Consider the following 288358-nt stretch of genomic DNA (forward strand, 5'->3'; position numbering starts at 1 on the left):
TCTTATAAACCTCTATCAGGTCACCTCTCAACCTTTGTCTCTCCAGGGAGAAGAGACCTAGCTCCCTCAACCTATCTTCATAAGGCATGCCTCCCAATCCAGGCAACATCCTTGTAAATCTCCTCTGCACCCTTTCAATAGCTTCCACATCTTTCCTGTAGTGAGGCGACCAGAACTGCGCACAGTACTCCAAGTTTAAATTCAGTTAAAAACATACCTGGAATATAAAGCAAGTCTCATTAACAGTCACCATGAATCATTAATTGTTAGAAAAACCCATTTGGTTCACTAATGTCCTTGAGGGAAGGAAATTTGTTATCCTTACCTGGTCTGACCTACATGTGACTCCAGGCCCGCAGCAATGTGGTCGACTCTTAATGTCCTCTGAATTGGCCTTAGCAAGCCACTCAGTTCGTGGGCAACGAGAGATGAACAACAAATGCTGGTCTTGCCGTATCCCCACGAAAGGTTAAATTTTAAAGATGAATGAGTCTTGACTCCCTCCTTCTTGCCTCATAGGGTTTGCAACATTTTCCTTTTCCAGAACTTGTCATTTCTTTAAATATTTACCCAGATATAAAAATATTGAAAACAGTGGTTGGAAGACTGTTTGGTTGATAGTTAATCATCATCCACTTGGATGTTGCGACCTTTTGCTGGTACAGGAAAGCAGAGAGTCACGAGGACAGTTGTGTTGGCCGACTAATGGCTGCAGCACGAGGGGACAAGTCTAGTGATGAAGCCTCCAGGAATACGTTTCATCACAGTTGGCAACCCAACAGCCAATAAGTGTGGGGCGCGCACAGAAAAATGGTGACACCCAAATTTGGCACTGGAGGATGTTTCAGGAAATGTAAAGAGCAAAACACGTGCTAGTTGCAGCATTTCATGCGCAAACACCAATGCCAGTCTGGCATGGTTGGATAATACTTTAGAATGTCAGGAATGTTAGGCCTTTAATTTGGATCATTGCCCTTTTAAGATGTCCAACCATTGACGAGCTCAAAGGTCACTCAGAGTGTAATTGTTGTATAATCAGCTTGAGATGCGAACATACTTACCAATTTGAGACTGCAGTTCAGAAGGACAAAGTACTTAAAAATAATTTTCTCCTTGTTGTAGCCTCAGCTTAAGGGGTGGGGGAACGGTGGTGGTTGTGGTGGGGACTGGGCACTTTGACATTTTCCAATCAGCTACGACTATTATTGGCGTTGGAGTGTGCAAATTCGGGCGATAGAATTACAGCATGGAAAGAGGTTATTGACCCCACTACTAAGGGGAAAAGTTTCTTCCTATCCACCCTATCTATATCCCTCCCAATTTTATACACCTCAGCCTTCTCTGCTCTAAGGAAAACAACCCCAGCCTCGCCAGCCACTCTTCATAGCTGAAACACTCCAGTCCAGGCAACATCCTGGTGAATCTCCTCTGGACCCTCTCTCCGGCAATCACATCCTTCCTATAGTGTGGTGACCAGAACCACACACAATACTCTAGCTGTGGCCTAACCAGCATTTTATACATCATAACCTCCCTGCTCTCGTATTCTGTGCCTCGCCTAATAAAGCCAAGTATCCAATCTGCCTTCTTAAGCACCAGTCCTACTGTTTTAAGAGATCTATGGATATGCACAATAAGGTCTCTCTGATCCTCTGTACTTCCTGGGGTCCCACCATTCATTGTGTATGCCCTTGCCTTGTTATTCCTCCCAAAATGAATTACCTCACACTTTTCAGGGTTAAATTCCATTTGCCTCTGTTCTGCCCATCTAACCAGCCTGATTATATCGTCCTGTAACCCAAGACTTTGCTCCCTGCTATTTACCATCCTACCAGTTTTTGTGTCATCTACGAATTTACTGATCGTATCTTCTACATTCACATCCAGATCATTAATGAACACTATAAACAACTACGGACCTAGCACTGATCCCTGCAGAACACCACTGACTCAGGCTTCTAGTCACATAAACAACCTTCGACCATCATTGCCTGCCTCCTGCAACTAAACCAAATTGCCCTGGATTCTTACTTTGTTCATCACCTCCCATGTGGGACCTTGTCAAAAGCCTTACTGAAGTCCATGTGGACTACATCAACTGCACTGCCCTCATCTACACACCTAGTAACCTCCTCGAAAAATTCTATCAAATTTGTAAGACATGGGATGGGGTTTTATGACCTTGGTCTCCTCGAAACCGTAAAATCCTGCCCCAGACCTTTCCATGCTCCATTCCTTGCCTGCTCTGATTCCCGTGGTTAAAATTCCAGCTAGATATGATCCCCTTTTGACAAAGCCATGTCGATGACTATCCTTGATTAATCCTTGCCTCCCCAAAAGTGGAGATTAATTGCGTCCCTCAGAGTTTTTTCCCAATAGTTTCTCTAGCACTGAAGTTAGACTCACTGGCCTGCAATTTCCTGGTTTTTCCCTACTTCCCTTCTTGAATAATGGTACCAGATTAGCTGTCCTCCAATCCTCTGGCCAGAAAATATTTAAAAATTGTTGTCAGAAGTTCAGACTTTGGATTCTGAGGACAGCTTGTTGAACCAGCTTAGAAGCGCATGGAATTTTAAACATAAGCATTTGCCATTTTAGTCCATTGCACAAAATCAATATTACTGACCCTTGTTAGAAGACAAAGTTCACCTTTATGTGATAGTGGCAACGTTACTCTGTGTGATCATGTCTCAATGAGAAATGAAAGTGTACCTTCCTTCAGTGTCACTCTGGATTGAATATGATCTTAATCAGAGTGAAGCATATTTAACAGAGACACAGGGATTCCCTAACTCCAGAGTGTCTGAAAGAAATGGCAGAGGTGATAGTGGATGCCTTACTAATTATTTATCAAAATTGGCTGGACTCCGGGGAAGTACCGGAAGATTGGAAAACGGCTAATGTTACGCCGCTGTTTAAAAAAGGTAGCAGATAAAAGGCAGGGAATTATAGGCTGGCTAGTTTAACGTCTGTAGTTGGAAGAATGCTACAATCCGTCAAAGAAGAAATAGCGAGGTTTGATCAAGCAGACGCAGCACGGATTCGTTAAGGGGAAGTTGTGTTTGACGAATTTATTGGATTTCTATGAGGATGTGACTAGTGCGGTAGATAGAGGGGAACCAGTAGATGTGGTATTTTAGATTTCCAAAAGGTGTTTGATAAGGTGCCTCATAAAAGGTTGCTACAGAAGGTTAGGGTGCACGGAGTTGGGGGTAAGGTGTTAGCATGGATAGAGGATTGGCTGTCTAATAGGAAGCAGGGAGTTGATATCAGTGGGTGCTATTCTGGTTGGCAGTTGGTGACTAGTGGAGTGCCGCAGGGATCGGTGCTGGGGCCTCAACTGTTTACCATTTATATAGATGATCTGGAGGAGGGGGCTGAGTGTAGGGTAATGAAATTTGCTGATGACATGAAGATGAGTGGAAAAGCAAATTGCGTGGAGGGTGTGGAAAGTCTGCAGAGAGATCTGGATAGGCTGAGTGAGTGGGCGAGGACCTGGCAGATGGAGTATAATGTTAGCAAGTGCGAGGATATCCACTTTGGTAGAAATAATAGTAGGAGGGATTATTATTTAAAAGGCAAAAAGCTGCAGCATGCTACGGTACAGAGGGACCTGGGGGTCCTCGTGCAAGAGTCGCAAAAACCCAGTCTGCAGGTGCAGCAGGTGATAAAGAAGGCAAATGGAACATTGGCCTTTATAGTGAGGGGGATAGGATATAAAAGTAGGGAGGTCTTGCTGCAACTGTACAGGGTACTGGTGAGGCTACAGCTGGAGTACTGTGTGCAGTTTTGGTCGCCGCACTTGTGCAAGGATATATTGGCCTTGGAGGGAGTGCAGAAGAGGTTCTCTAGGCTGATAGCGGAGATGAGGGGGTTGAACTATGAAGAGAGACTAAATAGACTGGGTCTGTACTCATTGGAGTTTAGAAGGATGAGGGGGGAATCTTATAGAGATGTATAAGATAATGAAGGAGATGGATAGGGTAGAGGTAGAGAGATTCTTCCCGCTTAGAAAGGATAGCAGGACTAGAGGACACAGCCTTAGGATAAGGGGGAGGGCCGTTTCGATCAGAGTTGAGGAGGAACTTCTTCACTCAAAGGGTGGTGAATCTCTGGAATTCTCTGTCTGTTGAAGTGGTGGAGGCTACCTCGCTAAATATATTTAAGTCACGGGTAGATAGGTTTTTGATAGACAGGGGAATTAAGGGTTAAGGGGAGAAAGCAGGAAAGTGGAACTGATCCACTTCAGATCAGCCATGATCTTATTGAATGGCGGGGCAGGCTCGAAGGGCTAGATGGCGTACTCCTGCTCCTATTTCTTATCTTCTTATGTCACTGGATTTAAGGAGCACTGAGGTGTTTTGTTTTTCAGATTTCTGGGAACTTTTGTGAATCTTCTGCCTTCCAATAACATTTCAGAAACAGTGCGATTGGTGTGGAACTGTTCAAACCAGTAAATAGGCAAAAAATGGACTGCATCAATGTGCAGCCTACACATGTCTCACTGTAAAGAACAGGAGTGATTTCCTAAAGCTTTTCTTTAACTGGCTGGCAGTCATTTGCTGTTTGATCCAAGTCATTGAACTCCCAAACAGGTACAAGGATGAAACACTGGAACCTCTCAGGCTTTAGCTGACAATGTAACGTCAATAAAACAATTTGCGACAAACACATTTGCCATGGCGTTTGTGAGAGAGTTTTTTCAACTGTTCTTTGTGGTTTCAACAAGAGACCGCCACCCTCACCCCCACCATCACACCTTCTGATTGCTGCAGCAACCTGTGAAGTGTTTGATTTCTCTGGCTCTTTCCTTTGAGATTAGTTCAAAGTTAACCTCAACTAATGTAAACCTGCATCTCTCTGAGATACAACAGTGCGGCAGATTTAACTTTTATTCCTATTGCACCAATTATTATGGATGGTTAGAATGTCTCCTTCCTATTTTGGTGACCAGATTTGGTTTGCTCAGAGTATTGGTTCATTATGACTCTCTCAAACTTGTAAATTCCATCATTCATTCAATATTTGATTTGAATTGCTGGATTATTGGATGGCAGGGTACTTTTGAAGGGCAAAATGACCTCTCTTGCTCTTATTTCTTCCACAGTAGGAAACTTTTCATTTCACATTAGCCCATTTATAGCAAAACTCTACAAATCCCCCTGATACTAAGGGGCAATTGAATGTGGCCAATCAATCTAACCTGGACATCTTTGGTGTGTGGGAGGAAACTGGGATGTCAAAGGTTGGCAAGCCCAGAATTGAGTGTTGGCAATCTCTTAAATAGCTCTGGGGAATATAGCCTTGTTTACAATCATTACTATTAACTTAACCAACTGTGGAATGTTTCACTGAGTTACATTCAGCGCTATTTGTTCAAATAGGTTACAATTTGCTTGGCCTTTTCTGATCAAAACCAGCCCTAAGGTTTTGATAACTATTAATAGCACCAAAGTAGTCCAACGGCAAATTCAGGGAAATGGTGCGAAGACTATATCACAAATCTGGGGTATTGGGGAGAGCAGTGTGTATGTTACAGAAGGTTTCCTGACACAGTACGTGGATAAGCCTACGAGAGGAGAGGCTGTACTTGACCTGGTTCTGGCTAATGAACCAGGACAGGTGTCGGATCTCTCGGTAGGAGAGCATCTTGGAGATGGAGATCATAATTCTATCTCCTTCACAATAGCATTGGAAAGAGATAGGATCAGGCAGGCTAGGAAGGTGTCTGTCTGGAGTAAGGGGAAATATGAAGACATCAGGCAGATAATTGGACGAATAAACTGGAAGGAGGTGTTCTTGGGGAAAAGTACAGAAGGAAGGTGGCGGGTATTCAAGGAATGTTTGACTGGAGCTCTGCACGATAACGTTCCAATGAGACAAGGAAGTTTTGGTAGGGCGCGAGAACCGTGGTGCACGAAGGTTGTGGCGAACCTCGTCAGGAAGAAAGGAAAGGTGTATAAAAGGTTCAGAGAGCTAGGAGATGTTAAGGATCTAGAGGAGTATAAGGCTTGTAGAAAGGAGCTTAAAAAGGAAATTAGGAGAGCCAGAAGGGGTCATGAGGAGGCCTTGGCAGGTAAGATTAAGGACAATCCCAAGGCCTTCTACAAATATGTGAAAAGTAAAAGGATGAGAAGAGAAGGGATAGGACCTATAAAAGGTGAAGGGGGAAAAGTCTGTGTGGAATCGGAAGAAATGGCAGAGGTGCTTAATGAATACTTTGCCTCGGTATTCACGGTGGAAAGTGATCTGGGAGGTTGTACTACAGGCTTGCGGCAGTCTGAAAAGATTGAGTACGTGGATGTTAAGGAAGCTGTGTTAGAACTTTTAAACTCCATCAAGACAGACAAGTCACCGGGATCGGATGGGATGTACCCCAGGTTACTGTGGGGGGTGAGAGAAGTGATTGCAGAGCCCCTGGCGATTATCTGTGTGTCGTCGATGGAGATGGGAGGGGTTCCGGAGGATTGCGGATGTAGTTCCTATTTTCAAGAAAGGGAACAGGGTTAGCCCGGGAAATCACCAACTGGTGAGTCTGACCTCAGTGGTTGGTAAGTTGATGGACAGGATTCTGAGGGACAAGATTTATGAGCATTTGGAGAAGTTTAGAAATGATCAGAAATAGTCAACATGGTTTTGTCAAGGGCAGATCGTGCCTTACGAGCCTAGTTGAGTTCTTTGAGAATGTGACTGAACACATTGACGAAGGAAGAGCGGTAGACGTGGTTTACATGGACTTCAGCAAGGCGTTTGATAAGGTCCCCCATGCAAGACTTCTTGAGAAGGTGAGAGGGCATGGGATCCAAGGGGCTTTTGGCCTTGTGGATCCAGAACTGGCTTGCCTGCAGAAGTGGTTGTGGATGGGTCTTTTTCTGCATGGAGGTCGGTCACCAGTGGAGTGCCCCAGGGATCTGTTCTAACACCCTTGCTGTTTGTCATTTTCATAAATGACCTGGATGAGGAAGTGGAGGGATGGGTTAGTAAGTTCGCAGACGATACGAAGGTTGGTGGTGTTGTGGATGGTCTGGAGGGATGTCAGAAGTTGCAGCGGGACATAGATAGGATGCAAGAATGGGCGGAGAAGTGGCAGATGGACTTCAACGCAGATAAATGTGTAGTGGTCCATTTTGGCAGGACCATTGGGATGAAGGAATACAATATCAAGGGTAGGAGTCTTAGCTGTGTTGAAGAGCAGAAGGGTCCATAGGACTCTTAAATCAGCCTCGCAGGTGGAGGATGTGGTCAAGAAGGCGTATGGTGTACTGGCCTTCATTAATAGAGGGACTGAGTTTAGGAGTCGGGAGGTAATGCTGCAACTTTATAAGACCCCTCTTGGAGTACTGTGCGCAGTTCTGGTCGCCTCACTATAGGAAGGACGTGGAAGCTATTGAAAGGGTGCAGAGGAAATTTACAAGGATGTTGCCTGGATTGGGAGGCATGCCTTATGAAGATAGGTTGAGGGAGCTGGGACTCTTCTCCCTGGAGAGACGAAGGTTGAGAGGCAACCTGATAGAGGTTTATAAAACGTTGAGAGGAATAGATAGGGTGGATTCTCAGAGGCTATTTCCCCGGGCTGAAATGATCGCTACGAGAGGACACAGATTTAAGGTGCAGGGAAGCAAGTACCGAGGAGATGTTGGGGGTAAGTTTTTTCACTCAGAGGGTGGTGAGTGAATGGAATCGGCTGCCGTTGGTGGTGGTGGAGGCGAACTCGCTGGGGTCTTTTAAAAGACTTCTGGATGAGTATATGGGATCTAATGAGATTGGGGGTTATAGATAGGTCTATGGTTCAGTAGGTATAGAAGTGATCAGCGCAACTTATGGGCCGAAGGGCCTGTTTGTGCTGTAGTGTTCTATGTTCCATGTTATTAAGGAGGGCAACACAAGCTAGAAGGGGGCAAGGCACATTGTTGGTTTCAGTGATGACATTGGGAATTCATTTAGGATTATGGTTGGCTCGGAATTCGGTTTGGGAGGGGATTAGATTTTGGGAAGGTTTGGGGGTAGGGGTTAAGGTTGGAGGGCATTAAGTCTTGGGAAGGCTTGGGGATAGGAGTTAAGAGTAGGGGGGATAGGAGTAAAGAGTAGGGGGCATTAGGATATTGGGGGGTTTGGGGTGGGGGTAAGGGTTGGGGGCATTAGGTTTAGGGAAGGCTTGAGGTAGGGATTAAGGGAGGGGAGGTGTTAGAGCTTTGGGAAGGCTTGGGGGTAGGGATTAAGGGTGGGGGGTGTTAGGGTTTTGGGGGGCTTGGGGGTAGGGGAGCGTTAGGGTTTTGGGGGGCTTGGGGGTAGGTGTTAAGGGTAGGGGGGAGTAGGGGTTAAGGGTGGGGGGGGTAGTAGGGTTTTGGGAAGGCTTGGGAGTAGGTGTTAAGGGTGGGTGAGTGGGGAGTAGGTGTTAAGGGTGGGTGAGTGGGGGGTAGGTGTTAAGGGTGGGTGAGTGGGGGGTAGGTGTTAAGGGTGGGTGAGTGGGGGGTAGGTGTTAAGGGTGGGTGAGTGGGGGGTAGGTTTTTGGGGGTAGAGGTTAAGGGTGGGGGGTGGTGGGGGTTTTCGGGACTGGGGGTGGGGGTTCTGGGTTGGGCCCAGTCCTCTGCCCCGCTCTCTGAGCCTCAGTCCCCGGCTCCCGGTACCTTTCTTGGCCTTGTCTCCCGGGATGTTCTGGGCCCGGAGCCGCTGGTCCAGGATGTAGAGCATCTCCCCGCCCAGGTTAATGAAGAGCAGCGGCAGTGTCCGCAGCGACATGCCGAGCCGGTGGCTGGGTGGGTGGCTGTGTGCCACCCTCTGTGTCACTCTGTGTGTCTGGGTCTCTGTCCCGGGACCCGCACCGACCGTTGCCTTGACGCTCCGGTTGCCATGTCAGTGACGCGACCCCGCTTCCACCAATCAGCATCACCCTCACTGCCAGGTGCGATTAAAGGGATGGGCGGCCTCTCAGATTTTTCATCCGCCGACCAGAAATCTCCCTTTGTAGGTGTTTGTGAAACTGCTGCTCCTGTATTAACTCACACCAAGTCTCAGCCCCCTCACCGCCCCCCGTGCTCACTGACCCGTCCCCCTCACCCCCCTGTGCTCACTGACCCATCCCCATTACCCCTCTGTACTCATCGAACCAGACCCCTCACCCCCAGCACTCACCGACCCATCCCCCCTCACCCCTCTGCACTCATTGAACCAGACCCCTCACCCCTCTGTGCTCACTGACCCGTCCCCCTCACCCCCTGTGCTCACCGACCCATCCCCCTCACCCCCCTGTGCTCACCGACTCATCCCCCTCACCCCCTGTGCTCACCGACCCATCCCCCTCACCCCCCTGTGCTCACCGACTCATCCCCCTCACCCCCTGTGCTCACCGACCCATCCCCCTCACCCCCCTGTGCTCACTGACCCATTCTCCCTCACCCCCCTGTGCTCACTGACCCGTCCCCCTCACCCCCTGTGCTCACTGACCCGTCCCCCTCGCCCCCTGTGCTCACCGACCCATCCCCCCCTCACCCCCTCTCACCCCCTGTGCTCAGCGACCCATCCCCCTCACCCCTCTGCGCTCATCGACCCATCCCCCCCTCACCCCCTGTGCTCACTGACCCATCCCCCTCACCCCCTGTGCTCACTGACCCATCCCCCTCACCCCTGTGCTCACTGACCCGTCCCCCTCACCCCCTGTGCTCACTGACCCGTCCCCCTCACCCCCTGTGCTCACCGACCCATCCCCAGAGCAGGAATCAGAGCCGGCCAAGGGCGGACAGTGTAAATGTTGGTTGACCTTGGGTGGGAATTTCAGGTCTCGCTCAAGCGAGGCTGTAAAATCCCACCCATTGAGTTTTACAGCACAGGAAGAGACGCTTTGGTCCATTATATCCATGCCAGCCATCAAACACCTATCCAGTCTAATCCCAGTTCCAGCACTTGGTCTCTAGCCTTATTTGCCATGACATTTCAAGTACTCATCTAAATTCTTCTTAAATGTTTAGTTCAACTTATTTATTAGTGTCACAAGTGGCCTTACATTAACATTGCAATGAAGTTACTGTGAAAATTTCCTGACGGTTCCTGCCTCTACCATCCCTTCAGGCAGTGAGTTACAGATTCCCACCACCCTCTGGGTGAAAATATTTTTCCTCAAATTCCCTCTAAAACTCCTGCTCCTTAAATCTATGCTTCCTGATTGTTGGTCCCTCTATTAAGGGAAAAAGTTTCCTTCTATCCACCTCGACACCTTTAGAATCTAGAAATCTATCTATTTCCTTCTTAAATATATTCAGTGACTGAGCCTCAACAGCCTGCTGTGGTACAGAATTCCACAAGTTCACTGCTCTCTGAGTGAAAAAGCAGAAGATGCAGAACACAGCAGTGTCCAGGCTGCACAGGAAGAGGGTCAGGTCCAACTCGGGGTAAAGTCTGGTCAAGATACTGTGAACAAAGAACAAAAGTACAGCACAGGAACAGGCCCTTTGGCCCTCCAGGCCGGCGCCGATCATGATGCCCCAATTAAATTAAAAATAAAATCCTCTGCCTTTACTCAGTCCGTTTCCCTTTATTCCAATCAAGAAGATACCTCAGTAACCATTCAATGCTGAGCATAATGCAGTGGCCTCCATGTTCAGCTCTCTAGAAAAGCTGTTCCCCTTGTGTGGCCTCACTTTCCTCATTGCCAATTTTGGCTGCGATTCTCCCATCGCGGGTCAGAGTGGGAGATGTGCATCAACAGCCTTGTTCCAAGATTTGTGCGTGTGCCAGGAATGCATACGCATCTCCCAGAGCTGGCAAACAATCGCTGGTCAGACCACACTGGAAACCAGCGGGATGGCAGGTCAGTAATTTGAATCTTTTTAAATGTATTTTAAGTATGTTTTCAGTCTAATTATCGGGAACTTTCAGGTCCGATTGACTCTCCCATCGCGCCAGGAGTACTTCATTCCGGCAGGGTTTAGACTAGCTTCCCATGTTCGGGGAACTGGCGAGAGATCCCGACGGAATGATGGGGGTCAACGAGGGCTGGGCAGTGAAGGGGGGGTGATGCCCCTGGACATGGTCACTCTGACAGTGCCAGCCTGTGCCCTTGGCTGTGCCCAACGGAGAATCTTGGCATTGCCCATTGAGCACAGGCAGTGCCAAGAGGGCAGGGCCTATCGTGGGTGGAGCCTAATGATGATCGGTGGGGCTGGGGGTCCCGGTGCCATTCTGCATTGCGATCAGTCTGGGATGGAGGGAGGGCAGTGATTGGGGGACGGGCTGGGTGGGATGGTCTGCTGGGAGGGGGGGTCCTGCCTTCGCAGGGGGTTCTGATTCTGGGGAGGGGTCAATGGGTGGGGTCTGCCAGGGTGATGGGATGGTGGGGGGGGATCACCACTGCTGGGGGAGGGGTGGGCTGGACATCTGGGTGCTCCAGGGCGGGGAGGGAGTTGGGGCTGGCCTGGGAATTGTTGTAAGGGCCACAATCAGGCCTGGGGGAGCGGGGCAGCTAGAGTGGCAGCACTGCGAGGCTCCAAGCTGGATCGAGATGGCCAGCAAAGGAGAAGACTGACAGACTGGGGCCGCTGCACATACGCAGAGTTCCAGAACTGTCAAACTCCGGCACAAATAGACCCCCCCCAGTTTTTAAATGAGATTCACGACTGGGACCTTTTCATTGCACAGAGTGGGGAGATTCAGGTGAGAAGCTGAACTGACGAAACAGTTGGGATCTGGAACGGTTTTCCTGCCAATTCAGTGCTTTTGGGAGAATCGCGGCCTTTCTTTCTGTAATGTCCTAACTGTGTTAGGGATTGTGGATTTATGTAGTGTGGATACAGCGAAGGAGGGGAAAAACTCATCAATTATAATCATTTAAGATAATATTTAAAATAATTGAAGAAATTACTGTACCCTGACTGTGATAGGATTAAAACCTCTACGGTGGGAAAGCATTAAATGGTGGACAGGCCTGCGCAGATAATTAAATGATCTGGAAAATAAGGGAGATTGGATAAGCTGGGGCAGCTTTTCTTCGAGCAGCTAAGGCTGATTGAGGGATACAAAATTATGAGGGATATAAATAGAGTGGATAGAGCACGGGAGTATGGTGTTGAGATGGAAGATCAGTCATTGCCCCTTGAAGGGCTGAATGGTTTACTCCTACTCCTATTTTCGATGTTCCTATGTTTCTTCCTTCACTCTCTGCCTCCACTTCCTCTTCCTCTTCCCCTCCCTATTGCTGAATCTCCCCGATGAGCTTTCTTGATGCAGAGACACTTCATTTTCAAGACCGACTCACCTTTGGAGGGCTGTGTTATGGAGCATGGAGGAGATCATTGCAGTGATTGAGACCCTTGCAGGAATGGACATAAGGCACCACTCAACCGATACAGACACTGGATTCTTCAGGAGCCCAGTGTCCTGTTCAGTGCTTGTCCTAGTGAGCTCTTGGCTTCAGTTACATCTTCTCTGTCACAAGCTCACGTATGGGGACCAAGTAGCCATTTCTTCAAGCAATATCCTTTATCACTGAGAATTCACCAGGATGCCGCCTGGGATGGAACATTTAAGAGAGGTTGTGTAGACCTGGGTCATTCTCTGGAGCAGAGAAGACTGAGGAGTGACCTGATCAAGGTCAACAAGATTATGAGAGACACGGACAGAGTGGATAAGGAGCAGCCATTCCCCTTAGTTGAAGGGTCAGTCATGAGGAGCAGGAAGTTTAAGAGGATTGTGAGGAAAACCCTTTTTACCCAGAGGGTAGTGATTGCGCTGCCTGGGAGGGTGGTAGAGGTGAGCTGCCTCACATCCTTTAAAAAGATTCTGGATGAGCACTTGGCACATCATAACATTCAGGGCTATGGGCTAAGTGCTGGTAGATGGGCTTGGGTGGAAGGTCAGGTGTTTCTAATGTGCTGGTGTGGCATCGATGGGCTGAAGAGTCTCTTCTGCACTGTATGATTCTATGAGAATCCATCCACAGAGTTTGAGGTATTGGAGTGAAGATTTTAAGCAGCTTGGACTGGTGGGGGGTGAAGGAGCCATGGCAGCTACCAGGAAAGCATGTGCACACATAGAGGAAGCTTTTGTTGCGGTCACAGTCCGGTAAATGTTGAGGGACTAGTAACCCTGCTTGTTGATACATCTATCTGGATGGTCACAGGGCACCTTGTTGGCCAAATGGATGCAGCTGATGATGCTCTTCACCTGGGAATTCAGAGGAGGAAGTCAGATTGACTGCCCTGGTGTCTGCTGTGAAGTGAATGCACTATCCAGGGCTGAAAAAGAGTGACAATCTGTGAAAGGAGCTGCAAGCAAAGAGCTTAGCTTTGATATCTCCTGGAGCAGCATACTAAGCAGTGTTGCTCAGTGTAATTAGAGAATCACTACAGAACATAAGAACATAAGAAATAGGAGCAGGAGTAGGCCATCTAGCCCCTCGAGCCTGCCCCGCCATTCAATAAGATCATGGCTGATCTGTCGTGGCTCAGTTCCACATTCCCGCCCTCTCCCCATAACCCTTAATCCCCTTGCCTATCAAAAACCTATCAACCCGCGTCTTAAAAATATTTAGCGAGGCAGCCTCCACCACTTCAACGGGCAGAGAATTCCAGAGATTCACCACCCTTTGAGTGAAGAAGTTCCTCCTCAACTCCGTTCTAAACCGCCCCCCCTTTATCTTGAGGCTGTGCCCTCTAGTCCTACTGTCCTTTCTGAGCGGGAAGAGCCTCTCCACCTCTACCCTATCCATCCCATTCATCATCTTATATGTCTCAATGAGATCTCCCCTCATTCTTCTAAACTCTAACGAGTACAAGCCCAGTTTATTCAGCCTCTCCTCATAGTTCAACCCCCTCAACTCCGGTATCAGTCTAGTAAACCTCCTCTGCACTCCCTCCAAGGCCAAAATATCCTTGCGTAAGTGCGGCGACCAAAACTGCACACAGTACTCCAGCTGCGGCCTCACCAGTGCCCTATACAGCTGCAGCAAGACCTCCCTACTTTTATATTCAGTCTCCCTCGCTATGAAGGCCAGCATCCCATTTGCCTTCCTGACCACCTGCTGCACCTGCAGGCTGGGTTTTTGCGACTCATGCACAAGGACCCCAAGGTCCCTCTGCACCGTCGCATGCTGCAGTTTTTCGCCATGTAAGTAATAGTCCTTCCTACCATTATTCCTACCAAAGTGGACAACCTCACATTTGCCAACATTAAATTCCATTTGCCAGTTCCTGGCCCATTCACCCACCCAATCTAGATCCTTCTGCAGACTCTCCACACCCTCCGCACAATTTGCCGTTCCACCAATGTTGGTGTCATCAGCAAATTTCGACACCATACACTCGGTTCCCTCCTCCAGATCATCTATATAAATAGTAAATAGCTGAGGCCCCAGCACCGACCCCTGGGGCACTCCACTAGTCACCAACCGCCAATCCAAATAGCACCCATTGACCCCCACTCTCTGCCTCCTCTTTGACAGCCAATCCTCTATCCACGCTAACACCCTACCCCCAACTCCATGCCCCCGACCTTCTGTAATAACCTCTTGTGAGGCACCTTGTCAAACGCCTTCTGAAAATCAAGAAACACCACATCCACCGGCTCTCTATCCACCGCCCTAGACATATCCTCATAGAACTCCAATAAATTCGTCAGACACGACTTCCCCTGAACGAAACCGTGCTGCGTCTGCTCTATCAAACAATTCTCCTCAAGATGCCTCGCTATTTTCTCCTTGATCACGGATTCTAACATTTTGCCTACAACAGATGTTAAACTAACCGGCCTATAATTCCCTGCCTTTTGCCTGGCACCCTTCTTAAACAACGGCGTAACATTAGCCGTTTTCCAATCTTCCGGCACTTCCCCGGAATCCAGCGACGTTTGGAAAATAATCACCAAGGCATCCACTATCACCTCCGCCATTTCTTTCAGAACCCTTGGATGCATTCCATCCGGTCCTGGCGACTTGTCCACAATCAGTCCCTCCAGCCTGTTGAGCACCGCCTCTCTAGTAACAATAATGTCCTTCAGGCCCTCCACTCCTACCATCTATCCATCGCTAACACCCAGCAAATTATTCACGTCCTCCTCCGTGAAGACCGAAACAAAAAAGTTATTCAAGGCCTCAGCCATTTCCCCATCCCCTACCACTGAGTCCCCCTTCTCATCCTCTAAGGGTCCAACGTTCACCCTAGCCAGCCTCTTCCTTTTTATATATTTATAAAAACTCTTGCTATCCTTTTTTATATTAAGCGCTAACCCAGCTTCATAGTTTATCCTACCCTTCTTTATCAACTTCTTTGTCAATCTTTGTTGACATTTAAACCTCTCCCAATCCTCTTCTCGCCCACTACTCTTAGCTACTCTAAACGCCTCCGCTTTTAATTTAACACTTTCCTTTACCTCCTTCGTTATCCACGGCTGATTATCTCTCCTCCTACGGTCCTTTTTAACCATTGGAATAAATTTCTGCTGAGCACCAAGAAAGATCTCCTTAAAGATCCTCCACTGTTCCTCAGCAGACCTACCTTCCAACGCGCTCCCCCAATCAACATTCGCCAATTCCTCTCTCATCCTACTGTACTCCCCTCTGTTCAAACAAAGGACACATGTCCGGGAACCCTGCAGAAGGAGGCCGTTCTGCCCATCGAGTCTTCACGGACAACAATCCCACCCTATCCCCATAACACCATATATTTACCCCACTATTCCCCCTGACATCAAATTAGCATGGCCAATCCACCTAACCCGCACATCATGTGGGAGGAAACTGGAGCGCCCAGAGGAAACCCACGCAGACATGGGGAGAATGTGTGGACAGTGACCCGAGGCTGGAATTGAACCCAGACGTCTGGTGCTGTGAGGCAGCTGTGCTAACTACAATGCGAACCACTGAGTCATCATGCCGCCCTTGTGGCAATGTCTTTGGCAATGTGGGCACAGTTGTTCGTGACTACCTGCCTGGAGAATCTGCTGCAGCACTGAATCTGCAGCTCGTCATCTCTGGCTAATTCTGTCTTCAGCAGTAGATCCCATGGAGAAGATTTAATAGTGCTGGTTCCACCTCTTCAGCCTGACTTATTTGATACATTCTGTTTTGGGTGGCTTTGCCCTTCGATATAGGCAGTACACACTCTGCCTGTTTTGTCAGCCATGTTTGGGGTGGGATCCCTGGCTGCTTGCACAGTGTTGTTGTGCTTGCTGCTCCCTAAACTGCGGGACTCCCTCACATCCAGTGCCGGGATTTCCTGGTTCCTTGCTTGTTTGTTTTTCCTGGCGCAGGACTGGTTGTCATGAGTATCTTTATCTGGGGACCTGGGCCTGCAGTAGGGGGCTCACCTGAGTCCAAGGACGTTCTTCTCCATGGATCCTTGGACACCTTTCTTTGCATTTTCATGAGATAAGGCCAGCCTTATAGCATTTTATTAAACCTAGGATTGGCTTTGTCAAAAGCCTTCTTTGGATTGCTAGATCATTTATGCCGCTAACTAGACGGTCTCTCAGCATTTCCAGTAACGTTGGGCCATACTCTCAACGCTCCGCCAGTTTCCTTAATTGCGTCAGGAATTCTTTCTCCCTTGCAAATCTAGTAGTTGTTCTGAACCTTCAGCGTTGCAAGATCACAGAAGGTTTAGGATTGTAACGAATTGTCACCATTTCCACTAATTCAGCTTGGAATCTGGTGTTGCTGGATACATCAGACTTTTTATGATGCTGAATGTTGCAACCACACACGCAGTCGTAAGGGTGACCTTATGCCGATTATCTCCTACTTCGTTAGCTTGAAAGAATGTCTCATTCTCTCAGCATATTGTGGCAAATCCTCAGTATTCACATCGCATGGCTCCAATTTCCTAAAAATTGGCATTGCAGAAATGATGCAGGTTACCACGATCTGACCAGCAGGGTTACTGAAATGTTCCTTTTACCTCGTCGCCAGTGTAATAACTCCAGGGGTCAACTGTAAAGGAACAGTGCTTTATTGCACAAAATAAAGCAAAAACCACAAGTCTGTGGTGAACACAAGGAGTCCCAACGGGGACAATGGGCTAATGGACCCACTCAGGGGTCTGCTTTATATAGAGTGTATATACAGGTATATACAAGCTCCACCTGGTGAGTTAGTTACCAGAGAGAGAAAGCAGGAGTACATAGGGAGAGAAGGAACACAGAGAGAGCAGGCAGACAGAGAGAGAGAAAGCAGGAGGACAGAGAGAGAGAGAGCAGGAGCACAGAGAGAGAGAGAGGGTCCTACAGGGAGGTCAATCAGTGATTTCCCCATGCAAGTTATGGACGTAATCATGTTGATAGGCAAACAAGGCTCCAAAATGGTTGCCTGCTCTTGCAAAGCACAGACCATTGGGAAGTGATGCTACTAGATTCACTTTAACTGTATTTATGGGTTAACTTCTTCTTTCTGTCCACAATGTGTGGATTCCTATCAGGGATAGTGTCACATTGACTTGTACCGATACCAAAGTCACATTCATGATTATGGTTTTCACATTTGCAGCTGGCTGCTCATCTGTGAAGAACAAATAAAATGAAAGAAGTAAAACCAACACTTTACAGGGTGTTTCATAACTTCAAGATTCATCAGAGAGCTTTCCAGCTAGTTAAGTAGCTTTTAAATGTAATCACAGTTTAAATGTAAAGCAGTGGTTCTCAAACTGAAGTCCAAATGGTTTGATGGGACATGCTGTCTCTCACTCCCCGTGCTCCTGCTCCCTGTGCTCCTGCTCTCTCTCTCTCTCTCTCTCTGTTCTCCTGCTCTCACTGTCTGTGCTCCTGCTCTCTCCCCATGCTCACAGTCCAGATAGATAGAATGTACAGCGAGAAGCAGACACTCTAATTTTACTGGTATTTCTCTGTAAATACCTACTTTCTCAAGAACGTTATTAAAATTCTCATTACACAATATTCATGTTCAGAATATTGTGTAGTGTTATAATTTGGCTAGAGGTTTCATGATTGCTAATTATCGAATCCCTACAGTGCAGGAGGAGGCCATTTGGCCCATCGAATCTGCACCGACCACAATCCCACCCAGTCCCTATTCCTGTAATCCCACTTATCTACTCTACCAATCCTTCTGACACTAAGGGGCAATTTAGCACGGCCAAACCTTTGGACTGTGGGATGAAACTGGAGCATCTGGAGGAAATGCAGACACAGGGAAAATGTGCAAACAGCCACCTGGGACTGAAATTGAATCCAGGTCCCCGGTGCTGTGAGGCAGCAGTGCTAACCACTATGCCACCATGCCGCCCACTTCTAAAAGAGATACTTGCACCAAAATATTTGAGAACCCCGATCCAGAATATGCCTTGATACACAGCAAGATCCCACAAACAATGAGATAGATAAGCTGTGTTGGTGATGTTAGTTGTGAGGTGAACATCAGACAAGGCACTGGGGAGATAGTCCCCCAAGTTCCTTCAAATTGTCCTTCGGGATCTCTCAAGAGAACCTGTGAGAGCTTAAACATCTGAAGTAACTCGCACCTCCTAACTTCCAACTCGCAAGCAGGCGTGCTGCCCTTGAGCCATTGCTGGACCATAGGGTGGAGTTGAAAGTATTAAATATATGTAGGCCAGTGCTGTAACTACCATGACCCCATATTGTAACTCAATGTCAGACTCCTATGAATGGCACAAAGATTTGAGGCAAAATCAGATTGATTTTATTGTGTATTTATCCCTGAGCATTTACTTTTACCTGTTGCACAAGCATGAAATAGTAAAATGAATAAGGTAAAGCTTGCATTCTGAAAGCTTAGCATTATTTGTGAAATAGAAAGTATTCAGGTTTGATATATCAGGATACGTATCTGTCTTGATGTGGAGAAGCATTTCTTCAATCTGTAATAAATATAAAAATAACATCAAAGAAGAATGTCAGTTTTCCTCATTTTCATCCCTCCTGGGAAGCTGACTCATGCTGGACTGTCTCCCTCGGTGTCTCCCTGTGTTCTCTAAGAATCCAAACGGGATAGTGACTAGACTTTCTGGATCACAAGGTCCAATTTCAGTTTCTCAGGGGAGTGTCCTAGGCCAAGCCATCTTCAGCTGCTTCATCAATGACCTTTCAATCATTAGGTCAGAAGTGGGGATGTTCGCTGATGACTGCACCATGTTCAGCACCAATTGCCACTCCTCAGTTACTGAAGCAGTTCATTTCCAAATGCAGCAAAACCCGGACAGTGTCCAGGCTTACGCTGACAAGTGGCAAGTAACATTTGTGCCACACAAATGCCAGGCAAAGATCATCTCCAATAAGAGAGGATCTAACCATTACCATTGCTGAACCCCACACCCCCCATTATCAATATCTTGGGGTTACTATAGACCAGAAACTGAACTGGACTAACCATATAAATAATGCAGCTGCAAGAGCTAGTCAAAAGCTAGGAATCCTGTGGTGAGTAACTCACCTCCTGACTCCCCAAAGTCTGTCAGAAGCGCAATGCGATACTCTTCGCTTGACTGGATGTGTGCAGCTCCAACAACACTCAAGAAACTCAACACCTTACAGGACTAAGCAGCTTACTTGATTGCTACCCCTTCCACAAATATTTAATCCCTCCACCGCTGAAGAACTGTGGCAGCCGTGTGTAACATCTACAAGATGCACTGCAGAAATTCACTAAGATTCCTTTGACAGCACCTTCCAAACTCACCATCACTGCCATCTCTAAAGACAGAGACAGCAGATACCTGAGAACACCACTACCTGGAAGTTCCCCTCCACATCACTCACCATCCCAACTTGGAAATATATAAAGTAAGGTTTATTTATTACTCACAAATAGTCTTACATTAACACTGCAATGAAGTTACTGTGAAAATCCCCTGTTCTTTCATTGTTTTTTCACTGTTGCTGGATCAAAATCCTGGAACACCCTTCCTAACAGCACTTGTGGCACTTAGCAAGGAGGGAGGACCATATTCAACTCTATAGTCCAGCTTGCAGACACACATCAGTCTGGGTCACCTTTTACGAATGGCAGTTTGCTGGAGGGCCGGGACCACCCTTTGCCAGGAAAGTTTGAAAGTCAATATCCTGAGAATTCATAGAATCCCTACAGTGCAGAAAGGCCATTCATCCCTTCAAGTCTATACCGACTCTTTGATAGAGCATTTGACCTGTCCCCACGAATCCCCCCAACTTATATGTCTTTGGATGCTAATGGGCAATTTAGTATGGCCAATCTACCTAACCTGCACATCTTTGGACAATGGGAGGAAACTGGAGCACCTGGAGAAAACCAATGCAGAAATGGGGAGGACGTGCAGACTCCACACAGCGACCTGAGCCAAAATTGAATCCGGGTCCCTGGCACTGTGAGGCAGCAGCGTTAACCACCGTGCCGCCCCAGGGAGGGGAAAAAATAGGGTTGACTTTCTTTTCAGCAAAAGAAGCACCTTTTATCCATCATCCCAGTGCTAACGATTGCGTTTACGCATCTCACGAGCCATGCGACAAAGTTCACATGTGCCACAGCAGCCCGTCATCAACGCATCTTGACAGATGGTTCCCTGTAATAACAGAGAAGAGAAAAGCCTTAGAAGAGCAGCCAACTGAGCAATCTGAATACTGAGCCATCCATTCAGAATGATAGATTACTGATCAGAAGAAGTCAGGCTTTGGTCACTGAGACTCGGGAGAGCTTTCCTAGCATTCAACGTAACTCAGAGAGCAGAGAGCGAATAGCAGACTGATCCCGGGAGATGGGGGGCGCTGGGGTGGTGGGGAGGGTGGGGTTGAATAATGGTTGGAAAGATGGTCCATTGGGTCAGTGAGAGGAGGCTCAGTGTTGTACCCACCTCCTAACTCTTAATTTGCTGATCTGAGCTGATTTTGTAGAATGTGGGAAAACTCGCTCCCATTCTGTAGCAGCTGATGGAGGTTTGCTACAAGGGGGTTGTGAGGTGACAAGAAGCCATTTGAAGTTGTTAATGTGGTGGTGGCAGGAGGTGAAGACTGTCAGAGTGGAAACATGACAAGTGTGGCTTGTGGGGGGAATGAATTTGGCAGGCTGCAAAATTTAGATGTTCTGGCAGCGGGCTGCGATGCAGAAATGAAGTAGGTGACACATTTTCAATGTGTCAGGCCTCATTCCTTCCTGTGGCAGGTTCAGTCTCAAAGTACATTTGTGTGTTATGAATACTCATTAGTGTAAACTTTTTTTTAAAAAGTCCTTCTTTCAAGGAAACCCTGACACGCCTGGTACAATTTTATTTAAACATGGTGCGCACACCACTTTGCGTATCTGAGGTCAGCAGTTTGCAGGGAAGGGAGTAGGAGAACAGCAGCTCGCATGAGGATTGGGATGGGTAGGCGTGGGAGGAGTGTGGAGTGTGCTCAGCAATATGAAGGCGTGGGACAGATGTTGTATCGGAATAGTGAGTCAAGGTAACAAAATGAGTCTCCAAAAGGACAGTAGTATTGTCGAAATGTGTGCCTATCTCAGGACATTGGCTGGCAGAGACCTTATATGGTTTTGAGTTCACCTAAACCATTTCAATTATCCCCATTGAGAGTATTCATGGACAATGTCCCACAGGAATGAGAGTCAACTGAGAGCGACATGTACAACACAGGAAACAAACATCAATATTCAATGAAGAATGAGCGAGAAAAACCACAACATTGTTTCCTCCACTGTAAACTCCTCTACAATGATCAGGTTGTGCCAATGATGAGGCATGCCACACACTTAGCTCTCTGACTGATGAGACACATAAGAATAAAGTATAACCAATGTCTGTGAAATATTTTCATGAAATTTGAATTTAATAAACAACCTCTGAGCTCACAGTACGCCTTTTGTGAACAGCAATGGAGGTGGGCAGGAAATTTGTGATTATGATGACAAGTCTCCCTGTTTAACCAGGGGCCTGTCCACCATGTCTGTGGTCTGTGGACTCTGCTGTTAGTTCTTGTCTCTGAACCACAATTTTCTGGGTGTAAATTCAGTTGAGCATAAATATTTGAGTTAACTCTGAGGGAGTGCTGTACTGTCAAAAGTTTCAGATGAAATATTAAACCAAGGCCCTATCTACTCCCTCAAGAGGATTTAAAAATCTCACAGCACTATTTTGAAGAAGAATGGGTGGCTTACTCCTGGGACAGAATTTTACTGTTACCTGCCTTGCAGGGGAGAGCAAAAATACCTTGTGTGGTCTTCCCTCCTGCCTGCCCCATATCTGTCTGATATTTAACTGGGTGGGTGAGGCCTAGGGCCCATTTTTGCCCCTATTCAAGCCCTTCAGTGCTAATAATTAGGTCATCAGCAGGTCATCTTCCCTGGGCCTCAGGCATCTCCCTCAATGCCCCCTTTCCACACCATGGAATTCCTCCAAGATTCCTTCCCCTCACCCCCAATCCCCGTAAGGACTCCCTCTACCAAGCATTTCCATCGAGACGCCCGAGCCTCTCTCCCCAACCTTTTAGCCTCACTGACCGTCCAAACCATGAGAGCCCCCCACACCTACATGGTCCTGGACTGCTTGGAATCTGAAGACTGCTTGTTCTCACTGCAGTCCTGGTCACTGTTGACACTGCTGGGATTGCATACTGGCCAGCACCTTGCTAAGGTAGGACTTCTGCCCAAGTGTGGGGTGGAAATCCCATCTTCCAGCAAATTAATTGGAATTATAGGAAACAAGGAATTAAAGATGCCTGTAGGATTGCTGTGATAAACAGGAATGTGTTCCCCACCGAACCCAAACGATGGCAGTTTGCGGAACTCTAAAGAACCCTAGCCTTGCTATCCAATATTGTTCCCTCAATCAACACCACAAAACAGGTTGTTCAGTCATGATCACATTGCTGTTTGTGGACCCTTGTTACATTTACTGCAGTGAGTGGTTGTGATGCGCAGGGATGTCAGATTTATGAAAGGTGCTATGTGAATGCTGGTAATTCTCAAAGCCAGCGGCAGATATTCTCCTGGAATCAAAACTCTGAGAGTGGAATCTCACCTATCAATAGCTGCTGGCCAATCACAGGCCAGCAGCCCTAGTGGGAGGCTGCTGACAGGCACCAGAATCCCAGGATTGCAGAGTGAGCAATGTGGGAGATGGGAAGGGTTCATGGAGTATTAGTCGTGGGGAGAAGGATTGTGGGAAGGGGGAGGCTGTTGGCAGCAAGGGCTGGGGATGGCTCTCAATGGGGCCTTCAGAGTGGTTAGCACTGCTGCCTCAGAGTGCCAGGAATTCAGGTTCAATTCTGGCCTTGGGTGACTGTGTGGTGTTCTCCCAGTATCTGCATGGGTTTCCTCTGAGGGCTCCGGTTTTCCTTCCACACTTCAAAGATGTGTGGGTTAGGATTGCCGATAGTAAATTGCCTCATAGTGTCAGTAGGATTAGCAGGGTAAATATGTGGGGTTGCAGGGATAAGGCTTGGTTGAATTGTTGTCAGTGCAAGCTCAATGGGTTGAATGGCCTCCTCCTGCAATGTAGCGATTTTAAGATTCTATGACTACCTTCTGCGTATCCAGTCTCTCAATCAGGCACTGAGAATGGAGTGGGCCGAGGTTCATGCATGTGCGGTTAGTGGATATTTAAATCATCCGTTCCTTTTGCCACTGCATCTTTTCTTCACATTCCACAAAGAATAAATGTAGTGGGAGATTCCCACATTCCTGAAACAATGGCAGTAAATACCAGAACACTCGGTGCAGAGATTCCTGACTAGCTGAACACTAAGTGGACAGGGGAGACCATTCAAATACAGGTTGTGGGAGTCGAAGCAAAATGCAGTGATCCAGAAATATCTTGCAACAGAAAGACCTGTGAAGGGGAGAAAAGCTGTGGAAAAATAACAGCAGAACATGGGGAAGCGGTAGCCTGGAGGTATTATTGCTAAATTATTAAACCATAAACTCAGCTAACGTTCTGGACACCCGGGTTCGAATCCCAGTATGGCAAATGGTGAAGTTTGAATTCAATAAACAATATCTGGAATTAAGAATCTACTGATGACCATGAAACCATTGTTGATTGTCAGGAAAACCCACTCATGGTTCGCTAATGCTCTTAAGGGAAGGAAATCTGCCGTCCTTACCTGGCCTGGACTACATGTGACTCCAGAGCCATAGTAATGTGGTTAACTCTCAACTGCCCTCCAAGGGCAACTAGGAATGAGCAACAAATGCTGGCCAGCTAACGAAGCCCATGTCCCATGAATAAAAAAATGAATAATATCCATCTACCTGGATGCCATAGGAAAGACGCATGTGAGTTCTCAGTGCAGTCATACCACCAGGCAAACAACCCAAACAGCAACTCTCTCCATAAGAACTGGCTAGGTAGCATGGCATGAAAAGTGGGCAGCAGAGACCACCAAAGCCTGTGAAAAGAAACATAATTTTCATATATTTTTTCATTCCCGAGATTCATCCACTGTAACATAGCAATACAACAGTGGTGTTCTAACTTGATAACCTGTGGTGGGACTTTCCAGCCTCTCCCACGGGTAGCGTCTTCCAGTCTTTCCAGAGTCAATGGCAATTAAATTGACTGCAGGAAAACCCACTGGGGCGGGACTGGAAAGTCTCGGCTCTCGAGTCTGTGACTTTGAATCCCACCTTGCAGCCTGAGGATTGAAATTCATGTTTACGGATTTGAAAATAGTAAAAAGCCTGTATCAATTGTTAGGGCTTGTGGCCAAACGGGCCATCTAAAATGGCGATTTGTAAAGCACTCTGGGACAATTGGGCAAGAACTAAACCAACAGGCTGCAGTTTAAAGACAGAGACAAACAGACTGCAACGCTGACGAGTGAATACACAGGATATGGGTCATCTCCAGGATGAAAGGGACTTTGTAGTCACACTGGCTTGTTTCATCTCCAGAATGAAAGAGACTTTCTGGTCACACTGGATTGTGTACCAGACATAATGGCACCGTGAACCCTTATTTAGGAGGGAGGTATGTGACCAATGTGCCTCCAGCACCTACAGACATCGCTGTTGGGGACACACCCAGAGATCGGCTTGGTAGCACCTGATTGGATTCTTATTGATCAGGGTGATCAAGTCCTGAACAATTAGAACATTATAGCGCAGTACAGGCCCTTCAACTCTCGATGTTGTGCTGACCAGTGGAACCAATCTAATGACCCTCTAACCTAAACTATTCCAATATTATCCATATTTCTATCCAATGACTATTTGAATGGTCTTAAAGTTGGTGAGTCCACTATTGCTGCAGGCAGGGCATTCCACGCCCTTACTATCCTCTGAGTAAAGAACCTACGTCTTACATCTGTCCTATATTTATCACCCCTAAATTTAAAGCTGTGCCCCCTCGTGTTAGCCATCACCATCCGAGGAAAAAGGCTCTCGCTATCTATCCTATCTAATCCTCTGATCACCTTGTATGCCTCAATTAAGTCGCCTCTTAACCTTCTTCTCGCCAACGAAAACAACCTCAAGTCCCTCAGCCTTTCAAACTGATTGGCAATGGCCAAAAAGGGGCGTGAAATCAAACTGGGTATAAAGGGTGCTGCGCAACTAGGAATCACTACCTCTGATGCCACGAAAGAGCTACAACAATGTTGACCACCACCAACGAAGACCAACACGAGGAGAGCCACCACACCTGAGAAGGAAGGAAGGAAGACCAGAGCCAGAGTGCCAGACCAGACCTAGGGACCAGACTACGCAGACGACTACTGAGACTAGCGCACAGATAAAGGCCAATATCTGTTTGGGTACTTGCCAGTCACACAAAGTTAAGTCAAGGTTTTGTATTGGACTTGAATTCTAGTATTTTCTGTAAGATAACTTTTTGTTGGTGGGGTGGGTGAATATTGATTGTGTGGGTTTAAATTAATATTGGTTGTACTAATAAGATGTCTACTTGTAGTTATTTGTCCATCGTATAAGGGTTAAACAGACTTTGCAGCAGGCAACAGGCTTTAAATGTAATTTATATTTTGAATTGTTTTGGGTGTGAAGGAAGGTTTTATCTTCATTCAGAGGTTTTTGTGAACTGGGTGCCGGGAAGTCCTGGGTCCTCTTTGCCCACATGTATTTCTTATGAGGTTTGACAACTCCTGAAGTAGAGAGGTGGGTTACCAATGGATTGTTAGATTAGTGAAGTTAAAAAAAAGGACAGAATTTTCCTGCCCTGACAATGGGATCTTCTAGTTCTGTGGAAATCAATGGATATTGGAATGGCTCGCTATATCCACTGTGAAGGAACCTGTCGTGTTGGGTGGGGTGGTGGACTGGAACTTGCCAGTTATTATTTAGCAAAAAAAGGGCTGTTGCATAGCAACAGGGATCCAGAGACACATGGAGAGTTGGGGAAACACAGAAGGGTGGGCAGTTAGAGTGTGTGTGTGTGTGTGTGAGTGTGTATGTGTCTGTGTATGTGTGCCTGTAAGTGTATGTCTGTGCCTGTAAGTGTATGTCTGTGCCTGTAAGTGTATGTCTGTCTGTATCTGTGTGCGTGAGTGTGTATGTGTCTGTGTGTGTATCCCAAAGACTGCAGACAGAAGGTCTAATCTCTCTAATAAGGAATCCTACAAGTCTGCTAGGGAACTGAGTTCAGGGAACTCACGTGATTTATCTGAAGCTTTTGATTGTGGTTTTTGGGTTTCTCAGGAAGAGACCCAGCTGAAAAAAAGGAGCTAGCGAATGCTGAGAAATTCACTGGAGGATAATTGTTTGAAGCTGAGTTAACCCATGAAAGAGACTTTGGTGCTGAGACAGCGGTAAATCTTCAGCGGGTTTTTTGTCAGTAAGGGCTCCCGAGATAAAAGGACTAATGGGAATTTGAATCATTTTCTGGTATCTGTATTGAGATTTTTCCAACCTTTTTGACTAGAATAATATAATTGATTTTTTTCTTCTTTAAAAACCACTTTATTCTTTGCGTTAATGGTAAACTAGCCGACTCTTGTAAATGTGTTCAGTAACTGACTTCTCTGATTTCTAAAACAAAATAACGTTAAAATTGAGGTTTCACTCTAGGATCTGACTTTCCAGTTTTAACATCAGCTGCGATTATAAAGCATTAAAAGTCATAAAAACCCACACGTTTCACTCATGCCTTTCACAGAAAGGAACTTGCTGCCCTTTTCCAATCTGATTTTTATCTGACTCTAGACCCTGATGTGGTTAACTCTCAACTTCCCATTGAAGCGATCCAGCAAACCATTCAGTTGTGTCCAAACTATTAAGAATGCACCACCGACATCAGCTTATACCTTTTCGGCATCAAGAAATGACTAATAAACCCCATTCTTGACAGTGATGACCAAATTAATTAATAAAATAATTGCAACATAATGAGAACAAATCTCTGCTGTTGATGCTTTGGATGGAATCTTGTTGAGGCTTTAAGGGTCTCTCTTCTGGCTGGAGAGCTGGTGAGAGACTCACACTGCCACTTTTCAGGAGACCCCCTGAACCACAAGCTGACCAGGCAGTAAAGAGGTCTTCCCTGGATTCATGATTGTGAAGGTGGAAGTCTCACCAACTGAGAGCTGCTGACCAATCTGAGGCAGGAGCTCTGGTGCTCAGCGGTATCACAGGGAAGGCAGCGGTATCTACCGAAAGGACAGGCACTGGAGTACCAGGACTACCGAGTAAACCAGGCCACGGCTAATGTGGGAGATGGGAGTAGGGAGCGAGAGGAATGGGGGGGTGAAGTGAATCGGGGGCGGGGGGGGGGGGGGGCAGTGAAGTGAATGTGGGGGGCGGGTGAGGGGAATGAGGGGAGTGATGGGAATGAGTGGTGCGAGGGGAATGAGTGAGTGAGGGGAATGAGCGAGTGAAGGGAATGGAGAGTCAGGGGAATAGAGGTGAGGGGAATAGGGGTGGGGGGAATAAGGGTGAGGGGAATGGGGATGGGGGGAATGGGGGTGGGGGGAATGGGGGTGGGGGGAATGGGGGTGAGGGGAATGGAGCATGAGGAGAATGGGGGGTGAGGGGAATGAGGGTGTGAGGGGAATGAGGGGGTGAGGGGAATGGAGGATGAGGGAATGGGGATGGGGGGTGGGATTTGTGGGGAGAAGGATGAAGGGCAGTTGGCAGCAAGGACGGGAGCTGGCTGTCAATGGGCTAGTCCCTTCTGGATGTGCAATCTCATGATAAGGCATTGGGAATGGACGGGAATAGAGTCAGACCGGAGTTAGCTCATGCTCAGTTTTGCAGAGGCAAGTGGGTATTTAAATCATCAGCTGCCTCCACTGAATTGGATCTTGATAGACCACGAGTGTGAAACCGGGAATGTGCAGATTTGACCAGGTGAGGAACAGGTCTGAATTTAGTGGGTTATTATTTGTTTATCCAGGGTTAGGGTTGAACAGTTCAGATAGCGCTCTAAAGACCTGCTGGTTAAGTACTCTGGCCATGCTAAATTCTCCCTCAATGTACCTGAACAAGTGCCAGATTGTGACAACGAGAGAATTTTCACAATAACTTCATTGTTAATGTAGCCTACTTAATTAAGTTTTTTTTTCCAGTCACCAAGTAACTTTGTTTACACCAAACATCTGCACAGCCAGATCTGCAGTTCCTCCCTGCTGAATGCAGGCTGGGAGTCTGACACACCTGCTTTAAATAAGGAGCATGATTTAACCATCAATTAAGACTCATCAGGTAGCTCTTGTTAGCCAAACGAGCAAAACTAACTCAAATTAACTTAGGGACAAATTAAGAGGGGTAGCCCCCCAAAAAGGAAGCGGGGGGGACGGCCTGAACAGAAACCAAAGTCCAAAGGAAACTTAAAACATTAAATCAAAATGTGATTGAGGGGGTCTATAACGCACGCCAGCCCCTGCGGTGCCCAGCGGGCATGGAAGGCGTCGACTGCACCCATGGACACCGCGTGCTCCCTCTCCAGGGACACCTGGCCACAAACGTAGCCGCGGTAGAGGGGCAGGCAGTCGGGACGGACGGCCCCGTCGATCACCCGCTGCCTGGAGCCTACTTAATTAAGTTCAACTTAATTAATTGCAACTGTCAACTGACCTGGCACAATCAACTGTGCAAACTGTCAGAAGCACCTGTCAAAGGATCCAGTCAGGATTGTCAAGTGGATCTGTCAAAAAGCACTGTCAAAGGGACCTGCCAAGCTGTCAAGGCATTTAAATAACCTTACCTTTAAACTTTTGAAAAAATTGTCTTGGAATGTTAAAAAGAAAATTGTTACAATGAGTACAGAGATATAGCTTGATGTGGAGGGTAGGGGAGTTATAGAATGGGTAGGAGGCATGAGGAGGCATGGATGCGGCTTGGGATACAGGTTAGGGCTGAAGGGTGAAGGCTGGAAGAATGTTTTTGCTAATGCACAGAAGCTGACCTTCTACCCAGCAGCCTCGCACCCAGTCCCAGGTCAGTAGGCCCAATGTTTTATCCAACCTGCACTCCCAGAATGAAAATCCCAATTTCCAGACCTCGTTGTCCTGGGTCAGGTTCACAGGGCCGTGGAATGTCCCAATGTTGCGCTTCCAATTCAAGGGCGAAAATTCAGGCCCTAATTGAGGGTTTGGCAATGCTTTATCCAATTGCCCTCTTTGACCTCTTTCCAGGCGGCCACTATACCTATGTTAGTCTTTGACTAAGATTGTCAACGGGTCAAACAGTTAACACGCAGAAAGCCAGTTATTGTCCCCACACATGTGCAAGCCCAGCAACACCCCCTCCCTGAAGGACATGCGGCCACATGAATTAGGAACAGTAGCTGGCCATTCGGCCCCTCCATTCATTAAGGTTGCGGCTGATCTAATTGTGGGCTCAACCGGCTGGAATCAACTAATTGGACATTGACAGGGAATCCTATGGGCAAGGCTCAATGAGCCCGGGGGGCTGGATTATTTTGAGTTGTGCCCTATATCTGGATATAACCTGGATATAATCTGGATAACCTTCAATTAATTCATGTGCAATGTGGACCAGATTTGAATCCAGATCTCAAGGATCAAAGTGGGGCAAGCTAACACCGCACGACCCCCTGTCCCCCACCTCCCGCCCCCACCCCCCCCACCTCCCGCCCCCCCCACCTCACCCCCCCACCTCCCCACCCCTCCCCACACCCAACCCCCCCTCACCCACCCCCCACCCACCCCCCCTCCCCCCCTTCCCCCCACCCACCCCCCCTCCCACCACTCCCCCCCCAACCCACCCCCTCCCCAACCTCCCCCTCCCCTCCGCCCCTCCCCTCCCCCCACCCCCCTCCCCCCACCTCCCCATCCCCCACCTCCCCCTCCCCCCCACCTCCCCCTCTCTCCCCCCACCTCCCCCTCTCTCCCCCCACCTCCCCCCACCCCCCTCCCCCCATCCTCCCCCTCTCCCCTCCCACCCCTCACTTACCCCACCCCCACCCCGAAACACCAACCAATTCCACCACATCTCTCGGCATGGGAGAATGGAAACCAGATATTTTACAGAGCTGGAGGGACAATCAATGCAAAACAAAAGAGACGAAGAATTATAATTTTAAGAAAAGAAACCGAAATATGCAGCTGTTTACTAACTTCCTCTTTATCACTGGAAGTGAAAGCTGATTGATAGTTAATTTCGACCCAAGTGCTCCCAGATTAGAAACTGCACATCAGGGAATAGGCAGCAAAGGAAATGCCCATCCTATCCGTTACTTCATAGTATGTAACTGTCATTAACTATTCAAAATTAACATTGTTATTTCCCAAATTCAGAACTAGAATCTTAGAATCCTACACTGCAGAAGGAGGCCATTCAGCCCATTGAGTCTGCACTTACCACAATCCCACCCACACCCTGTTGCTATAACCCCATGCATTTACCCTAGCTGGTCCCCCGACACTAGGTGCAATTTACAATGGCCAATCAACTCAACCTGCATTTCTTTAGACTGTGGGAGGAAACCCGGTGCACCTGGAGGAAACCCACGCAGATATGGGGAGAATGTGCAAACTCCACACAAAAGTGACCCAAGGCTGAAATCAAACCGGGCTCCCGATTGCTGTGAGGCAGTGGTGTTAACCACTGTGCCACCATGCTGTCCAGTAACGACAATTTGCATTTATAGAGCACCTTTAGTGTGTTAAGATATTTCGAGACACTTCACAGGAGTATTAAAACAGACAAAATGTAGTACTGAGCCCCAGAAGGAGACATTGAGATAGATACCAAAGGTGTGGCCACAGAAATAGGTTTACGGAGTGTCTTGGAGAAGGGAGAGGTAAAGAGGCTGAGAGGTTCAAGGATAAAATCTCCTTTCCAAGCACTCTCAACTCTGTTAGAACATGGTTAGATACAGGAAATATCTCAACAGGATAATAAACTAGCATCTTCAGCTGTCTACATGCTATTTTCCATTTTGGTGAAGAAAAATAGACTTGAATCCCGACACTTTTGGCTAAGATCAAGTGTAGTATCAACGTGCTGCACTTGGTTGAAATCATTAGGTTACATTTCAGCTTCATTTGAAGCAATTTTTTCAAGCGGCATTTCGGCCTTTTGGCTAAGATGCAAATTAGATCAAGCCTTGGAGGAGGAGCTACACCTACTCCAATCAGCTTGGATCATGTAGATCAAGCCCAAGACGGGAGGTGAGAGCCCTGTCTTGTCAGCTTGGATCGGGAATGTCCCAACTTGTTGGGACTCTGAATTGGCTTTAATTTGACTTGATTGGGTTGGAATAAAGTAAACAAAAAAAAATTGTAATGTTTATCATGTAGCAAGAAAATCCCTTTGTCTTTGGCACAAACTCTACGGCTCAGAAGCGGCATGGGTGGGGATAGTGGGGATTTAGAAATGGAAAAAAGTATCAATAAAGAAGAAAGGAAGATACTTCCAATCGCAAGGCTGTCACAGTGCTTCACTGAGTTAATTATTTCTTGAAATGTTGCTGTTGCTCTGTAGTTAAATGTCATAGCCATTTGCAAGTTTATAAAAAGCAACCAACTAATGAAACAAAAACAGAAAATGCTGGAAAATCTCAGCAGGTCTGACAGCATCTATGGAGAAAGAATAGAGCCAGCGTTTTGAGCTTGGATGACCCACATTAACAATGTTACTTGAAGGATAAAATGTTGATCAGGGCAGGAGAATTTCCCTGCTACATACTCTTCAGTAGTGCTATATTATCTTTTGTACCCACAAAAACAGATCCCCATTTAATGTCTCTTGCAAAATTCCACAGCCCCAGCAATACATCTCTCCAGAGTGGCAGTGGTTGGCACTGCTGCCTCAGTGCCAGGGACCCAGGTTCAGTTCCAGCCTCGGGTGACTGCCTGTGCAGAGTTTGCATGGTCTCCCTTTGCCTGTGCGTGTTTCCCCCTGTTGCTCCAGTTTCCTCCCACAGTCCAAAGATGTGCGGGTTAGGTTGATTAACTAGGCTAAATTGTTCCTTAATGTCAGGGGGATTAGCAGGCAAAGAAGGGGATTCCGAACCAATAAGATTCTTAAGTTCTTAAGAGGACAAAGGATCAGTAAAGAGTTAAATGATCATTAGGCAAGCTAACACAAACAGTTTACACATATCTGAATGCGTTGAACAAATAGTTATGAATCTAAAACATATATACTGATATTTTAAATGTATTGTTCACATTTGTCAAGCAAAGTTACCGAAAGGCACGGTGGTAAATCTCAATAGTTTAAAGCCAAAGGTCTGGGAACCGGTTCGTCAGCATTAATCTTATTGGGATTTCCTACGAGGGTACGTATTCTGCAACTGACTCAGAGTAAGACCTCTGAGCCTTTGAAGGAGCGAGATACAGCCTTGTTTGCTCTATTTCCCCTCAGTAGAGAGGTCAATAACCAATGGGAAGATTAGAGCAAGGGAGTTGAGATGAATTGTTTTCACTCAGAGTGGTAAGGATCTGGAACTCTGCCTGAGAGGGTGTTAAAGGAAGAAACCCTCATCACATTAAAAAAACTTGGATATGTACTTGAAATGCCATAGTCTACATGGTTACAAACTAAGAGTTGGAGAGTGGCATTAGGGTGGATAGTTATTTTTTTAAACCAGGACTTTAAACCAGGGTGTGGAGAGTCTGCAGAAGGATCTAGATAGGCTGGGCGAATGGGCCAGGAACTGGCAAATGGAATTTAATGTTGGCAAGTGCGAGGTGGTCCACTTTGGTAGGAATAATGGTAGGAAGGACTATTACTTACGTGGCGAAAAACTGCAGCAGGCGACGGTTCAGAGGGACCTCAGGGTCCTTGTGCACGAGTTGCAAAACCCAGCCTGCAGGTGCAGCAGGTGGTCAGGAAGGCGAATGGGATGCTGGCCTTCATAGTGAGGGGGATTGAATATAGAAGTAGGGAGATCTTGCTGCAGCTGTATAGGGCATTGGTGAGGCCACAGCTGGAGTACTGTGTGCAGTTTTGGTCGCCGCACTTACGCAAGGATATTTAGGCCTTGGAGGGAGTGCAGAGGAGGTTTACTAGGCTGATACCGGAGTTGAGGGGGTTGAGCTATGAGGAGAGGCTGAATAAACTAGGCTTGTACTCGTTAGAGTTTAGAAGAATGAGGGGAGATCTCATTGAGACATATAAGATGATGAATGGGATGGATAGGATAGAGGTGGAGAGACTCTTCCCGCTCAGAAAGGACAGTAGGACTAGGGGGCACAGCCTCAAGATAAAGGGGGGGGGCGGTTTAGAACGGAGTTGAGGAGGAACTTCTTCGCTCAAAGGGTGGTGAACCTCTGGAATTCTCTGCCCGTTGAAGTGGTGGAGGCTGCCTCGCTAAATATTTTTAAGACGCGGGTTGATGGGTTTTTGATAAGCGAGGGGATTAAGGGTTATGGGGAGAGGGCGGGAATGTGGAACTGAGCCACGACAGATCAGTTATGATCTTATTGAATGGCGGGGCAGGCTCGAAGGGCTAGTTGGCCTACTCCTGCTCCTATTTCTTATGTTCTTATGTTCAACTGGGGGCTGATTCAAGTCCTGGAGCTCAAAGCAGACAGATAGAGAGGTCCAAAATTTGCGGTGTTAAATTTTCATGTATATTATGATGGAAGTTCTGCAAATGTCCTGGTGAAATGGCATTGATATCTCTTCTCCAGAATTTTCAACAATTGCCTGTAAGGTCAGGTTGTATGATTGAGACAAAGCACTGGTAACTCAACCGATTGGTTTACTAAGTGTCATTGGCCAAAGGCAAGTGTAGGAATAATGCTGCAGTGTCTCTTTAGTCTATAACATCTGGAATTAGGCAGCAAATCAATAGATTCTATGCCTAGCCCTTAAAACCAGGAATTCTTTTCCCATCTCACTCTTTCCATAAGACCCTCCTTCACATCCATTTTTTCATTCATCTGTGCCAATCTCTCTTTCACTTTGACTTTGCATTAATTTTAGCTTGAAGTACCTCTGGGTGTTTCATTAGCTGTTGTTTGTTTCTTAAGTTCACACAATCTTTTTCCCCTTTGGGGGATATTGGAGGAGGATTAATTGGTTGATGGTCAGCCTGCCATGAACATTCCCTCCATCAACAAATCCTGGAGTGGGACTTGAACACAGAGCTTCTGGCTCAATGGTAGAAACATTGCTTACTGAGCCACCGGACCTCCTGGGCAGCACGGTGGCACAGTGGTTAGCACTGCTGCCTCACAGCGCCAGGGACCCGGGTTTGACTCCTGGTTTGGGTCACTACCTGTGCGGAGTCTGCATGTTCTCCACGTGTCTGCATGGGTTTCCTCTGGGTGCTCCGATTGCCTCCCACAGTTCGAAAGATGTGCTGGTTAGGTGCATTGGCCGTCCTAAATTCTCCCTTGGTGTACCCGAACAGGTGCCGGAGTGCGGCGACTATTTCGCAGTAACTATTGCAATGTTAATGTATGCCTACTTGTAACACTAATAATTAAACTTAAACTTAAACCTATGAGACTAATGTTGATATGTAACTGCTGTTGTTGTTCCACTGAGTCAGATGTTTCTGAATCTGTGTATAGAGTGAACTGAATTTGCTGCCATCTGTCAATTATTGAGTATCTCTGGGAAGCATCTTGGTCAGTAATGCCACTGTGGTGTCTCAGAAGGACTACAACTGTCTCTAATGGGTTAAAAAAGGGGGCTACAGAGGCTGAGGATATGGCTGCACTATGAGGTGAAGGAATCACTGATACACAAGAGGCCAGAGTTGGAGGAGCACTGAATTCTTGAAGAATTGGAAGAGGTTCCAGAGGACTGCTCTTTGTTCCTGGGAATGTTGTTAACTCAGTCATCAAAGGATATTTTAATCAAGCCATATTTCTGCCCTTTTATTGAAGATCAAATTGGGGAAGAGTTTGAACGTAACATTTATCCCCAGGATTGCCAATTTCTTGTGAAAAAACTCACCAGAACTTTTGCTTTCTTCCCTGATTAGAAGTTGGTGGAGAGTGTGGTTTATAAAGACTTCAACTCAACTTGCTATAATTACACAATAAAGAATGAACTGGTCTTACAGATAGTCATATCATCACAGATGTCACAAAGGCCTGTAGTCCATTGCCCACTAGCCCCTCCGATGGCAGGTCCTGGCTGCTGAATAATTACAGTCGTTGATGACATGTTTCAGAATGCTGGCACAATGTCTTTAGGCAGCAGATGAGAGATTCAGGCAGGCTGCAGAAGAACCCAAGTTATTATGATGAGTAAACAGTTAAATCCCCCCTGAACGCTGTCAATTCAATCTAATTTTGAAAGCAAAACAGAGAGAATTTGCAAAATGGCCTCTTTTTTTTTGCTGGAACCATTCAAGGTAACTTTCTTCAGTCCTGAATGTGCCAGGTTTGATCATCTGTGCTGTGTTAGGTGATCTACATGAGGAGGAGGTGAGTTCTTCTGTTGCAGGAATCGTAGTGGGTTGGGGCAGAGGAGGGGGCAGACCACACAAAGGTCCACTGACCTCAGGTGGGATTCGCTGGTTTTGTGGCGAGCGCAGCTGGAGAATCCCACCAGAGGTTTGCAGCTGTGATCATGAACACCAGCATTGACCTGTTGGTCCAAATGGCCTCTTTCTGTGCCGTACGTATTACATAATTAAGGGTTTGATAGGAATACATTCAGCCTGGTTTCCCATTTCTATTCCACTTGGATCAGGCAAGGACATAATGGCTGTGATTCTCCCATCACAACCTGCAACTTTCCTGGCAGGTTGTGTTGGGAGATGTGCATCGCCAGCCTTGTACCAGGATTTGCGCATGTGCCGGGAACCCATGCGCATCTCCCAGAGCCGGCAAACATTCGCCAGTCAGACCACGCTGGAAACCGGGGGGGGAAGGCAGGTAAGTCATTTGAATCTTTTAAAAATGTATTTTAAATATGTTTAGCAGTTCATTATCGAGAACTTTCAGGTGCTGATTGAATCTCCCACCCCGCAAGGAGTATTTCATTCCAGCAGGATTCAGACCAGCTCCCCACATTCAGGGAATTAGCGGGATATCCCACTGGAATAAAGTAGGGGGCAATCGGTGACCCCCAGGGGGTTGGGTGGCAAGGGGGTGGTGCCCCCTGGGCATGGGCACCCTGGCAGTGCCAGCTTGTCCCTCTGGCACTGCCCAAGGGGCAAAATGCCCATGCCGAGGGGGCACCTTGGCACTGCCCACCGGGCATTTGACAATGCCAAGGGGGTGGAGCTTATTGTGGGCAGGATATAGGGGCGATTGATGGGGGGGTGTGGGGGTCCCACTGCCACCCTGCAGACAGGATTGGTCTGGGACGGAGGGAAAGAGCGATTGGAGCAGACTGTGTTAGGGGAGGTGATCTGCTGGGGGGTTTCTGCCTCGGGGGGGGGGTGGCATCTGGCCCCAGGGTGGGGGAAATCAGCAGGGGGGTCTGCTGGGGTGAAGGGGTTAGCGGGATAGCCGCTGCTGGGTGTGAGTGAACTATACATCGGGGCATTTGGGCTGTAGGGGTATCTGGAGGGGCAGCATTGTTGGGGGTCCCAGGCTGGCCAGTGATTGAGCTGGCCAGTAAATGGGGAGTCTGACAGATGGGAGCCAATGCGCATGTGCAGAGTTCCAGAACTGTCAGATCCAGCATGAATAGGCCCCACCCTGCACCACCCCCTCCCGGGTTTTTAATGATATTCATGACTGACACCTCTGGAGAGCATGGAGTGGGGAGATTCAGGTGAGAAGCTGAACTGACAAAACAGTCGGGATTTAGAACAGTTTTCCTGCCAATTTAGCACTTTTGGGAGAATCGCGGCCAATATTCCAGGCTTGAATATTTTGCCAGTGCTTATTGTTTGGGCTGGTACATGCAAAATAACTGGGGGAGTTATCAGTTGACATCAGGGGCAGAATTTTCCCATCCTACCCGCCATGGGAATTGTAGCGGGCAAGACACAGACCATGCAAAGGTCCATTGACTTTGGGTGGGATTTTACAACCTTGGGGCAAGCATGGTTCAAAAATGCCAGTCCGGGTGTTAGTTGTGGCTCAGTTGGTCGCTTACCGATGTGAGGTGAGCACAAGATCTATGTTGACACTCAATTGCTCCATTTAGCAAGCACTGCACTGTCCGATGAGATGTTAAACTGAGGGTCCTCTCAGCTTTCTGAGGTGTATGTAACAACGATGTGGATATGCCAGCGTTGGACTGGGGTAAACACAGTAAAAAGTCTGGCAACACCAGGTTTAAGTCCAACCGATTTATTTGATAGTAAACTCACTAGCTTTCGAGGTTACCCCCTTCATCAGGTGAATGGAGAGTTCTGGCCTCAGACAGAGCATATAAAGCACAGACAGTTTACAGATTACTGATTAGAATGCGAATCTTTACACCTAACCTGCTGTTCAAGTCTTAAAGTGGCTAACAATGTGAGTGGAAGGAGCACTGATCACAGGTTAAAGAGATGTGTATTGTCTCCAGACAGTACAGTGAGTGAGGTTTTCCGTTCACCTGACGAAGGGGGTAACCTCGAAAGCTTGTGAGTTTACTATCAAATAAATCGGTTGGACTTAAACCTGGTGTTGTCAGACTTTTTACTGTATGTAACAATTCCATGGCACCATTTAAAAGAAGAACGGGGAGGGGGAGCAAATATTTCCCTGGCCAATATTTAGCCCGAACCAATGTAACCAATCAGAGTACCTGGCCATAAAACCAGAAAATGTAGGAGCAGAAATAGGCCATTCAGCCCATCAAGTCTTCTCCCACATTCAATACAATCATGAGCGATCTGATGTGATAATCCTTGACTCCACTTTCCTGCCTTATCCCCATAATCCTTGATTCCCTTATCAATTAAAAATCAGTCCATCTCAATCTTGAACATAATAACCTCTGCAACCCTCTGCGGTAAAGAATTCCACAGATTCTTCCTCATCTCTGTCTGAAATAAATGACCCTTTACTCTGAGATCATGCCATCTGGTCCTAGATTCTGCCACAGGGGGAAAATGCCTTGCTGTGCACAATTTGGCTGTTATATTTGCTGAGGTGCCATATGGGCAGGATATTGGTTCTGATAGTGTTTGGTTCTCAGAGAAAGAGACAGAGGGAAATGGTAACCCCCTCCTGTGGACTGGTGTACAAAGATAAAGTCGTCAGAGTCCCAGATGACCACTGGCTGCTCTCTCCTTTGAAGACTGAACCGGAGGGTCACCAAACCTCAGGTGAGGGGCAAGGTTGAGAAAGTGGGACCTTCGTGAATAACCTCAGCAAGTACGGGAATTGAAGTGGTACCGTTGGCGTTGCTCTGTGTCACTAACTAGCCAGCCAGCCAACCGAGCTAACCGAAACCACTATGATAGCCAATCCTGAATAAAATGGCCGACAATGACACTTGGTCGCTCCATTTGCTTTAATTGTGGCAGAACTTATCTTTCAAAGGCTGCCCTCTTCAGTCATCAGCAAAGGTGTCTTCTGAAGACACCTCATCTGAAATGTGTCCACCATCTTTCTTGAACAGAACTTTTGGTTCTCAAAGAAGGGTCAGGTATTTGCTGCCTTGAAATAACTTATTTCCTTCAACCTTTATGGAACAAACGATTCATTGTGTGGTGACACAAAGAGGAACCAGCTGTTGGCAGTTTTCAGATTGTTTAGATAGTGGACACAGGTGTCGATACAATGGAAAGATAGAATGAGGGTGAAAGCACCTCTGGCATATTTGGCTATGATGTGGATGTGCCGGCATTGGACTGGGGTAAACACAGGAAAAAGAGATGCAAGAAAGCATCGCATTCTAATCAGTAATCTCTAAACTGTCTGTGCTTTATATGCTCTGTCCGAGGCCAGAACTCTCCATTCACCTGACGAAGAGGGAAACCTCGAAAGCTTGTGCGTTTACTATCAAATAAATCGGTTGGACTAAAACCTGGTGTTGTCAGACTTTTTACTGTGTTCACCCCAGTCCAACACCGGCACATACACATCATGACTACTATCGACATCGCAAACTGCCGGATCCAAGTAGAGAGGATCTCCATGAAGATTGCGCATATCGACACAGACATCAAGTTTTTACAGAGATGCAAGAAAGTATCACATTCTAATCAGTAATCTCTAAACTGTCTGTGCTTTATATGCTCTGTCCGAGGCCAGAACTCTCCATTCACCTGACAAAGAGGGAAACCTCGAAAGCTTGTGCGTTTACTATCAAATAAATCGGTTGGACTAAAACCTGGTGTTGTCAGACATTTTACTATATTTGGCTATTACAGCAGGACATTTGTAATTATTCCTATATCTTTTTGGACGTGTATGTGCTTTATATTACTTATTTATGTACTACGCATGTTGTGTACTATTTATGTGCTCATAATGTCATAAGAACATAAGAAATAGGAGCAGGAGTAGGCCATCTAGCCCTTCGAGCCTGCCCCACCATTCAGTAAGATCATGGCTGATCTGAAGTGGATCAATTCCACATTCCCGCTTTCTCCCCATAACCCTTAATTCCCTTGTCTATCAGAAACCTATCTACCCGTGACTTAAATATATTCAGCGAGGTAGCCTCCACCACTTCAACAGGCAGAGAATTCCAGAGATTCACCACCCTTTGAGTGAAGAAGTTCCTCCTCAACTGTAATCTACACTGCCCCCCCCCCCCACTTACCTTGAGGCTGTGTCCTCTAGTCCTGCTATCCTTTCTAAGCGGGAAGAATCTCTCTATCTCTACCCTATCTATCCCCTTCATTATCTTATATGTCTCTATAAGACCCCCCCTCAGCCTTCTAAACTCCAACAAGTACGGACCCAGTCTATTCAATCTCTCTTCATAGGCTAACCCCCTTATCTCCGGTATCAGCCTAGTGAACTTTCTCTGCACTCCCTCCAAGGCCAATATATCCTTCTGCAAGTGCGGCGACTAAAACTGCACACAGTACTCCAGCTGCGGCCTCACCAGTACCCTGTACAGTTGCAGCAAGACCTTCCTGCTTTTATATTCTATCCCCCTCGCTATAAAGGCCAACATTCCATTTGCCTTCTTGATCACCTGCTGCACCTGGAGACTGGGTTTTTGCAACTCGTGCACAAGGACCCCCAGTTCCCTCTGCACCGTAGCATGCTGCAGCTTTTCGCCTTTTAAATAATAATCCCTCCTACTATTATTTCGACCAAAGTGGATATCCTCGCACTTGCTAAAATTATACTCCATCTGCCAGGTCCTTGCCCACTCACTCAACCTATCCAGATTTCTCTGCAGACTTTCCACACCCTCCACGCAATTTGCTTTTCCACTCATCTTTGTGTCATCAGCAAATTTCGTCACCCTACACTCAGCCCCCTCTTCCAGATCATCTATATAAATGGTAAACAGTTGAGGCCCCAGCACCGATCCCTGCGGCACTCCACTAGTCACTAACTGCCAACCAGAATAGCACCCAATGATACCAACTCTCTGCTTCCTATTAGACAGCCAATCCTCTATCCATGCTAACACCTTACCCCCAACTCCATGCACCCTAACCTTCTGTAGCAACCTTTTGTGAGGCACCTTATCAAACGCCTTTTGGAAATCTAAAAACACCACATCCACTGGTTCCCCTCTATCTACCGCACTAGTCACATCCTCATAGAAATCCAATAAATTCGTCAAACACAACTTCCCCTTAACGAATCCATGCTGCATCTGCTTGATCAAACCTCGCTATTTCTTCTTTGATGACGGACTGTCGCATTCTTCAAACTACAGACGTTAAACTAGCCAGCCTATAATTCCCTGCCTTTTATCTGCTACCTTTTTTAAACAGCGGCGTAACATTAGCCGTTTTCCAATCTTCCGGCACTTCCCCGGAGTCCAGCAAATTTTGATAAATAATTAAAACATAAGAACATACGAAATAGTAAGGCATCCACTTATCACCTCTGCCATTTCTATCAGACACTCTGGAGTTAGGGAATCCCTGTGTCTCTGTTAAATATGCTTCACTCTGATTAAGATCATATTCAATCCAGAGTGACACTGAAGGAAGTTACACTTTCATTTCTCATTGAGACATGATCACACAGAGTAACGTTGCCACTATCACATAAAGGTGAACTTTGTCTTCTAACAAGGGTCAGTAACATTGATTTTGTGCAATGGACTAAAATGGCAAATGCAAATTGAGAGCATAACATCTCTCCCCAGTTTTACTTTGAATAGCTTTAGTGAAAATGAGAACGGGGAGTGATGGAAGGCAATCTTCCAACTCAGTTTCACGCATATTACACAGAATCGTGCAGAAGATGGCCATTCAGCCCATCGCGCCTGCACTGGCCTGCTTAGTGCCTGCCTTCTCCCCATCAATCTGCACATACTTCCTTTTCAGGTAACAGTCCAAGTTCATTTTGAAAGCTTCAGTTAACCCTGTCTCCAGCAGTGCATACCACATCCTGACCACTTGCTATGTGAAAAAAAATTCTCTTGTTTTTTTTCCTTTGCTCAATCCTTTCACGCATGAAAACAGTTTCTCCCTCCATCCACAATTTCACAAATTAAATATGCATTCTCATTGCATCAATAAAAGTTAACTTGTTTCTGTACCATACTACAGCTCCCTTTCCATTGTGTGAGTGTTATCACTGTCCTCCCACAGCAAGCCTCCCTCCTGATCACATATTTTTATATCTTATCATATTATCCTACATTACTATAGTGACTATACTTGCAAGGACAGGTGCAGCATTGAATTAGATACAGAGTAAAACTCCCTCTACACTGTCTCCACCAAACACTCCCAGGACAGGTACAGCATGGGGTTAGATACAGAGTAAAGCTCCCTCTACACTGTCCCCATCAAACATTCCCAGGACAGATACAGCACAGGGTTAGATGCAGAGTAAAGCTCCTCTACACTGTCTCTAGCAAACACACCCAGGATAGGTACAGCACGGGGTTAGATACTGAGTAAAGCTCCCTCTACACTGTCCCCATCAAACACTCCCAGGATAGGTACAGCACGGGGTTAGATACAGAGTAAAGCTCCCTCTACACTGTCCCTATCAAACATGCCCAAGATAGGTACAGCATGGGGTTAGATACAGAGTAAAGCTCCCTTTACACTGTCCCCATCAAATGCTCCCAGGACAGGTACACACGGGGTTCGATACAAAGTAAAGCTCCCTGTATACTGTCTCCTTCAAGCACTCCCAGGACAGGGACAGCATGGTGTTAGATACAGAGTAAAGCTCCCTGTACGCTGTCCCCATCAAACACTCCCAGGACAGGTACTGCATGGGGTTAGATACAGAGTAAAGCTCCCTCTACACTGTCCCCATCAAACGCTCCCAGGACAGGTACAGCACGAGGTTTGATATAGAGTAAAGCTCCCTCTACACAGTCCCCATTAAACACTCACAGGGCAGGGACAGCACCGGGTTGAAGATTATTTCCTTCAGTTAAATTGTTGAATTGTTTTCCGTTCCTTGCTGTGGTTTTGTACCAACAAGGAACTAGTTTGAATAATATCCCTCAGTGCATGACTAGAGAAATTCAGAATCAGTTCCCAAATATGCAAAGGTCACATATAATCCATGATACTTGGAATTTGCAGCATCATCTCCCACTCAACCAGGGACCTTAATGTTTTCAGTCTAATGCTCTCCCAATGGGGCTGAAGATTGAAAGCTAACGGTGTGTACTGACCCATCATGTTTTCACCGGTCAAAGACAAACCACCAACTATTCTAATCCTCTTACCCAGCAGTTAGCTCATAGCCTTGAGTGCCTTGGTATCTCTAAATACTTAGAAATCATAGAAACCTACAGCACAGAAAGAGGCCATTCGGCCCATTGAGTTTGCACCGACCACAATTCCACCCAGGCCCTACCCCCATATCCCTACATATTTACCTCCTAATCCCTCTAACCTACACATCTCAGGACACTAAGGGCAATTTTATCATGGCCAATGAACCTAACGCACATCTTTGGACTGTGGGAGGAAACCGGAACACCCAGAGGAAACCCACGCAAACACGAGGAGAATGTGCAAACTCCACACAGACAGTGACCCGAGCCGGGAATCGAACCCAGGTTCCTGGAGCTGTGAAGCAGCAGTGCTAACCACTGTGCTACCGTGCCACCCCTGAAATGTGAATGAGAATCTCTGCCACCACCACCCTTTCAGGCAGTGAGTTCCAGACCCTCTGGGTGAAACAGTTGTTCCTCACATCCCGTCGAAACCTCCTGCCTCTCACCTTAAATCTCTGCTACCTGGTGGTTGATCCCTTCATCAAGGGGAAAAGTCTCTTCCTGTCTATTCTATCTATGCTCCTCATAATTTTATACATCTCAATCATATCCCCACTCTCCTCAGCTCCAAGGAAAACAACTCCAGTCTATCCAATCTCTCTTCGTAACGAAAACACTCCAGCCCAGGCAACATCCTAATAAATCTCCTCTGCACCCTTTCCAGTGCTATCACATCCCTCCTGTAATGTGGATTTCAGAACTGCACACAATACTCTAGTTGTGGTCTAACCATCATTTTATACAGTTTCAGCATAATTCCTAAACTCTTAAACGCCATGTCTCGGCTAATAAAGGCAAATATACTATATGCCTGCTTAACCATTTTATCTTGCCACTGTAAGAGATGGCTGTATATGCATACCAAGTCCCTCTGATCCTTGGTGCTATCGGCTTTCGGGCCATTGCCTCACCAGAATTGGCTACAGCACCCTTGGACTCAAAGCCAAAGAGTCAACCATAATCCCTGGCACAGATCACGAGGTGGTACTCCAGTTGCCTGGGTCTGCAAAACCTCACTTACTGTACTGTCTGGAGACAATACACATCTCTTTAACCTGTGCTCAGTGCTCCTTCCACTCACATTGTTAGCCACTTTAAGACTTGAATAGCAGGTTAGGTGTAAAGATTCGCATTCTAATCAGTAATCTGTAAACTGTCTGTGCTGTTATATGCTCTGTCTGAGGCCAGAACTCTTCATTCACCTGACAAAGAGGGAAACCGCGAAAGCTTGTGAGTTTACTATCAAATAAATCGGTTGGACTTAAACCTGGTGTTGTCAGACTTCTTACTGTACAGATCATGAGTTCCTTGATCCCAGCTGGAGAGTTTCCCAGTGATTATGAGGCTTGGTTTGGATAAAATTCCACCACACTGGAAAGCTGTTAACGTCTTTGGAACTTTATTCCAACATCAGCTACATCCTGAGCACATCCTGAGGATGGAAGCTGGGGAGGTGTAATACATTTAACAGCAACCTTGGATATCAGTGGACTGGGAGCTGCCAGATGGTGAACACTGTGAGGGAAACCACAAAAGGAGTTTGAATGGTAAAAAGATTGTTTTTCTAAACTGAAATGACTCACCTTCCAGAGCAAGAGTTGTCTCCGTTTGTGCGAACACCCCAAGCAAATAATTTGAAACAGGAAGTAAAATGTGAATCACGAGGATCTAATACATTGTTAAGCGCGTAAGAGCCAACAGGTAGAACATAGAACATTACACAATGTTGCGCCGACCAATTAAAAAGCAATGACCCTCTAACCTAAACCAATCCCTTTCCATCCATAAACCTATCCACGGATCTCTTAAACGCCCCCAAACTAGGCGCATTTACAACTGCAGCAGGCAGGGCATTCCAATCCCTCACCACCCTCTGGGTAAAGAACCTACCTCTGACATCCGTCCTATAACTACCCCCCTTAATTTAAAGCTATGCCCCCTCGTGCTAGCTTTCTCCATCCGAGGAAAAAGGCTATCACTGTCCACCCTATCTAAACCCCTAATCATCTTATATGTTTCAATAAGGTCCCCTCTTAGCCGCCTTCTTTCTAACGAAAACAACCTCAAATCCCTCAGTCTCTCCTCATAGGACCTCCCCTCCAAACCAGGCAACATCCTGGTAAACTTCCTCTGCACCCTCTCCAATGCCTCCACATCCTTCCTATAATGTGGGGACCAGAACTGCACACAATACTCCAAGTGCGGCCGCACCAGAGTTTTGTACAGTTGCAACATGACGCTGCGGCTCCTAAACTCAATCCCCCTACCAATAAACGCCATTTGATCAATTGGATTGATGAATAATATTGATCATGGATTGATCAATAATAGTGTAGCAGAATTATTGCAGATTATGCAAACATAAAAAAAATGTTTTGAAACACACGCACGGCAACACTCCTACCTCAAAGAACAAAGAACAAAAATAGCCCGGGAAACAGGCCCTTCGGCCCAACGAGCCCGCGCCGCCATTTTAACACTACCAGTCCCCCACCCTCCACCCATGACCCTTACCTATTGTTTTATGGCCATCCACATTGACGGAAACTAATTTAGGGACAATTTATTACTGCCAATCAGCCTAATAGCACATCTTTGGGGTGTGGGAGGAAACCGGAGCACCCGGAGAAAACACACGCAAGCATGGGGAGAATGCGCAAACCCCCACAGACACTGGCCCAAATCCATGTGTCTGCACAGCAATCAGCGATAGTCACTGAGCTGTCGTCTTGCCCAGCATCTAGTCCAGTTTAAGCACACACTAACGACATGAAGCACTAGGCCAATCTCAAACAACCAAGAGCAGCCCAAGTACAAACCATCGCGTGTATGCCCCGCGTTGGACAACAAGGCGGATCGACTTGAAACCTGTGAATGAAAAGAGAAAAAATATTATTATCATACCATATCCATTTACCTTACCAGGGACGCTCCAATTCTAATGAACCTTATTTAAAACAATCTCCTATATCCACCCATCTCCAACCCACTCATTTGCCTGTTACTCTTAAACAACTCTAGCGTGCCTGTCTCCACCACCTTACTTGGCAGAGCATTCCATACCCCCACCACCCTCTGTGTGAAAAACCTCCCTCTAATATCTGTGTTATACCTCTCCCCCCTCACCTTAAGCCCATGGCCCCTCGTACTGTGTGTCTCTATCATAGGAAATAGCTTACCTCTCTTTACTCTATCTATACCCTTCATAATCTTATATACCTCTATTAGATCCCCCCTCAGTCGCCGTCTTTCAAGGGACCTCACAGCACCAGGGACCCGGGTTCGATTCCCGGCTTGGTAATTCACTGTCTGCGTGGAGTCTGCATGTTCTTCCCATGTCTGCGTGGGTTTCCTCCAGGTGCTCCGGTTTCCTCCCACAGTCCGAAAGATGTGCTGGTTAGGTGCGTTGGCCATGCTAAATTCTCCCTCAGTGTACCCAAACAGGCGCTGGAGTGTGGTGGCTAGCAGATTTTCACAGTAACTTCATTGCAGTGTTAATGTAATTCTGTGATGCTAATAAATAAACTTTAAACATTAAAACAACAAAAAATGGTCAAAAAGCATCTAAATGCAAATATATTGAAATCGCCAATACCATCAATTGGATAGATTTATTTAATATTGTCTCAGGAATATGTTTTAGCTCTGTGATAAAATTTGCAATTCCAGCATAAGAACATAAGAACATAAGAAATAGGAGCAGGAGTAGGCCATCTAGCCCTTCGAGCCTGCCCCACCATTCAATAAGATCATGGCTGATCTGTTGTGGCTCAGTTCCACTTTCCCGCCCTCTCCCCATAACCCTTAATCCCCTCTCTTATCAAGAACCCATCAACCCGCTTCTTAAAAATATTTAGCGAGGCAGCCTCCACCACTTCAACGGGCAGAGAATTCCAGAGATTCACCACCCTTTGAGTGAAGAAGTTCCTCCTCAACTCCGTTCTAAACCACCTCCCCTTTATCTTGAGGCTGTGCCCCCTAGTCCTACTGTCTTTTTTGAGCGGGAAGAGTCTCTCCACCTCTATCCTATCCATCCCATTCATCATCTTATACGTCTCAATGAGATCTCCCCTCATTCTTCTAAACTCTAACGAGTACAAGCCTAGTTTATTCAGCCTCTCCTCATAGCTCAATCCCCTCAACTCCAGCGTCAATCATTCTCTTGGAAATCACATTGACCGCACATGGGGCAGCTCCCCAAGTCACTGATGTAAGGTAATAGCATTGCTTCTGTAAAGGGGCACAACTTTCGCTCAACTTGCTCAGAGCTGGAGGTTCCCAACCCCCTCATATTTTCTAAAGCATTTCCTTTTCTATTTTCTTAACCTTGTCTTCCTGTTTTGGTTGGTTTGCTCAAATAATGTGTTTTTTTCAGGGCTTTCTATTTGCAGAAGGCTTATTAATCTGCCGCATTTCCTGACATGGGCTTATAATGTTTCCCGGAACATCACGTTCGAATCCATCCCACCCAATTGCCTCACCCAGCCAAGGTGCTCGGAAAATTCTGTCGGACGCCCACAGAGAATGTAGTCCTGCGAGCTGCGCCCAACCTGATCCTGGGGCTGGTGTGCCGGCAAAATTCCGGCAAATGTCTCCGTTATTGTTATTCCTGTCTTGCATGTCGTTGTTGTGGACCTGGGCTTACAGATAAGGCTGGAATTGAGACTGTTAGCAAACTCTACTTTCCATTGAGCATTATGCTAATCATTTGCAAAGTAGACTCTGTCCGAGGCTCTACATAGAACAGTTTCTCTTCATGCTCTGTGATGAGTGGATGTCACTGATCATACAGACTATAGATTCACATAATCAGCATTAATCCTTTACATTGCAATTTCCTCCAGCACCCAGATGACGCAAATGATATCCCATGTGACTGTGACAATGATAAATGATTCACCCTTCTCCTTCTCGACCTGTCTATTGTCTATTCCATTGTTGATCGCAGCATTTTCTTCCCAGCTTTCTCCATTGCCTTCAGCAGGATGGATTTGCATTTGCCTGCTTCCAATCTGATCAATTTAATCTCAATTGCTTCACAATTGTGTGGGGTGGCACAGTAGCACAGTGGTTAGCACTGCCGCTTCACAGCTCCAGGGTCCTGGGTTCAATTCCCGGCTCGGGTCACTGTTGTGTGGAGTTTGCACGTTCTCCTCGTGTCTGCGTGGGTTTCCTCCGGGTACTCCGGTTTCCTCCCACAGTCCAAAGATGTGCAGGTTAGGTTGATTGGCCGTGCTAAGAAATTGCCCCTTAGTGTCCAGGGATGTGTAGGTTAGAGGGATGAGTGGGTATAATATATGGGGGTAGGGCTAGGTGGGATTGTGTTTGGTGCAGACATGATGGGCTGAAGGGCCTCTTTCTGCACTGTAGGGTTCTATGTTCTTTCTCCTGCACTACCACCTCTGGTGCATCTATCTTGGAGTCATTTCTATTACCTTCGGTGACATAATCTAGAAACACAGCATTATTTTTTACACATATACTGATAACACCCAGCTCCACCTCACCATCATGTCCCTTGACTCCTGCACTGGCACTTAATTATCCGACTGCTTATCCAACGTCCAGCAATGGATACGGAGAATTTTCTTCTGGCTGAATATTGGGAGGATTGACTTTTTTTCAGTTTCCGCTGGAAATTCCATTGCTACTGACCATACCTCTCTCCCTGTCCACTGCCTGAGATTAAGCCAGTCTGTTTGCGACCTTGGTGTCACAGTTTACCACAAGACGAGCTGCTATTATCCACACAGGCACTCTGGGTACATATCCTGCATCCATTGGTCAGAATAGCTTGGATAGATGTTCGGCATTGGGTAAACCACCAGTCCCCAGAAAAAGGGTGTATTAATAAATGTTGAGGCACAGCGACTGGGTCCTGGTGGGGGGGGTCCAGGTGAGGGGCACTGGTGGGGTGGCAGTGTTTGCCGGCAGCCACCTTCTACAGACAGGCAAGGAGAAGGAGAAGGAAGTGTTATAATTCAGGTCAGGAACTCCAAAGTGTTTTATGGAGCCCACCTGGGTCATCAGTTTTGTGCTTTGAATTTGGCTTGGATGAGCAAGAGATATTTCACTTCAGGTATGATTCAAATGACCCACTAGGGAGCTTTTGTCAAACAAAGTTTATTTCAGAATACAGTTAACGTATATAGAAAGAAAATTAGCAAAAACTTTTATCAAACACAAACGAAAAAAAAATGTAGTTTCAACCTCAACAGCTAAACACTGTCCCAATGAAACAAATCCCATAAACAAACTTTTGCCAAGGATTTAACGCAGCAAAGACTACTATTCACATGATACTGGAATTTAGCCTATTGGTTGAATACTATAATTCTCTTGAGGCACACACAGACAAGCTTGGAGTCAGAACAGCTTCAGTCATTTGGTTGGAAAATGGAAACCTGACTTCTCAGCCTTGTAACTTCTAGCAGTCTTCTGGATACACCCAGACCAGTTTGAAGTCAGAACAGTTTCCCAGAACAACAAGGAGAGAGAGAGAGACTCTAGGCAAGCCAACCACCAACAGTAGATTTCCTATGCCAGCAAGGCCAGAAACCTTGCTTTCAGCTAACCAGCAGAATTTCTAATACCAAGGCGAGAGAGAAAAACATTACTTTTTGCTCTGATGTCCACCCCCATCTAAACTAAAACTGAAAATGAATTTTTGATTTTTTTCTTGGTGAGGCACCACCTGACTTTGACTTGTCAATCAATCTTCCCCCCACAGTGCAGGGTCATAAAAGATCCCAGGGTAAAAATAAACAAACCCCAATTTAAGCCATTGAAGTAGCAATAAAAGAACTTCTAGAAAACAGCCCAGCAACAATGAGAAAAATAAACAACTGAAAAAGTCTGCTTATGCCTGCAGAGAACATGATTTAAAAAGAAACTTTGGAAGATACACTAATATCACCAGTGGGAAGAGCTACCTATTACTTTGTTTCGAAAGCAGAATGCTGTTATCACAAGTTAACAGAATATAGACCAATCATCTGTAAGTCCTCTGGGATCAGTAAACCGCTCCCAACTGTCATGGGTTGTATACTTTTCCCGCCTAATTAGTTAATGCATTGTATCTAAACTGTTGCTACTTAAGAAACTGAGGAAAACTATCTTAAAATTATTAACAAATAGTTGACTGCTTATTTAGATGTATGTGTTCCCCAAACGCCAATAGCTTTGATTGGTGTCAGAGGTGGGATCCACAGTAAGATCCACACTGAAAGTGTACAGGAAGTGAAGCTCAAATTTATGTGACAATCCAGGGGAGGAACGTTGGAAGCTTTTGTTAACTGAGTCTTGGCTATTTTCTGTAAACCAGTCAGGATTGCATCTTCTATCGTTAGAAATGTTTTAGTGACTTTCAACGTCATGTCAGATTCCAACCCTTTTATTATGCCTCACAGCATCTTCACTTCCTTTGTCCAGTACTGCGGTACATCCATGTACTCATTTATAAGGATTCACATATCCAAAAATTTTCATGGATTTCCAATCCTGCAAGTGATCCCACCTTATAATCCCAGCTGAGGCCCCATTTATATTCAGATCCGAGCTGATGTTACTACTGGGCAGGTCAGATCACAGAGTGGAACCTGGCTTGGTAGATCATAATTTTTATTTTTTATTTAGCTACGTAGAAGGTTGGTATCGAACGGAATAAAGAATAAGCATTTATTAAGCTGGAAAAGTTGATCGACAACACACTATCCTTCACCCCATCTACACTTTGCAGATATATACAGTTTTGTACCGATAATCCAAGTTATAAAAGTCGATCTTATTGTCCAATGTTCTCAGTGCCTACACAGTCGATGTAAACCAATAGGCAAAATGTGGTCAGACACACCGCGCTCTGAAACCAAGTGGCCAAGACGCCACTCAAAACAACTTGTGCAGATTTCTGATCAATTTCCCCCAGACGCCTGCGAGCAATTGGTTCTTTCACATGAGGGTTTCCAATCTCCACTCTGCGTGGGTTTCCTCCGCGTGCTCCGCTTTCCTCCCACAGTCTGGAAGACGTGCTGGTTGGGTACATTGATTCGAATAGGCGCTGGAGTGTGGTGGCTAGGGGATTTTCACAGTAACTTCATTGCAGTGTTAATGTAAGGCTACTTGTGACTAATAAATGAACTTTAATAAAAAAAACCATTACCCACCTGATAGACTCACGGGCTGGGATTTTATCAGCCCACCCACTGTGGGAATCGGAGCAGGCGAAGGGCGGACAATGGGAAGGTCCATTGTCCTCGGGCAGGATTTTACAGTTTCAGGATGAGCGAGGCCGTAAGGTCCCACCCATTAAATCCGTCAGAAGGGACTCTACGTTGAGGATTGTGGTGGTTTGAATGCTCTGTGTAAATTACAGTCATTATATATATATGTTCTTTCTTGTTTGTAAATATGTTTTCAGATGGGAAGTTTTGGATTGAAGGGGAGGTGGTGTGATGTATGTGCATTTATTGCATGTTGGGGTTTGGGGTGTGGACTGCCCCTTTAAGAGTATGGGTCAGGTGACCCCTGGGGTATTAGCTCCGTCCAGTTCGGGACCCTGCTGGGCAGTTTCAGAGCTGACTTTGAATGAGTGAACACTCCAATGGACAGCTCCCAGTATTGGAGTATTCAAGACAACCTCTTGATTCATTGCAACCCAACGCGGAAACAAACATGAGGGAAGCCCTTATGAAACAGCGACAAAGAGGGAAACGATACCTTGAGTGTATCGCCGGCAGACTCTGCCTCTGGGACTGGGGCCAGACAGTCAGAATTCAAACCACACACGGATATGACAAACTGGCAGTGATCCACAGCCATGATCCCCAACCAGACAGTTACATGGTCACCTCAGGTCGTGCCCTGTATGTCTGGAACTGTCATATGGAGATGCCGGCATTGGAGTGGGGTAAACACAGTAAGAAGTCTCACAACACCAGGTTAAAGTCCAACAGGCTTATTTGGTAGCAAAAGCCACTAGCTTTCAGAATGTTGCCCCTTCATCAGGTAAGTGTTCTGTTCACAAACAGGGCACTTAAGGCACAAAACCCAATTTACAAAATAATGGTTGGAATGCGAGTCTTTACAGGTAATCAAGTCTCAAAGGTACAGACAATGGGAGTGGAGAGAGCATTAAGCACAGGTTAAAGAGATGTGTATTGTCTCCAGACAGGACAGTTAGTGAGATTTTGCAAGCCCTGACAAGTCATGGGGGTTACAGATAATGTTACATGAACCCAAGATCCCGGTTGATGCCATCCTCATGCGTGCGGAACTTGGCTATCAGTCTCTGCTCAGTGACTCTGCACTGTCATGTGTTGTGAAGGCTGCCTTGGAGAACGCTTACCCAAAGATCAGAGGCTGAATGCCTGTGACCGAACACTCTTGCATGGTGATTGTCGAGCAGTGCTCATTCATCCGTTGTCGTAGCATCTGCATGGTCTCCCCAATGTACCATGCCTTGGGACATCCTTTCCTGCAGCATATAGACAGACAATGTTGGCTGCTTTGCAAGAGTATGTACTGTGCACCTGGTGGATGGTGTCCTCACGTGTGATGATGGCTTCCGTGTCAATGATCCAGCATGTCTTACAGAGGTTGCTGTGGCAGGGTTGTGTGGTGTTGTGGTCACTGTTCTCCTGAAGGCTGGGTAGTTTGCTGCAGACAATGGTCTGTTTGAGGTTGTGCGATTGTTTGAAGGCAAGAAGTGGGGGCATGGGGCTGGCCCTGGCAAGATGTTCATCTTTATTAATGACATGTTGAAGGCTCTGGAGAAGATGTTGTCACTTCTCCACTCTGGGGAAGTACTGGACGACGAAGGGTACCCTGTCCACTGTGTCCCGTGTTTGTCACCTGAGGAGGTTGGTGCGGTTTTTCGCTGTGGTGTATTGGAACTGTCGATCGATGAGTTGAGCGCCATATCCTGTTCTTATGAGGGCATCTTCCAGCTCTGGAGGTGCCTGTCACGATCCTCCTTGTCTGAGCAGATCCTGTGTATACAGAGGGCTTGTCCATAGGGGATGGCTTCTTTAATGTGTTTCGGGTGGAAGCTGGAGAAGTGGAGCATCGTGAGGTTATCTGTGGGCTTGCGGTACAATGAGGTGCTGAGGTGACCGTCCTTAATGGAGATGCGTGTGTCCAAGAATGCAACTGATTCCAGAGAGTAGTCCATGGTGAATCTGATGGTGGGATGGAACTTGTTGATGTCATCATATAGTTGTTTCAATGATTGTTCACCATGAATCCAAAGGAAGAAAATGTCATTGATGTATCTAGTGTATAACATTGGTTGAAGGTCCTGTGCGGTGAAGAAGTCTTGTTCGAGTCTGTGCATGAAGATGTTGGCATATTGAGGTGCGAATTTGGTCCCCGTGGCTGTTCTATGTGTCAGGATGAAGAATTGGTTGTTGAAGGTGAAGACATTGTTGTCCAGGATGAAGCGGATGATTGTAAAATTGCATCTGGAAACTGGCAGTTGTCAGCATTGAGTACTGAGACAGTTGCAGCAATGCCATCATCGTGGGGGATGCTGGTATAGAGTGCCGTGACATCCATTGTGACGAGGAGTGCTCCTGGTTCAACTGCTCCATGTGTGCTGAGTTTCTGTAGGAAGTCCATAATGTCACGACAAAAGCTGGGTGTTCCTGTGCAATGGGTTTCAGGATGCCCTCGACGTAGCTGGAGAGATTCTTACACAGGGTCCCATTGCCCGATACGATGGGACAGCCAGTGTGTTTACCTTGTGTATCTTCGAGAGGCAGTAGAGATCTCCAACGCAGGGATTATGTTGGATGAGAGCACGGAGGGTGCTCTGAAGGTCCAGATCAAGGGTCTTGATCAGTTTGTTGAGTTGATGGGTGTGTTCTTTGGTCGGATCTATGGGTAACTGTCTTGTGTGTTCCTCGTTGTTTAGTTGTCGGTACACTTCTTTGCAGTAATCTGTTCTGTGCGGTATGATGATGGCCCCTCTTTGCCTGCTGGTTTGATGACAATGTTGCGGTTGGTCTTGAGAGCGCGGATGGTGTTGTGTTGTGCTTGAGTAATGTTCGAGGCTGTCTTGTGAGTGCAGCTGATAAATCTGGTATTGATGCACCTCCTGATGGCTTGAGCATACATGTCAAGTCGAGGGCAACAACCTTCCACTGGAGTCCAACTTGACTCTTTTTTCTTCGGTTGCTGCACCGCGGATCTCTCTGTCGGCTGTTCTGGTTCATTGGCTGTCTCATTGTGTTCGCTGCTGGCTTCATGGGGTTTGTGGAAGCACTCCCGCAGCCTCATTCGCCTTCCCCTGCATCTGCTGCGAGATTGATGGGATCTATTCTGTTGGTAGGGCAGAAGTTGAGCCCTCGGCTGAGGACTTTGATTTCAATGAAACATTGGTGACAGATAGAAACGAAGTTCTCAGCCGAGGGCTCACTTAGACTTTGCACCAGGCTTTTGTGACCCAAATTATTGCTCTGTTCAACTTAAATATTCACTGTCTGTATTCAACATTGTCCTTTGCATGTGAGTATGGATTGTCCCAACTAAAATGGGGAAGATATAAAATGTGTATTTGCATTCATATTGCCATGACCAGTAAATAGGAAATGATGTGTGGGAAGCGTGGGGGGTTCTCACGAACATGGCTACAGGCACAGAGTGTAAGACCTGCTGGAAATCTCACAGTGAACCGTTTCAGTTGTAGTCCTTTGTCACATTCCTACACAACTTCACAGCACACACTGCTGCTACTGGTGACGAGGGAGTAATTGTCTGTAAATGGGATGCCAATCAATCAGGCTGTTTTGTCCTGGATGGTGTTGAGCTTGTTGAGTGTTGTTGGAGCTGCACCCACCCAGGCACACGGGGAGCATTCCATTATATTCCTGACTTGTGCCCTGTAGATGGTGGCAGGATATGGAGGTCGGTTACTCACCGCAGGATTCCTAGCCTCTGACCTAACCACAGTAGTTTTTTTATGGCCAGTCCAGTTCAGTTCCTGGTCAATGTTAACCCCCCAGGCTGTTGATTTTGGGGGATTCAGTGATGGTAACACCATTCAATATCAAGGGGCAGCGGTTAGATTCTCTCCTGTTGGAGAGTGGAAAGATTATTTTTAGATGATGACGGGAGACACAAGGATAAGTGGGGCTGATTGGGAGACCATGTTGCTGGATGCAGGGATTCCTCACTTAACAGGATAGCTATTGTGGTAATGTGGCCCCTTTAAGGGGGCTTTCCTCAGAGGGCTACACGATTGGGCTGGACCTTATCAAGAGGAAGTCGAGCCAATCGAGCGCAAGGATGCACGTCTCAGGCTGGGAAGGAACCTCAGTTGGAGTCTGAGGAGGGACAGGATGGTGGGGCGGCATGGTGGCACTGTGGTTAACACTGCTGCCTCACAACACCAGGGACCCAGGTCCAAATCTGGCCTCGGGTCACTATCTGCGTGGAGTTTGCACATTTTCCCCGTGTCTGTGTGGGTTTCATCCGGTTTCCTCCCACAGTCCAAAGATGTGCAGGTTAGGTTGATTGGCTGTGCTAAAATTGCCCCATAATGTCAGGGGGACTAGCAGGGTAAATGTTTGGGGTTACAGGGATAGGGCCTGGGTGGGATTATGGTTAGTGCAGGCTCAATGGACCGAATGGCCTCTTTCTGCATTGCAGGAATTCTATGAACTACTGAGTCATGGAGGAGAAGAGAGTGGATGTGATTTACAATTCTGTTTGTACATTATATATAGTTGTTAATAAGTTAATTGTTGCTTGAATCTGCCAGTCACCTTTGAATTTACTACAGCTGTGTCCTGGAAATCTTTAAGTTAAACAATAAACTAATCCAATGTTTTCCATTGCAACTAATGTAAAAACTGTACTTAGTTTATTTTATACACTTCTTAGAAAAAAGCACTAAACATCAGAAGTCGAAATGCTGTACATCTAAATTCCTATATTCCTAAATGAAAACATTTTAAGAAATGAAATAAATTTATACACAGGAAAGAAATTTAATTGTAAAGTAAACTTGCTCTGCTTTCAGAGTCACCAGGCTCCATCTGCTGGTGGAAGGTGGTGGTGCTGTAACAGCTGAAGGCGCTCCCCCCGGTGGTGGACACCAGAGACTTCAGCGGTGAGAATCAGGAGGGAGCGGGTTTGAGCAGCAACTAAAGGGGTTTCCAGTGATGGAGCGCTGACCCTGAAAACACAGGGGCGGATATCATCGAGGACAACCAGGAGACAGGACCGGTGAACATGGAGGGGATTCAGGTTGCCATCTGCAGGTGCATTCTGAGCAGGTGAGGCGTGCAGGCCATGGAACTGGAACTGTCTGGCTGACACACTATAGGGAACAGCACAACGGGAGTTTCTGGTGCAGATGGAGGAGGAGAAAGTGGGTTCCCGGACACGCGTCCTTTGTTTGAACAGAGGGGAGTACAGTAGGATGAGAGAAGAATTGGCGAATGTGGACTGGGGGAGCGCGTTGGAAGGTAGGTCTGCTGAGGAGCAGTGGAGGATCTTTAAGGAGATCTTTCTTGGTGCTCAGCAGAAATTTATTCCGATGGTCAAAAAGGACCGTAGGAGGAGAGGTAATAAGCCGTGGATACCGAAGGAGGTGAAGGAAAGTGTTAAATTAAAAGTGGAGGCGTTTAGAGTAGCTAAGAGTAGTGGACGAGAAGAGGATTGGGAGAGGTTTAAATGTCAACAAAGATTGACAAAGAATTTGATAAAGAAGGGTAGGAGAAACTATGAAGCTGGGCTAGCGCTTAATATAAAAAAGGATAGCAAGAGTTTTTATAAATATATAAAAAGAGGCTGGCTAGGGTGAACGTTGGACCCTTAGAGGATGAGAAGGGGGACTTAGTGGTAGGGGATGGGGAAATGGCTGAGGTCTTGAATAACTTTTTTGTTTCGGTCTTCACGGAGGAGGACGTGAATAATTTGCCGGGTGTTAGAGATGGTAAGGTGGTAGGACTGGAGGGTCTCAATGACATTATTGTTACTAGAGAGGTGGTGTTCGACAGACTGGAGGGGCTGATTGTGGACAAGTCCCCAGGACCAGATGGAATGCATCCGAGGGTCCTGAAAGAAATGGCGGAGGTGATAGTGGATGCGTTGGTGGTTATTTTCCAGACGTCGCTGGATTCCGGGGAAGTGCCGGAAGATTGGAAAGCGGCTAATGTTACGCTGTTGTTTAAGAAGGGTGGCAGGCAAAAGGCAGGGAATTATAGGCCGGTTAGTTTAACGTCTGTTGTAGGTAAAATGTTAGAATCCGTCATCAAGGAGGAAATAGCGAGGCGTCTTGAGGGGAATTGCTTGATGGAGCAGACGCAGCACGGTTTCGTTAAGGGGAAGTCGTGTCTGACAAATTTACTGGAGTTCTATGAGGATGTGCCTAGGGCGGTGGATAGAGGAGAGCCGGTGGATGTGGTCTTTCTTGATTTTCAGAAGGCGTTTGACAAGGTACCTTACAAGAGGTTATTGCAGAAGGTAAGGGGCCATGGATTTGGGGGTAGGGTGTTAGTGTGGATAGAGGATTGGTTGTCAAATAGGAGGCAGAGAGTGGGGGTTAATGGGTGCTATTCAGATTGGCGGTTGGTGACTAGTGGAGTGCCCCAGAGGTCGGTGCTGGGGCCTCAGCCATGTACCATTTATATAGATGATCTGGAGGAGGGAACCGAGTGTATGGTGTCGAAATTTGCTAATGACACCAAGATTGGTGGAACAGCAAATTGCGTGGAGGGTGTGGAGAGTCTGCAGAAGGATCTAGATAGGCTGGGCGAATGGGCCAGGAACTGACAAATGGAATTTAATGTTGGCAAGTGTGAGGTGGTCCACTTTGGTAGGAATAATGGTAGGAAGGATTATTACTTACGTGGCGAAAAACTGCAGCAGGCGACGGTGCAGAGGGACCTCAGGGTCCTTGTGCATGAGTCGCAAAAACCCAGCTTGCAGGTGCAGCAGGTGGTCAGGAAGGCGAATGGGATGCTGGCCTTCATAGCGAGGGGGATTGAATATAAAAGTAGGGAGGTCTTGCTGCGGCTGTATAGGGCATTGGTGAGGCCGCAGCTGGAGTACTGTGTGCAGTTTTGGGCGCCGTACTTACGCAAGGATATTTTGGCCTTGGAGGGAGTGCAGAGGAGGTTTACTCGGCTGATGCCGGAGTTGAGGGGGTTGAACTATGAGGAGAGGCTGAATAAACTAGGCTTGTACTCGTTAGAGTTTAGAAGAATGAGGGGAGATCTCATTGAGACGTATAAGATGATGAATGGGATGGATAGGATAGAGGTGGAGAGACTCTTTCCGCTCAGAAAGGACAGTAGGACTAGGGGGCACAGCCTCAAGATAAAGGGGGGGGGCGGTTTAGAACGGAGTTGAGGAAGAACTTCTTCACTCAAAGGGTGGTGAATCTCTGGAATTCTCTGCCCGTTGAAGTGGTGGAGGCTACCTCGGTAAATATTTTTAAGACGCGGGTTGATGGGTTTTTGATAAAGGAGGGGATTAAGGGTTATGGGGAGAGGGCGGGAATGTGGAACTGAGCCAGGACAGATCAGCCATGATCTTATTGAATGACGGGGCAGGCTCCAAGTGCCAGATGGCCTACTCCTGCTCCTATTTCTTATGTTAAAGGAAATATGTTCTCTAATTTACCAGCCATGTGATGTTTTCAGGTCTCATGGTTTGGCACGGTAGCACAGTGGTTAGCACTGCTGACCTGGGTTCGATTCCCGGCTCGGGTCACTGTCTGTGTGGAGTTTGCACATTCTCCTCGTGTCTGTGTGGGTTTCCTCCCACAGACCAAGATGTGCGGGTTAGGTTGATTGGCCATGCGAATAAAATTGCCACTTAGTGTCCTGAGATGTGTAGGTTAGAGGGATTAGTGGGTAAAATATGTAGGGATATGGGGGTAGGGCCTGGGTGGGTTTGTGGTCGGTGCAGACTCGAAGGGCTGAATGGCCTCTTTCTGAACTGTAGGAATTCTATAAACTATTGAGTCAGGGAGGAGAAGAGAGTGGATGTGATTTACAATTCTGTTTGTACATATATATATATAGTTGTTAATAAATTAATTGTTGCTTGAATCTGCAAGTCACTTCTGAATTTACTACAACCATGTCGGCACAGTAGCACAGTGGTTAGCACTGCTGCTTCACAGCTCCAGGGACCTGGGTTCATTCCCAGCTCGAGTCGCTGTCTGTGTGGAGTTTACACATTCTCCCCATGTCTGCGTGGGTTTCCTCCCGGTGCTCTCGTTTCCTCCCACAGACCAAAGATGTGCAGGTTATATTGATTGGCCTTGCTAAAACTGCCCCTTAGTGTTCCGAGATGTGTAGGTTAGAGGGATTAGCGTGTAAATATACGGGGATAGGGAATGGGTGGGATTGTGGTCGGTGCAGACTCGATGGGCCAAATGGCCTCTTTCTGCACTGTCGGGTTTCTATGATGTCCTGGAAAACTTTAAGTTAAACAATAAACTAATCCAATGTTTTCCATTGCAACTAATGTAAAAACTGTACTTAACTTATTTTATACACTTCTTCAAAAAAAGCACTAAACATCAGAAGTTGAAATGCTCTACATCTAAATTCCTATATTCCTAAATGAAAACATTTTAAGAAATGAAATAAATTTATACACAGGAAAGAAATTTAATTGTAAAGCAAACTTGCTCTGCTTTCAGAGTCACCAGGCTCCATCTGCTGGTGGAAGGTGGTGGTGCTGTAACAGCTGAAGGCGCTCCCCCCGGTGGTGGACACCTGAGACTTCAGCGGTGAGAATCAGGAGGGAGCGGGTTTGAGCAGCAACGAAAGGGGTTTCCAGTGATGGAGCGCTGACCCTGAAAACACAGGGGCGGATATCACCGAGGACAACCAGGAGACGGGACCGGTGAAAAAGGAGGGAATTCAGGTTGCCATCTGCAGGTGCATTCCGAGCAGGTGAGGCGTGCAGGCCATGGAACTGGAACTCTCTGGCTGACACACTATAGGGAACAGCACAACATTAAAGGAAATATGTTCTCTAATTTACCAGCCATGTGATGTTTTCAGGTCTCATGGTTTGGCACGGTAGCACAGTGGTTAGCACTGCTGACCTGGGTTTGATTCCCGGCTCGGGTCACTGTCTGTGTGGAGTCTGATGCAAAGATGCCGGCGTTGGACTGGGGTAAACACAGTAAGAAGTCTCACAACACCAGGTAAAAGTCCAACAGGTTTATTTGACAGTAAACGCCACAAGCTTTCGGAACGCTGTTTCTTTGTCAGGTGAGTGGAGAGTTCTGATGTGCCCTGTTTCTGATCAGAAATCTCCACTCAACTGATGAAGGAACAGCGTTCCGAAAGCTTGTGGCGTTCACTATCAAATAAACCTGTTGGACTTTAACTGGGTGTTGTGAGACTTCTTACTGTGTGTGGAGTTTGCACATTCTCCTCGTGTCTGCGTGGGTTCCCTCCAGGTGCTCCGCTTTCCTCCCACAGTCCAAAGATGTGCGGGTTAGGTTGATTGGCTATGCTAAATTGCCCCTTAGTGTCCAGGGATGGGTAGGTTAGAGGGATTAGTGGGTATAATATATAGGGATATGGGGGTAGGGCCTGGGTGGGATTGTGGTCGGTGCAGACTCGATGGGCCAAATGGCCTCTTCCTGTCCTATAGGGTTTCTATGAAATCGGTGGAATAGGTACAAATATTGAACATTTTGGGAGCAGAATCATGGGCTGGGATTTTACCACCTCGCCCTGCCCGAGCAGGGTGGTAAAATCCTGACCATGGAGTTTTAGAGCATGGAACAGGCCCTTCGACCCGTCATATCTGCACAGACCATCAAGCACCTATGCTCTAATCCCATTTTCCAGCACTTGGTCTGTAGCCTTGTACATTTGTAAGTTTGTTGCTGGAAGTGGGAGGAAAAATGTGACCATGGAAAGCAGTTTGAGATGTGAAAATCAAAGGCTGCCTTCGCTGCCAGCGCTGTCACACACCTGGCCTCCATTTTTATGGGGGAAAAGTGCCAATGGGAACACAGCTTATTGATTCTCAAGAACAATGTACTGTCAGCAAAAGGCTGTCAGTCATTCAATAAATCATATTTAGTTCCACAACATCATTAATTAATGCTGACACGGAAGAGGTTTGAGAGTGTGCCAGAATATACAAACTTTCCAAAGCAGGATTCTGTCCCTTCACTAAATCGCTAGAATTAGTGAGTTCAGTAAAACATTACAACAGTTTCCTTTTTCTGTCTGAAGTTTTCAGATCACTGCATACTGAGCAATATCTTCACAGAGCTTCTAACTTGCCAGGTGACAAATTTTAAAGTGAATTATAAACACTTGGTAATGATTCTAGATTCTCACTGGCATTCCCCGTAAAACGCTGACACTTTCCCCCCGATACGTCAATAAAATGCTTGTGAGCAACCTGCCCACAGAATGATGAATGGAATCCATGAATGTGGGAAAATAGAAAAAATAACAGCAGGGATAGGCTGCTCAGCCCATCGAGCTTGTACTGTTCCAATAACCAAAAAGAAGCAATCTGAGTAGGTAGAGTGCTGAGTAAAATGGATGTGTGCACGTCACTGGGAGTCTGCACACACACACACACACACACACACACACGCTCACACTCACATGCATGCACGTACACACACACACGCATGCACACACACGCACATACATGCACGCACACACACTGACACACGCACACACACATACACTCACACGCACACACGCACGCACACACACACTCACGCACACACACACACATACACTCACACGCACACACGCACGCACACACACACTCACGCACACACACACACTCACGCACACACACACACACACTCACACATTCACATACACATACACACACACTCACGCACACACACACTCACACATTCACACACACACACTCACACATTCACACACACACACACACACACACATTCACACACACACACACACACACACGCACACAGAGCAGCGGGCACATGCTAATGGGTATCACTGGCCACCTTGTATGGCCATATCGTGTTGGCAACTACACTGATCTGTCAAAGCTGAAATAAGAGTCACTGATCGAGTCTGAAGGTGCTTGCAAAGGCTCAAGGAGCTAATGATAGGGAGGATTGCGATCTAAGGAGAGATTTTTAACCTCAATCTGTGGTAAAGAACTTGATGCTTCAGAGGGTTTTTCAAAATAAAGTAAATCTTTAGAGGATTCTAACATCAATAATCCATCCAGGTGTTGAACACGGAAAAAGAAGTGGAAGAGCTGTTGAGAGAGTCAGTGCGGACGGCAGTGAAGAAGAATTCTCAGTGAAAACTCTGACCAAACACTCCAGGGATGTTCAAGAAGACTGGGTTCATCATCGAGAAGATGAATGGGGCAAAACTGCAAGGGTGTTGGGAGGGGTGCACAGACTGCACAGAGAGGGCAGATTGCACGGGGAGGGGAGTGGGGGAAACTATAGTGGGGGAACAGACTGTGGGGGGGAGACAAACTGCACAGGGGGAGAACAGACTGCAGGGGGGTGGGGAGGAGGGGGTGGTGGTAGATTGCAGTGGAGGGATAGACTGCACAGAGAGGCTGACTGAATAAGGGAATGAGAGTCAGAGGTGACTTTTAACTCCAGGCGGATTTTCACTGGATTGTTAACTTATAAATAGAGTGGGAATTAATGTCCCACAGAATTACATACATTATCTGCACTTACAAATACGCATTTATCTGCATATGAAAACAGTGCTGATGGTGGGAGCTGCATCAAAGGAGTTCCTATAGACCCCAGCACAGTCCAGCAGCACCAGCTTGGAGAAGGCCTTGGTCCTGTTTGTTCCAGACTGACTGCCGCAGAGTCGCTGGGTTTAAAGGGCCCAGTGAAAGTGACTGGCCAGGGAGAGGGTAAGTGCCCAGGGTAAGTGGATGGGTGTTGAGTGGTCGGGAAGGTCAGGGGTGGTGGGGGGGGGGGGTGGGGGGGGACAGTGGGGCAGGGAGTGGAGGGATTGGTGGGAGAGGTCAATGCTCGGGGGTCAGTGTTCTGGGTTGCATGGTCGGAAGGGGGGGTGAGGTGGGGGGGAAATCAGAAGTCAGCGAACCTATGGAGGTGTCGGGGGTCAGGGGTACGGGTGATCGGAGGTGGGGGTGTGGGTCTGAAGTCAGGAGTGTTGCGGGGGGGGGGGGTCAGATATTGTGGGGATCAGCGATGATTTGGAGGGAGCAGTCCCATGTGATGGTGTTGGGGGGGGGGGGGTGGCGGGTGTTGGGAGGCCCATGAGGAGTTGGGGGTGGGGAATACAGTGGAGGGTGGTGAGGCGAGGGGGTGGGGGGAGTCACTGGTGGGTTGGGGGTTTGGAGGGAGTCCCCCGTGAGGGTTGGCCTGGGCGTTTAAAATAATTACACACAAGTTAGAATAAGCTTTAATTCTAATTCTTTTCGGGGTAACTATTAGTGAAACCCCTGGCAAAACCATCCAAAGTTAGTGATATAAATCGTTTTGTCAGATGGCTCCCAGCACAGTGCAATTGTCCAGGGGAAGTTAGCACATTGAGACATACCTGGGGATCTCCGAGAGAGGCTCCCTAGGGCTAACCCCTCAAACTGGGGAGCCAGGAAGTTACGACCCTCAGCGTATATGTGTTTTGTATGCTGAGTGTGTGATACAAATCTCCTCACTCCTACAGCAACACCCCCAGTACGACAGCACCTGGCCATGGAGCTCTCTCCTCTGGCATCTTTGCTGCTCCATGGGTCAGGGTTACAGTGGTTTGGTTTTACTCTGTCCCGCTTCTAACTCAGAGACCAGAGGAAGGGCAGACTGCTGGCAGGCTCGCTGCAGAGGAACAGAGCTCACATACTGTGAGTGACTCATTAAATTCTTGGGCATCCATTGACAGCCAGGAGGAGAAGGATGTAAAATCCATCAACATTGGAACAGGAGTTGTCCACTGAACCCGCTTCAGTTTTTAATTAACTCCTGGGACATCTGAAACACATGTCCATTTATCCCAGATCATTACTGATCCAACATACTGGAGGGTTCTGGAGGAGACACTTCCAGGTTTCCTGCAAACACTGTGTGAAAAAGTGCTGGATTAATAGGAAATGCTGGAAATACTCATCAAGCCAAACAGAATCTGTGCGGGTCATCAGGACTGGGAAACATTTCTGCTGATTTTACCACTGACCCAGGTCAAGTTTGAAGGCTGTGGCAGTTCTGTCATTCGGCCAGCAGAGGGAACACTTTCTCTGTGTTTGCGCTATCACCTCACCACCAAGATGCAAAATGATAGTTTATTTATTGGTGTCACAAGTAGGCTCACATTAACACTGCAATGAAGTTACTGTGAGAATCCCCGCGTAGCCACACTCTGGCGCCTGTTTGGGTACGCTGAGGGAGAATTTAGCATGCCCAGTGCACCCAACCAGCACTTCTTTCAGACTGTGGGAGGAAACCCATGCAGACATGGGGAGAACGTGCAGACTCCAGACAGACAGTGTCCCAAGCTGGGAATCGAACCCGGGTCCCTGGAGCTGTGAGGCAGCAGTGTTAACCACCATGCCGTCCACATGTATAATGGATCATCAATACATTTTTACTCATTCATGGGACATGGGCATCACTGGATAGGTCAGCATTTGGTGCCCATCCCTAATTGCCCTTGAGAAGGTGGCAGAGAGCCGCCTTCTTGAACTGAGCAGCCCATTTCAGAGGGCAGATAAAAGTCAACCACATTGTTGTGGGTCACACGTAGGCCAGGCCGGGTAAGGACAGCAGATTTCCTTCCCTAAAAAGGGCATTAGTGGATCAGATGGGTTTTTCCAACAATCGACAATAGTTCCATATTCACCATTATCAGTCTTTTAATTCCAGCTTTGTTTTTTTGAACTTTAATTTCACCATCTGCTGTGGTGGGATTTGAGCCCGGGTCTCCAAAACATTACCCTGGCTCTCGAGTACTGGACCCATCATGGCGGAGCAGGCTCGAAGGGCCAAGTGACCTCCTCCTGCTCCTATCTTCTATGTTTCTATGTTTACAAGTGGTACAGAGATTGAACCCGTACCACTGACAAAGTTGAACCCAGTTTTCTCTGGTTTCCTCCCTCTTTCCATGGTCAAGTCTGTCCCTGGAGTGCCCCAGGGATCTGTTCTGGGACACTTACTCTTTGTGATTTTTATAAATGACCTGGATGAGGAAGTGGGGGGATGAGTTGGTAAATTTGCTGATGACACAAAGGTTGGAGGTGTTGTGGATAGTGTGGAGGGATGTCAGAAGTTGCAGTGAGACATTGATAGGATGCAAAACTGGGCGGAGAAGTGGCAGATGGAGTTCAACACAGATGTGTTCATTTTGGCAGGTCAAATAGGAGGGCAGAATATAATACTAATGGTAGGACTCTTGGCAGTGTGGAAGATCAGAAGGATCTTGGATCCGAGTTCACAGGACGCTCAAAGCAGCCGCGCAGGTTGAAGCTGTGGTTAAGAAGGCGTATGGTGTACTGGTCTTCATCAATCGAGGAATTGAGTTTAGGAGTCGAGAGATAATGTTGCAGTGACATAGGACCCTGTTCAGACCCCACTTGGAGTACTGTGCTCAGTTCTGGTCGCCTCATTACAGGAAGGATGTGGAAGCCATAGAAAGGATGCAGAGGAGATTTACAAGGATGTTGCCTGGATTGGGTGGCATGCCTTATGAGGATAGGTTGAGGGAGCTCAGTCTTTTGTCCTTGGAGAGACAAAGGATGAGGGGTGACCTGATAGAGGTGTATAAGATGTTGAAAGGTATTGATCGAATGGATAGTCAGAGGCTTTTTCCCAGGGCTGAAATGGTTGCCACACGAGGACACAGGTTTAAGGTGCTGGGGAGTAGGTACAGAGGAGATGTCAGGCGTACGTTTTTCACTCAGAGAGTAGTGGGTGTGTGGAATTGGCTGCCTGCAAACATGGTGGAGGTGGATTCGATAGGGTCTTTTAAGAGACTTCTAGATAGTACATGGAACTTAGTAAGCTGGAGGGTTATAGGTAAGCCTAGTAGGTAGAGACATGTTCGGCACAACTTGTGGGCCGAAGGGCCTGTATTGTGCTGTAGTTTTTCTATGTTTCTATGTCATAATACACTACACCACCGCCTCGTCACATTTATTCTCATAGCTGTAGAGTCACGGGGCGGGATTCTCACTTGTCCAGAAACCATAAAATCCTGACCGGGGTCAATGGTCCTTTCCATGCTCCAACCCTCACCTGCTCCAATTTCCCTGACAGGCAGGATGTTAAAATTCCGACGATAGAGTTTGACAGCGTGGAAAGAGGTTATTGACCCCATTACTAAGGGGAAAAGTTTCTTCCTATCCACCCTATCTATATCCCTCCCAATTTTATACACCTCAGCCTTCTCTGCTCTAAGGAAAACAACCCCAGCCTCGCCAGCCACTCTTCATAGCTGAAACACTCCAGTCCAGGCAACATCCTGGTGAATCTCCTCTGGACCCTCTCTCCGGCAATCACATCCTTCCTATAGTGTGGTGACCAGAACCACACACAATACTCTAGCTGTGGCCTAACCAGCATTTTATACATCATAACCTCCCTGCTCTCGTATTCTGTGCCTCGCCTAATAAAGCCAAGTATCCAATGTGTCTTCTTAAGCACCAGTCCTACTGTTTTAAGAGATCTATGGACATGCACAATAAGGTCTCTCTGACCCTCTGTACTTCCTGGGGTCCCACCATTCATTGTGTATTCCCTTGCCTTGTTATTCCTCCCAAAATGAATTACCTCACACTTTTCAGGGTTAAATTCCATTTGCCTCTGTTCTGCCCATCTAACCAGCCTGTCTATATCGTCCTGTAATCTAAGACTTTGTTCCTCACTATTTGGCACACCACCAATTTTTATGTCATCTACGAATTTACTGATTGTACCTCCTACATTCACATCCAGATCATTAATGTACACTATAACATACACTGATCCCTGCAGAACACCACTGGACTCAGGCTTCCAGTCACATAAACAATCTTCGACCATCACCGCCTGCCTCCTGCAACTAAACCAAATTGCCCTGGATCCTTACTTTGTTCATCACCTCCCATGAGGGACCTTGTCAAAAGCCGGACCTCGGGGTCCTTGTGCATGAGTCGCAAAAACCCAGCTTGCAGGTGCAGCAGGTGGTCAGGAAGGCGAATGGGATGCTGGCCTTCATAGCGAGGGGGATTGAATATAAAAGTAGGGAGGTCTTGCTGCAGCTGTATAGGGCATTGGTGAGGCCGCAGCTGGAGTACTGTGTGCAGTTTTGGGCGCCGCACCTGCGCAAAGATATTTTGGCCTTGGAGGGAGTGCAGAGGAGGTTTACTAGGCTGATACCAGAGTTGAGGGGGTTGAGCTATGAGGAGAGGCTGAATAAGCTAGGCTTGTACTCGTTAGAGTTTAGAAGAATGAGGGGAGATCTCATTGAGACGTATAAGATGATGAATGGGATGGATAGGAGAGAGGTGGAGAGACTCTTCCCGCTCAAAAAAGACAGTAGGACTAGGGGGCACAGCCTCAAGATAAAGGGGGGGCGGTTTAGAACGGAATTAAGGAGGAACTTCTTCACTCAAAGGGTGGTGAATCTCTGGAATTCTCTGCCTGTTGAAGTGGTGGAGGCTGCCTCGCTAAATATTTTTAAGAAGCGGGTTGATGGGTTTTTGATAAGAGAGGGGATTAAGGGTTATGGGGAGAGGGCAGGAATGTGGAACTGAGCCACGACAGATCAGCCATGATCTTATTGAATGGCGGGGCAGGCTCGAAGGGCTGGATGGCCTACTCCTGCTCCTATTTCTTATGTTCTTACTGAAGTCCGTGTAGACTACATCAACTGCACTGCCCTCATCTACACATCTAGTCACCTCCCGGAAAAATTCTATCAAATTTGTATGACATGGGGTGGGATTTTGTGACCTTGGTTTTCCCGAAACCGTAAAATCCTGCCCCAGACCTTTCCATGGTCCATTCCTTGCCTGCTCTGATTCCCGTGGTTAAAATTCCAGCTACATATGATTCCCTTTTGACAAAGCCATGTCGATGACTATCCTTGATGAATCCTTGCCTCCCCAAAAGTGGAGATTAATTGCGTCCCTCAGAATTTTTTCCCAATAGTTTCTCCAGCACTGAAGTTAGACTCACTGGCCTGCAATTTCCTGGTTTTTCCCTACTTCCCTTCTTGAATAATGGTACCAGATTAGCTATCCTCCAATCCTCTGGCACCTCCCCTGTGACCAGAAAATATTTAAAAATTGTTGTCAGAAGTTCGGACTTTGGATTCAGAGGACAGCTTGTTGAACCAGCTTAGAAGCGCATGGAATTTTAAACATAAGTGAGTGGGGTTCTAAAACACTTAAACCCAGATTTTCAGAGATCCTTTACCCTGGATCAAGATTCTGTCCACTGGCTCACGCCCCAATCAGAGAAACAGCCTGGATCCTGGTTAAAAATGTCAGATTCCGATTGTGCTCACTTTCCTGCACACACAGGCACTAATTCTCACAGTTTTTACAGATCAAACCGAATTTAATTTACTCAGACTAGCAAACAATCAATGAAACTATAAGTTGTTCAGCTTAGCTTCTTTAAGTGTGCAGTGAATTTAAACATGTTACTCACAGGCAGATGACGGGATCTCTTCCCCCAGCAGGATTTCCATTGGGTCAGTCAATGGTTATGCGTGACTCGCCATCCGGCATATTGGAAGGATTTATACACTAGTAATCAGCTCACTGTGACCATCGAGTCCGGAAGTGGGATTTGAACCCCGGGAGCTTCCAGCCCAGAGGTAGGGACACCGCTATACCACAAGACCTTCCTGGCGGGATAGAAACATGGAAACGAAGATCAGGAGGAGATCCTTTGAGCCTGCTCCACCATTCATCACGATCATGGCTGATTGTCAAACTCAACAGCCTAATCCTGCTTTCTCCCCATAACCTTTGATCCCATTCACCCTGAGTGCTATATCCAGCTGCCTCTTGAATACACTCAATGATAGATACGCTAAATAAACATGCTTCTTTTTGCTGATAATACTGCACAAATATTGCTCTTAAATACAAAAGATGCTTTTGAATGAAAAGACAAAAGGAACGCTAATTGTGCAGGTTCATGGAGGGTTTGACATTTGTAACTACGCAACAATTTCAGTGGGAACTTGAATCTTAATGTAACCAATGACCGTTACTCTCTCCATTAGAGAGAGTCAGGTATAGCTTGAGTGGCCCTATTCCACAAGTATGGGACAAGACAAGGAGGCCGTGCCTCATGAACTGTCACAATTATACAGGGCCTTGGTGAGGCCACACCTAGAATATTGTGTGCAGTTTAGGTCTCCTTTTCTGAGGAAGGATGTCCTTGCTCACGAGGAAGTGCAGCGATGGTTACCAGGCCGATTCTGGGGTTGGTGGGACGGATGTATGAGCAGGGATTGACTAGGTTAGGATTGTTTTCATTGGAGTTCAGGTGAATGAGCAATGTTCTCATATAGACTTATAAAATTCTAACAGGACTAGACAGGATAGATGCAGGGAGGATGTTTCCGCTGGTGGGGGAGTCCAGAATCAGGGGTCTGAGAATTCGGGGTAGACCATTTAGGACAGAGGTGAGGAGACATTTCTTCACCCAAAGAATGGTGAGCCTGTGGAATTCATTATCACAGGAAGTAGTTGTTCCAAAACATTGAATGTATTCAAGAGGCAGCTGGATATAGCACTTGGAGCGAACTGTATCAAAGATTTTGGGGAGAAAGCAGAATTATTGAATTGGATGATCAGCCATGATCGTAACACATGGCGGAGCAGGCTCGAAGGGCCAAGTGACCTCCTCCTGCTCCTATCTTCTATGTTTCTATGTTTACAAGTGGTACAGAGATTGAACCCATTCTACTGACAAAGTTGAACCCAGTTTTCTTTGGTTTCCTCCCTCTAGAACATAGAACATTAGAACATTACAGCGCAGAACAGGCCCTTCGGCCCACGATGTTGCGCCGACCAGTTTTTTAAAAAAAACACTGACCCACAAATCTAAACCAATCCCTTTTCGTCCATAAACCTATCCATAGATCTCTTAAACGCCCCCAAACTAGGCGCATTTACAACCGCAGCAGGCAGGGCATTCCAATCCCTCACCACCCTCTGGGTAAAGAACCTACCCCTGACACCCGTCCTATAACTACCACCCCTTAATTTAAAGCCATGCCCCCTCGTGCTAGCATTCTCCACCCGAGGAAAAAGGCTATCACTATCCACCCTATCTAAACCTCTAATCATCTTATATGTTTCAATAAGATCCCCTCTTAGCCTCCTTCTTTCCAGCGAAAACAACCCCAAATCCCTCAGTCTCTCCTCATATGACCTCCCCTCCATACCAGGCAACATCCTGGTAAACCTCCTCTGCACCCTCTCCAAAGCCTCAACGTCCTTCCTGTAATGTGGGGACCAGAACTGCACACAGTACTCCAAGTGCGGCCGCACCAGAGTTGTGTACAGTTGCAACATGACGCTGCGACTCCTAAATTCAATCCCCCTACCAATAAACACCAAGACACCGTATGCCTTCTTAACTACCTTATCTACTTGATTCCCAACCTTCAGGGATCTATGTACACATACACCTAGATCCCTCTGCTCCTCCACACTATTCAAAGTCCTCCCGTTAGCCCTATACTGAACACATCTGTTACTCCTACCGAAATGAATTACCTCACACTTCTCCACATTAAACTCCATCCGCCACCTCGCGGCCCAGCTCTGCAACCTATCTAAGTCACCCTGCAAACTATGACACCCTTCCTCACAATCTACCACACCACCGACTTTGGTGTCATCAGCAAACTTACTAATCCACCCAACTATACCCTCATCCAGATCATTAATAAAAATTACAAACAGCAGTGGCCCCAAAACAGATCCCTGAGGCACACCGCTCGTAACCGAACTCCATGACGAATATTCACCATCAACCACCACCCTCTGTCTCCTATCTGCCAGCCAATTCCTGATCCAAGTACCTAGATTACCCCCAATCCCATACATCTGCATTTTCTGCAGAAGCCCACCATGGTGAACCTTATCAAACGCCTTACTAAAATCGATATATACCACGTCAACTGCCTTACCCCTATCCACCTCTTTGGTCACTTTCTCAAAGAACTCAATAAGGTTAGTAAGGCACGACCTACCTGCTACATGCTCTTTCCGTGGTCATGTTCCTACGTGGCTGTCCTTGGAGAGGAAGCACTTGTCTAACTGCTTTTACATTTGAAGCATTCCGTGACCTGTAGGCACCAGTGGGACTGGAGGGCATCGTGGATTCAGTAAACAAAATCATCATTTGAAATGTTGGTGCTGTATCAGATTGAAGGGTAGGTTTGTGGGTTTAGGGTTGAAGATAGATTGGTTGATGGACAAGTGGGAGGGGTGGAAAGTGATTGGTTAGTTGGCTGGTGAAGGATTGGATAGGTTGCTTCATGAGAACGGTATGATGCGTTGGTCAGTTTTGTTGGTGAATCGAGGGGGTGAAGGGTTGAGTGTTGGGATTTGTTTAGGGTACAAGGTGGGTTGAGTTGGTTAAAGGTGTAAAGGTAGGAGAGGTCAACTGGTTGATTGGTGAGGAATGATGGGTTGAGTTGGTTAGTAGGTTCGATTGGGGTGATTGGGTGCACAGGTTGGATGATGACTGGGAAAGGGTTAAATTGATGACTATCTGTGTTTGGGATGAAGGGGTGAGAATTTGGGTGATTTGTATTGAGTGGCACAATGGCTAGCACAGCTACCTCACAGCGCCAGGGACCCGGGTTCAATTGCAGCCGGGGGTCACTCTGTCTGGAGTTTGCACGTTCTCCCTGTGTCTGCGCGGGTTTCCTTTGGGATGCTCCAGTTTCCTCCCACATGTGGGTTAGGTGGACTGGCCACGCTAAATTAACCCCAGGGGGGATTAGCAGGGTAAATACAAAGATGTGCAGGTGAGGAGGAGGAGGGGAATTGGCCAGCTAATTGGATGAGTTTGAGTTTGGAGTGAGAGTTTCTCTGGGGAACTCCCGGGCTGTGTTTCTGAGCTCAGTCAGGAGGCGGTGCAGAGGCAGAGGGAGGGAAGGAGGGAGAGAGAGACAGGAGGAGGAGGAGGACGGAGTGGGGAAGCTGAGCAGAGGGAAGTTTGTTGGGGAAGAGGTTGAGATGAGCTCGGACAGGCTGGGCAGTGAGCGCAGGGGCTCCAGCCGGAGGAGCAGCAGCAGCAGCGGGGCAGCTGCGGACTGTCCCGGGCCGAACCCCCGCTCCGTGTCCGCCGGCAGCTACTGGCAGGACCCGCTGGCCATCGACATGAGCCGCAGCGCAGTGTCCGCCCCCAAGCTCCGCAGCCGGGAGCTGCGGGTTGTCTTTGTGCTGAGTGAGAGTTCGAGTCCCCAGTCCCAGGACAGTCTGTCCCTCAGGTGTCTCCAGGAGGCTTGTGAAGATGCCCATGCCGCCCTACAGATTGTACCCTTTGGCAGGCTGGTGCTGGGCGAGACTGCCACCCTGGATTGTTTCTACAACGCAGGTGAGTGACCCCCAACACTGTCCTACCCCCCCATTCCCCCTACCCCCCCCGCCCATTCCCCAACTCCCATTCCTCTACCCACCTGCCCACTCCCCTACCCCCCATCCATTCCCCAACTCCTGTTCCCCTGCCCCCTGCCTGCTCCCCAACCCTCTGTCCATTCCCCTACCCCGTTCCCCTACCCCCTGACCATTTCCCTACCCCTGTGCCTCTCCCAATACACGACCCCCTGCCCATTCTATTGCCCCTCTCCCAATACCCTACACCCTGCCCATCTCCTAATACCCTACACCCTGCCCATCTGCTAATGTTCTACCATGCCCATCACCACCCCCCCATCATGCCCTGTCCTCCCCCTCTCCAACTCCCTACCCCTTGCCCATATGGCACCTCATCTCACTGCCCCTTCCCCAACTTCCATCCCAATCCCCACCCCTGCCCATCTCACTCCAACCTAAACCATGCCCTGTCCTCTCTCCCTGTCTCATTCCATCCCTGTCCATCTCCTGCCCTAATCACTACCCTTGAACCCTGACCCCTGTGGAATAAAGTGATACTCTTGCCAACGTATTTGTACAATAGTTAGCAGGTTTTTGTGATGTTGCTCACAGTTAATTTGAGGGCGATCATAAGGAGAAATAATTGTATTTAAATATGACATGCATTTTATAACACATTAACTGTAGCGAAGTGCTTCACAGCACTGCTGCCTCATAGTGCCAGGGACCTGAGTTCAATTCCAGCCTCGGATGCCTGTCTGTGTGGAGTTTTCACGTTGTCCCCACGACTGCGTGGGTTCCCTCCAGGCGCTCCGGTTTCCTCTCACACTCCAAAGATGTATAGGTTAGGTGGATTAGTGGGGTAAATACATGGGATTACGGCGTTTGGAGAGTCAGTGCATAATGATGGGCCGAATGGCTTCCTCCGGGATTCTATGATGAATATTTGCAAAGTGGGAAAAGCGTTCATGGTGGGCTCCAAACTCAACCAGTCTTCCCAATAAGTTTAACTGGGTGGCACGGTAGCATAGTGGTTAGCACTGCTGCTTCAAGCTCCAGGGACCTGGGTTCGATTCCCAGCTTGGGCCGCTGTCTGTGTGGAGTTTACACATTCTCCTCGTGTCTGTGTGGGTTTCCTCCAGGTACTCCAGTTTCTTCCCCACAGTCCAAAGATGTGCAGGTTAGGTTGATTGGCCATGCTAAAAATTGCCCCTTAGAGTACTAGGATGCGTAGGTTAGAGGGATTAGTGGGTAAAATATGTAGGGATATGGGGGTAGGGCCTGGGTGGGATTGTGTTCGGTGCAGACTCGATGGGCTGAAGGGCCTCTTTCTGCACTGCAGGGTTCTATGATTCTGTGATCTAATTAGTGAAAATTTCTGGCTCACCCACGATTGGATGTTGGGGAAGCAGCCTGATAATCGAGGAGCAGTGGGAAAGTTGAGTGAGATTTCACATCTTTGAGAAGTCCCAAATTGCTTTATAGTCAGTCAGGTACTTTAATAAACTGTACTCAATGTTAGACAGAATGTAACTCAGTTAATGTGCAGCAATGTCCCACACACAGTAGTGAAACAAATGACCAGGTATAATGTGTTCCACATTAATTATTCTCTCCTTAATCTGGTTTCCAATGGGGGTGCCATAAGCATAGACATGGGTCAAGCGTGGAGGAGGAAAAACACGTTGCTAAGATGGCGGCGCGGGCTCGTTGGGCCGAAGGGCCTGTTTCCCTGGGATGTGTTGTTCTTTGTTTAATTTTGGCTGAGGGATGAATAGGCCAGGCGAGAACACTTGCGTTTTTATTCAAAATTGTGTCGAGATCTTTTAGATCCACTAAAGAGGTCAGACAGTGGCTCAATTTAATATCACCTCTGACAGGGGAGCACCCCCTCTGTACTGCACTGAACTGTGTGCATCCAAATCAGCTTGTCTTTCAGACCCACTGATTGTTTGACCTTACTTATTTCCACACTCCTTCCTGGTCCCCACGTTAATGGCTCTCTCTCCATGTACTCTGTCTCTCGCTTTGAACTCCACCATCATCACTTCCCTTCTCAGAAAGCCAACTCTTGATCTCCACTGTCCAAGCAAACCATTGTCCCATCTCCAACCGCCTTTCCCGAACGTGTTGCCATGTACACATTCTGTGACCTTCTTTGCCACAGCTCCATGTTTGAATCCCTCCAGTCAAGTTTCCACACCTGCCACTGCACTGAGGCAGCTTATTACCAGAGTCACAAGGGACACCTTGTGTGGCTGGGACACGGCACAGTGCTTAGCACTGCTGTCTCACGTGCCAGGGACCTGGGTTTGATTTCCAGCTTGGGTCACTGTCCATGTGGAGTTTGCACATTCTCCCCGTTTCTGCATGGGTTTCCTCCGGGTGCTCTGGTTTCCCCCTGAAAGACGTGCTGGTTAGGCGCATTGACCCGAATAGGTGCCGAAGTGTGGCGACTAGGGGAATTTCATCTTAAGGCTTACATTAACACTGCAATGAAGTTATTTGTGACTAATAAATAAATAAACTTTACCTTTTACTTCACAATGATAAACTTTCCCTCCTGATCCTTCTCCAGCTGTATGCAGCCTTTGACACGGTTTGACCACACCGTCCTCCTCCAACACCATTTCCACATTTGTCCAGCTGTGAGGGACCCCTCTCATTCTCTAATAAATACTAATTCAAACCAATAAAAAGTTATTGAACCTGGGGAGGTTGGTTGAAAATATCAAAACTGAGATTTTTAGATTTTTTTTTGGGCAATAGGTGTTTAGGATTTTGCAGCAGAGGTGGGTTGGGGGTGTTAGAGCAGCCATGATCTAATTGAATGGTGGTCCAGACTCGAGAGGATAAATGGCTTATTCCTTAAGGCTGCAAGTTTATTGAGAATTTCATCAGAGTCCTTCCTAGATTCAGCAATGTAACGTATGGCAGAGACCTCTTTACTAAGGACCTGCTTTCCCATTGTTTGTTCACTTTGAGGACTTCTGGCTGCTGTCTAGAAACAAGGTTTAAAGTTTATTTATTAGTGCCACAAGTAGCACAGTGGTTAGCGCTGCTGCTTCACAGCTCCAGGGTCCTGGGTTCGATTCCCGGCTCTGGTCACTGTCTGTGTGGAGTTTGCACATTCTCCACGTGTCTGCATGGGTTTCCTCGGGTACTCCGGTTTCCTCCCATAGTCCAAAGATGTGCGGGTTAGGCTGATTGACCGTGCTAAATTGTCGCTTAGTGTCCACGTAGGTTAAAGGGATTAGTGGGTGTAATATGTAGGGATGTGGGGGTAGGCCTAGGTGGGATTGTGTTCAGTGCAGACTCGATGGGCCGAAGGGCCTCTTTCTGCACTGTAGGGTTCTACGTTCTATGGTCTAAGTAGGCTTACAATAACACTGCAATGAAGCTACTGTGAAAATCCCCTAGTCGCCACACTCTGGTGCCTGTTCGGGTACACTGAGGGAGAATTTAGCACGGCCAGTGCACCTAACCGGCACATCTTTTGGACTGTGGGAGGAAACCAGAAGAAACCCACGCAGACACGGGCAGAATGTGCAGACTGCTCACAGTCAGTGACCCAAGCCGGGAATCAAACCCAGGTCCCTGGTGCTGTGAGGCAGCAGTGCTATCCACTATACCACCTTGCCACCATAATGACTAATAGTAATGACAAAAAGCTTTAGCTTTTGTTAATTAGCTGAAGTGTTACAACTGGACGCTGCTGAGTAAAAACCCAGAGGGGTTTGATTTCAGAATTCCTTTTTCTCTCAGTCCTCTCTCTCTCTCTAGATCACTAAATTACTCGTTCCACATCCAGTACTGGATGGGCAGAAATCTCCTCCAGTAAAATATTGGGAAGGTAACGATCATTTCTCTTCGACACCCACCATAAGCTCTGTCCCCTCGCTATGGTTTCCACCCCTTTCCCTGGCAGCTATCTGTGGCTTTTACAGAAAGTGAGCATCGCTGGTTAGGCCAGTGTTTATTGTCCATCCTTAATTAGGATCATAGAATCTATACTGTGCAGGAAGAGGCCATTCAGCCCATCGAGCCTACACCAACAACAATTCCACCCAGGCTAATCCTCTGACACTAAGGGTCAATTTAGCATGGCCAATCAACCTAACCTGCGCATCTTTGGACTGTGGGAGGAAACCAGAGCACTTGGAGAAAACCCACCCAGACATGGGGAGATTGTGCAAACTCCACACAGACAGTCACCCACGTCGGGAATCAAACCTGGGTCCCTGGCTTGCACCTATGGAGTTGCCCTTGAGAAGATGATGGTGAGCTGCTGCCTTGAACCATTTTGAAGGAGGAAGGGAGTTCTAGGATATTGACCCAATGACAGTGAGGGAATGGAGATATATTTCCAAGTTAGGATGGTGAATGAGATGGTTTGCACGTTCTCCCCATCTCTGGGTGGGTTTCCTCCCACATGTGCAGGTTAGGTTGATTGGCCATGCTAAATTGACCCTTAGTGTCAGAGGATTAGCCTGGATGGAATTGTTGTTGGTGTAGGCTCGATGGGCTGAATGGCCTCTTCCTGCACTGTATAGATTCTATGATCCTAATTAAGGATGGACAATAAACACTGGCCTAACCAGCGATGCTCACTTTCTGTAAAAGCCACAGATAGCTGCCAGGGAAAGGGGTGGAAACTCTAGCGAGGGAATGGAGCTTATGGTGGGTGTCAAAGAGAAATGATCGCTACCTTCCCAATATTTCACTGGAGGAGATTTCTGCCTATCCAGTACTGGATGTGGAACAAGTAATTGAGCGATCTAGAGAGAGAGAGAGGACTGAGAGCACAAGGAATTCTGAAATTGAACCCCTCTGGGTTTTTACTCAGCCGCTTCCAGTTGTAACACTTCAGCTAATTAACAGAAGCTAAAGCTTTTTATCATTACTATTAGTCATTATGGTGGCAAGGTGGTATAGTGGATAGCACTGCTGCCTCACAGCACCAGGGACCTGGGTTCGATTTGCGGCTTGGGTGACACTCTGTGAGCAGTCTGCACGTTCTGCCTGTGTCTGTGTGGGCTTCTTCCAGGTGGTGGTGTTCCCAGGTATCAACTGTTCTTGTCCTTCTTGGCAGAGGTCATGGGTTTGGAAGTTTCTGCCTTCCAGCACATGGCTGAAGCAGACTCTTCGTAACCTTGGTTATGAACTTTGGTTATAAGGTTCTGAAATCTTTATCAATGTCTATATTACCTCTGGACGCGAGCATTCGCTGCACTTCTGCTCACTGTGATTTAGCAGTCCTCCAAACTCTGCTTGTATTCTAACACACAGGTCCCAACCACCTATCACCTCTACGTAGAACATAGGACATAGAACACTACAGCACAAACAGGCCCTTCGGCCCACCAGTTGCGCCGATCACATCCATACCTACCAGGCCATAAACTATCTATAACTCCCAATCCCATTAGATACCATATACTCACCCAGAAGTCTTTTAAAAGACCCCAGCGAGTTTGCCTCTACCACCACCGACGGCAGCCAATTCCACTCACTCACCACCCTCTGAGTGTAAAACTTACCCCTGACATCTCCTCTGTACTTGCTTCCCAGCACCTTAAACCTGTGTCCTCTCATAGCGACCATTTCAGCCCTGGGAAATAGCCTCCGAGAATCCACCCTATCTATACCCCTCAACATTTTATAAACCTCTATCAGGTCGCCTCTCAACCTTCGTCTCTCCAGGGAGAAGAGACCTAGCTCCCTCAACCTATCTTCATAAGGCATGCCTCCCAATCCAGGCAACATCCTTGCAAATCTCCTCTGCACCCTCTCAATAGCTTCCACATCCTTCCTGTAGTGAGGTGACCAGAACTGTGCACAGTACTCCAAGTGGATACTGACCTCTGTGCTTACTGACCTACATTGGTCCCCTGTGAAACAAGATGTAGAATTCAAAATTAGTTATTTTAATTCTGTTATGAGATGTGGGCATTGCTGGCTGGGCAACTTGAGGGAAACTTGAAGATGGTGGTGTTCCCAGGTTTTGGCTGCACTTGTCATTTTAGATGGTTGTGGTCGTGAGTTTAGAAGGTGCTGTTCAAGGAACCTTGATGAATTACTGCAGTGCATCTTGTAGATGGTACTTGCTGCTGCCACTGTTTATCGGTTGGGGGACTGAATGTTTGTGGGAGGGGGTAGCAATCAAGCGGGGCTGCTTTGTCCTGGATGTTGACAAGATTCTTCAGTGTTATAAGAACTGTACCCATCCAGGCAAGTGGGGAGTATTCCATCACACTCCTCACTTGTGCCTTGTAGATAGTGGAATGCTTTCTTGGGGGGTGTGAAATCAGGAGGTGAGTTACTCACCACTGGATTCCTAGTGTCCAAATATGGCTAGTCCAATTCAATTTCTGATAACCTCCAGGATATCGTTCGGGGGGGATTCAGAGATGGTAATGCCATTGAATGTCTTGTTGGCGATGCCTATTGCCTGGTACTTGTGTGGTGCGAATGTCACTTGTCGTTTTCAGATCCTCCCCTCACTTTCTATTTTGGTAACCTCTTCTACTTCCAAAAAGCTCTGTGTCACCAATACTGGCCCCATTCTGCCTCACTGGTTTCAATCTCACCATCATTGGTGCCTCTGCTCTCAGCTGTGAAGGCCCTGACTTCTGCAGTTCCCTCCCTAAATCTCTCCTTCTTTTCCTTCCCTTGAGACATTCTTTGCAACCTGTCTCTATCACCAATATTACCTTACGTAGCTTGGTGTGTAATGTTGCTTTAACCCCATTCGTGTCATGACTGTTTCCACAGAGTATTTGGAGATGTGTTGCTGAGAGAGCTTTCTTGCAGCATTCCCTGCCCATCCTTAATTGTCCTTGAGAGGGCAGTTAAGAGTCAGCCACGTTACTGTGTCACATGTAGGCCAGACCAGGTAAGGAATGCAGATTTCCTTCCCTAAAGGTCATTAGTGAACCAGATGGGTTTTTACAACAATTGACAGTAGTTTTACGATCACCGTGACTTTTAATTCCTGATTTTTATTGAATTCAAATTTCACCATCTATGATGGTGGGATTTGAACCTGGGCCCCCGGAGCATTACCCTGGGTATCTGGATTAGTAGTCCAGTGACAATAGCACTATGTCACCGTCTCCCCTGTACGAAGTTAGGACAAACTGGAAATGCACTTAATTCTTCGAATCAGAATCATACTGCATAGAAGGTGGCCATTTGACCCACTGCCTGGAATTTTACCAGCACACTCGCCCGAGACTTGTCAGATTGTGCCCAAGACGAACAGGGAATGCCGTCCTGCGAGCCTGTGCCGGTAAAGTCTGGGCCGTTGTATGTGTGCTGGCTCTTTGAAGGAGGGAGGTGGTGGCATAGTGGTAATGTCACTGGACCAGTAATCCAGAGACCCAGGGTAATGCTCTGGGGACACAGGTTAAAACCCCACCTGATGGAATTTATAGAACATAGAACACTACAGCACAAACAGGCCCTTTGGCCCACAAGTTGTGCTGATCATATCCATACCTACCAGGCCTATCTATAACCCTCAATCCCATTAAATCCCATACACTCATCCAGAAGTCTCTTAAAAGACCCCAGCGAGTTCGCCTCTACCACCACCGACGGCAGCCGATTCCACTCACTCACCACCCTCTGAGTGAAAAACTTACAAAGAACATCCCAGCCCGGGAAACAGGCCCTTCGGCCCAACGAGCCCGCGCCGCCACATCGTCCCACACCTACCCCTAACATCTCCTCTGTACTTGCTCCCCAGCACCTTAAACCTGTGTCCTCTCGTAGCGACCATTTCAGCCCTGGGAAATAGCCTCCGAGAATCCACCCTATCTATTCCTCTCAACATTTTATAAACCTCTATCAGGTCGCCTCTCAACCTTCGTCTCTCCAAGGAGAAGAGACTTAGCTCCCTCAACCTATCTTCATAAGGCATGCCTCCCAATCCAGGCAACATCCTTGTAAATCTCCTCTGCACCCTCTCAATAGCTTCCACATCCTTCCTGTAGTGAGGCGACCAGAACTGCGCACAGTACTCCAAGTTTAAATTCAGTTAAAAACATACCTGGAATATAAAGCAAGTCTCATTAACAGTCACCATGAATCATTAATTGTTAGAAAAACCCATTTGGTTCACTAATGTCCTTGAGGGAAGGAAATTTGTTATCCTTACCTGGTCTGACCTACATGTGACTCCAGGCCCGCAGCAATGTGGTCGACTCTTAATGTCCTCTGAATTGGCCTTAGCAAGCCACTCAGTTCGTGGGCAACGAGAGATGAACAACAAATGCTGGTCTTGCCGTATCCCCACGAAAGGTTAAATTTTAAAGATGAATGAGTCTTGACTCCCTCCTTCTTGCCTCATAGGGTTTGCAACATTTTCCTTTTCCAGAATTTGTCATTCCTTTAAATATTTACCCAGATATAAAAATATTGAAAACAGTGGTTGGAAGACTGTTTGGTTGATAGTTAATCATCATCCACTTGGATGTTGCGACCTTTTGCTGGTACGGGAAAGCAGAGAGTCACGAGGATAGTTGTGTTGGCCGACTAATGGCTGCAGCACGAGGGGACAAGTCTAGTGATGAAGCCTCCAGGAATACGTTTCATCACAGTTGGCAACCCAACGGCCAATAAGTGTGGGGCGCGCACGGAAAAACAGTGACACTCAAATTTGGCACTGGAGGATGTTTCAGGAAATGTAAAGAGCAAAACACGTGCTAGTTGCAGCATTTCATGCGCAAACACCAATGCCAGTCTGGCATGGTTGGATAATACTTTAGAATGTCAGGAATGTTAGGCCTTTAATTTGGATCATTGCCCTTTTAAGACGTCCAACCATTGACGAGCTCAAAGGTCACTCAGAGTGTAATTGTTGTATAATCAGCTTGAGATGTGAACATACTTACCAATTTGAGACTGCAGTTCAGAAGGACAAAGTACTTAAAAATAATTTTCTCCTTGTTGTAGCCTCAGCTTAAGGGGTGGGGGAGCGGTGGTGGCTGTGGTGGGGACTGGGCACTTTGACATTTTCCAATCAGCTACAACTATTATCGATGTTGGAGTGTGCGTACGTTAGAACTTGTGTGTTAGTGAATATCTTGTGTTGGTAAACACATCTCCAGAGATCACTGCTTTTGTTTCTTTGGCAGATTGTTGACTTGTTTGTGCTAGTTTGTTGCAAGAAATTTTCTTAAATGCAATGTTAACATTAAACGTGGAAAGGAAATTTATCTTTAGCTAACACTTACCTGCATTGTCACAGACATAGCTTGTGATAACTCAACTGATATTTTAATCAGAGCCGTAAAGGGGTTCAGAAGGGCAGGGAGAGAGACGCGGGGTGCGGAAATGTCCCAACTCCAGAAAAGCATGCAGGAGCTACTCTATCTGCAGTCAAAGGGGGTGACGTCAGGGAGGATCTCCGGCAGGTGAAGAGCCAGCAAGCCCCGCTCTTTGCCTCGGAGGCTTCCAAGGTCACCTTCCGATCCAGGGTCCGCTCCGTGGAGCGGGATGAAAGGTGCTCGCGTTTCTTCTTCCAGAAGGTACACAGAGAAACCTCTGTGATCAGCAGCCTGAAGGAAGAAGACGGCTCTGTAAAGTCATCGCAGTCTGATATTCTGAGGATCTGCAAGTGCTTCTATGCCGGGACTGTGTGACCTGAGGCCAACAGACAGCACGGCCGCCCAGGCCTTCCTCTCATCTATCACACAGGTCTTAGACGACGGCGAGTGGGACAGCCTGGACAGACCATAGTTTCTGGATGAGCTGACAAAGGCCGTCGAGTCCTTTCAGAAGGATAAAACTCCCAGAAGCGACGGCTTACCGGCTGAGTTTTACTCAGCGTTGTGGGAGTTGACGGGCCCGGACCTCCTGGAAGTATAGGAGAGTGTGCTTCTGGAAGGTAGAATGTCAGAATCCATGAGGAAAGGCATCATCACCCTCATCTACAAGCAGAGGGGGGAAAGGGAAGAAATTAGAAATTGGCGACCCAATTCACTATTGAACGTGGATTATAAAATCCTGGCCAAAGTCACCGCCAACCGGGTCAAATCTGCTGTGGGGTCAGTGATGCATCCCGATCAAACCTGTGCTGTACCCGGCAGGAAGATCTCTGACGGCCTCGCGCTACTCAGGGATACGATTGCCTACTGCAGGATAGGCAGGTGGATACGTGTCTCATCAGCCTAGACCAGGAGAAGGTGTTTGACAGAATATCGCACAGCTACATGATGGATGTGCTCTCCAAAATGGGCTTTGGGGAGGGAATCCTCAATTGGATCCAACCTTCCTACACAGACATCAGTAGCACAGTCTCAGTCAATGGGTGGGGATCAGATGGTTTTCAGATCAGGTCTGGAGTGAGACAGGGTTGCCCTCCCTCCTCTGTCCTTTTTTGTGTGTTGCATTGAACCCTTTGCCGAATCCATCAGAAGGGACCCAGGCAGTAAAGGGGTTACCACCCCAGGTGGTGGAGGCACGCAGGTAAAAGCGTCGCTCTACGTGGATGACGTGGCTGTCTTCTGCTCGGACCCCTCGTCTGTTCGCAGGCTTCTCCAAGTCTGTGAGCAGTTTGAGCTGGCCTCGGGAGCCAAAGTCAACTGGGGCAAGAACAAAACTATGTTCTTCGGGAACTGGGCTGACTAATCCTTTGTCCCCTTCGCTGTCAGGACAGATTACCTTAAGTTGCTGGGGATATGGTTTGGACTGATGGGGGCGTGCGCCAAAAAACTGGGAAGAGCCCGTCGCCAAAGTAAGGCAGGAATTGGGCTTGTGGGAGCAACGCTCCCTCTCTATCACCGGCAGAAACCTGGTCATCCGGTATGAGGGACTGTCCGTTTATTGTACGTGGCGCAGATCTGACCTATCCCCAAATCCTGCACAGTCACCCAAGCCATCTTCAAGTTTCTCTAGAGATCTAAGATGGATCATGTCCAGAGGGAAGCGATGCATAAATCTCTGAGGAATGGAGGGAAAAATGTTTCCAACACCACTCTCGTCCTGATGGCCACCTTTGTGTGCGGCTGTATCACACTGTGTGTAGATCCTTGGTACGCTAACAGCAAGTGCCGCTACTTTTTGAGGTTCTACCTGTCCCACACCGCTGTGGAACGCTGTACTTCATGGAGAAATTTTTCCAGAAACACGCCTTTGACCACATGGCGATCAAGCAGTGGTCAGCGCATAATGTTCTTGAGGCCCTGAGAGAAAAGGTGATGGCAGATCCTGTCGGATGGTTCCCTGAGCAGACTGTCAGTGTCATCACCAGAACTTACAAACAAGCACCAAGACCTAGTGTGGCTGGTGGTGAGAAAGGCACTCCCCCCTCAGAGCCGTCATGCACACTCAAGGTCTCAACACCAGTGCATGCTGTCCTTGAAGCAGTGTGGGGGGGAATGAGATGGTTGCACACCTCCTTGTGGAATGTGCCTTTGCAAAGAAGGTCTGGAGTGAGTTGCAGTGGTATTTGTCAAGGTTCATCCCGAGCAACACAGGACTCTGTGCTCTATGGGCTGTTCCCAGGGACGCACACCGAGACAAACATCAACTGCCTCTGGAGGATCATCAACTCGGTGAAGGATTCTCTTTGGTCTGCCCGAAACTTGCTGGTCTTCCAGTGCAAAGATTTGTCCTCGACTCAGTGTTGCAGACTGGCACATTCCAAGGTCCAGGACTCAGGAACGGTCTCAAGCTTGGGGCAGCTGCTGCAAAGGCACAATGGGAAAAGTCCACTATTTAAAACCTTCCAACCAAGGCAGACCGAAGGGCTAATAACTGTTTTAAAAAAAACCCTTGGAGGACTGTGTGCAACTCTGTAAAAACAGGAATGTATATAGTTTATTGAAAAACTGAACTGTAATGCCTTGGAACGGAGCACCATAAAGTATTGTAAATATGACCTTTTTCTGCACCTTGTAATTATTGGGAATATCATTTTTGTAATGATTTATTTCAGAGTATTTATGAATAAAATATATTCTTGAAATTAAGTAAATCAGAGCTATGTTGTGTTATGAGTTACTCAGATGCTGAGGGAAATTCTTTCCCTTCAAGCGCACAAGTTATTGGGTATAAGCTCTGGAGGAGTGAATTTAATTGCTGTTTCGATGCTAGGTTGCAACCTCAAGTACTTTTTAAAAGCATGTTTACTAAGGTGTTGAAGCCAGTCTCAAATAACTGTGTTTTATAAAAGTTTAATTGCAAACTGAGTCAGGTCCAGGCCTGCCTGCTCCTGTACCATTGCTTCTTCAAATCCTTTAAAAATGCGAGATGTAAAAATGTGCGTTAGCAGCACGATGGCATCAGTGATGATATAAATCCACTGGCAGTAAGTGGAATGATCCACAGATTTGTTATCATTGACCAGAGAGCCAGAAGTTATGCATAGAATCTTTAGAACAAATCAGGTGATGTATACTTTCTATGCCTGAGATAAAATATCTTGCGCAGTGTTGGAACTGGTGGCACAGTGATTAGCACTGCCAACTCACAGCACCAAAGGGTTTGATTCCCGGCTTGGGTCACTGTCTGTCTGTGTGCATGTTCTCCCCGTATCTGCGTGGGTTTCTTCCAGTTTCCTCCCACAATCTGAAAGATGCCCCGGTTAGGTGCGAAATTCCTTGCTAAATTCTTCCTCAGTGTACCCGAACAGGCGCCAGAGTGTGACTACTAGGGAACTTTTCGCACTAACTTCATTGCAGTGTTAATGTAAGCCTATCTGTGACACTAATAAATAAACTTTTACTTTAAACTTTACCCTTGATTGTTCGGAGGTTATGGTGGTTGTTACAAGATCCACCGTACTTTCTCTTAGAGTTTAGCTGGCTCCTGACAGGTCTCGGGAGTTCTGCACGTGCCTGGTTTGAGAGCGTGAGTAACTGAGTGTTTCAGGCTGAGGTTAGGTCTGGTGTGGCTGGGTAAAATGAAACTGGTGCAAAAGGCCAGTCGTGTGACCTGGAACAAGAGTCCTGCACTCAAAGAGTGTCAGGTGGGGATACGGAAAAGTCCCAGAGGAATTTCCAGACGGGGAACAAGGTGAAGTCCCAGTTAGAAAGAGGAGCAGAGGCTCCAAGCGGAGAGCCTTGAAAGATTTGAGGGCTTAGGACGAATCCTGGAGAGGGCAGTGGAAAGTGGATGACTCCATTCTGCAGTCCCGTTGGGATTAAGCTGTAGACTGTTTGGTGCAGCTGATGAGCTGGAGCTGTGTTTGTGAGTTGGTGGTGGAATGCAGACTCGGCAATGCAGGGGAACAGAGTCTCATGAGATGGGATTGAAATGCTGTGAGGTAAGAAATTGTTGGATTGGAATTTGGAGACAATTCCAAGGTTAGCTCTCTGAATGGTGAAGGCTGGAATTCTTAGTAAGAGAATCAGAATTGCAATGATGGATGACTCACTGTTCACTGACATCTGCATGGGTTACTAAGAAATCCATAGAATCTGTTTTGGTCGCATTTACCACTTAATGTGTAGAGATGTTGTAGCAGATGTTGGTGAGACCTCATCTGGAGTACGGTGTACAATTCTGATCCCCTTCCTTAAAGGATAAAGCTTTCGAAGCCGACCAGAGAAGGTTCATTTGACTGAGTGCTGGGCTTGGGGTTTTCTCGTGAGGACAGGTTGGACGTGTATCCATTAGAGTTTGGAAGATTTGAGAGGTGATCTTAACCGGAATATACAAAACCCTGAGGGGGACTTGATAGGGTGGAAACTGAAAGGATATTTTCCCTTGTGAGAGATACTAGAACTCGGGGACACAGTTTAAAAATAAGTGGTCTCCCAGCACCAGGAAAAATGAACCTATTTGCAAACTTCTTTCTGAATGAAATATCTCTGAATTGCCTAAGAAAAAAACCTGCTTAAGTAAATACTTCTTCAATTCGGGTCCTTTATTCAGAATCTCTGCGACTCGAATAGGGGACCATTTTGAGCCTGCGACTCTCCGTCTGCGGCGTGCATGCTCCAAATCAAAATCTTGCGCCAGAACCTGCTGCTTTTTAGAAACATAGATGCAGGAGGAGGCCATTTGGCCCTTCGAGCCTGTTCTACCATTCGTCACGAACACAGCTGATCACCCATCTCAATAGGTGAACCTGCTTTTCCCCATAACCTTTGATCCCATTCGCCCCCAAGTGCTATAGAAAGGTATTTTGGTAAGATTTCAGCCGCGGTTGCTGTCCTTCTCGCTACTGTATTCGATTCTTTCTCTCTCTCTCGGATATCTTGAGAACAGTCAGATTTATTATTTGGATTACAGATGGCAATGTTTCAAAGTACAAAGTTTCACTCCTCAAACTTGTAACACACTGTGCTTGCCAAATAAGTTCCCCCGCTGTTTAAAAATAAGAAATAACATCCAGTGCTCCACACTGCGTGTTTAACATCTCGATGATGATTTTATAAATAAAACCAACATTTAAATTATTACCTCAACAAGGCAGCAGGGTGGCACAGTGGTTGGCACTGCTGCCCCACCGCCAGGGACCCAAGTTCAATTCCAGCCTTGGGGCTGTGTGAAGTTTGCATGTTCTCCCTGGGTGGTCCAGTTTCCTCCCACAGCGCAAATATGTGCAGGTTAGGTGGATTGGCCATGATAATTTGCCCCTTTGGTGTCAGGGGATTAGGAGGATAAATATATGTGGGGTTACGGGGATAGGACCTGGGTGGGATTGTTGTCGGTGCAGGCTCGATGGGCCAAATGGCCTCCTTCTGCACTCTAGATTCCACGATTAATGGGTGTCATGCTGACTTCTCTGAACTTTGGCCTCTCGCCGTTAATCCCTAATTCTCGTAACTTTGCTCCCAGTGATCTTTCTTCCTATTGAGTCAGGTTGGAAGCTGTTAATGTTTATAATGCTGTAGCAATCGGTAATAATTGAGTACCCTGGTACATTGAAAGGATTGCTTACTTTAATAAGAAATCTCTTTATTTAACTTGTCATTTGCAACCAGTGAATGATGTGACCTACAACACTTTGCAAAACCTGCAGAACGAAATCAGTGCACAGCCGTAGAGTGTAAATCATTTGCAGGAAATGTACTTGCTGACGTCCCTATTGATTGATTTTTGTGTTGCTGCAGTGATTCACTGATTCCGGTAGCGCTGCCAATTGACTGATTCACTTGTTTAATTGTTTACTTAATTTGTAGTGTTCTTATTGACCTGTTCCTCCTTTTGCTCTAATTCACTTGTTGCTATCCCCACTGCTCTGTTCATTGACTGCTTAAACTGGGCAATAAAATTATTCATTAACTGCAGCCCCTTCTCCATTTGATTCCTGCTTGTTTCACCTTGTGATTCCTGGAAGTTCAAAACAATCACACCTTGGAACTCACGCTGAGTTTAAAAGTTTACTTACCACAAGTAGGCTTACATTAACACTGCAATGAAGTTATTGTGAAAATCCCCCACTCCGGCACCTGTTCGGGTACACTGGGGGAGAATTTAGCAATGCACCCTAACCAGCACGTCTTTCAGACTGTGGGAGGAAACCCACGCAGACACGGGGAGAATGTGCAGACTCCACACAGACAGTGACCCAAGCCGGGAATCGAATCCGGGTCCCTGGTACTGCCCTTTGGGACAGTGTTACATTAAAGGTGCTATAAAAATGCAGGTTGAGGTTTGATTGATTCTTTATTCTGTGAATTATTGGGATTATCCGGTTCCCGTTCCCAACTCAGTCCGGCGATTGTGTAGAAGGAAAGCTGTGACTGTGAATCTGTTTGTGTCAGAATCGAGCACTCTATCCTTGGTCAGAATGACAGGAATGATGCTGACCTTGAGGTGAAATTTAAAAAGTAAATTTTTGCTGTATCAGCCAAGTTAATCGAATGTTTCCCTTTCAGTTTAATCCCTTCAGTGCCGGATGTTATTACAGCAAGAAGGACTTTATGGAACATCTTTCATGACCTCAGGGTGTCCCAATAGCCAATGATATAAAAGCAAAATGCCGTTTTAATGTAGGCAACTTTAAAAGACAAGTTTGAACACTGATCTCCCACGAACAGCAGTGAGATAATGATGATGCAGGGGAGATCTCACCTGCTAAGAGTTTTCCTGAATCCATTACATTCCCAAGGAAAGGTGGAACCTTACTTTTGAAAAAGCATCTGAACGGCAGCCTCCCCAACAGTGCGGCGCTCGCTCGGTGCCCACCCTCTGACGGTGTGGCGCTCGCTCGGTGCCCACCCTCTGACGGTGTGGCGCTCGCTCGGTGCCCACCCTCTGACGGTGCGGCGCTCGCTCGGTGCCCACCCTCTGACGGTGTGGCACTCGCTCGGCGCCCACCCTCTGACGGTGCGGCGCTCGCTCGCTTGGCGCCCACCCTCTGACGGTGCGGCGCTCGCTCAGCGCCCACCCTCTGACGGCGCGGCGCTCGCTCGGCGCCCACCCTCTGACGGTGCGGTGCTCGCTCGGCATCTCCCTGGAATGTCTGCCAATGTTTTGTGCCCTTCTCTCTGCAGCCCACATCCTGCCCTGCAGCTCTGCCCAAGATATGTTTTGACATGTTGTAAAATTCAGTGGGGGCGGAATGCAATCTTGATCTGCAACTTCTGTAGCTGTGTAACCTGCAGTCTGTAGGGAGTCAGCTGTACCCAGTGGATCAGTCCAGCATAGAGCGAGCGTGCAGAGGGTATCTGTTAAATCTACCTCAGCCTGCCCAGCATTTGAGTATGGCTGGGCTCCAAAGTAAATATGTATTCACTTTCACGTCTGACATTGGAACTGTGTGTGCTGTGAGTCAGTATTAGAGATTCTAGGCCGTATATGGAATGAAGTGATTATTCCCCCTACTTTAAAAAAACCACAGTGTGGTTGAAGGACAAAGACTCGAGTGTTTGTCTTGAGGTGTTTCCCAGCTATTTGTTGAACATGACATTTTGAATATTTGGACGATGATCTAGCTTCGTGTTTCTTTGGGAATTCTGAATGTTCTCCCAGCTGAGGGAGTGAGACCATGTCCCATTCCTAAGGCTTGAGCGCAGAGCCATTGCTGACAGTCCAACGCAGTGCTGAGGGAATGCCACACCAGCCAAGGTGCCATCTTTCAGAAGTTGAGTTAAACAGAGATCCTGTGGGTCCTCAAATGGGTATTTAAAAAAAAAACAAATCCGATGGTGCTATTTTTAAAGAACAAGAGCATTCCCCCTGGTACCCAGATCAACAAATATCCTTCCAATCAACTTTGCCAGAATAGGATGCTACCAGGACTGGAGAGGGTGAATAGACTGGGACTTTTTTCTCTGGAATGTAGGAAGCTGAGAGGTGACCTGATGGCGGTCTACAAAATAATGAGGGGCACAGACAAGGTACACAGTCAATATCTTTCCCTAAAGTTAGGGGAGTCTAAAACTAGAGGGCATAGGTTTAAGGTGAGAGGGGAGAGATACAGAAGTGTATAGAGGGGCAATTTTTTCACACGGAGGGTGGTGTGTGAATGGAACAAGCTGCCAGAGGTGGTAGTAGAGGCGGGTAAAATGTTATCTTTTAAAAAGCATTTAGATAGTTACATGGGTATGATGGATATGGGCCAAAAGCGGGCAATTGGGATTAGCTTAGGGGTTTAAAAAAAAGGGCGGCACGGACAAGTTGGGCCAAAGGGCCTCTTTCCATGCTCTAAACCTCTCTGACTCTATAATAGAGGCCAGCTGGACATTATCACAGCATTATTGTGGGATCTTCCTCTGTACAAAATGGCTGCTTTGTTTCTGACGTTACAGCAGTGATCACACTTTTGGGCAGCACTATTCTGACTGTGAATGTCTGGGAACATCTCTGAGTTATTTTGTTCATTCTGCCACTGAAATGGGCACACTACAGTGATGCCAGCCAAGGCAACAGTTTGGTTAATTTGGTGATGGGGGAGGGGATACTTTACTTGCCGCTGTTTTGAGTAGCAGAATGATAATAGGACGGGGGTGAAGCGATAGTGAGTGGCCAGGCTTGGTGTGAGTGTTGCTCTGTAAGGAGACAGAATCTTCAGGGCTCATTAGAAAGAAAGGATAAGGAAGGCAATTTGAAGATGAAATGATGTGACAAGCTGGCTATCTGACTTAAATAACTGCAGAATTGGAGGACAAATACCAGGTGATCATCCTCAAACGGGTTAAGAAATCATAAGGATCATTTGTAGTAATTTAGCCAGATGCTGGCTTCAGTCACCACCTTCTCTGCTCCCTCAGCTTACAGTCAGGTCGTCTTCACCTTGGGATCTAGAACTCCGATCCTAGTACAGTTACAGGCTAGAAACCCACGCTGGCTGATTCCCGTTGGCCGAACTTCCACTCACTCAATAAGGCAGCTTGTGCTCCGCAAAGCCCGTGGGTAGATCTACTCATCATTTTCCCCAAGGCCTTGGTGGCCGTCATAACATATTTATCAGGGTACGCCAAAGACTTTAAGATAATCTGCAGTATTGTGTGCAGTTTTGGTGTCTTTATCTGAGGAAGGGTGCCCTTGCTATAGAGGGAGTACAGCGATTCTGGGATGGCAGGTCTGTCACACGAGGAAAGACTAAATTAGTTAGGATTATATTCTTTGGAGTTTAGAAGAGTGAGAGGGAACGCTATACAAACTTATAAAATTCTAACAGGGTTCGGCAGGGTAGGTTCAGAAAGAATGTTTCCAATGGTGGGGGTGTCCAGAACTAGGAGTCAGGGTTTTAAGGATAAAGGCAAACCTTTTAGATCTGAGGGGAGAAATTTCTTCACCCAGAGGGGAGTGAATATGTGGAATTCACTACCACAGAAATAGTGTGTTATTTTCAGGAAGAAATTAGGTACAGCTCAAGGGACTAAAGGGATCCAGGGATATGGGAGGAAGGAGGGGGGGATCAGGATATTGAATTCGATGATCAGTCATGATCACAATGAATGGCGGAGCAGGCTCGAAGGGCTGAATGGCCTCTTCCTGCTTCTAGTTCCTATGTTTCTACAACTGGCAAAGAACCAATGGGAAGATGTGAATGTTTTTCACACCATCATTTATGATCGGATTGCTCCATGGAAAAGATGGTGCAAGCAGATTCCATCGTACATTTCAAAAGTGAATTTGAGATGTACTTGAAGAATAACAATTTGCCCAGGATATGGGGCAAGGGTAGAGGAGTGGGACTAATTGGTGCTGGCACAGGCACATTGGCCTGAATAGCCTCCTGCATTGCTGTAAGCTTCCTTGATTCGAGAGACCTACCTAATGCTGTGTTGAATGACTCCTTTGTAAAGACGAAGGGGAGGTTTGTGGAGATGGGATAGACGGGGTTGACTGCGGCTGGAATTCTCCCGTTGTTCCCCCTCCATTGTCACTGCCAGTGAGAATTTGGTGCTCGGCTGAGTCTTGGTTCATTGCAGCAGGACAGGAGAATCCCAGCTACAGGCAAGGCTGGAGAATCCGGCCCAAAATAAATTATAATGCAGTTTCTCAGTGCCTTGTGTGTGAATTATGTTGAATTTACAATGTTTAATCGTACCATAACATAAGGTACGGAATTAAATCCAATGCTGCTTGTTGGAGACCAGCTACTTGTTTATAACTCCCACTATCTTGTTGCTATTCTGCTGAGATGCTGCGGTTGTGATGTTGGGGATTACACTTTGGGTTGTAACGTCGGGGGATGCGCTTTGGGTTGTAATTTTGGGGTTTAATCTTTGACCCCCCCCCCCTGTTGATTGAAATATTAATTTCAGGTCCTTTCTCTGAGACTGGATGTAACTATTCAGTCCCTCTCAATCTGACCCCCTCCATTGTGAGACTGGAAGTGGAAACCAGGCCTGTTCCCAGTAGAGAGGGTGTGTGAGCGTTTCTCTGGCTGATGGGAAGCCCAGGAGTAGGTCGTTCTTCAGACCTCAGTGTCCTGGGTACAGGTGATGCGTAGGTGGAGGGAGGGAGTGGTAGGAGGGTTTGGCTTCAAGGTGATAAAAGATAAGAACAAGGAACAAAGTGAGGGGAGATGTATTGTCAGATAGATATCCTTCAACTAAAAGAATGTAGCCCAACCTAGATGTAACGCTGATCAGATTTTCCAAGTGTTCTATTAATGGTGTTGTTGTCTCCAGATGTTGCAGTGGTGGAGATGGCTGACCCTTACTGTCAACCTTCACTCTTCTATCACCTTGGTGTCCGTGAGAGTTTCAGTATGACGAACAATGTAGTCCTTTGCTGCAACAGTAATCTGACATCGCTGCCGTCACTACAGGTAAGGGGGGGGCACAGTGGTTAGCGTGAGAAACACAGCTCACAGTTAAACAATTTAGTCAAGTCAAGTTCTGAAGGAGCAAGATTTTATTTGACGTTCTCGCAAGACCGGGTGTCTAGCGAAATAGGCACACCTCACATAGATTTGCAGCACATTTTATACCTTTTTTACAAGCATTGTGATGGCTTTGCAATGTGATGTTCTCTCCTAATTGGTGGTCCCTGTCCCATCTATGTGTTGACATTCTCCTATTGGCTCGAGGTGACCCAAGTTCCCATCCCCTCTACTCTCCATCTAACCAGGTCTCCTGTTATCACAAGAGTGCATTAGCAAACTCATCCATCTTATCCAACACTGTTATATGTCCAGTTCAGATTGGCGGAAATCAATCCTTTGCCAACTTAATCACTGCTGTCCCAACCATCTCAGTGACCCCTTCCCCCTTTTATGCTTAGTTGTATAAACAACACATCTTGCAGACCATTTGCTTTTTATAACGTGGGCCTCTTACATTCCTGCAGGATGTGGTGTATGCTTCACTGCACATCACATCTCTGATGTTATCTCTACATTACAGGCAGTCTTTTTATTATCCCTAACTATTGCTGTGTTAGCAGCATCGAACCTTATGTCCTGTGTTTGTGACTAAACTCACAGTTGTTTCCATAATGTGGGTTATCAATGTGCCTAACTATATCCAGTCTAATTAACTTTAAGCTATTTCTCTATGCTCTACAGATACATGTGTTAACAGCATCTTTACCTATTGCTCACAGTTAGTACTGTTGCTTCACAGCGCCAGGGACCTGGGTTCGATTCTCAGCTTGGGTGACTGTCTGTCCGTGTGGAGTTTGCACATTCTCCCTGTGTCTGCGTGGATTTTCTCCGGGTGCTCTGGTTTCCTCCCACAGTCCAAAGATGTGTGTGGATTGGCCATGCTAAAAATTGTCCCTTAGAGTCCTGAAATGGGTATGTTAGAGGGATTAGTGGGTGGACATGAGGATGGGGCTTGGATGGGATTGTGGTCAGTGCACATTCTGCTATTCTATGATTCCAAATACCCCAATCAAGTTGTGTTGCCACCTTTTGTTCTGTTTTCTGCCTGGGTTTTAGGTGTGTGTCAGAGCTGGTGTAATCCCGATTCCCTCCTGCAGGTTCAGACTGAGGGTCATGTGGCTGCTGACTGTGTTAAGGTTCTCTTCACTGGGTGTGTCAGCTGCTGTCCAGTTGTGTTTTGAGGATAAATATAGCTGAAAAATGAAGGCCTCGCGTTCCCAGACTGACAGAGTACATAATCTGTCTCCTCGCTTGGACAGGGTTCCAACAGGCTGTCTCTCTGATTCTGCATCGTTCTCTGTAAGAAGGATTTATGCCAATCCCATTTGATATTTTAATAGAAAGGAAAATACTGTGGTTGCTGGAAATCTGACATGAAACAGAAAATGCTGGATAAACTCAGCAGGTCTGGGAGCATTAAAGAACAGAATCATAGCATCCCTTGGTGCAGGAGCAGGCCATTAGACCCAATGAGTCTGCACCAACTCTCACCGATGGAGTACCTTACACAGGTCCTTTCCCCCACTATCCCTGTAACCCCACACATTTCCCATGGCTAATCCATCTAACCATTGCATCTTTGGATTGTGGGAGGAAACCAGAGGAAACCCAGACAGACATGGGGAGAATGTGCAAACTTCCCACAGACAGACATAGAATCATAAACTCCCTACAGTGCAGAAGGAGGCCATTCAGCCCATCTAGTCTACATGGACCACAGTCCCACCCAGGGTCAATTTAGCATGGCCAGTTGATCTAATCCGCACATCTTTGGACTGTAGGAGGAAACTGGAGCACCCGGAAGAAACCCACATAGACATGGGGAGAATGTACAAACTCCACACAGACACTGACCCAAGCCTGGAATTGAATCAGGGTCCCTGGTGCTGTGAGGCAGCAGTACCAAGCATCGTACTACGTCTGTGAAGAGAAAATCAGTGTTAATGTTTTGAGTCCATGTGACTCTTCTATAGGACTCATTTGATCATTTATTCTCTTTGTGATTAAATAACAAATTCTGTACGTATCCAAAAGGAATAACTGGCCCTGCTTTTTCTGTCAAGGGCCAAAATTGACCAATCCAAGGTTGTGGTCAGTTTGTCCTGTGTGCTGACTTGTCAAGGCCCATCTCCATCCTGAAAGGCGCACCCTCAACTCAATGTCCTTGCATCCTATTGGCTCATCTAAGACCCCCGTCACTGTGCTGCACTCCTTGTGAGCACCAGTTGTTGCCCATCTCTGTGCTGACCTGAGCACAGCTCCCTCTGTGCACCCCTCCACCCCACACCTCAGAGACTGACCTGGTCTCAGTCAGGTTCTGTGTAGGTGACCCAGATGCAATGCCCCTCCTTCTTCTCTGCAATCTCTCTGCACTTGTGGCCCATTTGACCATTCCACTGTTGTGCTCCTCAGCAGGGCCTCTTGATCAGGCTTCAGGCCCACTGTGGCCGGCTCATTTCCAACAATGGCTTCCCTTCCTGTCCCATTGACTTGACCCCAATAAGCATTTGCTGGCCTGATTTTTTTTTTTCCCTCCTCATCCACAGGATAATGCCAATCTCCACTTTAGGAAAAGAAAGGACGTGTATTTATATAGTGCCTTGCATAACTTCAAGATATCTCAAAACTCTATCCACATGGTGAAGTCTTTGATTTATTACTGTCACATGTATGAGTATACAGTTGAAAGTATTGTTTCTTGCACACGATACAGCCAAAGCATATTGTTCATAGAGTACAGAGGAGGGAAGGAAAGAATACATAGAGGAGAAGGAAAGATTAGGTGCAGAATATAGTGTTGCATTAAAGTTAGGGTGTGGAGAAAGATCAGCTTAATATAAGGTAGATCCATTCAATCGCCTAACAGCAGCAGGGAAGAAGCTGTTCTTGAGTTGATTGGTATGTGACCTCAGACTTTTGTATTTTTTTTCCTGACGGAAGAAGGTGAAAGAGAGAATGTCCTGGGGCCTTATTTATGCTGGCTGAATTGCCGAGGCAGGGGAAAGTGTAGGCAGAGTCAATGAATGGGAGGCTGGTTTGCATGATGGACTGGCCTACGTTCATAAGTCTTTTTTGAAGTGTAGAAAATGCAAAAACTAATGTGCGCACAGCAAGCTCCTTCAAAGAGCAATCTAATAATGATCAGATTGTCTGTTTTGTAAAGGAATAACTGTTAACCAGGAATCCCAGGAGAACACACCTGCTCTCCTTTGACTAGTGATGTATTAATATCTCCCTCTGGCACAGGGCTTGAACCCCACAAGATTCTGACGCAGGCGAGGGTGCGATCACCGAGACGTAGCTATGTATACTGATGTCGCCAGCACCCTGCGCCCAATGAAACTCTGCCGTAAACAAAACCTGCACTATCTTGTCCTCTCATCGAGTCTGGCATTTTACTCAAACTGAAAAGGTCCCTTGCACCATCAAACACGAAAATGCTCTGTGGCTGCTCTTGGCTCCAATGTCGATCCCCGTGACTCAGCAGCATTGTAAACATACTTGTTAAAATGTTCAGGAAGTGCCGCCGAGCTTGTTTTATGGTGGAGCTGTCTGAGGGGAGCTTGACGAAAGCTTGCTGTTCAGGGAAACCGGTCAGCCTTGACTCAGTGGAAAGACTGAGATATTTCAGCCCAGAGACTTGAGCACAGAGTCTGGGCGGACACTCCAACACGGAGTGCAACATTGAAGATGCTGTCGTTTGGATGAATTATTAAACTGAGGTCCTATCTGCTCTCTTGGAGAGATTAAAAAGTCCCATGGATGAAGAGAAGGATTCTCCCTCCCACTTCCCCCAGTATCACGACCAATGTTTAATCCGCAACTAGCATCAGTAACAGAGTTTCTGATCTTTATCACATTGGAGTTTGTTACTGCGCACAAATCTGCTTCTGTGTTTCCTACGTGACTCCACCTCAAAAATTTCTTGTTAGTTGTCGAAGCTCTCTGGGAATCCTGAGAAGGTGCGATACAAATGTAAGGCTGAATGTTGGAATTCTGACCCAGTCAGGTGGGTGGCAAATAGTCTCCGCTGTTCATGAGGTTTCTAAGATAGTGAATAAAGTTTCCCAGAATGAACACTCCTCCGGTTGGCAATGAGACCTCTTTAACGTCCTTCTGTAATGACAATTCAAGCAGGAGTAAACTGGCATTTCTTACACTGCAACACTCTCAAAAACTACCCGATTGGCTTAAAGCACTTTTGGATACATGGTGTTCATTTCATGATAATAAATAAATGCAAACCTTCTTCTAAAATTAATACATTTGACTTTGCAACCACTTGACTCCCAAGTCATGTGAGCAATAATGGATGTAGAACTAATGTGCAAACACTATAATCATTTTCAGAATTGACGTTGTTGCTGTTTAGCTGGCATTATGCCAGTGATTGCTCGACATGATGTTCTCTGGGGAATTGACTGCGAATCAGGCGATGTACTTCCATTGCTGGTAGACTGACTGATAAGCCTTATCTCGGAAGAACGTACCAAAAATACAGTTTTTTTTTTAATGTAACTTCAACTTTCTGAAGGAGTTCTTCAATGGACTTTCTTCCTCACCTAGTTACCAGGTGACAGCACAGTAGAGCAGCCAAAAATCAATGTTACTAACACAGGAGGTGAAGGTTAAGCGAGTAGAATCCCTGTTTCTGAGTCAGAAGCTCCAGGTTGATGGCCAAGGAAGGTGTGTTATAGAATCATAGAAACCCTACAGTGCAGAAGGAGGCCATTCAGCCCATTGAGTCTGCACCGATCACAATCCCACCCAGGCCCTAACCCCTATATTCCTACATATATACTCATTAATCCCTCTAACCTATACCTCTCAGGACACTAAGGTGCAAGTTAGCATGACCAATCAACCTAACCCACACATCTTTGGACTGTGGGAGGAAACCAGAGCACCCGGAGGAAAGCCACGCAGACACGAGAATGTGCAAACTCCACACAGACAGTGACCCAAGCCGGGAATCGAACCCAGGTCCCTGGAGCTGGGAAGCAGCAGTGCTAACCACTGTACTACCGTGCCGCCCCTAACACAGGCTGAGTATCAGCTGGAAAATCCTTCCAACACTAATGGGAAGAGTGGGAGAGATTACTGGTTATGGAATGAACTTGAGCCAATGACATCACCACCTATAGCCTCACATGCTAACATGCATGTAGAACACGAGAACATGCATTAGAAGCGCGTTTTGCCATGGCAATCCAAACTCCTTGTGAGCTGTAACCCAGACTGTGTTCAGGTTGAGGGTCATTCCAAAGGGTGCACATACATGTCAAGGGTGCCCATTGCCAAGGCTATGCCACCTTGGAGTATAGCTCCTTACAGGACACTCAGGATCACCCTACAACTGTGGCAACAGTTTCTGAACCGCATTACTTACAATGTAAGTATGACCCGAATCTCCGGGTTTGAGCTGATTTGAGATTGGAGAGAAATGGAATAGATCTCCTGGAGAAGGCAGTCTCTCCACTTCAGTCTGTGTCCAGTACGGCCTCCCTACTTACAGTGACAACCTGGAATAGAGAGTATCTGACAGTTAACCCTTTGCTTGCTGATGAACACATGTCTGTCTCCTTAAAGAGACGTCTATGGCTAAATAACACATGATATTTCAAAATACAAAGTTGGAGCAATGCTTTTCTGTGAAGTCAACTTTTAAAATCAACTGCTGATTGATCATTTTCTGTTTTGCTTGCAGGACATCATTTGCCAGAGAAATATGGTAAGTTTCCATGGTAACCTTTAAAAATGAGTAAGTCTGTTAAAGCTGTAGAATCGATAAAGATTATAGAACAAAATGAGATGGGAGGGTTACTGTGCCGCGGACTAGGAGTCACATCTACCCTGGTGTCTGGAGCAAGCTGCAAGAGGTGGCAGTAAAGACGGGTACAGGTTTGTCTTTTAAAAAAGCATTTCGACAGTTACATGGATAAGATGGGTGTGGAGGGATAAGGGCCAAACATGGGCAATTGGGATTAGCTTAGTGGTTTACAAAAAAAGGGTGGCATGGACAAGTTGGGCTGAAGGGCAAGTTTCCATGCTGTAAACCTCTGTATGACTAAAAGAATGATTTTTTTTTGTCTGAGTGTAGTGGTTCAATGTGAAGTAGCCTCAATAGTTCTACAATGGACAGCACAAAAACTTTGATTATTAACCTTTGTATCTAATATGTGCTATTAGCAATGTTTGTTGGGACAGTGTAGACTTTATTCTGTATTTAGCCATTGCTGTACCTACCCTGAGGATGTTTGATGGGAGAGTGCAGAGGGATCTAATTGGTGTGTAGAGGTCACATGGTGGAATATATCAGGCCAATATGTACAGGATGGGTGAATGTGGTGTCCTCATTCACGGTCGATATTACTGCAATGTCCAGGCATGATTCCCCAATTAATACTCATTGCGACTGTGCATTGGGCTTCTGGAGTGGGTTATAAATTGGCTGAGAATCTGCGCCGAATGCAAAATTGGATGTCGGGAGGATTCTCTGGGCAGGCTGAATGCAAGTTGCTTCGCCAGCAGGGAGTAAAGGAGTGGATAAGCAGCATTGACCCACACTCTCACTCCTGCTGAATGTAGTTCCAGATGGACATTGGTGAGTGGACAGGAGAGGGTCAAGATCCATGGTCTTTAATGAGAGGCAAATGTGGCACCTCAACACCCCTGAATATAGAGTTCGAGGGAGGGATTAAAAAGGTGGGGGGTGGAGCATTTAAGGGTAAGGAATCAGTTACATCTGTGAGGAGAGAAGGTGTCATAGAATCCTTACAGTGCACAAAGAGGCCATTCGGCCCATTGAGTTTGCACCGAACACAATCCCACCCAGGCCCTATCCCCAAGTATTTACCCTAGCTAGACCCCCTTTCACGAAGGGGCAATTTAGCATGACCAATCCACCTAACCCACACATCTTTGGACTGTGGGAGGAAACCAGAGCACCCAGAGGAAACCTACGCAGACACAGGGGGAATGTGCACACTCCACACAGGCAGTGGCCCAAGCTGGGAATCGAACCCGGATCTCTGGCGCTGTGAGGCAGTAGTGCTAACCACCAAGCCACCATGCTGCCCTGTATATACTGAATGAAACATCATATGAGGCCATATAGGTTAAGCTCAGGAAATAAAAAGGGGCAGTCACACTGCTAGAACTTTACTGTAGACCCCCACACAGTGGAAAGGAGTTGGACAAACTTGTAGGCAAATTTCTGAGTGCAAAGCAGTAGGGCAGTAATTTGGGGAATTCAACTACCCAAATATCAATTGGGATAGGAGCAGTGCGAAGGGCACTGATGGTACAAAATTCTCGGACTGCTTTCAAAAGACTGGGCTTGTTACATGCTACCTAAAAACAATGAGAGGGAGTCTAATTCTACATTTAGTCTTAGGAAATGAAGCTGGGCAAGTGGATGCAGTAACAGTGGGGAGCATTTTGGAGAGAGTGACCATAATATAGATACATTTAGCATTATTATGGAAAAGAACAAAGAACAGCAGTAATAGTTCTAAACTGGGCGAAGACAAATATTACAAAGCGAGTGGTGAAGTGGTAAAATTGGACTGGATACGGTATTAGAAAGGAAAATGATGTCAAATCAGTGGGGGGGGGGGTGCGCGTTATCAAAAGTGAGATTCTACATGCACCATGTAGACATGCCCCTGTAAAGAAAAAGGATGGCACTGCCAAATCTTGAGCCCCCTGGTTACCCGGAAATACACTGGGTAAGATAAAGCAGAGAAAGACATTTTACAACAGTCACAAAATACTTGATACTGTAGAAAGCATAGCGGAGCATGTAATGTACAGGGTGAAGTGAGAAAGGTAATTAGGAAAGCAAAGAGAGGATACAAAAAAGTTGGCAAGTAAAATCAATGAAAACCCAAAGATGTTTTGCCAATCCATTAAGAGAACAATGAAGGAAAGGGAAGGGCCTATCAGAGATGTACAAGATAACTTAAAATGTGGATGCAGCTATGGGCTGGGTTCTCAATGAGTATTTTGTCTCTGTCTTCACTAAGGAGAGGGACGATGCAGACATTATAATTAAAGAGGAGTGTGAAATATTAGATGCAACAAGCAGAGTAGAGGGAAAGTACTGGAGGGAATGACATCTTTTGAAGGTGGATAAATCACTGGGCCCGGATGAATTGTATCCCAGTCTGTTAAAGGAAGGCAGGGAGGAAATAACGGATGCTCTGAGGATTATTTTCCAATTTCGCCAGGTGCAGGCGAGGTCCCAGAGGATCGGAGTTTATGCCATTATTTAAAAATGGTGGGATGGGTAGGCCAGAAAACCATAGGCTGGTCAGTCTGACTTTGGTGGTGGGCAAATTATTGGAAATAATTCTGAGACGGGATAAACCGTCACTTAGCAAGGCACAGATTGTTCAGGGAAAGTCAGCATGGTTTTAGGGGAAGATCATGTCTTACTAATTTAATAAGTTTTTTTTGAGGAAGTCACAAGGAGGATTGAAGAGGGTGGTGTGGTGGATATAGTCCGTTAGGCATTTGATAAGGTGTCACATGGCAGACTGGTTAGAAAAGCAGAATCCCATGGGACGTAGGGGAGGGTGGCAGGCGGGATCCAAAATTGGTTCCGTGACAGGGTACAAAGTTTAATGGTCAATGGAAGTTTTTGCAAATAGAAATCCACTGGAAACTGTTTTCCACAAGGGCTCAGTGTTAGGACTTTTGCTGTTTGTTGTATATATTAATGATTTGAACTTAAATATGGGTGGCATGATTGAAAAATTTGCAGATGACTCAAAAATTGGCAGCGCAGTTATAGTGAAGAGGATAAGTGTTGACTCCGGAATGATTTCAGTGGTTTGGGTCAGCGTGTGGAGAAGTGCCAAATAGAATTCAACCTGGAAAAGTGTGAGGTTAAACATTTGGGGAGGGCAAACGAAGCAAGGGAATTCTCAGTAAATATGAGGGTATTGAGAGGGGTTGTGGGAGTGCATGTCCACAGGTTCTTGAAGGTGGCAGGAGAGGTGGACAAGGCAGTAAAGAAAGCATATGGAATTCTTTCCTTTATTGGGCGAGGTATTGAGTGCAAAAGCAGGGATGTGATGATGGAACTGTATAAGATGCTGGAGAGGCCACAGCTGGAGTTTTGTATACAATTCTGGTCACCACATTGCAGGAAGGACATAATTGCTCTGGAGAGAGTGCAGAGGAGGTTTACAAGAATGTTGCCAGGGCTAGAAAATTCCAGCTGTCAGGAGAGATTGAAGGAAAACCACTCCAACCTTTCCAAACAGAGGAGGGTAAGGGGTGACCTAAGTGAGATGTACAAAATTATGAGGGGCCAATTACCAGGGACTAGAGATCAAAGGTGATTGGTAGGAGAGTGGTGGGTGGAAGTCGTGGTAATATCACTGGTCTAGTAACCTAGAGACCTGGGATAATGCTCTGGAGCTCTGGGTTCAAATCCCACTATAGCAGATATTGAAATTTAAATTCAATGATAATCCGGAATTAAAAGTCTACCCTAAGACTAAATGTAGAATCCATTGCCTAAGCTGGTTGAGACTGAAACAGTCAGGTACCTGGATCTGAGGTACTGTAACCTGGAGAGGTGGTGGAGTAATGGTAATATCACTGGACTAATAATCTAGAGACCTGGGATAATATTCTGGGTTCTTGGGTTCAAATCCCACTATAGCAGATGTTGAAGTTTAAATTCAATGATAATCCGGAATTAAAAGTCTAATGGAGACCATGCAACCATTGTCAATTGTTGTAAAAATAAAACCTACCTGGTTCACTTTGGTGAAGAAAATCTGCCATCTGCAACTGGCCTACACGTGACTCCAGACCCACAGCAATGCGGATGACTCTTAAATATCCTCTGAACAAGGGCAGTTAGCGACGGGCAAATAATTGCAGGCCTTTCCAGCAATACCCACATCCCATGAAGGAATACAAAGTAAAGGATTAATCCCTTCATTAATCGAGGGATTGAGTTTAGGAGTCGGGAGGTAATGCTGCAACTTTATAAGACCCTTGTCAGACCCCACTTGGAGTACTGTGCGCAGTTCTGGTCGCCTCACTACAGGAAGGATGTGGAAGCTATTGAAAGGGTGCAGAGGAGATTTACAAGGATGTTGCCTGGATTGGGAGGCATGCCTTATGAAGATAGGCTGAGGGAGCTTGGTCTCTTCTCCCTGGAGAGACGAAGGATGAGAGGCGACTTGATAGAGGTTTATAAGATGTTGAGAGGAATAGATAGGGTGGATTCTCAGAGGCTATTTCCCAAGGCTGAAATGGTTGCTATGAGAAGACACAGGTTTAAGGTGCTGGGAAGCAAGTACAGAGGAGATGTCAGGGGTAAGTTTTTCACTCAGAGGGTGGTGAGTGAGTGGAATCGGCTGCCGTCGGTGGTGGTAGAGGCAAACTCACTGGGGTCTTTTAAAAGACTTTTGGATAAGTACATGGGATTTAATGGGATTGGGAGTTATAGATAGTTCTGTGGCCTGGTAGGTATGGATATGATCGGCGCAACTTGTGGGCCGAAGGTCCTGTTTGTGCTGTAGTGTTCTACGTTCTTTAAGCGGGATTACAATGAGTGGCTAGATTTTTTTTCTCTCTTTTGGCTGGCTCAGACACAGTGGGCTGAATGGCCTCTTCCTGTGCTGCATCTTTTCTACTTTTCAATGGTTGTGATGCAGGTGTGGGAAATCCAGGGTTAAACAGTGCCAAGGTGCTGCGGATTGTGACAAAGATGTCCCAGCGCTAAGTCTATTGCAGGGACAAGTTACAAATTAAGATGCTATGCGCATGATACTAGGTAATTCAATATCCTTCATTATTGCATTTTGATGCAGCACTCTGGGCTGGATACAGTGTATTAAATGCGGATCCCTTTCAGGTTGAGTAGAGCTTAAATGGGTTATGTTCCTTGGCACATCCTGTGATCTCTGTTTGGCCTCTTGGCTGAAACTCCAGCACTCCTCAAAGTCTGTGACATCAGCAAGTTGCGGACCAGATTCAACAAGTTCAGGGCTGTTTACTGAACGCTCCAGTTGGAGCACAAAAATGGCCAGCAGCAACAGTTCGAGAACTCCCACATCCAGGCTGGGGTGGGATGGTGCAGGTTAGAGCAGGAGAAACAAAATACAGGAAGGGTGAGAGAAAAGGAAAGTGAAGTTTATTTATTAGTCGCAAGCAAGGCTTACGTTGATACTGCGGTGAAGTTACAACGCAGGAGAGAGGGGGGAAAAAAATGATAGATAGGGGTGAGAGAGAAAAATAAAAGAGGGGAACGAAGGGGGAGAGAGCAAGGTGGTGGGGAGTGAGAGAGGGAGCAGAGAAAGAGTGGGGTTGAGGGAGAAGTGGCAGGCCAGAGAGTTAGAGGGGAATGAGACAGCGGGAGGGCAGGAAGAGAGTTGGTGGAAGGAAGAGGAAGACAGAGTGGAAGTGGGGGAACAAGGGAGACGTTTCTCAATTTGGATGTGCACTTTCTGGCCAGTAAACAGGAAATGAGAGAGCAGTTTTATTTAAAGATGCAACACTTTTTATTCCAGTGGACTGGACATGGGTGAAGGAGCTAGTTTGCAGAGGGAAAGGCGAGTCACCTTCCTGACAAGGGTATAAAGATATATTTGTCAGCGTTGCTTTAGTGTATTTACACAGCCTGTGCCTGTGAATAACGCCACCTCGATTTAAACTGGTGCAATGGGGAGAGCGGGGAGGGGTCAGAGAGGAAGATTTGGTAAGCACAGTGGCTGTTTGGTGAAACAGTTGAAATGGTCCTGGTGCTACAGAGGCTGCAGCAAGGTTAGGGCTGTGTGTGGGAACTGACTTGTATAAGAAGCACTCTGTCTCGTCCTGTAACTGCACCGGTGTGCTCAACTGCAGCAAATCCGGGTTGGAACAGCTTCGACATCGTAATAAGCATTGCTAACAAGGTGCTGCTATCAGAGGCTCCTATAATATCACTGCTCTCTAACAAAATCAAGTGGCTGGTCACACCCTAAAACACTACTAGTTAAATAAAGTATCGGGTCATGTGATTAGCACCCGTTTCTTCTCTCTCCTGCATTGTAACTTCATTGCAGTATTAATGTAAGCCTTACTTGTGACTAATAAATAAGTTTCACTTTCATTTCATATTATTGCCCTTGTATGGGTGCACCCATTTTGGTTTGACTGTTGTACCACTCAGTTTGGTAGTTGTATTAAATTTTAATGTTTTTAGCTATAGACTGGGGATATTATGATTCGGTTTATGTGCCGACTAGCCTGGTGTTAGCTTCGGGACATTTCATAGAATCCCTCCAGTGCAGAAGGAGGCCATTCGGCCTATCGGGACCGGACCGACCACAATCACCACCCAGACCCTATTCCCATAACCAAACATATTTACCCTGCTAATCCCTCTGATACTCGGGCCAATTTCGCATGGCCAATCAACCTGACCCACACATCTTTGGAATGTGGGAGGAAACCAGAAGAAACCCATGCAGGTACGGGGAGAACGTGCAGACTCCGCACGGAGAGTCACCCGAGGCCAGAATTGAACCCGGGTCCCTGGCACTGTGAGGCAGCAGTGCCAATCACTGTGCATCTCTCAAAGGAAATCGGAGTTTATGCCCCACATCTGCACAGATATTGACCTCTACTTAGTCCACAGTATGCTGTACTGTAATGTGGCAATGTGGCCACGCATTGGGCACTGCAACAGTGATGCTTGAGGAAGACCACGATTGCCAGTTCATTCGAACTTTGGTGTCAGGATCTAATCTACACCCTAATGTGCCCCCTTGTTGACAGTCCACCTGGGAAAAGAGAATAAAGGAGAAACAATCTTCCTCCTGGATTCAGAGACACAGGGTGATGGGATGTCTCCAGGACTCACCGTTCAACAAAAGGTGAACTTATTGGACCTGATGCAAGGGTAGACGGCAAATTTCTGCCCCCATCATGTCAAGCAGCTCAGCCAATAAAGCCTGCTTCACTCTGACAGACCCTTCGCCTGCATCATACCATCCCCACTCAGCTGGTGAATCAGTATCCTCCAAGTTGAACAACTATATGGAGGGAGCACTGAGGGTGGCAAAGATGCAGAATGTACTCTGGGTGCGGACTTCGATGTCCATCACCCAGAGTGGCTCGGTAGCATCAGTGAAGGACGGGTCCTGAGGAACATAGCTGCTAGACTGGGACTCTGCAGCAGGCGATGAGAGAACCAACAAGATGGTTAAAATATAATTAGCCTCATCCTCACCAATCTGACTGCCGCGGATGCATCTGTCCATCAGAGAGAGAAAGTATTAGCACAAGCATTGCAGTCCTTAAGGAGACAAAGTCCCATCTTCACATTGAGGATTGTGTTGTGTGGCATTGCTAAATGGGATAGTGGTAGAACAGACCAGAAGCTCATCCATGAGGCGCTATGGGCCATCAGAGCAGAATTGTACTCAACCACAATCTGTACCTTGTTGTCTGGCATATCCCCCACCCTACCATTACCACCAAGCCAGGGAATCGTTCAATGTAGAGTGCTGGAGGGTATGCCAGGAGCAGTACCAGGCTGACCTAAAAATAATGTGTCAACCTGATGAAGCTATAACACAGGATGACTTGCATGCCAAACAGCTAGTGATAGAGTTATGCGATCCCACAACCAACAGATCAGATCTGAGATCTGTAGTCCTTCTGCATCCAGTCATGAATGCTGGTGGACAATTAAACAATTCACTGCAGATCAACAAATATCCCCATCCTCATTGATGGAGGAGCTCAGCACATCCGTGCAAAAGATGAGGCTGAAGCATTTGCAACAATCTTCAGCCAGAAATGCCAGGTGATGATCCATCTCTGGAGGTCCCCAGCATTGCACCAGTCAGTCTTCAGCCAATTTGATTCACTCTGTGATATCAAGAAATGGCTGAAGGCACTGGTTAATGCAAGGGCTATGGGTCCTGATAATGTTCCAGCAATAGAATCATACAATCCCTACAGTGCATAAGGAGGTCATTCGACCCAGTAAGCCTGCACCGACAACAGTCCCACCCAGGCGCAATCCCCATAATCCCACATGTTTACCCTGCTAATTCCCCTGATACTAAGGTTCAATTTAGCATAAACCCGCATGCCTTTGGAGCGTAGGAGGAAACCAGAGCACCTGGAGGAAACCCACGTGGATGTGGGGAGAATTTGCAAACTCCACACGGACAGTCACCTGAGGTTGGAATTGAACTGGGGTCCCTGGCGCTGTGAGGCAGCTGTTGTATTGGACTTGCCATATAAATACTGTGGCTCCTATGAGAAATCCTGCAGCGAATAACTCCCTTCCTGACTCCCCAAAGCCTATCCACCATCTACAAAGACAAGTCAGGATTGTAATGGAATGCTCTCCACTTGCCTGGACATGTGCAGCTCCAACAACACTCAAGAAGCTTGGCAACATTCAGGACAAGGCAGCCTGCTTGATTGCTACCCCTTCCACCGCCATTCACTCCCTCCACCACAGACAAACAGTACCAGCAATGTGTACCATCTACAAGGTGCACTGCAGGAACTGACCAGGGTTCCTTAGGCAGCACCTTCCAAACTCATGACCACTACCATCTCAAAGGAAAAGGGCAGCAGCTACCTGGGAATGCCACCTCCAGGTCACTCAATCCTGACTTAGAAATAGAGAAACATAGAAGATAGGAGCAGGAGGAGGCCATTTCACCCTTCAAACCTTTCACCATTCATTGCGATGATGGCTGATCGTTCAAATTAGTAGCCTAATCCTGCTTCCTCCCCATAATCTTTGATTCCATTTGCCCCAAGTGCTATATCGAGCTGCCCCTTGAATATATTCAATGTTTTGGCAATGAATTCCACTGGCTCACTACTCATTGGGCTCAGCACTGAACTCGAGTCGCACAACCTGACCTCTATCATGCCTGAGATCTCCCAGGCTTTGGATTTGTTGTTAGACATGGCATGGTGGCACAGTGGTTAGCACTGCTGCCTCATAGCTCCAGGGGCCTGGGTTCGATTCCCGGCTTGGGTCACTGTCTGTGCGGAGTTTGCACGTTCTCCCTATGTCTGCGTGGGTTTCCTCCGGGTGCTCCGGTTTCCTCCCACAGTCTGAAACGTGCTGGTTAGGTGCATTGGCCCTGCTAAATTCTGCCTCCGTGTACCCGAATAGGTGCCGGAATGTGGCGAGTCGGGGAATTTCACAGTAAGTTCATTGCAATGTTAATGTGGCACTAATAAATGAACTTTAAACTTTTCACATATCTGCTGACGTCAGGGCTCTGCCAATTCCAGAAGCACCAGATAGCTGAAAGAGGACAGAGTCTGTGACCATCCCCTTTGTGCACATGACAGCTGTCATGTTCATGCTGTACACAGATGGGTAAACCAGATAACCATTTCCTGAGAAGTGTAACTTTCCACCAGATAAGCCTGACCTCCAGTATTTGCTAAAGTTAATGAGATGGCTCCTATCCTGGATGATGATGATGGTATCGTTGCAATTGCATATTGAATCGGAGGGGATGGGGAATGCGTTGAGGGTTTGTCGGAGTGAGTTGCACTCCATGTACAGATCCATTTGTCACCCTACTTGGACATATTCTGTGAGCGCTAGTGAGTTCTAGTGAGCACTGACTGGAGTGACATGATCCACACTTCCTCAGCTGTGAGACTCTGTGTCCCAGCCAAAGTTTCGTTCCAATCTGCTTGCCGGAATGACAGTCCATCGCTATGACACATGGTTGGTGAAATATGTTTCTCTGCCCAGAGATAGACCTTGACTTTGAAGGCCTGCTTGTGGAGAATCTTGTCGTTAAGGTGACTGACACTCCATTCACTGGTGAAGTGTCAATCCAACCGGCCAAACTCTGAGTGCTAGTAAGTGACTGCAGCAGATATATTAATGGATCTCATCCCCTCACCCATGCAGAGTGAGTTGAGCCCATGTACTTTACACTCCCTCAAAATCAATGACCAGTAGCAACAGTGTGTACTTTCTACAAGAGGCACTGCAGTAATTCACCAAAGTTCCTCAGACAGCACCTTCCAAACCCTCGATCACTTCCATCTAGAAGGACAAGTACAGCAGTGATGTGGGAACACCGTCATCTGCAAGTTCCCCTCCAAGCCACTCACCATCCTGATTTGGGAATATATCGTCATTCCTTCACTGTCACTGGATCAATATCCTGGATGTCAAAACCTGATCCAGAGCCACGATCTTTATCACCTAGTCCAATCTTGCAGCCCCCAGTGCAGGCTTTAAGCACCATCTAGTTTAGCACTCTCTCTTGTTTCTTCTCTTTCCCTCTCCCCCTCTCAATCTCCCTTTCTGCTTTGAGGCCCTCACCTGCTAAAACATCCAGTAGATTTTATACTGATATTCAATTTTGGGAGCTTGTTTCCATGTGGGTGTGGTTACGTTGATCCTGACTCCGGAGGGTGAAAATGGTGGGACTTTCTTCTTTGTACATCAATACCCTCCTTGTATTGCAAAGAATAACAGATGAAAATATGCAAACATTTCTTTGTTCAGAATGAACTGTCAAACTGAACAGAGGTTTTTGTTTAGCGCCAATTTGAGGGTAAACACAGCCTACAGACACTGGAATCTGGGGGTCAAACATCTCTTGTCATCTGGTTGGACAGTCTTGGGTTCAGTTAGCAGTCAGCTCTAATCTAATAGACTGGCAGAAGGCACTGAATGGTCTACTGCTGTATCTACGTATGGTTGTGGTATGGAATGAATGGACAGTCTCAATGGTGTTCCTCGTGGACTCAGGAGGAGGGGACAAAAGTGAACCTAAATTGAGACCAAATCAACCCTGTTTCTGAAATGGAGGATAAAATCAACAGAGTTGAAATAGGGAAGTTAAAACCAAGATATGAGCAGTAAGGGTATTTAGCAATCACTATTTCACTGACCCTTGCAATAGGAACTTGATTGATTTCCTGCCTCTCTTTTTTTTTCAGGGTTGTTATGGGAACTACACCTTTATTCCATACATTGTGACGCCCAGTGGTAAGGTGTTCTGCTGTGAAGCCAGTATGGTGAAGTGCGTGACAGAGATGTTTCAGCCACACTTCAACCTGGAGCCTCTCCTCATGCCATTGGTCGAACGTCTCACTAAACTGCTGGAGGAGACCCAGATCAATTCCTGGTGAGAGGACCCTGTCCCTGCAGCCGTCCTGGGCCAAGGGTTGTCTTGTGGATTCGGATATGATCTCATTATCACTCTCGCTTTAATATATACAGACCCACCTCTGTGCAAAATGGATGTGTGCATAATATGGCGGGGCAAGGGATGTATCTGATTTCCTGCTCTTTTGCTCTGAGCTTCACTCAGAGAGTGGCTGGGGTGTGGAATGCACTGCCTGCTGTGATAGTGGAGTCGGACACTTTAGGAACTGTCAAGCGGTTATTGGATAGGCACATGGAGCACACCAGAATGACAGGGAGCGGGAGAGCTTGATCTTGGATTTGGACATAGCTCGGCACAACATTAAGGGCCGAAGGGCCTGTACTGTGCTGTACTGTTCTGTGTTCTTTTTCAGTGAGTAACTAAGACATTAAAATCACCGTTTCAATTCTCATCCTGTTCCAAACACACTGGCCCTCAGCCTTGCTAAAATTAGCCAAAGGTGTGCCGGTTAGATGGATTAGCCACGGTCAATGTGTGGGGTTATGGGGATAGGGCGGGGGAGAGGGCCTGGGTGAGATATTCTGTCAGAGAGCCGGTGCAGAATCGATGGGCCGAATGGCCTTCTCTTGTACTGCAGGGATTGTATGATTCTATCCTGTGAGAACCTCTGGAAATTCATGTCATCAAGGTGATGATGAACAGAGAATTCTATTTTATTTTTGAAACCTGCAATAAATCTTGCACTGTCCTGTAAAAGAATTGTGTTAATGAATAGCTTTTTTGAGCAGGAGAGGATGGTGGGGTAATTGGAGACTATTTTGGTTTCTTTCCTGTCCTACTGTCTGCACACCAATCAGTCTCCTGTAAATTAATCTTGGGAATGATGTACAATTAAAGAGCGGAGGTGTTTCTGCCTCATCAGCAGCTGCTCTGACTGCCTGCATTTCTGCAAATCTTTTTATCTTACTTTATTGGATGCAGTTATTATTTTGAGTCTGCTCAGCTGGGTTGGTTCCACTCACCTCTTCCGTGCCCAACTTCTAGGAACTCATTTGTTTGGTTAACCCTTCCTGTGATAAGAGCAGGATTTGGAACGAGAGTAGAAGTGAAGCCCGTCAGGCCTTGTGTCTGGTCTCTGCCTAACTCGAGGCCCACAGGAAGTGATGCGTATAGAAATTATGCTCAGCAGAAAGGGAACTACCTTTCCCTGATTTTCTTTTTGCACGGCCCCTGGTGAGTCACAGTTCCCATGGGTTCTGAAGTCCATCCAGTGAGCAGCTAGCTAATTGGGAAAACAAGGCCTCAGGAGCGAGGGGGCCGCAGTTATTTGCTGAGTTGACTGAAGATGCTTGGCAATGGGCAAATGGCCACTTGTCACAGCAAGCTGCTCCCCGGGACAGAGTGAGGGAAATGAGCCGGCGACTGATATTGGGAATCGTTTGCCAACTGGCAAAACCAGAGGATCCAGTGCTGGCAATTTGGTTAAAAAGAAATGAGGGAGAGGTTCATAGAACCCATACGGTGTAGAAGGAGACCTTCAAGATCACAGTCCCACCCAGGGTCTATTCTCGTAACCTTCATTTACCCTCCTAGTCCCCCTGACACTAAGGGGCAATTTAGCATGGCCAATTAGCCTAACCTGCACATCTTTGGGAGGAAACCGGAGCACCCGGAGGAAACCCACACAGACACGGGGAGAACGTGCAGACTCCACACAGACAGTGACCCAAGGCTGGAATTGAACCCGGGTCCCTGGCACTGTGAGGCAGCAGTGCTAACCACTGTGCCACCCCAGGAGATTGTGCTCTTTTTACACAGCGAGTTGTTGTGATCATGGACTACTATCTGAAAAAGGTGTTAAGACAAATCCGGCAATAAACTTCAAGAGGAAATTGGATGAATACTTGAAGGGCAATGTTTTGCAGAAAGAGCTGGGAAATGGGACTAACTGGATAATTCTTGCAAAGAGCTGACACAGGCACAATGGACTGAATGGCCTCCTCCTGCGCTGTAAGGTTCTATGATCCAGAGTGTATGTTGGGTGATGTTATGTTTGGCCTCCAATACGATGAAACAAGCTGACAAACATACTGGATTTTGATTCATTCCCAAGACTTGGGTGCCACCAGCAAGACCAGCCTTCATTCCCCAACACCAATTGCACCTAGCTGTAATTTTGTGTGTGGTAGAAGGGCAATTGAAGGGGATGGTGTGTGTGAATTTATACCCCAGGATGGGCCAGTGGCTTTGGGACAGGAATGAGTGTAATTAAGCATTAAAAAATGGAAAAAATGCTAGAGGCATTTCTGAACATGTGTTGGTCAACATTATAGCAATTCTCCTCTAGTTTCCTGTCTTCAAAAGCCATATATCCAGATAAAAATTTCAGGGTGGCACAGTGGTTAGCACTGCTGCCTCACAGTGCCAGGGGCCCAGGTTCAATTCCAGCCTTGGGTCACTGCCTGTGTGGAGTTTGCATATTCTCCCCATGTCTGCGTGGGTTTCCTCCGGGTGCTCCGGTTTCCTCCCACAGTCAAAGATGTGCAGGTTAAGTTGATAGGCCGTGCTAAATTGCCCCTTAGTGTCAGGGGGATTAACTCGGGTAAATGAGGTTAGGGGATAGGACCTGCATGAGATTGTGGTCGGTGCAGACTCAATGGGCCAAAAGGCCTTCTCCTGCACTGTAAGAATTCTAAAGATATTTCAACTCTGTGCCCTCGAGCCTCACAGATCCAAGCAATTCATTGAAACAGGCCGATTGGAGTGAGTGGGATTGACGGATATCCAATTTTGAAAGAGGGTGAGATGTGAGAGGATTAATAGATGCTTTGGTTTTCTGTCTTTGTTCCTTTCACTTCTTTTGTTCCACAGCGAGTACTTTCGGGAAACTATTCAGAATGAAATCCGCAAAGCGAGGGAGACGTACAGTGGGAAGGAGCTGCGGGAAGCACTTGCACGGATACAGCAGCGTCTGGACAGCGTGGAGCTTCTGAGCGCAGACATCGTAATGAACCTACTGCTGTCATACCGGGATGTACAGGTACGTTCGCTAACTGGATATTCCAGGGCAAAGTACTCGTGTCAAATAAACACACCCCGACACACTCACTTTCTGATATAACACACGACGGTATGTGGGGGCGGCACGGTAGCACAGCGGTTAGCACTGCTGCTTCACAGCTCCAGGGTCCTGGGTTCGATTCCTGGCTCGGGTCACTGTCTGTGTGGAGTTTGCACATTCTCCTCGTGTCTGCGTGGGTTTCCTCCGGGTGCTCCAGTTTCCTCCCACAGTCCAAAGGTGTGCGGGTTAGGTTGATTGGCCATGCTAAAATTGCCCCTTAGTGTCTTGAGATGCGTGGGTTAGAGGGATTAGTGAGTAAACATGTAGGGATATAGGGGTAGGGCCTGGGTGGGATTGTGGGTGGTGCAGACTCGATGGGCCGAATGGCCTCTCTACTGTAGGGATTCTAAAATTCTATGATTCTTACTGCAGCTAGCTCTTCAACTCAGAACACTGTACTTGCTTTTCCTTTGAATTCTCCTCTGAACATTACTTTGTTCAACTACTTGGCCACTGTTCTCTTAACTTCAGTCATCCTAAGCCATTCTTTCTGTCCCAATTTCCTGATTTTCTGGACTGTATCTGGTTCTTTGGGAAGTCTGCATTTTTGCAGTCCCCTGGCTCTGGCAGAGCTGAGAGATGTTCACTCCCCAGCTTCCTATCTTCACTTGCCATGTATCCAGCTAAAAACTCAACTCAACTAAACTTCCTACCTTCAAGTGCCCCTGGTTGCTATGCAACAACTTCTTCTTCTCCACAGCTTGTAGTTACTTTTCACACCCTAACACCACCATGTACAACAGAAGCGCAGTTTGAATTGAAACCAATTCTCCCACATTTGGCAGGGGAAGGGACACAGAGCACTAGTAAAATAGCGACACAAGACAGAGGGAGTTCAGTCATGTTGAGTTCCAAGGGAATAAGGCGAGGGCCTCTGTTTTAATGCAAGGGGTATTATAGGTAAGACTGATGAGTTAACAGTGTGGATTGATCTGTGCAATTGTGATATTGTTGCCATTATAGAAACATGATTGAGGGAGGGGCAGGGGTGGTAACTCAATATTCCTGGAGTATAGAATCTTCAGGTGAGGCAGAGAAGGATGTAAAAGAGGTGGTGTTGCGTTATTAGTTAAGGAGGTAGTTACTGAGGTAAGGAGGTCCCCAGTATCACAGATGTCAGTCTTCAGCCAATTCAATTCATTCCATGTATTATCAGGAAAAGACATTGGATATTGCACAGGCTATGGGCCCTGACAATATTCCAGCAGTTATACTGAAGGCTTGTGCTCTAAAATTTGCTGTGCTCCTTGCTGTTCCTGTACAGCTTGTAGAAGATTGTCCAGAGCATATCCTGTACACAAAAAAAAGGACAAAATTAACCCAGCTAATTATTACCCCATCAGTCTACCCATGACCATCAGTGAAGTGATGGAAGGGATCATCAGCAGCGCTATCAAGTGGCCCTTACCAGCAACAACCTTCTCGTGGATGTTCAGTTTGGATTCTGCCAGGGTCATTCTGCCAGGGTCACTCCGCTCCTGAACTCATTACAGCCTTGGTTCAAGCGTGGACAAAAGAGCTGAATTCCAGAGACGAGAGTGACTGCCCTTGACATCAAGGCAGCATTCAACTGAAGATGGAATCCAGGAGTCCTAGCAAAACTGGAATCAATGGGAATCATGGAGGAAAACTCCACTTGTTAAGGTCATAGCAAGATAGGAAGATGGTTGTCATGTTCTGAGGTCAATTTCACAGCTTCTTCCCTCCATCATAAAGTGGAGATGTTAACTGATGAATGTTCAGCACCTTTTGTGATTCCTCAGATACTGAAATGCAGCAAGAACTGGACAATTTCCAGGCTTGGGCTGACAAGTGACAAGTAATATTTGTGCCACACAAATGCCAGGTAATGAACATCTCCAACAAGAGAGGATCTAACTATCGCTCCTTGACATTTAATGGCATCACCACCACCAAGATCCAGGGGGGTTACCATTGACCAGAAATGCAGTTGGACTAACCATATAAATATTGTGGCTACCAGAGCAGGTCAAAGGCCAGAAATCCTGCAGTGAGGAACTCTTCTAACTCACCAAAGCTTGTCTACCATTTACATGGCGCAAGTTCAGGAGCATAAGGGAATACTCTCCACCTGCCTGGATAAGTGCAGCTCCGACAACACTCAAGAAGCTCGTCACCAGCCAGGCCAAAGTAGCCCACCTGATTGCAAGCCCTTCCACAAACATTCAATCCCTCCACCACTGATGAACAATGGAAGCTGTGTGTACCATTTACAAGATGCACTGCAGCAACTCACCAAGGTTCCCAAAGCAGTACGATCGCTACCGTCTAGAAGGACAAGAGCAGCAGACACCTAGGAACACCATCACCTGGAGGTTCCCTTCCAAGTCACTCATCATCCTCACTTGGAAATATATCGCCATTCCTTCACTGTTTACCATTCAGGAACTCCTAGAACTCCCTCCCTAACAGCACTGTGGTTGTACCTACACAGCAAGAAGTCTCACAACACTAGGTTAAAGTCCAACAGGTTTATTTGGCAGCACAAGCCTTCGGAGTCTCGCTCCTTCTTCTGGTGAGTAAGGAGTTGTGTTCATAAACAGGGCATATACAGACACTAACTCAATTTACAAGATAATGGTCAGAATGTGAGTCTTTACAGCTAATCAAGTTTTAATCAAGTATGACTGGAGAGAGGGTTAAGCACAGTTTAAAGAGGTGTGTATTGTCTCCAGCCAGGACAGTTAGTGAGATTTTGCAAGCCCAGGTAAGTCATGGGAGTTACAGATAGTGTGACGTGAACCCAAGATCCTGGTTGAGGCTGTCTTCATGTACGCGGAACTTGGCTCTCAGTTTCTGCTCAGCGACTCTGCGTTGTCGTGTGTCGTGAAGGCTGCCTTAAGGATGCTTACCTGAAGATCAGAGGCTGAATGCCCGTGACTGCTGAAGTGCTTGGCCCTCTCTCCACTCACATTGTCTGTACCTTTAAGACTTGATTACCTGTAAAGACTCACTTTCTAACCATTATCTTGTAAATTGAGTTAGTATCTGTAAATGCCCTGTTTGTGAACACAACTCCTCACTCACTTGAAGAAGGACCGAGACTCTGAAAGCTTGAGCTGCCAAATAAACCTGTTGGACTTTAACCTGGTGTTGTAAGACTTCTTACTGTGCTTATCCCAGTCCAATGCCAGCATCTCCACATCATTGTGCCTACATCTCAGAGGCTGCAGTGGTTCAAGAAGGCAGCACACTACCACCTTTCTGAAGGGCAACTAGGGATGGACAATGAATGCTGGCCTAGTCAGCAAAGCCCACATCTTGTAAATGTCCCCTCATCTATAACACTCCCTGTTGCATATCGCACTGATTTCTCTTTTATTCTTTCATGAGATATGGGCATCGCTGGCTGGGCCAGCTTTTACAGCCATCCCTCATTACCCTTGAATTGAATGGTTTTGTAGGGCATTTGGGAGTTAACCACAGGTCTGGATTCACATTTAGGCCAGATGAGGTAAGGACGGCAGATTTCCTTCCCTGAGGGACATTAATGAATGAGAGAGGTTTTCACAACAGTGGTTATCATTCGACTTAAGTCCAGATTTTTATTGAATTCAAATTTCATCATCAGGTGGGATTTCAACCTGGGTCCCAGAGCATTACCCTGTGTCTCTGCTAGTCCAGTGACAATACCACTGTACTGTGTGAGAAACAAGATAATGAAAGGGATGGATAGGGTAGAGGTAGAGAGATTCTTCCCGCTTAGAAAGGATAGCAGGACTAGAGGGCACAGCCTCAAGATAAGGGGGGGGCAGTTTAGATCGGAGTTGTGGAGGAACTTCTTCACTCAAAGGGTGGTGAATCTCTGGAATTCTCTGCCCGTTGAAGTGGTGGAGGCTACCTTGCTAAATATATTTAAGTCACGGGTAGACAGGGTTTTGATAGACAGGGAATTAAGGGTTATGGGGAGAGAGCGGGAAAGTGGAATTGATCCACTTCAGCCATGATCTTATTGAATGGCAGGGCAGGCTCGAAGGGCTAGATGGCCGACTCCTGCTCCTATTTATGTTCTTACCACTGCCTCCACACTTTAACACTGTAACACTCTCTGTTACACCCCTGCTGAACCATAAGATTCCTCCTAATGCTACCAGGCAGCATTTTACATGTTACTACATGTTTTGTACAAGACTGTGTGTGAGAAACAAGTCGCAATCCCCACTGCCATCTGCTATTGTCTAACAGAGAATGAACTATTTAAATAAATGACATTAAATTCAGATGCTCTGACTGGATGAGTCAGAAGAATCAACAGCTGCTCTTTATGCCTTCCCTCTCACTGCGGCTCCACACCCGACAGGATTCACCATCTCCAGTTTGGAATTATTTCCCTGGTTCTTTGTTGCTACCAGAAGCAGACCTGCACTGTTGGGGGGGGACCCCGGGCTCTGCCTCCATGCCGGGGCTCCCACGATTGTAGCCCCTGCCCCAGTGAAGTGGCTTCTTTGTCCTCTTCACCCCTGGGGGAGGGGGGGTCGGTGAGTCATCCCCCTTTTGGCTGCTGCGCTCGACAGCCAGTGTCCAGCGTCGCCTCCTTGGGGTGCCTCTCTCAAGGTCTCTTAGGTCTGCACCCCAGTGTCAGGTCGGCAACCTCAACTGTTACCTCAGGATGCCTGCCTGAATTCCAATTCGAGTCATATTCCTACTGGAAAAACGTTCGGAAACTCCAGACCAGACGGTCAAAAGATCCTTCCAAACTGCTGTCCTCTCCACTTGTTCAGACAGTGTTTTCGCACTGTGTGTTTTGTTCTACACCCGCTTCTGGCTGCTAGCCACTTGCCCAGGGACAGCTGGTCTTGGTGTTAACTGTGGCTCACGGTTGAACCAGAAGATTGCAGATTTCAAGTTCCACACCCAGAGACATTAGCACAGACTCTAGGCTGACATTTCAGTTGGGCGCTGAGGGAGTTCTGCACAGTCAGAGGTGCCAGCTTTCAGATGAGATGTCAAATCAAGGACCCACGTGATGTTTAAAAAAAGAACCTTATTATTGGAAGCAGGGAGGATATTTCTCCCAGGCAATATTTATCCTTCAAACAGCATCATGGAAACAGATTATCTGGTCACTATCAACTTACTGTCAGCGGGAGCTTGCTGTGCACAAACTGGCTGCATTGTTCCCGACATTGCAGCAATGATTCCACTTCAGAAAGACTTCATTGGCTGCAGACTGGTTTGGCATGTCCTGGGAGTGCAGAGGATGTGACAGAAAGGTGAACCCTTCCACGTTGTGTTGATGGAGTGTTTTGAGAGAAGCTGATATAAAGTAAAAGAGTGCAACCTTCAAATTGGAACGAGGTGATGCCAGGAAATACTTCCTCACAGAAAATCCGGAAACCTCTTCCCCCAAAATGCTGTTATCCCTGGGGGTCAATTGGAAATTGCAAGATAGAAATGGCTGGGTTTTTGTGAAGGTATTGAAGCAGAATCATGGAGTTTATGGAAATCATAGAAACCCTACAGTGCAGAAAGAGGCCATTTGGCCCATTGAGTCTGCACCGACCACAATCCCACCCAGGCTCTATTCCCCACATCCCTACATATTTACCCGCTGATCCCTCTAACCTACGCATCTCAAGACACTAAGGGGCAATTTTAACATGGTCAATCCACCTAACCCGCACATATTTGGACTTTGGGAGGAAACTGGAGCACCCGGAGCAAACCCACACGGACACGAGGAGAATGTGCAAACTCCACCCAGACAGTGACCCAAGCCGGGAATCGAACCCCGGTCCCTGGAGCTGTGAAGCAGCAGTGCTAATCACTGTGCTACCGTGCCGCCCTTGGTCTGTTGATCTATTAGTCCAAGCACACAAGGGGGCCAGGGGGAGCAGGGCAAGAAACCTCAGCTCAGGAAAAAAGCATCATTTTGGAAGGCAACATCATCAGAACGGATGTGATGGAGAAACTGGGAGAATGGGATGGAGTCGTGACGGGGAGCTGGGTGTGAGGAGCTGTGTGAGTTGGTGGGTTTGTAATGAATATTGGTGGTTAATCTATCACTAGGAAGGGAAGTGTCGGACCTGTGAAGTTGAGAGAGGGGTAGAAATTGGAAGCAAAGCTGATCTGTTTTTCCAGGTCTGGATGAGACCATGACCCACAAAAAGACAAGCTTAACTGGGACCCATGCAGCTTCTTAGAGTCACACCTTTAATTTGCAGCAAGTGCGGGTTTCCAGTGGTTGTGGAGGGTGCTCATACCAGAGGATCCACCGCTGGCCAGTGGTGGGCCACCTTCAAATTGGGGAGTGGGGGGAATCCCAACCAGAGCTTTTGGGCCTCTGGCTACATCGCTGAGCCTTCTTTCAGATTGCTTCCATTGAGCTGGATTCATTCACGGTGTGTGAGTGAGGCCGCACCTTAAATTGCCCTGAAGAATGGTTAAGAGTCAACTGCATTGCTGTGGACCTGGAGCTATATATAACCGTGGGCTGGTTTAACAGCCTCTTTACGCACACTCTGCTTGTCAGAACTGTCTGCTTTTCAAAAAAAAACAAAAGCTCATCGTTTGCTTTGTGTCTCGTGAAAAGATCAGCTGGAATTGGCAGGATGCCCCCAGTCCTGTAAATGCCACCACTGATGCTAACCTTTATTACCACCATTAAGAGGTTAGGGTTTCAGCACCACATCCAGCCTGGTGCTCCAGCTGCTGCACTGACAGAGGTGGGGTCTTTCAGATTAGATATTAAACTGAGGCCTTGCCGACTGTCTCGGCTGGGTTGATGTAAGAGATCCCACAACATTGTTTTGAAGAATGATATATGATACCTTCCCGCTGAGCTGGCCAACATTTGTCTCTCGGCCAGATGGACTAAAATCTATCTGATCATTATCACCATGCTTTTGTGGGCATATTAGTGCTTATGTTTCCAATGTTACTTTAAGTTTATTTATTTATGCCCTGCCAAGCAGGGTGGTGGAGGCGGACACGCTGGGATCGTTTAAGACTTATCTGAATAGTCACATGAGCAGACTGGGAATGGAGGGATACAGAAGAATGGTCTAGTTGGGCCAATGAGCGGTGCAGGCTTGGAGGGCCGAAGGGCCAGTTTCCTGTGCTGTACTGTTCTTTGTTCTCATTAGTGTCACAAGTAGGCTTGCATTAACACCGCAATGAAGTTACTGTGAAAATCCCAGAGTCTTCACACTCCGGCACCTGTTTGGGTACACTGAGGGAGAATTTAGCACGGTCAGTGCACCCTAACCAGCGCGTCTTTCGGATTGTGGGAAGAAACCGGAGGAAACTCGTGCAGACACAGGGAGAATGTGCAGATTCCACACAGTCAGTGACCCAAGCTGGGAATTGAACCCGAGTTCCTGGCGCTGTGAGGCAGCAGTGACACTCCCAACAACAGTGATTCCATTTTGACAGTAACTATTTGGCTGTAAATCTCTTCCAGAACCCTGAATTGTGAAAGGTGCTGTCTAAATGTCAAGGTTTATGCCTGTCTATCCTGTTTTGGGTCACTCGCTGCTTCTTGCTGTTTAAACGTAGTATGTAATTCAGGAAGAATTTCAGTGAAGTATTGAGCAATAATACCTCAGGATCCAGGCTGAATGACGCTCTCTCAGTTTCTCAGTGAGCTAATCAGGCTGCTGAACTGGTTTGAAATCTCCCTACACTGAATGTTCCAGGAAGCTGAGCTATCCGGTGAGGAGAGTGCGTGGGAGATCCTGAGAGGCAGGGCAAGAATCTCCTTGTCTAGGAAACTAAAAAGAGCTAGAAACAGTCAGGAAGGCTGATTTAATATGGGGAGAGAGAGAGAGAGTGAGAGACTTATTAGCAATAAAATGGAACTTGCAGAGATCACAGTCAGAGAAATTCACAGCACATAAGGAGGCCATTCAGCCCATTGCTCCTGTGCTGGATCTTTGAAAGACCTATCCAATCAATCCCATTTTTTGGGTGGGATTCTCCAGTTCCCCCACCCAATAGCGAGTTTACCAGTGGCTAGCCGTTGGACATTGGCAGGATTTTCCAGTCCCAGTGATGTCTGCACTGCTTTGTGTTTCTTGTCTGTCCTGCCACCAGGGAACCCACCATGGGGTGGGGCGGGTGTGGTGGTGGTGGTGGTGGTGGGGGAGGGTGTGGTGGTGGTGGTGGGGGGTTGGTAGGAGGTGTGGTGGTTGGAGGGTGGGGGGGCAGGGGGGCAGCGCAATCGACAAGACCAGGAGATCCCACTGCTGGAAAGTGTCAGAAGATCCTGCCCGTCACACCTTTTTCCATCTAGTGTCTGTCCAACTCCCTTTTGAAAGTTATTGTTGAATCTGTTTCCATCACCCACTTAAGGTGTGGGGGTTGCGTGGGAGGGCGGGTGGTGGTATTAATCACTGGACAATAATCCAGAGGTCAATGATCACGGCACTGATTCAAATCCCACCACAGCAGCAGGTGAAATTTAAATTAATTGAATAAATCTGAAATATAAAACTAACCTCAGTAATACTGAGCAAGAAACTATCACTGATTGTCGGAAAAACCCATCTGATTCATTCCTGACCTGTCAGGAAGGAAATCTGCCAACTTTGCTTGGTCTGGCCTACATGTGACTCCAGGCCCACAGTATCCAGTCTCTGGCATGGCCTAGCAAGCCATTCAGTTCAAAAGCAACTCGGGATAGGCAATGAGTGCTGGGCCATGCCAGTGACACACACATCTTTTGAAAGAATAAAGGTAAAGGTGCCTTCCAGATCCATTAACCTGAAGCTGAACTGGACTAGCTATATAAATACAGTGGCTACACGAGCGGCTCAGATTTAGGGAATCCTGCAGCGAGTAACTCACCTCCTGGGGAGGGAAAGGAAGGGAGAGTTGAGGGATGGGGAGCGAGGGAGTAGAGAACTTGAACAGATAAATTCTAATGCAGTAATTCTCCAGGAGACCTCTCACTAACTGAGTGTGAAATAGTGAAGATGGCCTTCATTTATAAGCTGGTACCAGTGACAGGCAGCTGACCACTAACCCATGTTGAGTTGCTCTGATCGAGGAATTCTGACTATACACTACTTTTCTTTCGAAGGATCTCGATGCAACCATCAAGCTAGTGGAGACCCTGCAAAACCTGCCCACGTGCAATGTGGCTGAGCTGCCAAATATCAAGTTTCATTACTGCTTTGCATTAAACAGGTAGGTTGGCACACTTTTCACAAACATCCCTCCCTTCACACTGATAGAAGCATAGAAAAAAGGAGCAGGAGGTCAGCCCTTCGAGCCCACTCCGCCATTCAATATGATCACGGCTGATCATCCAACTCGAGCCTGATCCTGCCCACAACCCCCCCAACCCTTATCTTTTGATCCCTTTTCCCTCAAGTGTTTTATCTAACTGCTTCTTGATGACATTTATTGTTCTGGTTTGAACTGTGGTGATGAATCCCATAAACTGATCACTGTCTGGGTGAAGAAATTTCTCCTCATCCTAAACAGTTTTGAGTCCAGATGACCCTTTGTCAAAGCTAAAAGGCATACTAAGTGGGAGATATTTATACTGCAGGGTGAGGGAATGAAAGATGAGTCATAGCCACAGAAACCAAAAGAAAGGCTGCTAATGGCAGTCCATCAAGAGGAAGCAGGATTTTCATTTTTATGTAATGCCGCTTTTTTGTGGTGATTACAAAGAAAGGTTTTGGAATGATCTCACCTGATCGTGTAAAATGCAGAAACAATTTAAGCTTGATGCTCCTTTTCTCATTTCTGATCAAAAAGATTAGAGTGCAAAATTTCTTTTATTTTAAATTATCCTGCATCTCTTTGATGTAAAACTTGCAATTTCAAAAATGACCCTTCAGTTTATATTGAGCATTAATTTCAAAAGTGATAGGGTTTGGGATTTAAATGCTCCACACGTCAGATTTCCTATTGACCCTTGCAGTCTTGAACTTAGTGATATACAACGTTGCTGGCTTCTTGGGGTTATAATAACTGGTGATTGCGTGGAAACAGCAGAGTTTCACGATGATGCATAGTCAATGGCAACATCCTTTTGATGCCAAGTTAATCTCTCTTTATGAGTCCACACTGGATTTACAGAAACAGCATTGGTTTAAGCTAATTACCAGTGCCAGTCACCACCAAAAACACTGGGTGGGACCTTAGTATACACTTACTAACATTTATCAGTGGTTGACTCAATGAGATCAGCTTCCTTTCATTCTTGAAAACCAATCCTGAGTAGCTCCTTAATTCACAGGAGTGGGTGATATGGTAAATTAATTTCAGTGCCCATATGATGCTTGGTATGTAGGCCCTACGTCCTAAGGAGTGGTAGATCGCATCAAACAGCATGGCCCTTTGGCTGTTCACAACAGGCATAGTACTGACCGCACCCAAACATCCCATGCTTCCCAAATTCTAAACATGGTGTCCAACATTAGATGTGATTCCGCGATTGGACAACACTCGCTGAACAATCCGGAGTGTGATAAGGATTACACTGACAACCAATATAAGATTATCAGTTAGGTTTGTAGTGATGTTCACTTATGCATGCTAGAAGCTACATATATTAATACACAGGGTCCTGTCCTTTGCAGATGTTGCCCCTTTTCAGGTAGCCGCCATTACCTGGTTCATAGTCAACTTGCCTGGTTTGAATTTAAACAAAGCTTGCCATTAACTGCCAGTTAACTGATGCATCATCCATGACAACACCTCTACCAATCAGAGTACACTTGCCAACTAATCAGTGTTCTATTCTTGTGCAGTATAAATTGTTGTTCCTTTTAGAATGAAGTATTCTTGCAAATTGTCCTGATGAGTACAAGACAAAAAGCTTTGAGTGCATGTGCCTTTTCCAGCAATATTCAAGTTACTTCATGAGTGTTGCCAAATACTACTATACATTTCATTATACAATACACACTGGCATTTCAGTACTGAAGGAGTGCTGAATTGTCAGTCTTTGGATGACGTCAATTCCAGGCTAAGTTTACCACTTCAAGTGTAACATAAAAGATCTTGTGGTAATATCTAGTTGAAGGACAAAGATCTCTAGGTGTCCTGGCCAGCATTCCTCTTTCAGCTATCACTTAAACCGGATTATTGTCATCTTCCATTTATTTACATTTGTGTGGCCTTGCTGAGTGCTAATTAGTTGCCACATTTTCCTCCACAAATATACTTCTAAAGTAATCTTTTAGCTGTAATCTTGTAAAGTAATCTTTTAGTTGATGAAGGGTAGGATAAACTATGAAGCTGGGCTAGCGCTAAATATAAAAAAGGATAGTAAGAGTTTTTATAAATATATAAAAAGGAAGAGGCTGACTAGGGTGAACGTTGGACCCTTAGAGGATGAACTTAGTGGTAGGGGATGGGGAAATGGCTGAGGCCTTGAATAACTTTTTTGTTTCGGTCTTCATGGAGAAGGACGTGAATAGTTTGCCAGGTGTTAGCGATGGAAAGATGGTAGGAGTGGAGGGCCTGAATGACATTATTGTTACTAGAGAGGCGGTGCTCAACAGACTAGAGGGACTGATTGTGGACAAGTTCCCAGGACCGGATGGAATGCATCCAAGGGTTCTGTAAGAAATGGCGGAGGTGATAGTGGATGCCTTGATGATTATTTTCCAAACCTCACTGGATTCCGGGGAAGTGCTGGAAGATTGGAAAACGGCTAATGTTACGCCATTGTTTAAGAAGGGTAGCAGGCAAAAGGCAGGGAATTATAGGCCGGTTAGTTTAACGTCTGTTGTAGGTAAAATGCTCGAATCCATAATCAAGGAGAAAATAGCGAGGCATCTTGAGGAGAATTGTTCGATAGAGCAGACGCAGCACGGTTTCATTAAGGGGAAGTCATGTCTGATGAATTTATTGGAGCTCTATGAGGATGTGTCTAGGGCGGTGGATAGAGGAGAGCCAGTAGATGTGGTGTTTCTTGATTTTCAGAAGGCGTTTGATAAGGTGCCACACAAGAGGTTATTACAGAAGGTTAGGGGGCGTGGAGTTGGGGGTAGAGTGTTAGCGTGGAAAGGGGATTGGCTGTCAAATAGGAGGCAGAGAGTGGGGGTCAATGGGTGCTATTCGGATTGGCGGTTGGTGACTAGTGGAGTGCCCCAGGGATCGGTGCTGGGGCCTCAGCTATTTACCATTTATATAGATGATCAGGAGGAGGGAACTGAGTGTAGGGTGTCGAAATTTGCTGATGACACCAAGATTGGTGGAACGGCAAATTGTGCGGAGAGTGTGGAAAGTCTGCAGAGGGATCTAGATAGGCTGAGCGAATGGGCCAGGAACTGGCAAATGGAATTTAATGTTGGCAAGTGTGAAGTTGTCCACTTTGGTAGGAATAATGGTAGGAAGGACTATTACTTACATGGCGAAAAACTGCAGCATGCAACGGTGCAGAGGGACCTTGGAGTCCTTGTGCATGAGTCGCAAAAACCCAGCCTGCAGGTGCAGCAGGTGGTCAGGAAGGCGAATGGGATGCTGGCCTTCATAGCGAGGGGGATTGAATATAAAAGTAGGGAGGTCTTGCTGCAACTGTACAGGGCACTGGTGAGGCCGCAGCTGGAGTACTGTGTGCAGTTTTGGTCGCCGCACTTACGCAAGGATATTTTGGCCTTGGAGGGAGTGCAGAGGAGGTTTACTAGGCTGATTCCGGAGTTGAGGGGGTTGAACTATGAGGAGAGGCTGAATAAACTAGGCTTGTACTCGTTAGAGTTTAGAAGAATGAGGGGAGATCTCATTGAGACGTATATGATGATGAATGGGATGGATAGGATAGAGGTGGAGAGGCTCTTCCCGCTCAGAAAGGACAGTAGGACTAGAGGGCACAGCCTCAAGATAAGGGGGGGGGGGCAGTTTAGAATGGAGTTGAGGAGGAACTTCTTCACTCAAAGGGTGGCGAATCTCTGGAATTCTCTGCCCGTTGAAGTGGTGGAGGCTGCCTCGCTAAATATATTTAAGACGCGGGTAGATAGGTTTTTGATAGGCAAGGGGATTAAGGGTTATGGGGAGAGGGAAAGTGGAACTGAGCCACTTCAGATCAGCCATGATCTTATTGAATGGCGGGGCAGGCTCGAAGGGCTAGATGGCCTACTCCTGCTCCTATTTCTTATGTTCTTATGTTCTAAACAGTCTAGCTAAGACTGTGACCCCTGGTTTTGGACTCCCCCACCATCAGGAACGTCTAGCCTGTCTCGTCCTGTTACAATTTTATAGTTTTCTATGAGATCCCCCCCCCCCGCTTCACTCTTCTAAACTCCAGTGAATACAATCCCAGCTGACTCAGTCTCTCCCCGCACATCAGTCCTGCCATACCAGGAATCAGTCTGCAAACCTAGGCATTAAACCCTCCGATGTTTAATGATAAACTATGACAGCTTAGTCTCAACACTTCTTCACAGTTAGTTCCATGTGATACTCTGCATTGACTATGATTCTTGGGGAGGTGGTGGTGAAGTGGTATTGTCATTGGACTAGTAATCCAGAGACCTGTGGTAATGCTGTAGGAAGCCGAGTTCAAATCCCACCAGGGCAGATGGTGACAACTGGATTCAATGAGACCCCCCTTCTCTGAATCAGAAGTCATGGCTCCGAGCCTCACTCCAGAGACAAGAGACATAATCTTTGCTGATGCTCCATTACAATAATAAGGAATTGTTGCACCATAGTCTTATAAATGAGGCATTAAACTGAGGCCCCTGTCTGTCCCCTTAAGTGTTTGCAAAAGGTCTTGTGCTATTATTCTGAAGGGGAACAGGAAAGTTCTCCCTGGTGTCTGGGCCAATATTTGTCCTTCAAACCACATCAGTGAGCTGGCCATTATCACTGTGGGCTGTTGCCTCATTTCCTCATTTCCAACTACAACTGCACTTTAAAAAGTTACACAATTGGTTATAAAGGGCTTTGGAATACCTTGAGGTTGTAGAGGGTGTTGCTAAAAGAACAGCACTGTGGGTGTACCCCCACCGTAGATCATTGTGGCTGAGAAAGGTAGCTATCCAGCACCTTCTGAAGGGCAGCTAGGGATGGGTGATATATTGCCAGCGATGCCCACATCCCGAGAAAGATTTAAAGAAAAGAATCATTGGCTCACAACTTACGGTGGAGTGAGAGTCGAGTCAGATTACCATTTCACTCATAGTCCCTTACCTGGAAATCCAGCCACTCCCCATCTCTCCTGTCCTTCTGACCCAGGCCAGGTGAGGTAGGAAGTGATTACTTTTGTACAAAGCAGCAGCTTGTCCCAGGACCAGGATGATATGGCTGGATTTCTGCTGGATGCACTGAGATAGAACAAAGTACAGCACAGGAACAGGCCCTTTGGCCCTCCAATTTTGGGAAAAAAGGCTCTGACTATCCACCCTGTCTATGCCTCTCATAATTTTGTCGACCTCCATCAGGTCTCTCCATCTTTCCAGTGAAAACAATCCTAGTTTATTCAACCTCTCCTCATGGTCAATGTCCTTGAGACCAGGCAACATCCTGGTGAACCTTCTTTGCACTCTTTCCAAAGCTTCCGCATCCTTCCGGTAGTGTGGCGACCAGAACTACATGCAATATTCCAAATGTGGCCTAACCAAAGTTTTATATAGCTGCAACATGACTTGCCAACTCTTGTACTCAGTGCCCCAGCTGATGAAGGCGAGCATGCCATATGCCTTCTTAATCACCTTGGGTCATCACTTTTATGGAACTGTGGACCTGCACGCCCAGATCCCCCTGTATGTTAATGTACCTAAGGGTTCTGTCATTTATAGTATAAGTCAAACCTAAATTTGATCCTCCAAAATGCATCATCTCACATTTTATCCGGATTAAGTTCCATTTGCCATTGTGCCCAAGTCTGTACTCTATCTATATCCTGCAGTATCCTCTTGGCAGTCCCTGACACTATCAGCAACTCCACCAATCTTCATGTTATCTGCAAACTTACTAATCAGACCCCCTACATTTTCCTCAAGATCATTCGTATATACTACAAACAACAGAGGTTCCATCACTCATCCCTCTGGAACATCACTAGATACAGATCTCCATTCTGAAAAACAATCTTCCATCACTATTCTCTGTCTTCTATAACCAAGCCAGTTCTGTACCCATCTAGCCAGCCCACCCCGAATCCCATGTGATTTTAGTTTTTGTACCAGTCTGCCATGTGGGATCTTGTCACGTGCCTTAGTAAAGTCCATATAAACTACATCCACAGCTCTTCCCTTATCAGTTGTTTTTGTCACTTCATCACATAAACCAGCCTCCCATCCATTGACTCTGTCTACACTTCCCACTGCCTCGGGGAAACTGAATAAACTAGGCTTGTACTCGTTAGAGTTTAGAAGAATGAGGGGAGATCTCATTGAGACGTATAAGATGATGAATGGGATGGATAGGATAGAGGTGGAGAGGCTCTTCCCGCTCAGAAAGGACAGTAGGACTAGGGGGCACAGCCTCAAGATAAAGGGGGGGGGGCGGTTTAGAACGGAGTTGAGGAGGAACTTCTTCACTCAAAGGGTGGTGAATCTCTGGAATTCTCTGCCCGTTGAGGTGGTGGAGGCTGCCTCGCTAAATATTTTTAAGACGCGGGTAGATAGGTTTTTGATAAGCGAGGAGATTAAGGGTTATGGGGAGAGGGTGGGAATGTGGAACTGAGCCACGACAGATCAGCCATGATCTTATTGAATGGCGGGGCAGGCTCAAAGGGCTAGATGGCCGACTCCTGCTCCTATTTCTTATGTTCTTATGTTCTTCAAAAAGTTCAATCACGTTGGTGTGACATGCCCTTCTTTGTACAAGACCATGCTACCTGTCACTAACAAGCCCATTTTCTTCCAAATGTGCATATATCCTGTCCTTCAGTATCTTCTCCAAAAGCTTCCCCACCACAGTTATTAGGCTCACTGGAGCACCCAGAGGAAACCCATGCAGACACAGAGAATGTGCAACCTCCACACAGGCAGTCATCCGAGGCTGGAATTGAACCCTGGTCCCTGGCACTGTGAGGAAGCAGTGCTTTCAGTAAGAAAAGGAGGAATAAATAGAACCTAAAGAGATATCCTCAATGCTGATGGAGGAAGAGGAGAGGATGGAAAAGTGAAAGAGAGAGAGAGAGACTGGGTGGGGGTGGGAAGGAATGGGAGGAAAGGGAGAGGTGCAGAGGAGGGATTAAGAAAGCAAAAATGGGGAGAGAAGGGGAGGGGGTAGTGAGGAGGTGAGAGGAAAAAAAAGGAACTTGGACAGTATGTATATCTAGATAGATCTGTTTCCTAACCCTCCGGAAGTGTTTTTCTGTTGTGTTCACCCAGCGGTGGGCCAATGTGAATCTTGATAAGTAATCATATTTGAATAATAATTAAGCATTGAGTTCATGGCGACATTTATTTGTTTAGGTAAGTATATAGGGATGCGTTAACTTCCAATTAAGCTGTAAAACTCCTGGGTGTGACTTGCTATGCATATAATTTGATCTTCTCTTGCTGTGTGATTACAGTGTGAAAGATAGAAACTTGCTGATTGTTGGTGTGTTGGGAGTGAAGGACTGGGGAAGCTCTGCGATGGGGAAAGAATGACTCTCAATTCAAACAGGAGCGATGAACTTGTACAAAACATTGACAAGGTCACGATCAGAGCACTGTGAGCAGTTTTGGACATAATCAAACCCAGTAGAAGGCATTCATTCCCCAAGGTGGGAGATATTAAAATTACTTACTTCACGTAAAGGGAGGCTTAAGTGATATGTAACAGAACAGCGTTCCACAGAATGCCGAGGTTCCTTTGTGTGTGTGTGTGTGTGTGTGTGTGTGTGTTTTTGCAGGGCCGTGTGTGCGGGTGTTTACATTACCACTGCAATGAAGTTACAGTGAAAATTCTCTAGTTGCCACACTCCTGGTGTTCGGGCTCACTGAGGGAGAATTTAGCATGGCCAATGCACCTAACCAGCGCATCTTTCAGACTGTGGGAGGAAACCAGAGCACCCAGAGGAAACCCACACAGAGACGGGGAGAACATGCCAACTCCACACAGAAAGTGACCCAAGCTGGGAATTGAACCTGGATCGCTGGCGCTGTGAGGCAGCAGCACGAGCGACTGTGCCACCATGCTGTGTGTGTAAGCGTGCGTGTAGGGGTGTATAAACTGTGCTTTCTAAATCTAGTTTCTTTCACAAGGGGAAACATCTTTTCAGTATTATTCTGCCAAGTCCCCTCAGAGTCCTTTTAAGTTTCAATCAGATCATCTCACTCCATTGGATATTAACCGAGCCTGTCCAACCTCTGCTCATTTGATAACCCCCTTCGTTTCAGCTGTTGTCAAGTGACCTTTCTCTGAACTGCTTCTAACTCTTTTATTTACATGCTTCTTTGCATGAGGAGACCAAAACTGTATACAGTACTCCCAATGTGGTCTCACCCATGCCCTCCCACTTGTAATGCATTCTGTTTGTGAGCAACAAGCTAGTTGGGTTTTCGAAATACTGTTTGGCTTTATTCGAGAAGGTTCTATCGCACGACCGCCCACCTCCTTACAATTAACAAACAGAAGATTACAGAAGGTGGAAAAATGACGCAATTTATGTTGATGCCTCCCCACCCCCACCAATGGTTTATCCCCTGGGTTGCTCACGGCAATGTCCCAGAGATTAACCATCGATTCCTAAAGCCTCCAGGGGAATCTGGAGGGTCAGTAACCTTCAATAACAAGTCCAGCTAGCTTAGCAAAGTGTGGCCCTGGGAGAAGAACATTCGAAAGGGAAATTTCCAGTTATATAGCACCTTTCATCACCTCCGTGACTTTCCAAAAAGCTTTATCATCAATCAAGTGCTTTTGCAATGTGGGAAGAGTGGCAGTCAATTTGTGCACAGCAAGATCCCACAACTAGCCATGCAATAATGACCAGTATTAATCAGTAGTAAGGAACAGGCAGCACTATGTGACTGAACCTGCGTCATACCCCAAATTCTTCCTCGTGTCCAGCCAGCCTCTGAATTGCTGGACACCAAGATTATCCAGCCCATAATTTGACTGATAGGGGAGAAAGATCTTGCCCCAGCCCCCAGCCCCTAACCCACTTGAATAGTTGGCCAAAAGGTGGAGCTGTCTGGCTTTCCCCCTCTCACCCACTGCAGGGAAATATTCAGTAACTGCTGCAAGGGAACAGATCACCTCTGACTGGATCTGTTCTTTGTGTGGAACAGTCACCCTTTGCAGCTGTAGCTGTGAATGTGACAAGGCTGGACCCCATCCCGTATCCAGATCTCCACCTCGAGATCAGCGACTGAATGTTTGGTTGTGACGTGGCTTTACTTCCTCAACTGAGTTGCAATGCCAGTCCAATCTAAGATGTGCAATATACAAGCACTCTACTCGGAAAGCAAATCCCAGGCAGAGGAAATGCTTCAAGGACACCCTCAAAACCTCCTTGAAAAACTGCAATTGACACCTGGGAACCCCTGGCCAATGTCCATCTGAACTGGAGGAGTCGAACACCTCAAGTTTCATTGCCTAGAGCAAGCTGAAGCCAAGCATCAATAGTGGAGGGAGCGCCTACCACTTCACCACCCACTGTCTGCCCCATCTGTGTCAGAGACCATTGGTTGGGCATTGGATTCCTCAGTCACCTCAAAACTCATTGTTAGTGTGGAACTGAGTCAGCCTCGACTCTGAGGGATTGTCTAGGGCGGAGAAGAGAATGAATCACAGAAACCATAGAATGCTATGGTTGAGAAGAAGGCCATTTGGTCCATCGAGTCTGTACTAGTCATAATCCCACCTAGGTCCTATCCCCATAACCCCATTTACACTAGCTGGTTGACAGTACTGGCCTACTTAGCATGGCCAATCCACCTAAACAGCACATCTTAGGACTATGGGAGGAAACCCATGCAGAATCCGTACAGACAGTGGCCCAAGCCGGGAATCGAACCCAGGTCTCTGGTGCTGTGAGGCAGCAGTGTTAACCACTGTGCCGCTCATAATGTTCTGATCCAGGAGAAAATGTCATCGTCAACTTCCCCATCACTTTAAACAACTGCTCCCTCTATCAGCAGCTGTGCTGAGTACCATCAAAACATGCGGCAACTCACCAAGACTTCCTCAGAAGCAACTCCCAATCCAATGACTTCCACCGCCTTGGAGAACCAGGGCTGCAGCCGCATAGGAATGTCACCATCTTCAAATTCCCCTTGAAGGTGTACGTCCTCCCAGCTCAGGACCTGCACCAGGAACCTTCATTGCTGTTGGACCTTCATTGCTGTTGGATCAGAGCCCTGGAAACTCCTATCTAACAGCAGCACCACCACTGCAGCAGTCATTCAGGGAGAAGGCCCACAACTGCCTTTTCCAGGACGATTAGGGATGGCCAGTAATTAGAGATGTCAGTAATTCCCATATTGCTGTGATGAATTTGTAGAAAACATGCCATTTATGCTTCAGTGTGCTGTTGGTAAGTTAACCATGATAAGGCGGTCCCTTGCTGGTTAGGATGTTCACCAACATCAGAAAGTGACCAGTGAAAAGCCCACGAGAACTACAGAACCAGCAGCTTGTTCATGTAAAAGCACGTTATTAACCTGCTTCACAATCAATCGCGTTTTAATGGTTACAGCTCTGTCGCTTCAGTCAGTTAAAATGTAGACAGTCTGAAGGAGGTGTTAATGGTACATTCGTTCCATTACTAAGATTTACAGGTGACAGTGTTGTTTAATTAAGCACCTAGAGCAGTTATTAAGAGAGATGCTGAGGCACAAGGTGATGTTAGGTTTATAATGCTACGTTATGTGAATAAGCCTATTATCAAGAAAAGTATTAGTGTTCATTTCATACGACTGACTTAGGATTTTTTTATTTATGGGATATGGTGTCACTGGCTGGGCCCGCATTTATTGGCCAGCACTAATTGCTCTTGAACTCAGTGGCTTGCTTGGCAACTTCAGAGGGCATTTCAAGAGTCAACCACATTGCTGTCATGTGTAGGCAGACTAGGCAAGGACGGCAGATTTCCTTCCTTAAAGGACATTAGTAAACTAGGTGGATTTTTATGGCAATTGACTATGGTTTCATGGTCATCAGTAAACTTCTCGACATAAATTTTTTATTGAATTCAAATTTCACTATCTGGATTTAAATCTGGGGTCCTGGCACATTACCCTGGATCTGTGGATTGCTATTCCTGTGACAGTATCACTACACCACTGTCTCCCCTAGGATTGATGTGGAGATGCCGGTGTTGGACTAGGCTAAACACAGTAAGAAGTGTGTTATTGTGTTTTCCCCTAAGATTAACAAGGGACACCAGATAACACTCCATGCAAGAATGATGAGGGTTCTTTCTAACCTGGTGCGAGGGATCATCATGTGGAGAGACTAGAGAAACAGGAATTATTCTCCATAGAGTTAGAGAAATTTGATAGCGGTGTTCAAAATTGAGAGTTTTTTCCAACTGAGTAGTCATGAGGTCAATATGGCATAGAAAGAGGCCATTCAGCCCATCAAATTCATGCCAGCTTCCTGCAGCGTGAATCCAGTCAGCCTTATTCCTTCACTCTATCCCCGTAACCCAGAAAATGTATTTCCCTCGAGCGCTCATGCACTTCCATTTTGAAATTATTGATGGTCTCTGCTTGCACCGTCCCGATTGGCAGCAAGTCCCAGATATTACCAATTGCTCTGTGGGACGGGAAAAAAAATCCTCCCTCACATCCTTCCCCACATCTCTTAACCAACACCTTACCCCCAATCCTTGTAATATCAGCAGCTTTTCTTTACCTACCTTTTCTAAACTTTTCACAATCTTGAAAACCTCAATCAAATCTCCCGTCAAACCCCATTGCTCCAAGGAGATGAACCTTTAACTTCTCCATCCTAATCATGTAGGTACAACCCTGAAACCATTAAGGGAGAAATTGTTTGTACTGCCAGGCAGCTGAATGACCAAAGGGTTGAAGGTAATTAGCGACAGAACCAGGAAGAAGATAAGCAAAATGTTTTTACACAGTAAATCGTTACGATCCAGAGGGCATTGTCTGAAAGGGGGAGGAATTGGAAGCAGATTTAATAGGAATTTTTTGGAAGGGAATTGGAAATAAACTTGCAAAGAAGAAATGTGTGGGGCTGAGTGGGGAGAAAGAGTGAGACTACTCAGTTAATTCTTTCAAAGGGCTAGCATAGCAACAATGGGTCAAATGGTCTCCTTCTGTGAAGCAAGTGTGATGATACGCACTGCCGTTGGTGCAGGTCAGCTTTCTCTGACTGTGAATCTTTCTGATAGGCGGAACCAACCCGGCGATCGAGAGAGAGCACTCGCGGTGATCCTGCCTGTTGTGGAGACTGGGGAGCAGATCTCATCCGATCTTTACTGTCTCTGCGGACGTATCTACAAGGATATCTTCATCAGCTCCGACTTCACGGACCATAGCAGCCGAGACAAGGCTTGTCACTGGTAAGAAGTGAGCTCGTTCTGGACACTCTGCTTGTGATTACTGAAAGTTGATTTGTATAGTTGGGTGAAATGCTCTGAGGTGGCTGAAAATCCTCTGAGATCGTTCGATACTTTACTCGGAAGGGATCTCTTGTCTCTTTGCATCTGAATTTCCTTCCAAAGTCAAAGATTTGACCTCTGACCCTGTCCTAACTTATCTGTCAAATGGCATGTGTTATTGGATTATTGACCCAGGGGCCAGGACTGACGATTTAGAGACGCGGCTTGGGCAGTGGAAAGATACTTTTCTAACTGGAGGTCTGTGACAAGCGATGTTCCACAAGGATCAGTGCTGGGGATTCTGTTGTTTGTAACATATATAAATGATTTGGAGGGATATGTGGCGGTCTGATTAGTAAATTTGCAGATGATACAAAAATTGGGGGAATAGCAGATAGTGAGAAGGATTGGAGGAGGATAAAGCAGGATATAAATCGGCTGGAGACCTGGACTGAAAGATGGCAGATGGAATTTAACCCGGGCAAATGTGAGTGATGTGATTTGGAAGGTTTACTCCAGAAGGAAAGTATACAGTAAATGGTAGAGACCTTCGAAATACTTGCACACAGAGGGTTCGAAGCGTACAGATCCACAGTTCCCTGAAGGTGGCAACCCAGATGGACAAGGGGTTCAAGAATGCCTATGGCATACTGGCCTTCATCAGTCAGAGCGTTGAGTATAGAAATTAGAAAAATCATGTTGTAGCTGTATGAGACTTTGGTTAGGCTGCATTTGGAGTATTGTGTACAGTTCTAGTCGCAGCAGGGAAGAAGCTGTTCTTGAGTCAGTTGGTACGTGACCTCAGACTCTTGTATCTTTTTCTCGACAAAGGTGGAAAAGAATATAACCGGGGTGTTTGGGACCTGAAATTATGCTGGCTGTTTTTCTGAGGCAGTGGGAAGTGTAGACAGAGTCAATGGATGGGAGGCTGGTTTGCGTGATGGATTGGGCTTCTATCACGGCACTTTGTAGTTCCTTGCGGTCTTGGGCAGAGCAGGAGCCATACCAGGCTGTGAAACAACCAGAACAAATGCTTTCAATGGTGCATCTGTAAAAGTTGGTGAGAGTTGTAGCAGACGTGCCAAATCTCCTTAGTCTTCTGAGAAAGTAGAGGCGTTTGTGGGCTTTCTTAACTGTGGCGTTAGCGTGGAGAGATCAGGACAGGTTTTTGGGGTTGGACAGAGAGAGGAATTGTCCACTTTTCTTCGTGCTCTGCCACTTAACTTTCAGCTCACATCCAACACTTGTTGCGCCCTGTGATGCCTTGTCCTTATCTTGTGGCTTATTCTCTTCTTGAATCCTGTGCCCTTTTCTTTTTCTTATCAATTATTACTCCTGTTAGTATTTTCTTGTGTGGGGTGGTGAATTCCTCATGTGGCGGAAGAAAAAGAGATTGGGGGGGGGGAAGAGAAAAAGTGGGTGATGGTCTGCTTCTGCCATATTTTAGATGGTTTGGGAGGAAGGTGGTTGTTGAGGTGGTGTGTGTTAGGTTCAGGTTTTACGTGTTTCCAGGGGCTGGGGTGGATGTCAAGATTGTGTGTGTGTGTGTGTGTGTGTGTGTGTGTGTGTGTGTGTGTGTGTGTGTGTGTGTGTGTGTGTGTGTGTGTGTGTGTGTTGGAAAGTTTTTTTGTGTGTTCCCCGGCTAGGAAGGTTTGTGTCGATTGCTGTTTTCAGAGGGGGTGGGGAACGGGGTAGTAAGTGGGCGATTGGGGGAAGGCAGAAGGCCAGAGGAGAGGAGATGTCCTGGGGGTTTCCTGATAAGGATGTTGGTGAGTAGATTGTGGGTCGAAGGGCAGTTTGTTATCCCCTCATGTCTTGGCACTTTTGCCTCCTGTGTGTGTCTGTTAGAGTGGGTGGGGTGGGGGGGGCTCCTGGAGCTGGTGGGATGGGGTGACTTTATTTTTTGTGGGTGTTTTATATTATGGTGGGCAAGATATGTGGTGTAGATTTGGGTAGTAGGTATTGGATTGGTGTGTGGGCACTAGTTGGTGGAGCAACTTTGTGTAGGAACATCCTCGTTTATCCGGATGGTTTATGGGTTTGACATGAGGTTAAGCCTTCTGTTAGCAGTACAAAAATTACTTCATTGACAATTTTAGTGTCCCAAGTAGGCTTACATTAGCAATGTGATGAAGTTACTGTGGAAGGGTACACCAAGGGGGAACTTAATATGGCCAATGCATCTAACCAGCACATCCTTGGAGTATGAGAGGAAACCGGAGCACTCGGAGGGAATCCATGCAGACACAGGGAGAGAGTGCAGACTCCACACAGGTGGAAATCCAAGCTGGAAGTCCAGCCAGGGTCCCTGGCCCTGTGAGGCAACAGTGCTAACCACTGTTCACCACGCAGTCCATAGATGATTTCACATTTTGGCTTACGTGTCTGAATTCTCACAATGCTGGCTTTTCTGTTGTGTATCATGGTTCTCCCTTATTTGTTAGCCTCGTGTCCTCGGGGTTGATCTTGTGTGCCACCTCCTCATTCCATACCTTCTCCTCCTTCTTGTGGTTCCCTTGTATTCTCCTTCTCCTCATCGGCTCCCTCATTGTTTGGGAAAAGCCTGGGATGAGGTTATTTTGGGGGTATTTGATTAACCTTTGGTCTGTTTGGTGTTTTTCTTGTTGTGAGTTGTCTGGTGTTTGTGTTCAGGGGGCCTAGCAGTTTGTGACCCGTTGATATGTGGTTCCCTCTTGACATGTGACCCATGTTTGTTATGGTTTCCCAGTTGTGTTATGTTCCCTTAGTCATTCCTGTGGTGTTTGATTGGGTGTGTTACTGGTTTCTGTTTATTTAGCATTCACATGTTCTGAGTGGCTGCCCTGTTGGGCCCTTATCTGTCCCTGTTTGTGTGTTCCTGTGTCCTAGGTTTAGGCCACTGGGGAATAAGGTTTTTATTTTGTAGATCCACTCCTCCTCTGCTCATTTTCTTTCACCTCTGCTCCAATTTGTGTCCAGTCCCATAATAATTAGGGCTTCAATGCCACGTTGTATGAAATGTCTGTTTATGGCCTTATTTTCCTTTTCTATCCTAATCGCACTGAGATATTCGGAGAGTCTTTCCCTTGGTGTGTTGTCCATTTCTCCTATATATTATTTTGCATATCTTTACATTGGATGGTGTACACTGCATTGTGCTGGTCACATCTGATTTTTGTTTTTAGTGCTACACTGGCGTTAGCGTGGGGGGGGTTTTATTCTCTCTGGTGTTAGCAGGTTTTCGCAGATCTTGCGGTTTTTGCTTCTGCATTTTCCCTCCTTGCGTCGTTTTATCCTCCTTGTGATTACTATGTCCTTCAGATTTTTCTGTCGTTTGTAAGCTGCTGTAATGTTGTAGTTCTCTAAGGTTCTGGCGTTCTTAAGTTTTTGAAGTTGTTTTTGATTGTTCTACTTACTTCTCTGCTCTGTGGGTTGTATGAGATAGTTCGTGGTGTGATGAGTTTCCCTTCCTTTTTCTGTGCTGTTTCTCCTTTTGATATTAGGAAGTTTGAATGGAGGTGTCTCAGGAACCTCTTGGTGTGCCCTCTCCATTTAAGTGCTTGGAAAATGGTTATTGTTGCCTTTTCAAAGTCTGTTTGTTCACTGCATACGGGATAGAAGCGGGATAGTTGTGATTTTACTAAGTCCCTAAATGTGTGTTGTGGTCGTGGCTGTGTGTATGTAGGAGTGAATTTGTGTCTGTGGGCTTGAAGAATACTTTAGTGGCCAGTTTGTAGGTGTTTGCATTATTCTGTGGTGACTTAAACACTGATGTGTGCAGGAAGTCTATTTGTGTATTGTCATTTTGATTTTAATTGATGGGTAGAGGTTATTTAGTGTGTTGATGAAGTCCTTCATTTCTGCTTTGGTGTGTGTCCATACTCCCCAGATATCGTCCATGTATCTATAGTAAAGTAATGGTGTTTTGGGGCATTTCTTAAATGCGCTGTTCTCCCATTCTGCCATGTAGATGTTTGCACGTGTTGATGCAAATGTTTTACCCATGGCTGTCCCCTTGACCTGTAGGTAGTACCTGTCGTTGAATTCAAAATCATTCCCAGGTGACGTAATCGAATTATTACCTCGTTGGGTCTGTCTACCTGGGGAACCTTCAGAAAGCTTTTCTTACTGCTCCAATTCCCCTATCTGTTGCTATGTTTGTGTACAGGCTCTCAATGTACATCATGAATAAGAGGCTGTTTGATTGTACAAATAGTAAACTCTCTGACAATCCAAAGTGGTAGGTATCTTTGATGTAGCTCGGGTGTTTCCTTGATATTGGATTCAGGAAGTAATCAATATATTCAGCTAATATATCACTGCCTTATTCCGATACTATGGATCTGCCTGCAGGTACTGTTCCGGGTGCTGTCCAAGTGTCTGTGTATTTTTGGGAATATTTAAAAGAACCTGGGGCGTGGGTGCTGATCCGCTCGGTATTTCCATTGTCTATTGTTGATGTCTTTGTCTGGTAATAGTTGATCTCGGATGTTCCAAATGATTTGCCTAGTTTCTCAATAGATAGGCCTGTCTAGTTGTTCATAGGCAACTCTACAACAGGGAACAACAATGTGCCTCCAGCAGATATTGCTGTCTGTCCATGAAGACAATGTTGCTACCTTTGCCACTTTGATTATTATGTCCCTGTTCTCCCTGTGTTACGTTATCTTTCTGTTTTAATCAGATTGGGTTTATTTTACAATTATGGGATCCTTGCTGTTTTCACCCTTGCTGCGATAAATTCTAGCGTCTCCATGCTAATTTTGTCCTTGGAGGGTTTCCAAATGGATTTTGGTGTGAATGGGGGGCCTGTCCGAGTCTCCCCCTTCAAAGTAGTCCACTAGTTTTATTTTTCTGTAGAAGTCTTTGAGATCTCCCCGCATTTGGTTGGGTTTCAGGTTTGCTGTGGGTACGTAGGCAAGACCCTTCTCTAAGGTCCTTCCTCGTGTTTCTGTCATCTGGAAGATAGTGCTCAGGTTTATGACTGCATTGCGCTGCTTAGGCGATGTGTTATCCTTGGTTGCATGTTCCTCCGCTTGGGCTCCTGTGCACTTTAGTCTCAACCATTTTGAGATCATGTATTGGGCTGTGGCTTCTGTCCAGTGAACGTTACCCCATTCCACCCTAAAGAGTTTATTGCAGAGTGGCGGTCTGCGTATTTATGGATTTATTTAGGTCTAGTATGGTTGCTCCTTCCTCTTTAGGAAGGTACCTGCTGTAATTCAAGGCTACCAGTAAAATGCTGGCATCGGGGAATTTTACTCAGGCCATTCTTGGGAGTTTTGTTGCTCTTGGGCCCTTTCGGCTCCTGTTGTCAATCCTGTTGATATGATCCGTATTGTGCTGTGCCAATTTTTATTTCTTTTACCTGTAATCGTTGGATGATTTTCCTTATTCTCTATAGTGTTCTGTGTGTGTCCCTGTTCCCCATGTTACTTCTATTCCACCTAAACACTGTGTTTAAGTGTGGTCTGTCCTTACTCTCCCTTCCCATTCCTTGCTCCATCTTTCTAGATTATTTTCACAGTGAGATTTTAGGATCTCCTTTGTGCGTCTTGTTCAATTTTCAGCATTTAATTTTACTCACGTTTGAGTCTCCCATGATTGTTATTGGGTTTTATTGGTGTGAGGGTCCAGTCTCCTTTTGGTATGTGTTTACATGTCTTGTTATTACTGGATTTTGCGTTCTGAGTGCTCTTGTTTTGTTGTGTGTTGGTGTTCCCTCTGTGCTGTTCCTGTGGGGTGGGGCTGTGATTTCCCATATCCCTGTATTACTTGTTCCCCTTTTGTTCTTCTCCTACTGGGGTGAGCTGCTGGTATGGCTATCTTCTGTTATTCCCCCCTGCCCCCCCCCCAACCCCAGGAATCCTTCTGGGCGGGCTTTGGGCTGCACCCTTCCCCCAGGAGTGTGTTATTCTGTTTTTCTACGTGTCTAGGAACCTCTCTGCCTGTTTATAGATTTGGAGTTGTGAGTGTTGTGTTTTGCATTACACTCCTGTCCCTTCTGGTTTTTGTTCTCCGTTGTGTTTGGGGGCTGGTGTTAGTGCTCCTGTTTGTGTCGCACGTGTCCCTGTTTTCTCTCCTGCGGGGTTGGTGTTGCTGTTTTGTTTCTGTCCAGTTGGATTGATTTCCGGTGTGGTGTTGTGTGACCGGGTGGGGGCATCCCAGTTTCCCTGTTTTGGCTCCGGGGTGTTGGATTGCCATCTATCTATTCCTTTCCCCATTTCCTATTCCTCCTCTGTCCCGTCATCCGTTTCCCTCATCTCCACTCTTTCCCTAGTTCTAATTTGTCAGTAATTTTTTAAATCATCATTTTAAATAGATCATCCCTGGTGAGATTTGGAGCTTCCTTTTATCGTCATGTCTCCTCCCTTTCTCCCCATGGTGTTCAGGGTTTCCTTGATGTCTGTTGGTTCCCTTGTGGGTTCCTGTATTTTTGGTTTCTAATTTGGTTATTTTCCAGTCTGTTTTCCTGTTCTATCCGGGGTCTTTTTTTCTGGAGGGTTTGGAAGGTGTGGCTGTCTTTCTGGGGGGCTGGGTGGGGTGGGTTCTGTGTTTTCCCAGTCCCATGTTGTTGTCCTCTGTTGTTTTTGTGTAGTGGGTTGTTGGGGTGTGCTTGGTTTGGTGGGATGGTCAGTGATGCCAAGTTTTCATCCCCGCTATCTGTTTCATCGGCACACCTGTTGTTCATGTTTCCCTGGTTGGTGTGTCCCATTTTGCTGGTGTTACTCTGTGCATCACTCTGTGTTCCCTGTGATTTATAGGTCCTTGCTGTGTTCCTTTCTACTGTTGTTAGTGGCTGTTGCCCTGTTGCTTATTGTGTTACTTCCTGTGCCGCCGATATGTGCCCCTCCATGTTATGCTGCGCCAATTTTTATTTCTTTTACCTGTAATCTGTTGGATGATTTTCCTTATTCTCTATAGTGTTCTATGTGTGTCCCTGTTCCCCATGTTACTTCTATTCCACCTAAACACTGTGTTTAAGTGCGGTCTGTCCTTACTCTCCCTTCCCATTCTTTGCTCCATCTTTCTAGGTTATTTTCACAGGGGGATTTTAGGATCTCCATGGTGCGTCTTGTTCACTTTTCAGCATTTACTTTTGTTTCTCTGTGTCCTTTTTTGTCTGCCGGCTTAATTACTGTCACTAGGTATTTTTGTAATATTTCTGATGCTGGCCCTCTGCTTCTGATTCATGGTGTACTAGGTGGTGTGCTGCCTGGGTCATTCTCTATGCTATTTTTATTGCTATTCCAAACTCACCTTTGCCTCTTTTTGTTTCTTGTCTTCCTTCCCCATAGCCTGTGCTGGTTTGGTTTCTCCTGCGGTTTGTGTGTGTCCACGAGGGGCTCTTGCCCTGTGTTAAGCTGTACAGGTTCCGTAATCTATTATGTTTTCCTGTATCTTGTCCCCTTGTTCCAGTGGAGCTTGTGTTTGTGTTTCCCCAGAACTCCAGGCTGTCTAACAGGTTACCTTGTGTTCCTTTGTTCGTCCCCTGACTTTTCAGTGTTCCCCTGTCTGTTTCCTGGCTTTCCCTGTTTGTGTTTCCCGAATCCCAATATATTGAATAATCCCCGTCCCCCTCACTTTCCTCCTGTGTCTCCCATGTTTGAATGTTCCCTTGCCCGTGTGGTTGGGGTGTTGGCTGCCTTCCCCATCTATGCTTTCCCTGGAATCCCCTGTATTTGTCCTGGAGATGCTATTGTCTGCGTATGGGTTCTTTCCTGTCATCTCTGCATTCCCTGTCCTGGTTCCACCCATTGGTCTCCCAGGTCCGTTTTGGGGAATGTGGGCTCTTGTTCTACCCATCTGTACCCCGGTCCCTCCTCCTATAGCCCCTCCCCAATGCTGCAGGTCTGTTTTTGTGGATGGTTTGCTGTGGTGGGATGGTTCTATACAGGTTGTGTCCCATACATGTTGGTGTTTCATGTTGTGGTGGTAATGGGCAGGGTCCATAGGGAAGGGGTTGGAGGACTTTTTAGAATTGAATGTTGAATGATTTGGAGTTCACGTTGAGGGGGAAAAAAAAAGACAGCTGGTTAGAGATTTATATTTTGTTAGGCAGGATTCCGTTCACTAATTATGATGAGTTTCCCTTTTGCCCAGAATCTCATTTTCTTTTAAATTAATCACCTTTCTTGGGAGTGTTTCTTTTTTCACTGATGATGAGTCGCTTGTGTCCAGGGTTCTTTCTATTTCTCAAGGTGATTCAGGGAGCCTAGAAATTAGCATCTTTTAGGCCGCCCTTTTGCTTGTTGTAACAAGTTGAACGGTGTCAAGTTGAAAATAGAGTTGGAGGGGAATTTGGCCACACAGCCATAGGTGTATAAGGAGTATAGTAGGAGGCTGAGAACACAGCCTTGTGAGGCACCGGTGTCGAGGATGATCGTGGAGGTGGTGTTGGCTATCCTTACTGACTGTGGTCTGTGGGTTAGGAAGTGTAATCCTGCTGACACTAAGGCGTTATTTAGTATGGCCAGTCAACCTAGCCCACGCACAAATGGAGCATCCAGAGGAAGCCCACGCAGACACAGAGAGAACATGCAAACATCACACAGACAGTGACCCGAGGCCAGAATCGAACCCGTGCCCTTGCGCTGTGAGGTAGCAGTGCTTTCAGTAAGAAAAGGAAGAATAAGCAGTACAAAAATATCCTCAATGCTGATTGAAGGAGAGGGAAGGATGGAAAAGTGAGAGAAAGAGAGATAGGGAAGGAATGGGAGGGAGTGCAGCGAGCCAGGAGGTTTGAGATCTGACTCAGTGGTGTCATCAGCAAACTTGAAAATAGAGTTGGAGGAGAATTTGGCCACACAGTCATAGGTGTATAAGGACTATAGTAAGGGTGTGAGGACACAGTCTTGTGGGCACCAGTGTTGAGGATGATTGTGGAGGAGATGTTGTTGCATATCCTTACTGATTGTGGTCTGTGGGTTAGGAAGTCTAAGATACAGTCACAGAGGGAGGAGCGGAGCCCCAGGCCACAGAGTTATATATATTGATACATGTTATTGATGTATATTAACAATTGGAGACAGGAATGAAGGGAATAGATAGTGAGGAGGGCCGGGACTGCTGAAAATGGCTGCCAGATGGCAGATGATGCTGAATGGAAAGATGAGGGACAGAATTTTCTGGCTACGCTCACCCCAGGATAGAAAATCCCACCCGAGGTCAACAGACCTTTGCGTGGTCTGCCCCTGCCCGCTATGATTCCCAGGGTGGGCGGGACAGGAAAATTCCATCTGAGATGTTTGTTCAGCAGAGGTCGTCAGGGTTAAGGAGTCAAGGTGGGTGGATGGTGTTGAGATACAGATCAGCCATGATCTAATTGAAACAGATTTGAGGGACTGAGTGGCTTATTACTGATCGTATGTTCTTGGAAGTGGTGAATTTTGGCAGGAAGAATCAGAAGAGACGATATAAACTCAGTGATACGCACACTCGCAGTCACCAGTGATCGTGGAGCTTGTTGTGTGCAAGCTTTTGCATTAGTGTTGGTGTACAACTCATCAAAACTCCCTAATTGGCAGTTTGGAATATTCCCGATGTTGTGAAAGGCACTGTTTTAAATCTTCTTCGTTTTTACCTTCTCCGACTTATTTTGCTTTTAAAGTTCCCCATCTGCCTTCACCTTTTAGTCATTCAGCATTTTAACGCAGAGTTGACACCCAGTTCCTGCCTAACTGAGCACTGCCTTCCTCACACGGCAGGGAGACAGGTGTGGTGAGTTTTAGTTTTACAGACACCCCTCCTGCAGCCGCAGTGACCTGATTCCAAGAGCAGAAGGGAGTTCAGTTATCAGCAGCACCTCGAGCGTTAGGAGAATCCCTTTCTCAATGAGACAGCTTAGCGCTGCTGCCTGCCCACTCCTCCTCCCCCCCCCCCCTCCGCTCCTAGCCCCTTCCTCTCCCCCTCCTCCGCTCCCAGCCCCTTCCGCCCCCCCCTCCCACTCCCAGCCCCTTCCTCCCCCCTCCTCCGCTCCTAGCCCCTTCCTCTCCCCCTCCTCCGCTCCCAGCCCCTTCTGCCCCCCCTCTGCTCCCAGCCCCTTCCGCCCCCCCTCCTCCCACTCCCAGCCCCTTCCTCCCTCTGCTCCTCCCACTCCCATGCTTCATTCCAAATCTTCTCCACTCAATCAATGTGTGTGATGTTTCAATGAGCTGAGCAGTCCATTGTGTTATTATCTGTAGATAAAAGAGCCATTAATGGAAGGGGAGTTGTTCTTTTGCAAATTTTGACCACAATATTTACAAACTTTATTTTAGGCTGCCTTGTATCGTTAAACAATCCTCGTGCCAGCTTTTCATCTCCTGGGTTGGGAATGAGTGTGACAGCTTAGTGGCTGAATCCCAATCTCCCAACATCTATCCTTGCAGCAGCAATCCCTGGACGGGGATCGGTAATGGGATCACTGGCTGATCTCTTCTAATCCTCCTTTTCCTCTCCCCCTCTCCAACAGTCTAGATTTGTGACCCTCCCTCTGCTTTAGTTAAGATTGAGTGAGTACAGACCTGTGTGAACTGTGTTCGGAGTAACCGTTACCCTGTTCTTAATGGTTCGGACAGATTAAAACCAATTTAAGCATCATTCCAGTGTGGAGCTGAACAAGCTGCGTTCTGCCTGTTCACTCAACATGTCTTCTCGTTCTCACTCAATCAGTCCACCTGAATCATTTAGTGATCAGCCCCTTTAATATCTTGGCAATGCTGATGGAAAGTGTCTCTGTGTTTCTGTGTCTCTGTCTGTGCGAGTGCATGTCTGTCTGTGAATGCGAGTCTGTCTGTGCGAGTGCACGTCTGTCTGTGAATGCGAGTCTGTCTGTGCGAGTGCACGTCTGTCTGTGAATGCGAGTCTGTGACACCTGACGAAGGAACAGCGTTTCCGAAAGCTTGTGGCGTTTACTATCAAATAAACCTGTTGGACTTCTTACTGTGTTTAACCCAGTCCAATGCCGGCACCTCCCCATCAGGACAGTACGGGACAGTCTGAGTGTGTAGCAGCTTTGTCTTGTCGGAATTCCTGTAGTTTCGTGCTCTTGGGTGAGATTAACGAGGAATCAAACAGGAAAAATCAGGAAGAAGAATTAAATAAAAAAAGGGGCACTGAGTTTTGTAGCCCTGCCCCCCCCCCAGCTTCCTGTGGAAAGGGGACAACAAATCAAACAGCAGCAGGAGGTCAGTGTTTACGGAACACTGTCCAAAGGATTAACAGATTCTTTTTCCAAAATTGGATGGAGCCCCTTGGTGAGGGCTCTAGTGAAAGTTAACCCCGCTGTCATCCCTCGCCTGCTGCCACTCACCTGTTACTTGCTTCTCACCCCTCACCTGTCGCCTGTTGTCCCTCGCCTGTCAACCGTTGCCTCATTTGTCGCCTATTGTCTGTCACTTGTCACCCCTCACCCGCGGCCTGTCGTCCCCTGGCTGTGGCCTGCTGCCCCCCCCCCGCGCCCCCGGTTGCGGCCTGCCTTCTCCCAGAAAATCCTAGGCCTAACGTGCTCCAACATTTTATGTTGTCTTTCCCCAATCTTCGGGAACACAGAGACTGATTTGTTTTTCTCCCTCCATCTCTGTTTCAATTTATTAACCCTTTGACTCTCTGGTTTTATGGCACCAAATGTTGGCAAACCAGTTCAGGTGGGTAGAATCCTAACTCTGGGCCAGCTGGTGATCTCAGGTGAGCAGCTTCGTGTGTGATTCAAGTTGAGTGCTCCTGTTATCAGATTGAACCACTGTCTTCATTCCAATCATTAGAACCAATTGTCCAACAGCTGCCCTTAGCCTTGGAGACCACAATGAGAGGGAACTTCAACACCGCCTTGCTCATATTACCTCTGAGTAGTCCTCCTTCTCCTCCTCCTTCTCCTCCTTCTCCTCCTCCTTCTCCTCCTCTCTTCTTCTTCTCCTCCTCCTCCTCCTCCTTCTCCTCCTCCTCCTCCTTCTCCTCCTCCTCCTCTCTTCTTCTCCTCCTTCTCCTCCTCCTCCTTCTCCTTCTCCTCCTCCTTCTTCTCCTCCTCCTCCTCCTCTTCCTCTTCCTCTTCCTCCTCTTCCTCCTCCTGGCTCACTGCACTCCCTCGCCTCCTCTGAAGCTCTTCGGGAATGAAAGAGACTGCATTTATGTGATGCCTTTAATCTCCTCCACACCTTTCCAGCCAGTGATGCATTTCACAAAGTGCAGTTGCTGCTGGAATGCAAAATAAACGTGACAGCCGGTTTATGCACAGCAAGCTCCCACAAACAGCAATATGATAACAAGCAGAAATACTGTTTTATATCGATGTTGGCTGAGGGATAGGTTATGGCCAGGTTACTGTGGAGAACTCTTCTGTGAAATTGTACCATTAGTAGGGGAGATTTTCCCAATAATTCAAAGAACCAACAGGCGGGAAAACGGGAGGTATTCTGGCCCTTTTTTTGGCCAGCTGAGTTTTCTCAATTTACTCTGTGCAATACAGAAGTTGTCAGACAAGTCATGCAACTTGTGGGGAGGGGTCCAGAGCCTGAAGCCAGCAGCAGAGTGTTCAGGGGGCCATCGGGCAGGGCCTGCACCAAGCTCCCAGTATACTGTCTGGCCTGCCCCCTGATGCCCCACCTCCTTGGCACTGCCAGTGTGCCAGACAGTGTCCCAGGCTGGCACTGTCCCCTCCCACCCTCTGTCACCAACCTGCCGGGAGGGTTCAATGGCCTTTGATCCCATCAACAAGGCCTCACATCTGACCCTCGTTGCTGGAGGCCCCTGTGATTCCTGCTGGTACGGATCTTTACCAGTGAGGTCAAACCTCCATGTGAGTCTGCGTCCGAAGCTCACTAAAGGCATTTAAATTAGGTTCTGAATATTTAAGTCAGGCAAGGAATGGAGCAAGGCTGATTACATCAAAAGAAAATGTCTCGGGAAAACCGGGCAGGAGCCAGAGTTTTTGGGTCCCATTTAAGTTTCCCACCTTGCTACTCTGGTCGAGTGGTGTAGAGGGACAGGAAAATCACACCCTAGGAAGCCTGGGTTTACTGCCTCATTGGAAAGACTGTTCTTTCGACAGTGTGGCACTCCCTCAGTACTGCGCAGGCAGTGCCAACCCTCGATTGTGCTCACATTTCTTGTGCAGGACCTCGATCTGCAACCTGTGTTACCCCTGAACCACAGTGCCTTTCCAGAGCTGTGGATTTTCGTTTGTGGACTTGCATTGGCGTTGAGGGTAAACGCAGTAAGAAGTCTCACAACACCAGGTTAAAGTCCAAAAGGTTTATTTGGTAGTAAACGCCACTAGCTTTCGGAACGCTGCTCCTTTGTCAGGTGAGTGGGAAGTTCTGCTCACAGACAGAGCATATAAAGGCGCACACAGTTTACAGAATATTGATTAGAATGCGAGTCTTTCCAGCTAATCAAGTCTTAAAGGTGCAAACAATGTGAGTGGAGATAGCATTAAGCATAGGTTAAACATACTAACCATATAAAGAGCTTACAGAATACTGATTAGAATGCAAATCTTTACAGCTAATCAAGCCTTAAAAGTGCAGACGATGTGAGTGGGATGCATTATGCATAAGTTAAAGAGATGTGTATTGTCTCCAGGCAGGACAGTAAGTGAGATTTTGCAAGCCCTGCCAAGTCTTTGAGGGCAAGCACAGGGTAATAGAGCAGAATCTTGTCTGTCCGCACTTCACTGTATTTAAATGTGTCCACAATTCTGTGACTTATATTCTGTCATGTGCAAATTTCTTAACCCATTTAATGCAGTCACTCTTCAAGTTCACAACCTTCAGCCTATGGGCAATTAGACTAATTACAGCAAATTAAAACATTATCTTGCCTTTGGCACCTTCCCTGCGGTGATCATTGTTGGCTACATGGAACCTTTGGCCATTTTCCCGATAAATAAATATCTTTGCACAGCTTGATAAACATTGATGTTCTGTTCTTTTCTCATGTTTTTAATTAACTCTGTTGATATTCCATCTATTCCAGCCTCCTTTCCAGCTTTTAGCTCACTCAGTGGTGCGCTTTTCTCACTCTCTGGTATTTGTGATCCAATCAAACCGACCTTCACTTTCTTCCTCTCGTTCAATCAGCTCAGCTTTTCACTTTTTGCTCTTCAATATGCTAGAATCGTAGAATCCCAGCAGTGCAGAAGGAGACTATTCAGCCCATTGAGCCTGCCCCGACAGCAATCCCGCACTGACAGCAATCCCATTCCAACCCTATCCCAATAACCCCACACGCTTACCCCACCACGTTAATCCCCCTGACACGAAGGAGCAATTTAAAGCAAAGAAAATTACAGCGCAGGAACAGGCCCCTCAGCCCCTCCCCAAGCCTGCACCGACCATGCTGCCCGTCTGAACTAAAACCCCCTACCCTTCCGGGGACCATATCCCTCTATTCCCATCCTATTCATGGATTTGTCAAGACACTATTGTATCAGCCTCTCTCAGTTCCACCTCTTTCTGCCAAGTCCAGCCTAGATCTTCAGCAGCCGGAGTTCCCATTTTTCACAAGGTTACGATCTGAGGTTGCGTCGACTCCCGGTTGATCTTTCGAGTTCCTGTATCATTGTCTCACCGTTATGAAATCCAGTTGAAGTCTTTCTGTATTCCATGCATTGCATCTTTTCTGATCCTAAGCCACGTGTTTGTAATCACAAGTCCTGTTGTGTAAAAAGAAACTAGCAGTTTTTGGCCACGTGTATTTCTTTTAAGAACATAAGAAATAGGAGCAGGAGTAGGCCATCTAGCCCTTCGAGCCTGCCCCGCCATTCAATAAGATCATGGCTGATCTGAAGTGGATCAGTTCCACTTTCCCGCTTTCTCTCCATAACCCTTAATTCCCTTGTCTATCAGAAACCTATCTACCCGTGACTTAAATATATTCAGCGAGGTAGCCTCCACCACTTCAACGGGCAGAGAATTCCAGAGATTCACCACCCTTTGAGTGAAGAAGTTCCTCCTCAACTCTGATCTAAACTGACCCCCCTTATCTTGAGGCTGTGCCCTCTAGTCCTGCCGTCCTTTCTAAGCGGTAAGAAAGTTCCAGTTCCATATGGTTCTATTCCTTTGTCATCTCTTCCTTCCCCAACAAAACTGTTCCAATCTCCTGTAACAACCTCAGAGCACTTTCCAGTCCCCTGTCTTATCACATACTTGATCAAACTCTCTGTCTGAGTGTTTGTGTGGGTTATTTCGCTGAATGATGGCAGTGTCCTCGCGTTACCCCTTTCAGTTTCTCTTGCCTCAACCTATCTGACTCTCGTTTCACTCACGCATCCTCGTCAAACTTTACTTTATCTTCCCCTGAGTACCTCCTTCTCACTTCATCATTCGTGAAGTACCTGGCCACCAAACTTCACAAAACCCTTTAATTTCTCCTCCAATTCTTGCTTTAGGTTCTCCAGCTTTCCTTCTCTGTTTATCAGTCAAAGGTTCATGTTCCAATCTTTTGAGCTTGTATATGTTCGGATTGCATTTGATGGTGACCTGCAGGGACTCCCTCCCTCCCTTGCCAGGTGTGACCTTTGCCGGGGTACCCATATACACTGATGATCTGCAGATGACCTGAACTGTTTTCTTGGCTATTTTCAGTGGTGGTTTGCCATTGCCTTTCACTGTGCCATGGGTTTAATCACCGACAATTCAACCATTGTGATGGGTAGCACTGGGAATTGGTGATGCCAATGCTACCCACCTGACAGGTTACCTAGACCGCAGAGTTATTCAGGAATCTAGGCTTTCGCGCTGTACCTGATCAGGGAGTGTTTGCTCCTGACACTGTTGCTGAAAGGCTGAAAACAATATCATTCTCAGGGTGGCACGGTGACACAGTGGTTAGCGCTCCTGCCTCATGGCACCAGGGACCCGGGTTCAATTCCCAGATTGGGTGACTGGAGTTTGCACGCTCTCCCCGTATCTGCGTGGGTTTCCTCCGGATGCTTCAGTTTCCTCCCACACTCCAAAAATGTGCAGGTTACGTTGATTGGCCATGCTAAAAATTGCCCCTTAGTGTCAGAGAGACTAGCTAGGGTAAATGCATGGGGTTATGAGCCTGGGTGGGATTGTGGTCAGTGCAGACTCAATGGGCTGAATGGCCTCTTCCTGCATTATAGGGTTCTATGGTTCTACCTTGATAAGAATTGAAGCTAATCTTTGCTTCTCCTGTAGAGGAGTCACATTGGAGTCAAAATGTGACTCTGTTTTTCTCTCTCCACGGAAGCTCCCAGACCTGTTGAGTTTGTCCAGCACTTTCTATTTTTATTTCAGATTTGCAGTTTCTGCTGTATTTTGTTCCCCCTCCTTTGGCTCAGGAGCGGCTGGCAGTTCCTGCTGCAGATCAGAATGAACAAATAATATCCGCTGTTTACTGTCCCAGATGTTAGTTATTGGGAGGAGATAAACGATTTCTAGTCTTTTCACCCCACTACAGACACACCCATTGACTGTGGGGGAGGGAACAAAAGCCCAGCATATGTTGACATGAGTGATGGACTTTGCACCTCTTGCTGTGACTCTGACCAATGCCAACCGGTGTAGGTTCAAGTAGATGGATTCATTCCAACCAACGTGTAGAAGCTGCTGCTCCCTTATACAGAATGGAATCCTCATTCCATCTCAAGTATTAATCTGTTTTACAACATGCAGGTTTTAAATAAGAGCAATGTGCATTTATATAGCACCCTTCACAACACCTGGATTTCCCAAAGCATTTATAGGAGGATATGTTTCAAAGCATAACTTTAGAAATAAGAACAGGGTTAGGCCATTCGGCCCCTCAAGCCTGTTTCACTATTCAATAAGTTTGTGGTTGATCTAGTTGTGAAGTTAATCCCATTCTCCTGTTGCTCATATTCCCCTTGTAGATCAGAAATCTGTCTAACTCGGTCTTGAATCGGTTCAATGACCCAGCCTCCTTTAGAGAGATTCTCTCTTTAGAGAATTCTAAAGACTACAGCCCTCTGTCAGAAGAACTTTCTCTTCATCTCTACTTTAAATGGGAGACTATTTAATGTGAAACTGTGCTCCCCAGTTTAGATTCCCCCATGAGAGAAAACATCTCCCCTGTCATCTCCCTCAGAATCTTACATTTCAATAAGTTCACCCCCCCCCCCCTCCATTCTTCAAAACTTACAGTGAATATCAGCCCAATCTACACAAGCTTTCTTCATAGGTTGACCCCTTCATCCCAGGAATCAACTTTGTGAAGCTTCTCTGAACTGCTTCCAACACGAATATATCCCTCCTTAGGTAAGGAGAGTTAAACTGCACTCTACTCCAGGTGTGGTCTCACCAATGCGCCGTACAGATGAAGCAAGACTTGTCTACTTTTGTACCTTTCTCACTGGCTCAAAATCCTGGAACACTCTCCCTATTAGCACTGCGGGCATTTCAGGAAGGTAGTTCGCCATTACCTTCAAGGTTCTCAATTAGGGATGGGCAATAAATGCTGGTCTATCCAGTGATGCCCACTCCCAATGCAAGCATTAAAAAAAAATCCATCCCCTCCACAATAAATGCCAACATTCCTTTTTGACTTCCTAATAATTCCTACATGACACTTCTTGAAAGTGTTGGTTAACATTCTTAAGCTTAAATTTATTTATTAGTGTCACAAGTAGGCTGACATTAACACTGCAATGAAGTTACTGTGAAAATCCCCTAATTTCCACACTCGGACGCTTGTTTGGGTACGCTGAGGGAGAACTTAGCATGGCCAGTTCACCTAACCAGCACGTCTTTCAGACTGTGGGAAGAAATCGGAGCACCTGGAAGAAACCCACGCAGACATGGGGAGAATGTGCAGGCCCCGGACAGACAGTGACCCGAGCTAGGAATCGAATTTGGTTCCCTGGAGCTGTGAGGCAGCAATGCTCACCCACTGTGCCACCCTCCCTTAAGTGTCCCCCTTTAATATCAATTGTTGGTGCCATGCCTTTCTACTCCTGACTTGACCCCCCCTCCCCCCACATTCCACAGTGTTCTGTCCATTCACGGCTCAGCTGTTGCTGTAGTAGTCCATAGCAGCATGGAACAGACCTTGAACACCATCCTTTTGGCACTGATGTGGCAGTGAACATTTGTCACAGAAGTGGATGTCTATCTCTTCTGGTTGAATCATAAGCCTCCTGGGTGGTCTTACTGAATAGATTTAACTGAGCTATCTCCATTGGCACCGTGCTTACAAGAACAGAGCAGAGGTAACCCAAAACTTGTGTTGGACCTTCTTAACCCCACATCTCAAACGTTTCTCTGTCATAAAGGCTCCAATCAAGAGTGTGAGCACCATCAGTACAAGATCTGTAGTTGTTCAATAATCATGATGTGGGGATGCCTGCGTTGGACTGGGGTAAATACTGTAAGAAGTCTCACAACACCAGGTTAAAGTCCAACAGGTTTATTTGGTAGTAAACACCACAAGCTTTCGGAACGCTATTCCTTCGTCAGGTGAGTGGAAAGAACAGGGTTAGGCTTTCCACCAAGAACTTTCCACTCACCTGATGAAGGATCAGTGTTCCGAAAGCTTGTGAGACTTCTTACATTGTTCGATAAACCAGTCGGAATATCCAGCAATGTACAAGAGGTTAGTCATATCCCAGCAAAATGAGTGGAATTCCGACTGAGTTGCCCCTAATCCAGGGACACTGCAGACAATTCTACCACTTAGCCATTCTGAGGTAAACAAATACACTGCAGTTCCAGCATTGGACCTGGGGCCCTCAGGTTTCTATTTTCAGAGTGCTGTAAAGGCTCATTAAAGCCATCATTAACTCCCCCAAATGCCTCTCATACCCTGCAACTAGGTGTCAAGATGTAACATTTTGTGATTTTTACCAATTTGATCTCTCGGGGAATTTTAGTTCAATTAAGTTGTTCACCGGGCTTTCCCTCACTTGAATACTTTTCCATCATCTTCCCGTCCTCTTTGTGATGTTTACGTAACGTAGAATCCAGAGCACAAATCATTCCCGTGTTGTGAGATTTATTGTTCTGTATAAACATTGGGTTGTAAAGATAGGCTGCAGACTGTGAGGGACATAGAGCTCCGCTAACAGAAGTGAGAGATGATCTCACCTTTAAACAGGGAGTGGAGTATCGCCAACTTTTCATTTGCCTCATTCATCAGTGGCTGCAGTAAGGCTTTGAGCTGTCTGGTGTCTGCCTCATGACCGTAACGTTTACTACTTGGAGAGGAGAACACACTGAATCATTTAGTCGTCACATAATGATGACGTTAAATTACTCATGCCTTTTCCACTCTGCTGGATTTCCATCACTGCTGAGTTGTCCCCATGTAACCACAAAGCGGCAGGTTTGAGTCTGTGCTTTGAATTGTTGGGTTTTTATTTGCTTTGTGTGGTATTGGTAATAGGGATTTTGGGGTGATCTGTTAGTGTCCCATGTCTGGACCTGGAACTTCTGGGTTCAAGTTTCACTTCAGGACTCAGTGGTGTACCTAACATGCCCAAGCAGGTTGAATATTAGGGTGGCACAGTGATTAGCGCTGCTGTCTCACAGCCCCGGGGTGTCAGGTTTGATTCCTGGCTTGGGTCACTGTCTGTGTGGAGTCTGCATGTTCTCCCCATGTCTGCGTGGGTTTCCTCCAGGTGCTCAGGTGTCCTCCCACAGTCTGGTTGGGTGCATTGGCCATGCTAAATTCTCCCTCAGAGTACCTGAACAAGCGCCAGAGTATGGCAACTAGGGGATTTTCCACAGTGACTTCATTGCAGTGTTAATGTAAGCCTACTTGTGACACTAATAAAAAATAAACCTTAAGAACATAAGAAATAGGAGCAGGAGTAGGCCACCTAGCCCTTTGAGCCTGCCCCGCCATTCAATAAGATCATGGCTGATCTGAAGTGGATCAGTTCCACTTTCCCACTTTCTCCCCATAACCCTTAATTCCCCTGTCTATCAGAAACCTATCTACCCGTGACTTAAATATATTCAGCGAGGTAGCCTCCACCACATCAACGGGCAGAGAATTCGAGATTCACCACCCTTTGAGTGAAGAAGTTCCTCCTCAACTCCGTTCTAAACTGCACCCCCCCCCCCCCGCTTATCTTGAGACTGTGCCCTCTAGTCCTGCTGCCCTTTCTGAGTGGGAAGAATCTCTTCACATCTACCCTATCCATCCCTTTCATTATCTTATACGTCTCTAGAAGATCCCCCCTCATCCTTCTAAACTCCAACGAGTACAGACCCAGTCTATTCAGTCTCTCTTCATAGTCCAACCCCCTCATCTCCGGTATCAGCCTAGTGAACCTCGTCTGCACTCCCTCCAAGGCCAAAATATCCTTGCGTGAGAGCGGCGACCAAAACTGCACACAGTACTCTGGCTGCGGCCTCACCAGTACCCTGTACAGTTGCAGCAAGACCTCCCTACTTTTATATTCTATCCCCCTCGCTATAAAGGCCAGCATCCCATTTGCCTTCTTGACCACCTGCTGCACCTGCAGACTGGGTTTTTGCGACTCGTGCACTAGGACCCCCAGGTCCCTCTGCACCGTAGCATGCTGCAGCTTTTCACCCTTTAAATAGTAATCCCTCCTACTATTATTTCTGCCAAAGTGGATAACCTCACACTTGCTAACATTGTACTCCATCTGCCAGGTCCTCGCCCTCGCGCTCAGCCTATCCAGATCCCTCTGCAGACTTTCCACACCCTCCGCAGAATTTGCTTTTCCACTCATCTTCGTGTCAACAGCAAATTAAAAAGTTTAATTTCCTCCGATGCACCTGGTGGAAGGTGATAGGAGTGGGGGAGTTTCCTGTTCAGCTGCACTGCAGGCGACAACTGCAGCATCTTGCCGAGCTTAAGCATGGACCAATCCAATGGAAGTCCGTGGTCACCAATACAATTTGAGGGCAAGGGACCTGAAGGAGAAGGTGGGGGGGGGAGGGGAGAGTGATATCGGTAACAGGGGAACCATAAACAAATAGAGGGAGCACATGGCTAAAATAGTCACTTTGATCAACCAAAGGACACAGATTTAAACCAATGGGAAAAAGGCCAAGGGCCAGTGCATTCAGTCCAGGTTGCATTCCCTGAAAGAGTGGTGGAAGCGGACAAAATAGTGGCTGGAATTCTCTGGCCGTTCACCCTGTTGGGATCTTCTGGTCCCGTCATCAATACACCCCTGCCGTGGGTTCCAGACAATAGTGGGAAACCCTGCTGATGATGGTGGCTCCATAAGACCCCACCACCGGCCAATGATAGTTCACCTCTTCCACTGCAAAACATATGGCGGGGCGTGGAAAATCCCACCCAATATCTTCCCAAAAAATACATTTGGCCAAATATTTTTTAGGGTAAGATTGCTGGTCGCTGGGGAATAGTGGCAGGATGAGATTGATTGGATAACTCTTACAAAAAGTGCTGAAAAAGCACAAATGCAATCCTAATGGAATGCCCATTCTGTCCGTGGGGGACTTCCGGGAATTTCCGGAATCGGAGACGACCACGTGCTTGGAAAGTGTGGTCAGCTGGAGGAGCTGGGCTTCAACTCCCACCCATTGACTCTGCCTACCCTTCCTGCTGCCTCGGCAAAGCAGCCTACATAATTGAGGACCCCACGCACCCCGGCTGTACTCTCTTTCACCTTCTCCTGTCGGGAAAAAGGTACAAAATTCTGAAGTCACGTACCAGCCAACTCAAGAACAATATGATTCTGTGATAAGTAATTTCTTCCTTGCTGCCATCAGACTTTTGAATGGACCTACCTCGTACGAAGTTGATCTTTTTCTACATCTGACTGTAACACTACATTCTGCAGTCTCTCCTTTCCTTCTCTATGAATTTCTCCTCTATGCTTTGTCTGAATAGCATGCAAGAAATAATACTTTTCACCGTATACTAATACATGTGGCAGGAATAATTCAAATCAAAGATACTCTGTTGTGATTAACTGGTAATTCGAGCGTGAATACTGGTCAGACAGCAAAATGCATTCGGTGCATTCCCGCAGTGGCTTGGTGCTCCCTGTCTCTTTCCCGCCTGCAGATTCTTAATCTGCAGTGTGACCCCCTCCCTGCGCTATCCACAAAGCTGTCAACCTCATGGGTGTACCTCAGTGACTCTCGCCGTCAGTCACACTCCAAAGCTTTGTTCGAGAGACAAAGGAGACCTAATTCAGGCTAGAGAAGTAATGATTACCAGGATGTTGGTGCAATGATCGTAAACTAACCATAAGAATAAACAACACTTGAGTGCTGCATTACTATAAAAACACTTGTCTGGGGCACATTATCTGTGAACAGGAATTGGCAATGTTCAATACAAACATATTTGGATAAGAGAAGTTGCCGTTCACGTTATTACTTACATACGTGGCTTAATATTTGAACTCCTTTCATGTCTAGCAGCTGGATATTAATGTGAGTCTTTTTTTAGTGCAGAAAAATAAATAATGTTTCTGTACCGGATCTATGAATCTGCAGCACACAGTGTAAACTGACTGATAACTATATCCATTAATTTCAGACTGTCAGCGTTGGCGTTTAATCTTAATCCTGCACCATAAACAGCCTTTCTCACAATTATAGAACCTCGATCCAAGAGCAAATCTTTAACCCTCAATCGATTAAGCTACAGCTGTGTGCTGATTTGGAGTTCAATTGAATACAAAGGGCGGAAGTGGCCTATCTACCATTCTGTTCTAAGGGGCATGCTCAGGCACCAAACAAGGGGTCAAAACCTTCTCTTAGAAACATCAGTAAAAATCGTCAGCAGGTTACCCGCTAAACCCTTGTTACTCTGGTCTGTAGATACATTGCACAGTGTGTCAGACTAACGCAATGCAGCAAGCCTGCATAATGCAGCACAGTAAACCCGTGTTACACTGAGCAGCACACCTGCACTACAACCACAAGTCCTCGACCTGTCTTACACCCCCATTAACAGGGGAGGCAATGGCCTAATGATAGTATCACTAGACTATTAATCCAGAAACTCAGCTCATGTTTTGGGGACCCGGGTTCGAATCCCGCCACAGCGGATGGTGGAATTTGAATTCAGTAAAAGAAATCTGGAATTAAGAATTTACTGATGACCGTGAAACCATTGTTGATTATCGGAAAAACCCTTCTGGGTCACTAATGTCCTTTATGGAAGGAAATCTGCCATCCTTACCCGACCTGGTCTACATGTGACTCCAGAGCCACAGTTCTGTGGTTGACTCTAACTGACCTCGAGCAACTAGGGAATTAATGCTGATGTGGCGATGCTGGCATTGGACTGGGGTAAACACAGCAAGAAGTCACACAACATGTTGGACTTTAACCTGGTGTTGTGAGACTTCTTACAATAAATGCTGGCCAGCCCTTGAATAAATGAATAAAAACAAAATGATACAACTCGATTTACTATTCTGTCAAACGTCCCTGTGCATTTAGTCACTATATCTTTTGTAAAGTGAGGTGCCCAGAGCAGCTCTCCCTATTCCAGGCGTGATTTAAACAGGGCTTTGTATAACTGAAGTATGACTGCTACATCCTTCCATTGTCATCCTCAAGGTTTAAAGGCCACCGTTCCATTCCCTGTTTTGATTAGTTCCTGCATCAGTTTGTGACATTGTGCCGAAGTCTCTCTGGGCCTCCATTGTTTCTAGCTTTTCGCTATTTAGACAGCCCTCTGTTTTGCCCCATTTCTGATCCAAAGTGGGTGGCCTCACACTTGCCTGCGTTGAAATCCGTTTGCCACAGTTTAGCCATTCACTGAATGTATCAATATCTCTGTCATTTTAATTACATCTTCCAATTACAGTGTTGACAATACTGCCAAACATTGTCCCATCAGCAAGCTTGGATATGTGCCTATGATCTCTTCCAAGTCATTAATAAAGACAGTAATTGGCTGAAGACCCGATACAGGTCCTTGCAAAGACCCCAGTAATCACTTTCTGCCAGATAGTGTTTGTCTAATGGGATTTTTACATTTGAATGAGCAACACCTGATTTGATTTGATTTATTATTGTCACATGTATTAGTCTACAGTGAAAAGTATTGTTTCTTGCATGCTATATAGACAAAGCATGCCGTTCATAAAGAAGGAAAGGAGAGAGTGCAGAATGTAGTGTTGCAGTCTGGCTAGGGTATTGACAAAGGACAAAGAACATTACAGCATAGAAACAGGCTCTTCAGTCCTCTGAGCCTGCACCGACCATGCTGCCCGACTAAACTAGAAACCCTACTCTTCTGGGGACCATATCCCTCTATTCCCATCCTATTCATGTATTTGTCCAGATGCCATTTAAAACTCACTATCGTATCTGCTTCCACTCCCTCCCCCAGCAGCGAGTTCCAGGCACCAACTGCACTCTGTGTTTAAACAAAAACGTACTTAGTACATCACCTTTAAACCTTGCCCCTCGCACCTTGAACCTATGCTCCGTGGTAATTGACTCTTCCACCCTGGGAAAAAGCTTCTGACTACCAAAGATCAATTTACTGCAAGTTAGATCCATTCAAAAGTCTGTTGGCAGCAGGGAAGAAGCTGTTCTTGAGTGGGTTGGTGCAAGACCTCAAACCTCTGGGGTTCTAGCACTGGATCTAATCGCTCACCCAGGGTTATTTCTGTATATTTTATATAATGAGGGTCTCGGAAGGTGCATTGATCATGAAAGGAAGAAATACCTGGAAACTACTTATTACCAAAGTGATGGGGTAACTTTGAATTTGTCTGAATGGGGCAAGGACATCACTAGAGGGTCCCACTAGAGGGTGTGCCAAGCCATTTAAATTCCCATTGTGACAAGATTGGAAAATTCCCTCTCCCCTGCATAAAGGCAAGGGGGTTATGAAATCCAGGGCTGGCTAATTGTGAGGAGGCACAGTGGTTAGCAGTGCTGCCTCACGTCGCCAGGGCCTCGGATTCGATTCCTGGCTTGGGTCACTGTGCAGAGTCTGCACATTCTCCCCATGTCTGTGTGGGTTTCCTCCAGGTGTCCTGGTTTCCTCCCACAGTCTGAAAGACGTGCTGGTTGGGTGCATTGGCCATGCTAAATTCTCCCTCGGCGCTGGACTGTGGTGACAAGGGGATTTTCACGGTAACTTCATTGTGATGTTAAGGTAAGCCTACTTGTGACACTAATAAGCAAACGTGTGAGTCAGCAATCTGGTCATTCATAAGGGCAAGGAATATAAGGAAGGTTGTAAAGCGAGAGGCCCGTCCCTCTTCACCCTGTTTGTCATGTCACACGCACAAATGAACGCCGACAACCTCCCACCTCGCTCATGGCCGGATTCTCCGGTGTTGCTACGGTGAATGAAGTTTTGTCTGAGCGCCAAATTCTCTGATCTCCCTAGCAGCGGGCACAGGGCGAACGAGATTGGAGAATTCCGCCCATAACCTCCCCCATGGTAAATTCAGCACTGTACGTATGAAATTCTGAGCCAGCCAAGCAGGCACCTGTGTTCCCCTGAGGAAGAAACCCAGTGGGAAAGTGGTCGGGGGAGAGGTTCTTTGAGAGGAATAATTGGGACATTTCCATTGATTCTCGAGCGTGCTTCAGCATCTCTGCTTGCGCTGGAGCCAAGTCCAAGAGGGAAGTTGGAAGCGGAAAAGCCATTTTTTTTGCTCATTTATCTAATTTTATGACTCTGTGGTATAAACAGAAGAGATAACAGGCTTGTTTTATATAATCAATCTTCACTGGGTCTCCAGTACACTGTTAATTTTGCCATCACTCAGCTTTCTCAGTAATTCATGAGTCCCAGTCACACCACCGCATCTCTTTTGAGATTAGCCTTTCAGGAAGTGCTATGCGGTCATTTAAACCAGGAAGGAAGCATCATTTTTAAAGATGCAGCCTAGTCCTGGATTATCTTTTAAAACAATCCCATATACCGCAGGTGTCGGCGTACAGTAGTTTACCGTTTGCCTGCCGGGAGGTGTGACTTATTAACTGGCAAAGCTGAGCTGTCACTAACTAAAAGCTGACGGTTATTTGTCCATTTAGAGTTGCAGTGATGGAGTAAAATTGGCTGGGTTAATTGGAAGATGTTAATGCCTTGGGGACGCACCAGAATCCTGGTAAGCAGTGACTTGTTTGGCAGAGAATGCCCTGGCATCGTGATTCCTGCAGGACCTGAGCCACAGCTGCTTACGTCGCAATAAATCCTCATTTAATCAGAACATTGTGGAACATGGAAAATAATCAAATGGGAGTGTGGTTACAGCTATTTCTCAGCTCACTGATCCGTCAGCCCGGGGATGTGCCAGGACTCCGCAGTTTAACACCAGCAGGAGTGAAGCTTAACTCCCTTCACCACCCCCAACCCTACCAAGTGTTTCCCCCGCCTGGCATTAGCAGTACCTGTAACATGGGCCTCACCCACCTTTAGCCAGTTTAAATACTAAGAATGCAAAACACACCAGCCTGCCCAGCTACAGGGCACACCCATCACTGCGCTGACCCACCCACTAAGGAAACAATGGCACAGAGGGCATCCTAACCCTCCACCTACCACAGCACGCAGGCACGAGAGTAAGTCAACCAACCCCCACTCTTCCCCCAACCTCCTCCCCATGCCGTCTCCCTCCACCCCCAAGATACAAAAGAGATACTCCATAATGTGGTCTCCTCAGGCTCCCTCCCCCTGGCAGCGCGGACCCTGCACAGCCCCCCCCCCCCCGGCAGCGCCCACCCTGTGCAGCCCCCCGGTGGCGCGGACCCTGCGCAGCCCCCGGCGGTGCCCATCCTGCACAGACCCCCAGCAGCGCCCACCCTGCACAGACTTCTGGCAGTGCCACGCTGACCTGAATCGGCCAGTAAAAGCAGTAAATGTGTGAAAAAAATCTTTATTTGATTTGTCCACGCCTTACAGTGTAAAAGGCCAGGGCTTTGGACTGAAAAACATCAGTTGTTAGCTCTGGGAGAGCTCCATCGTCCTTTGTTGCTTTGTGTGTTGTGTTTGGACACGCGAGGCAAGTCCACCGTGTCGCCAACACAAACACGTTTTGTGTTTTTGGGCCACAGTGAGAAATGTTGGAGCGTTATGAACATTGCAGCACTAATGAAGATAACAGTGGGTGAGGAGGCAGCATTCGTAGGACTCATCAGAATCATTGGCTTCCTTGGGTGTAGAGTGTAACGGAGCTATGATGGCATCCTCTGTCACCAGCTGTCGTGCTTCTTACGGCATTGTCCATCTCTCTCTCCATGGATTTTCATGGAATTTCCATGCCAGCCTCCTGTGAATGAGAGGAAAGTGTCGCATTGATTGGTTGGCCTCACTCTACTCTTCACAATCCTTGCCTCATAAAGATATTGGAGGTCATGCGGACGATGTTGTTAGCCTCCTATTGCATGGTTCAGTCCTGGCATTCCTGTTGCCAGGTGGCTTTAGGAGGGGCAGCTTCTCTGAGCCATCCATGTTGGTGAAGACTGTAGCATGTTTCTTATTCCTCATTCCACCACTTTTCATCTGTAAACATCAAAGAGCGCTCCGACAAAAAGACGGTAAAACAGCTTGGTGTCACCAATGTTAGAAGTGTGTCTTGGTGCATACCCGTTCAGGATATGGTTGAGGGGTGACCTGATAGAGGTTCACAAGATTATAAGTGATATGGAAGAGTGGATAGTCAGATGCTGTTTCCTAAGGTAGAAAGATCAAGTACTAAGATGCGTGGGGAAAGTTTTTTTTACACAGAGGGTGGTGAATATCTGGAATGCAGTGCCCGGAGAGGTGGTGGAAGCAGACAACAGCATTTAAGGGGCAACTAGACAAATACATGAGTAGGATGGGAATGGAAGGATACGAACTCTAAGTGTATATGGTTTTAGTTTAGGCAGGCATCATGATTGGCGCAGGCTTGGAGGGCTGAAGGGCCTGTTTCCGTGCTGTACTTTTCTTTATTCCTGTGGATGAGGCCATTTGGAGCCAGTTATCTGACACTGCTGCTATAATCACCGCACTCTCACCTCCTACAATGCTGTGCCTTCTCTTGAATTAGTTCAGTAATTGCTGCAGGTAATCCCCATGTGGTGTAAATACATTGCCAGGGTGACTCCCCTCCCCTGCAGTATTGGTCTGGAACCTGCAGGGCGGCAGCGGTATTGTCTCTGGATGAGTGATCTAGAGATCCAGGTAATGTTCTGGGGATCCAGGGTCAAATCTCACCGCAGCAGAGGGTGAAATATGAAGCTGAAATTAAAGCTCTAATGATGACCATGAATACCATTGTTCTTTGATCTGTTGGCATCATCTGTAATAGAGAGAAAGAACTGACATTTACAACACATCTTTGATGATCCCAGTATATCCCAAAGCGTTTCATGGCCAATGAACTCCTTCAGGGTTGTAGTCACGATTAGAAAGCAACAACCAATTTGTATGGAGCAGGTTCACACAAAGAGTCATAGGCCAAAATTTTACAGCCACGCCTGCCACAGGAATTGGAGTGGGCAAGGGGCGGAGCGTGGGGAGGTCTGTTGACCTCGGGTGGGGTTTATGGTTTCGGGATGAGTGAGGCCATAAAATCCCACCCACAATGTCCAGTTGCACTTTTTTTTAAACAAATGTTGGTTGAGGGATTAATCTTAGTTGGGGCAATGGGGAGACATTTGCTAATGTTTCTTGAAAACGTGGTCATGATAACTTTTACATTCCTTGAGAAGGTAGATGGAGCCTCGGATTTAATGTTTCAGTTGAAACGTGGTACTCCTGACAGTGTAGCACCACCTCCGTTCAATGAGTGCCCACTCAGTTGGAAACCACCCAAGCTGTATTAGCCTTCACATCCCAGGAATCAACTTGTGATGTCCCTGAGGGGAGATCCACCACGTTAGTGTGGTAACCCTTTGGCCAGTTTGAGCTGCAGTACTGTACTGTTAACTAGACTGGGGTGAGTGAAGCCGTGCATCATCCACTGGTTCTCTCTGCTGCCCCAGGGGCTACTTGCCATTTCTGTCTGTGATTCACTCTCAACTTTATTGTGACTTTGGTGTTCTGGAGGTTCCACTGTTACATCAATGTTCGTACGGTTAGGGGTAATGCCAAGAGGTTTTGGAATTGGATCATGGATGAGTGGCTGGCCACAGGACTGGACATGAATGTCTTGCATGATGGGCCAAATGGCCTCCTTCTGCTCCATAACAGTTCTGTGACCTTTGTTGTTTCAGCCTTCAGCCTGAACAACTCAGCCTCCCATAGAAACCCACAGTGCAGCATGAGGCCACATGGTTCATCGAGCCGGCACTGACCGTTCGTAAGAGCAGTTTACCAAGGCCCACTCCCGCCACCCTATCCCCATAACCCTGCGCATCAATCAGGGCTAAATCGCCAAACCTGCATATCTTTGGACAGTTAGAGGAAACGGGAGCACCCGGAGGAAACCCATGCAGACACAGGGGGAACATGCGAACTCCACACAGACAGTGACCCAAGGCCGGAATCAAACCCGGGTCCCTGGCGTTGTGAGGCAGCAATGCTAACCACTGCCACCCCAGTCATGGCAATGTTTGATTGACATCTTAATTTTCTGAAGCAGGGTTCTGGAGGGCATCGATCTTCAGTGAGTATCCTCTCAATGACCTGCAGTTCTTCAGCCTGGAAGGCCAGGGATGTAGAATCGGCAGCTGTGAGGAGCTGTGACTTGCGGAAGGAATCACTGGCGTATATACTGCCAGGAGCCAGAGTGAGAGCTGGGGCAGCAGAGAGAGCCTTCACACGGCTTCACTCACCCCCCAGTCTAGCTGAAGGCAGAGTATTGCTGCTCAAACTGGCCAGAGGTCATCTCCTGGTTATCTGCAAACTTCACCAACCGTAGCCTGGTATCTGACCCGTGTGGCAAAGTCCCAGCTTTCAACCTTCCACAGGGATAACCGGCAACTAATTCCTCTGCCTTCACCGGACTATCTCGTACAGGCTGTAGAAGAAACGGCTTTGATAAAGAATAAAGAGACAGAGCAGGGAAGATTTATGCCACAAACGGAACATGAGGAACAGCTCCAATGGGGACTGTGGCCATTCAAGCCAGACCAAGATCCTCACTCTGAACTCCTGCCCCATTCCTGGTGGTGTCCAACCATTCGCACTGCGTCAGCTATAGCCGCAGAACGGTTAATTAAAACCTCAAACTGGAAACGGCTTCCCCAGCCATCGGAGTAAAAGATGCCGCTAATTTTGCTTTGGATATTATCCTAGATTTTGTGCTTGGGTATCTGGAGTGGGACTTGAATCCCCAACTTTGTGATTCAGAGATGAGAATGCAGTAGCAGTGACCTGCACACAGTCCTGGTGGAGACAAAGTCCCGTCTTCACATTGAGGACACTCTTCACTGTGTTGTGTGGTACTATCCACCCTGCTAAATGGGATAGACTTTGAATAGATATCGCAACGCAAGAATGGGCATCCATGAGGTGCTGTGGGCCATCAGCAGCAGTAGAATTGGACTCAACCGCAATCTGCAACCTCATGGCCCAGCAGATCCCCCACTCTACCATTACCACCAAGCCAGGAGGTTGACCCTGGTTCAATGTAAAGTACAGGAGGGCATGCCGGAGATAGCATGAAGTGTCAACCTGGTGAAACTTTGAAACAGGATTACCTGCATGCCAAACAACATAAACAGCTGGTAATAGAGCAAAGCAGTCAGACTGGAATCATATCTGCCGCAGGGGAAGATGGGTGTGTGTGCTTGGAGATCAATCATCTCAGCTCCAGGTCTCCACTGCAGGAGTTCCTCAGGGTAGTGTCCTAGGCCCAACCATCGTCAGCTGCTTCATCAATAATCTTCCCTCTGTTATAAGATCAGAAGTGGGGATGTTCACTGATAATTACACAATGTTCAGCACCACTCGAAACTCAGATACTGAAGCAGCCCATGTCCAAATGCAGAAAAAAACCTGGACAATATCCAGGCTTGGACAAGTGGCAAATTACAGTCAGCCACACAAGTATCAGACAATGAGCAACTCGTAATAAGAGAAAATCCCACCATCTCCCCGTGTCATTGAATTGCAACACCATCACTGAATCTCCCACTGGCAACATCCTGGGGAGTTACCATCAAGCATAAATTGAACTGCAGTAGCCTGAAGAGTATTTCAGACTTGTGTCACGTAGATGATGGACAGGCTTTGGGGAGTCAGAAGATGAGTTACTCGTTGCAGGATTCCTAACCTTGCCCTGCTCTGGCAGCCACAGTATTTATGTGGCTAGAACATAGAAAAACTACAGCACAAACAGGCCCTTCGGCCCACAAGTTGCGCCGATCATATCCCTACGTACTAGGCTTACCTATAACCCTCAATCCCATTAAATCCCATGTACTCATCCAGAAGTCTCTTAAAAGACCCCAACGAGTTTGCCTCCACCACCACCGACGGCAGCTGATTCCACTCACCCACCACCCTTTTTCACTCAGAGGGTGGTGAGTGAGTGGTCAAGGCTAGGAATCCTGCAACAAGTAATTAATCCTCTGACTCCCCAAAGCCTGTCCATCATCTACGTGGCACAAGTCTGGAATACTCTTCATTTGCCCGAATGGATGCAGCTCCTACAATACTCAAGAAGCTCGACACCATCCAGGAAAAAGCAGCCCGTTTGATTCCACAAAGATTCAATCCCTCCACCACTGACGAACAGTGGCAACCGTGTGCTCCATCTACAAGATGCACTGCAGGAACTCACCAAGGTTCCTGAGGCAGCACCTTCCACACCCACTACCATCTAGAAGGACAAGAGCAGCAGATACCTGGGAATGCCACCACCTGGAGGTCCCTGTCCAAGTCACTCACCATCCTGAAATATATTGGCATTCCTACACTGGGTCAAAATCCTGGAACTCCCTCCCTAACAGCACTGTAGGTGTACCTACACCTCAGGGACTGCAGCGGTTTAGGCAGGCAAGTCACCAACACCTTCTCAAGGGCAACTAGAGATGGGCAATAAATGTTCCTGTAGCCAGTGACGCCCGCATCCTATATAAAAAATAAAAAATTTGTGTCCTCTCCTCTGCACCTTCTCAAGGACCTCTCACATCCCCTTGTAACTGTGCACAGAAGTGATGCATCATAGATCTACATCAGTGAAATTTGGCTAGAATTCTGGGCATTGCATGTTCGTTTTTCTTGTTGTTTCTCTGTAACTGTATTCACTGAGGAGTCTGTACTAAATATCAAACCTAATGTGCCGGTATGCTCCAGGTTCTGCCAGTCAGCCAAACTAATTTTGCTATTTGATAGAATTCTGTTTTCCTGAAATGACTAACTCAGAGCATTTAAAATTCATGTTTGGAAAACAAAACGCAAAACAGATTTGTTTTTCTTGAAAAAAGCAAAATAATTTACTTGGAAGAAAAATTATTTCTCAAGTTACGCAAGAATGGAAAAGCTTCTCTACACAAATTCCTGTTGAATGATGCTTTCCTTTGTGAACCACATTGGGAACAGATGTCATGTCGAACAAAAGCTGCTCCTTTGACACAGTTCAGTAAGGGGGCAATGTTGCAACACTGAGAGGGACGGGATCCAGAAGGAAGCAGCAACCAGCACATACACCCAAAAACCTTCTTTCACCAAAACACCCGGTTCACAAGCAGGGCCCAATTTCCATCTCTGGCCCATGCCAAGTGAGTCCGCATGGGAACCCGAACTTGCTCCCTTCCAACCGCCAGCGCAGAAAGCACTTCCCTGCGTGGCGTAGATGCTGAGCTGGCAGAACAGGGTGAGCACAAGTGAACAGACAGAGGTAGTTGAGGACTTAACTACTTTTCGGTCTGCCTTGTTGCCCAACAAGGGGCACACACGCGGTGGGTCGTGCGAGGGCTGCTCTTGGGTGTTGCTTCGAGAGTTGCCTAGTGCTTCATGTCGTTAGTGTACGCTTAAACTGGACCATTTGATGGGCAACACGACAGCTCAGTGACTGTCACTGTTTGCTGTGCAGATTCATGGATTTGGGTCGGTGTCTGTGGGAGTTTGCACATTCTCCCCGTGCTTGTGTGGGTTTTCTCTGGGCGCTCCGGTTTCCTCCCACATCCCAAAAACGTGCTCTTAGGCTGAATGGTGTTAACAAATTGTCCCTAACTTAGGCGTCCCTCAATCTGGTTATAATTCTCTAAATTTGCACACCTTTATTGTGGAGTCCAATAGGCGTAGACAAAGGTCATAGGTAGAAGAGGGCACTCATTGAATGGTAAGATGGCGGCGCGGGCTTGTAGGGCCAAAGGGCCTGTTTCCTGTGCTGTGTTGTTCTTTGTACAGTGTAAGGACTTCAGCAAGGCCCATCACATTGGCGTCTCAGAGTATGAGCTCCCTGATTGAGGTAATGACTACCTATCCAATCAGGGAGCCTCATTTGAGTATAAATATGGGAGGGTCACGTCCATAGGCACTCCAGATCCTGACTGTGTACCTGAAACCCCCTCAGAGTGGTATAGAGTTTGTACATAAAGGGAATCTGTGAGGGAACGCTGGCCTCTGAGGAATTATTCCGACAGAAGACAAGCTCAAATCCTAGCCCTCTATGGCATCAGCAGCAGCCTCCCTCACTCAAAGGCTGCTCGCTCCCTGAGCACCTAAATATTCATATAGCTAAAATCGCTTTACCTCTGTGGCCTTCTCTCCTCCTCCACCCCTTCATCCCCTGTCACCATCTCCTATTTCCCTTTTCCAGTGACACTCTATCTCGAACTGTACCACGGTCTCGATCTCAATCTCTCGCGTACATTTGTTGTAGATACTGAACCAGCTCGGTAACCAATATAGCCCCGCGTCCAGCAAAATTTGCACAGTGGGCGGGATTTTATGGCCTCGCTCATCCCAAAACCATTAAATCCTGTCGCGGTCAATGGACCTTTCCATGTTCTGCCCCTCGCTCGCTCCGATTCCCGTAGCAGGCGGAGCAGTAAAATTCCGGCCAATCATTGTTATTTGGAAAACAGAATTCTTGCAGGACTGACTGAGCTGAATAATTGATGCTACAAGAATATTGGGTAATAGCACATGTAATATTTGATTTGCAAATTAATTAAAATCTCTTGCGTGCTCAGATCTGTAATGTAGCACCTGGCCTCTTCCTCCTTCTGCCTCGCCAGCTTTCTCCCCGCAGAGACGGAGATTGCATTAATGCAGTACGTTTCACAACTTCGGGATGTCCCGAAGCAGTTTACAGCAAGTGAAGTGTTTTTGAACTGCGCTCCGGTTTGTACGATGAAACTGCACGGGTCCCTTCCCTCTATTCAGTTTCGTGGATCCCGTCCCTGACCACAACATCTCAGGATGTGGAGATGCTGGTGTTGGTCTGGGGTAAACACAGTAAGAAGTCTGACAACACCAGGTTTAAGTCCAACCGATTTATTTGATAGTAAACTCACAAGCTCACCTTCGTCAGGTGAATGGAGAGTTCTGGCCTCAGATAGAGCGTATCTGTGCTGTTATATGCTCTGTCTGAGGCCAGAACTCTCCATTCACCTGACGAAGGGACAAACCCCGAAAGCTTGCGAGTTTACTATCAAATAAATTGGTTGGACTTAAACCTGCTGTTGTCAGACTTCTTACTGTCACAACTTCTCAGCCCAGGGCCATTGATAAGGTGTGATTCTGACAGGTGGAGTGTCAGCCGTAAGCTGAGGTTTCTTGCTTTCCTCTGCACTCAACCCTCTCCTCCATCAGACCCCTGTCCACCCAAACATCTCTGTGTCCAGAAGGACAAGGGCAGCTGGCGCATGGGAACATCACCAACTGCACATTCCCCTCCGAGCCACACACCATCCTGACTTGGAACTATATTGTACCTTCCCTGTCACAAGTGCAAAATCCTGGAACTCCTTCCATGACAGCACTGTGGGTGTACCAGCGTTGGTTTAAGAAGGTGGTTCACCACGACATACTCAAGAGCAATTTGATTTGATTTATTATTGTAACATGTATTGGTATGTAGTGAAAAGTACTGTTTCTTGCATGCTTTCCAGACAAAGCATACTGTTCATAGAGAACGAAAGAAGAGAGTGCAGGATGTAATGTTACAGTCATAGCTAGAGTGTAGAGAAAGATCAAATTAATGCGAGGTAAGTACATTTAAAAGTCTGACAGCAGCAGGGAAGAAGCTGTTCTTGAAATGGTACATGGCCTCAGACTTTTGCATCTTTTTCCTGACAGAAGAAGGTGGAAGAGAGAATGTCCGGGGTGTGTTGGGTTCTTGATTATGCTAGCTGTTTTTCCAAGGCAGCGGGAAGGGAAAACTTGGTAGAACGTATTACCTGTAATTTGTGATTCTTTATAAAATTGATTTTATTCATCAATTATCTCCATCAGAAACCTCGACTGACAATGACTGCAATAACACCCACCGCCCACTGTGCGATAACACCCACCGCCCACTGTCCGGTAAAGCCCACCACTGACTGTCCGGTAACGCCCAGTACCGACTGTGCGGTAACGCCGGTAACACCCAGCATCGCCTGTCCAGTAGTAAAGGGCACAATTATTCCATGGTTGCTGATGGTCACCGTGGAATGGTGAAAGTATCAGTGGTGTATAATTTTGATACTTCAGTGTTGTATAATTTTGCTGTCCTGTCTCTCTGCAGGTACGGGATGGCCTTTGAACATGAGCCCACACTGCACTCGGGAATCAATGTCGCCGTGTTCCTCATGGCTGCAGGACATCAATTCGACACATCAGCTGAGCTTCGAAAAATAGGTAACATTTACAACATGAATCATCACCTTCCAGTGGCATCAGTTAATAACATATGCCCTGCAAAGGAGCTTTGCCTCAATATAATCCGTCTTAAGAAGTAGACACTGATCATTTTTTTAAAAATGAGACTAGCAGAAAAGGATGCATATTTCTGGGATGCAGTATGAGTGAAACCTGGCCAAACACAGTATTCCATATTACCTGATGCAGTTAACAATCTGAAATGTTAATTTTTACTTTAATTCTCCCTCCACAAATCCTGCCGGATCCTCATAATTCCAGCATTTTGTGTTTGTATTCTAGATTTCTAGAACAGGAATGTCTTGCCTTTGTATTCCAGTTTTTTTCTGGCGATTTCACCCCCACGGATTATGTGGTTTTATTAATGGGGAAATTCAGATTTCACGTTTTCATCTGAAAGGGCGATGATTTGAAATTTCAGGCTTCCAGTAAACCTTCACTGCGCCACATGACTAAAAATAATTGACAATCATTATCTTATAAATTATTCTGTAGAAACAAATGATGCCTTGTTACTTGTGACACATCACATTCTCCACAGAGTTACAGCTGTCAGCCTGCAATCATGTTGCTTTCTTTTACTTTTTGGCCGGGTAATCTCTAATCTCTCAGTGTGAGGCTTATGCTGTATATTTCTCCCTACAGCTCCGAGTTAGGCAAATCTTCCAGCCTTTTTAACTGCTTATAAGCTCAGTTTTTAAGCTGTACCTCAATACACGCGCGGCACGGTAGCACAGTGGTTAGCACTGCTGCTTCACAGCTCCAGGGTCCTGGGTTCGATTCCCAGCTCGGGCCCCTGTCTGTGTGGAGTTTACACATTCTCCTCGTGTCTGCGTGGGTTTCCTCCGGGTACTCTGGTTTCCTCCTACAGTCAAAAGATGTGCAGGTTAGGTTGATTGGCCATGCTAAGAAATTGCCTCTCAGTATCCAGGGATGCATAGGTTAGAGGGATTAGTGGGTGTAATGTGTAGCGATATGGGGGTAGGGCCTGGATGGGATTGTGTTTGGTGCAGACTCGATGGGCTGAAGGGCCTCTTTCTGCACTGTAGGGTTCTATAATCTATGTGACAATGATAAAACCAAATCAAATTCCTCAAAGAACTCCAGTAAGATGGTTAAACCTGATTTCCCTTTCACACAACCGTGTTTACTCTGCCTGATTACTTTGAATTCTTCCAAGTCCTGCTGTAACTTCTTTAAGAATAGCTTCTAATAAGTTCCCTGCAACAGATGTAAAAGGGAGATTATCGAATCAACCACAGTACATCTCTCCTCGCTATTTCCATCGAAATCAAAGTTACACCCACGCAGTTTGAGCAGCTGGTTTGACAACTAGGGATGGGCAGTAAATGCCAGCCTCGCCAGCAGGGCACACTCCAAGAATGGTTTTCAATTCAGGCCCCACAGTCTGCAAACAGACTTCACACAGGGATTTCACTAACACTGGCTGCTCATCCAGGCGCGCGCAACCATTAGCATTAAACGGCAGTAAAAACTTCCCCTCTCCTCGTGAAATGGGTTTTAATATCCGGAGTCATGTTGGTGTTGACTCAACCACAGAAATCCTACGTAATTGTACAGTAAAGATTCTGTAGCATTTTCAAGTGTTTGCATGTGTTAGACTGCTGTGAAGAAGTTACGGGAAGTTAATAGAGTGTTTACATAGTTCAAAATAAAGTTTACTGGAGATGCTTTGTACCCCTATGGTAAATGTTACATGATCCCAAGATAAATATGATGTGAAAAGGCTACACAACCTTTTGAGCTCATCTGTTCACAAAGAATTATTTGCACAGCTCAAATGTCCCATCCCAGAGTGTTTCTGCTCCATTACCCTGCTTATATATGTACGCAAGCTATTTACCATTTATATAGATGATCTGGAGGAGGGAACTGAGTGTAGGGTGTCGAAATTTGCTGATGACACCAAGATTGGTGGAACGGCAAATTGTGCGGAGGGTGTGGAGAGTCTACAGAAGGATCTAGATAGGCTGGGCAAATGGGCCAGGAAATGGCAAATGGAATTTAATGTTGGCAAGTGTGAGGTGGTCCACTTTGGTAGGAATAATGGTAGGAAGGATTATTACTTACATGGCGAAAAACTGCAGCAGGCGACGGTGCAGAGGGACCTCGGGGTCCTTGTGCATGAGTCGCAAAAACCCAGCTTGCAGGTGCAGCAGGTGGTCAGGAAGGCGAATGGGATGCTGGCCTTCATAGCGAGGGGGATTGAATATAAAAGTAGGGAGGTTTTGTTGCGGCTGTATAGGGCATTGGTGAGGCCGCAGCTGGAGTACTGTGTGCAGTTTTGGGTGCTGTACTTACGCAAGGATATTTTGGCCTTGGAGGGAGTGCAGAGGAGGTTTACTAGGCTGATGCCAGAGTTGAGGGGGTTGAGCTATGAGGAGAGGCTGAATAAATTAGGCTTGTACTCGTTAGAGTTTAGAAGAATGAGGGGAGATCTCATTGAGACATATAAGATGATGAATGGGATGGATAGGATAGAGGTGGAGAGACTCTTCCCGCTCAGAAAGGATAATAGGACTAGGGGGCACAGCCTCAAGATAAAGGGGGGGCAGTTTAGAACGTGGGTTGATGGGTTTTTGATAAGAGAGGGGATTAAGGGTTATGGGGAGAGGGCGGGAAAGTGGAACTGAGCCACGACAGATCAGCCATGATCTTATTGAATGGCGGGGCAGGCTCGAAGGGCTAGATGGCCTACTCCTGCTCCTATTTCTTATGTTCTTATGTAAAACAATCACTTCTCTTGGTTAAAGGAGCGTCTTCCAAAATCAGTTCATTTTTCATTGATTTAAACCCATTGTCATAGTTCATCTTGAAGCATTGTCCCAGACTTGTTTGCTCTGTTTTAGTGTGTCTCCGGATTACAGAAGGAGTATCCCAGAAGAATAAACCAGTAAAAAGTGGAAATGACTGGTCACGTTCCAAATGAGCGTCCTATTTTAAGACCAGACCAGTTTGGAATCAGTCGAAGTCTTTTCCCAAGCCTTACTGGTTTACCCTTCTGGGTATTAGAACTAGGCGTAAACAACGTTTACAGGAATCATACCCGAACGTTTTCAGTTTAGAAATACGAGGTCTCCCATCTAAGACAGAGATGAGGAGGCATGTTTTCTCTTAGAGGATGATGAGTCTTTGAAAATGTTCCCCAGAGATGTGGAGGCAGGGTTATTGAATAGCTTTAAGGCATGGGTAGACAGATTCTTGACTAACAAGGAGGTGAAGGGTTATTGGAGGGTTGGTAGGAATGTGGAATCGAGGTTACAATCAGATCAAGCCATTATTGAATGGTGGAGCAGGCTTGAGAGGCTGAATGGCCTTCTCCTGCTGTTAATTTTTATGTTTGTATGTTAACTGAGAGTTTATAACTCTGAGGAAAGACTGAACTGGCTGAGGCTGTTTTCTCTGGGAAAGAGAAAGCTGATACAAATAGAGTTGTTTAAAGTAATAAAGGGTGTTAATAGAGTAGAAGTAGAGAAACTTGCACCTGTGGACAGTCCACAGCTAAGGCTCACAAACATAGGACCATATTTAGTATTCGAGACTTACTCAAATACAAAAGGTGCAGCTGGATGAAGTCAGGCACGAGACACGATTTACATGAAGCTATTATAGGAGCTGGTGAAATGGCGAAAATCATAGAATCGCTACAGTGCAGAAAGAGGCCATTTGGCCCATCGAGTCTTCACGAACTGCAATACCGCCCACGCCCTATTCCCATAGCCCCACATATTTACCCTGCTGGTCCCCTTGACACTAAGTGACAGTTTACCATGGCCAATCAACTTAACCAGCACATATTTGGATTGTGGGAGGAAACTGGAGCCCCCCCGGAGGACACCCACGCAGACATGGGGAGAATGTGCAGACTCAACACAGACCAACCCAAGCTGGGAATCGAGCCCGGGTCCCTGGCGCTGTGAGGCAGCAGTGCTAACCACTGTGCCACCGTGCCCGTCAGCCAGAAACCTGATAATTGGTCATTCACTGGGTTTCTTCACCCAGAGAGTTGTCAGCCGGTGGAATTCTCTACCACAAAAAGCTGTGGAGACCAAAACATTGCTGGGGGAAATTTTCCCCTCCTGCCTGCCAGGAGAATTGTAGTGGGTGGATGGGTGGGTGGTGGTGGTGGGCATGGGGTGGGGGCGTGTTGGGGGCGGGGTAGAGGGAGTTGGGTGGCTGGTGGGGGGGTGGGGGTGTTCGGGGGGCGTGGTGGTGGGGTTCGGGGGGGGAGGTGGTGGGGTTCGGGGGGGGGATGGTGGTGGGGTTCGGGGGGGGGGGGGATGGTGGTGGGGTTCGGGGGGGGGGGATGATGGTGGGGGTGGGCAGACATGCCAAGGTCCACTGACCTCATGGGATTTTTCTGGTTTTTGAGGTGAGCGTGCCCTGTTTTCAAGAGGGAGTTAGTTCTTGGGGCAAAAGGGATCAAAGGATATTGGGGGATTAGACCGTGGGATGATCATAATGAACGGCACAGTAGGCTTGAAGGACCGAATGGCCTCCTCCGGTTCCTATTTTCTATGTTTCTCTTCCTCACCAGAGGACACGTTTGTAGATGAGTAGCTGTGTGTGTTATTCTGTTCCCACTATATGTTGTCGGGGATATTTAGTAGTTCTGGGTATATTGGAGTGTAATATGTTTTTATAGAGATTTCTGAGTGAACAGAAATGAGTCAGATCAAGGTTTCCAACACACTTACTTGACAGTGGTATTTTACAATCAGAGCACAGATATTTTTGCTAATTCTTTGTGATGAATGAAACATCAGCGATGGTCAAAGTGGACCTCTGTAGACTGGCTCCCAACACGTTAGAGATACGGTCTGGGACTTGGGTCCTAATGGAAGTGTTTTCCTGTGCAGGTATGAAACTGAGCAGCATACTGGGACGGAAGGGAAGCCTGGAGAAGATGCAGTTCTATTGGGATGTTGGCTTCTTTTTTGGTGCCAGCATCTTATTCAACGACCAAACGAAGATCATTCAGGCCTCGGAAAAGCTGTACCGACTGAATGCACCTGTCTGGTAAGCCAGTGTTGAGACGGGAGAGGATTGCAGCGATCTCACCCTGTGTGTCAGAGAGACAGAGCTGTGTATTAGTGTGTGTGCGTGTGTTTCAGGCTGGAAAGGGGAGCAGATAGAATAGCGCTGGTGCCTACCCCACCACTTTCCCACCCACCCAGAGCTCACCACGCGGCACGGTAACACAGTGGTCAGCACTGCTGCTTCACAGCTCCAGGGTCCTGGGTTCGATTCCTGGCTCGGGTCACTGTCTGTGTGGAGTTTGCACATTCTCCTCATGTCTGCGTGGGTTTCCTCCGGGTACTCCGGTTTCCTCCTACAGTCCAAAGGTGTGCAGGTTAGGTTGATTGGCCATGCTAAGAAATTGCCCCTTAGTGTCCAGGGATGCGTAGGTTAGATGGATCAGTGGGTATAATATGTAGGGATATGGGGGTAGAGTCTTGGTGGGATTGTGTTCGGTGCAGACTCGATGGGCCGAAGGGCCTCTTTCTGCACTGTAGGGTTCTATGACCACCCCCCCATAAAGTGGCAGCTGGGCGAGTGCCAAAATAGATAGCCCACCCACCAGTAACCTAGGGCCCATTAGTTTATTGTTGAAACCAACTGCCCTGATAACACACTGTCTGTGCCATAAGATGTTTGGCGTGGGTAGTTGGGTGAGAACGGGCAGCTTAATAATGTCTTCAAAGGACAGGATGGAAGTGCGGATCACTGTCCAGGGGATCCTGTGCCAATCACGGGGTGACACCCTGAAATCGAACCCTCCGTTCCTTCCTACCTGCCCACAGTTCAAAGGCAATTGGGTATGGACAAGGAATAGTGCATGCATGCTGTGCGTGCATATGGTGTGTGTGCATATGTGTGTGCACGCATGTGTGTGTGTGTGTGTGTGTGTGTGTGTGTGGGTTACTTGCCACAACTGGCAAAGCTTTCTGATTGCGTGTTTAACCACGTCAGGGCTTCCCTCTCCTCCTCTCTCCGCCTACCCCCCCGCCCCACACACACACACACACACACACACACACACACAGTGAGGTTGCTGATTGTAACAACTGGCATTACATTAGGGTGACGTGTGATTGGGGCCCGGAGCCAAATGAAGGAATGTCTCCGGTGAATCCTGAACCATTTTACAGAGATAAGGCAGGCCCCAGGATAAGCAAGAGAGCTCACTGCCACTGGCAGGGTGAGGAGCTTGATGAATTGTGCCGTGCCCGTATCAAGGATTTCAGCCCTGTGGCTGGCCAGATGAGGGAGGCGAGGCAGTGTGCCTCTTACAAGGAAGAGGTTGGGTGCCAATCCCTGCCGCAGTACAGCACAGTTCACCATTTCACACCAAGCTGGCTCAAAGCCGCACATGCCTCACATTCCTGCAGGAGGCAGCACCCGAGGTTGGCCTGTCTCCCTGCGGGACTTTGCTCTGTAGTTGGGATTTCTCGATGGGAGTGCTGGCCACTTGATTTCCATTCCCAGCACTGATTCCTCACAGCTTACCCAGCAACTAGACTAACCAAAACCTCGGTTAGGTTTGTGCTATTGACTCCTCCCACTCCTCTGCCTGTCTCTTTCTCCTCAAGGTACCTGGCATCAGCAATGGAAACCTACCTGCTCTACAAACGCTTCAGACCCGAGACCAACCAGCAACCTTTAGCCAAACAGGAGTTGGTGGAGTTCTGGATGAAATTCTTACTGTCAATCTGCAGAGACAAAGAGCCCACCGATAAATTCCTGGTAAGGGAATCATGTAGGCACGCTGCCACCTGGGCGCACATTGCCACGTGGTTACACGCTGCTACCACATGGGTACACGCTACCACCTGGGCAACCACGGCCACCTAGGGGTACACAGTACTGACTGGGTACATGCTACCAGCTGCGTACAAGCTACCACCAGCAGCTGGAAAGATACTATTAGCTGGGAACAGCTGGGCAAACATGCATAGCTGATGATGCAGAGGCACAGGGTGTGCTGTACACACCATGACCTGCTACATTGTCCATTGGACCGTCGGAGATGCTACATAATGGAGAGAATTTGTGCCATAAACCTAAAGCCAGTGGTAACAGCTCCCCCCCAAGTGGGGTTTCCCCATTTGCAGCACGTTGACCATGGTATAAAATCAGGACCATTCCAGGTTTATTCCCTGGGCTGGGGCCCAGTTAGCTCTCTCAGGTCGGACACTGTTCCAAATCTGAATAGCAAAGCACTTGAGGATTTGTTTAGTGCCCTTGTTTAAAAGTTCGCCTTCCGTCAACAGGTGCTGATCCTGGAGCCAACAAAGGTCTTCCAACCGACCCACCTGACTGTGAGCGACCATGACGAGGATAGGGCAGTGAGCATGTGGCATGTCTCACCCGATGAAAAGGTAACTCAACATCACACATCACCGGCAAATATCTCCGCCCAGTGCCCAGTCATTTCTGGTAAGGTGTTAGGAAGATATTGGTGAAATGTGGCAGTTTCGTAAAGGGTGAGTCAGGAGGTGGTACCGCAGCTTAAAGAGTTAAATTGTCCATCCACCTGGCTCCTATTTCTGACACAAAGGTCAAAGGGTATCCGGAGCTCCCACCTCCCCCCCCCCCCACCCCCGGCACTGAGAGCCAATGGGAACTGAGCTTGATAGAATCTTGCTGGCTATGTTTTTTGAGCGTTACAGATCGGTTGGCAGAGTGGGGCCCCGTCACCTCCTGATTTCCTTCCTAGTGAACGTTTCGACCTTCAGTCATCGATATCCTTCATTCCCAGACACTCCCGTTTCCTTGGATATGACAATGGAAAGTCCCGTGTGATTTCCACCTAGAGCCCCACTGGGAATAAAGATCCCAAAACCGGGAAACTGGGATGAGGTCGGGACCCTCGGCCTTTTTTACTTGTTTCCATATCCTTTTTTCTGATTTGGTTTGAGCTGATTATTGTCACACGTGTTGGTATACAGTGAAAAGCAATTGGCCGAGATTCTCCAACCTCCCAGCCACATACTTCCCTCTGGTGGGAGGCGGCACATCGTTTGCTAGCAGATTGGAGAATCCCACCAGCGTGAATGGCTGGAGAATTCTGGCCATTGATTCTTGCGCTACATAAAAAAATTGCCCCTTAGTGTCCTGAGATGCGTAGGTTAGAGGGATTAGCGGGTAAATGTGTAGGGATATGAGGGTAGGGCCTGGGTGGGATTGTGGTCAGTGCAGACTCGATGGGCCGAAGGGCCTCTTTCTGCACTGTAGGGTTCTACGATAGGCAAAGCATACTGTTGTACCTGTTAATTCTCAGATACTTTCGACCAGTTTGCTAACTCCAGGGTTTTACCCCAGTGCCCTTATTTGCAAGATGGACAAGGGAACAAACACCAGTAAAGGTTCAACAAGTTTATTGATCATAACACTATTAACCCTTAAGTTACGCACATAAAGCAAGAGGATACCCCAGATTCAAGTATACTACCCACAGAGATGGTTTGGTTAAACTGCAAGCTCGATTCTCTGAGTCGCTTTGGTCTGTCGTCATGAAGATGAATCTCGATGGCAGCTTCTTCCTTCCTTCCTTCTCTGGTCAATCATCCAGATGGTCAAGGTCACCTCCCTTGTTGAGTCTTCACTGCTGGTGTGTCTGAGAAGTGTACCTTTATCCCCTGTCCTGCTTACCTTTCCAGGAACTTCTCTGGCTTCCGGCCAATGAGGTCCCAGGAGGAGGTTCCAAAACCCAGTGGGTTTCTTGATGTCTGCCTGACAGGACACCAGTGTCCACCCCCGGGCGTCCATCTCCATGCTGTTGCTTACATGTAACCTGTTATCAGATAAGGTAACCGCAGGAACTCTCGGTGACAGAACGTCTGGCCCGATCTGGGCTTCTAACAATAGGCCGGTACATTTCAATGGGGTGCGATGATCTCCTGCTGAGTATCAGTAGGGTGCAACGATGGGTGATTGATGGGTCAGGTGCAGACATGTTTGTGTATTTGTACAATTGAGGTTTGACTGTGTTTGATTTTAAAATGCCCGATTCTTAAATTTATCCAATTTAATCAGCCTTAAAACTAAGCTCTGATTATATTACAACAATATCGTTCATAGCATACAAAGGGAAGAAGAAAGGGAGAGAGCGCAAAATGTAGTGTTACAGGCATAACTAGGGTGTAGAGAAAGATCAGCTTAATGCAAGGCAAGTCCATTCAAAAATCTGATGGCAGCGGGGAAGGAGCTGTTCTTGAGTCGGTCGGTACCTCTGACTTTTGTATCTTTTTCCCGGTGGAAGAGAGAGTGTCTGGGGTGCGTGGGGTCCTTGATTCTGCTGGCTGCTTTTCCGAGGCAGCGGGGAGTGTAGACAGAGTTAACGGATAAGATCCTCGAAGTTGCCAGGCAGGGAATTGTAACGGTAAAGGAAGTTGAGTTGATGATGGCCTTTAACCCGTAGGGTTTGAGCAGCTCTCTAATGGTGTCTGCTTTTCTCCACAGAGTGGAATCCATTCATGGACCTTCAGTGCCGCCTCCATCCGAGGTGTGAGGTAAGCCCGGGGAGAAACCCACCCAAAGAACTGCGACAGGAAGTTTTAACTTCCTGGAAACTCGACTCCGGCTGTTGGGCCTTGCAACCTGCTGTGTCCCGAGTTGCCAATCCCACTTGAATGAATTCCTGGAGTTTACATCACATGACTTCCCGTCTGGTCAAAACAGGCCCCTCCCATTTCCAACGTGGTTTATAACTAACCGACAAAGGTCCTCACAGAATATTATAACAAATCACACCTCTTTTTATTTATTGCCCCTGTGAGTTTTTATTTTGTTCCTCCCTGCAGTTTCCAGGAGATTAATCTTTAATCTCCTCTGTACACTTGGCAATCCTCGTTCCAGGACTGAACAGGGGGAGAACAATCTGTTCCCAACCAAACGAAGATACAAATTGGAAATGATCCAAGTGTTTTAAAGGAACGAAGCAGGTATTTTGACCCTGAAGGAAAGCAAACGCATGGGGGGAAGATAAGATAAGTAGAGGAGCAGCCAGTTATAATTCTAGGTGTAATCTTGTGCCGAACATTTAGCTTAACAGCTGAACTCCCACCACAGGCCTTCAGTGTACCAAGGAAGCAGGAATTATTAAATCGGGAGAAAGGGTTGCAACCCTCCAGAAATGCCCTGGGTTCTCTAAGAATTGAAGATCAGTCTCCAGAACGTTAGAAAAGATTGCTCTTTATTATTTATTTGAAGAATTCTCTTTCCCAGGTAAATAAGTTTTGAATATGGGGCAAAAGAGTGTTTGCTCATTGGTCAAACACTGTCCAATTGGGCGTCGATCTTTCTGCTTGCTGATTGGTTCAGGAAAGCAGTGGGGATGGATTTGTTGGCCAACTAATGGCAAGTCATGTGATGAAACCTCTGGAAATACATTCAATCGCAGTTGGCAGCCCAGTTGGTACAATGGCAGGAAGAAAGACCGAGGGGGAACTTTCCCATCTCTCCAGCCGCGGGAATCGTAGTGGGCGGGTGGGGATGGGGGAGAGGAGGGAATCATACAAGGGCCCATTGACCTCGGGCAGGATTTTCCAGTCTTTGGACAAGCTGGAAAATCCTGCCCTTAGTGCCCAGTGAGAGAGGAAGGGGGTTGTCCCATTGGTCCAGTCGAAGCCGGGGTGGGTTTCACTGGGGTGGGTCCTGGCCCCCTGATGGTGCCAGCAGCAGACATGTCTCACCCTGTGCCCACCCTTGCAGTGTGCCAGCCCTGGCCCAAGCTGAGCTCTCGCAAGTGGCTGCTGTGTTATAGGGCAAGATTTTCCAGTCGCGCTCCCCCCAAGACTGGAAAATTCCACCCAAGGATAACAGACCGTTGCATGTTATGCCCCCACCCACCCACCCACCCACTAAGATTCCCATGGTGGGCTGGACTGAAAGATTCCCCCCAAGATGCCAGAGTTGATGTTGAGCTGTGATGATGTTTCTTCTTTCCCAGTGTCTCCAAGTGTAACGAGCGTTGCTGCTTCCTCTACGTTCTGCACAACTCTGACGACTTCCAACTCTACTTTCCGACGGAGCTACACTGTAAAAGGTAGGATTGACAGAGTTACGCACCGAGCGTTACATACTGCATGTAAACAGGCCATTCAAACGTTCGATGGGTACGGCGAAAGTGTCGGATCCCACCCGTGTGGGATGTGCGTCAGCCTGGGGAAGGGACGAGCAGCCCAGGGGACGACCCTCCCCGTCAGGCTCTCCTGCCTGGCCCCCTACCAGGCGTCCACTGGCCTGGCATTTAGAGATGAGACCGCCTTTGCCCGCCGCCAGGCGATGACCGACAAGGAATGTGGGGTCTCAACTCCATACTCCTGCCCCCCCACACACAAAGTCTCCTTTCACTTCCCTTTATCTAACCATGTCAACGTGTCCTGCTGTTCACATCATTATCTAGGTTCCTGTTAAAGCTACCTCTGCTAATGACTTGACGTGTTAGTAATTTCCACAATCCCAGGTAAAGATGTTCATCCTGATTTGTCTGTTGGATTAGTGAGTGATGATCTCACACTTGTGGCTCTCAGCTAAGATCTTTCCTAGAAGTAGAAGCAGTTTCTTTCTGCCTTACGCTAATGACTTGCCTTTAATCTTCTGGCAAGTCTTTCTCTATTCTGGAGAAAGAATTAAGCCCAGTTTATTCACTCTTTCCAGGAATTTATAATCACTGAGTCCTGTGATTATTCTTACAAATTTGTTTTGTATCTCGGACCGGGTTTCACCAGACCGGGTTTCACCAGACTGGGTTTCAGTGGGATGGGTGTTGGTTGGGTGGGAGTCACCGGGATGGGTGGGTCTCGCTGGACTCCCCCTCTCCCCAGATTCCCCCTCTCCCATAGTCTCTCAAAGCCTGTCCCCACTTGCCAACCCCTGAACACCTACAAAGCTCCAATCCATCACAGCCCGAACGCAGTATCAGCAGTGTCCAAGGTTCTGCTTGCATTCTGGGCACATCAGAAGCTGCCAACTTCTGAGAAGGGACCTCCTGTGCCCGAGAAGGGAAAATCCTACCTCTAGCCAATAAGTGAGCAATTGGCTGTTAAATGAGTACAGGGCAACTGTTCCTCTTAACTCTAACTATACTAACACCACCCAGCCCCCAATGTCCACCCAGCCCCCACTGCCCAATGACCACCCGCCCCCCATTGCCCAATGGCCACCCTGCCCCCCCCCACTGCCCAATGTCCACCCTGCCCCCCATTGCCCAATGGCCACCCTGCCCCCCCCCCCACTTCCCAATGACCACCCGCCCCCCCATTGCCCAATGGCCACCCTGCCCCCCCCCACTGCCCAATGGCCACCCGCCTCCCCACCACTGCCTAAAGGCTGGCCACCTCCCCCACTGCCCAATGGCCACCCAGTGCACCCACCCCACCCCCCACTGCCCAATGGCCACCCTCCCCCTCCCCCCCCACTGCCCAATGGCCACCCACCCCCCACTGCCCAATGGCCACCCATTCCCCCACTGCGATAACGCCATCTATCCTCCTCTGTCCTAACGTCCGCTCTTCCTCAGTTGACTTCATGTTGAAACTCTCATCCATTACCTCCAGGCTCAATAATTCTCTTCTGTCATCTAACACTCTGCTATCGCTACCTATTCCCACACCAGCCCACACTTATGCTCTGGGGTGTTGCTTGTCCATATTTCTGTGACGTACAATTCTCCATTCTGTCTGACTCTACCCTCTTTGTACTGCCTACCCCACACCCCCACCCATTTCCCCACCATTGGCAGACTTCAGCCACTCTGGTGCTGTGCTGTTGAGTTTCCTCCCTTAACCCTAGGGGCGGCACGGTAGCACAGTGGTTAGCACTGCTGCTTCACAGCTCCTGGGACCTGGGTTCGATTCCTGGCTCGGGTCACTGTCTGTGTGGAGTTTGCACATTCTCCTCGTGTCTGCGTGGGTGCTCCGGTTTCCTTCCACAGTCCAAAGATGTGCAGATTAGGTGCATTGCCCCTTTAGTGTCCTGAGATGCGTAGGTTGGAGGGATTAGTGGGTAAAATATGTAGGGATAGGGAGATGGGGCCTAGGTGGGATTGTGGTTGGTGCAGACTCAATGGGCCGAATGGGCTTTTTCTGTCCTGTCGGGTTTCTATGGTTCTAAGAACATTTTTTGCCTTTTTATTTCCCTGGTGTCCCTTAAGACCCACCCTTTTCCCAAACATCACTCTCTCTGCTCCTGCGACTCCCCCCGTCTCACCAATGTGAGGAATATTCACTCCACACAGGTGCCAGGCAATGACTATCCCCAACAAGCCAGGACCTAACCATCACCACTGGACATTCAGTGAAACTACCATCACTGAATCCACCTCCTAACGACATCCTGGGGGTTACCACTGACCAGAAACTGAACTGGACTAGCCGTAAAAGTACTGTGGCTGCAAGCAGACCAGGTCAGATGTTGGGGATTCTGCAGAGAATAACTCACCTCCTGACTCCCCAAAGCCTGCCCACTATCTACAGGACACAAGTCAGGAGTGTGATGGATGATTTTACGTGTCTAGGTGTGTCCAGCTCCAACAATACTCAAGCTCAACACCATCCAGGATAAGGCAGCCCACTTGATTGGCACCACGTTCACTCCCTCCAACCGTGATGTACAGAGATAGACATACACCATCTACAAGGTGTGCTTGAGCAAATTGCCAAGATTCCTTCAACAGCACCTTCCAAACCTGCAACTTAGAATGACAAGAGCAGCAGACACAGGCAAACACCACCACCTGGAATATCCCTCCAAGTCACTTACTACCCTGACTTGGAAATATATCACCATTCCTTCGCTGTCGCTGGGTCAAAATCCTGGAACTCCCTCTCTATCAGCGCTGTGGGTGTACCTATACCTTAGGGACTGCAGCGGTTCAAGACGGTGGCTCAGTGATTAGCGCTGCTGCCTCACAGCTCCGGGGGTCCGAGTTCAATTCCGGCCTCAAGGTGACCGTCTGTGTGGAATTTGCACATTCTCCCCATGTCTGCGTGGGTTTCCTCCGGGCGCTCCAGTTTCCTCCCATACTCCAAAGTGGGTTAGGTTAATTGGCCGTGCTAAACTCTCCCTTAGTGTCAGGGGGATTAGCTAGGGTAAATGCATGGGATCGTGGGTATAGGGCCTGGGTATCTCAATGGGCTGAACAGCTTCCTGCACCGTGGGATTCCATGGTTCTCAAGCACAGTTAGGGACAGAAACTCGGACAATAAATATTGACCTCTCCAGTGGTGCCCACACCTTGAGGATGAATTAATCGAAGACCACTAGCGGGCTGCTTTCTCTTGCTCCCAGGTGTAGTCTCTCTCCCAGTGAACCAGCGAGCTCTGGCTCCCAGCTTCACTGTCTCCACATGCACAGTGAAAAGAATTTACAAATTAGTGTGACTGTTCATTAGATCATTTCCAGGAAAAATCTGAAAAGCTGCCACTCATCAGTTAAGAGAGCTTGAAATAACAATAAAAGCTGGCTGCCGCAAAAGAAAGCATCTGTTGTTATGTCATTGTCCCAGTGAGTAACCAACGCGTTTGGCACTGATTGTCGCTTGCATGGAAATCTGTCGCCCCCCATTGTCCATCTCCAGTATTGCCACTAAAATTCACATATGTTGGCAAGAATATTCAGCATCGTGACAAGACATTCGACCCAACAAGTCTGTACAGGTGGTTATACTCCAGACGAGTTCCATTCCAGCCATCTCATCTCAGACTTTCAATGTACTCTTTTTTTTTTCTTCATGTGCTCATTTGCATTCCACCAAAGCTTTTAATTTACTTTAATCCCGTGGTGGGAATTCCCATTTTCCGAAAATAATGTGTCTCCTCCTTTCCTGTTGGATTTATTATCAATCGTCTGATATAAACTGGCCCCAGTTTTGTACTTTCCCACAAACAGACCAGGATTCCTAGCAACAGGAGAAGGCCATTCAGCCCCTCGGGCCTTCAGACAAGCATAGGAAGGAGGAGGAGGAGGAGGAGGCCCCTCGAGCCAGATCATGGCTGATCTGATTGCGATCTCAACCCCACATTCCCGCCTCCCCTGGATGATTTTTCACCCCCTTGTTAATTAAGAATCTGCTCCACCATTCAGTTGGATCATAAGAACATAAGAAATAGGAGCAGGAGTAGGCCATCTAGCCCTTCGAGCCTGCCCCGCCATTCAATAAGATCATGGCTGATCTGAAGTGGATCAGTTCCACTTTCCCGCTTTCTCCCCATAACCCTTAATTCCCCTGTCTATCAGAAACCTATCTACCCGGACTTAAATATATTTAGCGAGGTAGCCTCCACCACATCAACGGGCAGAGAATTCCAGAGACTCACCACCCTTTGAGTGAAGAAGTTCCTCCTCAACTCTGATCTAAACTGTCCCCCGCCTTATCTTGAGGCTGTGCCCTCTAGTTCTGCTGTCCTTTCTAAGTGGGAAGAATCTCTCTACCTCTACCCTATCCATCTCCTTCATTATCTTATACGTCTCTATAAGATTCCCCCCTCAGCCTTCTGAACTCTAACGAGTACAGACCCAGTCTATTCAATCTCTCTTCATAAGCTATCATGGTTGATCTGTACCTCAGCCTCGTTTACCTGCCTATCTCCTGATATCCTTAACCTAACAGAAATCTATCCATCTGTCTCAGTTTAGAAAGATGCAGTCGTTCTGCAGGACCCGCCACGCGTTAGGGCTGAGACTCCCTGTGCCCGATGTCACGTACAGCGGCCCTGAGATATTTTATGTTTACTGAGCAGACAGGACCTCTCCTTGCGGTGATGGAGCTTTCCAAAGTGCAGGAGGAAAGTGCTGCTCCAGTGTGGTCTCCTCTACACTGCGGAGGTTAAACGCAGACTGGGTGACCGCTTTACAGAACACCTTTGCTCTATCTGCAGGCATGACCCAAACCACCTTATCCTTTGCCATTTTAACGTAGCTTTCATGCCCACATGTCCATCCTAGATCTGCTGCAATGTGAAGCCCAACACACACCAGAGGAACAGGACCCCACCTTCATAGAATCCCTACAGTGCAGAAGGAGGCCATTCAGCCCATCGGGTCTGCACTGACAACAGTCCCACCCAGGTTCTATCCCCGTAACCCCTCACATTTACCCTGCTAATGCCCCTGACACAATCCACCTAACCGGCACATCTTTGGACTGTGGGAGGAAACCGGAGCACCCGGAGGAAACCCACGCAGACATGGGGACAATGTGCAAACTCCACACGGACAGTCACCTAAGGCTGGAATTAAACCCGCGTCCCTGGTGCTGTGGGGCAGCAGTGCTAACCACTGTGCCACCCGAGTTCAGCAAATTCAGACTGGGAACTTCCTCTGCCATCCTGCCCCTTTTTTTAATCCAGAAATGTTTCATCCCAATGCAACCCCCTCCCAGTTTTCACACAACTTTGATCTTTATCCTGCTGCTGACATATTCTTTCCTTTATGCCCCTATCAGCAACTTTTTGAGTCTTTAACAATGCAATTAACACTTCCTTTATATTGAGCACTAAGCATCTTTTCCAACCTCTCCTATCTCACACCCATCCCAGACCTTGGGCTTTGCTCCAATTGCTCTAATCTCCTTAAAGAGTATAAAATCCATCACGTTTCTCTCTCTCTTTAGCCCTGAAAAAGAGTCATACAGACTTGAAATGATAACTTTTTTTTTAATACTGATGCTAGTAGACTAGTTGAGTTTTCCATCACTTTCTGTTTTTATTTTAGAGAAAGATTTTCTATTTTGTTTTCCTGTCACATTGATCTGAGTCACAACAGAGAGCAGGGCAGCACACGCGCCCATGGTGCATTGGGATGTTGGTACATGTGTCAGATGTGGTCAGATGTGTCATACATGTGGTCAGATTAAGACCACACGATCAGCACTTTGTGTTTGGGACATGGGGGATTATCATAAGATCACAGAATCCCTACAGTGCAGAAGGAGGCCATTTAGCCCGTCGTGCCTGTACCAACAACAGGCCCTATCTCCATAATGCAACGTATTTACCCTGCTAATCCCCCTGACACTAAGGGGCAATTTCATGACAACCCAACCTCATCTGCACATTGTTGGACTGTGGGCGGAAACCAGAGCACCCGGAGGAAACTCACACAGATGTGGGGAGAACGTGCAAACTCCACACAGACAATGACCCGAGCCAGGAATTGAACCCGGGCCCCTGGCACTGTGAGGTAGCAGGGCTAACTGCTGAAGTGTTCGCCAACAGGAAGAGTCACTAACTGTCCTGTCTGGAGACAATACACATCTCTTTAACCTGTGCTTAACCCTCTCTCCACTCACATTGTACCTTTAAAACTTGATTACCTGTAAAGACTCGCATTCCAACCATTATTTTGTAAGTTGAGTTTGTGTCTTTATATATCCAATTTGTGAACAGAACTCCCACTCACCTGATGAAGGGGCAACATTCTGAAAGCTAGTGGCTTGTGCTACCAAATAAACCTGTTGGACTTTAACCTGGTGTTGTGAGACTTCTTACTGTGTTTACCCCAGTCCAACGCCGGCATCTCCACATCATGAATACCATTGAATGTCGGGGGGAGATGGTTGGATTCTCTCTTGTTGGAGATGGTTATTGCCTGATGTTTGTGGATGTTACTCGTCACTTGTCAGCCAAGCTTGAATGTTGCTGGTGTTTGCAGCATGGGAGCAAAAATATTTTTTTCTTTTTAAGGGAGAGACGAATGAAAATGAAAATGAAAAAGTTCACAGGAGGTTCTAGAATGTGGTGCCTGTTCTCCACTCTAATCCTCAGCAAACCTCAAACATTTCTCTCATTCTTATACAGACTTTGCGAGTGTAAGAATCGCTGTTATTCTGACATGTACCTGGGGCAAAGTCCTGTGTGGAGATGCCGGCGTTGGACTGGGATAAACACAGTAAGAAGTCTGACAACACCAGGTTAAAGTCCAACAGGTTTATTTGCTAGTAATCCCACAAGCTTTCGGAAACGCAGTTCCTTCGTCAGGTGTGTTCTCAGAACTGGTGTTGTGAGACTTGTTACTGCACAGTCCTATGCCAGTGTGTGTGCTGTGGTGTCATTCTGTGACTGTGCCTGTTCCTCTTTGCCAGGTTCTGTGAGTTGTTGAACTCTTTCACAAAGGAAGCCAAGATGAACACAGATGATGGGCTGAGACTGACGGAGGAGCTGTTGGAAGTGAGTAAAGCACCCAGTGGCCGTGTAAAACCCTTCATTATTTAATAATAACCTGAACAACTCAACTGGTGCACCGCCGGATTTTAATAACCTGCTTTTAAAGTAATCAGTATCCCAACATCTGACTGATCCGCACTGAGGGCAACACATCTACAACAACAAAACACCTTTCATTTTATATAGCACCCTGAATAACCCCAGGCATAATGAGTCACATAAGAGGTTATCAGGAGGGATGACTGAAAACTTTGTTAAGAAAGCGTTTAAAGGCGTTCATTCTTTTAAACTTATTCTTCCGTGAACTGTGCACATTGCTAGCACTGCCAGCATTTGTTGCCCATCTTTAATTACCTTTGAGAGAGTCAGATGTGGCCCACACCTGATGGCAGATTTCCTTCCTGCACCCTTATATTCGCAGGCTCCGATATTCAGATTAACTTTTATTCCAGAGGCAGAATCTTATGCTCCCCCCAGGGTGGAGGGTTTGGGGAGAGCGTAAAATTGAATTGACAGTGTTTCCTCTGTTTCATCGGAAGGAACTCTTCAAATGCAGACAATAAAAATATAACAAAACTTACTCCGACTTATAAATCAAAGAAAGGGGTTTAATAAAGAAGCTTTGTTACTCCAAACTTGGGACCTCGCCAATCCAAGCTTCCACAATTCCCAACAGGTTCTTATTTATAGTGAGTCAGCTGACCATCACATCATTCTGTCATTGGTTCCATGGTTTACTGGCTCAGCTGACCCTTACAGCTTGTTACCATTGGTTACATTACATCCAATGCAAAATTGTCACTGGTTACATTCCAACAGTCTCCAGGAACCTGCCCACCCAAACCCACCTGTAGTTTCACACTTGCCCAAGCAGGGCCTCAGGTGGGAAATCCGTCCATTTACTGAGTTAGGCCCCTCAGTGGCATCTTAATGGCCACAAATGTCTTATTCCCAATTTTTAGTTACGGTGGAAAAGTGGCATTTAAATGTTTCCCCAACATGGGCAAGCAGTGGGGTTTGGAGGTGGGTGGGGGTCACCTCACTCTGAAGGCTCCCTCAGAATTGGAGGATCCTCTCACACTCCACCACCCCCCCCCACCCCTCAAGGACTTTGGAGGTCCAGGATCCCTTACCCCTATGGCCTACCCTCACTGGTGCCGTGATTGCCCCCTCCAGGGCATCCCTTACATTACCACCCCTGGACTGAGTCCCAAGCAGAGCACTGCAGTACCGCTTCTGGCCACTGAGATTCAAGAACTTGGGCAAGACTTCCTTGCAAGGGCAGATTAAAGTCCCACACACTGTCAATCAACGCTCAAATGAGCGTTAAATGGCAGTGGGAGTTCAGAAGTTGGTGCCTGCGTGTTAGGTGTCAATTCTCAGGATGGTGAGTGCTGATTAATCACCATCCTTAAAAACTTACCCGAGGTTCCCTTTCGCGATTAACTGAATTTAAATTCCACCCTCAGCCTTGGCGGGTTTGGAACCCGTGACCCCAGACCTTGAGTAACCTGACTCGCTGGATTGTTAATCCAATGACATTACCACAAAGCCACCACGAGCAGAGAGAGAGGTGGTACGATATCCTGCCAGCATGCTCTGCCGAGGTTCTCTTGTGAGGTATTGCCACATGAGAGTTGAGCTTAGATACCCCCGTGTGCTGCTTAATGTCTGGGTTCGCGGCAGTGCTCAGGAGCTAATGATAATCCCCAAACTACCCAGCACAGTCTGGAATTTTCAGGCAGAGAGGAAAATAAAACAGAAGGGGAACCTCAAGAAGTATTGGAACAATGCTGGCACAGATTACTAACCTAGCTCTGTGTTGGAAGTGGTTTAATTTAGAATCAGAGGTTTACAGCATGGAAACAGGCCCTTTGGTCTAACTTGTCCGTGCCACCTTTTGTTTTTAAACCCCTAAGCAAGTCCCAATTGAAATTTATTTACGTTCGTCTCCAGATCAGAAGGTTGGGGACCCAAGCCCCCCTCCAGAGCTTTAACCAATAATTTAGACGGAGACTTGTGTGGCAGTACTGAGGGAGTGCCGCTGCGCTGTTGGAGGAGCTGTTTTTGGGTGAGACTGAGGCTCCCACCTTCCTCGACTGGATCAAATGTCATGACATTATCTTGCAGAGGAGCTGGACAGCTGTCCCCGGTGTTCTGGCAAATGTTTATCCATCAACCGACATCACCAAGAACAGGTGGTCATTGCTGTTTGTGGAATCTTGCTGTGCACCAGTTAGCTGCCATTGTTGTTAGAAGTATTTAATGGACCGCAGAGCACTCCCGGGCATGCTGAGCTGGTGGAAGGTTATACGGGTTTTTCTTTCTGTGTGTGCAGTACGATTATGAATACACGGAGAGTGGAAACCGGCTGATCCTGGGGAAGGGAACGTATGGGGTTGTGTACGCTGGGCGAGACATGAATAACCAAGTTCGCATCGCCATCAAGGAGATCCCGGAAAGGGACAACAGGTAATTAACAACGTGACTGACTGTACCCCTGGATGGTCAAACGCCTCAGACACCGCACACTCTGCTGAAAGAATTACTTGCCTTTATGTAATGTGTGGGAACGCCATCGCCTGCAAGCTCTCCAAGTCACTCACTATCTCGACGTAGGAAAATATCGCTGTCCCTTCACTGTCACGGCATCAAAATCCTGGAACTCCTTCCCTAACAGCACACTGGGTGTACCTAGACCACAGGGATTGCAGAGGTCCAGGATGCCAGCTCACCACTACCTTCTGAAGGGCCATAAGGAATGGGCATTAAGTGCTGGTCAAGCCAGCGATGCCCGTATCCCATGGAAGAATAAATTTTAAAAGAATATACAGAACCTTTAATGCAGTAATATGCTGAAGGTGCTTGTCAGGAACAGCATCAAAGGCCTTTTGACACTGAGTTGCATGAAAAAATGTTAGAAAGGTGACCAAAGCTTAGTTAAAGAAGGTGAGAGAGAGAGACAGAAAACTGGGGAGGTTTAGGGAGGGAATTCCTGAATTTCGGGACTAGGTGGCTGGAGGCACAGCCTGTGGTGAAAGTATAAGGAGCATAGAAACACGGGAGGGTTGTGGGGCTGGAGGAGGTTACAGAGATAGGGAGGGGTGTAGGGACTGGAGGAGGAGGCTACAGAGATAGGGAGGGGTGTAGGGGCTGGAGGAGGTTACAGGGATAGGGAAGGGTGATTAAATACGATAGTCTGGGCCTTCCGCTATTGGTCATCCAATAATAGATTTTCCATAAGCAGCATAAGATTAACCAGACTCGGAGGGAGGGAGGGACAGAGGGAGGTAGCAATGAGATCGAGTTGGGTGTCATCAGCATTGATGCGGAGTTTGATGTGTTTTTAGATGATGTCGCTTAGAGAAATTTGAGAGGGTCAGGGACAGGTCACTGGGGAACACCAGACATGAACAATACAGGAGCAAGAAGAGAGACCTCTGCAGCTGACAACTAGTGAGATAATGTTCCATAAGACTATAAGACATAAGAGCAGAATACACACATACGTGCACACGTGTACAAACACACGCTTGCGCTCACATGCATATGCACACGTGTGTACACAAAATGTAAACTTGCACACAAACATATGTGCACTTGCATGCACATACGTGCACACACATACATATATGAGCAGGCAACCATGCATGCAGTTACATATGCCCACACACACGTGCACTCACACACATGTACATACATACATACATGCACACAAATGCAAAACAGTTTATTCAGTGGGCTGTTACTTTTTGGCCAATTTAAAATTCAATGATAAAAGTCACGGTGTACGAATCCTGGTATCTGTGCATTTTCCCCAAAGTGACCTTGAAACTTCAGCGAAGTTTAAGCTGATGTAACTGATGTGGTTCGGGTGTTATAATACAATACATTTCAAAATGGTTATTCGAGCCACGCGACCTTTCACCCCATAGTGATTTCTGAAGATAATTGATTAGCTCCTGCCTGGACAGAACTTGGCTATCGTTTAATGACCCACGTGATTCAACTGTGTAATATCCCAGCAATTAATCGCTGAATGATGGGGGTGATGCTACGGGATGTGCTGCCTGGGAGGGTGGTAGAGGTGGGTTGTCTCACGTCCTTTAAAAAGTAGCAAAACATTCAGGACTATGGTCCAAGTGTTGGCAGATGGGATTAGGTGGGAGGTTCGGGTGTTTCTCATATGACATATTTCTAATATGTCAGACTCAATGGGCCGAAGGGCCTCTTTTGTACTGTATGATTCTATGATACATCTCGACAAGATAGGAAGGGTACCTTCCGTATAGCTATAGACCTTCTGTCTCCACCTATAGAAACACAAATGGTAAGCACGCTATAGTGTTATTTGAAATTTTGAAGTAGATTTTAACATTGTGGAAGTATCTCAGACAGCAGAATTATTTAGTTACTTATTAGTGTCACAAGTAGACCTACACTAACACAGCAACAAAGTTATTGTGACAATACCCTTATCGCCACATTCTGGCACCTGTTCAGGTACACTGAGGGAGAATTTAGCATGGCCACTGAGGGAGAATTTAGCATAGCATGAATACGCACGTATGTGTGTATTCTGCTCCTATGTCTTTTAGTCTTACAGAACATTATCTCACTAGTTGTCACCTGCAGCGCGTCTTTCAGACTGTGGGAGGAAACCAGAGCACCCATGCAGACATGGGGAGAATGTGCAGACTCCGCACAGACTGTGACCCAAGCCCAGAATCAAACCCAGGCCTCAGGCGTTGTGAGTCAGCAGTGCTAACCACTGTGCCGCCCCTTACAACACCCTACAAGGAACAGAAAGAACCCTTGGTTATACCTGTCCAACCCATGTACATAATGTTTAAGTAGCATTTAGGATGGAATAAATTAGTTATTGATGATTGTACTGTCGGGGAGAGAAGGGGGGGATGTGATCATTGTTCCTTTAAGGGCAACACAGCAGAGTAAGGATCACATTTGATTTGATTTATTATTATCACATGTAGAAACATAGAGTGAAAAGTATTATTTTTTGCATGCTATACAGACAAAGCATACTGTCCATAGAGAAGGAAACGAGAGAGTGCAGAATGTAGTGTTAAGTCATAGATAGGGTGGATAGAAAGATCAACTTAGTGCAAGGTAGGTCCATTCAAAAGTCTGACCGCAGCAGGGAAGAAGCTGTTCTTGAGTTGATTGGTACGCGACCTCAGACTTTTGTATCTTTTTCCTGACGGAAGAATGTGGAAGAGAGAATGCTTGGGGTGCATGGGGCCCTTAATTATGCTGGCCCCCTTTCCTGAGACGCGGGAAGTGTAGAGACAGAGTCAATGTATGGGAGACTGGTTTGTGTGGCAGATGGGGCTACATTCACGACCTTTTGTAGTTCCTTGCGGTCTTAGGCAGAGCCATACCAAGCTGTGATATGGTGCTTCTGTAAACGTTGGTGAGTGTCGTAGCTGACATGTCAAATTTCTTTCGTCTTCTGAGAAAGTAGAGGCTCTGGTGGGTTTTCTTCACTGGAGCGTTGGCATGGGGGGGACCAGGAAGGTTGTTGGTGATCTGGACACCTAAAAACTTGAAGCTCTCAACCCTTTCTACTTGTTCTCCATTGATGTAGACAGGGGCATGTTCCCCTCTATGCTTCCTGAAGCCGATGACAATCTCTTTTGTTTGTTAACATTGAGGGAGAGATTATTGTCATTGCACCAGTTCATCAGATTCTCTATCTCATTCCTGTATTCTGTCTGTCATTGTTTGAGATCCGACCCACTATGGTGGTGTCATCAGCAAACTTGAAAATCGAACTGGGGGGAATTTGACCACACGGTCATAGGTGTATAAGGAGTATAGTAGGGGGCTGAGGACACAGCCTTGTGGGAACCGGTGTTAAGGATAATCGTGGAGAAAGTGTTGTTGCCTGTCCTTACTGATTGTGGTCTGTAGGTTAGGAAGTCCAGGATCCAGTCACAGAGGGAGGTGCCAAGTTTGGAGATGAGATTTGTGGGAATAATGGTGTTGAAGGTTGAGCTGTGTGCAATAAATAGGAGTCTGACATAAGTATCCTTGTTATCTATGTGTTCCAGCGTTGGGTGCAGGGCCAGGGAAATGGTGTCTGCTGTGGGCCTGTTGTGGTAGGCAAACTGTAGTGGATCCAGGTAATCCAGGAGCCTGTGCAGGGCCTGTGCAACCAATTACAACTGTGGAATCATCCCATGGTGAGAAAAGCCATCTTAGGCAAAGGGAGATTTTGGGAGCAAGCTGCAGCCCTGAGACTGCTGTGCATTCTTATTAATAAATATCTTTATTGTTCACTGTTGAAATCTGTGAAAGTGCATCTTTACACAGGGATTGCCTCTGCATTGTAAGATGGTCCTGGTCCAATGAGCTGTTTCGACAAGACGGCAGAACCCGCTAGTGCTGTAGGTGCAATTAGTAACAGCAGACTGCGGCTGATTTAATTCTGTAATTGCTTTTTGGAAACTAGAATAAAGATACTACGGATAAGCGCTACTTGTACAATAATACCTCCTAAGCAAATGAGTTTCAGTAACAGATTTGGGTAATTGCTTGTTTTCGTGGAAAGTAAATGAAAGAAATAATCCACTTGGCGGTTTTTAAATTCTTTCCTGGAACGTGAGCACCAGTGACAGTCCAGCATTTACTGCCTCTCCTTAGTTGTTGTGGAGAAGGTGGTGCTTTGCTTCAAAAGTTCACACTTTCTCACCCCTTTGAGGGAGGGCTAATGATGATTAGCCTGTTGAACTGACTCACAAAAGCCCCTTTCCAGGGCTGAGAGCTCCGAGAATGGGGCTTGACCCCGGAATGGCTCAGAAACAGGGGGAGGCAGTAGCGCAGTGTTATTGTCAGCTGGCTAGTAATCCAGGGACCCGGGTTCAAATCCCACCAGGGCATATGGTGAAGTTTGAATTCAATCAAATATCTGCACTAAAAAGTCGAATGATGACCCTTGCAGTCATTGTCGATTGTCGCAAAAACCCATCTGGGTCATTAATTCCCTTTAGGGAAAGAAATCTGCCGTCTTGACTTGGTCTGGCCAGCATGTGACTCCAGAGCCACAGCAGAGTGACTTACTCTTAAATGACCCTCTGAAATGGAGGGCAGTTAGAGATGGGCAATAAATGCTGAGCCAGCCAGCGACACTCACGTCCCGCAAATGAATAAAAATCACCTGCTGAGGTTCAATACTTTGTCCGCAAGGCAGTGGTGACCATCCATCTAGAATCACCACAATCCCTGAGGTACACCCACAGTGCTGGTAGGACGGAGCACCAGGCTTTTGATCCAGTGACACTGAAGGAATGGCGATCTTTTTCCGTGTCAAGAGGGGAACCCGCAGGTGTTCCCAGGGACCTGCTGCCCTTGTCGTCTTGGTGGCAGAGGTCACAGATCTGGAAGGTGGCATTGAAGGAGCCTTGGTAAGTTGCTGCAGTGAGTCTTCTCGATAGTGCACACTGCTGCCGCTGTGCGATGGTGGTGAAAGCTGAAATCTTTAGATATTGCGAAATTAAAACTTTTACCTGTAAGAGTGAATTGTGGGGGAATAATAGATAATACAGATTGTGCAGCACTGGGTGGGCATCGCTGTTAATAGACCTCCCATGGCATTGCTCATGATAAGAAGTCTCACAACACCAGGTTAACGTCCAACCAGTTTATTTGATAGTAAACCCACAAGCTTTCATAAGAACATAAGAAATAGGAGCAGGAGTAGGCCATCTAGCCCTTCGAGCCTGCCCCGCCATTCAATAAGATCATGGCTGATCTGAAGTGGATCAGTTCCACTTTCCCGCTTTCTCCCCATAACCCTTAATTCCCTTGTCTACCAAAAACCTCTCTACCCATGACTTAAATATATTTAGCGAGGCAGCCTCCACCACTTCAACGGGCAGAGAATTCCAGAGATTCACCACCTTCACCTTCCACACACCTGACGAAGAAACAGCGTTTCTGAAAGCCTGTGGGATTATTACGAAATAAACCTGTTGGACTCTAACCTGGTGTTGTGAGACTTCTTACTGTGTTTACCCCAGCCCAACGCTGGCATTTCCACATCATTGCTGATGATGCCACTTGAGCTTCAATAAGAACTGGATCGATGTGTTACGTGAATGTTGAATTCTTTGCTTTTGGAGGCCATTTTGTTAAAAACATCAACCCTGATGTGAGTGAACCACCTGGTTCACTAATGTCCTTTAGGGAAGGAAATCCGCCACCCTTACCTGGTCTGGCCTACATGTGACTGATTGACTTGTTACGTCCCTCTGAAATGGCCCCGCAAGCCGCCCAGATGTTGATGGGTAGTTAGGGACAGGGGTTAAATACTGACCTTCCCTCTTGCTCCCAGTTTTCTATGGATTTCACTCCTGTCCCTGCACAGGTACTCACAGCCTCTTCACGAAGAAATTGCTCTCCACAAGCGCTTGAAACACAGGAATATTGTCCAATACTTGGGATCGGTTAGTCAGGATGGGTACATTAAAATCTTCATGGAGGAGGTCCCAGGAGGTGAGTCCCCTTTTTCTCAAAGAATCATTTGTGAAACTATGCGTGAGTAATTTGTGGCGTGAAATGTGATGAGAGCTTGGGAGAAACCATACAGCCCAAAGCTCTCCACTGCCGGGGTGTTCCTGGTTTCGTGTCTGGGTCTGTCGTAGACTGAATGATAACTGTGGTTAGTCAACAACTCCGTTATTGTTGTACCGTGTGACCATCAGAATGGTCAACAGTGAACTTGATCAGTCTTTTAAATTTATCATCTAGAAATTCCAATATTCCTTAAAGTGTGAGTGTCCTTCCTGACCCTGGAGGTTTGCTCCTCTGGGTTTGTGATAAAGCGGTTTTATTGCAATGACACAAATAAATAATCACTCCTGTTCCCCCCCCACCACCGCCACAGCAGTCAAGAAGACACTTTGTGTTTGAACTGAGCACTGAAGATTGCACCAACCTTTCCAGCATTGTATTCATTATTAAAGCCCGAGAATAATTGGTAGCAACCTTGTGTGTGTGCGTGTGTGAGTCAGTTTTCATCTGTATGTGTGCCCATGTGTGAAAGTAATGATCCATGAGAGTAATTTTACATATGTGTTTGTGCTTGGGTGTCTGTGCATGTCTGTGTCTGAATAATTTTCCATATATGTGTCTGAATAATTTTCCATATATGTGTCTGAATAATTTTCCATATACGTGTCTGAATAATTTTCCATATACGTGTCTGAATAATTTTCCAAACATATGTGTGCATATTTTTCATGTATATGTGTGAGTGTGTTTGTGTGTATTAATATGTGTCTGAGTAATATTCCACGTGTGTGTATTTGTGTGTCTGAGTAATTTCGTGTACATATGTGTCATGCATGTTTTACAAAGGGTGGATATGTGTTTGCTTAAAAAAGGAAAGGTTAGTTTATTTCACTGTATTGTTCTGGATGTTACCCCACGAACAGATGAAGTAGCTAACACACAAAGATTAATTACAAATGAAGCTAAAGTGAAGATACAATACCTAGAAATGCAAGTCAAGATTAGTCCATATTTGGTGCAGTCCTGGTATGTTTTGAAGGTGAGGTGTTGTGTTGCCTGAAGTGAAGGTTGCAAAGTTGTCTGTGTGGCTGCGATGACTTCCACTGTCAAATTGCCAGAGGTTTACTTCCACAAGCAGAAACAGAATCGGGGGTGGGGGGACAGGAGAAGGGGAGAGTGGGATTTCTTCTGCTTATTTCCAAGGAACTGCAGTGGGGCTTTTTCTCTAACCAGGTTGATTACAGCAGTTTGATGGCTGTGCTTGCTGGACCCTCCCTCCCGAGGTTGAAGCCCTTATCTGCTTCTCTGAAGACGTTTAGCTCCCTTTCCTTTTTGATGCTTTTCGCAGCAACTAAGATGACTGTTATTACCATGTGACCTGTACAAAACACAAAGCCATTTCTCAGATAAGACATCATCGCTTTAAATGGCCCTTCTCCCACCTGTGGTTCTCAACATGTGTCTTGGCCAAGACAGAACGTACAGTCTGTCAATGAGGCATTAACAAAATGTTGTTATTTCTTTGACAAGATTGTCTTTTATCCTCTGAGAAAGGAGAGCCAGCCTGAAATCTACAGTTCTTTCTGGTATTTTAGAACCATTTTGAAACTGTCTTTAAACTCAGCACAAGTCTTTTTTTAAAGATTAAAACCTTTAGCACAGTTTTACTGAAAATGTGACCATAACGAGTAATAATAATGAGTAATTTTACATGTGTGTCTGTGTAATTGTGTTCATTTGTCCGGAATCTATGTAGATATCTGCATGTGCGTGTGTGTGTGAATGTGTGTGTGTGCATATGGAGGGACATGTATATGTGTGTGTGGGCAGCATATGAGTGTGTGCGTGCGTGTGGGCATGTATACGAGTGAGCGTTGTATGAGTGTGTGTGCTCATGTGTGTGGGCATGTTTATGTGCGTGTGTGTGTTGGGGGCATATCCATGAATGTGTGTGTATGGATACGTATGTGTATATCTGTGTATGCATGTGTGTGTACATGTCTATGCACACATTTGTGATTGTTCCAGAAATATCTCGCTCGATTAGTGTCATTCTCCGAAGCACAGCATTTTGTAGACTCTCAGTGGCCTTTCTGTTGCTGCGTTCTGTTGCCTTTCTCTTCAGTTAATAGGAATGATGAAATGACAGTGTGTGTGTGTGTGTCACTTTGTAACCAGGAAGCCTGTCTGCACTGCTGTGCTCAAAGTGGGGCCCCCTCAAAGACAATGAAGCCACAATCATTTTCTACACACGACAGATCCTGGAAGGCCTGAAATACTTGCATGAGAATCAGATTGTGCACAGGGACATTAAGGTAAAGGAACAATGTACAGGGATATTACGGTAATGAGAAAGTGCACAGGGATATTACGGTAATGGGATAGTACATAGGGATATTACAGTAATGGGATAGTACATAGGGATATTACAGTAATGGGACAGTGCACAAGATATTACAGTACTGGGACAGTGCACAGGGATATGTCGGTAATGGGATAGAGCACAGGGATATTATGGTAGTGAGACAGTGCACAGGGATATTACAGTAATGGGATAGTGCACACGGATATTATGGTAATGGGATAGTACATAGGGATATTATGGTAATGGGATAGCGCACAAGATATTACGGTAATGGGACAGTGCACAGAGATATTACAGTGATGGATAGGGCACAGAGATATTATGATAATAGACATTGATTGTCAGAAAAGCCCATCTGGTTCACTAACATCCTTTAGGGAAGGAAATCTGCCGTCCTTACCCGGTCTGGCCTACGTGTGACTCCAGAGCCACAGCGATGTGGCTGACTCTCACAGTCTTAACTATCCTCTGACTGGCCTTGCAATCCACTCAGTTGTGGCATCAACAAATGTTGGGCTTGCCAGCGCCACTCACATCCCATAAAGGAATATTAAAATAGAACCTGTAAATGTGCGCTGAAATGCACAAAATGGCACAGAGCCCAATCTGCTGGACATCGCAACAGTAATGAGAGGCTGTCAATGTATCATCCTTGGTTAAAGGTTTGGAGGGGAGATAAGGAGAGATGTTTATTTACTGAGAACTGCTGGGTTCTGGAACATTCTGCCTGAAAATTTGGTGGAAGCTGATTCCATCAATAATTTTAAGATAAATTTGGGACAGATGATGGATTTACAGAGTTATGGAGAAACACAAGGATGTGGGATTCGACGAGTCTGTTCTTTTGAAGGGACTGCGCATAAGAACATAAAAACGTAAGGAATAGGAGCAAGAGTAGGCCACCGAGCTCTTCGAGCCTGCCCCGCCATTCAATAAGATCATGGCTGATCTGAAGTGGATCAGTTCCACTTTCCCGCTTTCTCCCCATAACCCTTAATTCCCCTGTCGATCAGAAACCTATCTACCCGTGACTTAAATATATTCAACGAGGTAGCCTCCACCACTTCATGCTCCTGTGGTGGAATGGCCTTCCTATGTATTGTGGTCTTCTGGGATTCTGTATGAAAGGTCACCTCAGTCAGATTGAGGGAAACATTGAGAATATAAAGGAATGTGTAAATAACAAAATATTTCCCTGATCCACTGCTGCTTCTCCAGCACATTTCTGATCCATCTTCACTGTCCTGCTCCTTCATCGCAAACATGACAGGTTTCCCCCCTTCCCCTTCTGTCCACCATTTACCCCACTGGCCTTAACCTTCACACCTTCTTCCACTACGCACAGTGCAATCCCACCACTGGTCGCCACCGCCACTTTCTGTGTGATCTGTCCATTCACCAGCTCCCCCACACCCTTGCTGTGGCTGCTTGCTGTGCAGCTGCAGAAGATGCGTCATGGGCTTTTCACATCCTTGGACCTCAGTGTGCAAGCCTCCAAGCACTCTACTTGTGTGAAATACTAATTTCCAGGCAGGGCCTGTGGTACAGACTGCTCCTGATGTTCACAATGTGGTGGATCCAACAATGGAGAGACCGAACCTTGATCGATGTCAGGCAGAATGGTATTCGATAACTTATCGGGGAGTCAGTTATCAGGGAATGCAGTGCGGGTGGAGAGGTTTATGAAGACTGAATGGGCGTGAAGGTGGAGGTGGGGGGTGGGGGGGGGTGACACTGGCAGCGTGGTGAGGACAAAATGTCAGTTGTGTTCAGTGCTGTGCTCTCTCTTGTGCCATCATTCCCAGCAGTGTAAGATTCTCATTTTATATTTGTTCTTCACCAAAATGTTGTCTGTCTTCAAAGGGAGACAATGTCTTGATAAACACGTACAGCGGGCTGCTAAAAATCTCCGACTTTGGAACATCCAAGAGACTCGCGGGAATCAATCCCTGTACAGAAACATTCACAGGTATGTGTCTGAGAATGGGGGAGAGAGCAGAGAGTGACTGTCAGTCTCCAGGGCACTGGAGTCAGTGTTAGTGGGTTCGGGGTCAGGGTTTGTGGGATTAAGGGCCAGGGTTTGTGGGGTTAAGGATAAGGGTTTGCTGTCAGTGGGATTGAGGGTCAGGGTCAGGGTTTGTGGGATTCAGGGTTGGGGTTTGTGGGGTTCAGGGTCGGGGTTTGTGGAGTCAAGGGTCAGGGTTTGCTGTTCACGGGGTTGAGGTTTGCAGTCAGTGTTGGCGGGTTTGCTGTCCGCGGGGTTGAGGTTCGGATTTGTGGGGTTCAGGGTCAGGGTTTGCTGTCTGCAGGGTTGAGGTTCAGGGTCAGGGTCGGGCTTTGTGGGGTTGAGGTTTGGGTGAGTGTTGCGATTGGCTCTGTGTCAGTGTTTCTGTCCTCCTCAGGAACTCTCCAGTACATGGCCCCTGAGATTATTGATAAAGGACCACGAGGTTATGGGAAACCTGCAGATATTTGGTCACTGGCTTGCACTGTCATTGAGATGGCCACAGGAAAACCACCCTTCTTTGAATTGGGAGAGCCGCAGGCCGCTATGTTTAAGGTAATGATGCTGACCATGTGTATATATTTAGTCTGTAAATGGTTAATTGTAGAGCAGATATGGGAAAGGAGCAAGGTTTGGATATTTGGAGAAACACCAACTAGTGTTTTACTCCAGCTGCATCTACTGCTCTGCGAGCTGGAATTCTCCCTGTCTAGAACATCATCTTTATTTCCCTGAGCTTCTTTATTCTTTACATATTGGCATTACTGACAAGGATGTCTTTTTATATTGCTGACCATTATTGAGATGCACTTTTAATTCCAGATTTATTAATTGAATTTAAATTTCAGCAGCTGCCATGGTGGGATTTGAACCCATGCCCCTCAGATGGATAGCCTTAGCCTCTGGATTATGACTCCAGTGATATTACCACTACGCCACCATCTCCCTGTTACAGTGATGCTTACTCTTCAGGCTTGCAAGGGAAGGGAGCACTCAAATGGGCTTCCAATGGACCCGTACCCCAACTCTTTCAGGGAAGAAAGGAGAAAGCTGGGAGGGAGGGGACTGATGTCTTTAGTGGTAAATTGCACCCAGGACAATTTCTTTTTAAACCCTGTTTAAAATATGTTAATCGTGTTCGCAATTAACCGCAATGTTAGTTTTCAGAAATAAAAACAGAAAATGCTGGAAAGTCTCAGCAAGTCTAACAGTATCTGTGGTGAGAGAAACAAAGTTAATGTTTTGAGTCTGTATAACTCTTCTGATTTCCAGCATCCACAATACTCTTCTGTTAGTTTTCAGACATGGTTTCTCACTGACTGCGTTCATGGGACCAGTTTCTTTAAAGTAAAGTTTATTAGCCACAAGAAAGGCTTACATTAGAACATAAGAACATAAGAAATAGGAGCAGGAGTAGGCCATCTAGCCCCTTGAGCCTGCCCCGCCATTCAATAAGATCATGGCTGATCTGAAGTGGATCAGTTCCACATTCCCGCCCTCTCCCCATAACCCTTAATCCCCTTGCCTATCAAAAACCTATCAACCCGCGTCTTAAAAATATTTAGTGAGGTAGCCTCCACCACTTCAACAGGCAGAGAATTCCAGAGATTCACCACCCTTTGAGTGAAGAAGTTCCTCCTCAACTCCGTTCTAAACTGCCCCCCCTTTATCTTGAGGCTGTGCTCTCTAGTCCTACTGTCCTTTCTGAGCGGGAAGAGCCTCTCCACCTCTATCCTATCCATCCCATTCAACATCTTATATGTCTCAATGAGATCTCCCCTCATTCTTCTAAACTCTAACGAGTACAAGCCTAGTTTATTCAGCCTTTCCTCATAGTTCAACCCCCTCAACTCCGGAATCAGCCTAGTAAACCTCCTCTGCACTCCCTCCAAGGCCAAAATATCCTTGCGTAAGTGCGGCGACCAAAACTGCACACAGTACTCCAGCTGCGGCCTCACCAGTGCCCTGTACAGCTGCAGCAAGACCTCCCTACTTTTATATTCAATCCCCCTCGCTATGAAGGCCAGCATCCCATTCGCCTTCCTGACCACCTGCTGCACCTGCAGTCTGGGTTTTTGCGACTCATGCACAAGGACCCCGAGGTCCCTCTGCACCGTTGCATGCTGCAGTTTTTCGCCACGTAAGTAATAGTCCTTCCTACCATTATTCCTACCAAAGTGGACCACCTCGCACTTGCCAACATTAAATTCCATTTGCCATTTCCTGGCCCATTTGCCCAGCCTATCTAGATCTTTCTGCAGACTCTCCACACCCTCCACACAATTTGCCGTTCCACCAATCTTGGTGTCATCAGCAAATTTCGACACCATACACTCGGTTCCCTCCTCCAGATCATCTATATAAATGGTAAAAAGCTGAGGCCCCAGCACCCAGCATTACATTAACACTGCAACGAAGTTACTGTGAAATTCCCCTAGTCGCCACATTTCGGCACCTGCTGAGGTCAATGCATTCAACCAGCACGTCTTTCAGACTGTGGGAGGAAACCCACACAGACACAGGGAGAACTTGCAGATTCTAGACGGACATTGACCCAAGCCAGGAATTGAACCCAGGTCCCTGGCACTCTGAGGCAGCAGTGCTAACCACTGCGCCACCGTGCTGCCCTTGCTGAACTATGGAACACAAGGGGAGCAGAGTGGATTGCCCTCTCCCCTCTTTTGTGTACTAGTGTGAAGACTCTTTCTGCGTTAGTGGCAGGATGTGATAGGGAACCCAGAGCTACCATTTCTAGTATTCACAGTACACTATCCAATACAGCAGTCTCAAGGTGAAATTCGATGGTGTAATAGCTAAAGTTCTTCCCTTTCACAGTTCCTGGTGCGTGCTTTCCCACATTGTGTTTGATTCCCTGTTTGTTTGCCTGCAGGTCGGAATGTTTAAAATCCACCCGGAAATCCCAGAATCCATGTCGCTGGAGGCAAAGGCCTTCCTTCTGCGTGGCTTTGAACCCAATCCCGACAAGCGGGCCACTGCCGCGGAGCTCCTGAAAGACCCCTTCCTGAGCCGGAAGAAAGCAAAAGCCTCCCTGAAGCCAGGTATGGGAATGAGTGGGACTGGGAACAGGACTGGGCGGCAGAGGAATGAGGCTGAATGGGATGGGTGACGGCAGGTTGCAGTGGGCAAAGGACTGAGTGGGATCAGAAAACAAGAGGCAACACGGTGGCACAGTGGTTAGCACTGCTGCCTCACAGCGCCAGCGATCCAGGTTCAATTCCTGGCTTGGGTCACTGTCTGTGTGGAGTCTGTGTTCGGCCTGTGTTACTGGTAGGATGTACAACGGGGGGATCCAGAGCTACCATTTCTATTATTCACAACCAACAGCAATTCATGTGACAATTGACGGTGTAATAGTTGGAGTTCCTGCGTGCTTTCCCATGTAGTGTTTGATTCCCTGCACGCTCTCCCCGTGTCTGCGTGGGTTTCCTCCAGATGCTCCGGCTTCCTCCCACAGTCCAAAGATGTACGGATTAGATGGATTGGCCATGCTAAATTGTCCCTTAGTATCAGAGGGATTAACAGGGTAAACACATGGTATTATGGCGATAGGGTCTGGGTGGGATTGTGGTCGGTGCAGACTCAATGGGCCAAATGCCGCCCTCCTGCACTGTAGGGATTCTATGATTACACTTAATGGGAGGCAGTGGAATGGATTGGAATGAGGGGGAAAGAAATGTGTGGAGATTGGAATGGGAAAACACAGTAAGAAGTCTCTCAACACCAGGTTAAAGGCCAACAGGTTCATTTGGTAGTAAAAGCCACTAGCTTTCGGGCCTCTGACCCTTCGTCAGGTGAGTGGGGAGTTCTGATCACAAACAGGGGATGTAAAGACACACACACAGTTTACAGAATACTGATTAGAATGTGTGTATTTACAGCTAATCAAGTCTTAAAGGTGCAGACAGTGTGAGTGGAGAGAACGTTAAGCACAGGTTAAAGAGATGCGTATTGTCTCCAGACAGGACAGTAAGTGAGATTTTGCAAGCCCAGGCAAGACATGGGGGTTACAGATAGAGTGACATGAACCCAAGATCCCGGTTGAGGCCGTCCTCATGTGTGTGGAACTTGGCTATCAGTCTCTGCTCAGTGACTCTGCGCTGTCGTGTGTTGTGAAGGCCGCCTTGAAGAACGTTTACCCGAAGGTCAGAGGCTGAATGCCCATGACCGCTGAAGTGCTCAGCAACAAGAAGAGAACAGTCTTGTCTGGTGATTGTTGAGCAGTTGGGGAACACTTCAGCGGTCACGGGCATTCGGCCTCTGATCTTCGGGTAAACATTTTCCAAGGCAGCCTTCACAATACACGACAGCGCAGAGTCACTGAGCAGAGACTGATAGCCAAGTTCCACACACATGAGGACGGCCTCAACCGGGATCTTGGGTTCATGTCACACTATCTGTAACCCCCATGTCTTGTCTGGCCTTGTAAAATCTCACTTACTGTCCTGTCTGGAGACAATACACATCTCTTTAACCTATGCTTATTGCTATCTCCACTCACCTTTAAGACTTGATTAGCAGTAAAAACTCACATTCTAATCAGTATTCTGTAAACTGAGTGTGTGTCTTTACATCTCCCTGTTTGAGATCAGAACTCTCCACTCACCTGACGAAGGGTCAGAGGCCCAAAAGCTAGTGGCGTTTGCTACCAAATAAACCTGTTGGACTTAAACTGGTGTTGTGAGACTTCTTACTGTGTTTACCCCAGTCGAACGCTGGCATCTCCACATCATAACTACGATTGGAATTGTAAACAGAGAAATAGGGATGACTGGGATAGCTGGAAATTGGATTTAATGGGAAAAAGAAGCAAAGTGAATGAAACAATGTGTGCAACAGGAATTGACCAGAATGGAACTGAGGTGAGGCAGTGGGACTGAACTGGAATGGGAAACCAAGAATGAAGCTATTTGGGAATAAGCTGGAGAGGAAATATAGAGAAATGGAAGAAAGGAAGTAGCAGGGATTGAGTGGTGCTGGGTGCAGGGGAGTGGATCTGAATAGAAATATAACAGAGTGGAATCAAATTAAATCAAAGAAATGGGACTGGCCGGGAAAGGGAGGAGGACAAAATGAGGGCAGAATGGAGTTAGAATGGAACAAAATGGGAAGTTAGAGAAAGTGACAAGGATACTGTGCTGTTCATTGCCATTACTCAGAGGTGTGGATGAAGGAGATTTCACTGTAAGTATGGTTCAGCTCTACACACCGTCTGTCCTGTCATTTTTAACTTCCTGTACTGCCCATTCTTAAGCCTCAAGCTAGGAATACTGTGGCGAGTAACTCACTTCCTGGCTCCCCAGATGCTTTCCACGAACTACAAAGCACAAGTCGGGAGTGTGATGGAACACTACCCCCTCTGTCATGGCCAGTGTCTGGAGGTAGAGCAAGGTTCTGTGCCCTGTTGTTGGATGCACCCTCACAGGTCCAGGCCTGTACCCTCCTCAGTTAACAAACCCACCTCGGCCAAAGTAGGAAAGGTCACAGTCCCCAGTCAGTCTTTAAGCTGGGAAATCTGTTCCGCTGCCCATTGAAACCACACACTTACCCCAACACAGTGTACCTGTGACAAGGTAGAAGCCTCTACACGTGTTGGAGATGTAGGATGAAATCTTACAGCCTTGCTCATCCCCAAACCGTAAAATCCCATCATCTCATTGCTGTGACCAAGACCGCAAGGAACTACAAAGGGTCATGAATGAAGTCCAGTCCATCACACAAAGAGATGTGTATTGTCTCCGGACAGGACAGTTAGTGAGATTTTGCAAGCCCAGGCAAGTCATGGGGGTTACAGATAGTGTGACATGACCCCAAGATCCCGGATGAGGCCGTCCTCATGTGTGCGGAACTTGGCTATCAGTCTCTGCTCAGCGACTCTGCGCTGTCGTGTGTCGTGAAGGCCAGGTCTTCCAATGCTCCATCCCTCGCCTACCCTGATTCCTGTGGCAGGTGGGCTAGGAAGATTCTGGCTATTGATGTAAGTGATTAAGTCTTAAAACACACGAGGGAGAGTTTTAATTTACACACACACACAAAGTTACACTACAAGACTCTCCCCTCTGCTGTTCGGTGAGCTGAACACACAATCTAGGCTACACTGAGGGAGTGCTGCATTGCCTTGAAGTTAAGACATTAACCCGAAGCCCCATCTGCTTTCTCAGGTGGATGGATAAGAAGACAAAATGATGACTCACTGGTGTCCTGGCTGATATTTATCATTCAGCCAATAGCTAAAGAACAGTTATCCAGTCATTTCCTTGAGCCTGTATATTGGAGATTGTACACAGATTCCCTGTCACACTCCCCTCATGACACCAGCAACTACGCTTCAGAAGTACTTTGTTTACGGTGAAGCATTTGGGACGAGCTGAGGATGTGAAAGGCGCTATATCAACACAAGTCTTCTCACTGATTCCTTGTGAGTTGCTGATAGCTGCAGTGGTACCGAGTGTTCACTTTAACAGCAAAGGTAAAAGAATGAACAGCTTGCCACACAGTGGGTTAATTAACCAGTTAGTGGAGCTTTCTTGGAGAAGCGTCAGTCGCTTACGGTCCAGGATGGAAGAGAGGGAAAATCTCCCAAATGTTTCTGATGATGCCACCACGTAATAGAACCATAGAATCCCTACAATGCAGAAGGAGGCTATTCAGCCCATTGCACAGATAGCATTCCCTCCAGGAACCCGCCTACCCCGACCCAGATACCATTTTATGGTGGGCTGGACAGGGCCTTGGAAGCTCACCCTTGCCCCAATTAAAACCCTGAAGTGATCACTCAATGGCCTCCTCCCATCCACTTGGAATCTTTAGGCTGGGGAGCAACGGATGGCTGTGTTGGGAAACAAATGGTTCACCACCCTGGATCTAGGGCAGGGAGTGGGGCATGGGGGATACATTCCCCTCCGCTGAGCACTCACCATCCTGAAAATTCAGGCCCCATGTCTTCAAGCCCCATTTCAGACAGATGAGCATAAAATCTAGGCTGACGCTGCAGTGCTGAGGAGTGCTGTTCTGAGAGGAGAAACTAAAGCCCACCTCCTGGTTCAGGTCAGTGTCAAAGATCCTATGGTATTATCTGAAGGAAACACTGTCGAGCTCCAGTGCTCTAACCATCCTCTATTCATTGACTAACACCCAGAAACTGTTCATCTTGGCATCATCTCATTGCTGTGACCAAGACTGCAAGGGTCATGAATGAAGTCCAGTCCATCACTCAAACCAGCCTCCCATCCATTGACTCTGTCTACATTTCCCGCTGTCTTGGAAAAGCAGCCAGCACGATCAAGGACATGCTCTCTTCCGCCTTCTTCCATCGGGAAAAAGATGCAAAAGTCTGAAGCCAACCGACTCGAGAACAGTTTCTTCCCTGCTGCCGTCAGACTTTTGAATGGATCTACCACATTTTAAGTTGATCTTTCTTTTCACCCTATCTGTAACTGCAGCACTACATTCTGCACCCTATCCTCCTCTCCTATGTACTCAATGAACAGTATGTTTTTGTCTGTATAGTCCTCAAGAAACGATACTTCCACTGTATCCCAATACATGTAAAAAGTCTCTCAACACCAGGTTAAAGTCCAACCAATTTATTTGATAGTAAACCCACAAGCTTTCGGAAACAGTGTTCCTTCGTCAGGTGTGTGGAAGGTTCTGATCAGAGAACATGTGTGACAAATAATAATTCAATTCATTGCTGTTTGTGGGAGCTTGCTGTGTACAAATGGATTGTTGAAATAGTCTACAATAAAACAGTGATTACACTTTGATACTAATCATTCTGAAGGTTATCATTGGCTGGGAAGTACATGGGATATGAGATGAAAGGCGTCATGTACTAAATTCTGATCCCCTCTCTCTCAACTCGCCACACTCCTGACATTCTGCCAATCTTCAGGCACGTTGCAACCTCAGTGTGTAATCTTTAATCTCTTGCTGCAGAACAGTCCTTTAATTCCTGCCCGAGATTAGATTCTTTTCTCTCTTTTTTTTTCCTATCCAGTTGAATTTTACCACAGTCTGTCGGTCCCTGTGTCGGATCACCGTAAGGACGGGCGTGAGAGTCGCCATCCCTTGGATTTTAAACACAACGTGCCCTTCCTGAGTCGCAGCCGTTCCATCCCTGCTCTGCTCGTCAAAAGCAGCTCCCCGAAATCCGAGTTTCTGAGGTAAGCTCTCCTCTCCAACCCTCACCCTCACCGCTCTCTCCCGGTTCAGGGTGAGCTGGCTCGGTGTTTTAATCTGTTTCCCTGCCTTCCTTTCTTCTCTCAGCGTAGTTGAGGAACAAGTAGATGATTTCAGCACTCCCTCCTCCCCGGAAGAAAACGCGGGACTCTTCCTATTGCAGAAGGACAGCGAGCGCAGGGCTATACTCTTCAAAATCCTGACGGAGGACTGCGACACCGTGGTCCAGAACATTCTGGAAGCTCAGATACAGGTACGCAACACTTCATTCCTGATTGATTGATTGATTGATTGTACACACGGATTGGCCTGAGGTGATCCGCCGAAAAGTCATTGCCCTGAAATGTTAATTCCGTTTCTCCGCGATGCTGCTGAGTATTCCATAGAATCCCCACCGTGCAGAATGAGGCCCATCGAGTCCACGCCGACCCCAATCCCACCCCGGGCCCTATCCCCATAACCCCTCATATTTACCCTGCTAATCCCCCTGGCACTAGGACCCATTTAACATGGCCAATCCACCTAACCTGAACTGTGGGAGGAAACCCATGCAGACACGGGGAGAATGTGCAAACTCCGTGCAGACGCTAACCCAAGGCCGGAATCGAACCCGGGCCCCTGGCGCTGTGAGGCAGCAGTGCTAACCACTGTGCCACCGTGCTGCTGGCCACCCATCTCCAGCATTTTCTATTTTAATTTCAGGTTTCTAGCAGCTGCCGGGAATGACACATTTCAAGGTGCGGTGCGGGGACAGTGCAGCACGGTAGCACGGTGGTTAGCACTGCTGCTTCACGGCTCCAGTGACCTGGGTTCGAATCCCGGCTCGGGTCACTGTCTGTGTGGGGATTGCACATTCTCCTCGTGTCTGCGTGGGTTTCCTGCGAGTGCTCCGGTTTCCCCCCACAGTCCAAAGATGTGCGGGTTAGGTTGATTGGCTACGCTAAGAAATTGCCCCTTAGTGTCCAGGGGTGTGTAGGTTAGAAAGATTAGTGGGTATAATATGTAGAGATATGGGGGTAGGACCTGGGTGGGATTATGTTCGATACAGACTCGATGGGCCGAAGAGCCTCTTTCTGCACTGTAGGGTTCTATGATTCTAAACTTCAATAAACCTAGATTCATCACTTTGTCCATTATTTGGTGAATGTTTAGCAATCATATTTGAGCGGGAGAGGGCAGGCGATGGCCTAGTGAAGGCCCCAGTTCGAATCCCGCTGCGGCATAGGGCTGTGAGTCTCTGAGTTCTCTTCCTGAAAGGTTGAGTCTTGGCAGAAGAACTCAACCTTCTGCCAAGTAGATTCTTGGTAAGCCGGGTGTGTGGGTGGGTCAGGGTGGTGGGTGCGTCATGTGATGAGTGCATGGGGGGGCGGTGGTGGTGGGTGTTGATAGGCTATCTGGGAACAGTGGGATGTAGAGTTGAGGTGATATCAATCAGATTGGTCTGACCTAAATGGTGGAGCAGGCCCCGAGGGGGCCGAATGGCCATCTCCAGCCCCTTGTTCGTGATTCATAATCCTTCTCTCTCTATCTCCTTTCTTATCCTTGTCTAACTTTACCTGATTCAGAGAGCGCTATGAGTATTGGGGGTCAGGCTGGTTTGAAGCAACTGCTCTGTTCCTGTCTGATGTTTCCCACATGCGTGTACCTCCTTTGCGACCAGGAGAATCCGAGGATTTAAACTCCCGTGTTTGTTTGGCTCTGTGAAGCTGCCAGGCACAACATTCCAACAAATACAAGCTCCTGGTCACCAGAGTGTGAGTGAACTGCAACACCCAAGGGGCAGCGAATCATGCCAGCTGCCACTCCTGATCCTCCAGTCCTGTCCATCCTTTAGGGAAGGTGGTGGCATGACGGTGTTGTTACTGAATTAGTAATCCAGAGACTCTGGGGACCTGGGTTCAAATCCCACTCCAGCAGATAGTGAATCTCGAATTTCATTTTTTTAAAATCTGGAATTACGAAGTCTAATGGTGACCTTAAATTGTTTGCCTGGTTCACAAGTATCCTGAAGCCTAGGATCCTCACCCGGTCTGGTCTGTATACGACTCCAGATCCAGAGCAATATGGTTGACTCTGAAATGCCCCCTGAAGTGGAGGGCAGTTAGGGATGGGCAATAAATGCTGGCCCAGACAGTGAGGCCCACAGATGAAGAACACGGAATCTTCTGAGTGAAGTGTTAAGCCGAGAGTGCGACGTCTGTCTCGGGTAAATGTAGAAGATCCCACGGCACTGTTTGGAGGAAGGGGAGCAGGTGTTAAGCCTGTCGTCCTGGTCTATATTTGCCCCTCAGCCTACCCTATCAAAGGAGATTAATTGGTTACTTATCTAATCGCTGAGTGGGGGCGCGGGGATTGCTGTGTACAAATCGGCTGCCGAGCTTACACCAGGGACTGTGCGACAAGACTACCTCATTGGCTGCCGTGCGACTTGTTACATCCCAGGGTGCTAGAGCAATGCAAATCCAGAGTAGTGGTGAAGTGAGGCTTCACTGCTCCTCTCAGAGCAGGAAGAGTGTGACTGTTCCCTCAGCCCTTCCCAAACAGGAATGAAAACCAGTGCTGTGTAAATAACAGGGTAACAGGAGTTGGACAGCACAGTGGGTTAGCACTGCTGCTTCACAGTGCCAGGGGACCTGGGTTTGATTCTAGGCTTGGGTCACTGTCACTGTGGGGTTTGCACATTCTCCCCATGTCTGCATGGGTTTCCTCCGCGAGCTCCAGCTTCCTCCCACAGTCCGAAAGACGTGCTGATTAGGTGCTGAATTCTCCCTCAGTGTAACCCGAACAGGCGCCAGAGTGTGGTGACTCGGAGATTTTCACAGTAACTTCATTGCAGTGTTAATGTAAGCCTACTTGTGAAACTAATAAATAAATTTAAACTTGGCTGTTGGTTTACTCCTGTCTGGGTGTAAAATGTTGGTCAGCTCCTTCTGTCTGGGTTTAGTGTGTTGCTCGCGCTGTGAGGAAGCTGCTTCCAGCTGTTTCATGTGTTGTTCACACAATTTTATTCCTTCCTCACTTCAAAATAGAAATCTGACTCCAGGTTAACACGTGAACACATCAGGCAACTGGTCACCTGTCTGAAGGAGTACATTCGATCCCCAAACCACAAGCTGATTGTCAAAGCCCTGTCTAACTTGCAGACAGAGATACACTTCGACAAGGGAGTACTCAACGAAATCCAGGTCATCATCTTCAACTTTCAAGATGCGGTAAGTGTAAAGCCAGTGAGGTGATGCACATAACCGGGGGCACTGTGAGTGAGAGACACCGTGAGACCAGAACAACTGGGAATGTTGCAGTTTACGTGCGCGCACACGGACATGCATGCACACACATACACACGGACACGCATGCACCCACACACACACACGGATGCACATGCACGCACGCACGGATGCATTCACACACATGCACACACAAATGGACACACGGACATGTGGAAATACACATACAGACACGGAAACACGGGCACACACACAGGCACACACACTGGCACATCCATGCATCCGCGCATACACACATACACGGACACACACATAGACACACACACACACAGATACTGTCACACAATCGTAACGGACACACACGGGCATGGACATACGGGCACACACACACACACACACACACACACACACTTGGACACATGCACATTCAGCCATGCACACGATCACGCATGTGCAAACACACACACGCGTGCACATGGACACACACTCAGACACGGACACACACACACACACTTGGATGGACACACAGACACACCCACCTGCACAGACACATTTACATATGAACATGGATATGGACACACACATAGACACTCAGACACACACACACACTCGGACACACACAGACATGGACATACATATGGACACACACACAACAGGGGCACGCGCGCACGCACTTTCGAACATGCACACTCGGACACGCACACTTGGACATACATGGACACGGACACAGGCACACATGGACACGCATACACACGGACACAAACAGACACACATGGACGAACACACACACACACATACACACGCACACACACACGCATGATGCTTTACTGATTCATTGCAATATTCTTTCCAGGTGATAAAAGTGCTTCGACATCACCAGATTAAACCACACTGGATGTTTGGCTTGGACAACATCATTCGCAAGGCCATGCAGATAGCATTCAGCATTCTAATCCCAGGTACGTGGTAGGGCTGGGGATTGGTACACAGTGCTGTCTCCTCCATTGCATCAAACTGTCTCCTCTCACTCACAACACTTCAAGGTATAACTGAGTCTCTCACTACCCTGCCCCAGTGTGGGGAGGCTAATCAGCTCTCCCCACCCCCCCGCCACATCCACCCCGACCCACAAACAACCTTGAGCATCCTGACCCCCCCCCCCCCCTCAAAAAAAACACCCAGTGAGCAGGAGAGCGGAGCACTCTCTTGTTTGGATTGTAGTCTCCCAATCAGATCCCCATATTGACTTCCGATGGGTATTTAAAACAACGAATCCCTGTGTTGTTAAGTTTTACCAACTTCACTGCAACATAGTGAACCACAGAAGTACAAAACCTCTTAGAATCAGAGAAATTCACAGCTCAGAAGGAGGCCATTCTGCCCATTGTGTCTGTCTCAGCCCCAAATCCACCTCCCAGCTCTTCTCCTTTCGCCCTTTAGTTTCCAGCACCTCGAGTGTATATCAAATGTTTTCTTTAATACGAGGAAGGTTTCTGCCTCCAATATCTTTTCAGACAAAGAGTTCAAATTTCACCATGTTCCGAGTGGTAAAAAAGATTAAACTCTTGTCAGATCCTTTGGCCAAGGATTCTATGCCGCACAGTTTCTGACCTCACAAGGGAAACAGGTACTCCCTATCCACTCTAGTTCGGGCCACATATTTTATACAGTTCAATTAGACTTCCCCTATCTGAAGAAAATAACCCCAGCATATCCGCCCTTTCCTCATTCCTGGCAACATCTTTATCAATCTGGTCTGTACCCAAGAGAACATCCTTATTGCAATGCAGTGACCCGAACCGTAGACAGTACCTCAGCTGTGAGCTGGTGTGAACAAGCGTAATTTGTCTTCTGCTCTTATAATCCATGCCTTGGCTAATAAAGGAAAGTATCCCTTCTTCACTACTACGTCTCCCTGCTTCAGGGAGCTGTGAGCATGCAATCCAAGGTCACCCGGTTCCTCCATCCTCCTCACAATATGACTATAGTCCATTCCTTTGCACTGTTTATCCTTGTAAATCCTAATAAGTATTTAGGAAGAATGAGTCTGAAACTGGCCTGTACCTTAAAACCGGTTCAAGTCCAAGGCAGTAAAAGTCACAGACTCTCCTAGAGCTCCAGAGGAAATGGGTTTCTCTCCTCCTGCAATAATTCTCTAGCCTTTCCCCTGTGCTTAATTACCAACTTAAAGTGTGTATTCTATTGCAACTCGAGCGCTCCTCCCCAAATACCTTACACTTCTCAGGGGTCAACTCCATTCGTCCCTTCTCTGCCCACTGGACCAGTCCCTTCATAACGTACAGCCATCCACAGCCTTCTATCTCAATGTCAACCTCACAGCCAACTGTCACTGTGTCAAAATCCAGGAACTCCCTCCCTAACAGCACTGTGGGTGCACCTACAGCACATGGACTGCAGCGATGCAAGATGTGGAGATGCCGGCGCTGGACTGGGGTAAACACAGTAAGAAGTCTCACAACTCAACAGGTTAAAGTCCAACAGGTCTATTTAATAGTAAACGCCACAAGCTTTCGGAATGCTGCTCCTTCATCAGGTTCCTTTGTCAGCTACTCACCTGACGAAGGAACAGCGTTCCAAAAGCTTGTGGTGTTTACTATCAAATAAACCTGTTGGACTTTAACCTGGTGTTGTGAGACTTCTTACTGTGATTCAAGAAGACAGCTCACCACCACCTTCTCAAAGGGCAATTAGGGATGGGCAATAAACTCTGGCCCAGCCAGCAACAGTTAAGCTGAGAACGAACATACATTTTAAGAACCTGAGATTTCTTTAAACACTCCCTTCGTTCATTGATTAGGAGCTACAAGAAGCAAAGGATGTAATATCGATACACGACACCCAATAGGAATAGCTTTCCAGTTACAAAAATACCCGTTGAATATCACTGTTTATCAGCTGTTGAACCAATTTTGAATCGAGTTTGCCCCTTTTCCTTTGGATCCCACGGCTTTTACTTGTTCTGTCGGTTTGCAATGTGGGACCTTGTCAAAATCCTTGCGAAAATTCCACGTAGATTACATCAAGCAGGCTGCCCTCATCAACTCCCCTTACTGCCTCCCGGAAAACTTCAACTAAATGAGAGACACAACCTCCTTTTAGCAACTTTCCTTGATTAATCCATGTGTCCTTAAACAACAAATTAGACTGTGCTGCGGACTTTGTTTGATTTACCTTCCGCTTATCTGCGTTAGAGGAGTGGCTGGGGTCACTATCAGAATAAAACCTACCTCTCAATTCTCCAATGACAGCCAAGGCTTAGTTGGTAGTCCTGGGTCTGCAATTACATTTAGATTGTGATTGATATCGTTTATAAGAGTTCCACTCCAATTTCTGGTGCAGAGCTGATGATGCCCAAAATCTGACGGCCAGAGACCATGGTGCTCAGTGGAAAGTGTAAGACCATAAGACATAGGAGCAGAATTAGGCCACTCGGCCCATCGAGTCTGCTCCACCATTCAGTCATGGCTGATATTTTTCTCATCCCCATTCTCCTGCTTTTTTCCCATAACCCCTGATCCCCTTATCAATCAAGAACCTATCTATCTCTGTCTTAAAGACAATGATCTGGCCTCCACAGCCTTCTGCGGCAAAGAGTTCCACAGGTTCACCACTCTCTGGCTGAAAAAAATTCTCCTCATCTCTTTTTTTAAAGGATCGTCACTTTAGTCTGAGGCTGTGCCCTGTGGTTCTAGTTTTTCTGGTTAGTGGAGACACCCTGTCCACTCTGTCCAGGCCTCGCAGTATCCTATAAGTTTCAATAAGATCCCCCCTCATCCTTCTAAACTCCAACGAGTACAAACCCAAAGTCCTCAACCATTCCTCCTACGACAAGCTCTTCATTCCAGGGATCATTCTTATGAACTTACTCTGGACGCTTTGCAAGGCCAGCACATCATTCCTTAGGTATAGCGTCCAAAACTGCTCACAGTACTCCAGATGAGGTCTGGCCAGAGCCTTATACAGCTTTAGAAGTACATCCCTGCTCTTGTATTCTTGTCTTCTCGACATGAATGCTAACATTGCATTTGCCTTCCTAACTGTCGACTGAACCTGCACATAAACCTTAAAAGAACCTTGAACAAGGATTCCCAAGTCCCTTGGTGTTTCTGATTTCCTAAGCATTTTCCCATTTAGAAAAAAGTCTATGCCTCCATTCCTCCTTTCAAAGTGCATAATTTCACACCTTTCCACATTGTATTCCATCTGCCACTCCTTTGCCCACTCTCCTAACCTGTCCAAGTTCTTCTGCAGCCCCCCCTGCTTCCTCAATACCACCTGTCCCTCTACGTATCTTTGTATCACCTGCAAACTTAGTAACAGATCCTTCAGTTCTTTCTTCCAAATCATTCATGTATATTGTGAAGAGTTGTGGTCCCAGCACTGACCCCTGAGGCACACCACTAGTCACCGGCTGCCATCCTGAAAAAGACCCCTTTATACCCATTCTTGGCCTTCTGCCAGTCAGCCAATCCTCTATCTATGCCAGGATCTTACCCTTAACACCAGGGGCACTTAACTTATTTAACAGTCTCCTATGCAGCATCTTGTCAAAGGCCTTCTGGAAATCTAAATAAATCGTGTCCACTGGTTCTCTTTTATCTAACTTCCTTGGTACCTCCTCAAAGAACTCTAACAGATTTGTCAGACATGACCTCCCCTTAATGAAGCCGTGCTGACTCAGTCCTATTTTATCATGCGCTTCCAAATACTCTGCAATCTCGTCTTTAATAATGGACTCTAAAATGATTGAAGTTGGGTTAACTGGCCTATAATTTCCCGTCTGCTGCCTCCCTACCTTTTCAAACAGCGGCGTTACATTAGCTACTTTCCAGTCCTCGGGGACCCTCCCTGCCTCCAGTGATTGCTGAAAGATCACCACCAACGCCATCACAATTTCCCCTACACGGCCTCCATTTGGGTTTCCTGGCCCACTGCTACAGCAGCGTGGCATGCTGGGAGAATTGGCCCCTTGATGTTTGCTGTCTTAAGTAGGCACAAGGGACGGCTATTTGAACAAAGATACTTGTGGGCAATTGGCAGCCATTGGTCTGCCAATGGTGAGTCAGCACCTTGAGAGGGAGTGGGGGAGCAAGTTGAAGGAGGGGCCGGTGAGAAAGTTACTTGTCACAGAGTCTTACTCCGATCTTCTCTTTCAGAACCGAAGATGCAGGGCTCCTTCGATCAGGAGGCAGACGAGCAAGGCACGGACAATATTCTGGGGAAGTGGAGCGGGAGTGATTCCGACATGCGGGAACCAGAGGCTTTGGAGCTGCAGATGGACGGGGCGGGAACCTCGGGTGTCAGCACACTGAGTCGCTCAGTATCTCACGATTCCCAGCATAACTCCTGCCCTCTCATTACACAGCTCAGTCAACTGAGAGCAGAGACAAACCGGTACGAACAGCAGTCAGTGTTAGCCCAGGGAATGGACAGCAGTCAGTGTTAGTCCCAGGGAATGGACAGCAGTCAGTGTTAGCCCGGGGAATGGACAGCAGTCAGTGTTAGTCCCAGGGAATGGACAGCAGTCAGTGTTAGCCCAGGGAATGGACAGCAGTCAGTGTTAGCCCAGGGAATGGACAGCAGTCAGTGTTAGCCCAGGGAATGGACAGCAGTCAGTGTTAGTCCCAGGGAATGGACAGCAGTCAGAGTTAGTCCCGGGGAATGGACAGCAGTCAGTGTTAGTCCGGGGAATGGACAGCAGTCAGTGTTAGTCCGGGGAATGGACAGCAGTCAGTGTTAGTCCCAGGGAATGGACAGCAGTCAGTGTTAGTCCGGGGAATGGACAGCAGTCAGTGTTAGTCCAGGGAATGGACAGCAGTCAGTGTTAGTCCGGGGAATGGACAGCAGTCAGTGTTAGTCCAGGGAATGGACAGCAGTCAGTGTTAGTCCCAGGGAATGGACAGCAGTCAGTGTTAGTCCGGGGAATGGACAGCAGTCAGTGTTAGTCCCAGGGAATGGACAGCAGTCAGTGTTAGTCCCAGGGAATGGACAGCAGTCAGTGTTAGCCCAGGGAATGGACAGCAGTTAGTGTTAGTCCGGGGAATGGACAGCAGTCAGTGTTAGTCCCAGGGAATGGACAGCAGTCAGTGTTAGTCCCAGGGAATGGACAGCAGTTAGTGTTAGTCCGGGGAATGGACAGCAGTCAGTGTTAGCCCAGGGAATGGACAGCAGTCAGTGTTAGTCCAGGGAATGGACAGCAGTCAGTGTTAGTCCCAGGGAATGGACAGCAGTCAGTGTTAGCCCAGGGAATGGACAGCAGTCAGTGTTAGTCCAGGGAATGGACAGCAGTCAGTGTTAGTCCGGGGAATGGACAGCAGTCAGTGTTAGTCCGGGGAATGGACAGCAGTCAGTGTTAGTCCAGGGAATGGACAGCAGTCAGTGTTAGTCCGGGGAATGGACAGCAGTCAGTGTTAGTCCGGGGAATGGACAGCAGTCAGTGTTAGTCCAGGGAATGGACAGCAGTCAGTGTTAGTCCGGGGAATGGACAGCAGTCAGTGTTAGTCCAGGGAATGGACAGCAGTCAGTGTTAGTCCGGGGAATGGACAGCAGTCAGTGTTAGTCCGGGGAATGGACAGCAGTCAGTGTTAGTCCGGGGAATGGACAGCAGTCAGTGTTAGTCCGGGGAATGGACAGCAGTCAGTGTTAGTCCGGGGAATGGACAGCAGTCAGTGTTAGTCCAGGGAATGGACAGCAGTCAGTGTTAGTCCGGGGAATGGACAGCAGTCAGTGTTAGTCCAGGGAATGGACAGCAGTCAGTGTTAGACCGGGGAATGGACAGCAGTCAGTGTTAGTCCGGGGAATGGACAGCAGTCAGTGTTAGTCCCAGGGAATGGACAGCAGTCAGTGTTAGTCCCAGGGAATGGACAGCAGTCAGTGTTAGTCCGGGGAATGGACAGCAGTCAGTGTTAGCCCGGGGAATGGACAGCAGTCAGTGTTAGTCCCAGGGAATGGACAGCAGTCAGTGTTAGTCCGGGGAATGGACAGCAGTCAGTGTTAGTCCCAGGGAATGGACAGCAGTCAGTGTTAGCCCAGGGAATGGACAGCAGTCAGTGTTAGCCCAGGGAATGGACAAACAGAGAATAATACAGTGATGAAGTTTGACCTCTCCTCTAGATGCATTGCTGATGTCAAAGTTTGTGTTGCGGCCTTTTGCTTACCACATGTGTACTAATCAGTAACAATGCGATAAGACGAAATATGAAGTTTTCTAGTGCCTTCTATTGCCCTGCCTCTGGACCAGATGTTCTAATCTTGATGAGCCTGGAAAGTGTGACGTTATGTAGCCAAACAGGTTGGTTATCAGTTTGTAAATCATTCTGATATACCTGTGGCATCAGTAAGGGTGGGAATGGTTCCTGGTCAGGCTTACTTTTAGAATAAATTTCTTTCTCAGAATTAGAAAGATAATGCCCAGACTGGGCGAGGTGAGCCCTTAATCCATCTCCTTGCTCTAAAAATCAATTCAAATTCAAATTGAAGCCAATTCATGGTCCTCACGAGAGACACAAACGTGATCCAAGTTGACAAGATAAGACATCACACCCCACCTTGAGCTGACACACTTGGTCGTAGCTAAAAGGCCGAGAAACAACACCTACAGAGAAAACAACTGCAGCACCAGTGTGGGACCAGTTGGAGTCCATTGTCACCAACATCCTTTCAGATGATGGTACCTGCAGGGAGAGTACACAGGCACTAGTAGCTGGGAGATTTTATAGAAGGTGCCTGCTCTATAGGACTGTTCCTCTGTTCTTTTCACAAAGTATGTAGTGATGGACTGCAGTTTAATATATGTCCCTAAAGACACAGCACAACAGTTTTCTCTAGGGAACATAGGAACGAGAGTAAGTGGGCCATTTGTCTTCCTGAGCTTCTCCCATCGTTTAGTTAGACCTAAAGTGAAAAAGAGACTTGAATTTACGTAACACTTTTCACAGCCCGTGGACATCTCTTGGCTGCTGTACAGCCAAGATGAAGTGTTGTCACTGTTGTAATGTGGGAAACAGGGCAGACAGTTTATTCACAGAGAGAACTGCCACAATCAGCAATGTGACAGTCACTCTGTGATCGTTTTTTTGGCCATGTTGTTTGAGGGATAAATATTGCCTGAGGTCAGCCCGCTGCTTTTCTTCAGATTTGGGATCTTCTACATCTACTCAAGATTGGGCCTCAGTTTAACACCTCATCTAAAAATCAGCACCTGTGACAGTGCAGCACACCCCCAGTACGGCAGTGGGCTGTCAACCTTGATTGTTGCACACAAACCCTGGAGCGGGACTTGAACCCAGATTTAGAAGGGATTTGAGGAAATGCTTCTTCACCCAGAGGCGGTTGGGAATCAGTGCCTAAAAACGTGTTAGTGGCAGGAACCCTCCCAGCATTTAAGAAGCATTTAGGTGAGCACTTGAAGCACTGTAGCGTCCAAGACTACGGACCAAGGGCTGAAAAATGGGATTAGAATAGATAGGTGCTTGATGGCCAGCACAGACATGATGGGCTGAAGGGTCTCATGCTGTGCTGTCAAACTCTATGGCAGGATTTTATGGCCTTGTTCATCCCAAAACTGTAAAATCCCGCCCAAAGTCGACAGACTTTTCCATGGTCTGCTCCTTGGCCACTCTGATTCCTGAGGCAAGTGGTACGGTAAAATTACAGCCGATAACTCTAACCTTGGCAGCCGGAGATACAAGTCCCACAAACGGAGTCACAGCAAGGCTCGGCTGAATCTACACTGCTTTCTCTGCCCATATCCTATAATATCCTCACCCAATAAATACATCTGTCTCAGTCTTGGAATCTCCAATTGACCACCGGAACCCGCAGCCTTTTGGGGTGAGAGTTTCACGTTTACATTTATCCCAGTGTGGAAAGAGATTTCCTGATTCGCTCAGCTCCTTTTTAGATTGTGGTTTCTCATTCTTGATTCCCCCACCAGGGGGAAAAGTTTCTCCATATCGACCCCATCAAACATTTTCAACACTTTGATACCCTTCAATCTACACTGAAAAAGATCGAATTAAACGCTCTGTAATTATTAACCTCGTTCAAGTCATAGAGTTTTACACCACGGAATGAGGCCCTTCTGCCCAAAATGTCTGTGCCAGCCACCCACCACCTATCTATTCTATCCTATCATCCAGCACTTGGTCAGTAGACTTGTATGCTATGGCATAAGAACATAAGAAATAGGAGCAGGAGTAGGCCATCTAGCCCTTCGAGCCTGCCCCGCCATTCAATAAGATCATGGCTGATCTGAAGTGGATCAGTTCCACTTTCCCACTTTCTCCCCATAACCCTTAATTCCCTTGTCTATCAGAAACCTATCTACCCGTGACTTAAATATGTTCAGCGAGGCAGCCTCCACCACTTCAACGGGCAGAGAATTCCAGAGATTCACCACCCTTTGAGTGAAGAAGTTCCTCCTCAACTCTGATCTAAACTGCCCCCCGCCTTTATCTTGAGGCTGTGCCCTCTAGTCCTGCTGTCCTTTCTAAGCGGGAAGAATCTCTCTACCTCTACCCTATCCATCCCTTTCATTCTCTTATACGTCTCTATAAGATTCCCCCCTCATCCTTCTAAACTCCAACGAGTACAGACCCAGTCTATTCAGTCTCTCTTATTGGCCTCATCTACACTTGAAACGGTGTTTCAAGTGCTCATCTAAATGCTTCTTAAATGCTGTGAGGTTTCCCGTCTCCACCAGCCTTTCAGGCACTGAGTTCCAGATTCTCGAAACCCTCTGAGTGAAATTGTTTTCCCTCTAATTCCCCTCCCCTTAAATCTATGCCCCCTGGTTATTGATCTCTCTGCTAAGGAGAAAAGATTCTTCCTATCCAAATCCCTCATAATTTTGTACCCCTCAATCAGGTCCCCCCCTTTAACCTTCTCTGCTTCAAGGAAAACAACCCCAGCCTAGCCAGCCTCTCCTAATCGCTGAAACACTCCAGCCCAGGTAACATCCTGGGTGAATCTCCTGTGCACCCTTTCTAGTGCAATCACATCCTCCCTATAGTGCGATGACCTGAACTGCATTCAGTACTCCAGCTGTGGCCTAACCAGTGTTTTATACAGCTCCATCATAACCCAGTGCTCTTATATTCTGTGCCTTGGTTAATAAAGGCAAGTATCCCATATGCCTTCTTAACCTTATCTTCCTCTCCTGCTGTCTTTAGACATCAGTGGACATGCACAATAAGGTCTCTCTGACCCTCTGTACTTCCTAGGGACCGACCATTCATTGTGTATGCCCTTGCCTTGTTATTCCTCCCAAAATGAATTACCTCACACTTTTCAGGGTTAAATTCCATCTGCCTCTGTTCTGCCCATCTAACCAGCCTGTCTATATCGTCCTGTAATCTAAGGCATTCCTCCTTGCTATTTACCACATGACCAATTTTTGTGTCATCTACAAACTTACTGATCATACCGCCTACATTCACATCCAGATCATTAAGTACACTGTAAACAACAAGGGACCCCGCACTGATCCCTGTAGAACACCACTGGACTCCGGCTGCCAGTCATAAAATCAACCTTTGACCATCACCCTCTGCCTCCTGCCATTAAACCAATTTTGGATCCAGTTTACCAAATTCTGGATCCTATGGGCTCTTACTTTCTTCATCACCTCCCAAGTGGGACCTTGTCAAAAGCCTTACTGAAGCCCATGTGGACTACATCAACTGCATTGGCCTCATCTACGCACCTAGTCACTTCCTCGAAAAATTCCATCAAATTTGTAAGAAATGGGGGTGGGAGTTTCTAGCTGCACTCATCCCAAAACTGAAAAATTCTGCCCAAAGTCAAACGATCTTGGCATGGTCTGCCTGCACCCCCCCACCCCTCCCCAAAACCTGCTCTGACTCCCGTGGTGGGAAAATTCCCCCCATAATCTCCCTTTGACAGAACAATGCTGACTATCCTTGATTAATCCTGACCTCCCCAAGTGGAGACTCATTCTATCCCTCTGAATTTCTACCAAGGATTCCCCTACACCTGAAGTGAGACAGATCCCAGCTGCAGTGGTTAACCTGACACTAAAACTGCCTTCCCAATGCGCCTGTATTGGCCACAATCACCGGTTAGCAGGTTCAAGTCATCCTGCCCCATTGGGGTGTTTCAGTCCCAGCCTCAGATAAGCCCTTCTTAGCTGTCCAGCCTCGTGTTGCACTTGTAACATTATCCTTTTCCTTGATGTGGGGTATTTATTTAATCAGATTCTGAAACTCATGACATTGATTTTGATTTATTATTGTTACATGTATTAATATATAGTTAAAAGTCTTGCGCACTGTACAGACAAGGCGTACCGTTCATAGAGAAGGAAAGGAGAGAGTCTAGAATGCAGTGTTCCAATCATAGCTAGGGAGAAGAGAAAGATCAGCGTGGTGCGATGTGGTTTTAGCTGAGTGGCTGAGGTCAGGCCCTGTACACAGATTGATCCCAGCAAGGCACTGGAGAACGATGTATGGACGAAGAACTAACCAAATAAGCTGCCTCCATTAATTTACTGGGCCTTTAACTTTGCAGCCTTCTCGAAGACCTTACAGAGAAAGAGAGAAAGTTCCAACAGCTTCTAGTACAAGCTCTCCAGCAGAAGAACCACGAAATTGAGTCACTCCGAAAAAGACCAGAACCCACAGGTGAGTGACAGGCCAGCAAGGAATCGATCGGTGCGGATGCGGGATTACTGCCCGAGTTCCCAGACTGAGGAGTGTTTGATCCATTCCTCCAACTGGACAAATATCACACACCCCCTCATCCCCCCCCCACCCAATTTGCTTTGCCAGCGCATTCCATCTACTCACCAGCCTGCTGTTTAGCTGCTTCCGTTTGGCTGCAGAGGATGGCAAAAATCTTATAGTTTTCTGTGTGAAATGGCACAGGGTATGTTTCCGCAGGGAGAAAACTGCAGGTCTCAGGGATGCGACTGTGAAGGACGGGAACAAGGGGTAAGGATACCCTGGATGGGATTGTGGGCGGCACGGTAGCACGGCGGTTAGCACTGCTGCTTCACAGCTCCAGGGACCTGGGTTCGATTCCTGGCTCGGGTCACTGTCTGTGTGGAGTTTGCACATTCTCCTTGTGTCTGCGTGGGTTTCCTCCGGGTGCTCCTGTTTCCTCCCACAGTCCAAAGATGTGCGGGTTAGGTTGATTGGCCATTGTAAAGTTGCCCCTTAGTGTCCTAAGATGCTTAGGTTAGAGGGATTAATGGGTGAAATATAGAGGGATATGGGGTAGGGCCTGGGTGGGATTGTGGTCGGTGTAGACTCGATGGGCCGAAGGGCCTCTTTCTGTACTGTAGGGTTCTATGATCTATGATAAAGCAGGAGGGTAAGATCTATTTTTTGGGATAAAATATTGGAAGGGAACTCGGGGTCATAGTTTGAGGATAAGGGGTAAACCTTCCGGAACAGAGGGGCGGAGGAATTTCTTCACCCAAAGCACAGTGAATGTGTGGAATTTCACCACCACAGAAAGTAGTTGAGGTCAAAATGTTGTCTGATTTCAAGAAGAAATTAGCTATAGCTCTTAGGGCTAAAGGGCTTTGGGGCGAAGGGGGATCAGGATATTGAATTTGATGATCAGTCATGATCAAAGCTAATGGCGGAGCAGGTTCATAGGGCCGAATGGCCTACTCCTGTTTATAGTTTCTATGTTTCTAATGGCTGTCAGCTCACACAGTGAACACTAATCAATTGAATTCCTTTGGGTGAGAGCTGGATATCTCTGGTTGGCATGGAGATCACCGTGTAACTGAGGGTAAGATTCCTGCCCGGTAATCAGAGCCAATGTGATCTTCTGGAATTGTTTTGATTACTTTAAAAGGATTGGAGAGGAACTTCCAAACGATTTTTCTTTGCGTCTCCCAGGAGATGACATGGCTCCAGGTGGATGATGGGTATTTATATCCTGATGCATAAACTATCACAAAAGTGTGAGAGGAGCAATGGACTAGTGAGTTGTCTCCATTTTCATAGAAACCATTCTGGGGGAGGAATCTCTCCTCTTCTTTGAAATAATGTCTTTTTTCTAATTCATTCATGGGACATGGGTGTTGCTGGTTGGCCAGCATTTATTGCCCTCCCCTAGTTGCCCTTGAGAAGGTGGTGGTGAGCTGCCTTCTCGAATCGCTGCAGCCCATGTGCTGTGCATAGACCCACAATGTCATTAGAGAGGGAATTCCGGGATTTTGACCCAGCGACTGTGAAGGAACGGCGATTATATTTCCTAGGTTAATGGCAGGTGGTCCATCCGGTTTCATTTCTTCGTTGAGATTTTGTAGCAATTATTACAACTGAGTGTCTTGCAAGGCCATTTCCCAAGGGCAGTTGAGAGTCAACCACATTGCTGTGGCTCTGGAGTCACATGTAGGCCAGACCGGGTAAGGATGCCAGATTTCCTTCCCTAAAGGGTATTAGTGAAACAGATGGGTTTTTCTGACAATTGACAATGGTTTCATGGTCATCAGTAGATTTTTATTTTCAGACATTTTTCATCGCGTTCAAATTCCACCATCTGCCGTGGTGGGATTCGAACCTGGGTCCCCAGAATATTAGCTGAGTTTCTGGATTATTAGTCGAGCGATAATACCACTAGGCCATCACCTCCCCAATCATTAAAGGTTTAAGATTGGCACAGTGGTAAGCATTGCTGCCTCTCAGTGCCATGGACCCAGATTCAATTCCTGGCTTGGGTGACTGTGCAGAGTTTGTACATTCTCCCAGTGTCTGCTTGTGTTTCCTCCGGGTGCTTCGGTTTCCTCCCACAGTCTGAAAGATGTACTGGTTAGGAGCAAATTCTCCCTCAGGCGCTGGAGTGTGGCGACTGGGGGATTTTCACAGTAACTTCATTGCAATGTTAATGTAAGCCTACTTGTGACAATAAAAATAAACTTAAAAGATGATGTGGTGCCACTCCACATGGACACACTTGGACACACACACAGACCATAGAGTTTCTGAAAGAAGGGAGTTGAAAAAGGATTGATTTTTAAAAAATGGATAACATTTGCAGGGTTTCAATGCTGTCGATCTGGAGCTCCCTCATTTGAACTCAGATTGCTGGTCCCAGTAGATGCCAGGAGGTTCTCACCAATGGAGTTTTGGCTTGGAGAAACATAGAGGCAGATCAATCCTTCTTGTCTCAGCCCCTCAGGTTTCCAAAAGAATTCCTAGCAGGATACTGATATCCACTTTATTGCAGGCAAGACAAAGAGAATGTGAGCTGGACAGCTTTTTACTTTCTCTATTCAGTCCCTACTGACTTTTTTTTAAAAAGTTCATAACTTAAAGCTTATTTTTGTCAGATGATATCCAGTAAATCCGTGGTGTTTGGCTTCAAACCGGTTGTTTTCCCATTGGTTAAAATTATTGCTGTTTGAATAAACCAGCTCTCCCCTATCGAAGGCCATGCTAGTCTATTTATGTGCTTTCCTAGAAAAGGCATTCTTATTCCAGGTGAATTTGTAACCCTTCTAAAACAAATCTGACTCAAATTCCATTGTCCAGAAAATGCAGTGGCCTTCCATACTTTCAAATATTGTCCTGGAGGATGTGATTCAGTACATTGCAGTAGTCTGTTTTTCAGTCCTCTCTTCTCCTGTACTGTCGCTGTTGGGGCATGTTAGGGAGCAGTTCATGAGTTCCTGATGCCACACAAATGTTGTTGCACCCCACAAAGGAAGGGTGAGGATCTACGTTTGTTTGTCTTGTGAAATGCACTGAGTTCTGAACATTCCCAGTGTTCAAGTGGCTCGCAGGGCAGGGGCACAAGGGAAGGGCAAGGCTTTGATGCTTCTCCGGGTTATAGCTGATGTTACACAGGGCCAGAATCTTGTCCTCTGCTCAGCCCCACTTCGCAGCAGAGAGAGGTGATTAAGGGCGGGGCCGTTGTTGCTGCTGTCACCCGGGCAGCAGACAGGGGGCAGCACTGGGAGGAGATCTGGGAATGTTCTTATCCAGGGGAAATGTGAGCTGGAACGAGAGAAAAGGTGGGAGCCAGAAGGAATTTCATCCAGCTATAAATATTCAAATAGGGTCAGTTTGGATTGGGGGAGTCTGAGTTTTTAAACATTCTTGTTTAACAACTTACCCCTCTGGATTATTCATGAATAAATTCATGGGAAGAATATTAATGCCCCTGAGATGGTTTGGATGGTAGGAAGCCAGGATTCTGGGTGTTGAGAACCCAAGTTATAATTATGGCAGCGTTAAGGATATCGAACTTGTTCTCTTTATAAAGAGCTGGCTTTGATTGACATCATTGAAGATTTGTGGGTAATTAATTGATTTGGGTGAAATGTTAGCTTCAGAGAGATTGGCCAAAATTCAAAAGAGCCAAGTTGAGCAGTGAAAAAGGCAAAAGAAAAGAGGGTGATCTTACCTTCTCATCCTGCCAGTTGATGGGAGGGGTGAGACGGTAAGATCGCGACAGATCTGGAAAATCGGGTTCGTGCCTGACCTCCCACTACTAGCGATCTTGCCCACACCAGATATCTGGCTAGATCAGACTGAGGCTGATTGTAATATTTAAATCCTGTGTAAAGTGGAATTTACATATTACACGGGAGCTGGGGACGCAATCGACCGGGCTCAGTCGCCTTTGTGACCTCACCAGTGAAGGTCCTCACTGCCAAGGGTCATGTACGGTCCACATCAATGGTGACCAGTCGTGATGGCCTCGCCAGTTGGTCCAGTGGCCATTGAGACCCTCCCTCCCCCACCATGAGGTTGGGAAGGGGAGTGTCCCCTTTGAGGAATCAGCTATGGAGGACAGCAATAGCAGGCAGGAGGCGATCGGCCACGGAGCCCAGCAGCACCTGGGGGGAAGGTGACTAACATACCTCTCTGCTCCTCCGAGAGATCTATACGTGTGCAATGGCACCCTCTGCTGCAATCTGCCGGCTTTCGGTCAGCTTGGGCCCCACGTCCTCTCCCCTATTGGCAAGAAATGGAACTTGCTTCTTTTTTTCCTCAAACTGAGGTGAGAGTCGATTTTTGACTCGTTCGTCACTTAGAATATTTTTGTTAAGGTCACCTCCAAAATCTTTAGGATTCTTCTTTAGCTCTTTGGATAGCAGGCAAGAAACATCTTTGAACTGAACGGATACATGGGTTGAAGCAACATTAGACTGAGGGATGTGTTGGAGATTGACCAAGAGAAGGTCAGGTTTCTTGACCGTCCCTGTTTGAGTTCAGTTTGGAAATCCAATCTCTTTCTGTGAACTGTGTAAATGGAATTTGGTAAAAGCAGCTTGTTAAACTTCTCCTCCATGTTCTTAACCAGAAATCGCTTCAGTTGCTCTCAGTGTACCACCTACGACTCCTGTGGATTCTGAAACTGAAGAGCTTACACAGTGGCTGTCGACGAAGCAAGTCGATCGACGAACGATTGACAAGGTAAGAAATATTTCTGGTTTGTGCAGAGTGTTCGGAGACGTTGTCAGACGCTTTTAAGGGATGCCAGCGTGGCATCTTTCACTGGAAGGGAAGAAAAACGGAAAATTCTGGAAATCTTAGCAGATCTGACAGCATTTGTGGAGAGGGAGAGAGACCAGAGTCAACATTTCAAGTTGGCCATCCAGTCTCTCAACACCAGGTTAAAGTCCAACAGGTTTATTTCGAATCGTGAGCTTTCGGAGCGCTGCTCCTTCATTAGGCGAGCGACGAAATGGTTTCACAAACACGGCATATATAGGCAGAGACGCAACTGCAAGATAATTAAAGATTGGAACACGAGTCTTTTCAGGTGATCAAGTCTTTACAGGTATGGACAGTGAGAGTGGAGAGAGGGTTAATCACAGGTTAAAGAGGTGTGAATTGTCTCAAGCTGGGACAGTTAGGAAGATTTTGCAAGCCCAGGCAGTATGGTGGGGATTACACGTACACCATTTGGCCTGGGCTTGTAAAATCTTACTAATTGCCCTGGTTTGAGACAATTCACACCTCTTTAACCTGTGATTATCCCCCTCTCCATTCTCGCTGTCTGTACCTGTAAAGACTTGATTACCTGAAAAGACTCGTGTGCCAATCTTTAATTATCTTGCAATTGTCTCTCTGCCTATGTATGCCGTGTTTGTCAACCTATCTCCACTCACCTGAAGAAGGAGCAGCGCTCCGAAAGCTCTTGATTCCAAGTAAACCTGTTGGACTTTAACCTAGTGCTGTGAGACTTCTTATTGTGCCAACATCTCCACATCAAGACTCCAGAAGTGTTCGCTCTGTTCTATCTCCACAGATGCTGTCAGGTCTGCTGAGATTTTCCAGCGTTTTTTTGTTTCTGGGAGGAATTTTCCCATCCTGCCTGCCACGGGAATCATAATGGGAGGGACAGACAACCCCGCAGTCGGTTCAGGCTGTGTGGAGAGTGAATTGCTGGAGTTGGGCCTTCCGCCCCTCACTCAGGAGAAAGCCCTGCCTCAGAGAGCGGAGCAGCGGCCATTGCTAACCCCACAGGTAGCCCCCAGACTCCCAGTCCCAGAAAGCGAGGGCCAATGCCGGGAAATCCCAGTGGAGATGGGAGGGTGGCGTGGTGGGGGCTGGTTAGGGAATCGAGGGGCGGGATGGAAAGGACAAGGGGAGGAAGCTTCTGGTGAGGGTGCGGGAGAGGAGCGGGGGATGTTGCATGTGAGAGAGCACCCCCTTCCCCCTCCTTCCCACCTGAGGCACGAGTCTGCCAGCCCCATCCCTAACCTCCTCCCGCTGGCCTCAGAATTGCAGCTTGATGGAAAAGCAGCCCTTAAGCAGCCGTTATTTGCTAACTCAATTAGGGTGAGCAGGTCACATGGGACTCTACTTTGTAAAGTCTCAGGCAGCTAGGGGTACGCGGCAGGAGTGCCCCCTGCGGAATTTTGGTACCATCACGCAAAGCCATCGAGGCAGTCCTGAAAAGTTCTGCCCGTCGACTCTCTGAGTTTGTCTCCTGTTGAAGCGGGTGCAGCTCTGGCTCAAAGTCCCAGTGCCCAGGCCGACCTACACGCCGCTGTCCCTCTGCTGGAAAGGGAATTGAGTGAACCTCAGAGGCACCGTTATCTCTGGAGAGGGAGAGGATGCAAGCAGAAAGCTGAGGGAATGGGGGGAAGCCAAAAATAAAGGCTGGAGGAGGTAGTGAATAAATGTGATTGACAAAGATAGGGAAAAAGCAGGGAAATTAGGGAAGAAGGCCATTTTAAATCGGAACCTTCACACTCCTAATGTACATTAACACCAACGTGAGCTAATAACTCTGTTTCTCGCTCCAAAGATTCTGCCTGGCCTGCTGGCTATTCCCAGCATTGCTAATTCCATGACACCCACAGTTAGCTGATGACAGGCTGCCCCCAGATTCTCCATTCACCTTTCCTGTTTAAAAAGCACCTAGATAGACTGAGTCATTGCTCAAACCTTCACCTAACTACAACTTCCAGGATGTATACCTGGGTTTCCACACTAACTGATCCATCAGTGATCAGTAACACTGTTTAACAGCTTTGTAAATGTAAAGTTTACTTATTGGCGTCACAAGTAGGCTTATAAGTAGGACACAGATTTAAGGTGCTGGGGAGCAGGTACAGAGGAGATGTTAGGGGAAAGTTTTTCACTCAGAGGGTGGTGAGTTAACGGAATCGGCTGCCGTCGGTGGTGGTGGAGGCGAACTCGCTGGAGTCTTTTAAAAGACTTCTGGATGAGTACATGGGATCTATGGCATTGGGAGTTACAGTTCTATGGCTTGGTAGGTATAGATGTGATAGGCGCAACTTGTGGGCTGAAGGGCCTGTTTGTGCTGTACTGTTCTATGTTCTATGTACATTAACACTGCAATGAAGTTACTTTGAAAATTCCCCGGTCGCCACACTCCGGCACCTGTTCAGGTACACTGAGGGAGAATTTAGCACGGCCAATACACCTAACCAGCACATCTTTCAGACTGTGGAAGGAAATCGGAGCACCTGGAGGGGAACCCATGCAGACATGGGGAGAACATGCAGATTCCGCATGGACGGTGACCCAAGGCTGGAATTGAACCCGGGTCGCTGGCACTGTGCTTGTGTTTTGTGTTGGAGATTGATCCTTGTTGCTTGCTGCACAACTGCCAACACTGGCAGGCAATGGATTGGAAAGTGCACTCACTAAATGCTTGCGTTCCTCCTGTCCTTAAGCCACTCTGATTTGCTGGGATACAGATGACATGTATTTATCATGACAATACGGTATTGTAAAATCAAGTTCTGCTTTGTTCAGTGAAGCCTAAGGCAATGCAACAAACTGTGAATAAGCACTGAAATTCTCAAACGTATGTTGTGTGACTGATGATGTGTATATCACACATTCTCAGCACTCCCAAACCTTTAGGCAGCTTTATTAATGTACTGGAAAAAATCTACAATCCTTGCATCAAAAATGTTTGCACACAAAGTAAATGGTTGCAGTTCCCAGAGGGGTTTGCTGTTTAATTGAATTTTCACTGCTCCACTTAAAGAAGGAAGCTTCACCCATTGACGAGGGCAGCTAATGTCCTGCTATGTCCAGGGGTTGGGTGAGCCAGACTTTTTTTTAGTCATTCACAGGACACTGGCTAGACCAGCATTTATTGCCCATCCCTAATTGCCCTTGAGAAGGTGGTGGTGAACTGCCTTCTTGAACTGTTGCAGTTCCCCAGGCATAGGGAGAAATTTCCATCGTTTTGACCCAGGGATAGTGAAGGAACGGCGATATATTTCTAAGTCAGGATTGTAAATGACTTGGAGAGGAACTTGCAATTGGTGCTTTTCCCAGATCTAAGCTGCCCTTGCCCTTCTAGATGGTTGTAATCATGGATTTGTAAAGACCCTTGGTGAGTTACTGCAGTGCATCTTGTAGATGGTACACATTGCTGCCACTGTGTCTGAGTGATGGAGGGAGTGGACATTGAAGGTGGTGGATGGGGTAGCAATTGAGAGCTGCTTTGTACTGTATGGTGTTGAGCTTTGTGAGTGTTATGGGAGCTGTACTCATCCAGGCAAGTGGGGAGTATTCCATCACACTCCTGACTTGTGCTTTGTAGATGGTGGACTTGCTTTGGGGAGCCATGGAGGTGAGTTACTCGCCACAGTCAGTGCTCATCTGATTTACGTTACTAATTGGATTACTAATTCAATGAGTTCACTTGGAAACCCGCCCACTTGAGAGTAGATAAAAGCAAAATACTGCAGATGCTGGAATCTGAAACAGAAAATGCTGGAAAACCTCAGCAGGTCTGACAGCATCTACGGAGAATCAATACTTGGAATAGATACTGGGTGTGAACGCTAGGTCTGATTGGAAAGTGTCTCAGGTGGGAAGGTTAGTTGGATCTTGCTCTGTTTACCCAATGGCAGAGAGGCAATGAGTCTGTGCATGTAGTTGTTGGCTGATGATAGATGTGGTCAGGCTCTGAACTCCTCCTCCAGTATTCAGACTATCCACAGCAGCGAGTTACTGAGCCACACAGACCCAGTTCACTTCTTGATCGAGTGTACCCGCTCTCAGCCTGGGTCCTCCACTTTGAGAATGATTCTGACTGCGCGCAGTGACCCCTCCATCTGCACAGGTGCCAAGTGAAGACATTGACCGGGATTTTCTCACCCCCTCCCTGACTTGGATTCTGCAGTCCCGCTGCAGTGAATGAAGATCCTGCTGAGTGCCAAATTCTCCATTCTTGCTGGCAGCAATGGTGGGGTGTGAACGGCCAGAGAATTCCGCCCGTTGTAGGTTTCAGCTGTGATGCTTCTGATGGCACATAGACACTGACAGTGCTGGCTCGGTCTAATGGCTACTTGTGGGAGTTACAGAGATTGTTAGGGTTCCTGAAACGGCAACCAGGCAAGAACTCGATAACCTCAGGAGGGTGGAGGAAGGGGTCAGGGAGAACATGGGGCCAGAAGCAGCTGTGAGAGTTACTCAGCAGTGTTGGCTCACATGCTTTTTACTGTGCTCACGTTACAGATTATAGCCAATGGTTACACACTGCACAACCTTCTGAATGACGTGACAAGGGATGATTTGATGTACATCCAGATAAGGTAAATGCTGTAACTGCAACGGTGTTCATTGCCCTGAATTACGGTGTGAGCTTCCTGTTCCGGGTGAGCTGGGCTTAGTGGTAAGGTTCTTGAATCTGAGTCAGAAACCAGAGACTCGAGCAGGTAATCCAGGCTGGCACACCAGTGCTTGTACTGAGGGAGTGCTGCACTGTCAGAGGCAATGTCAAACAGACGCCTCCTCTCACACTTCTGGTTCTGATTCAGTATTACAAGAAAAGCACAAAATTCATTCAGTACTCAGTATTTAATCCTTAACCAATCTCCCTACAATCAGATTGCCTATTCCTTTATCTCAGTGCTGCGTGTGGAATCTTGCTGTGTAACTCTTGGCTGTCGTGTTCTACTTCCAAATCATTAATGTATATTGTGAAAAGTTGTGGTCCCAGCACCGATCCCTGAGTCACACCACTAGTCACCGGCTGGCATCCTGAAAAAGACCCTTTTATCCCCACTCCCTGCCTTCTGACAGTCAGCCAACCCTCTATCCATGCCAGGATTTTATCGTTAACACCAAGGGCTTTTAACTTATTTAACAGTCTCCTATGCAGTACCTTGTCAGAAGTCTTCTGGAAATCTAAATAAATCACATCCAATGGCTCTCTTTTATCTAACTTCCTTGTTACCTCCTCAAAGAACAGATTTGTCAGACACGACCTCCCCTTGACATTCCACAAACTCCTTTTCTTGGGATCCACTACCTACCTGATTTTCCTAGTCCACCTGCATATTGAAGTCCCCCATGATTATTGTAATATTGCCTTTTTTATATGTTTTTTCTATCTCCTGATTTATTTTCTGCCCCACATCCTGACTACTGCTAGGGAGCCTGTACATAACTCCCATCAGTCTTTTTACCTTTGCGATTCCTCAATTCTACCCATGGAGATTCTATGCCTTCTGATCCTGTGTCACTTCTTGCTAACAATTTAACTTCACTCCTTACTAACAATGTAACCCTGCTCCTTTGCCCATCTGCCTCTCCTTCCGATAGGAACGTATCCTCGGATATTTAGATCCCAGCCCTTATCCCCTCGCAGCCACATCTCTGTGATGCCCGCAACATCGTACCAGCCAATTCCAATGTGCGCAACAAGCTAATTTACCATGTTCCGTATACTGTGTGCATTTAGGTACAACACCCTCAGTCCTGCATTGACCACCTCTCTTCTCATACCTGTCACCTTTTTTGCTCTGCCTGAGGTTAGATTTCCACCACCTTTTATACTCTCCGTTCTATTACACGGTCTGGAAACCTTACTAACCTCTCCTGAGCCCTCGGCTCCTTTAACTAGTTGAAAGTCCTCATCATTAACCTGCACTTTAACTTTGATTTTCTGATTCTCCATACAACTGCACCCTCCCCCCTACTATTTAGTTTAAAGCCCCTATCTACAGCCCTCGTTATACGATTCGCCAGGACTCTGGTCCCAGCACGATTCAGATGAAAACTGTCCCATTGGAACAGGTCCCCTCTTCCCCAATACTGGTGCCAACGTCCCATGAATTCAAACCCATTCCTCCCACACCAATCTTTGAGGCACGCATTTGCCTCCTGAATCTTATTGACTCTGTGCCAATTAGCTTGTGGCTCAGCTAGTAATCCAGAGATTATTACCTTTCTCGGTTCTGCTTTTTAATTTAGCTCCTAGCTGTTCATACCCTCTTAGCAGAACTGCTGTTCCTGTTCTACCTATGTTGTTGGTTTTATTCAGAAGGAGCGATCTGTCACCCTCTGCCATCCCACCCAAATGGGTACAACTCCTGCCTGAATCGAGTCTAACCCTGTTCATTATCGGAGATCCGGCAACTCTGATCTATCAATATGCGAGCTAGGGATGACTCATGGTTGCATCACCCACCCCTACCCACTGCCCATACACTACCCATAGCATTTGCCAACAGTATATTATAAACAGCACATTCAGATGCTTCTGTTACATTCCATTTGTACATCATAGAATCCCCACAGTGCAGAAGGAGGCCATTTGGCCCATTAAGACTGCACCAACTCTCTGACAGCATGCCTTAAACAGGCCCTATCCCCATAACCCCACATATTTATCTCACCAGTCTCCTTAACCTACACATCTTTGGTCACTAAGAGGCAATTTACCATGTCCAATCTACCTAACTGCACGGTAGCACAGCGGTTAGCACTGCTGCCTCACAGTGCCCTGATTCACTTCTGGTCTTGGGTCACCATCTGTGTGGAGCTTGCACATTCTCCCCGTGTCTGCGTGGGTTTCCTCCGGGTGCTCCGGCTTCCTCCCACAGTCCAAAGATGTGCCGGGTTAGTTGGATTGCGCAGTAAGAAGTCTCACAACACCAGGTTAAAGTCCAGCAAGTTTATTTGGTAGCAAAAGCCACTAGCTTTCGGCCATCTTAAATTGCACCTTAGTGTCAGGGGAACTAGCTTAATGTGTGGGGTGATGGGAATAGGACCTGGGTGGGATTGTGCTTGGTGCTCACTCGATGGACTTCCTTCTGCACTGTAGGGATTCTATGATCATCTTTGGACTGTGGGAGGAAACACAGTAAGAAGTCTCACAACACCAGGTTTAAGTCCGACCAGTTTATTTGATAGTAATCCCACAAGCTTTCGGAAACAGTGTCCCTTCGTCAGGTGTGTGGAAGGTTCTGATCAGAGAAAGGCATATAAAGATTCCAACCTTTATATGAAGATGTGAAGGGACACTGTTTCCGAAAGCTTGTGCGATTACTATCAAATAAACTGGTTGGACTTTTACCTGGTGTTGTGAGACTTCTTACTGTGTTTACCACAGTCCAACGCCGGCATCTCCACATCATGACTACCATCGACGGAGGAAACCCACACAGACACAGAGAGAATGTGCAAACAGACAGTGACTCAAGCCGGAATTGAACCCGGGTCCCTGGTGCTGTGAGGCAGCAGTGCTAACCACTGTGCCACCGTGCCGCCTATGTAACTCACTATGCCCTCAGTGAACTTTCATACCAACCTCCTGACTCAAGATCAATAATCATATCAACAACAGCTGAACTCAGCTTACCCCTCCCCTCAGAATCGTTCTCTCTGAACACGGACACAACTATTTGGGATTAATGGAGCTTATTTTTTTCATTCCTTCTTCTGCTCCAGAAACCATTGACTCTGTGCTCAGTACCTCCCCCTGGTGTCCTGTGTACACATCTACATCTTCAATAGGTAGTGTGGGCTGTTTGGCCATGGGGAGGAATGGCCAGAGCTTTAAACAGACACAAGCTTCCACCGAGATTAGAAACATTGGCTGATATCCCCCTCCCTGGCCCAGGGGGGGTAACCAATTACATAGCAACTTCTCTCCTTGATGGATCAGCTGCCTTATCTGCATGGCTCAATACTTCATCTCTTGGCCAATTTGTCAGCTGAGAGCTTGGCAATCTACAGAACGGCAAGATCAACCCTCACGTGGTCATTCCGTGAATAGTCACCACTTCATTTCCTGAGTTACAGCATCCAGAACATGAGATACCGCACACACAGCGAGCATGGGGAAAGCCAGAGACATTCCTGTGACTTTCATACTGTGTCGAGGGCACACAATCCATCCCACACAAACTGATCTCCACGTTAACCCTGAGTGGTTGTGTCCGTGCTCAGAGAGAACGATTCTGAGGGCAGGGGTGAGTTTGGCTGCTGTCACACACATGAGGTTCTCCTGATTCCTCTGTGAACCTCTCACTGGTCCCTTTAATCAAGCTGGAATTTTATGGGGATTGTGTAAAGAGGTGCCTAGCTTCTCCGCAGACTGCATGGGAGGGCTGTTATTAAACACTGAGCGGTGCTGGATGATGTGATAATACTTTGTTTTTTGCTTATTTGCTCTGCGTGCTGAGATGATTGTTGAAAAAGACTATTTACGTTATCGTGTTGGTAAATTTACCGAATGTTTGAATTTATAAATCCTAAAGACCTTTGTGTATGTGTGTTCTACAAATTGAGTGTATTTTCTAATGCATGTGAGTGTATACATGTAGAGTGTGTGTTGTGTGTGTGCATCTGCGTCTGTGTGCATCTTTTGTGTATGTATCAGTGTGCATGCACATTTGTGTGTTCTTGTGTGATTGTGTGTCTGTTTGTGTGTGCATGTGTCTGTGTGTGCCCATCTGGCTGTATGCACATCAGTGTGTGTGCGTGTGCCTCTGTGTGCATCAGTGTGCATGCACATGTATATTTGTGCACATCTGTGTGTGCACGCACACCCCTGTGTGTGTGCACATCTGCGTGTGTGTGTCAGTATCTGTGTGTGCATCTGCATGTGTGTGTGAGCATGTCTGTGTGTGTGAGCATATCTCTGTGTGTCAGTATCTGTGTGTGTCGGTATCAGTGAGTGTGTGTCAGTATCTGTGTGTATGTTTATCTGTATGCCTGCATTTGTGTTGACAATGTTCACCATAAGAGTGAGCCAGAATAAACTGTTTTCAGTCCCTGGTTACGATAATTGTTAGATTTCAGGATTTGAAACATACAATAATAAATAGAATCTCAGTTTAATAAAACATTGATTCAAAGCTGTAAGCAGCACGTGGGGTTAATTGTAAAATTTTATCCAGCAGTGTTAGCGCTGTAGCGGTTACGGGTGCTGAGTTTGGATTAAACAACAGGAATTGTACATTAATTGTAATAGCGGTGAGATTGGCCCAAAGTAATTAGCCAGTTTAATACAGTTTATAAAGCGTTTTTATAATTGATGCCTATGATAAGGAAAGGGTGAATAGCATTTGTCCAATGTGGGAAGGATACATGGGGATGGGTTGAGTGGTGGGGCAGTGCAATAAAAATGTGCAATGGGCCAGAACATTCTGGGTACAGAGCAGTGAATTTAATATACGCACCATGAATGGTGTGTAAATAACCCAGCGACATGGCAAGAGGAGATATCCCGTGAGTTGTCACTCGTTGCTGGATGATTTCCGCTGCTCCTCTGCTAACTTCACAAAACAACCCCATCTCTTTGAAGAAATGATTCTGTTGTTCTGTTCATCCTACAGCAGAAAGTTTGGGCTGCAAATTTAGAGTATAAAGAAAACATTTTACACAAGAAGATTTACATTCCTGCAATCAGCATGGCCGTGAATGAGTGTAGTTGTAAGGGCGAATCCTTGTTACTGTTAATCCTTTAAAAGATGCACTATTAGCCCCACTGTTCACCAAGATTCCACGCGCCCAGTTGCCGTGGCATCAATTAAAAAAATGCCGCATAAACTGTGTTAAACTGGCCAATTATTTTGGGCCGATCTTGTCACTATTCAATAATTAATTAATGTACAATTCCGTTGTTTAGTCCAAACTCAGCACCCATAGCTATACAGCGCAAACACTGCTGGATAAAATTTTACAATAAACCTCACACTCTGCTTACATCCTTAACGTGTCAATGTTTTATTAAACTGAGATTCTACTTATTATTGCATGAGCTGTTTCAAATCCTGGAATCTAACAATTTATAAGATCATAGAATCCTGCAATGCAGAAGGAGGCCATTCGGCCCATCAAGTCTGCACCGATCACAATCCTACCCAGGCCCTATCCCTGTAACCCCATGTATTTACTCTAGCTGGTCCCCCTGACACTAACGGGACAATTTAGCATGGCCAGTCCACCTAACCAGCACGTGTTTCGGACTGTGGGAGGAAACCGGAGCACCCGGAGGAAACCCATGCAGACACGGGGAGAACGTGCAGACTCCACACCGACAGTGACCCAAGCCAGGAATCGAACCCGGGTCCCTGGCACTGTGAGTGAGGCAGCAGCGCTAACCACTGTTACAAATCCTGAAATCTAACAATTATTGTAACCAGGGGATTAAGTGAAGATTGTTTATTCTGGCTCACTCTTGTGGTGAACATTGTTGGTCTCTGATCTCTGTAACCATTTGACTCGTGAAGTTCATTCTGGTGAGTGTCAGCTTGCATGGATGGTAAGTGATGATGCAAAATGTTTTTGGACTGAAGAGGGAAGAAAAATGTCTAACAACCCTGCTCCAAAGCTAAAAACCTGGGCCAATATGCAGGCGTGTATATTTATATGCAGCGATATGTGTGTGTGGCAGAGAGAGGGAGCACTGTGCATTTATATAAGACAGGATCTATCCTACCAATCACTAAAGGGTTTCTTTCTGTGTTAGGGGTGGAATGATGTGCAGACTCTGGGCTGCCATCAGTGCCCACAGGAAGCTGGAGGGTGAGAAGTAGGCACCGGCCACCCAGTTTCCGAAGGCTGTACACCATGGAACAGCAAGGTGAGGCTAGAGGCTACAATACAGAACGGAGAGAGACACCGGCAAAAGGCTCACGGTCTGAGAATAGCCGCCTGCTCTGGGATGGCAGCGAAGGGAGAGGGGCAGGCACCTCAGAATGTCTCACATTGCTGGGAAACCGGTGTAACTGTGACTGGCACACCTGTAACTCTCGGAGCTGTTCGCTTCAGACATGATTTGACCGGAATGCCAGACAGCCAGGAGTCATTTGACGTTCATCGCTCACACCTGGTGTTATATTCATGACTAATTTAATGTTCACAAGTGGATCTTGCGCGGTACAGCGGCCACAGTTGTTCACAGAGCAAACAAGCAGCAAGGTGGCAGGTTGAGTACACACAGGGCAGAGCTAACCCCGAGCTGGGACATTCCCCTTACTCTGAAACCCTGAACCCTTTGTCGTCCCACCTTAGCGAGTGTGAACAGGCACTTTAGTTACATGTGGTTCCACGGGCAAATTCTGGGGAATCACTCCCGATCCCATTCCCAAATCCGCGTACCCTGGTTTCCTTGTGCTGGAATTAGATTTCCCAATTCTGGTTGGACCCATTCCTGTTGGTGTCATCACCTGACCTCCAATAGCCCTTGTTCGAAGAAATAAAAAAAAGATCTTTTTGAACATTCCAGTGATTTTTCTCTGGCATTGCTCCGGAATTATCCCGGAGATTCATTATCAAGCCCTGAAAATTCCAGGAGAAACCTGAAGTGTTGGCAATCTGGGCAAGGCAAGGAATTCTGTCCATCACATTTCTCATCTGATATTTTAGAAAAACATATAAAGAACAAAGAACAACACAGCCCGGGAAACAGGCCCTTCGGCCCAACGAGCCCGCGCCACCATTTTAACAATATGAGTCCCCCCCCTCCACCCATGACCCTTTGTCTATGCTCATGGCATTCCACATTGAGAGAAGACTAATTTAGGGACAATTTATTCCTGCCAATCAGCCTAATAGCACATCTTTGGGGTGTGGGAGGAAACCGGAGCATCCAGAGAAAACCCACGCAAGCACGGGGAGAATGCGCAAACTCCCGCAGACACCAGCCCAAATCCATGTATCTGCACAGCAAACAGTGATAGTCACTGAGCTGTCGTGTTGCCCAGCATCTGGTCCAGCATATATATTAAAACAGTGTATGAAATAAATATTCTTTGGTGGAGGTGATATAGATTCCTGACGAGCACTTTACTCCTGACCAGGATAACAGATGGTCTGTCACTTTAACACGTTCCCCCCGGGATAACCAGACCAGAAGTGCAAACTTTGACCTTCCTGGTGTCCACAATCCCAAACTGCACTGGGAAAATACTCTGACCAACTGACCGGGGAGAGTTCTGCTGCCGCAATGCTGCTGCTGTTACTGTTCATTAGGAGCCTATAAGATACTATTAGGTCATTGAGGGGGTCACCCAGCTACAGAGGTGAAGCAGGCTCGAAGGGCTGAATGGCCTCCTATTCCTTTTCCTAAATCGTATGTTCATATCCAGTGTATTTTTTTAGCTCGTCTGTATTGGTCAACCGATCAGTTGCACGCAGCTGGAATTGGAATCCACATCAGCTCAGGTCTGGCGCTGAAATATCGAGTGAGATCTCATGTCATCGCACTTTTGTTACATTGAAGGCTTTTTGCTGCACATCTGTTAATTTCACTCAATGAATGACCTTCAGGGAATGAAGGGATTAGGCCGCCTGGTCCATTTAAGCTGCTGTGTCGTTTAATTAGTAGCTTAACGTTTCTGAATTCAGTCTGCTTAATACATTTATGTGAGTAACAGAAGAGTAGGCCATTCAGCCTCTCAATCCAAGCCTATCAAGCTATTCAGTCATGGCTCCGCGTCATCTTCACTGTATTTGCCTGTGCTTCAGATCCTCCAATCCCTCTCCTCTTCCTCTATCGGGTCCCATACCCTCAGAGAGCTTTGCCTACCATGGACTTCCACTGGATTACTCCGTGATGTTGCTGGGAAGAGTACTGCAATGGCCTGCTGTTCCTTATTGCAGTGTGGTTGAGCAGGAAACTCTCATACTCTTACCATCTACCAGCAGGAATGTCAAAGGATTGACAGGGTAGTAATCACCCTGTTTGGCCGCCTTATCCATACCTTCCACGATCATCCAGTGGGACTTGAACTACAGCTTCTGGTCCAGAGGTAGGGACACTATACACTCCACCACAAGGCCCCCTCTCTTTAGGGAAGTCAATGACATAGTGGCATTGTCACTGCACTAGTAATCCAGAAACACAGGGTTAAACGCTGAGGATCCAGGTTCGAATCCCACCACGGCAGATGGTGAAATTTGAATTCAAGAAAAATCACTGACGTAAAACGCATCTGGTCCCCCTGATGTCCTTTTAGGGAGGAAATCTGCCGTCCTTACCTGGCCTGGCTGACGTGTAACTCTGCAATCTGGTTGACTGTTAAAAATGGCCTGGCAAGCCACTCAGCTCAAGGGCAGTTAAGGATGGGCAATAAATACTGGCCCAGCCAGTGATGTCCACACCCCATAGATAAATAATAAAAACCTCTCACCTAACAAATAGCCTACAGTCTCAAACTTCAGTATTGCCCAGTTCTTTGGAGATTTGAAAGTTCTCCCCCCTGAAGATTGTACTCCCTCATTCTGGATGCCCCCATCTCCTAAATGCAAGGGAACACTCGGCTGTATTTAAATAACCTGTCCCCATAGTTTAACCTTGATGCCCCAGTGTCATTCCAGTGAAACAAATACCAATATACTCTTCCTGAGGCGCTGTTCCTAGAACTGAACGCACTATGCCAGATGGGGCCTGAGCAAGACTCTGTACAAACTGAAGCCTAACTTTATCACATTTATGTTTCAATTGTGAGCTAGCTCAGCATTCCATTTGGATTGCTGATCATAATCACCCACTCACCTTTAGTGATTTGACTTCCAAATAAGTACATGTTTCCCATCTAAACACCTCAATTGGTTCAAATGCCACAACCTTGTGGCATGGTGCCATCTATGTTTTTGTAACACTTTCTGTGAAGCATTTGAATCTTCTCCAGATCTTCTCCAAGTAGTTCTGTTGGAATTCCAACATTATCTCAGTCTCCTCTTTGTGTCACTGTAAACCTCGCGTGGACCAGCACAGATCTTGCTTCAATCCTCTCTCCACATAGCAGCCCAGAGATCCCCAATAGGATAAATAGCCCAAATAAACTGGTTCACTAAAGCTGGTTCAGAAAGACAGCTTCTTCAAACTAATGCCCTGGGTCTTCAGATCGAGTCGAATGGGTCTCACTTCACTGTTCAGAATAATGAGATACAATCTCACTGAAACACTGCACCAAAGGAGGCCATTCAGCCCACTGTGTCTGCTGGCTTGCTGAATGGACAATTCACCAGATGGCACTTCTCATCTTCTCACTTTAGCCCTGCACGTTCTTCCCGACATTTCACTCTTTCTCAGTGGCCGGGTAGCTCAGCTGGTTAGAGCGTGGTGCTAATAACGCCAGGGTCTTGGGTTCGATCCCCGTACAGGCTAAATGTAATTATCTATGCTTGTGCAGCCCTGGCTGATGTTGTGTTCGCTTTGGCAGCACACATACTAAAATTGGAACGGTACGGAGAACATTAGCATGGCCCCTATGCAAGGATGACGCGCAAATTTGTGAAGCGTTCCACATTTCACACTTTCTAAACATCTCACCTTCTGCAATAGAATCACGTTCTTCCTTTTCAGAGAATAACCCAGTTCTCTCTTAAAGCCTCAGTTGAATCTTCTCCACACTCCCTGGCAGCACATTTCAGATCTTAACCACTCGCTGTGTGAAAATGTTTCCCCTCATGTCTCCATTTGCCAATTACTTTTAATCTGTGCCCTGTCGTTGCTGATTTTTCCACCAGTGGAAACAGTTTTTCCCTCTCTGCCCAGACCCTTTGTGATGTTTGATCACCTCCGAAAAATCTCCCACCTTCCCCGAGGAACACAGTCCCGACTTCTCCAAACCAAAACTTGTCAGTGTATTGGAGGGTTTGACAGGTCAGTGCCTCCACTGGGAGTGTTAGTCTGGATTCCACGGGGTGGGGTTTGAACCTCCAGCTTTCAAGTTCAGCTGAGAGCTGTACCGCTGAAAAGTTGAAGCTGGGGGGGACTGGAAAGTATCACTATTTCAGTAATTCCACACAAGGTCCATTTCTGAGAGGTTGGACTGAACATAAATAAAGTTATAAAGTTTTTAAAAGTTTATTAGTGTCTCAAGTAGGCTTATATTAACACTGCAATGACGTTAGTACAGTATGAAGTCTCACAACACCAGGTTAAAGTCCAACAGGTTTATTTGTAGCAAACGCCACTAGCTTTCGGAACCGAAGGAACAACCAGTTCTGAAAGCTTGTGGCGTTTGCTACAAATAAACCTGTTGGATTTTAACCTGGTGTCGGGAGAGTTCTTACTGTCTTTGCCCCAGTCCAACACTGGCATCTCCACATCTTGAAGTTGAGAGGCTGCTTGCCTGGGCAGAGTGCAGTATTAGGGCTCCCGGTCTCAGGGTGATCATTAAGGACTGAGATGAAGTGAAATTTCTTCACTCTAGAGGATTGTGAGTGGGTAGACTTCCCCAGGAGACTGTGGAAGCTCAGACTGAGAGCGATATACTTTGAGCATTTAAGGAATCGAGGAATTTAGCAATAGGGCAGGAAAATCCAGTTGATGTTGGAGCCCAGCAGTGATCTTACTCCAGGGTATGCGTTAGGTGCTGTATGGACCACTCTGCTTCCATTTCTTATTTCTCATTGGGTGGCGTGGTGGCACAGTGATTAGTACTGCTGCCTCACAGTGGCAGGAACAGAGGTTCAATTCCGGTCTCAGGTCGCTGTCTGTGTGGAATTCACATATTTCTCCCCATGTCTTTTTTTTCCTTTTTTGGTCTTGCGGGTCAAACCAAGTAAACAAACTTAAATTACGTTCGGACGCACATTCTCCCCATGTCTGCATGGGTTTCCTCTATGTGCTCCAGTTTCCTCCCACAGTCTGAAAGATATGCTGATTAGATGCATTGACCATGCTAAGTTCTCCCTCAGTGAATCTGAACAGTTGCCGTACTAACTTCATGATGTGGAGATGCTGGTGTTGGACTGGGGTAAAGACAGTTAGAAGTCTCCCGACACCAGGTTAAAGTCCAACAGGTTTATTTGTAACAAACACCACAAGCTTTCAGAACTGGCTGTTCCTTCGGTTCCGAAAGCTAGTGGCCTTTGCTACAAATAAACCTGTTGGACTTTAACCGGGTGTTGTGAGACTTCTTATTGTACTAACTTCATTGCGGTGTTATTAGTTGTGACACTAATAAATAAACTTTTAAAAACTTTACATCTTTATTTATGCTCAGTCCAGCCCTTTCAGAAGCAGACCTTGTGTGGAATTACTGAAATAGTGATACTTTCCAACCCCGCCCAGCTTCAACTTTTCAGTGGTACAGCTCTCAGCTGAATTTGAAAGCCGGAGGTTCAAACCCCACCCCGTGGAATCCAGACTAACACTCCCAGCGGAGTCCTGGTGGGGTGCTGCACTGTCGAAGGTGCCCATCTTTCCCCTCTGACGTTAAAACAAAGCCCTGTCTGCCTTCTGGGGTGAACATGGAAGATTCCATAGCACCATTTTGAAGGTTGCCCAAAGATGTGCAGGTTGGGTGGATTGGCCATGCAGAACTGACCCTAGTGTCAGGGGGGATTAACAGGGTTAATATGTGGGGTTACAGGAACAGGGCCTGGGTGGGATTGTGGTCAGTGCAGACTTGATGGGGCGAATGGCCACCTCCTGCACTGTGGGGATTCTATGATTTTCTTTGATTGCAAAGGAGGTCCTTTAGCGTCCCGACCAGCACTGAAACCTCAAAGCACATCACTGCAGCTGCTTTCTTGATCATTTATTTCATTGCTATTTGTGGGAGCTTGCTGTGTGCAAATTGGGTGCTACATTTCAGACACAACAGTAACTACACTCTAAAAACAGTACTTCATTGGCTGTACAGTGATCGGTGACAGTCAGTGACTGCGAAAGGCGCTACGTAAATTCAGGATTGTTCTTTCCATTAGTGACTGCGCGTCACAAAAAAAGGATTGAATTGTTAAAATGTTTCTGAGCTCTGAGAGCTGGGATGTGGATTTCTGTTCGCGAAACGAAAAGCTAATGTGATAAGTTTGTCTTTATAAGCTGTAAACATATAAAATTTATCTTTTCATTGAATATTTTGTCAAATAAAAACTATTTTTTGCTACTTCTACCCTCTGCTCTTTAATTACTCATCAATGTTAGAACCTTCCTTCAATGGAGGCAGTGATGTGTGGGTGGGATTGGAGCTTAAATTCATTTCATTCATTTTTTTAATTCAACGTGTGGGTATCGCTGGCTGGGCCAGTATTTATTGCCCACCCCTAGCTGCCCTTAAGAAGGTGGCGGTGAGCTGCCTTCTTGAACCGCTGCAGTCCCTGAAGTGTAGATTCACCCACGGTTAGAAAGGAAGTTCCAGGATTTTGACCCAGTGAAAGAACGGTGATATATTTCCAAATCAGGATGGGAAGTGACCTGGAGGGGTATCTCCAGGTGCTGGTGTCCCCATGTATCTGCTGCCCTTGTCCTTCTAGATGTCAATGGCGTGGGTCTGGAAGGTGCTGCCTCAGGAACCTTGGTGTGTCGCTGCAGTGCATCTTGTAGATGGTTCACACGGCTGCCACTAATCATGGATAGTGGAGGGAGTGAACGTGGAAAATCAAACAGGCTGCTTAGTTCTGGATGATGTCGAGCTTCTTGAGTGTTGTTGGAGCCGTAATCATCCAGGCAAGTATTCCATCACATTCCTGACCTGTGATTGTAGATGGTGGACAGGCTTTGGAGAGTTAGGAGGTGAGTTACTCACTGCAGGATTCCTAGCCTCTTATAGCCACTGTATTTGTACGGTCTAGTCCAGTTCAGTTTCTGGTTAATGGTAACCCCCCCCCCCCCCCCCCAGGATGTTGATAGTGGGGGATTCAGCGATGGTATTACCATTGAATGTCAAGGGAACACGGTTAGATTCTGTTTTGTCCACAGATGGCACCAAGGTACTTTAACAAATCCTGATTAAATAACAAAATGAGGAAATTGAAGTTGCTGCCAGCAAAAGGTGTGTGTGAAACTGTCCGAATGTTATTTGAAGCCCAGTCGCTTCACTGATGACCAATAAGGAAGGAAGCCTGATACCCTAATTCAATCTCGCCCGTATGTGACTCCAGTCCCACAACAACATGGTTGACTGTTAAGGTAACTCTGACACAATTTATAAATTATACTGCTTCAGTAACAATAAAGAACATTGGCGACAGACAGCATGGTGCCGATAAAACATCTGGCAGAGAAACATGATTAAAATGCATTTCTTAAAAGGGACAGTATCATTACTATCAGAGAGTCAATACTCAGGGAGTGTTACACTGACAGAGGCACATTACAGAGAGAGCACTGCACTGCCACACAGCACCACGGGAGTACTGCACTGTCAAAAGGTCATTACTGAGAGAGTGCTTTACTGTTAGTGGGTCAGTACTCAGGGGGTGTAACATTGGTACTGAGTGAGCGCTGTGCTGTCAGAGGGTCAGTAGTGAGGGAGTGCTGTACTGTTGGAGGGCCAGTACTGAGGGACTACTGCACTGTTTGAGGGTTTGTACCGAGAAAGTGCAGCACTGTCAGAGGGTCTGTAATTAGGGATTGCTGCATTGTCAGAGGGGCAGTGCTGAGGGAGTGCCGCACTGTCAGAGGGGCAGTGCTGAGGGAGTGCCGCACTGTCAGAGGGGCAGTGCTGAGGGAGTGCCGCACTGTCAGAGGGTCAGTAGTGAGGGACTGCCACACTGTCAGAGGGTCAGTACTGAGGGAGTGCTGCACTGTCAGAGGGTCAGTACTGAGGGGGTGCTGCACTGTCAGAGGGTCAGTGCTGAGGGAGTGCTGCACTGTCAGAGGGGCAGTGCTGAGTGAGTGCTGCACTGTCAGAGGGGCAGTGCTGAGGGAGTGCCGCACTGTCAGAAGGTCAGTACTGAGGGATTGCTGCACTGTCAGAGGGTCAGTACTGAGGGAGTGCTGCACTGTCAGAGGGTCAGTACTGAGGGAGTGCTGCACTGTCAGAGGGTCAGTACTGAGGGAGTGCTGCACTGTCAGAGGGTCAGTGCTGAGGGAGTGCTGCACTGTCAGAGGGTCATCACCTAAAATCAGCCTATCTGGTTATTGTTGCTTGTGGGATCTTGCTGTGTACTAATTGGATGCCATGTTTCCCCATATTACAGCTTATTATATTATATTGTAGGTCAAACATATTTAGTAGTCGTGAAATGCTTTGGGATGTCCACAGGTTGTAAAAATCCCATATAAATACAATCTTTTTAACTATTTATATAATGAGCGGAACTTTCTCAAAAAAATTCTAATTATAAACTCGATGAAAAAATAGGAGGCTTTCTCGGCTGTTTTCCCAGCAAGGTAAATGGTGATAATTTAAGGCATTCTGTGCAATATTGCAGCTGTAATGTGAATCTTGCCAATGGGGAGAGAGGGGGTGGAGTCTCAGCACATCTGTGAGGCCAGCTGCTGAACTGTAGGGGTGCCATTGCGCAGACACCCCGATCTCCCAGGATTCTTTCCTTCATTTCCACCACTCTAACACAAAGTGTGACTCTGCTTGATTGATAGGCTGTTGCCATTCTGAATGATTGGTCGTAAACTTTTCCCAGTTTTAACCATCAATACTGTCCACTTCTAGGAGAATATCTTTGGAGCTTTTCCTCTTCCTTTAATTTTGTCCAAATAAACACACAACCACTGAAAAACAACTTCAAAGTTCTGGCAACTGGGGATAATGACAGAGGTAGGCTGGACAGATAGGCAGATATCTGTTTTGCTAGATGGCCTCATTATGAGTGATTGGCTGACCTCTGAGTATGATCACTGCATTCAGCCCATTGGGAGGCAACTGTCACAGTTGCTAAGGGAACTGTGAACTTTGCTTGATTGATCTTTCTCTTAAATTTGTTTTTCAATGCCTGTGTCTTTATTTGGACAAGATTAAAAGTTTCTTCACCAGGACTTTCATTAAGCTGTGTTTGATTGACAGTTTTATGAGTAAGAAGAGGGGGGGATTTTATTAATGGGAATATTGAATGATTATCTGTATTTGTGGATCCTGATTTCAGAATAAGATTCACAACTCAGCTGAGGAGCTGTGAACCATGTTTCCTGCAGAAGGTGGTTTGATGCCATTAAAATTATGGGAGATTTGAAATTACGCCCCACCCTCCCCCAACATTGCAATGGAGACAGCAAAGAAGGGATTGCTCATGCAGTCTCACTGCCGATACATCTATCCTGCACCCGCTAAAATTACCATTCCGACACAGGTGGAGGGATAAAAATCCTGATCTTATTTTCTAAGTGACATGTGGCTACATTTCTCTTCATCCCAAAAGGCCCATCCCACACTTCCTAATTGGAATTTACATGACCAATCACTAGGCCATTCTGCAATTTGTTCGTGTCTTCCTCAGTAATGAGCAGATCATTGTGCTTTAGGGCTTTAGTTTAAAACCACCTCCAACTGTGCAGCACTCAAGTATCAGCTCCAATTATCATGTGCTGAAGTTTTTGGAGTGAGATTTAAACCCAGCACTGAGTCACAGCTAACACAAATGACTGCATCCTGTCTGAACTGTTGCTGGTAATGTATTCTTTATACAAAGCATCCTCTATACTGTACACTGATCCAAACTGTCACTGAGAATCTACTTCAGCGGAGTTGCAGTAAGGACTAAAATGAGATTAATTTTGCAACCTGGGAAGACACGGTGGCACAATGGTTAGCACTACTGCCTCGCAGCGCCAGGGACCCGGGTTCAATTCTGGCCTCGACTGAGTGTCTGTGTGGAGTTTGTACATTCTCCCTGTGTGTGTGTGGGTTTCCTCCGAGTGCTCCAGTTTCCCCCACACACTCCAAAGGTGAAAGGGTTAGGTGGATTGGCCGTGCTAAATTGCCCCTCAGTGTCCCAAAATGTGTAGGTTAGGTGGAGTGGCCAGGCTATATTGGTCCCTTAGTGTCCCAAGATGTGTATATTAAAGGGATTAGCAACTAAATATGTGGGATTATGGGGATATGGCATAGGTGGGACTCCCTAATAGAGAGTTGCTGCTGACTCAATGGGCTGAATGGCCTCCTTCTGCAGTGTAGGAATTCTATGATTCTAAGGGCAAGGCCAAGCTGTGCCATCGGGAGATTGTCAGAAAATACGTAAGATGGGCCACTGATTTAACCAAAATTCTATAAATCTAACAGGTGGGGATTGAGTTTAGAATGTGTATTTGCTGATGGAGCAATGGGGAAACATGTTTTGGTGACTAAATGTAAATTTGACACTCGGAGATGTCAGGCGACCGCACTCTAGATCACTTTAATCCTTCCCTATTCAGGCAGGTCAAGGCAAGAGCAGGCTGAAGGAAACCAGCTCTCATCTGTACATTTCCCGAAATAAATAGCCGGTAGGATTTCAAAAAGCACTCGGGAGAAAAAGACATTTTGATAGATGTGGGAAAGGATGATGTAAAAATATATTTGCGAATTTCTACTGTGATGTTGTTAATGAGTGTGTGTGTGCGTGTATCAAGCTCCTCCATCTGTCACAAACCTTCAGACAGCAGAGCACCGGGGCTCAGGGTGTCTCGGGAGAGATTTGTCCCTTTTCGAAGGGCAGGCATAGCTGAGTGGAAATCTGGTATGGAGACTCATTCTGTTACCTTCACCGTGCTGGTCTATTTACTTTTCTCGAATGTTACGTTGCTACATTATTCAGAACAGGCTACGAGCTAATTATTCTGAAATGTACATTCACACTGAACTGCCGCACTGCAGTCTGGTGTTGAGTAACGCTGTGTCAGTCCCCCAGACACACGGGGAGCAGCAATAAATATAGCCAATGAAGCTCCGACATAATAGGATAAAGGACACTTGTTGTCAAAGGTTTTTGCCTTGCACTCAGCAGGTCAATTCACAAAAATACCAAGGGAACAACAATTTATACTGCACAAGAAGAGAGTGTTGATTGATTGGAAAGTAGCGTCTGATTGGGAGAGACATTATGTGGAGATGCGGGTGTTGGACTGGGGCAAAAACAGAAAGAAGTTTTACAATACCAGCTTAAAGTCCAACAGGTTTATTTGTAGCAAATGTCACAAGCTTTCGGAACATGCTGTTCCTTCGTCAGATGGGTGCTCCGAAAGCTTGTGGCATTTGCTACAAATAAACCTGTTGGACTTTAAGCTGGCTTTGTAAGACTTCTTTCTGGGAGAGGCATTGCCATGGAGAATGCACCAGTTAACTAAAGCCTGGCAGTTAACTGCCCAGCTTTGTTTAAATTCAAACCAGGCAGGTTGCCTTTGATTGGTCAAGACATTGCCTTCGGGATTGATTCAGAGAAGGCACAATGTACAAAGAACAACCCAGCACGGGAAACAGGCCCAACGAGCCCACGCTGCCATTTCAACAAAGCATTTTCCTACACCCTGTGTGTATGTGAATGGTACCCCTAATGTAGCCAGATTCAGGGGAGACATTGTGTGTAACTCTTCCTATCTACAAAGCGCAGGGCCCTGTGTTTTAGTATTTGGAGGTTCCAGCATGTTTGAATGAGCCACACTGAGAGGTTGCCTGATAATGTTAAATTGGTTGTCAATTGGGTCGGACTGTGGTCAGTACAGACTCAATGGGCCGAATGGCCTCCTTCTACACTGTAGGGATTCTAAGAGTCTATGATTAATCTTAGCACACTCAGGGTTGTTTATCAAACGTTGTCCAATCACAAAATCACATCTAATATTGGACACAATTATTATTTTACAATTACAGTCAGCACTCTGCCTGCTGTGAATAGCTGAGGGGACGTGTTGCTTGATATGATCCACCAGTCTTTACAGCTTACATACTTGGCATCACACTAGTGCTGAAATTCAAATTCCACGTTACTCACTTGTGAGATTGGCAGGACTTCTTTATGGTTTGACAGCAACATCCTGTTAGTGGCAACTACACCTTGTGTCGCTACTGCATAGTAACAGCGCCAAACAGCTAGCTTCACCCATTACTCAAATGTTTGAGATACCTCACCCTTCCAGGATAACCTGAGGTAGACTGGACACTTTCAGGAGCAGAAGTGGTGGCCTTAGGCCCATCCATGATTCTTCATGATATACAACAAGGAATGACCTGATCAGGGTAGCCATTATCCATCAGGATGCCTATGATGTGCCTATTTCAGCACCAAGCTTGTATGGTGAGCAAATGGCTCGGACCCTACTTACAAGTCTGCTGATAAGGTCAATCTTTAAGTGCATGGGAGTGTAGGAATCTAGAGAAGTGCCCAGTCTACCTCAGATTACCCTGAAAGGACAAGGTATCTCAAAACTTAGAGCAAGGGGTGAAACTAGTCATTTCACACTGCCAGCATGCTGCAGCAACATGGACGGATTTTGCTCCTGATAGGATGCTGCTATCAAACCGGAAAGATATTCTGTCTATCCCAGGAATGTGATGTATGAATTTCAGTGTTGGTGTGATGCTGGTTCTATAAGCCATACGTCTCAAAGCCTGCCGGTTTGTGTCAAACAACATGTCTCTTTGGCTATTCACGATAGACAAGGTACTGACCATTCCCAACCAGTCCGTGTTTGCAGTGAAGGAATTCTATGATTCTAAGGGCAAGGCCAAGCCGTGCCATCAGGAGACTGGGAGTGAACAGAGCAACTGAGCATGGGATGATCAGCCAGGCAGACTAGGTGTGACTAGGTGAGGTAACAGAGGATTGAATTAGCCAATTTACAGATGGGAGACCAACCAGAACAACATGGGAATTGTCAGCTTGGAGGTGACGAAATCATGGATAGGAATTTCAGCTGGGATGAGGGAAGGGTGTGGTAGGATGTTGGCGATGTGAGTCCGTGTCACCTTCGTGCTGGGTTCATACATTCAGCCCAGAGTTGACTAGGACAAAGTGAATTTAGTCAGACCCCATTTGAAATATTGTGAGCAGTTTTGGACCCCGTACCTATGGAACGAAGTGCTGGCCCTGGAAGGGGTCCAGAAGAGGTTCACAAGAAAGATCCCAAGAACGAAGGGTTTATCGTACGATGAATGGTTGAGGAGTCTGGGTCTATGCTCAATGGAGTTTAGAAGGTTGAGGGAGGATCTAATTGAAACTTACAGAACACTGAGAGGCCTGGATAGAGTGGACATGGAGCTGATGTTTCTAATAACGGGAGAGACTAGGACTCGAGGGCACAACCTCAGAATGAAGTGACACTCCATTAAAACAGATGAGGAGGAATTTCTTCAGCCAGAGGGAGATGAATCTGTGGAACTCATTTCCACAGAGGGCTGTGGAAGCCAGGTCATTGCGTGTCTTTAAGACAGAGATGGATGGTTTTTTTGATCAATAAGGGGAGCAAGAGTTACGGGGAGAAGGCAGGAGAATGGGGATGAGAATTATATCAGCCATGATTGGATGGCGGAGTAGACTCAATGGGCCGAATGGCCTAGTTCTGCTGCTGTACTTTATGTTGTTATGATTTAAATAGTCTGGTTCAAGCCAGTGAAGGTCTCATGGTGCAGTGGGTAGTGTCCCTATCTCTGGGCCAAATGTTATGGATTCAAACCTCACTTCAGGATTTGATGGCCAATGAAGGTGCGTTCTTAACATAACCAAACAGGTCAATTATCAACCCAAAAATCCTTCCAACATACCTGATGGCGGGCGGGGAGACAGTTTCCTTGTCAGCCATATGGCAAAAGCACACCACTTTTAGCTGAGTGTCATCGTGGACCAACCCAATGCAAGTTCATGGTTGCCAATGTGTGTGGTACCTGGAGGCTGAGATCCAAGCTGAAGAAAAGTAGGAAAAAACAGAAGTGGAAAGAACAGATGGTGCAGTCAAAATGCAGTCTAGTTAAACAGGAATGTTAACGCAGAGTATGACACACACAGCCTGCTAACAAAGTTCCCACTTCTGATATAAAAATCCTCAATGTCATATTATTGCATTTGGAACTCTGGCTGTAAGTGTGATGAAATCAGCCTGTGTGAGGAACAAACTATTTAATTCCCATTAGAGATTTCCTTCAAGTGGAGATTGGATGCTTAATATGCTGGGCTACTGATTGGCGATTTCCCCTATGCAATTGAGAGAACAACACCACAGGAAGCTATTCCTGTTGAAGCTGAGGTGGGAGGAGTTGATTTTGGGGCAGGCCAATCAATTGCATCAGGAAATTCCTACTGAAAGCCTCAGGAAAGCTTTCTGTTGATGCAGCTATGGCCCACCGCTCTCCAAACCTGTACCCACCACGTGCACACTCCCATCCGTAAAGGGATGGGGCCCCAGCAAGTGGCACTGGGCACCCACTTGAAATATTCATCAGCTGCTGAGCCCAGGAAATGGGGTGGAATCCAGTCGACAGGTTAGGAACTTGTGGATGTCCTGTCCTAAGTTTTGATCCGAGCTTGCTTTCACCAGCTGTTATCTTGCATATCCGAGCCTTGACTGTTTTAAAATTCTCACCCTTGTTTTCAAATCCCTCTCACGGCCTTGCCCCTCCCTATTTCAGTGACTATTCTCAGCAGACTAAGGAAATTTGGCATGTCCGCCATGACTCTCTCCAACTTTTACAGGTGCACCATAGGAAGCATTCTTTCTGGTGTATCACAGCTTGGTATGGGTTTCTGCTCTACCCAACACCACATGGGACTACAAAGGGTCATGAATGAAGCCCAGTCCATCACACAAACCAACCTCCCATCCATTGACTCTGCGATACTTTCCATTATCTCTGAAAAGCAGCCAGCATAATTAAGGACCCCATGCACCCGGACATCTCTCTTCCATCTTCTTCCATTGGGAAAAAGATACAAGAGTCTGAAATCACATATCAACCAACTCAAAAACATCTTCATCCCTGCTGCTATCAGCCTTCTGAACAGACTTACCTGCATTAAGTTGATCTTTCTCTACACCCTAGCTATGACTGTAACACCACATTTTGCATTCTCTCGTTTCCTTCTTTATGAACAGTATACTTTGCCTGTACAGTGTGAAAGAAAAATTTTTCACTGTATACTAATACAAGTGACAGTAATAAATCAAATCAAAATTCCACCCCCAAAACTCAATGAGATGATCTCATTGAAACATAGAGTATCCTGAGGGCAATGCTGAGGGGATGTTTCCCCTTGTGGGAGAGTGTAGAACCAGGGGGTGCGGTTTAAAAATTACGGGTCACCTGTTGTAAGACAGAGATGAGACTTTTTTTGCTCAAAACAGCGCAAGTCTGTGAATTCTCTACCTCAGAGAGCGGTGGAGCGATGGTCAATGGATATTTTTGAGGCTGAATTGGGTACATTCTTGATTGACAAGACAGTCAAAGGGGGATAGACAGGAAAACAGAGTTCAGATTACAATCAGATCAGCCATGATCTTATCAGTTGGTTCGAGGGGCTGAATGGCCTCCTCCTTTATTATATCTGCGCTGCTGCAATTCTGCCCTCCTACTCAACTCCTGCTTTTCATCACCCACCATTGGCAGTCATGCCTTCAGTCACAGAAACTAAGATCAGAAATCCTCTCTCAAATCCTCTCTCAAAAGTATCTTTCCTCCTTTGAGACATTCCTTAAAAACCAACCTCTCTGACCAAGTTTTAGGCCATCTGTCCTAATCTCACCCATCAGGGATCACTGCAGGGTAGTCTGGATTGGGACTCTTGGCTGAATAAATTGGAACAAACAAAGAACAAAGAACCAAGAACAAAGAACAAAAACAGCCTGGAAAACAGGCCCTTCGGCCCAACGAGCCCGTGCCGCCATTTTGACATTACCAGTCCCCCCTCCACCCATGACCCTTATCTATGCTTTGGCATTCCACATTGAGGGAAACTAATTTAGGGGCAATTTATTACCTCCAATCAGCCTAATAGCACATCCTTGGGGTGTGGGAGGAAACCGGAGCACCCGGAGAAAACCCACGCAAGCACGGGGAGAATGTGCAAACTCCCACAGACACCGGCCCAAATCCATGTATCTGCACAGCAATCAGTGATAGTCACTGAGCTGTCGTCTTGCCCAGCATCTGGTCCAGTTTAAGCGAACACTAACGACGTGAAGCACTAGGCCAATCTCAAAACATCCAAGAGCAGCTCTCGCACGACCCATCACGTGTCTGCCCCTCGTTGGGCAACAAGGCGGGCCGACTTAAAACCTGTGAACTAAAAGAGAAAAACATTAGTATCATACCACATCCTTTTACATTACCAGGGACGTCCCAATGCTAATGAACCTTATTTAAAACGAGTGATTGAACGAGGAGTAGAGGAGCGGGGGTCTCACAGTAACCTCATTGCAGTGTTAATGTAAGCCTTACTTGTGACTAATAAATAAACTTTAACTACCCTGCTATTAACTGGTAAGATTCACTCAGATATTGAGGGAACTAATAATGCGCACAGGAGTGTGTTTGAAACCGATGTTTCAGTGGGTTTCGGGTGTGAGACTACACTGTTTGTTTACCTGATTGCCATCAGGGCTGTGATGGAATTTGATAAAGCGTAACTGTGTTTCTCTCTGCTATCTAGTACCCTTCCAGGAGACAGCCCTGCCTTTACAGTGTTGGGTGTGGCTGTGATATCCCTTGCTGTGGAATGGCTCCTTGAGAATTGCTTTCCACCCTCACATTTGAATAACGCCCATTTGTATAGATATGAGTTTGTGACTGTCAGCATGGAGCTCCAGAGAAGGGAAGGAGAACTGTCTATACAACCTTCCAGTGCAAACCTTCTAATAGAAGGGGCTGTTATTTCTATGTAACATAGAATACAATGTATACAACATATTGCTCAGTATATATGGGTGGCATGATAGCACAGTGGTTAGCATAGCTCCAGGGTCCTGGGTTCGATTCCCGGCTCGGGTCACTGTCTGTGTGGAGTTTGCACATTCTCCCTGTGTCTGTGTGGGTTTCCTCTGGGTGCCCCGGTTTCCCCCCACAGTCCAAAGATGTGCTGGTTAGGTTAGGTTGATTGGCCATGCTAAGAAATTGCCCCTTAGTGTCCAGGGATGTGTAGGTTAGAGGGATTAGTGGGTATAATATGTAGGGATATGGGGGTAGGGCCTAGGTGGGATTGTGTTTGGTGCAGACTCGAAGGGCCTCTTTCTACACTATAGGGTTCTATGATTCCCAGTATAAGATATACACGGAAATGTGATTATTCTATGCCACAGAGTGTTACAGATACAAATGACTATTACTGCTATTGTTGAATGGAGTACAGTACAAACTCACTGCTCTTACAGATCATTGGTGTTTCACACAGGAGTGCTTAGGCTGTCACACAGTGTATAATCTATATTATTTCATTAATCTGTAGTACAGAATATAGAATGACAGAGTTACAGAAGGGGGCCATCAGCCCATTGTGTGTGTGTCAGCTCTTTGAAGGAGCTATCTACATCAGTTCCCTGGTCTTTCACCAAGGTGCTGACATTTTCTTTTTCCATTATACACCAAATTCTCCTCATGTCCCCTCTGAGGTGTCAAACTGCGATGGGCGGGTTCATGAAGAAGACACATCGCCACCTCCTGGGAGAAACCAGGGATGGGCAAGGAATGCACATTTGGGCCACAGCTCTGCCTTCATCCCGGGAAGTAATCTTATTAACTCGGACACCTACAGCGCTTAGCTTTCGGATGTTTGTGCTGTAGGATTCAATCTGCTCGCCAATAAAGTCAATGCGCTTGAGGGCATCAACTTCAAGTGGCTGGCTTCGGTGAATGTAATCTGAATCAAAAACCAAACAGTGCAAAAGATTGCCTCAAAGTAAGGAGAATGTCATTAAGTGAGGAGGCAGGAAGATGCATCAAGACAGATCACTGAGTGAATCCAGCAGATAGAGAACAAGTTCCTTAGTGGGTCAAGGTGAAGGATTTTGTTGCTTGGAACGGGAACACTTTCCCCCACTCTTTGTGTCTTGTGGGAAGTTAGTTAGGGAAGACAAGTATATAATAACTATTATAGAATTAGAATTATAGAAACCTTACATGCTGAAGGAGGCCATTCAGCCCATTGGGTCTGCACCAACCAAAATCCCACCCAGGTCCTATCCCTGTAGTCCCAATGCATTTACCCTGCTAATCCCTCTTAGCTATTCATCCTGGGATACACTCAGGGGCAATTTAGCATCGACAATGCACCTAATCTGCACATCTTTGGGCAGCATAACCTTACTATTGAGTATGGTTATGTTACTGGACCAGAAATTTGGGCTAATGCTTATGGGATATGGGCCAACCTCTCATGCAGCTGGGATTCTCCAGCCCCGCTGCTGTGAATGGAGATTTGGCTAAGTGCCAAGTTCTCCGTTCTCGCTGGCAGCGGTTGTGGGATGTGTGAGGCCGGAGAATTCTGACCTTGGATTCAAAATCCCACCACGGCAGCTGTGGAATTTAAATTCAGTTGATTGAATTAATCTGGACTTAGAAATCTACCATCTGTAATGGTGACCGAGTTGCAAAAATCCAGCTGGTTTGGAGAAGGAAGTCTGCTGTGCTTACTCAATCTGGCCTGTATGTGACTCCAGATCCAGAACAAATGTACTGAATCCTAACTGGCCTCTGAAATGGTTCAAAGTCAGTTAGATGTATCATAGAATCTGTACTGTGCAGAAGGAGGCCATTTGGCCCATCGAGCCTGCACCAACTTTCCGAAAGAGCATCCTATCCAGCCTTCCTCCTTGCCCTATCCCTGTAACCCAATGCAGACATGGAGAGAATGTACCAAATCCATACAGACAGTCACCCAAGTCTGGAATTGAACCTAGGTCCCTGGCACTATGAAACAGCAGTGTTAACCACTGTGCCGCTGTATCAAATGGCTACACAAAAGGTAAATAAGGATAAAAACAGATGGCGCACCTAGCATTGTACTAAGCATTGGAAATAACAAAAGTGCAACATACCCAATCAAAAGTGCTGTTTGCTCAGATCTGGGGACATGTGCCAAACCTGGGAGATCCGTCCCACGGAGGCAAAATCTGATAGCGCCATAGTCACAGAATCTTAACTTTCACCAACAATTCAGAGTCCCCATTATTATCTCACTCACCAGGAGGAGAGGATACACCCACTCGAGGTGGTAGCATAGTGGAGAGAACAGCTCTGGGAATCCTCAACATTAACTCCAGACCCCAGGAAGTCTCAGTGTGTCAGGTCAAACCTGTGTAAGGAAATCTCTGCTGGTCACCATCTATCACCTCCCCTCAAATGATAAATTCCTTCAAAGAAGTACTGCAGGTAGCAATGGTTCCCTTGGGTGGGAAATTGAACGTCCGTTTGCAAGAAAGGTTAGCATCACTACTGACCGAATTGGCCAAGTTCTGAAGGACATATTTACCAAACAGGGTTTGAACAGAATGCAGATGTATTTATCCATGACAGTATTGGTAGAAGTGATTACTATGCAAGTCTTGTTCAGACAAAGTCCTATCTTTATATCTGCTACATTCAGAACAGATGGAGCACCTCTGAAGCTGGCAGCCATGGGAGCCATCAACGAGAGCAGAATTGTACTCAACCACAATGACCCAGCATACCTTTCATACCATCTTTACCATCAAGCCAGGGGACCAACCTTGGTTCACTGAACAGTGTAGGACAGCATGCCAGGGGCATCAGCAGACATAGCTGTAAATGATGTGTCAACCTGGTGAAGCTACAATACAGGACTACTTGCATGCTAAACCTTGTAAGCAACATGCATTAGGCAGAGCTAAGTGATCCCACAGCCAACAGTCAGATTAAAGCTCTATAGTTGTGTCTCATTCACTCGTTTGTAATAGCGGACAATTAAATAGCCAACAGGAAGAGGAGGCTCCATGAACATCACCAACATAATGTTGGGGAGTCTAGCACATCAGTGCAAGAGTTAAGACTAAAATATTTGCAATGATTTTCAACAGAAGCGCCAATTGGATAATCCATCTCAGCCTCCTCCAGTCGTCCCCAACATCACAGATATCAATCTTCAACCAATGTGATTCACTTCAAGTCATAACAAGTAACGGTTGAAGGTACTGGACACAGCAAAGGCTACGGAACCTGATAACATCCCAGGGGTAATAAACTGTACTGCAGCACTATCTATGACTGTGGCCAAGCTATTCCAGCTACAATACCAGTATCTATCCAACAGTATGGAAAATTGCTCAACATTGCCCCAGAATTAGCTAATTATGTGACACTATATTAAATGCCTTTTGGAAGTCCATGTACACAATATCGGCCTCATGACCCTCATTAACCCTCTCTGTTATCTCTTCAAAAGAAAAATCAAAAGAAGGCAAATTAAGAAACATGGTTTTCCTGTAACAAATCCATGCTGACTTTCCTTAATTAATCTGCAAAGCAATTATTAATTTTGTCCTGGATTATTGTCTCTGAAAGCTTTGCAGCGCCAAGGTTAGACTGACTGTCCAACTGAGTTGTTAAGGTTATCCTTACACCATTTTTTATGAACAATGGTATAATGTTTGCCCCCTTTTTGTTCACTAATCGACCACACCAATCCCCTTCTCACTGTTTATGCGTCTTCAATTTTACATTAGCTGCCGGTCTCTTCTCATGCTCTCTTTGATTTCCCCTTTTCAGTTTTCATATTCAGCCTCAACTCACTTGTATTATCAATCTGATATCTGTCAAGCATCATCTATTTCCGCATCATCCAATTTCCCATTTCTCTATCTCTGGTCGCTTGGGAACCTCTAGCTGATTTTGTCTCACCTTTCCTCCTTCCATGAATGGGCCTTATCTGTGCCCAAACTCCCTCTTAGAAGTTTACAGCATGGAAACAGGCCCTTTGGCCCAATTTGTCCATGCTGCCCTTTTTTTTTAAACCCCTAAGCTAATCCCAATTGCCTGCATTTAGCTCATATCCCTTTATACCCATTTTACCCATGTTATTGTCTAAATGCTTTTTAAAAGGTAAAATTGTACCTGCCTTTACTACTACCTCTGGCAGCTTGTTCCAGACACTCACCACCCTCTGTGTGAAACAATTGCCCCTCTGGACCCTTTTGTATCCCTCTCCTCTCATCTTAAACCTATGCCCTCTAGTTTTAGACTCCCCTACCTTTGGGAAAAGATATTGACTATCTAGCTGATCTGTGCCCCTCATTATTCCCCTCAGCCTTCTACGCTCCAGAGGAAAAAGTTCCAGTCTATCCAGCCTTTCCTTATATCTCAAACCATCAAGTACCGGTAGCTTCCTAGTAAATCTTTTCTGCACTCTTTTTAGTTTAATAATATCCTTTCTGTAATAGGGTGATCAGAATTGCACACAGTATTCCAAGTGTGGCCTTACCAATGTCTTGTACAACTTCAACAAGACGTCCCAACTCCTGTATTCAATGTTCTGACTGATGAAACCAAGCATGCTGAATGCCTTCTTCACCGCTCTGTCCGCCTGTGACTCCACTTTCAAGGAGCTATGAACATGTACCCCTAGATCTCTTTGTTCTGTAACTCTCTCCAATCACTAACTGAGTAAGTCCTGCCCTGGTTCAATCTACCAAAATGATTCATCTCGCATTTATCTAAACTAAACTCCATCTGCCATTCGTCAGCCCACTGGCCCAAATGTTCAAGACCCCATTGCAATCGGAGATCACTTTCTTCACTGTCCAAAACTCCTGTTTAAAGACAGCCCATTGTTCCATTAGTTTTGTCTACCATTCTTTGATTCCAATGTACCTGGATCAGATGTGAGCCTGGAGACACCAGCTTTTCGTGAGGTACACGACCAGCACCCAGCAGTTCGTGAGTCTCCTGGGCGGTTTTTTTAAGTGCAATCAGTTAATTTGCCATACAGGTTCCATATGATTAGTGGCCCTGGGACAGTATTCTCTGGTCCTGCTCGCATCTGTTCCCCCCACCCCCAAACCCCCCACCACAAACCCCCACCCCAACAACTGGGAGTTTTCCAACTGCTCCCCACTAACAGGCATTCTCAGCCCCCTGGTGGGGACAGAGGCCCTCAGGAGGTCGGGGACAAGGGGGGGGGGGGGGGGATGTCCCTTGGGCAGTGCCAGCCTGGTACCCTGGCACTGCTAAAGGGGCAAACAGGCACTGCCCACTGGGCACTTTGGTACTGCCCACTGGGCAACCGGCAATGCCAAGGAGTGAAGGGCAAAAGGGGGGCAGGGCAAACTGGGAAGTCTATGGTGGGGGGGTGATTGGTGAAGGGGGAGACCTGCTGCCACTCTGCAAGGGTGGGAGAGGGAGGGCAATCAGGGTGGATTGTGGCTTGCCCCAAGGGGGTGGGGGGGAATTGGGGCTGGCCAGGGGGTGAGAGGGTTGTCCAGTAGGGCAGCAATCGTGAGGGGGAAGTCGGGAAGGCCGGTGACCTGGGGGGTTTCCAGGGAAATTCCGCGATCAGGCATCCTTGAATCTGGGATCAGGAAGGCAACATCTGTAGACTCAGGAACATTGCTGTCTCTATACTGAAATAGGAGCAGAGATAGGCCTCGAGGCCTATCACTACTACTTTCCCAATCCTCCTCCTGCCCACTCGCTACAGCTGAAAATCCCGATGGACTGCGGACTTGACACTCTCATCATTATTTGACTTAATTTCCAGATACTTGAGTTTGAAGATGTTCACGAACTGTATCCACTCCCGAGCTGATTAGGTTTCTCTCGTCTTTCGTTATACTTGCCAATTATCGTCATTCGTTTTCCTCAGTGAACGATTCCCTCCCCCCCGAGTACAAATTCCCCTCTGCACTCTGACCGTGCTCCTGGCTGACTTTCAATAATCTCTTTTGATTACTGTCAGATCCTCTTACCAGTGACACTACCCTTCCCCCCACCCCCTCCTCCCCGCCCGAGTCTCTCCATCCCCCTTGTTGCTGCTGAATATTTGATGTCCTCTTGAATAGCAAGCCCAGTTTCAGCCGATTGCGAAGCTGATTACAGCTCCCTTTTCTCTACACGGCCTTTCCCTCTGACTTTGCTACACCAGCTCTGCAATGAGGAGCAGTTCGATAACACAGGACTGAGGGGGAGGCAGGGGGAATGTTTAGACTGCTCTCGGCTTGTGTTCAAATGCAACCTGGACTCGCACACTCGTGAGGATCCTGTTGCTTGACCCCTCTGTGGAGGCAAGTTCACAGATAGTGAGAAGAAAAGCTGCTCCAATCAACATGAAATTAGTCATCTTTTTCAGTGAGGCAATAATGCTGAATTGCACAGCATGGAGTTGAGTTAATTTTGAATTCTTTAATCTTTGGACCCTGTTGCCATTGTTTATTACCCATACTTAGTTGCCCTGTGCAGATGGATTGGGGTTTGGATTTCAGGGCCATTAAGGGACATTTTTAACCTGAAACGCCCCAGAACTGGGAAATCATTCAGAACACTCACTGAGGTTTGGCAGTTCATGCCCAGGGTATTGGCACCCATTACCCTGCACCCTGGCACCCACTATCCTGCACCTTGGCACCCTGCACCCATCCTGGCACCCCACACACACCCACCCTGGCACCCTACACACACACCCATGCTGGTCCAATACACCCACCCTGGCACCCTACACACACACACCCTGGTACCATACACCGACCCTGGCACCCTACACACACACACATCCTGCCACCCCACTAAAACAAATGCAGAATTCAGCAGGAAGGCTATCAGGGTAAGATTGCGTTCCTGAGGAAGATACAAAGCCCCAATTAGCGGAGGAGTATTTCAGAGTCAGAGAGATCCACTCAAACCTGTTGTTTCAGCCACTGTTGCCGGGGAAACGTGTGCAAGAAGCTTGCTGCCTCACTGTGTGCCTGAAGGTGTGAAGTGTCTCAGTGTAGGAAAACAGAGACAGAGTGCTGGGTGCGGGACTGGGAGAGAGAGAGTGCTGGGTGCGGGACTGGAAGAGAGGGAGAGAGACAGAGTTGGGTACAGGGCTAGGAGAGAGGGAAAGACAGAGTGCTGGATGCTGGGGTAGGAAAGCAGTGAGGAGAGTATTGGGTGCAGGGCTGGCAGTGAGGTGAGTGCTGAGATAAAGTGCTGAGACAGTGCTGGGTGCTGGATATAGGCTGGCAATGAGTGTCTGCTGAGGTAGAGTGCTAGGTGCAGGTTGGCAGTGAGGTGAGTGTTGGGTGCTGGGTGCAGGGCTGGCAGTGAGGTGAGTGCTGGATGTTGGGTGCTGGGTGCAGGCTGGCAGTGAGGTGAGAGCTGGGTGTTGGTTGTAGGGTGCAGTCTGGCAGTGAGGTGAGAGCTGGGACTGGGTGCTGGGTGCAGGCTGGCAGTGAGGTGAGTGCTGGGACAGAGTTCTGGGTGCTGGGTACAGGCTGGCAGTGAGCTGAGTGCTGGGTGCAGGCTGGCAGTGAGGTGAGTACTGGGTGTTGGGTGCAGGGTGCTGGGTGCAGTCTGGCAGTGAGGTGGGTGCTGGGACAGAGTGCTGGGTGCTGGGTGCAGTCTGGCAGTGAGGTGAGAGCTGGGACTGGGTGCTGGGTGCAGGCTGGCAGTGAGCTGAGTGGGTGCAGGCTGGCAGTGAGGTGAGTACTGGGTGTTGGGTGCAGGGTGCTGGGTGCAGTCTGGCAGTGAGGTGGGTGCTGGGACAGAGTGCTGGGTGCTGGGTGCAGGCTGGCAGTGAGGTGGGTGCTGGGTGCAGGCTGGCAGGGAGGTGAGAGCTGGGACTGGGTGCTGGGTGCAGGCTGGCAGGGAGGTGAAGGCTGGGACAGAGTGCTGGGTGCAGGCTGGCAGGGAGGTGGGTGCTGGGTGCAGGCTGGCAGTGAGGTGGGTGCTGGGTGCAGGCTGGCAGGGAGGTGGGTGCTGGGTGCAGGCTGGCAGTGAGGTGGGTGCTGGGTGCAGGCTGGCAGGGAGGTGAGAGCTGGGTGCTGGGTGCAGGCTGGCAGGGAGGTGGGTGCTGGGTGCAGGCTGGCAGGGAGGTGGGTGCTGGGTGCAGGCTGGCAGGGAGGTGGGTGCTGGGTGCAGGCTGGCAGTGAGGTGAAGGCTGGGACAGAGTGCTGGCAGACGGGCTGAACAGGCTGAATGTTTAAAGAGCAGCGCTGACGTTTGTGTTGCACACAGACTGGGGAAGGATCTGCTCCCTCCCTGTCTCATTGTCCGCGCTGATTCCTCCCAACTCTTTATCTGTTTGTTTGTTTTTCTCTCTCTGTGTTTCTACAATGAATTCTCGGCTCCCTCCTCGCTGAAGCTGGGCTGAGGTTGGATCGGATGCTTTGACTCCGCTGACATGCAGCAGCTGGGGACGGGAGCAGGCAGGCAGGGGAAGAGGCTGAAAAGGGCATCGGTTCGGCATTGCCTATCCACCCCCAGCCTGCGGGGCCTTTTCACCATCAGTGAGGAAGAGGAAAGGTGCAGAGATGCAGCACTCCGGAGGCTGAGTGGTGAGTACTCTTCCCCCAATTGCTTCGGATACAAATATAAATGTCATGTTCTTCCAGTTCCACTGTCTCAAGTTGGCAATATCTCTGTTCCTTTTGGCGTGAGGCCAGGTTTGTTTATTAGGAAGCTTTCTTTTTGATAAGATCTCCCATCTAAGAGTTTGTACGTTGATGGTGCAATTGCTGTGAGTTGAGAGATGCCACAATAACTCCTGCCCTCAGCTGACCAGTGGAGTTCAGCTTGTTGAAGTTTGATATCTGGTGTAATTGGATTAAAAGCGTAAAAATCTGTTTGGTCTATCCAGTGTCAAGATGTGTGGGTTGGTATGGGATTTATTGGTATGGGATCTGCTGGTTAGTTCCCCCTGTCTCTGGCTCAGAACATCACAAAGGAACATAAGAAGCAGGAGTGGGCACATTGGCACAGTGGTTGGCATTGCTGCCTCACAGCACCAGGGACCCAGGTTCCATTCCAGCCTATGATAATTGTCCGTGCAGAGTTTGCATGTTCTTCCCATGTCTGTGTGGGTTTCCTCCGGGTGCTCTGGTTTCCTCCCACAGTCCATAGATGTACAGGTTAGGTGGATTGGTCATGCTCAATGTGTGGGGTTATGAGGGTAGAACAGGCAAGAGGGCCTGGGTAAGATTCTCTATCAGAGAGTCAGTGAAATCTCAAGGGGCTGAATGGCCCCCTTCTGCACTGCAGGGATTCTATGACTTTATGATCCAGCCCTTTCCACCCTGCTCGCCATTTGGTACAATCATGGCTGAACCTTGACCTCAACTCCATCTTCCTGCCCTCATATCCTATGATTCCCTGAGAGACCGAAACTTTATCCAAGCCTTAAATATATTCAACATTGGGGGATTCCCTCTCGGGCTGACAGTTCCAAAGATTCATAACCCTCTGAGTGAAGATATTTCTCCTCCTCTCAGTCCTTATCCTGACACTGTGTCCCCCAAACCCCACTCCGTGTTCTATTCCCCAGCCAGGGGAAACAGTCTCTCAATGTCGAGCCCCTTCAGAATTTTGTATATACCAATGAAGATCACCTCCCCTTCTTCTAAGCTCCTGAGAATATAAATCCAATGTACTCAACCTCTCATCGTAGCACAACTTGCTCACTCTGGAGGCCAATCCAGTGAACCCTCCTTAAATATAAAGACACACACACAGTGTTCCAGGTGCAGTCTCATCAAAGCCAGAGGTTTAACTTCCCCATCAGAGGCTTGAGCATTGAATCCCCCAGCGGGGTACTGAGGGAGTGCTGCGCATTGTCACACGCTATCACTGGGGCAGGTTGTTGGAGCCAGAGAAACAGCCCCTGAGTAAGAGTCAGTGCCTGCAAACCAGGAGAGGAAAAAAATAGTTCTTCTGCTACACATGACCTGAGTGTAAAGCTGTCAGTTTTAATACTCCATCTGGTACCTTTTTTTTCAAAATAAAAGCTTAAATTTATTTATTAGCGTCATAAGTAGGCTTACATTAACACTGCAGTGAAGAAAAATCCCCTAGTTGCTACACTCCAGCACCTGTTTGGGGACACTGAGGGCGAATTTAGCATGGCCAATGCACCTAACCAGCGCATCTTTCAGATTGTGTGAGGAAATCAGAGCACCCAGAGGAAACCTATGCAGATACAGGGAGAAGGTGCAAACTCCGCACAGTGATCCAAGCTGGGAATTAAACCCAGGTCCCAGGCGCTGTGAGGAGCAGTGTTGACCACTGTGCCACTGCGGAAGGCTGGATGGGTGTACTGGTTGGATACTGGGTGAGTGTATACAGTGGGTACTGGGTGGGTGAACACAATAGGTACTGGGTGAGTGTACACAGAGGGTACTGGATGGTGTACACTGTGGGCACTGAGTGGGTTTATACAGTGGGCACTGAGTGGGTTTATACAGTGGGTACTGGGTGGGTGCACACAGTGGGTACTGGGTGGGTGCACACAGTGGGTACTGAGTGGGTTTATACAGTGGGCGCTGGGTGGGTGTGCGCAGTGGGCACTAGGTGGGTGGGCGCTGGGTGGGTGTGCGCAGTGGGCGCTGGGTGGGTGTGCGCAGTGGGCACTTGGTGTGCTCTGTAATGAGTAGTCACAAGATAGAAAAACACATAATAATTTTAGCAAACGGCAGTTTAAAATGTGACACTAGGAACATGTTTTTGAATCTATCTCAAAATTCCTTCTTCATCATAGCAGCTTGAAATGCAAACACTCCAACTGGTAAACGCTGTGACGTTCCTTAACTACAGCTTGTGCACAGTGTGTGTGGGAGAAATAATTGGCGCATAATATATCAAGTGACAGCTCTCTCTAACAGGCACTGGAATTGTGCAAGGTGTTTTATTTTTGCCAGTTCACCCACCTCACTCTTCCTTTCCTTCTCACATGGTCTGTGGTTTCCTACCAAATTAGAAGTATTTTCTGAGTTCACTTTTTGATGAGGCAACTCCCAATTCTGACCATTTCGGAACACACGAAAGCCAGTCGAGAAAAGAGTCTGCCCATCCATCCATTCTAAGAGGATTTGATCAGGTTTCCATTTGTGGCGGAGGCTCATAAATATAAGATAGTTACTAACAAATCCCATTGGGAATTCAGGGAAAACATCTCTCCCAGAGAGTGGGGAGAATATGGAACTCATTATCAAACTGAGACCTGACTCCAGGCTGGCCGCTAACTCATGCCTCACATGCAATGAGATTCTTGAATCACTCTGTCAGGAAGATAGCAGATTGCGAATGGGGGAAGAAATCTATGTCAGCTGATTTCTTGCTGTCTTCTGCATTGATTCTGTTCTTGAATTATCTTCCCCAAGCAATCAAGGGTGATACCATGGGGGTATCTGTACCCTTCATTGGGCATCAACTCAATACCTGGAGACTGCTGTGGTCTGGGACTGGCTGCAGGAGGGACTGAACCCAGCTCTCCTGACACAGGGGATTATACTGAGCCAGTGGACGTCCTGTCCATATGTGAGAACCTCACTGGCTACTGGTCCAATATTTAAAAAACATATTAATTCCCGGCTCGGGACACTGTCTGTGTGGAGTTTGCACATTCTCCTCGTGTCTGCGTGGGTTTCCTCCGGGTACTCTGGTTTCCTCCCACAGTCCAAAGATGTGCGGGTTAGAATCATAGAATCATAAAACCCTACAGTGCAGAAATAGGCCCATCGAGTCGCACCGACCGCAATCCCACCCAGACCCTATCCCCATATCCCTACACATTTACCTGCTAATCCCTCTAACCTACTCGTCCCAGGACACTAAGGGGAAATTTTTTAGCTTGGTCCACCAACCTAACCTGCACAGCTTTGAACTGTGGGAGGAAACCGGAGCACCAGGACGAGACCCACGCAGACACGAGGAGAATGTGTGCAAACTCCACACAGACAGTGACCTGAGCTGGGAATTGAACCCAGGCCCCTGGAGCTGTGAAGCAGCAGTGCTAACCACTGTGCTACCGTGCCGCCCACATGGCCATGCTAAGAACTTGCCCCTTGGTGTCCTGGGATGTGTAGGTTCGAGGGATTAGTGGGTATAATATGTAGGGATATGGGGGTAGGGCCTGGGTGGGATTGTGTTTGGTGCAGACTCAATGGGCCAAAGGGCCTCTTTCTGCACTGTAGGGTTTCTATGATTCAAGTCTCCACTGGCTGGGGCTGGCCCGTGTGGAATCTGAACTATTTTCTTTCTGACTCAGAGACAGCTGCCACCGAACCAAAGATTTGCTGCATGAGCAAAGAGTTCCAAAAAACAACAGGGAACACCTCAGCCGAACTCAATCCCACTCACACCCAGTGTGTGCCCACCTGCACTTTCCCACAGGTCACGAATCGGAACGGGATGTGGCACCAAAAGAGAAAATGCTGGGAAATCTCAGCAGGTCTGGTAGCATCTGTAAGGAGAGGAAAGCTTTGACAAAGGCTCATCTTGACTTGAGCTCTTTTCTCTCCTTACAGACGCTGCCAGACCTGCTGAGATTTTCCAGCATTCTTTTCTTTCAGTTTCAGATTCCAGCATCTGCAGTAATTTGCTTTTATCGAATGGGATCCTGATTGATCCTTGTCCCCTTCCTAGCTCCGTGACACTAAGAGTTTATGCGGTGTTTCAGTGACTGAGATTAACTAACACCACACAGGCTGGGAAGAAACCTTCCTAAGATTGTACAGGTCATCACTGAATCATGCTTTAACTCAGAAGCACTGGGGAGAGAGTCTGTCTTAGTCAGCTACTTAACTCATAAATCCCGCTGTATTATTGCCATAGATTGCCAGGTAATCTTTCTGGCACTTCCAACAATTAACCAGCTAACCAGAGGTGCAGGATGCACTAACATGCGATGGAAGGTGGGACAAGCTCCTTTCACAAGGAAAGCGAAGGTGAGGGGTGAACTGTGAGAGGGCTTTAAGATTCTGAGAGGATTTGACCAGGTTTCCACTTGTGGCAGAGGGTCATAAATATAAGATAGTTACTAACAAATCCCATTGGGAATTCAGGGAAAACATCTATCCCAGAGAGTGGGGAGAATATGGAACTCACTATCAAATGGAGTATAGAATCGTAAAATCCCTGCATTGCAGAAGCAGCTTATCGAGCCTGCACTGACTCCCCTCCGACAGAGCATCTCATCCAGACCCTACTCCTGTAGTCCAACGGACTTACCCTACTAATCCCCCTCACCGACGCATTTAAGGACTTGAAGGGCCAATTTAGCATGGACATCCCATCTAATCTACACATCTCTGGAGCGTGCAGGAACTCGGAGCACCCCGAAGAAACCCACGCAGACATGGGAAGAATACGCAGACATGGGAAGAATGCGCAAACTCCACACAGACAGTCACCCAAGGCCAAAATTGAACCCGGGTCCCTGGCACTGTGAGGCAGCGGTGCTAAGCACTATGCCACCATGCCAACCCAGTCGTTGAGGTAGGTGACCAGTATGAGAGCAGGGGAGGGGGTATTGGAACCAGCGACTCTTCTCTCTACCTGTCTCTCTCTTTCTCTCCGTCTCTCTTTGTCTCCATTTTTGGCTGCATCCCAGAGACACAGGATTTTACTTTGCTGATATAACTTTTTGTTTTCATTGTTAATTATTTGTGTGTGTTCATTTTGTTTAATGAACGAGTAATGTACCCACTATGAATTTACAAATGAATGATAAAATTAGAATTGAAATTGAATTGAAATATAAGGAGAAGCGAGTGATGGAAAAATAGATGGGATGAGATGAACTCGAGTGGATGAAAGCTCAGGTGAAGCATGGACCATGTTAGACTGAATGGCTTGTTACAATGCAACAAATTCTAGGTAAAGCAAAATGATTAACATAGAGAATTGAACAGGGGAAAACTGAATCAGCAAACACTCTTTAACTTTAAGCAGACACATGTGGCATTGACTTTCTGAGTAATGTGATGGGCGGTCATATTTACATGCTGACAGACACTCAGCATACATTACATAGCAGCATTGTATTCATAAAACTATTTATATCCTGCATTGAGAATGGAGGAGAGATGTTCCTTGTAATTGCACTTTGTATTATGAACAGAACCCAGGGATTAATTGTGGAATTATACACTGGGCTGTGACTTGACACTCACACCATCTTCAACATGCTGGAGTGCCACATCTACCCATTCATTTTAAACTCATTTGATATTTTCCAATTGTGTCTGTCACCTGTTTTGCAGTGTTTTCACTATTCTGGCTTGTAGCCCTTACTGGGGTTGGCACGGGGGCAGAGTGGTTAGCACAGCTACTTCACAGCACCAAGGACTTGAGTTCCATCCTGGCCTTGGGTCACTGTCTGTGTGGAGTCTGCATGTTCTCCCCGTATCTGCATGGGACAGTGGATTAGGTGGATCGGCCATGGTAATTGTGTGGGGTTATGGGGATAGAGGTGGGCCTTGGGTAAGATGCTCATTTGGAGAGTCAGTGATGACGGCATGGCCAAATGGCCTCCTTCTGCACAGTAGTGATTCTGTACATTCCGTGAATACGCCAGCATGCTCGACTCAAAATACCGAACTTGTGATTCTGGCCAAATTATTGTCCCCATTCACAATCTGTCACCTGCTCAATCCCACCGCCTGGGATACTGACCATTGACAACCTGGCACCCAGCATGCCTTGCTGGCCAGCTGCCTTGGCCAGACTCTCTCTCCCAGTGTAGTTGGCCCTTCCACCAGCAGCTCCCTCCTCTATTCACCGGTCATTCAGCCAAAGCGAGAGAAGAGATGTAATGAAGAGAAAGAGAAAGTAGAATGGAGGATGAAATAGGAAGCCAGCGAGCGGTGCAAGATCAGAAGAGAGTTAGAATCGAAGATGAGAGAAATAATTACATAAAGGCTAAAGAGATTATAAATAAAGATTCCATTAGCTTATTAATAGCTGTGCCACAGGCATTACACTAAAGTATGCTAAAAGCTTTGAGATTCCTCGTTGTGCTTACTTTTTGTGACACTATTTATTTGTCATGCCATTTCTGTGTGTTTATTTAATGCCATAAGGTATCTGTATTTGTAATATTGATGCCTTATTGATCCATTCACCTGGCCATAGTTCCTCCTGCCTTATTATTCTCCCTACCTTCTGGGCCTGTGGGATGCACCCAGTGCCTCTGCACCCAGACACCCACCTTACTGTCTGGGTCGCTCCCTCTGTGAGCACATGTCACTGGCTCAGGATCCTCTTCCCCTGACCATCGACCTGCGGTCGCAGCTCCAATTGGTCCCTTCCTACGGTGGGATAGCTGGCACCGACTGCCCCTGCTGGTCTGCGGCCCAGGCCCGATCACTCCACCCGAGTAACAATCTGTCGCACCCCATACCACCATCAAACAAGAAGATTCAATTGACTAAGAAAGTGTTGCATTTATATAGCACCTTTCACAACCTTGGATTATTCTTTATAGTCAATGAAATATTCTTGAATCACTCAGGAATGTGACAGCTATCTTACAATCAGCAAGGCCCCCCCCCCCCCCCCACACACACACACACACACACACACACAGATAATCTGTCGTTTTATTTCCTGATGTCTGTTGAAAGATAAATAATCCTCCTGGTGAGGATATTGGGAATAAGTCTGCTGCAGGAAGGGGATGTGGCTTCTTTCCTGCCCAGTTGAGAGGGCACATGGGGCCTCAGTTCACCGCCCCCCCCCCCTTCAGACAAACGAGGGCATCTCTAATAACGCTGCAGCGCTCGTCACTGCAATGTTAGGTTAGCCTAGATTACACGCAGCAGTCTCTGGGACAGGGCTCACCTGATTCAGAACCGAGAGTTTGACCAACTGAGTCACAACTGGTGGATGAGAGGAAAAGAGAGAGAGAGCAGACGGAAGCAGGATCTCTGACAGAGAGATGGAAACACCAACTTGAAGGCAGCGGAGAAGTAAAAGAAATGCTGTTTGGATTCAGTGCAAAGTGTGCGGTTATGTGTAAATAGTAACAAACCAGCAGGCATTTGAAGAGCAGAGACAAATTCCTCTCAGGGTTTGACACTGTGAACCCGTGGGAACATTGACAATCATTGTTGGTTTGCCGATCGTTCTAAAAACACAAACTCAAACACTACGCCCTTATTATATTTAGTTGGTTATTCATGTGACGTATAACATACAGAACACCAAGTACCTTTTTTTTATACAGCACAGTGTGTGAGATTTAGATGGGGGTGAGATTCCTTTGTTTTAATGTGTGCGGTAATCTATAATAATGCTCAGTTCTTGACTGTTGAGCGTTTTGGTCAGTCAGCTCAAGGAGTGCGTCTGTTGGGTGGGCAGGTTTATTTGGCTGCCAGGCCTGACACATACAAGGGCCTGTGCAGGATGCAGAGGACAGGAGTGTGTGGCACACTGATGACGGGTGGTGTGGGTGACAACAGTGGGGTGGGTGTTTAATGGAGGGTAAGGTGGAAGTTAAAGAGAACCCAACTGATTTGGCCGGAGAGATTATTTCTGTGAGGGATGGGATTGATGAGAGGGATGTTGAACATATAACATCCTGTGGCGATTTAAAAGGAAGGATGCTGAATGTTTCCCCTTTGTGGGAGAGACCAGAATTGGGGAACACAGTTTGAGATGGAGGTGAGGTGAATATGTTTCTCTCGTGGGTCTGAGGAACTCTGTTCTCCGGAGAGTGGTGGAGGCAGGATCTTTGAATATTTGTGAGGATGGAGTAGATAGATTCTGGGCTAACAAGGGAATCCAAGGGTATTTGGGATAGGCAAGATAGTGGCATGGAGACCAAACTAGACTGGCCATGATTTTATTGAATGGTAGAACAAATTTGAGGGGCCAAATGGCCTCCTCCTGTTTCTCAATTGTTTGTTCATAAAGCAACAGTGGGACGGGCATGGCCGGGATGACATGGGAAGGATGAATGTCATGCAGTTAGGATGGCATGGTCTGGAGGGGATAGCATGAGTGGGGGGGCATGGGAGAATAGCATGGGGGACATGAGGGGGGGCATGGGAGGAGGGCATAGGCAAGGAGACATAAGAGGGGGCATGGGATGAAAGGCATGGAGGGGGCATGGGAGGAGGGCATGGGGATATGAAGGGGGCATGGGAGGAGGGCATAGGCAAGGAGACATAAGAGGGGGCATGGGAGGAGAGGCAATGAGAGGGCATGGGAGGAGAGACAGGGAGGGGGCTTGGGAGGAGAGGCAATGAGAGGGCATGGGAGGAGAGACAGGGAGGGGGCACGGGAAGGACACATTGGAGGGGTGGATGAGATGATGAAATTGATTGCAACAAAATGACAGGGGCATTTATTTTGTACAACTTAATTATCCAAAATTATTCTTTGTGGTAAGAATGGAAATGTTTTGAAGGTAAAAAGTTTGGAAAGCTCTCAGGTGAAATAAGAGAGAACATCAGTGTTGATTCTGCACGTAAAGAAGATTATGACAGCTTCTACCCATCATAGTTACTACACTGTCTAACTGAGCTTAAACCAAAGAGGCGACAGTTATACTGTTGCTAGGAATCTTGAATGTAAGTTAGGAAACTGATTTTTGATGGTAGATGTTGACGTGACAGTCAGAAATGTCTTTATTCCTCGAGTAAAGTTGAGTCCAGCAGGTCTTGTGGTGCAGTGGGGCAGCATCTCTGCCTCAGAGCCACATACTCTGGGTTGCAGATCCACATGTGCGATCTTCTTGGAGATCTTCTCCACTTGGAGCCGGCAGTTTGCCGTGTCGATGGTAGTCATGATGTGGAGATGCCAGCGTTGGTTGCCAGGTGCCAACGCCAGCATCTCCACATCATTGCAGTTCCACCTCAGGAGCGGGAGGCTAGGGAAGATGCATTTATAACATAGCTTAGTTATCAACTTGTAAATCCTTGCAATATGCCTTCAGCAGGAAGCAATAGCAATCCATGCAGTATCCTGCCAAACCTAACAATGGACCAACACAGAAGTTCACAGTTGGCCCACTAAGGGCACAGTAGCTGAAGAGAGAGAATGTTGAGCCAATCAGTTGTTAAGCTGCCTTTTTAACTCGAGAGAAAATTAGATTTTCATATTCCAGAATTATAAACCAGCCACAAAGCCAGACTCTCGGCAACCTTTGTATTCATATTCCTGCTTTTACACATTGACTGTTTTATGCAGTCTTTCCCAAAGTGAGATGTTTTGGTTCTGTTAAAGTCTTTGGTGAAAGAATAACTCGACATCTATATTAAAAAAAAATGCTGTTTCTCACTGTGATTGTTTAATGCCACCTGTCAGTTTGATATTTTGGTATTTTAGTGAGCATTTACCCTTCTGGGAAATATACTTTATACTCAAAGTATCTGAGAGAACATTACGGACATTTCAAAATGGCCATCACATTAAGCACAGTTACATCAAGGCTTTCAATATACATCGTGTTCCACTCTGCACTGCTTCAAAGAAACATTACTGACATTTCAAAATGGTCATTACAGCTGGTGTAATGGTATTTAACTTGTCCACATTGATCAAGTTACACTCTGAGCTACTTCAATACACTTTGAATTGTGTCATATTCACTGTACACATTCAAAGCAAGTTGTACAGCCTGAGAATGTTCTATACTATTCTGGCTGAAAGGTCTAATAGCGACCATCTCCCATTGTGTCTCTGCGCTTTAGTGTGACCCTCAGCACATAGTCCTCCACTTCCAAATGTGCCAGCCAGTAACACTCAGTCAGGGACAACTCCTTGCACTGGAAAATCAGTCATTTTCGGGGCAGACCTAAGAGCATCTTTGACCGAGATGATGATCCTCCAGTAACAGCTGATGTTTGTCTCGGTGTGTCCCCGGGAACAGCCCGTAGGGCACAGAGTCCCCGTCCCCGGGAACAGCCCGTAGGGCACAGAGTCCCCGTCCCCGGGAACGGCCCGTAGGGCACAGAGTCCCCGTCCCCGGGAACAGCCCCTAGAGCACAACCTGTGTCATGGCGCTGCCCAGGATGAATCTCGACAAATATCATTGCATCTCACTTCAGACCATTTTTGTAAAGGCACATTCCACAAGGAGGTGGACAGCAGCCTCTTCCCCACCACAGGCAACGTGCGGAAGAGGTGAGACTCCGGGCGTGTAGGTAGTATTTGATGGGTAGGGAGCTTCTCACCATCAGCCACACTAGGTGCTTGTTTGTCCGTTCTGGAGATGAGGCAATCTGCCAGATGTCAGGGGTAAGGTTCTCACTCAGAGGGTGGTGAGTGAGTGGAATTGGCTGCCGTTGGTGGTGGTAGAGGCGAACTCGTTGGGGTCTTTTAAGAGACTTCTGGATGAGTACATGGGATTTAATGAGAGTTTTAGATAGGACTGGTAGGTATGGATATGATTGGTGCAACTTGTGGGCCGAAGGGCCTGTTTGTGCTGTAGTGTTCTATATTCTATGAGTCTGACATTCTGCCCAGGGAACCATCCGATAGGATCCACCATCTCCTTTTCACACAGGGCTCGAGGACATTACGCTCGGACCACTGCCTGCTGGCCTTCCTTTTTGCATAATATTTTCATATTATGGGACAGATGATACATCACAAACCAACTACTTTGAGCGTTCCGTGGCAATGTGGTGAGTCTCGGGGCAGGTAGAATCTCAGGACACAGTGACACTTGGTGTTTGCGTACCGAGAATGTACGCAGAGCTTGATGCAGCCACACACAAGATGGCCATTAAGATTAGGGCGAACTTGGTCTCATCTTTACCCCCTTTATCTAGTAGTTTGTACATCACGTCCGTGTGAATGCAGTCCATTTTCAACCTCCAAGGGAAGGGGAAAACGACTCGGTTGATTCCCACGGTGCAGGAATGGGCCTGACCTGCACCATGTACAGCCGCACTCAGAGTGCCTCATACCTGGTGACCAGGTTTTTACCTTCAATAGAGAGGAAGCATCACTCCCACGTGTCCAGTTTTTGGTTCATTTTACCGACTCTGTCCCTCCAGTTTCTAATGAATGCCCTGGTCTCTCCCCATACCCTCAGGCCGTCTGATCTGAATTCCAAAGCCCAGGACTACGTGCTGAGGGACGCACTAAAGTGCAGACACACAATGGGGGAAGGTCGATGTTAGGACCTTACAGCCATAATGAAGGTGAATAGTATAGGAGCTGCTCGTACTGTACGGCTCCCATGGTGAAGGGGACAAGCGATCAGTCAGCCCAGTTCCCAAAGAACATGGCCTCGCTCTTGCCGCGATTTACCTTGGCTCCTGAGGCCAGGTCAAATGGGTTGTAGATGTTGATCAGCCTGTGGGCTGACAGCGGGTCCAAACGGAAAGTGGTGACATTGTCCATGTACAGAGGGTCCTGAGTGCCTCCACTGCCTGGGATCATCATTCCTCTAATGTCCGAATCCTTCCTGCCGGACTCGGCAAACACAGCACACGACAGAACAGGAGAGAGTGGCCCTGCCTGACTCAGGTCTAATTAGAATGCTTTCCGATTCACACGCACTGAGTGAAACCGTGTGCACAGCAGTCGGATCCAATTGTGGATTCCCCCCGCCCCAAACTCCATTCTGGGGAGCACTGCCATCATGTAGGTGTGCGGTATTCTGCCAAAGGCCTTCTCCTGGTCCAGGCTGAAGATGTGAAGATGTGGAGATGCCGGTGTTGGACTGGGGTAAACACACTAAGAAGTCTCACAACACCAGGTTAAAGTCCAACAGGTTTGTTTGGTGGTAAAGGCTGACGACGCAGGCGTCCACACCCCCTGACCCCCACATAGGCAATCGTGTTCCTGAGTAGAGCACAGCTATCAAGAGATCTTCCTGCCGGAACAAGCCATCTCCCTGACAGAAGGACAGAGGAAGGCGGTTCCCCAGTGTGACTGGGACAGCAGGGAGTGATGTATGGTGTGCTGCACATCAGTCAGATCCAGGGAAATGAGCAGCAACAAGCAGGAGGCTCAAGAGGAAACACCAACTCAACAGCTTCTGAAAGCAGTGTGGGTTTATCAGACTGTGACAGAACTTCCCGACGCCTCCCTCTTATCGACTATTTACAATAGGAATTAACATTTTTATGAGTGTCGTTTATTCGGAAGAACATCACATTTGCTAAACATTCTTGCTAAACTTCCAGGATGGAGATTAACAACAGAACAGAGGTATGATGTAAGCGTTGACTACCAACCCAGATGAGCTAATTGCTTCTCATTTACAGTCTTTGAAGGAAGTAAAATCTAAACCTTGTCTATTAATATTTTAACGACCATTCTAGTCCCTTTTATTAACCTATTTCAATGCACCTTCCTTTAAAACACAATTCTGAAATGAACAGGGTAAAATAATCAATAAACTGAAACATCTGTGTCTCTGGGTTGATTTATATTTAACAAAAGGACAGCAGGAGGTGCCATGATCATGGACACTGGTTAATGGTGTTTGTGACACAAGATGAAACACGTGATGATATTGTGCAAACGCACACCTCCATAAGGCATGTGGGCAGTCATGGTCTGCTTAGAACTGGCAGAGGGTAAGGTTCCCTCAAACATGACCTCTGACATCTTGATGTGAATAGTTAGCACGTGGTGCAATGATACGTGTCTGACTTTGTAACTGTGCAGGGGAGGGGCACATGGGGGCAGCAAGGTGGCACAGCGGGTAGGGCTGCTGCCTCACAACGCCAGGGACCCGGGTTCAATTCCGGCCTCAAGTCACTGTCTGTGTGGGGTATGTATGTCCTCCCCACGTCTGCATGGGTTTCCTCCGGATGCTCCTGTTTCTCCCCCACAGTCCAAAGATGTGTGGGTTGGATTGATTGGCCATGCTGAATTGCCCCTTGGAGGGACTAGCAAGGTAAATACTTGGGTGGGATTGTTGTTGGTGCAGTCTCAATGGGCCGAATGGCCTCCTTCTGCACTGTAAGGATTCTATAATTCTAACTGAACTTAGAGCTGAAAGGTTGAGATTCACTCCAACTCCCCTCTCACCCAGCCATCCTCCCCAATCATTGTGTTGTACCTCAGAAGGCAGTGAGAACACCAGAGTTCCTTGTAGGTACAGTGAGTAGAACAGTGTCTCACTGACAGTGGGTTAGAAAGAAAAAAGAATGTTATCACTCATCTATCAGAGGGCTGGAAGCAACTCCAGATGTGAAATGTATTGTATAGAAGGCTTATGAGGAGATCTTGTAGTGCACAGGTATTGTCCTGCTTCTGAGTCAGAAGCTCTGGGTTTAAGTCCCACTCCAGGACCTCACAGAACATAAGAACATAAGAACATAAGAAATAGGAGCAGGAGTAGGCCATCTAGCCCTTCGAGCCTGCCCCGCCATTCAATAAGATCATGGCTGATCTGTCGCTGCTCAGTTCCACTTTCCCGCTTTCTCCCCATAACCCTTAATCCCCTCTCTTATCAAAAACCCATCAACCCGCGTCTTAAAAATATTTAGCAAGGCAGCCTCCACCACTTCAACGGGCAGAGAATTCCAGAGATTCACCACCCTTTGAGTGAAGAAGTTCCTCCTCAACTCCGTTCTAAACCGCCCCCCTTTTATCTTGAGGCTGTGCCCCCTAGTCCTACTGTCTTTTTTGAGCGGGAAGAGTCTCTCCACCTCTATCCTATCCATCCCATTCATCATCTTATACGTCTCAATGAGATCTCCCCTCATTCTTCTAAACTCTAACGAGTACAAGCCCAGTTTATTCAGCCTCTCCTCATAGCTCAACCCCCTCAACTCCGGTATCAGCCTAGTAAACCTCCTCTGCACTCCCTCCCAGGCCAAAATATCTTTGCGCAGGTGCGGCGCCCAAAACTGCACACAGTACTCCAGCTGCGGCCTCACCAATGCCCTATACAGCCAAGGAAGGTGTGTTCATAATGTGGCCAAATAGGTTGAGTACCAAAGCAACACATGCCAATGGCAGCTGGTAAAAGTGAGAGTGGTTCCTGGTCAGCCATGTGCAGGAAAGAAAACTGGAGCCTCCACTATTACCACCTCCAGCTCCAGGCTCCAACATACATGTAAAAGTGCATGTTGCCACAGCAATCTAGGTGACTTGCATCTGGCTGGATGGTCAGACCGGATCAGAGTGATTCCAACAATACATGTTGCAACAGCGACTACACTTCATCAGTATTCATTGGCACTTTGAGATGTCCAGTGGTCCTGAATAGTGCTATATAAATGTAAGCCTTTATTTTTTTCCTTTCCTTTATCCCATTGACTGCAGCAAACCTGCCTCAGCCTGGGTGCCTGTCCTGACTCGGTGCTATCCTCTTAAACACGTGCAGAGTCACTTTTGGACTGCTGGATGGTCTATCTTTGGGAGTCATGATGTGGAGATGCCGGCATTGGACTGGGGTAAAGACAATAAGAAGCCTCACAACATCAGGTTAAAGTTGTTGGACTCTAACCCGGTGTTGTGAGACTTCTTACTGTGGTCTATCTTCACCACCGTTGTCTTGCTGCTTCCTCCACTGCCTGGGAACCTTCTTGGGTCTTGAAGTGAGAAAGGGGTAGGGAAAAGGTGGCGATGAGGTGCGAATGGGCATCAGGAAATGCTTGCCTACGTCATCTGCAGTTTGTGCAGTGCTGTGTGCAGCATCGGTCACCTATTTAAGGGAAAATGCATTGGAAGCAGTTCAGAGAAGCTTTACCAGACTAATACCTGGAATCAATGGATTGTTTTCCGAGGAAAAGCTGGACAAGCTGTGCTTGTATCCACTGGAGTTTAGAAGAGTAAGAGGGAACTCGATTGAAATACGTAAGACCCTGAGGTGACTTGGCAGCGTGATGTGGAGAGGATGTTTTCTCAAACTAGAACCAGGGGTCACTGTTTAACAATAAGGGGGTCAGCCATTTTAAGACAGATGAGGAATAACATTTCCCTCAGGCATTGTGAGTCTTTGGAATTCTGTTCCTCAAAAGGTGATGGAGGCAGAGTCAGATAGATCCTTGATAAATAACGAGGTGAAAGGTAATAGGCGGTAGGAGCAGGAATGTGGAGAAGCCATGATCTCATAGGATGACAGAGCAAGTTCGGGGGGGCCGAGTGGCCTTCTCCTGCTCCTAATATTTTTCTTCTATTCATTCATGGGATGTGGGTGTCACTGACTGGGCCAGCATTTATTACCCATCCCTAAATGCCCTCCAACTGAGTGCATGTCAGAGGGTGTTTAAAGGGTCAACCACATTGCTGTGGATTTGGAGTCACATGTAGGCCAGACCAGGTAAGGAAGGCAGATTCCTTTAAAGAAAGTTAGTGAATGAGGTGGGTCTTTACGACAATGGCTTCATGGTGATCGTTTTAATTCCAGATTCACATTTCATTATCTTGGAATTTGAACCGGGGTTCCCAGAGCATTACCCCAGCCAGCATCACCTCCTTCATGAGGGTTTGAAGATGCAGTCACCCCCCCCGCCCCCCAAGCTCCTCCAGTTAGCTGCTACTGCCGCCTTGTCCTACAAGGGAGAGGGTCAATGTGTGCGCCGTGCAGTGCGTTTGAGTAATGTGACTGTCCTGATTGAATAGCTGGCAGTGTGTACAAACCGTGAGATGTAGGTGTGAGATGATAGGCGGCACTGTGGCACAGTGGTTAGCACTGCTGCCTCACAGCACCAGGGACCCAGGTTCGATTCCGGCCTCGGGCTCCTGATTATGTGGAGTCTGCACTTTCTCCCCATGTCTCTGTAGGTTTCCTCCGGGTGCTCCGGTTTCCTCCCACAGCCCAGAGATATACAAGTTAGGTGCATTGGCCATGCTAAATTGACCCATAGTGTTCTGGAATGTGTAGATTAGAGGGATTAACAGGGTAAATATATAGGGTTACAGGGTTCGGGCCTGGGTGGGATTGTTGTTGGTGATGGGCTGAATGGCTTCCTTCTGCTCTGTAGGGTTTCTGTGGACTTGTGACAGTGCCAATTGTGAGGGTGGGGAAAAGCATATGAATTTAGTTGTGAGCCCTGATTGGTACAGTGAGTGGTTGCGGGTGAGGGGAGCAATGTGTGTGAGACTATTGAGAGGGTATAGAATTTGCACGTGCATTAACTAACCTTAACTACTTGGGTGAGGTCATTAACCTTCTTGTGGCACTGCATCCAAGCCTTGGCGACCACAGTCCTGGCATTGGCCTTCATGGCTACCTGATGCCAGGAAAGGTTCAATATAAGCGTTGGCCTTTTATTTCTCAGTTGGTTAATCAATCCTGTGACCCTTGGATAATAGACCTACCACTGAAATATATTCAAGCCATGAATCCTCCTGTCTTTATACCATAGAATCCCTACAGAAAGAGGCCATTCGGCCCATCGAGTCTGCACCGATCCTCCGAAAGAGCAACCTACCCAGGCCCTATCCCTGTAACCCTTTGCATTTACCATGGCTAATCCACCTAGCCCGCACATCATTGGAGTGTGGGAGGAAACTGGAGCACCCGGAGGAAACCCACGCAGAAATGGGGAGAATGTGCAAACACTAGTCAGTCACCCGAGGCTGGAATTGAACCCAGGTCCCTGGCACTGTGAAGCAGCAGTGCTAATCACTGTGCCAGCATGCTGCCCTCACATGGCTAATTAAAGTAGCATTTTATGAGACAAGGGATAATTTCAACTTAGTCAATGTTTATTTGTACAACACAGGTGAATGGATGATGTGCGAATGGGGAGATTCAGGATATCTACCCTTCTTTGCAATTCCTCAACCAAGACCTCCACTGCGGCATCGCAAAACCAGGGTATCCGCACCCAATTTAACCATTCTGCCCTCTTTCTGAGGTCAGATTCAACTCCAGAATGACTCCCAGCACCTTTACCAATCGCAATGTAGCTTCCCTTTCAGAGGTGTGAGCTAGCTTTAAATAATACAAATTAATGATACTGGACCTCCTGCACTGCAGGTAGCCAATGGACAGTGCGGAGAGTGCAGATTGCTTGTAAATAAAAACCAGTATATTGAGCAAGAGACTCCCAAGTTGAAATGCTGCCTGGTCTACACCTGAATGGGTTAATCTCATATCATAATAACCTCGCCTGTCTTCGGAGGCTACCCAACTTAACCCTCACTGTACTTTCAAACTCTGGGTCAATATCGTTCCAGATAATATTCAGTCAGTGAGTAGCACCATTATTTATTTCCGTAACCGAGAGAAATGAACTGTTCTCACTCTGAAAATTGCACATTGTCCATTCACTGAAGTTATATAAATAAACCAGTTATTTCACTGAAATTATCTCCTGTTTTACAGAATGCTAATGAACCTTGTATAAAGAGAAGAGGATTCATGACTAAGAATCTGAGGTTTCAGTCCTAGATCTTGAATCCACGGGTCAGAGAACTGTTTATTAAGCTAATGGAGGAAGAAAGAAAGACTAAAGTTCACCCTCTCCCAGTGGGCCTGTTTCCCAGGGCTTTGGGGGGCATATACCACCTTTTGCCCACTCCTGAGCTCATCCCCATAACACGGGTGGTGGGTGGGTGCCAAAATCGGTGGCCCATCTGCCAGATTTGAATGAACTAATAAGGGTTGATTAGACATCTTCTCAATACAATAGTAGTCACTCCAGCTAGAAACTGTTTGATGTGGCAGGCGGACGGGAAGTCTGATTTCGCACCAAGAATGGAAAGGAGGGGGAGGGGCTCACTCTTTGGGAGCTTTCCCTTGCCATTCGCAGGAGGAGGCCATTTGCTCCTTCGAGTCTGCTCCGCCATTCATTATGATCATGGCTGATTGTCCAACTCAACAGCCTAATCCTGTTTTCTCCCCATAAACCTTTGATCCCATTCGCCCCAAGTGCGAAATCCAGCCGCCTCTTGAATACAGTCAATGTTTTGGTATTGTTGTGTTGGGACGTTGCAAAGTGCTTTGTCCCACAGCAACAATGTGATAACGGCCAGATGAGCTGCTGGATTTACTGATGGTGATAGAGGGATGGCTATTGGCAAGGATGCTGGGCAGAATTGCCAAGAGTTTCTTTAGAATGAAGTCACCAGGTCCACCCGAGAGTGAAGGTGGGGCTCCAGGATAACAACTTGCAAAAAAAACAGCACCTCCAGCAATGCAGCACCCCCTCAGTACTGCACTGGAGTGTGTCAGCTGAGCATCTCAGAGTGGCCCCCGGCTGGGCCTTGGCTGAATAAAAGGCAGAGTCTGGATGTTAGAAGACACAGGATCTGTGGGGAGTGAGCATTAACCAAGGAACAGAGTAACTAACACAAAAACTGGAAATCATTGTACAAACCCCAAAAATACAACAGGAGACGGTATTTAAAACAGCCTAAAGTTCCTGCAGTAATTCTTCTTTCAAGAAAGAAATTTGATAATCAAATAATTAAAAACTTTAAAATGGCAGGTGATTGACTGGTTTTTCTTGGGTTTCATTAACTTTAAGAGGATGAACCACATATTTAAATTCATAAAGATGGATGGAAAGGCTTAAAGGCCTGAGATTAGCTGAGCTTTGAGCTCCTTAATAACATTTGAGAAGATTCAATTTTCATTTCATCTCCTCTCTGTGAACGCTGACTTTCTAGAACGATAGAACCACTTGCGGAGCGCAGAGGAGCAACAACAGTCAGTGTGGCCCTCAGGGAATGTTTTCGAAGCTGTAAGCAGTGATATACCTGATCGATCTGTTAGAGACATAACTGACGTTTCCACGGAAGGAAATACTGATGAATCACCCGTGTCAGAAGAGATACCAGTTATTGCCAATCCTGTTAATGGCGATCATGTGGAAGGAGAGCAGAACTATGCCGTTCTACAAGAAACAAATAAACCCCCCCCAAAAGATTTATAATTGTCCAGCTCACGCACATCAAGCTTTTTTGGTATTTAGGACTGAATGACTTAATGTCACGACACAGAGGTTAATCCCCTTTACCTCGCAGCGTAATCTGCTACAATTATTTGGGAAGGCGTTAGCTGTTCTTAATTAACGTTTAGAGGTTCATTAATATCGAGGCCTGACACTCACTTTAAGTGAATAAGTAATAAGGTATTTTACTTAAATAACCAGGAACTTTAACTAAACGAGTAACACATTAAATAAAGTACAGTTTGACTGAAATGCTGATCGAGTAATGCAAGGAACATTCATTACCAAAAGAGTAATAACAGAATTTTAGTCACTTTCAAAGAAATTATACAACCAGATCTGATAGCATTCAGAAGTTTTGAAGTTCTTCAGTTGTCCGCTGTCTGTAAGCCCTGTTTGATTTTGTACTTTTCGCTGATTAGAGGGTGAGTTATCCTACGACCTGTCTGAAGCTGGCAGAGTTAAGAACAAACTGCTGCAGTCCCTCTAGCTGCCCTTAACTGCTGCAGCTAGACTTCTGGTTGAACTCCTGGCTCAACCCTTGGTGGAACTGAAGTGAAGGCAGTTGAGTTCCTTTTTATAATCCCAACGATCTATTAACATTCCGATACTCGGATTGTCCTGAGATTGATAACAACAGCAAATTTAAATCTGATAGGTTCCCTTTAGCTGAGTGTTTTCTTTAAACTCATAGGCTAACAAAACGCAAAAACCTGCAGAGCCGGTTACCAAGGCAACCATGTTGTTTGGTCTCTGAAGCAAATGTTGCAACTTAGACCCTGTGTGTACTCTGCACTATAAACATCTCAGCCTTGAACAAAACCCAGCTTTTAAAGGAATTGACACAATCAGTTTTTAAACGCTGTTGTTTCCACTCTAGTATTTTACATTCTTTACATCTTTATAAACTCAACTTCACAACATTAGTTATTGAAGATGATATAAAGGAGTTTGAGGGGGAAGGATGTGGTGACTTGGGGGTGCTTGTCCCCTCAAGCACAACACAGCAGAAGAAGGTTACCTGGTTTGAGGGACTAACTGAAGATGAGGGGGTTAATCACCCCAGAGGGTGGAGTCCTCTCTGAGGAAGAACACTTGTGGAGACAAGGCCTCTGTACAGCTTCTCTGATCAATCATTACCTTTTGTATTTCCAATAAGGTCTGTAAATATGCAAGTACAGTGAGTGACTTATCAATGTTGGAAATTACTGCAGTCACAGTGAGTGACATTTATCTTCTTCCTGGAGCTGTAGAAACACCTATTGATCTGGACTCTGCTTGTGGGGCCTTCCCCTTTCTCCTTCTCAAATAACCAGCCCCCTCCCTGGAGAAGAACGAAGGCTGAAAACAGTGTCCCACTCTGAACCAGGCAAAACCAATAGCTCTCATTAACATAACCACAAACAGTATTTGCTTCTCGCTGCCTGACTTGAGGATGTGAGAGAATGTTTCTGACTATAGAATACTGCCTGAGGGCTTGTTCCCTGCACAGTGTTGTATGGCCTTGATTTCTTTCCAGCTCTCCAGCACGCTAATTCACCGTGACCATTCCTATGTTGTGCTAAAATAATGTTTTATGTAAATTCATCCGTAAATGGGTCAAAGGTTAACCCTGGACCACACAAACTAGCTGATGTCATCGCTGCCTCGCCTTATTAGTCTGTTGTGTGGGGCGATTGAGCCGAGAGATTCTCGACAAGTCGAGGGAGAGAATCTTTCGCTTTGTGTTTCTCTATCAAAGCTTTACAATGTCTTTCACTGAGCCACTGACAGGATTTCCCTCGTTAGCCAGGCTCAGTAATGTTGTACAGAGATCGCGGTCAGGCTTTCCAGCAAGGAGAGAGATTGTAAGCTGGGTCCACTCAATAAGCGAGTTGTGCACGCGTTTCTCAGTTTGTGTGTGTGTCACATACTCCACTTATCAACGTTTGGAGATTAATATGTTCCCCTCTGTCTCCCTTAGACTGGAAGGGAACCTACTGAAACAGGCCATTCAGCCCACTAGTCTATGACATGACGGAGGTGGCCCTGCAGAGTTTAGGAATGAGCAAATAGGACCTCAGAGGTGAAGTTGCCCTAGTGCCAGAGACTGAGGGGGAGAGCTGACTGGTGATGGTTAAACTTGAGGATCACCTCACCTCAGGCGAGGGGCAAGGTTGAGAAGGTGGGACCTTCAGGGATAACCTCAGCCGGTGTGCGAATTGAACCCATGCTGTCAGCATCAGCTCTGCCTCCCGAACCAGCCATCCAGCCAACGGAGCTGGCTGACGGCCCACCTCAAAAGTAGGTAGCTCCAGTCACTCTCGTACCCCTGAGTGTAGAAATAGGAGGATAAAGCAGATGAGTGCTTGGCTGACTGTGCAGTGGGGGAAGGATTTTGGGACATTGGGATCAGGTCTGGGGCAGGAGGGAGCTGTGCAGGTCAGGCTGGTGGCACCTAATCAGAGCCAGGTCCAATTTCCTCATGAGGTGATTAGTTTGTGCTTTTGGGGAGGGTTTAAAATAACCCAGCAGGGATTGGGGACTGGGTGGTAATACTGGAGAGGGATACCAAGGCTCATGGCAGGGTAGGGGTGAAGGGCAGAGAAAGGAGGTTTTACAGGACAAAGAACAAGGAATTGTTGTTTTTTTATGAGTCCCGAGTCCAGAATCAAATTCCAATGGTGCTTTCCTCCACAAAGGTCAGCAGGTTGAAGACTCATGCTGGATAATTGACCACTCAAAATAACTTTCACAAAGAGAAAGCCAGACCGGGATGAATTAGTCTTGTAGGTGATGGGATAGGGGTTCCAGTAGAAACCGTGTAGATGGGGAAAGTCATTCAACCCAGGTCACAGACCCCTTTCCTGTCGAGAATCTCTCAGCTCAATCGCTGCACACAATAGACTAAGAAGGCAAGGCAGCGATGACATCAGCTAGTTTGGGTGGTCCAAGGTTAACCTTTGACCTATTGATGGAAGAATTTACATAAAACGTTATTTTAGCACAACATAGGAATGGTCACGCTGAATTAGAGTGCTAGGAAGCGGGAAAGAAATCAAGGCCATAATCAAGGCTGGGTGCAAGATGGCAACTGAGAAGTTGAAAGAAGGTGGCAAGGTCTTATGTCCGAGCAGACTCGGAGACTCTGGTGGGAAGGCTTATTAAATGTAGATGGCCTTCGTAACATGTCTCTCTAGCCCATTGAGATGACAGAGTGCAAATTTATTTGATAACATTAAATTAATTCCTAATGTTCGAAGACCACAGTCAGATATAGTGAGGGGGAATTCTCCGGAATCGCTCGCTCCAATCACAATGGTCTGGAGAATCAAGAGTCGGCAGAAAAGTGGATTTGTACTGGTCGACAAACTTTCTTTGACTCTCCCAGAATACACACTAGCTCCAATCGGGTTCCTGCCCAAAACAGGCTTTCATACAGGATCCCGAGGCCTGAGGAGGAACCAACTCCTCAGCAATGAGAGGCAGCTTCCCTGCTACACCATGCAGGAATGACTTGACCCCTTCCACTTACACCCCCTTCCCCCTCATAGCCCCAGACAGACTCCCTTCCCCCTCAGATCCTCCACTCAGCCTCCATTCAGGCTATGTGCCTTGG

At 46.9% G+C, this 288358-nt stretch overlaps 3 protein-coding genes and 1 non-coding gene across 5 annotated transcripts in view; 3 read left to right on the plus strand and 1 right to left on the minus strand.

Moving 5' to 3' along the window:
• Window positions 1-20384: 20384 nt before the first annotated feature.
• On the minus strand, window positions 20385-44737 carry LOC145357893 (cornifelin homolog). The gene is made up of 4 exons (XM_080211454.1): window positions 44668-44737; window positions 35359-35518; window positions 24173-24309; window positions 20385-20492 (listed from the first exon to the last, which is right to left on the minus strand). The coding sequence occupies exons 2-4, from the start codon at window positions 35462-35464 to the stop codon at window positions 20400-20402; spliced, it is 336 nt and encodes a 111-aa protein (XP_080067580.1). The 5' UTR covers window positions 35465-35518; window positions 44668-44737; the 3' UTR covers window positions 20385-20399.
• A 27487-nt stretch (window positions 44738-72224) lies between these two features.
• On the plus strand, window positions 72225-240267 carry LOC145357706 (mitogen-activated protein kinase kinase kinase 5-like). Its single transcript, XM_080211133.1, is given in 30 exon segments — window positions 72225-72614; window positions 92659-92798; window positions 98563-98586; window positions 109818-110005; window positions 112859-113027; window positions 122152-122258; window positions 134332-134502; window positions 170024-170136; window positions 175038-175197; window positions 176772-176925; window positions 177453-177560; window positions 179644-179693; window positions 181133-181228; window positions 188267-188351; window positions 190687-190820; window positions 196738-196865; window positions 199062-199198; window positions 201112-201217; window positions 201651-201808; window positions 204144-204312; window positions 209271-209436; window positions 209540-209705; window positions 212482-212664; window positions 213533-213638; window positions 217857-218094; window positions 224230-224342; window positions 228988-229100; window positions 233643-233719; window positions 239890-240003; window positions 240192-240267. Coding segments are annotated over 30 exon segments (4110 nt in total). The 5' UTR covers window positions 72225-72253.
• A 3306-nt stretch (window positions 240268-243573) lies between these two features.
• LOC145358062 (U6 spliceosomal RNA) lies at window positions 243574-243680 on the plus strand. Its single transcript, XR_013889431.1, has one exon. It is a non-coding gene; the product is annotated as a U6 spliceosomal RNA (small nuclear RNA).
• A 21497-nt stretch (window positions 243681-265177) lies between these two features.
• LOC145357908 (ensconsin-like) overlaps window positions 265178-288358 on the plus strand; it is a 237341-nt gene continuing 214160 nt past the window's right edge. The window contains exon 1 of one of the 2 annotated variants that reach the window (XM_080211476.1): window positions 265178-265500. In XM_080211476.1, coding sequence (XP_080067602.1) covers window positions 265347-265500 — 154 coding nt within the window. In that variant the 5' untranslated portion in view covers window positions 265178-265346. The remainder of the gene's footprint in view (window positions 265501-288358) is intronic. The other variant, XM_080211477.1, reaches the window with a different exon arrangement.

This window comes from Carcharhinus amblyrhynchos, chromosome 24 (assembly GCF_965287045.1).
Source record: "Carcharhinus amblyrhynchos chromosome 24, sCarAmb.v2.hapA, whole genome shotgun sequence".
In the NCBI taxonomy this organism is placed as follows: Eukaryota; Metazoa; Chordata; class Chondrichthyes; order Carcharhiniformes; family Carcharhinidae; genus Carcharhinus; species Carcharhinus amblyrhynchos.

Coding starts and splice junctions, on each gene's coding strand:
- LOC145357893 (XM_080211454.1), bottom strand. CDS start 35,464: ATGTCATCAACGACTGTAATTATTCAGCAGCCAGGACCTGCCATCGGA. Junction 24,310..35,358: donor CTGTGATGATATGACTATCT/GTAAGACCAGTT, acceptor TTCTTTTCACAG/GCTTTGGTGGTCTCTGCTGC. Junction 20,493..24,172: donor GTCTTTCCTATGGCATCCAG/GTAGATGGATAT, acceptor CTGTTATTACAG/GGAACCATCTGTCAAGATGC.